The sequence below is a fragment of the Mercenaria mercenaria genome, chromosome 15, assembly GCF_021730395.1.
Source record: "Mercenaria mercenaria strain notata chromosome 15, MADL_Memer_1, whole genome shotgun sequence".
NCBI lineage: Eukaryota > Metazoa > Mollusca > Bivalvia > Venerida > Veneridae > Mercenaria > Mercenaria mercenaria.
The window spans coordinates 69,367,256-69,655,613 of NC_069375.1; the positions used below are offsets into that span (position 1 = coordinate 69,367,256).

General features: G+C 35.1%; 12 protein-coding genes, 1 long non-coding RNA gene and 1 pseudogene across 21 annotated transcripts in view; 5 read left to right on the plus strand and 9 right to left on the minus strand.

The window, feature by feature from the left end:
* Positions 1-20,080: 20,080 nt before the first annotated feature.
* On the minus strand, positions 20,081-33,541 carry LOC123557684 (beta-lactamase domain-containing protein 2-like). The gene is made up of 10 exons (XM_045349309.2): positions 33,356-33,541; positions 32,797-33,045; positions 27,726-31,424; positions 26,552-26,743; positions 25,962-26,061; positions 24,861-24,966; positions 24,509-24,631; positions 23,831-24,021; positions 21,729-21,965; positions 20,081-21,376 (listed from the first exon to the last, which is right to left on the minus strand). Exons 3-10 carry the CDS (start codon positions 27,944-27,946, stop codon positions 21,188-21,190), a joined length of 1,359 nt encoding a protein of 452 aa, XP_045205244.1. The 5' UTR covers positions 27,947-31,424; positions 32,797-33,045; positions 33,356-33,541; the 3' UTR covers positions 20,081-21,187.
* On the minus strand, positions 31,239-45,077 carry LOC123557690 (beta-lactamase domain-containing protein 2-like; annotated as a pseudogene).
* Positions 45,078-46,448: 1,371 nt separating this feature from the next.
* On the minus strand, positions 46,449-55,601 carry LOC123562892 (beta-lactamase domain-containing protein 2-like). The gene is made up of 8 exons (XM_045355482.2): positions 55,401-55,601; positions 53,607-53,798; positions 52,349-52,448; positions 51,170-51,275; positions 50,782-50,904; positions 49,700-49,890; positions 48,976-49,227; positions 46,449-46,753 (listed from the first exon to the last, which is right to left on the minus strand). The coding sequence occupies exons 1-8, from the start codon at positions 55,541-55,543 to the stop codon at positions 46,556-46,558; spliced, it is 1,305 nt and encodes a 434-aa protein (XP_045211417.2). The 5' UTR covers positions 55,544-55,601; the 3' UTR covers positions 46,449-46,555.
* A 4,812-nt stretch (positions 55,602-60,413) lies between these two features.
* LOC123557698 (proteasome subunit beta type-1-like) lies at positions 60,414-74,907 on the minus strand. The gene is made up of 5 exons (XM_045349334.2): positions 74,736-74,907; positions 64,759-64,948; positions 63,237-63,366; positions 61,988-62,094; positions 60,414-61,127 (listed from the first exon to the last, which is right to left on the minus strand). The coding sequence occupies exons 1-5, from the start codon at positions 74,822-74,824 to the stop codon at positions 60,942-60,944; spliced, it is 702 nt and encodes a 233-aa protein (XP_045205269.1). The 5' UTR covers positions 74,825-74,907; the 3' UTR covers positions 60,414-60,941.
* A 165-nt stretch (positions 74,908-75,072) lies between these two features.
* LOC123557706 (U6 snRNA-associated Sm-like protein LSm2) lies at positions 75,073-83,375 on the plus strand. Its single transcript, XM_045349344.2, has 4 exons — positions 75,073-75,126; positions 78,450-78,517; positions 80,324-80,414; positions 81,516-83,375. The coding sequence occupies exons 1-4, from the start codon at positions 75,124-75,126 to the stop codon at positions 81,642-81,644; spliced, it is 291 nt and encodes a 96-aa protein (XP_045205279.1). The 5' UTR covers positions 75,073-75,123; the 3' UTR covers positions 81,645-83,375.
* A 7,885-nt stretch (positions 83,376-91,260) lies between these two features.
* LOC123557716 (endothelial differentiation-related factor 1-like) lies at positions 91,261-101,601 on the minus strand. The gene is made up of 5 exons (XM_045349357.2): positions 101,406-101,601; positions 100,302-100,353; positions 97,909-98,069; positions 93,568-93,661; positions 91,261-92,135 (listed from the first exon to the last, which is right to left on the minus strand). The coding sequence occupies exons 1-5, from the start codon at positions 101,481-101,483 to the stop codon at positions 92,077-92,079; spliced, it is 444 nt and encodes a 147-aa protein (XP_045205292.1). The 5' UTR covers positions 101,484-101,601; the 3' UTR covers positions 91,261-92,076.
* Positions 101,602-104,750: 3,149 nt separating this feature from the next.
* Positions 104,751-133,465, plus strand: LOC123530074 (17-beta-hydroxysteroid dehydrogenase 14-like). The gene is made up of 14 exons (XM_053524311.1): positions 104,751-104,907; positions 105,035-105,163; positions 105,944-105,982; positions 106,416-106,504; positions 107,035-107,101; positions 108,312-108,403; positions 108,983-109,087; positions 112,121-112,188; positions 112,672-112,774; positions 113,849-113,977; positions 130,808-130,912; positions 131,283-131,350; positions 131,830-131,932; positions 132,988-133,465. The coding sequence occupies exons 2-14, from the start codon at positions 105,061-105,063 to the stop codon at positions 133,120-133,122; spliced, it is 1,206 nt and encodes a 401-aa protein (XP_053380286.1). The 5' UTR covers positions 104,751-104,907; positions 105,035-105,060; the 3' UTR covers positions 133,123-133,465.
* Positions 115,025-123,347, plus strand: LOC128549159 (uncharacterized). Of its 4 annotated transcripts, none has more exons than XR_008367493.1 (5): positions 115,025-115,870; positions 116,596-118,853; positions 121,941-122,086; positions 122,867-122,905; positions 123,331-123,347. It is a non-coding gene; the product is annotated as an uncharacterized LOC128549159 (long non-coding RNA). The 4 variants fall into 4 exon arrangements; XR_008367494.1 differs by lacking the exon at positions 115,025-115,870 and having other exon boundaries at positions 116,035-118,328; positions 118,767-118,853; XR_008367491.1 differs by lacking the exon at positions 115,025-115,870 and having other exon boundaries at positions 116,035-118,853.
* An 8,580-nt stretch (positions 133,466-142,045) lies between the features above and the next one.
* Positions 142,046-145,027, plus strand: LOC123557722 (17-beta-hydroxysteroid dehydrogenase 14-like). The gene is made up of 4 exons (XM_053525581.1): positions 142,046-142,146; positions 142,867-142,934; positions 143,845-143,947; positions 144,681-145,027. The coding sequence occupies exons 1-4, from the start codon at positions 142,087-142,089 to the stop codon at positions 144,813-144,815; spliced, it is 366 nt and encodes a 121-aa protein (XP_053381556.1). The 5' UTR covers positions 142,046-142,086; the 3' UTR covers positions 144,816-145,027.
* Positions 145,028-151,242: 6,215 nt separating this feature from the next.
* Positions 151,243-159,100, plus strand: LOC128549158 (17-beta-hydroxysteroid dehydrogenase 14-like). Of its 3 annotated transcripts, none has more exons than XM_053525578.1 (10): positions 151,243-151,397; positions 153,431-153,574; positions 154,163-154,201; positions 154,530-154,606; positions 155,269-155,335; positions 156,362-156,453; positions 156,852-156,956; positions 157,139-157,206; positions 157,736-157,832; positions 158,655-159,100. In XM_053525578.1, exons 2-10 carry the CDS (start codon positions 153,487-153,489, stop codon positions 158,799-158,801), a joined length of 780 nt encoding a protein of 259 aa, XP_053381553.1. In that variant the 5' UTR covers positions 151,243-151,397; positions 153,431-153,486; the 3' UTR covers positions 158,802-159,100. The 3 variants fall into 3 exon arrangements, with proteins under 3 accessions (XP_053381553.1, XP_053381555.1, XP_053381554.1); XM_053525579.1 differs by having other exon boundaries at positions 151,247-151,397; positions 153,459-153,574; XM_053525580.1 differs by lacking the exon at positions 157,736-157,832 and having other exon boundaries at positions 158,655-158,797.
* Positions 159,101-186,919: 27,819 nt separating this feature from the next.
* Positions 186,920-193,024, minus strand: LOC128549160 (kappa-type opioid receptor-like). Its single transcript, XM_053525582.1, has one exon. It carries the CDS (start codon positions 192,910-192,912, stop codon positions 191,683-191,685), a length of 1,230 nt encoding a protein of 409 aa, XP_053381557.1. The 5' UTR covers positions 192,913-193,024; the 3' UTR covers positions 186,920-191,682.
* An 8,426-nt stretch (positions 193,025-201,450) lies between these two features.
* On the minus strand, positions 201,451-206,748 carry LOC128548858 (C-C chemokine receptor type 1-like). The gene has a single exon (XM_053524379.1). It carries the CDS (start codon positions 206,626-206,628, stop codon positions 205,471-205,473), a length of 1,158 nt encoding a protein of 385 aa, XP_053380354.1. The 5' UTR covers positions 206,629-206,748; the 3' UTR covers positions 201,451-205,470.
* An 11,123-nt stretch (positions 206,749-217,871) lies between these two features.
* On the minus strand, positions 217,872-255,571 carry LOC123557443 (TBC1 domain family member 13-like). The gene is made up of 15 exons (XM_053525583.1): positions 255,520-255,571; positions 255,322-255,395; positions 240,607-240,647; positions 234,611-234,672; positions 233,694-233,790; positions 231,101-231,183; positions 230,731-230,887; positions 229,557-229,688; positions 228,763-228,829; positions 225,448-225,546; positions 224,819-224,962; positions 223,369-223,450; positions 222,461-222,518; positions 221,335-221,393; positions 217,872-220,060 (listed from the first exon to the last, which is right to left on the minus strand). The coding sequence occupies exons 1-15, from the start codon at positions 255,537-255,539 to the stop codon at positions 220,057-220,059; spliced, it is 1,179 nt and encodes a 392-aa protein (XP_053381558.1). The 5' UTR covers positions 255,540-255,571; the 3' UTR covers positions 217,872-220,056.
* Positions 255,572-270,872: 15,301 nt separating this feature from the next.
* LOC123556485 (uncharacterized) overlaps positions 270,873-288,358 on the minus strand; it is a 24,571-nt gene continuing 7,085 nt past the window's right edge. For all 4 annotated transcript variants that reach the window (XM_053525584.1, XM_053525586.1, XM_053525588.1 and 1 more), the window contains exons 6-7: positions 280,455-280,521; positions 270,873-276,947 (exon numbers count right to left, since the gene is read on the minus strand). In XM_053525584.1, coding sequence (XP_053381559.1) covers positions 273,142-276,947; positions 280,455-280,521 — 3,873 coding nt within the window. In that variant the 3' untranslated portion in view covers positions 270,873-273,141. The remainder of the gene's footprint in view (positions 276,948-280,454; positions 280,522-288,358) is intronic.

Sequence of the window (288,358 nt, forward strand, 5' to 3'; positions counted from 1 at the left end):
TCTGCTGATGCCGGAAGCTGACTAGCAGGAGATGGAGCATGTGGGGATATACATGCAGGGCATGTGAACAAAGAAAGCTGTGACAGCTTATATTGTTTATACATGTTGTCTGTCAAATCTGAGCACTTTTTGTGACAACACATCTCACAGTCAGTACACTGAAGAACCCTGTGGTTAATGTTTACAATTTTGGCACAAACACCACAGCTGGTATTGGCGGGCCCTGGGTTTAGAGCTATTGAGATGGGGTCAAAATATGCAACCATTTAAGGTATAACAGTTGCCGCTGACCGCATAGAGCATGTGGTTCTTGCGTGCAGTAATTTAAAGGAGTTTAAATTTGTCGGGAAATTTCAAACTGACCGTTATTGACAAATGACCGTTCATGAAATGGACGGTTGCCTAGTACCCAGATAAGCCTGTTTGGCTACTTCATGATTTATTTCTTGAATAAACAGAAAAAAGAACAAACTTTGCAAAGCAATTTACTTTGTTTTGGATGGAAAACTATTGCTTCAAATTAATATAAGATATTGAATTGTAATGTTGCCCATATGGCAAATGTGTTCTATTTAAACCCTTTGACTATTTCATGATTACTACATGATTTAGAAAAGAGAAAAAAGCTTGCTCATTAAAATTCATTTTGCTGGAGTTTAACCAAGCTGTGTCTTTTGTATTGAACCTTTGACAAATACACTTGTGTGTAAGCGCATTCGGCTTTTTCATGATTTATACATTTCAATAAATAACTAAATATATCAATTGTTTTGGATGTTAATAAATCTTTGGCTTTGGATTAAATTATTGCGATATTACCATTTGACAAATGTATTTTTGTGTAAACCCGTTTCGAGATTTCATGATTTATACATCAAAAGGAAAATTTTCTTTAGTTAATACAGTCAATCCATATGTTGGATGATCACAAGATTCTGTTCCTACACATATGAATACCTAATAATGTCCATTTGCCTGATAATTTTGAAACACATACACAGATGATTACTTAGAAGAAACAAACATTAAAACACAGAAGATAAAGTAATCTGATTTTTATTCATAAGTGTAAAGCCTAAAGATAAGGTTTTTATGCTTTAAATTAGCAGCCAACAAAAACACCAGTATGATAATACAATGTTTTCTAAAGACTTAAAAATATATCATAGCTTAACAGTATACAAATACATGTGATCAAAAGACTTCGTTACCAATATATTGAACTGTGAGTTCCTATAGTTTTTATATGATTTTGCTATACCACATGTCTCACAATGACTTATAAATCAAATTTCCTCAAATGTATCATAAGCAGAGTAAATTGACAAATGCAACACATTATCTCGCTAGAATATTTGCTGTATTACTCAATCACGCTTGCCTGGATATGTTTCATGTATTTTTTACTATTTCTTTAAATAGGAAAACATGACATTTAGGGTTAAATGTATATTTGTGACTTTATGTTAAACAGACATGTCAGAAAACACATTCTTATTATATTATATCCGTTTGACTTCAGTCTAGGCATGATGCTTTGAACGCTTCTAGTTTTGCTAATATTCAAATAAGGCTTGGAGATATATGATACTTCTGTATAAGCGTTTGAAATCACAAAATTTGCATAGTTTTCTTTGTAAGCATTATAACATGTGAAAGAATTATTGACGTTAGAGTCTCTTTTCGTATAAAATGTGACGCATTATATCGACCTATGTCTGGCAGGTTTCGAAACATATGCTAGTTAGAACATCCGCAAAGTGTCAAGTTTCAGATAAAAAAATGTGAAAATGTAACGCATATCATGGTAATATCATTTCATAATATGAAAACTTTGAACATGTAGGAAATATTGTGAAAGATTAAAAAGATTTCTTCCCCATTTGGAAGCTTCAACTCTGAAAAGTTAAATTATTTATAGGAGTCATTTAGATTGATCCCTTTTGCATTGGTTTACAACATTTGAAGTGGCTATGGTTCAAGACAATGAAAGAAAAAATAAGACAGCTTCACTAATTTATTTCAAGAAATGCATACACTAATGTCAAAAGCAACAAAAGTTGTAATCAAACATTTAACAGACAAATTACTACCATTAACCATGCAACTTAAACCGGATTTAACAGGGGAAATGAAGAACATGTCAGTAAAAGCTTATAAGATACCTCAATAAAAGCTTACTTAAAAGCCTATACACCACTTTGAAAAACTTAAAACGTCAATAAAAGCTAATTTAACAAAAATATAACGTCTACAATGTTTATAAAAATATGACGCAGTTTTTCTTTTTTTCTTTTGTATGTTTTGTGCTTATTTCTGTGAATAACTACTTCATGCCAAAGATTGAGATATAATTGTATATACTATCACTTTGTCCTATCACTCCATTTTCACATGAATACATATATCTAGGACATCCAGTGTATTGTTTGAGCCTGTTGCTAAGCAAGTTGTTCGACTTGTTTATATAGATTAAAGCACCAGCAACGAAAGGTTATATAAAATGCATGAGGTTGTTGACTTATGTTCTGTTGGACTGAGGTAATATATCAGTCGTGGTTGTTAGCACATCTACTAGATTTTGTCAATAGAGAGATCTATCTACAAAAGGCTTTAAGTGGATACAAGGATATCAGGTAGAACGATATCGGGTTTTGTTTACACAGAATTGTGTTCCAGATTCTGTTCTGAATATTTGAATTTGTCGTGACAGACTAAACAACAATTATAGTACTATCAGTTTTGTAAATAGTGACGAACAACAGTATCAACGAATTCAAAATGTAAAACGTTTAGCCTTGGACAACGCCTAACTTTCGTTGTAATAAACATGTCAGACTCCTCTGAAACATATACCAAACTTGTACACATTAGTAATTAATGAAAATGTGTAATAGGGATATGTTAGATGTCTGTTTTTTATACAGTAATCACTAGTTGAGTATTGCGGTAAGTTTTGTCTAGATCATGATCAGTTATGCAAGCATTGTATCCTCCGCTTTTAGATTAACAGCTCAAAGATGTATCAGTAAAGCACTCTCTTTTGTATCGCCGTGATAATCCATAGTGGCTGTTTCAATTGTCAAAGGAGATTTATATTAGCGATATAAGGGTCGAAATTCAACAGTTTGTTGAAGAGATACATACACTGGACTGAAGCAAAATTATCACTATAACCAGGTTGTATCCCTGCAGTTTTTATTTGAATGACCTGTCAAAATACTTTGCCATTCAATAAATGGAATAATCTGACTTTCTGTACCAGAGTTGCTTTATCTATGTAAATTTTAATAGTGAATATGCATTTTTGTTCTCACGATAGACTGCATTGATTCATTTTTGTTTAGTATATGTTATCAGCTAGAAACGAATCTATAAGTTGTTTGTTTGGAAACAACCTGTCAGGAACATAAAATTATCTAAAGAAAAGACATTTTCTTCATCTTATCATCTGAAAGCTCGTTATTGATTAAGAAACCGGTAAGATGTCACTTCAGTTGAGGTTTTTCCTATTTGATCTTTGTCTTTGACTGTGTTTTCAATAATTTAAAACTCTCCACAGGCTTTGATGTTTGAATTACCTGAACTATGAAAGTGTCTTTCCTGCAGGTAAATCAACGAAAATGTTTACAGCATAACGTAATGTTTACGTTTCAAAGTTTCACAGCGGAGTTTTGTCAACGAAGGAAAAAATGTCGTTGTAAGGTCTGAAACTGAACAATTCCGGGGTTGATTTTATGTCATGGAGCCTCTAGACGGAATATGGTATCATACAGGTGCATATATATGGTATCATATATGTGCATATTATAGAGTTATTGACTTAAGTTTCGGTCAATATGTGTTTTTACGGACCTGTAAAAATGATATTGACCGAGGCATACGTCTATAATTGTTATATTATATGCCCTTCTCAAATGCATTCATTTGACTAGCCCATAGTTCATACATATAAGAGAAAGTGATATCACAAGAGTCATTATCACTTTGCAGGTCAATATCGCTTTTTGCGGACCCGCGCGTAAACTTATTTCGACCAATCAAATGAGCGCATTTGAGAAGGGTATATAAAATATATATGGTAACATACAGGTGTATATATATGTATATGTGGTATCATACAGCTGCATAGATATTAAACCAGACAGGGATAGTATTTGTGTAATTGACTGCTCTCTAGTACTATCTCTAGTCGCATGTTATTTTCTGCTACATACTTGTGCATGTTGAAGTGTTTCTATTTTCAACACTGCATTGAAGCTGTTATTTCTGAGATTGAAACATTATATATCAATGACACGATTATTACATTTTTTCAAAACTACAATCGATCGTGTCTCTTCGGGTCTCTAGACAACTGATTTGTTACTGTTGCCATTTACAAATAAATCCTGTGAGGTAATCTGCTATGTGTGTCAGTTGTATAATCGGATAGTCGGAGCCCGATAATTGACAACATTGAGTGTATTTCTGATACAACCATCCAATATGTTGCTTTATTGTTGATAAAAATTTTGTTTTGTATCCAATTTTAACGTTCGTCTTTTACAACTGTATTTGTATCCTTGCTCTTGACTATACTAATTTGCGTGGCTTATATATATATACTGCAATGTTGATGCCCTGAATGGGAGTTTCTAATTTCGTATTACATCAACAGTGAAATTATAATTAGATTAGGAATTGCCGGTTGTCATAAAATAGCAGCAGTCTCAACACGTTAGTCACCCACTACAAAACCCATCATCCATTTGTGTGTGGGATATTCTACGTAGAGGAGTCTAGGCAATGTGGTAAAATGGTGGCGCTTTTTTTTCCATCAGTTCAGTGTAATGTTTTGTTATGTCAAAACTATAATCATTTTCAAAACTTTGCAATAAAGAAGCACATCTCGTCTAAATGACCTTGTAAACAATACGGTTCTTTTTCCGATATGTTTATCTACGCCTCTCAGCGTTCCAACATATATTATAAATTCTGGTAAAGATTTATCCACGCCTACTTTCGCTTGTGAAACTTGCGATTCCTTCGTTGATTACAACAACCCAGTCTAGTAGATCTAGTCAGATAAATGTTGTCGATAGAATATTTCTTTACAAATACAATTAACAATTACTGAAAAGTGGCATATATATCCTTATGTAAATGTACACTAGTGGAAGCAGAAATGTTCTAGCGATAAGAAGATTAGAAACAACATGAAAGCAATACTTTGTATATCCCTTTGTGAAAATATGCATGTAGACATGTAAATGTTCTACAAGCAGATTTGAATCCAAATCTAAACCATATTATAAAGCAAACTCAACAGGCTTAGGACACATGTGGTATTTCTATTCTTATTATTATAGTATCAATACGTGTAAAGAAAACGTTGTTTTTATACTTTGATGAACACATTTCTCTCTACCCGTTATCCGGTACACAGGCATGCGTTTACAACGTCAAACCAGTTTTCAATAATTAACCATTCATGTACCTTTCAGAGATAATTACCACATGTTGCTGCACTATAACAGTGTCCAGACAAGCCTATTTTTTTTATTTTATCATGACACATACGATACTGATCCCTGGTACAACTTTCTGCGTACTGCAATTTCTATCATTTTTTCAAAATGTTGACTCCCTCAGTATTTGTTCAGCTCTTTGGACATGCTTCAATGCAGGGCGGCCAGTTCGGTCCTCTTTCAGTTCGAACCACTATACACAAGTAGCAGAGTTAAACGTCGATGCTGTCGTCTAAGTTGATTATGGCGTAATCGTGCGTTTTCACTTCAAGAGGCCTACAAGTCACTTTTGATTTGAACATCAACATGTACATGATGAAAATAATTGTAAATAATTAACTTGCAAAGCATTAAACACACGTTTGATTTATGTCATTATTTGATGTATATCACAACAGCAGTTTACTACATAAATGTAGATTCGGATCAAATATACGGTAGTGTATGTTTCTAATGAATTGATTAAGATAGAGAGGACATTTGTTTCCTCCAGTGTAAGATTGAAATATTTTTCACAAAATACACAAGATGCAATATTTTAACGAGTGACACAACCAGTGTCAGTGAAAGATGTTTTGATTTTAAATGTAAAACAAACATTTTCTTATTATTTCATGTTTTATCTACATTTACTCATTTTATAGTTTCTTACTAGTGAAAAAATGTAATTGATATTTTTCTCTGTGAAAATACCAGATATATTTCACCCTAATATTTCGATAATTCACTGAAAAACTTGACTAAAAAGATTTTGTTAACATTTTTGCAGTCTTTAAGACAATTTGAAATGTTTGAATTACAAAAATCTTTACATGTACATATTCCTTATACACAAATAAGAACATTTGCATTTAAACTAAGTAACAAGTTGCTCAAAACATGTACAATTTTCAATACTTTTTCAGCTGGTCCGAATAAAGGTACAATTTTCATATCATTATTTCAAATGAAAATTTTGTAATATACACATAATGACTTTGTACTGCATAAGTTAGATGTCTATATCTGACAACTTTGGAAATACATGCATGTATTAGGTACCTATATTATAACTTACCTGTGTGTAACAGTCTTAGATAGCAATATCTATATGATGAGGGCCGGCGGTCTAGTGGTAACGCCCTTGACTTTCAATCCAGAGGTCCGGGGTTCGGATCCCGGTCCAGGCACTGGAAATTTCTGAGATGCTCAAGTGTCTCCTGCCTAACTTAGAAGCCCCTACTGGGTTTTCCCAGGAAATACGTCTTCGCGTGTATCTGTGCTATACACTAGGTACGATAAAGAACCAAATTGTCTATTCGCAATGAGCTAGGCTGTGTTAGCCGGACAGGACTGTATCTAAAACGAATTTCTCTCTACCTGTTTTAGGGGCGTTTTCTCACTCTGTCCCTCTGGTCAGATCGCTCTGTGTCTGTACTTGTAGAGGATGAATTTCGCGCCCTGTGTGTTGAGCTATGTAAAGCGCCTTTGAACTTGCTTATCATAAAAAGGGCGCTATATAAATCTGGTATAATAATAATAATAATAATAATAATAATAATGACCATAATAACGATGCAAAATTGAACAGATGAAGACCTTTTGTAATATAATATTTCGACACACTATCGAGTTTTGATGGCCATTTAGTCTAGAAGGAAAATGTAGCGGTGAGCGAAACAATAATTATTAAAACTGTTTTTGTTGAAAACAGGAGCGTGCAATCAGCAGAGAAATATGTCTTCTTTGTTTTTGCTCTAGTTTAAGTAAACAAAAACCAATACATAATGTCCATTCCTTTTTATGTCAATAATATATCACAAAGAATACTGAATACACAATCAACACAACCGACAGGGTAAAATCAATAACTTAGGTCTGGTGTCATCAAATAATGTAAAATAATAGCTTACGTTGTTTCGTGCTCGCAATAAGCAGTTTGCAAGCTGACAACTAACTATCCTATCACAATTAGCCTAAAAGATACACTTTCTAAATAAAAATTCAAAATTTAAAATCCAAAATAGACCAGATTTGTCAAAATTATATTTCGAAGAAAATAGCCTAAATCAAATTTTCTGAAATGATTTTGCTTTTATTGATTTGGTTATGATCGTGTCTGTTTACGAAATGACAATCAACAAGTGTCATATTTTGTGACAGATATTTCAGTCTCGGTTATGTTGAACAATAGCATAAACGGGCTACTAACCTTGTGACTAGTAATATACAACAACGCATAGCAACTTGAATATTTATTGTCAAAATACGATAAAATATTCGTTATTTTTTCTAACTTTTCACTTTTTCAATAATTGAATTTGTTGAACATGTTGAGGCAAAGTGAATTAGAGCTAACTGTACTTTGATATTTTCTTAGCAGGGTTTTGAAGACTGGGTCCATTATTATTCTACAGACAACTTGTATATTGCCAAACTAAACTAAAACAATCTGCGTGAACCAGTCTGGGACTACGTAATTGAAGACAGATAGAGAATTATTTGACTTAGGATGGTCAAACAGGTGTATGTACATGCGAGCAGTTGTTTAATTTGATCATGGATTTATTTTTGTTATTTCATTTTTGATAAATTTATTTTGTAGCAAGGCTGAGGCCCTTTGGGTCAATGTGTCATGTGGAAACTGGTATTTATTATTGACACAACGATACGGGTTGAATTCTATCCAGTTTAACACATTGTATTAGATTGTAATGTACGGTCCAGTTGTTCTTTGTTTTTCAAACAAAGATATCACGTGTCAATTGAAAATCACCAACCATGGCAAACAGGTAACTCTTCACAGGTTAGAGATACAAGGTTGATGGAATTGTCGCCCTTCCCAAATCTAAGTTTTCTCCCTTAGACTATAATAAAAACTGACCCTTACAAACATATATGATAGAGAGAATTTATACGAACTAAATCACCACCACAATATCAAAATATACCAGACCAGTTACGGTATAGCGCCTCGCACATGCCACAGCAAACCCACCAAACCAATAAAAGCAGTTTTGATGCTGCTTTATATACACAACCGAACTGGAACTGGTTTAACATTTGCATTATATACTCAGATCTCTGTTTTCATGTCTCACAAATTTGCAATGACATTTTAGTCTTTTAAACTGAAGACTAAAGAAGCTATTTTTTTCTAACTGGATCTCTGGGTTGTACTGAATATGTAGAGCTTATTTACATTAAGGGATATAATTAAATTCAGAACAGTTGACTTTCCCATTTGTGAAATCCGCTAATACACATACTCGTATTTTAAATCATTATACGATAAAGAGAATTCATACAAACTAAATCAGCACCACAATATACCTGACCAATTACGGCAAAGCAAATATATTTACTAGTATTAGCCCACCGACAAGTTTGACCGGATTAATTTCAATGGTGCTTTTATTGCAAGAATACGAGGACAAATAGAACTAACAAATTGTTTGTTTGGTGAGGCCTTAGTGAACTAAAATGATATTGCAACTGGCATCAGACTAGAACGAAAATGCCTTTACACGTGTATCATCTAACAATAGGTATTCTATAAGAACCATGTTACCCAAACGGAAGTTACACAGACATGTTTGAAATGTAGCATTTTGCCATGAAAATTAAAAATTCTTACCTGAACTTAAAAATCAAAATGGGACATAATCTTGACAAAAGAAATGCTAGAATTATGCAATTTGGCCTGTGATATGTGGGAAGTTTGAAAGGTTTTTGCGCCGTTGTTTCTGAGAAACCGGTTAAATGCATCTCTTTTACCTGTAATTCTAACTTTAAAAGGAGCATAATTTTCACAAAATAACAACTACAGTCATCTTACTTCTCCTGGGAGACCGGCTAACAATGCCAAATACATGTGTAAAGATTGAAAGCCTCTGGTTTAGTAGCGTTTGAAAATCCTGTTAACATGTAAAACTTTTTTGACGCGGACGCCAACCACGGCGCCAACACCGACGCCAACAAAAGTGAGTTCAAGTTATGGACGCAGCATGTTTCGTCTATATCACGAAATGGTTCCATATGTGCCGTAACACTCAGTATATGCTTTTGTCCAGTTCTCTATTATTTTATGCACAGCTTTTTTCTGTAACGTTTAATGTCAAAAGACATGAGTTCTGTGTGAAACATGAAATTCACAGGCTATTTATAGTAACTGTGCAGTATTGTATATTAATGCACAGTTTTTCAGAGCATAATGACAACTGTGCTGTATCAGGTAATATTTTGTGCAGTGACAGGCCATTCTGGCTTATCAGAATTTATTTTTTTATGATTCATGAATATGATAAAACGTACCATATGCCAAGTATATATCAAATTGTATTTCCTGCTTCCGTTTTTTAAAAGAAACAATGACAAAAGGAACGATTAGTGGCAAACACACAACTGGGGAGTTTAAACTAGTTTACTGGCGCCAAGCCTCGCTCTTTACGCCCTACCATGCTTCTATATGACAAAACAGTGTAAATGAAAGACTTGCTTGAAAATACCTTACCTCTTTTATCATTTTTTATAACTAAGTTGTTAAAAGTTTAGTCAGGTCCATATCTCTGACAAGAAAACTAAGCTTTTTAAACAATCAGACATAATCATTCACCATTAGATATGTCAAGCGTGCAATGACTAGCCGACTGGTATATAAGTTTATCATGCATTGTGTTAGATTTTCCAAATTTCCACACGCATATTTAAGGTATCCGATCCACAAATAGGTAAATTTCGATTCCTGGTGACCCCATGATTTTTGGTATCATTTGAAAGTGTTGTGTCTGGTGAACAAGAATTAATAAATAAGATGACCATAAATAATATGCAAGAATAATTACAGTCCTATTTTATGACCGGAAAATGATAAATCTTACACCGTAACAACTGGATTTTTGTTGAAGTATCATTGAAGACTATAAAGTAAAAAAATAAAAATTCTATAACATATTTTTATCATGTAATTTATATTTTCTTTTTCAGTAGATGATATACTTTCAAATGAAACCAAAATTATATGAGGTTACCAGGCATCAAAATTTGATATATTTATATAGCACTGTTATATAGAACTTGCTTATTTGTGAATCGGATACCTTAAATAATAATCCAATAGATCGAGGTCTTATTTAGAGGTCAAAGTTTTTACAACATTGTTCCTTTACTGTCTTTAGCTTTTGTACTTCGATTGATTCAGATTAACAGCATAAACATTCACTTTATCAATAAAATCTATAAGAAGACCCTTTAGAAGCAAAGAATGCAACCAAGCAAAATGATTGCAGATTCGGGTTGATTGAGTCTGTTTATGAGAGGTAATGGAAAGTACAACACCCCTCACACCCCTAGCTCCGGCTTAAGCGAAACTCTATTACAAAGATATTGAATGAACTCCATGAGCCCAAAGGACCAGCAGATATAAGAACACTGAATCGTACAGTGAGACTTTTACAGCAAAGTACAAGTCATCATGTACGCCTGAGATTCAAATAGTCATGGATCAATCGTAACACGATTGTATGCGTAATCAGATTTTCAAACATTCTGAACTTGACGAATGGTTGCCAACATATTGATCGTGGGATATTCTACTAAGGCGTATGAATAAACACAAAACAGTTTATTGGAAACCATTAAATTTAAACAAAGAGTCAATAATCAGTCTCAAACTGGTCATATGATACAAAGATACGTTATTTTTTTGTAAAGCGACATATAGTGAGTGAGTGAGTTGGGTTTTACGGCGAATCGACACAAAATGGTCATATATCGCCAACTGTAAAGCGAAAGCGACATATAAATTAGTTAAAAGATATAAAGAGTTTTTAATACATGTTTTTTGTCATGGATAAATATTGTCATAGAATGATGTATTAGTGTTAAACTATATCTTGCATGTTTTCATAAGTTCAGCATTCACAGCTTTGGCGATATTAGAGGTATTTGGGAACATAAGGGAGGCCAAGTTAAGATCGCTGACTTCAAATCATTTACCCTTCACCGATGTGGGTTCGAATCTCGCTCGGGGTGTTAAAGTCTTTATGTAAGGAAGTCGTCCAGCTGACTTACGGAAAGTCGTTGGTTCTACTCGGGTATTAGCCCGTGATGAAATAAATCCCGGAGATTCACCTGGGGTATTTCTCTACCATCAAAGGTGGAAAGTCGTCATATAACCTATGATTGAAATTTCCCTCGTTCTTGTACAGATGGGTCCATACTGTCTCATACCATATCAAATATCTACGTTATCTATAAACATGTTTATATATAGTTAACAACTAAATGGGGTTATTGTGAAAACTGAATTTACGGACGAAGAAATGTTTCTATATTATACTTATGTTGAACAGTCAAAGGTAATAATACAAATCAGCTTACCAGAACTAAAAGCCAACCTGAATAATAAGCTTTCTATAAGGATTATATGAATAGCATCCAGTTGTTTTGAAGAATGATCCGGAAAAGGTGGTACTATAGTATACTATGTTTTATACTAAATGGGCATCAGCTCAGTGCAACATATTCCTACCACCGAAACATAAAGAAAATATGCGCATTTCCTTTTGATAGTGATGCTTCCTTTGAGTTTGACGTAATTCCAACCAGCCATTGCTGAGAAATACTCCAGTAATTAATAATACACTATTGTACTAATGCTGAATAATCAAAGAGGACTTTCTCGGTAAACATCCATCCAACATCAGAAAGAAGATACTATGGGCATCTCCTTCCGATAAGGAAGCTTCCCATGAAAGTTGGTTAAATGTCAGACAGTCGTAGCTGAGGAATACTCGGGGAAAGAATTGCACTACTTTACTAATGTTCCATAATCAAATTTAATAATTTTGGTGAAACAATCATCCGACTGGAACATGAAAGCAATATGCGCATTTCTTTTTGATACTAGAGCTTCTTATGAAGTTTGGCCGATTTCCAATAAGTGATTACTGAGAAATACCCCGTACAATAGTATTCTAATGTGGAATAATTAAAGAGTAATAACTCGCTGAAAATTTACGAGACCGGAACATGAAGACAGTATGCGGATCTCTGTTTGATAATGAAGTTTCCTGTGAACTTTGGCTAAAGTCGTTGCTGAGAAATACCCCAAACAAGAATTTTGCTAGAGTATACTTATGTTGAATAATCAAAAGGCAATAACTCAGAGAAAAATCAACCGACCGGATCCTGAATATAATATACGTATTTCTTTTTAATAAAAGAAATGAAGTTTCATTAAATTCAAACTAATGGTAACTGAGAAATACTCCGGACAAGAAGTTTACTGCAGTGTTGAATAATCAAAGGCTATACTGAATGAAAAATAATCGGACCAGAACACAAAAATACTATGCAAATTTCTTCTTGAAATGAAGCTTCCTATGATGTCTCGATAGATTCAAACCGGTGGTTGTATAGAAATAATCCAGAGAAAATTCGGGATGGACGGACGTACGGACGAAGCGGCAACTATACTTCTCCTTCGTGGAGCATAACATAACATAACAATACAATTTACAGGAAGTGAATTTATTAAAGGAGGATAATACAAATGAAACATAAAAAAGAAACTGATGCCAAATAATTCATGTTATCCTCGCAAATCTTTCTATATATAAGCTACCAGTTTTTTTATGAGATTGTGTTATTAATTAGTATAACGAGTTGAACAAGTAATTATACTCAAAAACTTGCAGTGTTTGTATAACAGCTATTTGATAGCATCTCCAGATTTCTTTATGAACCTAAACAGAGTTCTAATATACATTAAAGCAATACTTCAGCACATGGTCTTTTATTGTAGTTTAGACAAGATGTCCAAAGAAGAGAGATATTTTTGTTTTGTAGTGCGTAAGGTTGAATTAGCAATGAATCGAGCTTTATATGGGGTTTTGTGTAGTTTAGAGATACAATAATGAAAAGGGACATTCAACTGATTATCGTCAAGTCTGACTTAAAATATATATATTGATCAACCTGATGTTTAACAATATAATTCTCATCTTGTGGCGATGACTCATATGCATTTTGTCTCTGTGCAGAAAATGCATCGTATTATGATGATATTTGTCTGTTAAATGAAACATTAATCACTGTATAGAAAAGCTATACCAAAGTATTAAAGTAGAAAAAGAGACATAATTTTCTAAAAGTTATGTGTGTAAGATATATTGAACCTGGCTCAGAATAGGCATTTAAAGATCCCGAAGCATTCAGTAAAACAGTACCTGACGAACATGCTTACGTACAAATTGTCACCATAATTTCAAAGTGAAAAATGTGCATCGTTTTGCAAGCATTGGAAACCGGCCAAGTGACGTCACCTAGCAAAGCAATGAGTGTAGTTAAAAAGCACTCGGCTCAATAATTTCAGGGAGTCCATGCATAATTTAACCAAACTTTCTATGTTGGGATATGCTTCTGAGAAAATCAAAGCTGGTTATGTGATTTGCACTGCGAGGTAACAAATGATGCTAAAGATGTATGTGAAGTTTGAAACCATTTGACCTTGCAGTTTAAGAGAAACATGCTTACAGGTCAGCTTACACAAAATAAATAAGTTGAAAAGGAACATATTTTTAAGAGATAAAAGAACAAAATCGCGTAACTTGCTCTGTGGAATTAATGTGTGCTTCCAAAAATGTATGAGAGGTTTAAACGCTTGCCTTACTGTTTTAGAAAACATACTTACACACAAAATATGACAATAATTTCTAAGTTGAAAAGGGATAAAATTTTAATAAAACACAAGCTAGTTTTTGTGACTCTATGAGGACAACGAATAATGCTAAAAGTATTTGACTCAGAAATTTTAAAGAATTATGCTATCACGCAAAACCTAAACAAAATTTCTAAGGTGAAATAGGATAAAATCCAGAAAAAAATATAATTATCATATATAATAAATCCTGTGAGGTAATCTGCTATGAGTGTAAGTTGTATAATCGGATAGTCGGAGCCCGATAATTGACAACTTTGAGTGTATTTCTGATACAACCATCCAATATGTTGCTTTATTGTTGATAAAATTTTGTTTTGTATCCAATTTTAACGTTCGTCTTTTACAACTGTATTTGTATCCTTGCTCTTGTCTATACTAATTTGCGTGGCTTATATATATATATACTGCAATGTTGATGCCCTGAATGGAAGTTTCTAATTTCGTATTACATCAACAGTGAAATTATAATTAGATTAGGAATTGCCGGTTGTCATAAAATAGCAGCAGTCTCAACACGTTAGTCACCCACTACAAAGGCACTGGACTCCATATCATTCGACAACAAAAAAGTAGAACATCCTTTTTAGGTATCAGGAAGTAAATGCTTTATTTACAGCGAAAACTTTGAAACCTAGTACTGATACATGCTAATTATTTGTTTTCACCAATTTCTAGATTGAAAATTTAAAAGCGTTAGTAACGCTTTACAGTACAACTCCAAATAAATTATGATGTATAAATGTCTATTATGATATTCAATTTAAATATGAATTCCCCCGTAGAATATTGTAAGAGAGAGCGGGGAAATTTTTCATTGCCGCGGCGGTCCGGGTTCGATTCCCAATTCGGGAAACTTTTTCTTTGAATTGGCATTTTAAAAGAACTTAACTCATATTTAACTATTCGTTAAATGTCCAAACTTCAAATTTAAAGAAAAATTCATTTAAGCCAAAATCTGGAGGTCAGTGCCTTTAATGTGACGATACTTTATTTCTTACATCTTAAACATTCTTTTTAGATGTTATTGTGTGTATTTGCCTATCAATGCATTTGATCATAAATATAATACAATAATTTTGTTACTCATGAAGAAAAATAACGCTGTTACATCACTTTCATAGTTATAATAGTTATACAAAAAAAAAGTAAAACATGACAAATGAAATATATTCAATTCAGTTATTGCAAATTATACGTTAGTCAATTTGAAGACACAGCTCAGTTAATTTCTTAACTAGAAAATTCTTTTGTAGAAAAGCGCATGTCTCTCCAAAGCATAGCAGTGATAGGCAAGAAGTCCACCAGGGACAGTGGCGAAAATCAAAGAAATACTGACATTTGGCTTAGCGGCTGAAATTCAATAGGGATCATTGAATCAGGATTTTTAGACATATTATGAGGTTTCAGTGTATTGGACCAAGAGGTTCTGAAGTTAAGTATTGAAAACTGTTTCCATGTTCTAGACACTGTGACCTTGACCTTTAATGGAGTGACTGCAAAATCAAAAGATGGCATTTACTCTGCTTATCCAATCATTCTATAAAGTTTCATCATTTTAAGTCAAGTGGTTCTCAAGTGATTGATTGGAAACGATTTTCAATGTTCATGCCACTGTGACATGCACCTTTGATTGAGTGACCCTAAAAATAATAAATATAGATCATCTACTCTGCGTGTTTAATCATCCGATGAAGTTTCAATGTTCTGGGTCGTATGGTTCTCAAGTTATGGATTGAAAACTGTTTTTCGATGTTCAAGCCCATGTGACTTTGACCTTTAATGAATGACCCTAAAATCAATAGAGGTCATCTACTCTGCGTGCCCTGTAATTCTATGATGTCAAAACAATCTTGGTGAATTGGTTCAGATGTTATTGATCGGAAATCATTTTTCATGTTCAGACCCCTGTGACCTTGACCTTTAAATAACTGCAAAACCCATAGGGTTGGTTTCCATAATAGGCCATATTACTCTATGAAGCTTAAAGCTTTTAGGTCAATTTTTCTACAGTTACACAACATGTGTTGATCGCAAATGAAATGTGACGGATTGTGGCCCCTGTGACCTTGACCTTTGATGGAGTGACCCAAAAACAAAAGGGTAATTTAACTTGCATATCTAGTCATCCTACAATGTTTTTACATTCTGAGTCATATGGTTCTCAAGTTATTAATCAGAAATGGTTTTCTCTGTTCAGTCTCTGTGACCTTGACCTTTGTTTGGATGACCTCAAAAACAATAGAGTGTGATCTACACAATAAGTCCTACCATCCTATGAAGATTCTAGGTCAAATAGTTCTCCAGTGGAATATTAGTGTGAGGGACGGATGGCCATGGCAAAAGCAATATATCTATATGACATAATGAAACATTTTTGACAAAGTTGACAATTTAACATGACAGTGCTCAAATCTATAGCAAAATGATATGTCGTGTGTTTACTTTCAGTCGATTTTACTGAAAACCTTAGCTGTCAACTTTTGTTTCAAACACGAGCAACAAACGGCCACCTCCCGTGACTCGGAAATTCTGAGATGAGTGTATATATTGTTTAAGATCTTCAAACTCTGTTTCTGGGCTTAACTTACAACTGTACATTTTTATTCTGACTTTGTGTGAAAGTTGCTCCACTACCTTAACGAGATCACGTAATGCTGACGCAGACATTTTCACACTGTACAGATTAACTACTTCAATGTTTATCATTTCAGGATGAAACGACATCTCCCCTACACAGATACCTGACATGTCAAGGTGTTTCAATTGACTGTTTAGTTTCAATTGTGACAATTCAGGTATACCGTTCAATACTAACTTCTTTAGCTCTGAATGATGGAAAAAATCAAAATTGAAGGTACAGGAACGACCGTGTTCGGTACATGATAGGTTACCAAATATAATTTCCGTCATTGTTTTTCTATTTCTGATATAATTCAGAAAGTCATTCAGTACATCATGACTCATTGAAAAATTAAATATATAAATTGCTTGTAACAAAGTATTATTCTGCAATATTTTAGACATTTTATTAAACAGACCTGACGATGTAAAAGTGACTGTGACACATTTTACCGATCTGTTCAACAACTGAATCACTTCCGCTTCTTCACCTTCACCGTGGTAGAAAATTTTATTGATATTTAATGGTTTATCTAGCGCACAAGAATCGATCATTTCTCGTAGACTAAGATCACCTTGTGCGATATTTATGGACTCTATGATGTTTTTATTTTGTACTAAAAGCCGTTTTAAATCTGTATAGTAGTTTTTGTGTTCGCAATCTTTGCCAATAAAAAAATCTTGGCAACAAAGTTTAAGACTTTTATTCTCTGGGTTTTCTTTAATACAAGACATGTACATGTCTTGTATGTCTTTCAGCGGCTCACTGTTCCGATCAGTCGTAGATCTGTATTTGCTCGTTATCTCATCTTCGCTGATCACAGACATCAAGTCGCGTGATACTGAACTAACAATTTCGGCATTTATTCCGCTGGTGAAAACAAAGACTGTCGACATGTCAAAAATATTTTGTAAACTATTGCATTTTTGAAGAACAAATTTCTGGATATAACTTTTATTCTGACAGCTAATATACAGTGCACAAAAATACTCCTGCATTGTTTTATGCGAGAAGGATACTTTAGAACTTTGTTTTGTTAGTTTTTCTTGTACTTTGCTTTGTGACAATATTCCTGAAAGAAGACCTAATTTCCAATAATCTGGGGTAAGGTACTTTTTCGCTATTGATTGTTTGAACACAAGCGTGTACTCTTTGTTTTCACTGAATAATGTTTCAAATGCTAATTGTCCTAAAGCTGCCAGAAATGTGTAGTATTTGATACAATATTCATGTTTAGTGACACTGAAGCATCGTGGGATCTCACTCTGGGAGGGTTCGCACGTGCGTTCCATACCAGAATATTTACTTAAAGTTCTTGACAGCAGGAGTTCAACAATGCATGCATATAGTCCACACTTCGACTGTCCGAATGGAATATCGTCACACCATAAACAAATGAGATACATCAAAAGTAGAGGCACGGATTCCAGATCCTCGAGTTTATTTTCTTTGATTTTTTCATTCAAGAGTTTGGCCATGTTTTCGGCTGTAGCAACATCGATATCTTTTATTTTTGAAATGGACCTTTCCTCCAATGTCTGTGCTGACTTTGAAGAAAGTTTTACTAGTTCCACTTTCTTATCTATTTCACTAGTTTTAAGATTCAGAACACCTAACTTCCAAGGTCTTGTCGTGGTTAGGATAACACAATTGTCACGTGCATTACGATGAGGAATCTTGAGAAGATCGCAGGTAAAATGTCAAAATGAATCTCTATCATTTTTAACGTTTTTGCTAAAATTTCTGTTAGTGTTCAGGGCTAGTTTACAGATAATTTATGCCATACAGCAAGAACATCTACATTAATTTTATTGTGTTTCATTTTCGCTTGATCCCTTTTCTAGTAGACATATAATATAAATATTCCTTTTTCTAATCTGATACGTTTTATTATGTTAATCATTAAGTTACAGACTTCAGTGTAAATTCAAAGGTTTGGCAAAAGCCAATTTGTCTAGGGGGCTGCTGAGGCTATAATGTGTGTTGGATCTACCACTAGATTTTAAAAAGTATTGTGTGGGTTTTTGTCTATTATGTAATAAATGAAATGTCAGAACATTTTAAAACTTGGTGAACATGTTTCGGTTTTGGTATTTTGGTGAAAGTAATGGAAATGATAATGTTGTGTGTAAGTTAGTTGGAAAATGAAGTGCATTGCAAAATTGTATGATAGTCACAACAACTCAATAGCCAAACAGTAAAAAAGTAAGTAAGTATATGTAAATCTATTTATAGGTCTTTAACCGGTATACAAATGAAAGTTTGATCTCCAGAAGAAAATTTTGTTTTGCTAATAAAATAGTCAGGTTGCTAGAATATACAGCATGCAGCCATTTAATACATTTGACACTAACCTGGCAATGATTTAAACTGTCTGCATTTGCTTCTCAAGATTTGTGTCTTAGTAGTAATAGTGTATATTCGAAGGGGTTAGATACTGACATAATACTTTTTCCTAAAGACCAACTTGGTTTTTGTTGTCTCAGAAACACAATTTTACTCCATTTCTCTCTAATAACAAATTTGATTGTAAAGGAGTTTTCCATTATTATACTATGCAGCCTATCTCTCTGACTGCACTGCTCCGGAAATAACTCGTCAGGTTATTTAAATATCTATACACATTTTAGTCTGTCAACTAACTTCCAAAACTTTAAGCGCTGCCTTGGCTGTCTGTTACTACAAAAATAACAAATAAAGTGAGATATATCCATACCCCCACTAGTTTTCACTAGTGTTCACTATATGGTAATATCACTATATGGTAATATGGTACTTGTTGAACATGCAAGACTAGATGGGCTTTCATATTGACATGTGTTGGGTGTTTGGGAGCACACCATCAGGAAGTGAGTATGCATACTAAAAAGATCACAAAGAAACACAAGATAAAAGAAACTGAAAGAGTAAACATTTGTTTTTCTGAGAGTAAATATCCCAAATAAAACCAAAGGTGCACAACCTCAGCACATTCCTGTAAAGTTTCAAGAATAATTTTGAGATATGCGTGACAAATGTTTATATGCCTTTTGTGCATATTTTTGACAAAACAATGTTAAGGGCCATAACTCTGGTCTGGTAAAGTGAAATATCAAACAAAACTCCATATGCTATATAATAACTCTATGTCATTGACAAACTAATTTTAGATCTATATACAATGCAAAACTTTCAGACCCTTTATGCATATTTTGACTCAGTCAATTGTGATTGGTAAAATGTAGACTAAAAATAATGCCTTGTTAAAAGTATTCCAAACAGCACACTTGATAAAGTGAAACATGTCATGAACACAGCAGCTCGCGTTATCACTAGGACGCCCCGTCGCAATAATATAACACCGGTACTGAAGGAGCTCCTTTGTTTACCAGTGAAATACATGGTACAGAACAAGGTTCTGTCACACAACGTTAAGGCTCTACACGATCAGCCTCTTATACAATACAATACAATATACTTTATTAGCATTAAACATCATATACAATGTTTACAGCTTTTATATACATTTACATTTACTCACGTTTTGCCATTAACTCCTAACATAATATCCATGTGATATGTTTCTAGGAGCAAAACTTGACCAACTGTATCTGGTGTGTCAATGGCTAATACTATTTAGTATCAATATTCTTGTACAGGAAATGCAACTAATTTCATTAACATTCAAACAATTAATTATCAATATCTCTTAAAATATAGTTTCAATTCTGATTCTCTATACTTGTTTGATCGCAAAAAACGTTGAAAATTTGGTCAGATTTTGGTTGAAAAGTGGTTAGATTTAGTTTGGAAAATGGTCGGATTGCGACGTCTAGCCAACGTCGGGATTGCGACGTCTAAACGGTTTGCAAATCCAACCAAAATCCAATGTTAATGTGACCTCGGGGTCCGACGTCAATACGACGTCTAACCGACGTCAAATGTTTACTGGGACAGGCCCAGGCAGTTATTGCTGCGCTCAGTGCTTACAGGAATTGTATTCTTTTATAATATACATGAATATTTTATAAAAATCCTTAAAAATAGCTAGTAACTTTATTGTTGTTGGCTCTGTTCGAATCAGCTGATATATTTTATTATATAGTTACTCTGCTAACCTCTTTCACATGCAGAGAGGTAACATATTGCCTTTCTCATCAAAGAACTTGGTGCTTTATCACTCACTAACCAAACTACCTTTCAAATTACAAGAAACCTGTTTTCGCGTATCCAAAGCAACATAAAAACACAAGCAAGAAGTTACAATATTTTCGTGGAAAAGTTTGTGTTCAACCATCTACATATATAACTTATATATAACATATACATATTATTCATCCATCTGTTAGATATACACTTGCTGCTTCAAGTCTTTTATCGTTTGCTCTTTAAATAATCGTCCAAACAATTATAAAGTTCTTGGACAAGTGCCAAATATCGTGGATGGTCACCTTGTGCATAGACTGTTATGAAGTTAGTAAGAAATGCTATACCAAGACCATTGTCTACATCCGCCAGTGCAATCTGACCGCCGTGACCCGGATGTCCAAACACTGGCTGTCCCTGAAGAGAACATATGTAAAGAGGCATACGTAAAAATAATAGATAGAATTGACGATGCAGCTAAAATTCCTTATATTTCTATATAGAATTTCTACCATGTTACCAACGCTTCAGAATAATTTTCTACATATTTAAAGGCAACACGTTTGTTAAAAATAACAAAAAAAATGGCATGATTGATTCCCATTTTTTACATTTACAAGTACTTATTGGAGCACTATATTTCATTTAAGAAAAATGAAATGCGTATTAGTTCGCATGAACGGGTTTACACTAGGATATAAAGTTTGGTAACAGTAAACAAGACTCATTTTGAATGAATGCGATTATAACGACGTACTTCGTGCCTTACCTTTGGATTCTCCATTATTTGCATCCCTGTGCTACAAGAACCATTTAGTCCGGTAACTGAATCCACACCAGACACAATAGGCGTTCCTAGTTTATTAATAGTGTTTTGTGAAAGCAGGCCCGTCCCTCCATTAGTTAAAATCCCGTATAGTTTAGCATAAGCACGTGCAGTGCCGGAAGTGAAGACAGAAGAAACTGGCACCTCGCGTAGATCTGGGTCATTGTGAGTAGAGACAGACTGAAAAAAACAACAAATATAATACTGTATACAAATCACCAATGCACATTTCAGTTGTTAAAACCGCTCTAACGGCTCCCTGGGTCGCATATAACAAGTTAAATAATTTTCTGAACCCTGTCCTGAGCTCTGATGGCATCATATGGACTTGTAAGTAGCTTAAATGTAAAGCCAAGTCATCGACGAACATATTCATATATATATAGTATAGGTAAGTACCTGGGGTGTAGAGACTCGAACAAGGGTCAAAGTCTAACAAAGTGTCATTATCAACTGAAATTCATAAATCACAATAATAAAAATTTAAAAAATAGGACAGGTACTAGTATCAGAAAATGATCGAACTTGTTATATGCGATAGGTGCTGGCCAAGACTTAGCTGACCCGACCCGGGGAGCCGTGAGAATTGCTTTAATGGTGTCATTGGACTCAGTGAAGGTAGTGCTTGGGTTATCAGGACCGTCTTGACTGCTCTGACAAGTTCATATTTTGAGAATATTACCGGAATTTGACCTACGACCTTGACCCCTAGCCGACCGGGTTTGAACCTGACGTGGCCTCTTTTTCTAGGTACTGACTTTTCCTTTGCAACAAGATATCATTTATTAAAATCGGACATCAGGTTATGAAGATATGGCTTCTCAGACAAGGACCACCCCTCTATTTAATATATGTACATAGTATGCATATTTTCATGAAAACTGATACATTTTGAGACGGTCCTCCGACGAAACCATCGGCGGTAAAATTATACAGGTTACATATCCGTTTAGACAATGTTTGAATTTAATAAAATGCGATATGACGCCCGACATCGCGAAGTGACATCGCGATATATCGTGCTTTGAAAAGGCGACATTTCAAAGTGGATATCGCGACATTGTCGTTTGGGATTGTCGCCGTCGTTTGCGATTGTCGGGTGTCACTTCGTAATGTCGCTATATCACTTCGCGTTGTCGTGTGTCGACCCCACAAACGCGACGGCGACATTATAAATGGCCCCAACAGGATTCCGTAGCGGGCAGTTAACCTAACCAGTGTTCCTGGATTCTGTACCAGTACAAACCTGTTCTCCGCAAGTAACTGCCAACTTCCCCACAGGAATCAGAGGTGGAGGGCTATGATTTCAGACACAATGTCGTTTATCAAATAGTCACGGAGAATGCCGAGAAACGTGTAATGTGAATTAGATATAAAACGTGTAATGTGAATTAGGCATTAATGCATCGGACGCAAATCTAGCAATTAATTTATGATATTTAATTGTTCTAAAGTCTTAGATTTTTACTACATGTCAGTTAAAATTAAGGCTAATGTATAAACATTCCATAGCGGGGCCGAAAAAAAATCAAATAACAGTCGTATTATAGTGCGGTTGGCCCGTAACGCTACGTCAAAATTCCATTTTTAGTATCTACTTTGACAAGCATGTCATAAACAAACAACGGGTACATAGTCGGTTTTGTTTTCACCCATACAGGTCTATGTTTATCGTTGATGGAGCCTTTATAAACTACACGAAAGCTGCAGGTTAGTACTGCCGCATGCATACAACTACGGTTTGATTGAAAGGCTATGGTGTCTCTTTGGCGACTTTGCGTACAATTAAAAATTATCTTGGACAAAATTTTTGGTTGGGACTTAAATTCGTGGTTGAGCTAAACCACGAAATCCACGACAATTAATCCCCCGCGAATAATAATGATTTCACAGTATAATAATAGAATGTTTTCAATAATGAGATCACGTTAGTCAAAATGCATGTAAGTCATTAAGGCGTAAACTGTACTTACTTGTACCTTTTCCGTCACCAATTGTGGAGAGAAAGATACATTTTATAGAAAAAAAGAATGGGGATAGCTTACCTTTGAAAATTCCGCCACTGCTCTTGTAGATCTGGCAAACAAAGATCCCGGAAACAAGATGAAGTTGGTAAAAAGTTTAGCATATTTAGGAACCGTTAAGGCCTTCAGCAAAACCTTCCATTGAGGGTCTTGGTAAATTCGTGCCGCACGATAAAACTGATGCTTCGGCGTGTTCATGAACATGTCAAGATCTGAAATGAAAAAAGTAAAGGTACGCCTCGAACATTGTACAACATTTATAATTCTGTTCATTCGAGTCCTGTATGGACAATGAATGTGGTTGTTGCCTAGATTGTATATATGGCTGAGATTCTAGTTGTTGAGTAAGCATATTTTCACCATTATTGTTGACATGTATATTGCTCATATCATACATATTGCTCCCGTCGTACAAATGTCCTGGTTAGTTGTTTATTTGATTATTTGAAACAGAACTATATTGATGGTATGTCATGTTTTGCATGATTGTGTTTGGTTGAAATGTGGATGGGGTATTATATAACACCTGTTGAGCCTGTTGAAGTTGTTGCACTGCCGAAGAATGCTCAGTTTTATATTTCTTAAGCTAAGGGCGGTTGAATTATGGGCCTCTACATTATTATCCATTATGGACCATTAACGATTGGCAGTCAGATTATTAGCAATTATAATATAGGCCATTAAAATTAATGAACTTACCATAGACATCGGCAATATCATCTTTGAATATTTGAACTATGTCCCGACCTTTAGGGTCCGCCTTTTTCACTAATGTGTCTACATATGGACCAAATGATAACGAATGGTAACCGAAATTGGTACCTGAAGAAAGAAAAATTAAAAGACCTTATCATTGTAGATCTGTATTAAGAACTGTACTTTTTCACTTATCTAAACCAGATGTATACTATAATAAACAATTCTTTCTGACTCTTCAAAAGCGATACTTTCTTTTCAAACACAAAATTAGAAATACATAATAAGTTATAGCTTAAGAAACAAATATATTAATGTACGTATATGGCGTACCGATACATAATGCGCATCTAACCTGCTGGCCAAGATGTTTTCTGTCGTGCCAATATTCTATCCACCTTCTCTGGATTGTCTTTGATATCTCGTACATGTACTGGTTCATCAAGTGTCACTAGACCTGCCTGAAATATTTCTAAAATATTTTCGTATAAGTACAGATAGACTGAACATATTACGTACTCAACGCCCTATGTCAGTTAAAAGAACATTTTCGTTTTAAGAATTGAGTAAAAGCTTGTGTTTTCTCGAATTTTATTGAAACAAACTAAAAAATGAATAACTGATCGTTAATAAACACGTATAGAGTCCCTGTCTGTGCAATCACTTAAACATGACTGTCACTGGAACAAACATATACAATTTCCATTGCAAGATGCGTTGAATACTTAAACATGTAACAAATATTTTCATTTTAAACACATTATTAAATTTAGTTCGCATTATACATAGTATCATTTCCATGGTATGTGGTTCCATTATAATGGATAATGGATAAAAGAATATGTTTAGTTCCAGGCCAAAAGGAAAAGTTTCTCAACCGAATTAGTGACAAGCATTAAGAATGATGTTAATTGTGATTATTCTTTCTTTATATCCGAATATAATGCAAATGTATGAATGGCGAGTTTATCAGTATATAAACAAGGCACCATCCACTGGTATTTATGATTGTTTTGCTGTAGGTTTTTTATTTCTTTTCCGAACGGATGTGGGGCGTGTCGGAGGGCGGATATTGTGTAAGTGGTGGACTTTACAAACTTGTATCATGGGATAATTATTTAATAGTCGTAAATTTTGACTGTAGCAGTAACACTATAACTAAAACCTTCAATTCTCTATTGCAAAATTTTAATAATGTAGAGTGGTATTCTTTCTGTTGAAGACAAGAGAAGCTAAATTATTTGAGAAACCTCATAACAATTCATTCTTTGAATAAATTATATCCATCGCTCTGATCAACAGGTCGTATTTCAAATTTTGGCAAAGCAGTAAATGCTTACAGGAATGAAATATTTGTCGATGAGCACAGTTTTTTGGGATTAATACGTAAAACGTTTTCTGATAGCAAATTTTCTTGTTCAAAGACAGTCCTTTACGTAAAAACGCATGTTCCTACCTGATGACTAAGCAACATCTCAACCGTGATATTTCCTTTTTCCTGTTGTGCAAATTCTGGCCAATATGTGGCAACTGGACGGGCATAATCTAGATGACCTCTAAAATGAAATGAAAAAAAAAACTTTTTAAGGTAGTTGACCCGTTCTTTCATGCGACAATTTCTTAGTAATTAAATTTTCGTCATCCTGTTGTCTTAAGAGAAAATAATTTTGTCACAACAAAGTAGAATGATAAAATTACATAGAGAAGAGGTAATCGACTGGAAACTGCCGACTGTCATCATAACGAATACACTTACCCCTTTGGTTGAAGTTTAATGCCTTTTTACGACTGCATTTAAGTAATGTTTGTCAAACATTATGATAAATATCACATACGAAGTGGCATGCTTATGGAAATGATTAAAGAACAATCTCGAAAAAAAAGCGATTTCTTTGTAGAAATGAGTACCTTTGTAAATGTTTAAATATTCTATTGTTTCCCAAGGGAATAATATCATTTCAATTTACAGCTACAAGAAAAATATAATTTATAAGCATAACCTACCAGATGGTCCTTTTTAATGTGACTATTAGCATCTGTACTTACTTTTCAACCATTTTGGCTACAACAATGGCTGCTACACCTTTAGATACCGAATACGCAAGCGCTATTGTGTCACGGCTCCAAGGTCTCTGAGCCTCAACGTCGGCATAACCACCCCACATATCAATTAATAATTCACCCCGGTGGTAAACTGCAAATGCTATGCCAGGATTTCTGTCGAGTTCAACATTTTCCCTGAAAAAAATATGCCCTTTTGCAGAATAAAAAATGGAATGAAATTCACGCCGACATAGTGCTTGCCTTAGTGTAAGACAGACTTTGAAGAGTCATTTGGGATGAATCATTATTAAAAAGGATGTTCTTAGATGTTTTAGTAGTTAAAAAGTAGAAATATTTAGCAAATCCTTTTAAAGAACAATAGATGACACCAGATGTTTGAATAGCCGCACAAACTAAGTAAAATCTGTGTAGTTTTTAACAAATATACTACGGCTTTACTATAAATATTGATAGGTAATCTTAAAGGTGGCAGGTGTGCCGTTTCGAATTTTGTCCCATTCGATATTTTTTACATATTCACTGAAGCCTTTTTGAAAGTTAATTCTTAAGGCCATCAATCTATATGTGCAAGTAGCTATACAGAAAGAAGCGAGGTTTGGTTGCACATGGATTCATAAACTTGAATCATTGTGCGTGGAAGCCGACTCGAACGCAGCTGTGCTTTCTGCATCAAAACGACAGTAAGACTGGTGTGATTGAACTGCATTTCATCCTAAATTAACCTTCATGGATCGCAAACATATTTGCATGGGGTATGATTGATATAAAAACGTGCTCAGATTACATTATAATACAAAAACAAGTGTATGATATCAGCTGGGTGTACTGAAAGATGTTGAAATTTCCGTGTTATGAAAAGGAGGCTGAGGTAAAAATGAAATGCCCATTTATTCTAGCGGTGACCACAAAGGTCTGAATATATAGGGTCATTTTGAAGCACATATTCTGCCATGTATAACAGAATAAAGCTCAAGTGCTTCTTTTAAAATGGAAATATTTGAGTATCCGGGACGTTCTTACACGTAATTTCCCCTGCGACCTGAGAATATTGTAAAATGTATTAAGTATCATTTAAAGGAAAACCGTATTTAACTCACTTTGTATACATAGCTGTAACTGTTAAAGTAAACTGGAGGCATACTGCTTTAAATCTTACCTAAACACTTCCGCAACTCGTTTAAATGCCGGGTGAACATATCCATCCACATTCACTGGTAGTTTTGGCTCCAGCAACGTCGAGATGTAGGTATACAAAATTATCAAGATACAAAATATAATACTCTGTTTAACAAATCCCATTTTTGTGTTTAAAATGTACATGTATATGTAATATGTCCCATATTTTGTGAAACGATATACTTGAGTAATCATGTACATCTGCGATATGTATACAAGTCTTAAAGATATGAGCCGCTTTTTAAGATATATTTGTTTTACTGTGTCATAGATTATGTATGTAACAATTAAATGACGAAAGTAGCGTAATTAGGTGGAAATTAGCTTAGAACTTTTAATACCATGCATATTATATATCTTCAGATATTATACTGACTATATTAATTTATGATTTTTGATATTTGATTTGGTTCTTAGTGTATTTAAAGCAATGACTTGAAAATTGAAAAACATCTCAATTAAATAAGTCAAAGCCTTCGCATACACGTTGAACAAGAAAAGCGTCCGAACCGAACCCGTTTTTGTCGCCGTCGTCGAATGAAATGGATTCGTTCGATTTATAAACAGAGCGACAAATGTGAAAATATCTTAAAGTTCTTATAAAACTGCATGTAGATCCTTGATGACATTTTACCAGTTTTGTATTATCAAGACAAAAAGTCAAATCTGTTGGAACATTGTGTTCTTTTTCACATTTTCAGACCGAGTGCGGCAAGAAGATTCTTTGCACGCAAATAATGCAACCAAGCAAAATAATTGTAGATTCTGTTTGAATGAATATGTTTATGGTAGACATGCGCTGAACAAAACACAATTAGAAAACTCGAGATGACAGAATTCTTTGAAAGTTATTTGGACTGCAATACACTATAATCCAGTAAAACATGGCAGTCACCTGGAAAAATGTTTCTCTGTCTGTTTGTTTTTTGTTGTTTTTGTTCTGTGGAGCGTATCCCATTTCTTTGCTGAATTTACACCATACATCTAAGGTTAACATCTTGATAACATTGACATGTAAATTATAATTTCACTGATTGCTCAGATTTTCTTAACATTTGTTTTTCTTTTGAATTTGATTTAACATATTAAATTTAAGGTAATACCTTTGGCTATAAATAAATATATGAAAACACTATATGTCAGGCACTGCTCTTGATTTTTCTATAGGTTTCCATTATAAGAAATGACTCTGTCACATACCCCAATATTGAGAGATGAATGATAAAATGTGGTTACATGTATTTCAATAAGATAACATGTCTGACACCAGTGAATTATATAGGCTTAACCAATCAAACACTCATATCCCCACATAATGGTTGATTGCCATATAGAGGTCAAATGCCAGCTGACACCTTTTATTGTTAAGTTACAATTAAAAGTCATGAATTCAGCCAGACACATGTAAAATATTCCAAATTTCACAGAAAGCATCGTATTACCTGATGACACACACTTTGTTTTTTATCCAGTCAGCTTATGTCTCATTGACTTACAGGTTTCCCTACACTTGTTTCAACCTATTCGAAGCCACGTTTCTATAACAATATCTGACCTATATGTCTATACTGTTCGAAAGATCAAAGGTGTTTGACTGTATATTTACACAACACAGTGATGGATTTCACCAATCATCCTGGTTACCAGTAAATGGTGTATTTTATTTTCGACGCATTATCAATTGTAGAAATTTATAGTGTCTGAATTTATAAGTTTTATTTTATTTTGTTGGGTTTAACGTCGCACCGACACAATTATAGGTCATATGGCGACTCTTGAATTTATAAGGGCTTCATAGACAAACGTTAGAGATCACAGTAGGTGGGACGTTTAGAGAAAGGCCAAATGCAGTTCTGGTTCTAACTAGTATTTCACCTTTCAAAGAACCTCCAATAATTTAAGACTATGTCAAAGGAGCAAATAATACACGAAATTTTAAAAAATATACAAGTGCACACTGGTCTGACCGTACAAAACAAAGTAAAAATATTCAAGAAGGTAAGTCTAACATTTACATGATTTACTGAACGTACAAAACAAAGTAAAATGTTTCAGAAAAAAAGGTAAGTCCGCCATTAATTGCTGACAATTATTCTGTACTTATGTGAATACATTTTTGTAATATATGTATACTTACAACTTGGTTTAAAACACTCATAGTATAAATGTGATAATTTGTTGTAATGTACACTGAGTCTCAGTTCTCCATTTCGTAGCATCGGAGAGAGGGAGGGAAACAGAAAACCGACTTAACATCAAGTGTCATTTTCCAACCGGTATTTACCTTTCAACAAACCCATGTGAAAGGTTCCCCAAATTTGTTGGCACACAAATATCCTAGCAAACGTGCCAAAAGTTTTGGCTATTACACCTCGTCAAAATCAAGAGACCGCTTTCAGTAGGTTCATTTTAGGTATTCCTTTGTTCGCATTCATAGTCAAACTATATATAGTTATGTGGTACTGTGTTCATATTCCTCAATTTAAGTTTGACTGAAATCTAGACTTAATCTATGAAATGCTACAATTCCTCTCTGTCTTATATATTTGTCAACCTTAATACAATCTGTAATAAATATAGCTTATACGACAACAAAGAAATATACAAAGATTCAACAGTTTATATGCGTTATAAAGGAAATAAAATTTACAGCAAAGAAAATAAATTGTAGACTCGGTTTGATCGCGTCTGTTAATGGTACCTTGATTTTTTAGATATTTGAATAACAAATAAGAATGATGTTAGATATGGGCCCAGGTAGTGCTTGTTGTTCTTAATGTTTCCAGTCATTCTGATTTTGCCTTTTTAGTTTAGATCTTCGCTGACTTCAGATAAAATTTAAATCTTGGACATCTTTTAGAAACATTTTGTAAAGAGCATATTAAGTAATACAAAATTTTAAAACAGAATAGCATTCAAACGATTGTACCCTTGTGGGTGCTGTTCAAATTAGTAACCTATAGTGCATTTCCTTTCTTGTCCATTTTGTTCCCATGCAATCAAGACGAGGAAAAGGGTATATATATATCGCAATGCTCGCGTTGCTCACTCAGCAAAATATTTGGTGTTTTGTCCTGCCAATAACTTACCAAATTAATTAAAACGATTGTGCCCTACCCCCATATTTTTATTTATTTTTCTTTTCTGAGTGGGTGGGGGTCACTTTGAGTTGCACTTGTACGTTCGATTTTGTGTCATGCAAAACTTAAAAAATATTATTTGACGCAAAGTCATCAAACCGCAAGGACTGACATTCAGCAGGTGTTTTACTTGATTGGGATTTCACACAGTCAGACCAGAGTTTAGTTTTAGCCCTTGACTCTGTCAAAAAGATGCATAAAAAGTGCCTAAAAGTTTGTTGAGCATACAACTCAAAAAGAATTTGACCGAGGATTATGTTCGTGGAGAAGTCGATGGTTAAACATCTAAATAGTTAACAGATGCCTAATAAGATATACACACGCTGTTTCAAATCAAGTTACATTGACTTTTATTATTTGCTCTTTAAATAATCGTCCAAACAATTATAAAGTTCTTGGACAAGTGCCAAATATCGTGGATGGTCACCTTGTGCATAGATTGTTATGTAGTTAGTGAGAAATGCTATACCAAGACCATTGTTCAAGTCTGCCAGTGCAATCTGACCTCCGTGACCCGGATGTCCAAACACTCGTTGTCCCTGAAGAGAAATAATGTCTTACAAGTTTAAATGGCATCAAACATTTTCTGTATTTTATAAAACAGTCATAAATATGATTTATGATTAGACAGAGTTTAGAGTTTATTCATTCATGCATTGAACCATAGGTCCCTGAGCATACATGCAAACATAAATATATATTTACAAATAGTTACATTGTCAAGTATCAGTTAATTGAATATGATGTAAATATCAGTAGCACATCAATATTAGGAACTGCAATATTATATCATATACATATTAATTCATATATTATGTATCATGTATACAGCGTGAGGAAAGAGAGGTTTTCTATCAATTAAAATAATAACAATACTGATTTCTAATGTCAAAGATATAGTGTACAGCTAAAATTTCTTCTATTTATGTTGCATTTCTATCATGAGACTAAAGCTTCTACATATTTTACAGGCTACATGATTACATACTTTCTCAAAAACAAAACCTTCTGTAGATATATTTTACAGGCTACATGAGTATGTACTTTCAAAAACAAAACTTTCTGTAGACATATTTTACAGGCTACATGATTATGTACTTTCAAAAACAAAACCCTCTACATATTTTACAGGCTAGATAATTACATACTTTCTAAATCAGAACCTTCTACATATTTACAGGCTACATAATTATGTAATTTCAAAAACAATTGTTATCACTGAATTACTTATTTTTACTTAAATTTACTAATTACTTAAAGCATTTTTTATTTTATTTTTTTTAAAATGACATAATTCTGTCTGTATTTTAAGCAGTATTACAGCATTTCGTATTACCAAGATTTTGTTCATTGCGAGTGCGGTTCTGGGCAGCAATAACTTTGAAACAGACCAAATTGTAATTCATTTAATAGGTCTAAGAGTGGAGCCTATACAATTTAGGTTATGCTGCACCTTTTCCAGCTTTTGATGACGGGGAAAGACCACCGAAAGATCTTAATGGGAAATGGTTCCGGTATGAACAGTCATCTGGGTAGAACCAACGACCTTCTTTAAAATGTTATTGCTATTACAAAGTTTCAGGAATTGGTTGGTATCTAGGTAGAACTATCAGCCTACCGCATGCATGCTGGGTGGTTTCCTCTCATGAACAGGGAGGGGGAAGAGATAATATAATTCATACTCCTATGAACTATAAAATCATATTTCACTAGTCTGTATGATAATATTAAAGTGCTATATTTCAACTGAAAAAAATAGCCACACGTATTAGCTCTAACATTCAGAAACGCATTTGTAAAACGTTTGCAGTTTGGTATAAATTGAGTAGAATAAAATTAAGAAAAATGTTTTAAATGACTGAGATTAAAACAAAGCAAAAGGTCAAACAGCTGGTAAATTTCAAGCCTTACCTTTGGATTCTCCATTATATGCATCCCTGTGCTATAGGACTCATATAATCCAGAAACTGCGTCCACACCAGACACTACAGACGTCCCTAGTTTATAAATAGCATTTTCTGACAACAAGCGATACTTCCCATCCGACCCTCCGTTAGCAAGAATACCGTACAATTTAGCATACCCACGTGCGGTACCGGAAGTGAAAGCTGAAGACAATGGCACCTCGCGTACATCTGGGTTATTGTGAGTAAAGACCGACTGAAGTAGAAAATTTGTATACAAATCAAAACATCTTTACATATTTTAGTCAATACAAGTCTAAGTTACTTCAACACAATGACTGGAATACCTTTTACCATAACATAGAAGTGTTTGGCAATTTCTTCCTATCTGTACCCACAATAAATAGTTATTTCATTAATTATTTGTCGTGATTAAAATGTTTAATTATGTGTTCATCTTCGTCAAAATGCATGTATGACCTATTGTACTATTTTCTTCAAAAATAGCGGGGAAATGACTAAGGGTGTTTTTTTTTATTTCAAAGAAAGAATTGTGAGTTGCTTACTTGTGGCACTTCCGCTACAGCCTTCGTAGATCTGGCAATTAGAGAACCCGGAAACAAGATGAAGTTGGTAAAAATCTTAGCGTATTTAGGAACCGTGTAGGCTTTCAATAAAAACTTCCATTGAGGGTCTTGGTGAATTCGTGCCGCACGATAAAACTGATCTTTGGGCGTATTCATGAACATGTCAAGATCTGAATTTAAAAAAGGTATAGATCTATGTTTGCTTTGAACGTTGCACATCACTTTAATGTGTATAAACGCTGTCACTGTCTCTTTTCAAATTTATTTTACTTTACAAGTTCAGTCTATCCGGACATAAATATGATGGTCAAACAGCTAAACGGGTACAAATACACAAATATGTTGTAATTGCGATAACTTGGATAATATTTGAATTACACGACTGAAATTTTCTCGATCACCTTTATTTCCATATGCTATTTGTTTTATTTTCAGCGTAGTCTAAACGAAATATACGAATATCATAGGTGACCGATTATAAATGTCTATGAGTGTATATTAGGCAAAGGTTACAAGGTTTTCGATACATTTGCCTATTTCATTTACGTAACTAGTATAATGGGCTATTAAATCATGAGCCATTGATTATTATACATTATTTAAAGACCATTAAAATACGGACATTGAAATTAATGGCAATAATATTGTCATAAAATAAAAGATCGTACCGTGGACATCGGCAATATCTTCTCTGAATACTTGAACTATGTCTCGCCCTTTTGGGTCAGCCTTCTTGACCAATGTGTCTTACATATGGACCGAATGATACCGAATGATAACCGAAATTGGTCCCTGAAAAACGAAAACAACACTGAGATGAATCTGGGCGACTTTTTACGGCCGCCACACAGCACTTAACACCCGCTGTTGTGAAGTACATAAAATCTGGAAAGCAGAGATATAGAGGATATTGCATGTGTGTCTTTTCATACTGAATTTATTATACGAGTTGAATAAAATGAAAAATATACGAGGCTCGGCCGAGCATTTTATCAATTTTATTCAACGAATTTAATAAATTAAGTATGGAAAGTCACAAATGTAATATTCTTTTATCACATGTAAGTCTTTCCTGTCGAAACATCAAAAATTCTACTTTCTTTTACTATATAAATAAGTCAGCTCGACCAACGTTTTCAATTACTATAAACGACGTCAACGTCAAAACTTTATTACACTGGTGTATGGAAGATTATTTATGCAAAAATTCTATTATTGTATTTGATCAAACGCTTTATGATTAATGACAACTATTATTGCATTTGGTAAAGTGCTTTATTGTTGATGACAAACATTATTGCATTTGGTAAAATGCTTTATTGTTCATGACAAACATTCAATTGCATTTTGTCAAATGCTTTATGATTGTAGACAAATGTATGTTATGTAACGCAATTTTGATGAATATGAACACTATATGCTTGGTGTTTGATAACATACTTCCTGCATAGCTCTATATCAAATGTTCGCATGCATATACTTCTATTAGTCTGATGCACAGAATAAATCAACTGTTTTGCATGTATGACCATACTTTGATTTTGTAAAGTAGCTCTTCCATAATGCGTTTGCATTAATTACAGTTTAATAGGAAAAAAAGAAATTTCGACACTTGGCACAGCGACAATGCACTATCCACCATACACTAAGTTCCTTGACTTCAACGAAGCCGGGAACCGGCAAATTTTGATAAATTTTAACGCTAGGGGCCGCCACATGTCCTAAAATTATAAGGACTGATCCCCAGGCTTGTTCAATTGCTATAAAGGAACAACAACGAACAAGTTCTTTTAAATTGCCAGTATGTTTTAAAAATAAAAATTGTTTCTTCACTAACTTGCTACAATCTATCCAAACAACATATAGAGTACCTTCCATGTGAAAAAAAAACTTACAGAAAATGTCATAATCGTAAAGGAAAAAAATGTGAAAATGAAAGTAAGATAGATCTCCGGTTCTAAATTTAGCGCGTTCAAACGTGGTTATTAATAAAACCCGGCCCGGCCCAAACCACGGAAATAGCCGATTCTGATGTACGGAAACCACCGGAAACTTACGGACGGAAGGCTAATATAATTACGAATGATATCGTGTCGATATCAACTTACATATTTAGAATTTAGTAAAAAAAAAAAAAACACTGAACTTTATGATGCCCGAGAGGAACTTCTTTGATGAATGGGTTAAAACTGCGTGTTCTTTTCTGTTGCAAAAACGTCTTAATATAATTTGTAAACTTGTACACAGGAAATCGTTTATACATAGCGTTGTTTTGACGAGCCTTCTAATTAGTTCCCGATAGTTTGTATCGTTATCATTATATACTATCTTATAATCACGTTTTGTCCAAAAAGTTGTTATATTTCGAAGAAAGGAATTCCTCTCGGGCCTCAAAGAGTTTTTGTTTCACCTGTGCATTCCCAAAGCCTAAATAATTCTTTGTGTCCGGTAACATGCCTAAAAAAATAGGTAGTAAAAAGGCAGGATTTTTTATACTTTTTTGTTCAATGAGACTTTACGGAAATTATTTTTATGTCAAAAAAAATGAATACGAATAATTTCTAATATCACTGACAATTTTTAGAGAATAGAATGAGCAGTTTTTTAAAACTTTTTATTAAAAAGTTTTTAAAAAATCTCAAAGACCATAAAACAAATATATAGAAACAAATAGTGAGATAGGCTTTACTATGGTTACGTGACCACGCCGGAAGTGAACTGTACTTGGATCTATATTGAGCAGCTTTAATGCTGTCGCATTCTGAGACCTTACGTTTTGTGAGTTTTTTCATTGGTAGAACCAAACCTATTGTAATTTTGCAAATAAACTGTTGCTCTTCTTTTGTATATACCGAGTAATTGTACGATAGTTTGCAGTTTTTTACGAAAGATCTGGTGTAATTTTTCAGCTATAATTGGTTGTTAAACTGCCCATGTGTGGTCAAATCCATAAAGCATCTCAGAAAAGTTTTAACCTTACAATTTTTTTTTCAACTTTACGGTAAAGAAAGTGTAATGAGCGGGATTTTCCAGAAACAAGTTGCATCCTTCATAACTTGTTTAAATAATAGTAAAAGTTGATCTTCACCCGATATTGCATTGTATTGAAACTCCTTACGCAAATCGCGTCGAGAAATCACATTTTAGCTCAACCCTAAATATATATAGTTGTGACGTTTCTGTTTTACGGAGATTAATTTATTTTTGGGTTTCCATTATATCCAAAAAGTAATTATGTTTCATTTGGTATAGCAGGCCCATTATTAAAACCTATATGTTTTCAAATGGAATGACTAAGTAGTGTGTTCTTTTTCACAAAAAATAGGCCGGGTTCACACATGTATGAACACAAGATAAAGTAATTTAATCCTATGTATAAATAAGCGCATCGTCTTTTAATCAGTACGAAAGTATCGATCTCTCATAGGGAGACACGAAAATGTAATATCACCATGCGCAGAAAAACAAAATAGCGTTGTTGCGCTATGTGATATGAAATTATTGTTTTATCATTAAATCTATATTTATAGTCCTTTCCATTGTTCTAGATGTAGTCACATGTTCAACGATAAAAAATCGTATTTTCTCGAAGGCGGAGCCAAACACACATATTGACCTCCAGCTGTGACGTCCACACGTTATTACGTTAAAACAATGCGACGTCGTATACAATTAACCACGAAAGATGACTTAAGGCTGCAGACATTTGTATCTAATGTTTATACTTATGAGTAGGCTGGATTTGATAATAAAACAATTGTCGTTTTTATGTGTGGTCGATATGTGGATTTATCGACCTGTTAAAGCGATATCAAGTCGATAAATTCGCTCGAGTTGATATTGCTTTTATCAGGCCGATAAATCCACATATGAGCCAAACCATGAGAAAACCAACATTGTCTATTGCGATAGTTTTTAGTTTATACAAATTTGTTTTAGCTCGATTGTGATGAAAGCTTCAAGCTTATTGTAACCACTCTCGAGTCCGCTTCCTGGAAAAACCAGTACTGGTGGTCATATGAGAAGTCATGGTCGTGACCCCAGTGGGGCTCGAACCCACGACCTCTGGATTGAGCGGCCAACACCTTATCCACTAGACCACCGCTCCCTACTGCGATTAGAGAAACCGTTAGCAAACAGCATGGATCCTGACCAGACTGGGCGGATGTTGGTTTTTCTCATGGCGCGGCTCATATCGACCTCACCAAAAGGCAATTATTGTATAATATCACATGCGCAGAAATTGAAAATAACGATTTTGCGCACGAGATATAAAACGCTTATGATATATTATTCAAGTTAAACTAATGGAAAAGTGCATTGGACATTGTGTGGGTATAATAATTTAACATCTGAATTGCACACATTTGTAACCCATGCTTTAAAATGTTCATTTTAAAAACAAAAAAGTTAACATTGTGTGAATAGTTGTATAAGCATATAGCAAAAGCATAGTTCGTAGTCCGACCGGACCGGTTTCTTTTTAATTCTGTGTTAAAAGATATGCTAGTATTATTTCAAATATAAAAGAAAGAGAAATCAAAAATTAAATAATCTAAAAACAAAAATAACGTTAGCAGTAAATTGTTAAAACATGAAAGTTCATTGCTATCACTACCCTCCCATTTATCCGTATTAGATATTTACCGTTTTTTATTGTTTTGTTTTAAACAGACTGAGCGGACATGTTTCGGGTGTGTGTGTGTGTTGGGGGGGGGGGGGGGGGTCCGGGTTCGAAACTTTGCGACCGATCTTTCATATTTTATACTCCAGTTCATTCATTTCTACAACTTACTGTAACTCCGGGTATCATCTCCATACAAAATCACCCGGTTTTGTTTAAAGCTAAATCACATGATTATCATTTGAGCAACCTTTTGTGATATTTTGTTTTCAGTTTTCTTGTATTTTAGGAACAAAGACCTATTACATAGAGTTATACCTCTTCTGGAAATGTTTACTTTGATATTTTTTATGAAATTTTGTAATTGCCTCCCTTTAATATGAAAAAAAATGTAAAAAGTGGACTATGTTTTTAGATTTTGATATAATTTATTAGTTTATTTAGTTTTATATTCAAATTTGAATACTTCAACAACCTGAAACAAATGGCAAGTATGAAAACAGCGCATAGCTTCGTAGTTCATCTATTTTCGATCTATCTTGGTTGCGCAACCGAGATAGGCAAAAGGAGTATAATAATAATTTCATAAACTTACATTTCTAGTTAATTTTCGCAAAAGGTGTACTTACCAATGCAAATATTTGACAACCTTAATATAAGAGTGTTTATATTCATATGTTCCCTAAGACAAGATATTTTCATTAAATTAAAACTTAATATGCTAAAACGCTATCTTGGTCGGGCAACCAAATTTTATAAATACTTCCAGTGCACGGTATGGACCCCTTCGCCTTATATCACATCGTTAGGTGTGAAATAACGACGTACATTTAACTAGCCTGTCCAGTTCTGTTGAAAGTATCCTGCAAACTGCTATCTCGTGTCTGTCCGTACACAAAATGACACATCGACTGCCGAACGTATTACTTCTTTGTTTGGGAGTGTGATTCAAATATCTTGTTATTTTAGGTCTTCGCTTATGTGAATTGGGCAATACTTCATCAAACATACGTATCATCAATATCAAATACTTTGCTTCTACTTTTGTAATAATGAATAAAATACACATAATGGCCTTGATAAAGATGACGGTATCACCATTCGTTAATTATATTAGCCTTCCGTCCGTAAGTTTCCGGTGGTTTCCGAACAATCGGAATCGGCTATTTCCGTGGTTTGGGCGGGCCGGGTTTTATTAATAACCCCGGCTACCCTTTCTACGAGAGTTTCTTGAAGGGATCAGCTATTAACTGTATTCTCAAATAAGTAAGCTGGAGTTATCGTTCTTCATTTAAACGAAAATGGACCCAGCTAACAAAATATGAAGACATGAAATTTACGTATATGAATAAGCATAAAGCGCAATACAGAAATCGTTGCTCTCTTGACATTACACAGTACTTAATGACTTACAGTGTATGCATGTAATAACTGTAATAAAAAACAGTTTGATTAACAATGAGAGAACGTATTTGCTAACATTTAACTAGTCTCCAATAGCCCAAATCAAGTAAATGACTACCAGTTTCTCTTTTGGCACTTGGCGTTAGAAAAAATACTTTGAAAAATTATCATGAAGCTATACATAAGATACCAAGGATTTTGGCATTTAAAGCATTAATTGGTTTACTTATATCCATATATAAGTGATCTAAATTGCAACATGTAGCATGCGTTTGTCATCAACAATAAAGCACTTTACCAAATGCAATAATAGTTGTCATTAATCATAAAGCGTTTGATCAAATACAATAATAGAATTTTTGCATAAATAATCTTCCATACTGGTGTATTATCGTTTTTATTTAATGGCTTTATTACCCTGCCGCGACGTCAAACGTGTGATAGTAAGAGGTTAATATAGGACTGGGTTGTGCCTTCTTGCCATAATGGCGCACCTAGCGTTATAATTGCCCGAGGGCCATTATGAAAGTAGGTGTGCCATTATGGCTAGAAGGCACAACCAGTCGTTTATTGACCTTTTTATTATATACGTTCGCTTCATATTTATCTTGGTATTTTCATTTCACATATTTTCAAAAACTTAAAATCATTATTTGTATTGCTTTTTATCAACAATGCTATTAATATTTGACAATCGATCTGAAAATGATTCAGCGCCCTTTCAGCCGCCATAATAACGTTGCTACATGACGTCAACAGCAGAACGCGCTGACGTTCCGGTTACCGGGGGCCGTTATGATTATGGCGCGTGAGGCGCACTGCGCCATTATGGATTTGTCAACAGAGGCCGTAATGACCGTTTTAAAGGCTTTTTTAGTTACTATTTATGGTAACGTATATAATAAATGGAAATATAAATCAAGCTGAACAAGTTATACCGTATTAATGTCAATATAGAGCGTCCCGACTAATAATAAGGATCTTACCTGCTGGCCAAGATGTTTTCTGTCTTGCCAATATTCTCTCCACCTTCTCTGGGTTGTTTTTGATATCTCGAATATGTATTGACTCATCAAGTGTCACTAATCCTGCCTGAATTAGATCCATGATACTGTATGTTTGATATAGATTATTATACATATTAAGTACTCTACAAAAATGGTGATATTGTTTGTGTGAATGGAGATAGCTTATCATGCTTATTGCGTACTCAAAACAAATAATCATGATATTTTCTCTGTGAATGGAGATACATTTGTAGCTTATTGTGCATATTGCGTACCCTAAAATATAAATCATGATATTGTTTGTGTGGATGGAGAAAGCTTATTATGCATATTGCGTACCCTAAAATATCAATCATGATATTGTTTGTGTGGATGGAGAAAGCTTATTATGCATATTGCGTACCCTAAAATATCAATCATGATATTGTTTGTGTGGATGGAGAAAGCTTATTATGCATATTGAGTACTCTAAAACATATGATATTGTTTATGTGAATGGTGTTAGCTGATTATGCATATTGCGTACTCTAATCTAGGAAAATGTTAAGTAACGCGATGCAGCTATACAGACTGAAAAGCCAAACCCACAGGGTGTTGATTTAAACTGAGTTGTAATAATGAATCATTAAGATTTTACAATGATATTTTGTTGACGTTATTGTACTTGTTCCTTCTCTATGCTGTCCAGTTCCGTGAAATATAGGAAATGTGCGTAACGTATACAACAATTAACTGTGCGAATAAGTTATATTTATCACTCCAATCAACTGTTGAACAATTCGTACTCCTAAATTTGTCATTGACTACAAAAATGAGAAAACCATAGATGAGCACGTTGTCACGTGTCGCGGTTTTCATAACTTCGGATTTTGCAAATTCGTACAGATAGACACTTTGTTCAAATATAGTTTATACGTGTTGATTTTATCTTAAGATAGATTCTATGTAGTAATAATTCATATTTCCACATGCTCGTCTGGGTTTAACATATCTTTAACAAAATATGCAAAATTCTGTTTTTGCATTTAGAGGCCCTTATTTTTATTATGAAATAAGTACTGTATTATAATTGTACACTTTTTTTGGGCAAAATACGAAGAACATTTTTAATAGCAAATTTCTTTGTTCAAAGACAGTCCTGTTAGTAATACGCATGTTCCTACCTGATGACTAAGCAACATCTCAACCGTAATATTTCCCTTTTCCTGTTGTGCAAATTCTGGCCAATATTTGGCAACTGGACGGGTGTAATCTAGGTGACCTCTAAAAGGAAAAAAGAGCGTTTTAAGGTAGCAGACCCGTGGTGATATTCAGTAGTTTCTGTGTCGTTACGTACAGGAAGTAAAATGTTTTTTTTTTGTTTTTTTTCATAATTACCACATAATGCTGAAATCAATTTTTGAGAGTACGGCAAAAGAACGGATTTTATCGAATTATCATTATGGGTCCACTACCTTAAAGTATGAAAAATACCTATTTGGCTAACGTAGATATTACGATAAGTATTTCACATAAGTTGCCTTATTGTGGAAATTATTTAATTATGTCTCTATTCGTTAACAAGAACCATCTCTGAAGAATACGAAAGACCCATGGTGACATTTCAACTTCATTATTTCACGATTTCTGCTTCCTGATTTCACGATTTCCACTTCATGAATTCACGAATTCACGATTTCTGCTTCCTGATTTCACGATTTCCACTTCATGAATTCACGAATTCACGATTTCACGAAAAAACTTCACGATTTCTTGAGTTCACGATTTCTTGATTTCACGATTTCTTGATTTCACGATTTCCACTTCATGAATTCACGATTTCACGATTTCTGCTTCCTGAATTCACGATTTCCACTTCATGAATTCACGATTTCACAATTTCCACTTCATGAATTCACGATTTCCACTTCACGAATTCACGATTTCACAATGATGAAATCGTGAATTCATGAAGTTGAAATTGTGAAATCGTGAAGTGGAAATCGTGAATTCGTGAAGTGGAAATCGTGAAATCGTGAATTCATGAAGTGAAAATTGTGAAATCGTGAATTCGTGAAGTGGAAATCGTGAATTCGTGAAGTAGAAATCGTGAAATCGTGAATTCATGAAGTGGAAATTGTGAAATCGAGAATTCGTGAAGTGGAAATCGTGAATTAATGAAGTGGAAATCGTGAAATTGTGAATTCGTGAAGTGGAAATCGTGAATTCAGGAAGCAGAAATCGTGAAATCGTGAATTCATGAAGTGGAAATTGTGAAATCGAGAATTCGTGAAGTGGAAATCGTGAATTAATGAAGTGGAAACCGTGAAATTGTGAATTCGTGAAGTGGAAATCGTGAATTCAGGAAGCAGAAATCGTGAAATCGTGAATTCATAAAGTGGAAATTGTGAAATCGAGAATTCGTGAAGTGGAAATCGTGAATTAATGAAGTGGAAACCGTGAAATTGTGAATTCGTGAAGTGGAAATCGTGAATTCAGGAAGCAGAAATCGTGAATTCATGAAGTGGAAATCGTGAAATCAAGAAATCGTGAAGTGGAAATCGTGAAATCGTGAATTCGTGAAATCGTGATTTCATGAAGTGGAAATCGTGAAATCGTGAATTCAAGAAGTGGAAATCGTGAATTCAGGAAGCAGAAATCGTGAAATCGTGAATTCATGAATTCATGAAGTGGAAATCGTGAAATCAAGAAATCGTGAAGTGGAAATCGTGAAATCGTGAATTCGTGATTTCATGAAGTGGAAATCGTGAAATCGTGAATTCAAGAGGTGGAAATCGTGAATTCAGGAAGGTGAAATCGTGAATTCATGAAGTGGAAATCGTGAAATCAAGAAATCGTGAAATCATGAAATCGTGAAATCAAGAAATCGTGAAGTTTTTTCGTGAAATCGTGAATTCGTGAAATCGTGAATTCATGAAGTGGAAATCGTGAAATCGTGAATTCATGAAGTGAAAATCGTGAAATCAGGAAGAAGAAATCGTGAATTCATGAAGTGGAAATCGTGAAATCATGAAGCAGAAATCGTGAAATAATGAAGTTGAAATGTCACCACGGGTCTTTCGTAGAAGAAAGTCCTTTATGCACTACGAGTAAATTTGCAAAGGTTTATTTTTTGTCGATATCATTTAGGAATAAATCTCATTGTCTATTCTTCATAAAAATGAATTATTTCATTTCATTCTACGACACTAAAAGAATTAAGATGCATAACTTATCCAGATGGTCCTTTTTAACTTGACTACTAGTATTCACATTTGTACTTACTTTTCAACCATTTTAGCTACAACAATGGCTGCTACACCTTTAGACGCCGAGTATGCAAGTGCTATTGTGTCACGGCTCCATGGTCTCTGAGCCTCAACGTCGGCATAACCACCCCACATGTCAATTAATAATTCACCCCGGTAGTAAACTGCAAATGCTACGCCAGGATTTCTGTCGAGTTCAACATTTTCCCTGAAGAAAAAAAGCCCTTTTGTAGAATAAAAAATACGAAATAAAATTTCACACCGACATACTATTCACCTTAAAGTAAGAAAGACATTTAGGTCAGCACGTAATTAATCTTAATTAAGCAAAATATTCTGGGGTTTTGTTTTGTTGTTGTTGTTGTTGTTTTTATATAAGCATAAGCATGTCATTAAAAAGTTGGTTTGATAAAATATACGCTTATAGATATACCTGTATGATATTTATCACTTAACTATATACATACTAAAGATAAAGACAAAATCTAAGTCGTGCTTCATCACTAGCGACCATGACATAAAATAGCAGTATAAGGTAATAATTAATAACAGCAGTTTCTTATTATCATTGTCTTTAGACCTTATTTGTTAGACGAGCGCCTCACAAGCGCCTAGTCAAATTTGACTGGAGACGTGAAAAGTAATATAGAATGAACAGAAAACCAAATCAGTACTTTTGCCGCTGCGCACGAGGTATTAAAGCCCTGCTCCGCGGCTATTCAAATTCTATTCTATAGAATTTTATAGGAAAAATAGACTCTATTTGGACAGGCGTCACTGTTCATAGTCATGATTTTCATGCTTTTTCAGTGACAATTTAAGGTTAAAAGGTAGAACTTGAGCAGGTTATAAATCAATTTCCCTAAACCAAAATAGCTTTTTTGCACGGGATATTAAATTACTGATGAATATCATGCTAATGAAATACATTGGCAATTTGCAGTTTTCACCTGTACTGAGCAACACTTACACTGAAACCTTATTAAATTATAACCTTAATCACTTTGTAAACGTAGCTGTATCTTTTTATCATGATAAAGATTTACTCAATACTTCTTGAAGTAAACTGCGGGCATACTGCTTTAAATCTTACCTGAACACTTCTGCAACTCGTTTAAATGCCGGATGAACATATCCGTCCACATTCACTGGTAGTTTTGGCTCCAACAACGCCGAGATGTAGGTATACAGAATTATCAACACACAAAATATTACACTCTGTTTAACAAATCCCATCGTGTATGTTTATAATTATATACATAAATATAAAATATGTCCTATATTTTGTGCACCTTAACGCGACGGATACTGTATACATGACACGATCGATATAAAAACCGTTACAGAAATTTGATCAGGGGTTCGCGCGGACTAATTGATTTGGCGAATGCCGTACGAAGAACGAATTCGTGACCTGGACCGACCCATGCCACGTGACTTAAGTTTGCAAATCAGACCACTTGATAACGCATTATAGTTTATTAATCAAAAAGAAAGATGCCTGTTTGGAAGAGTGTCTATTTTTTCACCCTGCTGATTGTGCAACGCTGAGTGAAATGTCAGACAAAGTGTTTACCCTTAATGACGCTGTTTACAGTTTTAAAATATATTTAGCAAGAATATTGATATATCTATGGTAGCATATTTCTGCCAACCACATATCCACTTATTTATATCGAAAGTATTTGTAAAAATGTCACTTATTCAGTTTGATATTATCTGGCAAATGACAAAACTACTTGTTATCCACCTAAGTATGTTAATAGGACAAAACTGCCTGTTAGTGCCTACTACTGCCATCCACATATTCACTTAGTAATACGTTAACTAGGTATCTCGATTTTTGTCAGTTAGTCAGTTATGATTGGCAATATCCCGTAAGCGTCCCCTATCATTACGGAATAAATGAAAATATATTAAGGTGCATACCAATTATGCAAATTTATAATTCCAAATCCTATCTATAGGCACAAACCGTTAGGGGTGGTGGTAGGAGATAAGGTGGATATACACTCATTCATCCTGTCACCGGGTGAGAAAAATGTAAAGCCAGACCGAGACTCAAACCCGGGGCCTCGGAATACCGTTCCGGTAATCTACCGACTGAGCTACCCGACAGCCTACACGTTTTCTCCCCGTTTCATATTCAAGTTCTATACCGTGACGTATTTCCCCATCATTATGAATTTCGTCCTTGAACTTCAGAGGGTACTTTATATATCAAGCAATTACAGGCATCGGAGACTAACCAGTGTAATGCCGTCACGACTCCATGTTGGGTGCCAAATGTCACTGGATAAGGAAAATGTTCAGCCAGACCGGGACTCGAACCAGGGGTCCCGGAATACCGTTCTAATGCTCTACCGACTGAGCTACCCGGCCTCCTATACATTTCCTGCTCATTTCAATATTCTATACCGTGACAATTCCGTGTAGGGGACGAAAAGTCTAGCCGTTAATTGCCAATTTTGGTACGAATATTAACTGGATATCATGAAAACTTTCACAATAACCACTTATTTATGTGAATATGTGGATGGCAGAAGTGGGCAATACTTGGCAGTTTTGCCCTGTTAACTTAATTATCTGGAAAACACGCAATTTTGTCACTTGCCAGATAATAACAGGGTATGAGACATTTTTAGAGAAAACTGTCTACATAAATAAGTGGATATGTGGTTAGCAGAAATATGCCACCAGTGGTATCTTAGTCTATCATGTCAGCATGGATAAGTAAAACAAAAAAGGCGCTTGCTTATGTCGACATGGATAAGCTGTTTCATGTATTGAAATGCACGAAACTGCCATTGAGTGTAACACAAGTTGTTAGATTTTTTTTCTATTTGTTTTCTAAAATTATTACATTCAAGCTGAAATTAACTACAGTCTAATTTGTTTATGTATATTTATTGTTATTCTTTACAAAGTTATCCAAGCACTTATATAATGTATTCTCAAGGTCAAGATAACGTGGGTCATCTCCGAGACCGTAGATGGATATATGATTGGTCAGATACATGAAGCCCAGCTTATTTGTGGGATCTGCCATGCCCACTTGGCCCCCGTGTCCAGTATGACCGTACATAAGTTGACCCTGAAACAGAAAGGTGTTAAAAAGGCATATTTTTGCATACATGTCGTCCATACGCTAGGCCTGAAATATACAAATGCGGATTTTTTTAGATAGTCTTTTTTTAGATAGTCTATCTATAAGCTTAGCCACCGTTGGACCGATATATCATTTACATAAGTATGTTTGATGGAACCTGATATCGTTCTCATTCTGCAACCTTTCCACAGAAAATTAAAGGTCAATTCATGTATAAACAATACTCCTTAAGAGTCCTTTTAAAATCATTAACTACTAGTATATAGTTCCTAAGCTAACAGCGACTCGTTCACACGTTTAAGGATTTTTTTCTCAAAAATTCATGAAACATTGGCAATATGAAAAATAAAACAGCGGTTCAAACTTATGAGCATAATGATTTTTGTACAATATCCTAATCTATAACCAAAATATTGTACAGGTGGTGAGGTGAATAAATCGTTGCAACGTTTTTGAAATAATTGAGAAAATCAACACTCTTCCTGCTTGTTGCCTGTAACTTATTCATTTTTATACGCCCGTTTGAAAAACGGGACGTATTATGGGAACGCCCCTGGCGGGCGGATGGGCGGGCGGGCGGCGTCCACAGACCTTGTCCGGAGCATATCTTCTATATGCATGGAGGGATTTTGATGAAACTTGGCATAGTTGTTCACCATCATGAGACGGAGTGTCATGCGCAAGAACCAGGTCCCTAGATCTAAGGTCAAGGTCACACTTAGCGGTCAAATGTCAAATTAAAGAATGACTTTGTCCGGAGCATATCTTCTTCATGCATGGAGGGATTTTGATGAAAGTTGGCACAATTGTTTATCATCATGAGACGGAGTGTCATGCACAAAAACCGGGTCCCTAGGACTAAGGTCAATGTCACACTTAGAGGTCAAAGGATACAAGAATGAAAAATTCAAGAATGACTTTGTCCGGAGCATATCTTCTTCATGCATGGAAGGATTGTGATGTAGCTTGGTACAGTTGTTCACCATAATGAGAGGGAGTGTCAAGCGCAAGAACCAGGTCCCTAGGTCTAAGGTCAAGGTCACACTTAGAGGTCAAAGTATACAAGAATGAAAACTTTGTCCGGAGCATATCTTCTTCATGCATGAAAGGACTTTGATGTAGCTTGGCACAATTGTTCACCATCATGAGACGGAGTGTTAAGCGCAAGAACCAGGTCCCTAAGGGTAAGGTCAAGGTCACACTTAGAGGTCAAGGATACAAGAATGAAAACTTTGTCCGGAGCATTTCTTCTTCATGCATTGAGGGATTTTGATACAACTTGGCACAAATGTTCACAAGCATGAGACGGAGTGTCATGCGCAAGAACCAGGTCCCTAGGCCTAAGGTCAAGGTCACACTTAGAGGCCAAAGGTCAGATACAAGAATGACTTTGTCCGGAGCATTTCTTCTTCATGCATGGAGGGATTTTGATGTAACTTGGCACAATTGTACACCATCATGAGACGGAGTGTCATGCACTGGTCCCTTCTTTTGAATTACTTCCCTTTGCTCTTACTATAAATAGCTTATATTGTAACTTTTTCATTACAAGTCGTAGGGAAAAATCGAGACCACTTTTCTGTAGTACAACATGCATGTTACATCCAATTCTGAGGTGTATTTTGAGCTACCTGGTAAGGATTTTTGTATGGACTTGTAATTTTTTTTTTATTATTTTTCTTTTATTTTTTTTTTATTTTTCTCTTAAAAGATTAACTTCCCTTAGTTGTTACTATAAATAACTTACATTGTAACTTTTTTATAATTGACCGTAGGGAAAAACCAAGACAACTTTTCTGTGGTACAACATTGATGTTACTTTCAAATTTTGGGTGTATTTTAAGGTATCTCTACCTGGTAAGGATTTTTTTTTTGGACTTAGAAAAATAAAAGACTTACAATAATTTCTAAAAAAAACAAAAAAAACATTGTAAACAACTAGAAAATTAAAATTCCATTTGCAAATACAGGTGCTAGTGTAAAGAAATTTGCTGTGACGGGCGTATATTGTGACATTCTGGCACTCTTGTTAATTAATATCTCACCATTTTTAATCTCATATATTAATTCTTCATTCTATGTCAAACCTGATGAAAATGAACATTTTGAAAAAATAAATCACCCAGACTGTAGTAAAATACTTTGAAGCTTAAACTGAATGTAAAGAACGAGTTCAAAAATACGCTGTATAGTGTACATTCTTTTACCTTTGGATTCTTCACCATCCCTGTCCCTGGTCCAAATATAGAGCCTTCTTGCTTTATAACACTGTCAGTTCCTTGTACCAAAGGTGTGGCTAATTTCTGTACCTGCTCCGCGTGAAGAAGTATCTTACCCTTCGTAGCGCCTCCGTTTGCAAGGATTCCGTACAATTTTCCTAATCCATTTGCGGTGCTGGTCACCGTAGCAGATGTAAGGGGAACCTCGCGTAAATCTGGGTTGTTGAATACCGACATGTCCTGAAGAGAAAAGAAAATAATTACGTTTTACTACGTCATCTGTGCTTTTCTTGGCTCCGCAATAACTGTTTCTAGTATCTGGTGAACAGAAAACAGTAACAAAATGGGCCAAAGGTGACATATTCTGGAAGTTTATTTCTTTCGAAATTTTTTTTTACTGTAGCAACTGATACAATATGCGTAACACGACAACATGAAGGTAACAAATTCTACCATATCTGATCTGCTATTTTACATCGAATATCTTATATTTACAAAAGGTTATAATTATAGGCTTATACTTTTAAATTAAGCAGTAACACGTTGCTTGAAAAAAAAATCTTTTGGGCTACGCCTTCGTGAAATTGTTCCGTGGAACATTGAACGTTAATCAACGTTTTTTGCAAACTAAAGAGCAGGTGTCTAGCTGCTACATTATACTGTTTCTTAAATACCAACCCTTAGTAAGTAACAATAAAATGATACACCATACCATAGTAAATTCAACGACGGCCTTGGCGACGTTGACCAGTAGTGAGTCCGGAAAAAGAATATAGTGACCAAGAATCGGGAAATATCTTGGTGACAATAGGGTCTCCAATAGCATCTCCCATAGGGGTTGGGTGTTTAGTCGAGCGGCTCGATAAAACTCTTCTTTAGGTGTATTGATAAATGCGTCAAGTTCTAAAATGGTATTATAGGAGTTTAAATTTGAATGATATTGAGAAGTGGCATATGATCTCAGAAACGTTCAGCAGGATATTAATCTTGTTTTAATGGTTCTGTTTTAGTTGTTCAGCTTCCTCTTCTATAACTATGGAAATTGGCAAATCCTCATCGAATATGGTGCCTGTGTTTTAACTTTATCTTCTTGCAATTAGTGTGATATTCAGGCTGTATTATCTTAGTGCCTCTCTAAATTCCATTTTTCAGTTTAACCCGTTGTTTTCTCGTTTTTTGACAAGCCCATAATTTTATCTGGGGAACATATGCCGCCCTCCATGGAATTACACTCTAATGTATCATTGAAGGTTACATGTACAACGCCTTATGAACACATTTACAAAACTCTAAATTGTTTTTTTTTTTACTTGTAGCATGTGAAAATGTTGAATTGTGCTCAACCCGGGGCTAGAGGGTGTGGACAGTAGCATTCGTTTCCACTACCGTCTACAAACAGACTTAGTCAATCCGAGCTTGCAACATTTTCATTTTTGTCGCGTTGAGCGACCTGTGGAGTTTCCACTTTTTCTATCTATGTCTGCCCGTAAGGTAATCCATTGATTAAGACCTAGCATATAATTTTATTTCAGATTAACATCATGTATATACTATATCGGTATTTATACTCTTTTTTGACTGGACAGATCTCTTTCTAAAATGTTTTTATGTAAATTAGGACGGTTGAATCTCATTCTACTAATATTACATGAAACATAACCCACGTGCATGTATGTCACGTTTAATCCATTAAATTCATTTAGCAGTTATTCTTTACTTACAAAGAATTATGAACTAAGCTGTTTAATTAAAAATGTAACTTGTTTAAAGGTAAATATCACTATGGTAACATACCAAAAGGTTCTGCAATTTCCTCACGGAAAACCCGTGCAACATCTCTACCTTGTGGATCAGCTTTCCGCACCAGTGTATCCACATACAGACCATAAGTAACCCCATGATACCCAAACTCTGACCCTGTATAAAATATGAAAAACAACACTTTACTACATCTTTTTTCCAAGCAAATCAAGTTTTTTTTTCTCAATGTTCTAAAAATGTGCGTGACCTGAGTACATTTTTGTATGTTATTATTTAAGGTGACTATATTTATTAAGTATACATGTAAACAAGTACAACCCAGAAGTAGGCTATTCATGTATAACACGTTATGAGTTTTACCTTCGATGTAATGTGTTTATTATTATTATTATTGTTATTGTTATTATTATTAGGGTAATACCTGCCGGCCAGACTGTGCCCTGGGCAGCAAGAACCCTTTCAACTTTATCAGGATTGTCTATAATATCCCGTAAATGCAAGTTCTCGTCTAGTAACGGTAGACCAGCCTGGAAAAAATGACATATATGACAATTCTGCAGCTTCTGAAATAGTACTTTTGGCCATTTATTCCAACCAGGCTGTTTTAAAACTTATTTGACATTCTGGTGGACAGCTGCACACTAGTAACGCTATCCGTACCATACCGGTAGTGGATATAGGTCATGAGTCTTGGATAACACGATCATCAATCTTGAAGACAAAATCAGACCCTGAGAATGATGTAAACTGTATAATGTGCATTGAAATTTTAACTAACGAGTATGAATTATGGAAATGTTACGGAAATTTTATCAAACGGGTATAAATTATGAAAATATTACGGATCGCCTATCGCCTAATTATCAAAAGGCAATAGTAGGCTGAAGGGATGGTAGGATGACGGTGGTAGGATTAAGTAGAATAGCGATAGCAGGGCGTTAGGATAGCGATGGTAGGGTGATAAACTGCCATGCTATTATCCTATGTCCGCCATTCAACAAGCCTGCCTTCGCTATCCTACCGTCCTACTATCATATTGTACTACCATCACCATCGCCTTTCGTCCTTTTATTGCTTTGGTAGCATTTGAATTAACAGTATATAATAAATGGTTTCAAATTCCCTTACTATTGAGTGTGTATGGGTTGTTCTATATGCTACGACGGCGTTTTTTTCATATTTCTTAGGTAAAAATGCTTATTATTTACAACCCACACCTAAGTTTTCAACATTAAACAAATACTAATGCGAAACCACCTTTAAAGATTAATACGCGGTAAAAACGGACGAAAGGCGATACGGTAGGATTGTAGTTCGGTGGTAGGATAGAAGGATGGTAGAAGGGTAGAATATCATTGGTAAGATGGTAGGATTGGAAAGTAGGATAGCACAATGGCAATATGCCATCCTATCATCCTACTATTGCTATCCTACTATCCTATTAGCCTAACACTGCCGTTCTTTCTACCGCCTTGATAATTCGGCGATAGGCGACAGTAGGATATGAATAAAACAGTGTTTCGTAATATGTGCACATGAAATAAATCTAACACGTCTACAAAAAAAATGTTAAGCTGTTAAGAAAAAGTGAATTGTTTACTTGATGGCTTAGAAGCATTTCTACGGTGATGTTTTCTTTATCTTTCTGTCCAAACTCAGGCCAGTAGTCGACAACTGGTCTTTTGTAGTCCAGGTATCCCCTATTCATATAAAAATAGTCATAACCTTCTATCGCAAAAAAAAGCTATCAAAATCATGGTTCAAGTTTATAACATTGGAACGTAATGTAACATTTTTAGAGAAAAAAAAATGCTGACCCACGGCGGAAGCTGCAATCCTTTAATACGTTCGGTGTTATTGTTTTCTTGGTAGTTATTGAAACTTATGAAAGCGGGGAAGTGTTAGCTTAGCCCTCATATTTTAATGTTTCAATGTGTCAGTCTATTTATAACGCTCTTTATCGGCTTATAGGGGCGGTAATCATATATCATATTACTCTTATTGCATACATGTATTATTATCATCATTATTATTATCTTATTAACTATCATTATAACTGGTAGTAGTAGTTATGGGACATCCGTGGTCGCATGGTTAAGGTCGCTGACTTAAAATCGACATCCGTGGTCGCGTGGTTAAGGTCGCTGACTTAAAATCGATATCCGTGGTCGCGTGGTTAAGGTCGCTGACTTAAAATCGACATCCGTGGTCGCGTGGTTAAGGTCGCTGACTTAAAATCGACATCCGTGGTCGCGTGGTTAAGGTCGCTGACTTAAAATCGACATCCGTGGTCGCGTGGTTAAGGTCGCTGACTTAAACTCGACATACGTGGTCGCGTGGTTAAGGTCGCTGACTTAAAATCATTTGCTTCTCCACGTACCACGTTAAGGCTGTTGAATTCTTCATAAGGTAAGGTAATTAGGAAGAAGCAAGGGTTCTCACATGGCCAAGGTGTCCGCTCGTGAAGAAATATTGCAAGGATGGGCAAGGTGGTCTTCCTCCACCATGAAAATTAAGCTTGTATTTTGAAGTCAACATAATAATGACATATGGTTGTAATTACTGTGACGTTAAGCCACTCCCCCCCTCCCCACCCCCGAAAAAAAACACAAAAAAAAAAAAACGTTTTACTGTTATTAATAGGAGTAGATGTACATGTACTAAGTCGTAGCAGTGTCATTACTATTTTATCATTATTGTTATCAGTATCATCATTATCATCATCATTATTATAAGTTGTATAAGTATTATTTACTGCGTGAATAACGTGCTTTTATATACATTTGTAGTACAAGGGTGATTTTTATATAAATAAAGACCACCTAAAACTCGCTGTAACACCGTTATTCGATACTTACAGGTCAACCATTTTGGCAGCAGTGATTGCAGCTATGCCCTTGGAGGCAGAAAACGCCATCGTTAGTGTATTCTTGTCCCAGGGTCGTACAGCTTCGTCGTCTGCATACCCACCCCACATATTGAACACGCATTTGCCATTGTGGTAGGCCGCAAAGGAACCGCCTTGTTCCTTACCAGTTTGTAAATTTTGCCTGAATATGAATGAAGACTTCTCATGAATTTAAATACAAATTAAATGCAGACATATGGCCAGAATATGTATGAAAATTTCATATGAATATTAATACAAATGAGAACATTTTGCAGATTTCACATGAAATTCAATATAACTGGAATATGTAGGGAAATTTCACTTGATTTAAAAAAAAAAATGATTCACTTAACACACAGTTCTCGTAACATTTTGGTTTCGCATGCACCTGCGGAATACATCTTTAAGTGGTCTGAATTTTCACGTGCATTTGTTTACCTGACTATATACCGTGTGAGTGGTCTAAAGTTTCGCATTTATTTACCTGGACACACCTACGTGGCATTCTCAAGTTTCGCATGCATTCACTGGAACATTTCTGCGAGTGATCGGAAGTTTCTGATGTATTTTGCGAAACACATCTGTTACTTGTCTGAAGTTTTGCATGTATTTACCCGAACATATAATTATACAAGCAGCCTGACGTTTCGTATCTATTTACCTGAACACATATGCGAGTGGTCATACCTGAACACATATGCGAGTGGTCATACCTGAACACAAATGCGAGTGGTCTTAAGTTTTGCATTTATTTACCAGAAAACATATGCGAGCAGACTGACGTTTCGTATCTATTTACCAGAACACATATGCAAGTGGTCATACCTGAACACATATGCGAGTGGTCATACCCGAACACATATGCGAGTGGTCATACCTGAACACATCTGCGAGAGGTCTGAAGTTTAGCATGTATTTACCCAAACACCTCATGCGAGCAGGCTGACGTTTCCTGTGTATTTACCAGGGCATATGCACGTGTGGTCAAAAGTTTTGCATGTATTTACTTGAACGCGTCTGTGCTTGACATTCTCAAGTTTCGCATGCATCATCTGCGTTTCATCTGAATTTTCGCACATACCTGCGAGTGCTCTATAGTTCAGCATGTATTAAGAGGAACACATATGTGAGTGGTTTAAAGTTTTGCATGTAATTACCTGAACACATCTGCTAGTACTTTGAAGTTTCCTATGTACTTATCTAAATTTTATCTGAACATTTCTACATATATATTCTGAAATTATGTGTGCATTTACCTGCACACATCTGCAAATGGTCTGAATTTTCACATGTACATGTCTGAGCACACTTGGCAGTGTTTTGAAATATTTCATATATCCATCTAAAGAAATCTGCGAGTGGTTTGATTTTCACATTTAGTTTCTTGAACACATCTGCGAGTGGTGTGAATTTTGTATTCATTTACCTGAACACATTTGCGAATGATGTGAATTTCATATTTATCTACATGAACACACCTGCGAGAGGCATGCATTTCGCATTTATTTACCTGAACACATCTGCGAGTGATGTACATTTCACTTTTACTTACCTGTACACATTTGCGTGTGATGTAAATTTCACATTTATTTACCTGAACACATTTGGGAGCGGCAGGAATTTCACATTTATTTACCTGAACACATTTGCGAGTGGTATGAATTTCACATTTATTTACCTGAACACATCAGCGAGTTGCATGAATTTCACATTTATTTACCTGAACACACCTGCGAGTTGCATGAATTTCACATATATTTACCTGAACACATCTGCGAGTTGTTTGAAATCTGGATGGTAATATCCATCCAAAACTAAGGGTCTTTTCTCCTCAAATATTCTCCTCGAATAGTAATAAGTAACTAACACGAAACATAATATTAATCCATATCTTAGTAATCCCATAATGAATAAAAAACTGACAAAAAATCCAGTATGAAATTTAGTTCAATGATTTTTCAAATAATGTTGCAGTCGAATACTTGGTAACATTTGTTTTCCTAATAGTTGCTAGGAATTCATTGATATGCCTTTAGCCCTTATCATGCTAGACACGATTGAATCTGCCTTTGCGACCAGTGTAGATCACGATCAGCCTGCATTGCACATCCGTGCAGTCTGATAATTATCTGCACTGTTCGCCATTCGGTCAGTATCTTTTTTGTAAGCACCCCTTTTAACAGTTAATGGTACTAGTAGCAGCAAAAGTAATTTGTACTGTCCAAACTGAAAGATGGGCAAGTTCCTACATAAATTTAGCAGGGTAAGGGTTAGAATCCACGCGGCAGTGGACTGTATATACCTTGCTGGATTATCAAACTTTGATTTCGATACATTTTCAAACGAAATCTTACTGCATGGATTACCTATTCAAGCTCTCTTAAGAAGCCATCTTCACAGTCATTCTCAAAGAAACTAAAGGTAACAGCGGCGCACCGCGGTTATTGTAAAAATCCTGTAGAAATTCTGAAAAGAAAATGATGTCACTAAAGATTTCATTCGGACATTAAGTTTATAGTAACATCTTTTCTGTCATATGTTTGTATATCATATCAATGATAGTGTCATATCATATCTTGATCTGATAACCGGTGTAAATGTGGACAATTTGATTTCATCATTTGTGGAGACGGTAACAACCGAGTGAAGAGGAGTGGAAATGTAAGATTATGGTGTTCATCAGTGAAATATATTTTGATCTTACATGTAAAGCAAATTTTCTTTTTATTTCGTGCTTTGTTTAATAGTTTCTTACCAGTGAAAAATATATTTGATATCACTGTGAAAATACCAAATCTATTTCACTCCAATATAACGGTAATTCACTCAAAAACATGACTTTGTAATAAAACAAGCTTAATCTTATAAGACCCTATAAAAATAGCCTGGGTTTAAAAAATTAAAGGTCAATCTAACTCTTTAGAAGTTATTTTACACGTCGTTGACTTGTGTGTATACGTGCGTGCATACGTAAAACTCAAGCTACTAACCCATCAGACTAGAACAAGTTTGATTTTAGACTTCCAGAAATTAAACAAGGGCCCTTTTACGATTTTCTTTTAAAAGACAGAGCTTAAGAACTTGAGACTTCAGTCTGTGATCTAGTTTGGGGGTATGAATAAAATGTTACTTTATTTTGAAAGGTTTAACCATGTCCAGCTGTAGTCTGTAATCAGTTCAATGCTACTCTTGCATCATTGTGCGGAATAAAACATGGACTGAACTCAAAATAACCGCCAAAATGGTGTCCGAAGGTCACTATGATCTTCAACTTTTGATCTACTGAGCCCAGAATTATAGTGGTCATCTACTGACCACAGTCAACCATTGTGACAGAAAGCATTTTATAATTATAAAGCGATCAACAGACCAACTGACAATGGGCATAACGATATACCTGCTCTTCAAAGAAGGGGCACATAGTAATTAAAAAATCACTGATCAAGTGATGGAAAGTGGACCAGGGTGGTCCTAGATCGCTCACTTTAGTTTCACAGTTGGTTTGAACAATTTTTGTAGAGGGTCACGCAACGAACATATCTGTGAAATTATTTTGAAATTCTAACCAGAAGATTTTTTTCAGCTATATGTATACAATTATATATAATTATGTACAGGAACCGCTGTATATAAAAAGGATAGGAAAAGGTGACTACTCTTTCTGGTGAACATTTCTTTGACAAACCTGAATAATCGGAACAAAAAGTTTGTAGTCATCAAAGAAATGTCTATCAAAAATATCTAAAAAGTTGACAAGCTGTTTTCAACACATTCGAAGATTTCTTTTTATTCCTAGCACTGTCAATTATGTTTTTGACGTAGAAGAATGACCTTAAGGAATTTGGTAGCACGTCACTGAAGGAGGGTTCGTGTGATCTTTTTTTTTTTTAAATCTGGCCAGCAGTCTTAAATTACATTTTTCTGCATAAAACTATTCCAGCACCCTAACAGCTATTTTTTTTTACAAATCTCTGACCTTTTGGGCCATCCTTTTCAACATATTGGAATGATCTGAAGGAATTTTGGTGATATGTCACCAAAAGGTCATTTGTGTGAACTTATTTCGAAACCGGGCATGTGGTTTGTTTTGGGTTTCACGCCGTTTTTCCACAGCATTTCAGTTATTTATCGACGGGCAGTTAACCTAACCAGTGTTCCTGGATTCTGTACCAGTAGAAACCTGTTCTCCGTAAGTAAATACTAACTTCCCAACATGAATCATAGGTGGAGGACGAATGATTTCAGACAAGATGTTTTCATCATATCGTCACCGATATCAAACGGCCCTGTCGTGGATCGAACTCACGACCCCGCGATCACTAGATCTGCGCTCTCCCTATTGAGCTAAGCGGGTGGGTCCGGGCAAGTGGTTTTAGAGCAGTATTTTTAAAGTTAACCATATAGAGTTACCTTCCCTGGCAGCCAAGTTTTCTTAACAAAAAAATATTATCTGAAGGAATTCGGTAGGTGTTCACTAAAATGATATTAAAATGAAGTAATCTCATTTTGAAATTGGGCTAGTGGTTTCAAAGAAGAAACTCTTCTAATCAGATTCTATCTATATGCAGCGACACAAAGAAAAGTAGCCCCATAACCTGGTGGCCATGTTTTTAAATTGCTGTTGAGTCATTTTGTATCAGGCTAGCAGTTTCAGGGCCACCAGTATTCATGGACGGCACAATTTGAATGACCCTGAAAAAGAACTACACAAGGAACAGTTCTGTTAAATTTTTTTGAAATTGGCTTTGTGCTATACCAGATGTTCGTTAAGAAATTACAGAATGATTAGATATCTAACGACTCTAAGGGAGTCAGTGGCGTAGTGGTTAGCAGGTTGGGCTACAATCCCAGCGGTCCAGGTTCGATTCCCAGTCGCGGCTGATATCCCGACTAGTGTTCAGTGCTGGCTGATATGCTTAAATTGGTACTGTTTCCAGCAGTATCGGCCTCGACTGGATGCTGAGGGGTAAATATGACACTTGCCGTGGGCTCGGCTAGAAATAAGTTGTTCATTCTATTCCAGGTGGGAAATTTCGTCGACTACCCACGTTAAACAAGAAACTTTACCTTCACCTTTTGACCCTTAAAGCTCACCATGGGAAATTCATGCTCAGATGAGATAATAATTCCTGTAGACAGGGCGGCAGACCTGCACTTCTCCAGCCCTACGGTGAGTGCACGTCTCGAGAAGGCACAGAGCATTGACAGAACTATGTTATAATTATATTGGCCTTTTTCTGTCAGTGTCCTGACTGAACCCTGAAAAGGGACCGTTAGAGCTTGTTGGTGATGGCATGGAAATAGACAGCATGTAGAGAAGACCTCTCCCCCGTCCCCGAGCCTGACAATCCCTATATTCAACATGGGGTGCGGGAGGGGCACAGAAACACAATGGCGGAGCAGCAGCCAGCACATTGTGGCTACAACTGCCTTTGTTAGAGACCTCTCCTCATCGTCAGTAACCACGTCTCTCTACTGGACTGTTTGGCTCATACTTTATGGAAATTGCACAGAGTTAAATTCTTGTCACCATCTGGCTTCATAAATTCTCTTTAACGGCATGCCTGGTGACATGTCTGGGGTCCGTACTCATACATAGCGTACTACTATACACTGGCCGAAAGGCATCAAATTTAAATTCATACATACGTGGCCAACCTACGTGGATTTTGAATATCGTACACATGAAGAAATTGTCCCCATTCAGAAACACTTTGCCTGTATTTTCCCTATTACTGGACGGGTTTTCTTTTTAAAGATAAAGTGCGCCGAATACACCAATGAGTGTTTTCCTCCAAACAAAGCATCTGCCATCAGTTCAACACTCCGCCTAACTGCCTTTTCCTGGAAAATCTATGTAGATAACATACACTTTTTCATAGTTGGTCGAGATCCGATTACACGACTTGTGTAGCGGAGAGCACTCATTTTGCTGTCTTTGACGCTTGTGGTCACGCAGAACCATTTGAACAAATTTTGAAAAGTCCATTCCAGCAACAGATCAAGTTTGCGGTTATTCTGACCATAGTTTAAAGAAAGAAATTGGGGATGGCAATACGTTTCACTGAATATTTTGGAGGAAATGGGAGAGTTGTTTTCTCCTTTTTGGAAGGTGATGAAAGTACCCACCGCACGCACTGACACAGTACATTGCAATTTGACGCACACAAGATTTGTGCATGGGTTCAGATTAGGCGCACACAAGATTGCATATGCAGGCTCTATGTATATAGTAAAGTAACAAAAAACAAAGTCCTGTAACTCTGCAAACTTTTTTTCTGACAGAACCTAACGTGCACCATGCACAACTACTGTTGTTACTGATCACTTGACTGTGTGAAGTTTCATTAAATTGTGTCAAGGGGATAAGAAGAGTTGGTGCTCAAGATTATGTCTACGGACAGACAGACAACCTGAAACCAGTATACCCTCCTTACAACTTTGTTTTTCAGGGGGTACAAAAATTAGTGCTACAATTTAGAAGACACTTTTTCAGTAATGACTAAATTGAATGGAACATGTGTTTGTAATGTTTAAGTTTACATTACTGACTAAATTTTAAAAAAAATATTTCTTCTGTCAAGATTGGGAAAAGACTGGGAAAGACATACTTTTTGAGCTTAGCCTGGTGAATGACTCCATTTACCAGGATCAGTGATGATTAGATTATAAAGGAAACAAATTTTGCACAACAATGGGTGCTGGACCAGTCACCTATGCTAACAGCTCACTCTGAACAATGCTCAGATGCATTAACAAGCAAAACAAAACACAATGAATTTCAACAAATTTTAATTTTTATGAAAAAATGAAGAATGAATTTATCAGTCCTATTAGCACTTTAATGCATACAAATTTCTTTTAATCAGGTTACGTAACTATAGCAACTTGTTTCATACGTACCAATACTTAGGTCAAAGGTTACAGAACTGTGAAGACCAGTTTAGGTATGAGGCCTTGTCATTGGTCAATTTCAAGTCTGCACTTGGAAACAACCAATCAGAGACTGGTATCCAAACTCAGTTTTGAAACCTTGGTCTTGGATATAATCATTCCCTTTACGATCGATAAAAAATCTGTGCTAAAGTCTTATTGAATTACCTTTGAATTGACCAGATATGATCATTTGCAAGTAAATTTTTCAACTTGGGCAGCTTTCTGAAATAGTTATTACATTTATCTGAGCTGGCAACTAAAAAAAATTCTCAAGCAGATTTCAACATTCAGTGGTCCTATAAACCAGGATGATTTAGAATTACACGATCTTGCATCACTAAAATTTTGCCTAATGTCAATAAACAGATCAGTCTCTCCTTAGAGGGAACCGTTCAACTTGAACGCCATCCTTTGTGATTATATTGACAACAACTTCATCTCCTGTGTATATATCACGTTCGGCAGCTGAGATGAAACCATCTTTTACTGTCTTCACTACTTGTTCCTTGGTTAGCTGAACACGTGCTTCTTTCGGCAGATTCTTGAACCCAACCTAGAAGAGGTAAATGAACTAGATTAGGACTCATCATTTTTAAAATAACTTCACAACAAACGTGCACCTTCCCCACAAGAGTCAGGGCTTGTGATGAAATGTTTCAGAGAGGTACTGTCTGCAGTCTTTGTTTTGGGCTTAGTCCAATTTGTCAACAGTATTTCAGTTATGTAATGACAGGCATTATGATTTAACCTAACTATGTCTTCTATCCAGGGCTCCGGTTTTATCATATCGTCATGGAAATCATACTCTACATCAGGGGTTCTAACTCATCACCCTGTGACCTGTAGATCTGCACTCTCCCTATTTTGCTAAGCGGTATGTCAAACTGTCACAGCACACACTGCCTTGTTGCAGACTAAACTTGCACCATCTTAGTTGGCAGACATGTACTTTGACCTACATACTGTTTACCAGTAGGTGAATATTTTTGCAGCAAAAGCAGAAGTTAATGTTTTATGTGCTGAAATGTTGGTAATCAGACCCAAGATTTGTTGATTCAATGTCTCATGCATTTTTTATAAATTATGCAAGGTTTCAAGTCACCCTGAAACAATTTTAAGTCATCTGATGAATTTCCAGATTCAATCATGGTGGAGGAAGACCAAAGGTGCCTTATTGGAGCTATTTTAGCCACAGACTGACATGTGGACACAACAACCAACATGCAAGCTAACTTCACCGCTGCCTCATATGCTAAACTAAGCAGTGCTCAAACCCAAACAGGTGAGGGGTAAGAAATTCGAAGTGAACAACCTTATGCACTCTACCACAGATGCCCCCGCAGCCTAACTGAATTTTCTACCTACTGAAATATCTACCCCAGTGCAAGTTATTTTAATCTTAACAAGACATACCTGGTTATCCATGAGAGGTTGTAACATAGAACTAGCTGAACCACCAGCCCTGAATGGTTCTCGCTCGTATGATCCTACTGGGTCAAAACTGTAAACACACCCTTTACCTGTAACAGAAATTGTTTATTTTATTTTGTTGGGTTTCACGTCTCACCTACACAATTATAAGTCATATGGCAACTTTCCAGCTTTGATGGTGGAGGAAGGCCCCAGGTGCCCCTCCATGCATTATTACATCACCAGCGGGCACCTGGGTAGAACCACCGACCTTCTGTAAGCCAGCTGAATGGCTTCCTCACATGAAGAATTCAGCGCCCTGAGTGAGGCTCGAACCAACATCAATGAGGGGCGATTTGAAGTTAGCGACCTTAACCACTTGGCCATGGAGGCCCCTTGTTGAATTTCAAGTTGCAACAGGTAGAATTTATGGCATTAACCCTTATCATGCTGGACACAATTGATTCTGCCTTTGTGACCAGTGTAGATCATGATCAGCCTGCATATCTGTGCAGTCTGATCAAAATCTGCACTGTTCGCTATTTAGTCAGTATCTGTTTGGTATGCACCCCTTTTAACAGTTAATGGTACAGTCCAAATTCAAAGATGGACAAGTTCATTATAGAAATTTAGCAGGGTAAGGGCTAATTGAGGAAGAACCTACAAGCTGCTGAAAAGCCTACTTGCATGAAAGGATTCTTCAAGTAAAAATATGTTTCAATGAAGTCTTAAAAACTTCATCTGCTGCGACTAATTATCCCAATGTTCATACAAAATTTATAGTCAGAAGTTTACACCATGAAAGAGATAATGCAAATTACAATAATATTTTTAACTCTGAATGCAAATCTCAAACAAAGACGAGAATTCCGGAGTTGCTAATCTGACCTGACTGGTTATCAAGCTTTTTTTTATAGAGATACACATTCTGCGTAAGTTAAGTTTCACAAAATATTCTAGTTCAGAAGACTTTAAGTGGAATTTGCTTGTGGACACCCAACTGCCGGTTTACCTGTAAGGAGTGAAAACATCCCATTTTTCAAACAGGCTAGACTTTTGACTGTCAGAGCTCTTCAACCAATTTCACAGGAACAATGACTAGTATTGAGTAACAAGAAAATTTTGTTAGGTTTAACGTCGCACCGACATGAGTACAGGTCATATGACCACTTTCCAGCTTTGATGGTGGAGGAAGACCTCAGGTGCCCCTTCGTGCATTAGTTACAAGAAAACACTCCATTTCTAGCATTACCTTCATCATCTATCCCCGCTACAATATTGTACACATAGTAAGGGAAGAATCTTTTATAGTAGAGTATAGTAGATAACATAGCTGCCACTGCTGTACTGCTCATATCCTTGTTATGTTCATGAAGATACATCTGAAATTGAAACCAAATCATATAAAGTAAAGTGTTTATTTACTATAGTGTCATCCCTACTGAAAGGGCCAGCAAAGTGGCTTATGAGACACCTACATACATTGAACAGATTCCTATTTTCCGTCTGGCACCAGGCAGGTAGGCAATCAGTAACCATTATTTATCTAGCTGGTGGCTCACCAACCGGTTTCTCTTCAGTTAACAAGACCTACCTCTGACATGGCTTGAACCCTGGACCTCCTGACTGCGGGGCAGGCCTTATCCATTAGGCCACCGCAGCTCGGTATATATGTTAATGTCATGAAAAAAGCAAAACTGAGATAAAATTAAAGACATATCAAGGTGAAACAAATTAAAGTTAGTTTACAAGTATATGATTATCCTATTAGAATTGATAATGACTTTTTGATGATCCCTTTTCTTAATTTTCAAATATATTTTTCAAATATGAAAAAGGTTCAAATAAAGCCTCATTTCTAACCAAGATGACAACTTATGTTTTTAACCTTTAGCCTGCTGGTGGAAAGTGATTCAGCCTTTGTGACCAGTGCAAACCATGATCAGCCTACCATGCAGGCTGATCATGGTTTGCATTGTTTGCTATTCAGTCAGTAATTTTTCTTAGAACATGGTGAAGTCCAAACTGAATGATGAACCAGTCCATTTTAGAAATTTAATAACAGGCTAAAAGTATTATGATATGATTTATATAATATTAGCTTGTTGCTATACACCTCACTTTCAAAATTAAAGTAGAAAAAAAAACGACAACTTTTTTTTTTCACTTTTGTGGGAATGGTTGCAGGGCCCCTGATGAGAAAATCTCACCAGAATAACTAAAATTGGGTGAAAATCATGTCATAATAGAAGCATTTCTCAATAATTATGTTATGCTTGAAAAAAAATGACGTAAAAGTAAATCTTTTTGTGTTTTAAAGGTATGTTTTATACATGATAATTATGTAGATCTACAAGTTTTGGATGAAAAACATGGTTTTTTGAGGAGGACATCGGGCTGAATACACTTTTGAGGTAAGCTACAAAATGTAGGTCAAAGGTTATAAAACAAAGTCTGGTGACATTTGGTAGGTTCTTTCAGTTTTACAATTGACTAATGGCATCATTCTTTCTTAAAATGGTCTTGAATCTAGGCTTTATGAATCACAAAATAAGGCTGCATGTAAATGTAATACAACTGGTTACTGACTGAGAAATGCATGTAAGTTATGTCATATAATTTATATAACAACAAACTGTCTGTTACTTAACAACCTTTTATCACAAGATTATTCTCAATTAATCATTCTAAACTAAGGTTTCAACCTTTCACAAATCACTTTCCTGCAATAAAGTTGTAAAGTATAATATTACATAACAACTGTAAATGATCACCTTTATCCTAGCTTTCAGTACTTTGCAAAGTGTAAGAACATCTCCGTGGAAACCACAACATCCAACTACAGTGTTCTTTGTAAGCTGATAAGTTTTAGGCTGGTCCCTAGTGTGGATGGAGAATCCTTCACTAAGCCGGGAATCAGATGCTATTACTGCAAAATCTTCACCAGCAACAGCTAAAATTGACCTGAAAAAGAGAAAAATATTTTACTTTGTTGGCTTTTTTATCTTTATTTCATTCAATTTATCATTATTAGTGCCATTAGTGAAATCTAATGTCAATTTAATTTATATTCCTCTAAGCATGTAATACTATATTGATTCTCTATATTTCTTAGAGTGCATTGTTGATAACCTTTAATTAAATTAGGGTAGAACAGTCCGTCGAAGTGCTGTATGTTTTTTTTTATTACTGTTAACGAATATAAAGTGTTTAAGGTATTAGATCACTAATAGAGAATCTCCTTTTTGAAGAGTATTCAATTCCTACCATAAACCTACTTTTACTGTAATTCTTAGGGGGACGAAGGTTCAAGCCCTACTGGGATCAAGTTTTTTCCCCTGATTTTTCTTTTTTCTAGTAAGTTTTTACTTCTTTCAAGACATATTATTGATTTCTTGGACAAAAATGGAAAAAGATGAATCTTATAAGCGATTTCTTGGTGTTCAAAGTGAATTTACTACTTAAACAGAAGGGGTAGAGGTGTTCAAAGTGAATTTACTACTTAAATAGAAGGGGTAGAGTAATACATCTTTAAAAATATTGAGTTACATGTGGTGAAAGTTCTCTATTTTGCTTTGATTTTGATTATATATTGTGGAAGAAATTTAGGTAGGTTTTACGTCCAATCTGACTAAAGTACATCTCCTATTACGCTACGCATAGGATCTGACAACAAGCTATTGATAGCCTCGTTCTGACGACCCTTCCGCTAGCCAATCAAAAGCTAACTTACAACATTCTGCAAGCTTTAAAAAGCCTTGGTTTTTGATATCTACAATTTTTATGTCGAAAAATGTCAGATAGCCGGTTAGCTCAGTCGGTAGGGCACTTGCTCTGTAAGCGAGAGGTCCGGGGTTCGAGCCCTGGATTAAGTGCAAATTTTTCTTACTCTGACATTCGAGCAAGTTGTCTGATTGGTTCAAACAAAAATAGATTTGCGAAAATAAAAGAAGCAATACTGGAAATCCAAAATATACAGAAGACGAATGTGAATGGGTCGTTCTCAGATCTTCGTTTAGAAGATCAAGTACTTTAGTCAGATTGGTTTTACGTCTGCCCTAAGGTAATTTTTAAATGGAGTAAGCAAAATTCAAAACAGAAACACAGCATTCGACCTTATTTTTTCAATGTTGAAGTATGAATTCTGTCTCATTAAATCCGTTTACCTGAGGCACCAATCCATGTATATTGACATTTTTATTTTGTGTTTTATAATTGTTTACCAATAGTTTGATGTTTCTTTTATTAAAATTAATGGTAAAATGAGTTCTCTGCAAACGTTTTGGATAGTGGCTATCACTTTGAAATTTGTCTCTACTTGAGCTTAGGAGATACCATCAGTTATACAAAATTTATAATCAAAGGCCTGAAGGGCCTGAGTCGGCTAATGATTGATGTACTGACAGTATAGTCTACCAGTTTCAGTTTGTTTTTAGTTTTTTTTCTTAAAATTTCATAACACAGCTCGATATTTACCCAAAATATTATATCCGGATACGATTACACTTTTCTCCAGTTTTAACAATATATTTTACAAATTGTGATGATACGAAGACATTTAGCAGCAATTGGCAGTATCTGACATTGAAGTTTACGGTTAAATTACCACTTATTTAAATCTTTTCATAAAAAGGTTGTTTCGTTTCGTGAAAGCAGCCAAACATAGACGATCTACTTTCGATTTCAAAAACTACAAGAAAATACAATTTAATGTTTCGCCGATTTGTTTATTTCTCGAAAAATAAGAATTAAAATCCGTACCTCTAGACAAGCCTGTTAGGGGTTTTCTAGGGGTACGGACCTCCGTTTTTCTAGAGATTAAAGGTCATTTACATTTCAAATTTTGTTGAAAATGAAATAACAAATAACATTTCATCAGAATTCACCTTAAACTTGGATCTAAATGGTTTACAGATAACAACATTCATCCGATTTGTTACATTTTCTTTCGGAACGTAAATAACCGAGGAACACCAAATAAATCACGAAGTTTCGAACTGGTAGAAAAAAAAGATATAAAGATTAAACAAAATAATTTTAAGTATGTTGGGGGAAAACTATTTTTAATTGATAATTAGCCCTTAGTGTATTTACGAGTTTTTCACACATTTGGTTGCCGTTACGAGATACATGGGACGTTTTCACAAACAGTTGCTTTTACTTAATGTCTCTTAATTGATTATTAAAGTTCCGTGCCGATTATCATTATACAACAATGTACATTGTTAAATAACAAAATAGATTGGTGCATATTATTATGCCTAATTTATTTATTTATTTGCTGAATTTCAAATAGAATTCATTTAAGGGATAGATTCATTCATTAATCTAGCTGTTATCAACAGTTTATTTGATAACAAACTATATAATTCCTGTCGGCACAGAACAGTGTATTCATTTGGAGTTCCTCGGTTATTTAGGTTTTGAAAGAGAAGGTAAACAATCGGACGAACGCTGGTATCTGTAAACCAATTAGATCCAAGTTTTAAGTGAAGACTGGTTAAGACTTTGTTGTTATTTCATTTTCAACAAAATTTAAGATATAAATAACCCTAAATTTCTAGAAAAAGGAGGTCCGTACCCCTAGAAAACCCCTAACAGGCTTGTCTAGAGGTACGGATCCGTACCTCTAGAATCAGATTCTAGAGGTACGGATCCGTACCCCTATACACTTCCTTTCCTATTTCTATACGTAATTTACGCTAATACGCATCTTATCTGGAGCCCTGTGGAACTATTTGTTGTCTTTCGCTGGATGTTACCCAAGCTTTGTAAGCCTGCGCAATTCTTAAAATGCACATTTATGCTTAATGAGTTACATTCGAGTATTGCACAATTACAAGTCATAAATATGACAGATTACATCGTATATTGGTCATAGCAAAGGGAATTGACACAACTTAACTTCATTCATGCAGTGAACTGTTTGAAGTTTGAGAAATCTAATGGAACTACATCCCTTCACGTGTTATTCGGTCCATTTAGAGAATCGCTGAACAGCAAGGACTCGTCAAAAGGCTTTCAGCCTTTAGCCGACTCAAAAAACGGCACAGTAAAAGTTGTTTAAAAATTGCAAAAAAGAGCAAAACACGGTTACCTTTCAGAATATACCAAGCAAAGATCATTTTGTAAACATAACTATTAGTGATCTAATACCTTAACACTTCTTTTCTATTTCCATTCAATAAACTGAAGTTCAAAATTTACTATGCAGATTGCTGTCATGAATTCCATTAAACTTGACACAGGGACATGTTGATCTTCCAAATATTGAAAATCTTGTGCAAGTTTGTTATTGAACTAGCTTATACCTAGGTATTCAAACTCAGTTACCTGTAAAACCTGAAAGGGGACATAAGCAATATCACTATATAGATAGACAGACATGGTGGATGATACAGATTCTCCACACTCCCTACGTACACATCATGGGAGGGCACATAATTATGCAGGGTTTCCACTGGCCCTAATTTTTTTTTTTGCCACAAAATATCGAACTCAGTGACGCATTTTCATTATTTAATTCTTAAAACTTTTATTGAGGGGTCAGGGGGCTCACCCCCTGGAAATTTTTGAAATACAGGGCAGGCATGAAATGATGTTTAAATTAAAGTCAAAGATTGAGAGGCAAGTGGAAGCGTTGTGTAATGGATGTCGAATCGCTAATCCCTCGGTTAAGGACACGCTGTGTATTGTGTGTATTACATTTTTTCGCCATTGGCGAATTGCAGCGGAAACCCTGATTATGGCAGTAACTGGGTCAAAGCTCTAACTAGGTCAACGCCTGGCCTTGTAAGCTTCAAGTGATAAAATCCAGGGAGAGTAATTGTAATAGCGAGCTTGAAGAGCAGGCCCAAAGGGCCTGCTCGAGAATCGAGCTTTACGGTAACGCAAGTATACTTTCACACTTGGTGATGAATTTGAAAAGTTTCGTCGGAAGTTTTAAAAAAGCGCACCCTAGCGGACTGGTGCTCACAGGAAGTACTTCTTTCCGGAGTGAATACAGAACTTCATTCAATTGCTAAAAATTATTCATCACTCAACAATAATGAAAGAATGATTTCCAGTTGTTTGAAAAAAAATATTATTTGCATTTAAAAGATCAAGCATCGGCCAGAAAATGGGAAAAATGTCATTAATAAGCAGAAAGAAACGGGAACGCGGTAATGACGTCACCGTGACACCGGCTTCCCATAAATTTTGCAACGTATGATATTCACAGTTATAGGCATGGTGACACTACAGACTTTTTCAAGTGAATAGGTTCTCCTGAATTCTTGCGACTTGTGAATAGTTTCTTTGTGACAAATAAATGATGCATAATATTTTTAGATAAATCCGATTTCTTTGAGCTCGCTTTGAGGCTTTGCCTTAGTTCATATTAGCGAGCTCGAAGAGCAGGCCCAAAGGGCCTGCTTGAGAATCGAGCTTTACGGTAACGCAAGTATACTTTCACACTTGGTGATGGATTTGAAAAGTTTCGTCGGAAGTTTTTAAAAAGCGCACCCTAGTGGATAGGTGCTCACAGGAAATACTTCTTTCCAGAGTGAATACAGAACTTCATTCAATTGCTAAAAATTATTCATCACTCAACAATAATGAAAGAATGGTTTCAAGTTGTTTGAAAAAAAATATTATTTTAATTTAAAATATCAAGCATCGGCCAGAAAATGGAAAAAAATGTCATTAATAAGCAGAAAGAAAAGGGAACGCGATAATGACGTCACCGTGACACTGGCTTCCCATTAATTTTGCAACGTATGACATTCACTGTTATAGGTATGGTGACACTAAAATGTAGACTTTTTCAAGAGAATAGGTTCTCCTGAATTCTTGTGAGTAGTGAATAGTTTCTTTGTGACAATGATGCATATATTTTTTAGCTTAATCCGATTTCTTTGAGCTCGCTTTGAGGCTTTGCCTTATTTCATATTAAGAGCTGTCATAGGACTGAGGAGACAGCGTGCTCGACTATTTCGATGCTGGATAGTGAAACTGGGCACATCTGAGGAAGCTGAAGCTGTCAATGGAGTATTTAATGACTCCAATGGTGGATGAAGATATTGCACAATAGCTTGAGTCTGTGTCAAAAATATTAAGTAATAAGAGAGATAAAGGTAAGTGTATCAAAACACTAAATAAGTATAATTCTAAGGGGGCATAATTCATAAAATATTAGCTCAAGAGTTACCGTATGCACATTGTGTCATATGATATGGGTGATGATGTGGAACAACTACTTCTTGTTTGAATCAAATCCATTTAGTAATAACTGAGATAGAGTGAAAATGCATTAAAATCAAGTGATGTAAACCTTAAATTTTTAGTAAAAGGAGGCATAATTCATGAGGGTCATGATGACCCTGGATCGCTCACCGGAGTAATATGAGCTACATGTTTCAAATGTAAAACTGATGCTAAAATATTAAGAAAGTAGGTCAGTACCGGTAGGTCACATTCATGTTCACTGAAAGTCAGTTTTAAGATCCGTATGCAGAACTGTATATGTCATTCAAATTTCAAGGCTCTATCTTAAAAAACAAGAAAGTAGGTCAGCAGGTCAAGGTCACAGTCAAATGACCCCTAATTACTTGGGGTCCTCAGGTTATTACAATTAAACAGTCTAGGAAATATGTTCAAATAATTTTTGAAATATTTTTTCCTATATAACTCTTATAAAAACCAAGTGACACTCGGGTGGGGCCTCTTTTCACCCCAGGGGCATAATTTGAACAATCTTGTTAGAGAGCCACTAGGAAATGTAACATACCAAATATCAAAAGCCTAGGCCTTAAACTTTCAGTCAAGAAGATTATTAAGTTTTTTCCTATGTACATGTAGGTCTATGTAAAACTTGCACCCCCCTCCACCCCCCCCCCCACCAGGGCAAGGCCTCTTTTTACCCTAGGGGCATAATTTGAACAATCCTTGTAGAGGACCACTAGGCAATGCAACATTCCTAAAATCAAAAGCCTAGGCCTTGCAGTTTCAAACATGAAGATTTTAAAAATATTTTCCTATATAAGTTTATGTAAAACTTGGCACCCCAAGGTGGGGCCTCTTTTCATCCCAGGGGCATAATTTGAACAATCTTGGTAGGAGACCACAAGGCAATGCTACATACCAAACATCAAAGGCCTAGGTCCTGTGGTTTCAGATAAGAAGATTTTTAAAGTTTTTTCCTATACAAGTCTATGTAAAACTTGCGACCCCGGGGCGTGACCTCTTTTCACCCCTGGGGCATAATTTGAACAATTTTGGTACAGGACAACAAGGCAATGCTACATACTAAATATCATTCTCGCATACCAGAGGTCTACCATGGTTCCCCGGATGAACCTCTGGCACATTTCGCCGATATTTATGGTTTGGTTACATTACAGGTAAAACGTTTCAGCCAATCAGCGTCGTTTCGCGACAAATCGTAGCGAACCAATCAAAATCGTCCGTGAAAAGCGTGACCGCGTCCTTTCCATATTATCGAGGGAATTCGATGTCCATTTACGACGAATATTATTATTTCTTGATGATAATCTCTTAACGTCGAATTACAGGAATAAATCTTTATTATTGCAATCATGGAATACAGCCTTTATCCATCGTAAGCAAGTATCTTGTTTACATATTTTTTGAAGTTTCAATTCGGAGTTCCAAATAATGGCGAACAATGATTGGCTGAAACCACTCCCGATAGTAATTACGAGTGCGCATGCTCACCAAGTAAACGATGGAAATAAATCAGAGGTTCGTCTCGGGATTATGACGAACCTCTGATGGATGAGAATGACTAAATATCAAAGGCCTAGGTCTTATGGTTTCAGACAAGAAGATTTTTTAAGATTTTTCCTATATATAAGTCTATTTAAAACTTGGGACCACCAGGGCGGGACCTCTTTTCACCCTAAGGGCATAATTTGAACAATCTTTATAGAGGATCATTAGATGATGTCACATGCCAAATATTGGGGCTCTACGTTCAGCGGTACCCATGCGTTAAATAATGGCTGCAGATTTTTTACAAGTGTCGTAGGCTAAACGTATTTGTTTTCGTCTAGGCATGTATAATTGATTCTATATTTATTCGGTGTTGCATTGTTCATGATATTTCAATAAATTACGCTAGAGATTCTGTGAAATTCATCAGGGAAGTGATTGGTGGGGCAGTTTTAGTTACGGTAAACCATACATGCCATAATTTTTCAGGACATTTCCGGGATTCTGAGTTCAAATTTCCGGGATTTTTACCCTTTGTCTGGGACATACACAGTGACATAAGTATTTGTCTGTTTCATGCATAAATATCATAAAATTACATGTAGTTTCCGGAGATAAACATTGTTCACTCGCTTAGGAATAATTTGCTGCAAATGTCGTCTAACTTTCTAAGGGAGGTAAATAGGGTAATTCACGTCTATAGTTCGGCACGTGAATTGGTTGCGTTCCCGAGGTGAACAGACTTAGGAGACTTACGAAGGATTTAAATTGGTCATCGTGATTTAGAATCCAACTTATTTGGTATCATTTTAAAGCTTAAACGTTTATCTAATCATTAATAAAATGAAATCCTCAAAGAAATAAAATAAATCTTGTAGATAAAATCGATATTTCGGGTTGGGTAAATTTTCATGGATCGGTCGGCAAAGGCATTTAATAGTCAGTCAGGGGTGTAATTGTTTTAAGTTATGTAACCTATTTCAGTTACTTTTTCCAGCATTTTATAACCTGTATGAGTTATAAAATATAGATAACCCAGGTAAGTTATTCATAAAAAGCCTTTTTGCTGTTCTCACAAATTGACCATCAAAGTGTAATTAACAGCAAACTGTGGTTAATCAAATTCTCTTTTAGTCTGATCATGGCCTGATGAGCATAATGGGATGTTAAGAGTTTTATAGCTTTAAAACCATTTGCGTAAGACTTTATCAGCCTTGCGTAAAAAAATTTACTGCATAGCTGGAAAGATAAAAGACCAAGGATTCAGGAAATTATTGCATTAGTCACATTCAAAATAAGGATTTGGCACAGGAGGGCTTTGTAATATTTTATGATAACTGAAACAAGTTATGAAAGTAAACGCAATAACTCAAATGGGTTATAAAATGTGATAACTTGAAACAGTTACACCCCTGACTGATAGTCAAAATTTTAATTTAGAATATGTGTGACAATCAGTCTACATTTTAAAAGATATTACAACCTTTTAAAATAATTATCGTTTAATTGACCATTTCTTCCATAAAGGCTACATCAGTACATGTAGCTTCACCGCCTACGTGCTAAAAACAACGAGATTTTCGGCTATTGTTCCTAATATTAAATTGTCATAAAACTGTTCTTGATTGCATAATTCTGACAATTCATAATCAGGGTCATCAAAATAGCCGACTGTAAATTAATCTGGATCATCAAAAGATCGCGGGGCGCCATCAATATAAGTGTTGATCAGAGCTGGCTTAATCAACATGTGTCCTGCTCGAGGGCATGAAACTGATATCGGATAATTAGGAATAAACAATGTGACACTGGGGACTGTTTATTGTGTTTTATTAATGTAAAATTCAACAATTTATAGACCAAAAAAATAGTTTTTTTGGGGGGTTATTTTTGTTTTCTGTATTTTTAATTTTCCGGGACATTTCAACACCGTCCGGGACACCGGGACGAGTATGTCATTTCCGGGCCAATCCGGGACGTATGACATGTATGGGTAAACCAATGTTTCACGTGTTTGAGAGTTTTCCTACATTACACTTCAATAAAATAAAGTCGTAATCTGTGCTATGCAAATGGCTGACATTCGATTAAACTTGACACAGGGACATGTTGAACGTCCAAATATTCAAAAGGCACCCTGTGCAAGTTTAATGTTATTGAACTAAGTAAAGGCTTGCCTGTATGTTTCACTGGAGGCAATAAAGGCCTGCCCATATGTCTCACACACAAAATATGGTACTGGATAAAGATAGATGGTCAACAATCAAGTACCTTTGGTGTCTTCAGTTAGTAGACCACCTGGATTAGGAGACAAGGTTTAGATCAAGCCGATAAGTAGAATGTCTCTCAATCCAGGTGAAGTCTTGGGCCTGGTGGTGGGGTAGAGACTAGAGTAAGTGTACTCGGTTTCGCACAGTTCACGGTTTCGCACACCAAAGAATTTTCCGTTTCTTGTAATGAAATACTTGCCAAGAGAAATTTAAACTGGTGAAATCAAGGGACCAGGTCTCCTTTTGAATGTTCCTATAGTTTTCTAAACGACAAGCTGGCATCCTGATAAAAGACAAAGATATATAAAAGTGTAGTAAAAGTATCACCCAGACAGCATAAAATTAGACACCACTGAGGGTACCTCGCTTGTGCATGGTATAGCGACATCATTATGATAATGACAGCTAAAAATACAATTTCTACAGAAGTATCAGTGTTGTGCAATTTCGATTCAACCAATATCCGTACTGTACAAAGAATTAGAGAATTTTTAGTCACGGTGTGCGAAACCGGGTACAAATATGTCCGAATAATGGGTCATTTTCTGGCTATATTGGAGAGCTAACAGTGGTGAGCAGTTATCACATGAAGAATAACCTAGTGCATAAATAAAGAGCCATGTATCTATTCTTCTGCCTGAAAATGCAAAATAATAAATTGCTTCCACATATTTCAGTTTATTTCAAGAAGTGTGTAAAAAGTGTGCGAAACCAGGTACACTGACTCTAGAGATATTCATAACCGGCAGTTTTCTTATTTTCCTTACCCTCCATTGAACGAGTAGGGGCTAAAGTAACTTTGCTTTGGTCCAGCAATTGTATAATCTTCAATTCCACTCTGATTTAAAACCTCCATAACTGGAAATTTGACCAAAAATACGAGAATTTTGAGTGACAATGCACAATGTTGTTATTCTTCCAAATCTCGTCGCAAGTCACGTTTTGTAATCTTAAAGCCAAAGGATTTTTGATATTTTTAAATGTACTTAAGGGTAATACGTGTTTTCTGTTATTTCAGTTCTGGAAAAGAGAATTAAATGAAATATGTTTATAAAATAATAGAATTTCTATCTTCATTTTTACTTGGAAATGTAAATGATGCATGAAAGTTTAGAGATTATTCACGTAAACTACGAGATTTGAAAGCCGGCGAAAATGGTACGAATGAAATAAGGCCTAAATTAATTACATTTTCTGCGCAGAACAAATACAATTTAAGTATTTGTAGTTTAATACTAGCGAATCGCAATTCATTTTTGTGATATTGACTGACATTTTTAAATGACATGCCAAGAATGAGAAGAAATCTTTATAAGTCATATGTTTTCGCGAGCCTCAGGAAGTGTTTGTAGGTAATTAGGTCAGCCTTACGCTGGATTAAACCTGTAGTGACGTAGTTACAGTGTCCGCTTACAGATCAGGAGGTCCGGGTTCGATCCTCAGTAGTGACAGTTTTTTCTTTCTCTTCCTAAAGTACATTCTTTTCAGCAATTGCAAGCTTAATTTTAGTGTTTCAGGCATTGACTATGATTGATTGCTGGAGGTTTGGGGCCCGTTTGATCAATTTGTTAAAATAAAATCTAAGAAATTAAATGTTAACTTTTAATATAAAACTGTAGGCACTGTCTATCCGACATGAAAATCCAGCAATGTATCGTACATAATGTTGATTCTTTCTTCCAGTTACAGTATCTCCAGTATACATGACGTCTTTGTTCTTGATTTAAAAATTAAGAATAAAAGCAAATCTTCCAAAATGTGTCATAATTAAATGTATTTGATTATTTTTTGACTGTTGTTGTTGGACCAGAACAAAGATTCAAAATATAATCCAGTTAAAGATATCCGTGATATTTGCATGCTCAGAATCTATGTCGAACAATGCACCAGAGGTTACAATGTACATACATTTATTTAAAACTTCCAGGGGAGACCCTATTACAATAGGGGATATCTCCTTCCGTACAACGCCCCTTTAGGCAATGCGCCTTGGCGATCATGCCTGTTTTGCATAAACAATTTGGATTCCAATTCAGGCTTGCAAAGTTTCTTTTAATCCATGAATGTTCAGTGGTTTTAACCACAATTAACACATTTAGCCTGTGTAACGCCATCTCAACCGCATGGCGTTAATGTATTTGAAGACGTTGGCGCAACATCTAGACATGACATTGAGTTTTTCTTTCAAAAAATATCTTTTTATAGAGAATATCAGCATTGCAATAAATAGGAAACCAATCTTGTATGATTTTTGAACAGTGTGCCTAAGCAATTTTATTTTATCTAATGTGTTACTGAAAATTATTTACTAGTAGCAGTTCTGGGAATCATGGATAAAAAACAACAACAACATGAACAACAAATGGGTGCTTTAGTTAAGAAATAGTAAGTTCCCAAACGTCACACTTGGGAACTTATTATTTCGATTCTAACACGACAACCTAGTATCAACAGTGTTAGAAAAAATGGTAACTACTTTTTACGTCCGTGCTACGCACCTGGATCAGATGACGTCATTGCACACGAGTGGTTTATTGCAGAATAACCCGAGATATATTTTGCTCTGCATGTATGTAGGTTATTTGTTGGTCGTGTTAGAACAGAAAATATTTACAAGTTGAACGGTACACTGGCGCCAGACCAGAAAGAAAATGCCTTTGTACATGTTATACCCTGCCCTAAGATATTCTATAAGAACCATGGTCATGAAGGGGAAAATATACTTACCCGTTTCAATCGTACATTTCTCAACTTAAACGCGCAGTTCGCAGGGTTTTCCCGAACGCAGGTTTTCTGCGTCCCTGACGCGCTTTGACTGCTTTGAACTCGCATTTTGTAGTGCCTCTGCGTCCACTGGACCCGCAAAATTGGTCACCAAACTCCTTTGCACTGAAGCCTCTTTTGCGCAGATACCCACGTAAAATGAGCAGTTTTTTTTACCACCGGGACCATCCCCGAATCGTGGGTGCTCATTATACACAGGTATAGACGATTTTCCAACTTCAAAACAAGTTTTGTTACCGATGTTCGCCATTTTGGTAAAGGGAAACTACTCTCCGCGCTAACGGACACCGCTAAAATCTAAGATTGCTGTTACGTTCCGTAAAAGATCGAATGGTTTATTTTTCTATTAAACAAAATTAATTTCATATAAATTTAAAGTATTTTGATGAAAAAATATTAATAAATCACAAACATTATTATACTAATTAAGGATCGAGTATTATCTTTAACTGAGATCAAACTGTGAACAACATAACTGACACGAGGTGACACTTAATTGCCAGTAATTACTGGCTAGTTGATCATAACAAAAAGACTGTCACACCTTTTGTTATCAGTCTGGATTGAGAAGCTCATGCCATTTTGAAAGATACCATTCCAAAATATTGAATCAGCTGCTATCTAAATTAAAAAGATACAAGTTCATTTGGGTTTAGGATAATTTTTTTTAGTAATAATGTCCATTTTCAAGATCAATAATTTGTGGACCCCCAAAAATTATTAGGGACCCTTAAATTAGCAGCCATGGGAGTCCATGGACTCCCAAATAAAAATCCCGAGGGAAAACCCTGAGTTCGGTGAATGGGTACCTAGTATATTGAACAAGCAATAATTTATCTTCCATCGTGCACCTGTCACATTGTCTCAATATTCCATATTGCTGAGATTATTAACATATGCTTTCGTCAACGTTACAGAAAAAATTTGGTTGACCTTCTATATGATCTTTAATTTGAAATCATACATTGGTCTGCATCTGTTCTGTTTACTTTATTCATTTTGCACATTTATGCTGCATTTTCACATTTTAGTGGACACGTGTAGTAAAATGATGATTGACATACATTTTCACAACAGCCAATCAGAATGGTTTTGTAATCTAGAACGGAACTTCACCAGGGAAGTTCAAGCAAGTTTTTTGTTTAAGGTTGAAATAAGTATAAACTATGCATTGTTTTTCTAAGATAAGATGTATTGAAGAAATGTGACTGGTACACAATGGAAGATGAATTACCACTTGTTTGATTTCCATAGTACACATTTACCGAACTGCGTGTTTTAGGTATGAAATGCACGATTGAAACAGGTTAGGATATTTTCCCCCCCCCCCCCCCTTCATGACCATGGTTCTGATAGAATACCTAGGGGGTTGGTATAAGATGTACAGAGGCATTTTCTTTCTGTTCTGGTGCCAGTGGAATGGTATATATATGTTTCCTTTGCATTACCGGTTTCATGTATAATACATTATTTGAAAATATTAGAATGCTTCACTGTGCCTTCTGATGGTAATTTCTAAAGAAAGAAAATGTGAACCTAAATTTGCAATGTTAGTTGGCCTTCATGTATGTTTTGGTTGGTAAACAAATGGCTGGAAACCCTATGTACTCGAGCATTTTGCTTATTCCTTTTCAGCTTCAAGAGATTGCTGTTCTACTGTGTTACAAGCTTTGTACATTTCTTTTTGTATATTTCAGCTGTTTTATTCCTTCTTTAAATCGCTGGTTGGAAAAGATGTCGTGGTTGAACTCAAAAATGATCTCAGGTAGAGTACAACCTTATTTGAATATTATGAGATGAGGCAAACGGTGTAAAACATTAGCTAATACAAGCAGTTTTCTATCAAATCTAAGGAAATTTAATCACCTAGACCACTTAGGTGCTAAATATACTTTCACTTGTATTTTGTGAGTTTGTGAGCTTAAATGCAAACACTGGAGGAGCACCCTATTGTTAATTATAACTCGTCTTACTTTGGAAATTTCCAGGTACCTCTTTTAAATAACATTTTTAACTTGAGTATACGAAGTATGGAGAGCTGTCCTACGCTACGGTGTCCGCACCTTGGTTAAAGCTTTATTGCACTTGCACTCTCAGTGATGGATTTTATTCAGACTTGAAATAGTTGCCCTGAACTTCATCTCGCACGTTATATGACACAAGATCCAATACTATTTCACTAATTTTTAGCTCACCTGTCACGTAGTGACATGTTGAGCTTTTGTGATCACTCTTCGTCCGTTGTCCGTCCATTCACAATTTCCTTGTGAACACGATAGAGACCACATTTTGTATTTGATTTTAATTTAACTTGCACACAGCTTGTATGGGCATGATATCTCGATTCCTTTCGAAAACTGGCCAGATCCCATCATGGGTTCCAGAGTTATGGCCCCTTAAAGGGCCAGAATTTGCCAAATTATCAACCACATCATTTGATGCAAGGGCAATAATTTTGGCGACAGTATGAATTTGTATAATCGCCCTTTTTATTTAAAATTTCAAGTTCAAGTTTCGATGCACTTTCATACTACATATCTCTGTTTTAACCTCAGAATTTGATTCAAACTTAAGATAGTTGTTCCACATCATCGCACACATCATATGACACAAGAGCCATAACTCTTGGTCCAATATTTCATGAATTATGCCCCCTTTTTAGAATTTCAGTTTAATTTTGATGCCTTTTCCCTATATCTCTGTTGTTTCAGAAAGAATTTGACTCAGACTTAAAATAGTTGTTCCACATCATCACACACATCATTTGACTCAAGGACAATAATTCTCGCACCAATATTTTATGAATTTATCAAAATAAAAGTTTTCATGAATTATGCCCATTTTATACCTATTTAATGTTTTGATACACTTTATCTTTATCACATTAATACTTTTGACACAGATTTAAGCTTTTCTGCAATATCTTCATCCACATTGGGGTCAATAAACACTCCAGATGTGCCAAGTTTCACTATCTTGCATCGAAATAGTCGAGCGTGCTGTCTTCTGTGACGGCTCTTGTTATGCAAGTTCTTACATTAGATTTTTACCGCAGAAAAAATGCAAGTGTATTGTACAGTTAGCAGAGGGTCTCCGTGGCCGAGTGGTTAAAGTTTCTGACTTCAAATCACTTGCCCTTCATCGATGTGCGTTCAAGCCTTACTCAGGTTGTTGAATTCTTCATGTGAGGAAGCTATCCAGCTGGCTTATGGAAGGTCGGTGGTCTACCCAGGTGTCCACCTGTGATGAAATAATGTACGGAGGGGCACCTTGGGACTTCCTCCACCATCAAAGCTGGAAAATCACTATATGACCTATAAATGTGTCGGTTCGATGTTAAACCCAACAAGAAAGCAAAACAGCAGGGTTCACCTTCCAGTAATTATGAATCTAAATCAACAGTTCAAACATGTACTTTAAATCTCCATCTTTATTAAGAATTGTATTTTGATTGAATTGATTAACAGCTAATCTGCATATGGTATAGTTCTCTTATTAATTAGGTACTGCATCTAAATTTGATGCTTAAACTTAAAAACTACATGATGTATGTCTTTAATTTATGCTTCAGCATATGTGGTACCTTACACTCAGTGGATCAGTTTTTGAACATCAAATTGACAGACATCAGTGTTACAGACCCTGACAAATACCCTCACATGGTATGTATAAAGTTTATAAATACCAGTTTTTAGCTCAACTTTTCGAAGAAAAAGTAGAGCTATTGTACTCGTCCCGGTGTTGGCGTCGCCGTTGGTTAAAGTTTTTGATAAAGTCAAATGTCTCTGTTACTATCAAAGCTATTGACTTGAAACTTAAAATAATTATTTACTATCAAAGTCTTCACCAGGAGACATAATCCCCATAACTCTGGTTTGAATTTTGACACAATTATGCCCCTTTTTAACTTAGAATTTTTGGTTAAAATGTTTGATAAAGTCAGATCTCTGTTACTATTAAAGCTTTTGACTTGAAACTCAAAGTAGTTATTTACTATCAAAATCTACATCTTTTTTACTGGCAAAGCTCTAATTCAGAGTCAAACACTGAGAAAAGTCAAGCGCGCTGCCTTACGGACAGCTCTTGCTATTATGCCACTCAACCAGATTTATTTTTAGGAAAATGTAGTATTTACTAGTGTCCCCGTTTACCATGTTTGTTGTGGTATGTACCACCACATGAATCATGTGCACTGGTATTGCCCTAAGTATCTGAAAAAGTCGAGACAGGTATTTTCTAAATGTTATTTCCAGAAAACTATAATATTTTAAAGTTTGTAGTTGTTTAGACCTGCTGTTGAAAACAAAATTGCATTTTGTTTCTTAAACGTCTTTTTAGTTAAAACAGTAGATCAAATGTAATAGAACTCTTTCTTGGCACCTTTGGCGCATATGCCAAATGATATGTCGATGTAAACTAAAGTCAGTTTTCATGGATGAGCGGAAATGTGCATAAATTTTACATATTAGAATGCTTGCATATTAAATGCATTTTTGTCCATGTCAAAACAGGTATTTAGATAGATAGGAATTTGAGCCTTTGTCAACCAGTGGCATCGCCTAGCAACAGCACTTCATACCACTGTGATTGTGTTTCTGGGACAATTACTTTTATTAACTGATTTACTTATAGCATATTTTTTTAGTAATGATGCAACATGCCTCATTACTTTCATTTATAAAAGCTTGAAAGATTACAAACATTTTGTGTAATTTTAATATTCCATTGTTCAAAATAGATGTATTAATTCTCTTATGTTACAGTTATCAGTGAAAAATTGTTTCATCCGAGGTTCAGTGGTACGTTATGTTCAACTTCCGGCCGACGAGTGCGATACACAGCTATTGCAGGATGCAGCACGGAAAGAGGCAGCACAGAATAAACAGAGATGATACGATGTGTTGTTTATATCTGACATTGTAAATATCACAAGTTCTCATTCGTGTACAGTGATAACATACATTAACCTCTGTGTAAATATATACATTAAAACTGATAGATCAAAATACCGCACAAAATATTGGATGCAAAGGCTATGACATAAACAAGGGATGTTCAAAAGGGTCTGCAGAACTTATAAATTTTTATGTGTCAACATGTATTTCTTCTTGTTTTGGAGAGCTAAGAGAAGCTGCTGTCAATCAGTATCTTAAAATGATTGAGAGGGCAATTATTCAGTGCTTTTACTTTGCAGGGTTTCTTCGGTCAACATGTGATGGTGTGACATTAAACCCAATAAAAAGAAACATTGTTTGTAATAACTCTTCTTTTAAAAGATGTCTATTTTGGTAATTAAATTAGCAGATGATGACTGACAATGGCGTGACCAAAGACCAGTCCCATCAGTATTTTAACCCTTAGCCAGCTATATTTATGTAGTGAACTTGTCCATCTTTCTGTTTGGGCAGTACCATTAATGTTAAGAATGGTGCTTACCAAAATTATACTGACTAAATGGCAAACAGTGCAGATCTTGATTAGTCTGCATGGATGTTGATCAACATTAACACTGGTCACAGAGGCAGAATTGCGTGTCAAGCATTATAAGGGTTAAGTTTGAAGTTTTGGTTTTGACTAAGTTTCCAAACTTTATAGTTACAGGTATTATATTAAACTTCTTATAAAATGCATTTATTCTCTGAAAATGAACATTATTAACCTTTTGTACTGAAAGGAAGTCATTCTGCAAGCAACTTTTGTGACAAAAATAATGGCCTTTTAATAAAATTGATCATTTCAAAGTTGTAGGTTTAAATTGCAGACTTAAAAGCTGATTGATGACAGTTTGTTTTTTTTTATGCCCCAAGCATCTAGTGATGCGGGAGGCATATAGTGATTGTCCTGTCCGTCTGTTCATTCGTCCGTCCATACGAGGTTAACCAAATGGGACCGTTTCGTCTAGCGTCAATACCCCTTACTAGAATGACTTGATACTAATGCAGATGTAACCTGTGACCATTCCTCAACTTCAGACATCACCTTACTTCAGTTTGGGTTTGGTCTTGACCTCATTTTGGACTTAGGTTGCTATAAAATATGGACCATCTCTTGGTTAACCAAATGGGACTGTTTCGTCTAGCATCAGTACCCCTTACAAGAATGGGTTGATACTAATACAGATGTAAACTGTGACCATTCCTCATCTTCAAACATCACCTGACCTCAGTTTGACCTTGACCTCGTTTTGGACTTGGGTGCAAAATCTATCAAGGCTGCAACTGGCGGCATCAAGCGTTTATTGAACGCAGCTTCTTGTTAAATCTATAAATGAATAACATTCAGTTGTTAAGATTTTTAAATACAGTTGAACTTGCTTATCTAAAAATTCTGGCTATCTCCGAGATATTTTCATGTCCCGTCCTAAAAATATGTGCACAAAATGTCACTTTTAGTCGAATTTCAGTTATCTCGAAGTAAAACGCTCGATCTCGTTGAATTTGAGATACCATGTTTCAACTGTACAGAGTGATTACATAATAACTTGGGGAGTTCTATGTCATGCAGTCTGTAAAGAAGTTAGGAAACACAACTACTGATTTACTGTTTAAGTCTCGCAGTTAAATTTTGATGTTTTATCTGCATTTTGTAAATACTGCAAAATAAATAAGTTGCTTCACAGTGTTGGTTTTTCTTTTTTTTTGCAAAAATGTCAAGTAGGGTTAAATATGAGAGGATGCTTAGAAGCTATAGGTAGTGACAAGGTGAGCTTTTGTGATCGCCCTTCGTCCGTCAGTCGTCCATCCAGTTTCTTGTGAACAAAGTAGAGACCACATTTTGCAGTCGATTTTAATCAAACTTGTATTGCACATCTCGGCTCCTTTCAAAAACTGGCCAGATCCCATCATGGGTTGCAAGGTTATGGCCCCTTACAGGGCCAAAGTTTGCTATTTTGGCATTTGCAGCCATATAGACTTCATTTATGGTTTGATTCGATACAAACATGCAAAATATCTTTAACAACAATAGATCTTGGATTCTGTGATGAATCCGTCTTACAACACTTACCCACAACTTCAGTCACAATAACATCTCTGTTCCTATTGAAAACCGGCTAGATTCCATCATGGTTTCTAGAGTTATTGCCCCTAAAACGGGCAAAATTTTCTATTTTGGCCCTTTCGACCGAACTTGCAAAGAATGTTTATCATGACGATCTCTAGGCAAGTTAGAAACTGGATCATGTGGGGTCAAAAACAAGGTCACAAGGTCAAATCAAAGGAAAGGTTGTTAACACCATAGAGGCCACATTTATGACCCTATCTTCATGAAACATGATGATTCCTATGCTAAGTTTAAAACTGGGTCAAATGGGATCAAAAACTAGGTCACACAGTCAGATCAAAGGAAAAGCTTGTTAACACTTGAGGCCACATTTAGGACCCCATCTTCTTGAAACTTGGTCAGAATTTTTATCTTGATGATTCCTAAGCAAAGTTCGAAACTGGTAGGCAAAGTTCGAAACTGGGTCATGTGGAGTCAAAAACTAGGTCACCCTCTCAAGTCAAAGGAAAACCTTGTTAACATTAGAGGCCATATTTATGACCCTATCTTCATGAAACTTGGTCAGAATTTTTATCTTGATGATTCCTACTGGGTCATATGGGGTCAAAAACTAGGTCACCACTCAAATCAACGGAAAACCTTGTTAACACTTTTAGAGGCCACATTTATGACCCTATTTTCATGAAACTTGGTCAGAATGTTTATCTTGATGATTCCAAGGCAGTTTAACAGATGAGCGATGTAGGGTCATCATGACCCTCTTGTTTTATGCTTTGCCACTATAGTGACAATTATTAGCTCGACTATTCGAAGAATAGGGGAGCTATCCTACTCGCCCCGGCGTCGGCATTAGCGTCACACAAATGTTAAAGTTTGCGTACCACCCCAAATATTTTCAAAGTCCATTGAGATATTGCTTTCATATTTTGCATACTTGTTTACCATCATGACCCCAGTCTGTAAAAAGGAGGAGGCAACTCTATCAAGCATTTTGACTGAATTATGGCCCCTTTTCGACTTAGAATATGCTTATTGTAATGTTAAAGTTTTACTCATTGCTTATATTATACTATCAAGCACTGAGAATAGTCGAGCGCACTGTCCACTGACAGCTCTTGTTTTTATTATTATTATTATACCAGATTTATATAGCACCCTTTTCATGATAAACTCGTTCAAAGGTGCTTTTAAAATTACATACAGCAAACGCAGGCCTCCTAGCAGGCCTGAACAAAAATTAAGGTTTTTATAAAGGCTCCAATCTATGGAAATAAAGGCCTTTTAGTGTAATAAAGGCCTTTTAGTGTAAAATATAAAACAAGAGCACCGCCTTGCGGGTGCTGACGCTCATCTGATTTTTTTTTGTGTAATAGAAATATTGTCCTACCCATGATTTTCTAAGTCTAAGAAGGGCCATCATTCTTGCAAAAAGCAGGATAGAGTTATGTTTCTTGATGTTCAGTGTCCACTTATGATGGTGAAAAACTGTTGCAAGTTTTAAAGCAATAGCTTTGATAGTTTATGAGAAAAGTTGACTTAAACATAATACTCAACCAAGAAAATGATTTTCTAAGTCCAAAAGGGGCAATAATTATTGCAAAAAGCAGGATGGAGTTATGCTGCTTGCTGTGCAGGGTCAGCTTATGATGGTGAACAAGTGTTGCAAGTTTCAAAGCAATAGCTTTGATAGTTTAAGAGAAAAAGTTGACCTAAACATAAAACTTAACAAAGAAATCTGATATTTTCTAAGTCCAAAAGGGGCCATAAATCTTGCAAAAAGCAGGATGGAGTTATGTTTCTTGCTGTACAGGGTCAACTTATGATGGTGAACAAGTGTTGCAAGTTTTAAAGCAATAGCTTTGACAGTTTAGGAGAAAAGCTGACGTAAACATAAAACTTAACCAAGAAAACTGATTTTCTAAGTCCAAAAGGGGCAATAATTCTTGCAAAAAGCAAGATGGAGTTATGTTTCTTGATGTACAGGGTCTGCTTATGATGGTGAACAAGTATTCAAAGTTTCAAAGCAATAGCTTTGATACTTTAGGAGAAAAGTTGACCTAAACATAAAACTTAACCAAGAAATCTGATATTTTCTAAGTACAAAAGGGGCCATAAATCTTGCAAAAATCAAGATGGAGTTATGTTTCTTGCTATACAGGGTCAGCTTATGATGGTGAACAAGTATTCCAAGTTTCAAAGCAATAGCTTTGATAGTTTAGGAGAAAAGCTGACCTAAACATAAAACTTAACCAGGCAACGCCGACGCAGACGCCGACGCCGACAACCGCTCAAGTGATGACAATAACTCATCATTTTTTTTCAAAAAATCAGATGAGCTAAAAATAAAGAGTAAATAAAGGCTATTTTTGTCGGAATTCTCGTTGAAAACACATAATATATATAGGTATTTACTACATGTATGTGGTCTGGTGAACACAACAGCATTCTGAAAAGCTCTAGATGAAAGATACACAAGCAGTATCCTAATAACAACACTTAAAAGGGGAGAAGAAATACAGTAGTATAACCATTACTTGCTTTAAACTGGCACGGCAAGCAGTCTGAACAAAAATATAGGTTTTGAGTGAAAATTACAGGCTATTTGGCCGTTTTAAAGGTTTTTTTCAGAAGATTTAAAGGTTTTAAAGGTTTGCTCTGAAATTAAAGGTTTTTAAAGGTTTCACTAGGAGGCCTGCAAACGCAGCCACAGAGGGCACGAATTCATCCTCTACTAGTACAGACACAGAGCGATCTGACCAGAGGGACAGAGTGGGATAAAGCCCCCAGAACAGATAGAGAGAAATCCTATTTAGATACAGGCCTGTCCGGCTAACTTAGCCTAGCTCTTTGCGAATAGACAGTCTGGTTCTTTAACGTGCCCAGTGTATAGCACCGATACATGCGAAGCTGTCTTTCCTGGGAATAACCAGTACAGGCCTCTTAGTTAGGTGGAAAACACTCAAGAGCATCTCAGAAATTTCCAGTGCCTGGACCAGGATTCGAACCCGGGACCTCTGGATTGACAGTTGAGCGTTTTACCACTAGACCAACTGCCCACCTAGTGACAAAGGCACACAATGTTACCCATGTTTGTGTATGTTTGGAAAATTATTTCTGTCATGTATAATGTATTTCGAAATAACCTAGCACAAATGGATTGGGTGAAAGAACAGTTATAAATGCAACTAAAGTGTTAAGGTTACAGAGAAGTTCTTCATAAGAGGAAGCCAACCAGCTGGCTTACATTAGGTCAGTTGTTCTACCTAGGTGCTCGTCCACCATGAAAAATGCCATATGACCTATAATTGTGGCAGTGTAATGTTAAACCAAACAAAAAAAAGTTACAGATCGAGGACCACGTTGCAAGCCAAAGATTATGGCTGTCTGCTTAATTCTCTGAAATACAGTCCGAGTGTTGCACAGGACATCAAACATCATAGAGCTACAGCATTAATTTTGTGTCCTATGAATAAATTTCTAGTTTAAGCTAAAGCTTTGATGGAACACAACCACGCCTTCTCATAGGACACCAGTGCTGGCTTTTTTCAAGACTCGAGAGCTTAAATGAATTAATATAAACCATGCTTTTTTCTACCTCACCTTAAAAAAATTATGAAACTTTGTCAGAATGTTTGTCTTTATGAATTCTATCTGGGTTACCTGAGGTCAAAAACTAGGTCACTATCATAGAAAACATTGATGCTCTAAAACCTACACTTTCAGTTTGTTGTCAGAATGTTTGTCTCTATGAATCTAAGTTCTGTATTGGATTATGTGAGGTCAAAAACTAAGTCACTAGTCAAATCATAGAAATGTTGTAAACCGGCTAGCGGCCACATTTTCTGTTTGATCTTCTTAAGACTGTCAGATTATGTTTGAAATCTAGCTGAAGTTCAAAACTGGATTACATGACATCGGCAAATAGGTTCCTAGGTCCAATCATGGAAAGACCTTTTCAGCTCTCTAGAGGCCAGATTTTATCATAATTTTTATGCCCCCGAAGGGAGGCATATTAGTTTTAAACTGTCCGTCCATTCGTTCATTAGGTCGTCGAAACGTTAACTTTTTGCATGAAGGCACTTTACTCGCGAACCACTGCACCCAGGACCTTCAAACTTCACGTGCTGATAGTACTTATTGAGTACACCACCCCTACTGACCTTGGGGTCACCAGGTCAAAGGTCAGGGTCACAGGGGCCAACATTAACATTTTGCATGAAGGCACTTTACTCGCGAACCACTTCACCCAGGACCTTCAAACTAAACATGCTGATAGTACTTATTGAGTACACCAACCCTAGACTTTGGGGTCACCAGGTCAAAGGTCAAGGTGCCGCGGGGGCATTTGTCACCATTAGTGACAGTTCTTGTTTTCAGAATGTTTGTATAAAATCAAGGTCAAGTTTTTAATCTTTGTCAAATCATAGACAAGTAAAGGCCATATTCACCAGGTCAAAGGTCAAGGTCACAGGGGCCAACGTTAACTTTTTGCATGAAGGCACTTTACTCGCGAACCACTGCACCCAGGACCTTCAAACTTCACATGCTGATAGTACTTACTAAGTACACCACCCTTACTGACTGGGGGGTCACCAGATCATAGGTCAAGGTCACAGGGGCCAACATTAACATTTTGCATGAAGGCACTTTACTCGCGAACCACTTCACTCAGGACCTTCAAACTCCACATGCTGATAGTACTTACTGAATACACCAAACCTACTGACTTTGGGGTCACCAGGTCAAAGGTCACGGTCACAGGGACCAACGTTAACTTTTTGCATGAAAGCACTTTACTCGCGAACCACTTCACCCAGGACCTTCATACTAAACATGCTGATAGTACTTATTGAGTACACCATCCCTACTGACTTTGGGGTCACCAGGTCAAAGGTCAAGGTGCCGCGGGGGCATTTGTCACCATTAGTGACAGCTTGTTTTCAGAATGTTTGTTTGTATAAAATCAAGGTCAAGTTTTTAATCTTTGTCAAATCATAGACAAGTAAAGGCCATATTTACTTTTTGATCCTCATAAAACACTGCCAGAATGTTTGTCTCTTCGAAATCTAAGTCAGGTTTAAAACTGGTTACCAGGTCTTAAACTAGGTCACTAGGTTGAATCATAGAAAAACCTTGTTAATCAACTAAAGGCAAGATTCTCTACCTGATTTTCATAAGACTTGGTCAGAATGTTTCTCTGTTTAAGTCTAGAATAAATTTTTAACTTGTCACTTGGAGAAAAAACTAGGTTATTAGGTAAAAAATCATAGAAAATCTTTGTTAGAAGCCACTTTTTCATGTTGATCATCACAAGTCTTGTCAGAATGTGCGTCTGTATGAAATCTTGGTAGAGTTCGAAAGTGGGGTACCTGAGGTCAAAAACTATGAGACTAGTTCAAATTAATGCAAACCTTGGTTAACAATCTACCTGATTTACATATGACATGGTCAAAATGTTTGTCACTATGGAATCTAGGCCAAACTAGAGATGCTTTTGAGTAAAGCGCATGTCTCCCACAACTGCCCCTATGAAAAATGTTAGTTTCTCTAGATGTTTTAGACGAGTGGATCCAATTAGATGGTCTGGATGAGTGGATCCAATCAGTAATTCAAGGGCCATACTTCAAAAGTGCCTGGGCAGATTTGGCTAGTTATCAAACTTGGGTAAGGTCTTATGGCCAAACACATTTTGTTCAAGTTTGGTGAAGATCGGATGAGAAATGTTCGACTTAGAGAGCGGACAAGAGTAAACAGACGGATTTTTTTCGGTAATTCAAGGGCCGTAACTCTAAAATGCCTGGACCGATTTGGCTAGTATCGAACTTGGCCGAGGTCTCATGGTCAAACACATTCTGTTCAAGTTTGGTGAAGATCAGATGAGAAATGTTCGACTTAGAGAGCGGACAAGAGTAAAAAGGCCGATTTTTCGATAATTCAAGGGCCGTAACTCCAAAATGCCTGGACCGATTTGGCTAGTTATCGAACTTGGCCGAGGTCTCATGGTCAAACACATTTTGTTCAAGTTTGGTGAAGATCGGATAAGAAATGTTTGATTAAGAGTGCGGACATGAGTAAAAAGGCCAATTTTTCCATAATTCAAGGGCCGTAACTCCAAAATGCCTGGACCGATTTGGCTAGTTATCGAACTTGGCCGAGGTATCATGGTCAAACACATTTTGTTCAAGTTTGGTGAAGATTGGATGAGAAATATTCGAATAAGAGTGCAGACAAGAGTAAAAAGACCGATTTTTGGTAATTCAAGGGCCATAACTCCAAGACCGATTTAGCTAGTTATCGAACTTAGCCGAGGTCTTATGGTCAAACACATTTTGTTCAAGTTTGAAGAAAATCGGATGAGAAATGTTCGACTTAGAGTGCGGACAAGCTTTGTGACAGACACATACAGACACACACACAGACTGGAGTAAATCAATATGTCTCCCACACCACTGTGTGGTGGGAGACATAATTAGTTACTAGATTATCTGCAGGTGAGTGATACAGGGCATTTAGGGTCCTCTTGTTCATAAATACTGTATGTATAATAACAGGGACTTGTGTTCATGTTAAATGACATTATTACATAGAAGTATGCTTCGAAAGTCTGTTCAAATTGTCAGAGACCACTTCGGTAGCCTAGTGGTAGATTTCCCACTTTAAATGTGGGAGGTCATGGTTTTGATCCCTGGCTGCATCCTACCAGGTCATGGACAGAATGCACAAATAAGGTCACTTGGTCCAATCACACTTGTAGGTCAAGTAGCTTTATTTTGTGTCCGCTTCACACCTTCTAAACCACTTCCAAGGTTTTCATAAAACTGGCACTAATTATTATTTGCATCAAGATTGCAAGCAGAGTATATGACCTGTGTCAGCAATTAAAGGTCAAAGATCAAATAACTTAAACTCTTATCCACTTTGTATCTACTAAACCACAAAAATGAATTTCATAAAATTAGCATCAGACAGCATCAAGATTACATGATTTTAAAGGCCAAAATCTCCACATCTCGGCTATTTATAAGTTCCTACACATATTCATACCAATAAAAGGATGGTAAGTTAAAGTTTATCACATACTATATAAACTGCTCCAGCTGAAAATATAGAGTCACATGTGGAAACCTGTGCAGCTTTTAGAGTTCTAAATGCTTTGGTATATGAGCCACGCCATGAGAAAACCAACATAGTGCGTTTGCGACCAGCATGCGCATCCGCGCAGTCTGGTCAGGATCTATGCTGTTCACTAATGGTTTCTCTAACTGCAATAGGCTTTGAAAGCGGACAGCATGGATCCTGACCAGACTGCGCGGATGCACAGGCTAGTCTGGATCCATGCTGGTCGCAAACTCACTATGTTGGTTTTCTCATGGCGCGGCTCATATATATATATATATATATATAAAACTTCAGATTTCGGGACCTTTTGGATCTTGTCCAGGGAAAGAGGACTGTATAATAAACAAATCAGTACAAATGGGCCTGAAAAAACGACGAAAACTGGTAGAATGGTAAAAGCTATTTATCTGAACTGCACAAGCTGTATTAACACCCAACCTGTGAACATCAATATAATTAGAACTATTTACTTTCCATAAAATACCAAATGATAAAAGACAGGAAACATAGAAAATGCATCTTGGCTATAAATCAGGCAAATTTTACCTTGACATTTCATTAGACCATTAAAACACAATCTTGACATTGAATAAATTATCATGTCTTAACTTTCAACATCAGATAAACAAGCTCTTGGTTCTCTTTTTAATCAACACCAATGCATAGTAAACTCGCTAGTACACGTCTTATCATTTTTCCTATGTTAATTTTTAAAAGCCACATAGCAAGCATCATTTGTAAGGGATATGTCAATAATAAATTGTTATAACTTACTTGAAAAAGATCACATACACAGAAAAATGTACACAAGAAAAGTAGAAAGTCCAAAATTCGTCAGTACTTTTTTATCCATTTGTTTCGATCTACTAAAATTTACATTTATATGCTACTGTTAGTATTAAATGTAACTGTCTAAATATTATTGATAAAGCAATACTGTGACCAAAGATAGCTTTGTTTATAATTTTAAGAGACATATTTTAATATATTTTAACATCCATTTTTTCTCAGTGTTTGAATTTAAACATATGTGACAAATTAAAAGTTATCAATATCTGAACATTATATTTACATTTTAATTAATCTTTTAAATCTCACTTTTTTATAGCAGTTAATTTCTATTCTAACAGAATGAAAATACAATGCAAAATGAGAGTCTGTTGCTGTGCAGCAACTCCATGTTTCCATGGTTACTGAGCTTAGCTACTTCTTTTTAGGTCCTCCGAGGGCCTGTCCCCTATCCTTTCCTCTCAGTCTGACACCTGAAGAGAAAAACACACAACAAAATATTACACTTATAAGGGAATTTGTAGAGAAACTTGATAAAACTGACCCAAGCATTTATGGCCAGTATTCACCAACTCTTGAATAAAATATGTAAGGAAATCCCAGGTGGTATAGAATGCAACCAATTGATAATAACAGACTCAGCTTGACTTAGTCCACCCATAAGGAAAGGAAATACCCAACTGCATCCCCTTCTCCCCACGTCCCGTAGCAATGTCTTAATGGTTTGTACCAGATCATACCAGTTTTACCCATATAACATTAGACACATAATGCTAAGGAATGAATTGGCATTTTTTGGACATTTTTTTATATTTTTTTATTTTATATAAATTCATCATACTTTCCTCTATCAGATGTCACAAAATGAATATAAAACCTTTATTTGATGAATTTCTGGAATAAACAGAAAATATTTGACATGTATTTAAAAAAACACCTTTCTGAAAAGAACAGCCTGGATATAAACTTAGTCGCAGTATTTCTGGACCATCTGCTTAGCATTGGATTTCCTGAATCTCAATAAATATAATGTGGTCATATGGAAGGCTTTAGAGGGAACATTAATGAGAGTTATATCGCTTTGGTGTAACCAAAATTGTATATGGGTGATATTCACCAGATAACTATATATAACGGATTTTGACTGGCTTCACTATTTGTGAATAGTTATTTCTATGTCACTAAATTGTTTTTAGTTCTTGTAACATATGTAAATATTGAGTTCTGCTCAACCAAGGGCTAGAGGGCGTGGACGATAGCATGCATTTCCACTACCGTCCAAGCATGCAACAGTTTCATTTCTGTCGTGTTTAGGGACCTTTGGAGTTTCCACTTTTTCTATTTCATATACTTTTATATCTTCGTTGGTGTATGTTTTGGAAAGAATCTACACTTACCTTTGTAATTCATATAATTATTCCTTTGTGTTAAAAGTGTAGTCAAATTTTCAAAATATAATCTACCATTATATTTTATTTTAACACCTTTAAGATTTTCTTTTATATAAACAAAGGAGGATTTTACCCTGTATTGTCCTGTCGATTAAAACATGTTTCGCAAAATGACCCACTTTTGACTATTCTGCCTAAAAAAGGATTCCAGACTAGTATCCCTTCCTGGTGTAATTCGAACGTGTTAGAATGGAAATAGATTTTAGTTTTGTATGCTTTCTGGCAAATAAAACAAGTTATTTCATTTAGATGTGTCGTAATTAATCACTCAGGCCTCCGGCCTTCATGATTAGATTTAACTACGCATCTGATCTTGAAACCATGTTTTATTTGCCAACAAGTGGGGTTTTTTTTAATTTACAGTGTTTGGGTGACTAAAATCAGACGGACAAATGGTTAAAAAATTGAAAGAAAAAGAAAAAGAATGATTGTGCAAAAAGAAAACATGGCTTACCTAAGTTTCGTTCCAACTTGGACATAATCGTGTTATTAGGTATGGCTTTACCAGATTCATACTCATTTATCACTTGCGGCTTTTCATTTATTTTCTGAAACAAAATCAATGACCAAAGAACTGAGATAACTTTTATGTTCATAATGTACTTTAAATTATAAATTGTGCATCACTACGATACGGCCTAAAATTATCACATTTCTTACAGTTGATTATGTCACACACATAGCTACCTATCAACAGGTACATAAGCAAATCCATATCAATTTCATAGATTTGTATGTTTAGTTTTATCTGAATACATCTTCTGAAGCCTAACATGAAAAACAACATGTTATTTTGGTTTGAAATTGTAGGCTTATTTTTGAAATTGATAAAAAAACAGTCTTAAGGACAGCTCTTTGGTTTACACCTGAAACTCAATATACATAAGCAACAGTAAAGGCTATCTGGATCTTAAAACCTTTCAATACGCAATGCAGAAAAGCAGTATACACTAAAAATCCTTTTGATGAAAAAAATTTTCCGATTTGATTAGCACTACACAAAAGCCCATATTTAAAGATTTTTAATTTGTCATTTTACGTCTTCCATTTTTGTAGTGAATGTCTTATGAAGCATACAATTATGCTGAAAGGCATTTCTTCATAATATATTTTTTTTTTGTCAGGTATACATTACATATAATGCAACTTTCTCAGAAAATCTTAATCAAAACCCAAGCCTAAAATATGAGTTATTCAGAACTATGTACTAAGTGCCACCTTTTAACCTTTAGCATGCTAGATAAATTGTGGTCTGCTGGAAATGTCGTCTGCTAAAATTGTAAAGTTCATTCAATTTGCTCCAAAATTGGAAGAAATATTGTCAGAGTAGCAAACAGCTTGGAACCTGATCAGACGCCGATTTAATCGGCGTCTGATCTGGTTCCAAGCTGTTTGCAAAGGCTGTTAAATTCGCCTGCAGCAGGCTAAGGGTTAAGGTAGAACTTTCTGCACTTTTCGATCGATTTTTTTTCTACAATGCAGAATTTGATTAAACTCTGATTTTTCAAAACTTCAGAATATACCTAGAAAATTCAGCAAATAAAAAAGATAGGGTCGTGTGCTTGATTTTTTGTTAGACCGATTTGAAAAAATTAGATCTCACGCAATTTTTCATAATGGAAGTCTATGGGAAAATCATAACTTTCATAACATTTTCGCTAATAGAAATATTTCTACAATGTAGAATTTAATGAAACTTCCCATAGTTGTAAATAAACATAATACCTATAATGTGGTGAAATAAAATGTATAGGTTCGTGGCTTGATTTTGAGATATTTGAAGATGATTAAAGTGAACCGCACTTTTCACGCTAATTTTAAGACATTATTTTGAATTTTTAACGTGTCAGATATTTTAATATCATATTTTAACTTTAGAAAGACAGTAACAGTGCCATTGTAATAAAGTTACTAATAGGTTGCTATTAATTCATATAATCATTTTCATTTCCGTACGCCGAATCCAGGCTTTATTCCACATTTTCCGGATAAATGACGTTACCCTATCACTTCCGGTTTATCAAACGTGCAGAACTACCTTAAAAGCAGTTCAGTATATGTACCACACATTTTTAACTGCATAATTTAGTTCAACCCCATGAAATCAAGACAGGATTGACCACAGGTAAGGAAACTTAAGAGAGGGGATAAGATTTATTTGAATATCCAAAGGCCATCTTTTCACTAAAATATTTTATCTTGATGATATTTACTTCAACTGTAAAAGCACATAATTATTTTAGCTGGGTAAAAATTTCGCGAATTTGAAATTTTGAGTTTGTTCCCCGAGGATTAATACTCATAAAATTGTAAAAATGGTATCCTACTTGAATTTGAATTATACTAATGGAGTAATGGTGTATATTTACGCATGGATTAATTTTTGCTATATGAAGGGCCTCGCGAATATAGCGAAATTTAAACCACAGCAAAGAAATCACCATCAAATGTATTTAACTTTACTAAATATACAAATTTAGTTTGGTATAGAGCTACATTCATAATTAAATCTTATGCAGTAACAGTGGCCTCTAGAGTATAAAGAAGCTTTTCCTTTGATTTTACCAAGTGACCTAGTTTTTGACCCTACATGACCCAGAGTCGAAATCATGCAAGATTTCATGATACCAAACATTCTGACCAAGTTTTATGAAGATAGATAAAAAATGTGGCCCTAGAGTGTTAACATGCTTTTTCTATGATTTGACCGGGTGACCTAGTTTTTGACCCCACATGACCCAGTTTTGAACCTGGGCTAGAGGTCATCAAAATAAACATTCTGACCAAGTATTATGAAGATAGGTTCATAAAATTAATGTGGCCTCTAGAGTGTTAAGAAGCTTTTCCTTTAATCTGACTGGGTGACCTAGTTTTTGACCCCACATGACCCAGATTCAAACTTGACCTAGAAATCATCAAGACAAACATTCTGACCAATTCTCTTGAGTTTCAAACTTAAAATGTGGTCTCTAGGGTGTTAACAAGATTTTCCTTTGATCTGGCCTAGTGACCTAATTTTTGAGCCGACATGACAAAGATTCAAATTTGGCCTAAAGATCATCAAGATAAACATTCTGACCAAGTGTCATGACGATAGGGTCATAAATGTGGCCTCTAGAGTGTTAACAAGCTTTTCCTTTAATTTGACTGGGTGACCTATTTTTTTTCCCACATGACCTAGAATCGAATTTGACCTAGAGGTCATCAAGGCAGATATTCTGACTAATTCTCATGAGTTTCAAACTTAAAATGTGGTCTCTAGAGTGTTAACAAGATTTTCCTTTGATCTGGCCTAGTGACCTAGCTTTTGATCTGACATGACCAAGATTCAAACTTGGATTAGGAATCATCAAGATAAACATTCTGACCAAGTTTCATGAAGATAGGGTCATAAATGTGGCCTCTAGAGTGTTAAGAAGCTATTCCTTTGATTTGACTGGGTGACCTAGTTGTTGATCCCACATGACCTAGATTCGAACTTGACCTAGAGGTCATCAAGGCAGACGTTCTGACTAATTCTCATGAGTTTAAAATGTGGTCTCTAGAGTGTTAACAAGATTTTCCTTTGATCTGGCCTAGTGGCCTAGTTTTTGACTTGACATGACCAAGATTCAAACTTGGATTAGGAATCATCAAGATAAACATTCTGACCAAGTTTCATGAAGATAGGGTCAGAAATGTGGCCTCTTGAGTGTTAAGAAGCTATTCCTTTGATTTGACTGATCAAACATGACCCAGATTAGAACTTGGCCTAGGTCACCAAGGTAAACATTCTGACCAAGTTTCATGAAGATACGGTCATAAATGTGGCCTCTAAAGTGTTAACAAGCTTTTCCTTTGATTGGTCCTGGTGACCTAGTTTTTTATCCCAGATGACCCAATATCGAACTCGTCCAAGATTTTATTGAGGGTAACATTCTGACCAAGTTGAATTAAAATTGGGCCAAAATTGTGACCTCTAGAGTGTTCAGGGATTTTTTTCCTTCTTTATAAAGTACCCCTAAAAGGACCTTTTCCCAATTGAAAAATGCAATCTTTTTTCCCAATTATCATCCAAAAATTCCCCAAATGACCAAATTAAGTTTGCATTTTGATGATTGCAGAAGGAAAACTTAGTTACATTGACATTCACCATGATTTAACCATTCAAACAGTTTGTTTGATGATATTTACATGGAATTAAAGGAAGAAGCATTCTAAATGATGTTATTAATTAACTATAAAAATTCCCAATCTGAGTAAAAACCCCGCTATTTTTCCCAATTTATCCGGTACCGGACCTTTTCCCAAAAGGGAAAAAAAATCACTGGTGTTAACAGTCAAATTGTTGACAGACGACGGACACATGGCAATCACAAAAGCTCACCTTGAGCACTTCATGCTCTGGTGAGCTAAAAACAACCAGTTTTTGTAGTGGTATTACACATTTAAACTGAGTTCATCTCTAAGTATACGTGCATACAGTAAGTACTATTTCAAACCTAATGCATAATACTGTTAATACACATAAACTAAGAGAAAGATATAGTATAAATATATTAAATATATGTATAAAAACTGCAATATTAATGTGGAAATTAATTGTATCATTCTGCATTTTATATAGATCGTTAAGCTGGTGATTCTACTCGGGGCAAAAGGTGCATTTATTCTTAAACTCCCCATAATACCTAGACATGGTACACACACCGTTGAAAACTTAAAGCCCATTAAACTTAAGTAACAGCTTTTTCATGCCAAATGGTATTTTAATTTCAGACAAACAAGGCAGTCTAATGCTTTAAGTAATACATACAGTGGCTAACTCTTTCTGAGTCCAGCCCTTGGCTTGTCTTGCTTGTTGTATGAGTTTACACACATCAAGGGCCACATGTTCATGATGCAGCTCCTCAGTCTCTCTGTCCAGCTTGGCAGTGTTTTTGGAAGCTGAATGCTGTTTGTTCTGTCCTCCTGCAACTGTAATTAATCGAAAAAATTCATGTCTCCATGCTACACACAATGTATTTTATATTCTACGAAACTACATTTTACTGAGCTTCATTGCTTTAACTATTTAATCACCTACCACCACACAAACAAGAGCTGTCTGTTGACAGCGCACTGGACTATTCAAAGAATTGATGAAAGTATGGGGTCAAAATATTACCAGAGATTTTCAGACAAAAGAAGAAAATAGATAAGACAAACAATTTACCTGTATTTGTGGATTTGGATAAGTCTTGCACTATATGACAATGTTTGACCATCATGATGGTAAGCAAGTGTTCAAAGTTTCAAAGCCATATATCAAACAGTTTAGACAAAACATGGAATGGTATGCGAAACTTAACTAATCTCTATGTCAAAAAGGGCCATAACTGAGCTAAAGTCCTTGTCCTAGTTATGTAGTCTTGCCTACATATGTAGACTATGATGTAAACAATTGGTCAAAGTTTCAAGTCATATGACCAACAGGTTACTATAGGCAAAATATGGACTGGAATGAAAAATGTAACTGATTTCCAAGTCCAAAAAGGGCCATAATTCAGCCAGATAGTTGACAGAGTTATTTAATCTTGCCTACAGGTAGAGACTGTTATAATAAACAAATGTTCAAAGTTTCAAAGCCACATGTCAAATATTTTTGACAAAACATGGACCTGTACAAAATCTGAACCAATTTCCAACAGTCAAGGGTGTAACTGTTTCAAGTTATCACAATTTATAACCCATCTGAGTTACTGGTTAAACTTCCAGAACTTGTTTCAGTCACATAAAATATTACAAAGCCCTCCTGTGCCAATTCCTCATTTTGAAAGAGACTAATGCAATTATTTCCTGAATCCTTGACCTTTTATCTTTCCAGCTATGCAGTAAAATTTTTTACACAAGGCTGTAAAGTTTTACGCCAAAGCTTTAAAACTCTTAATATCTCATTATTATCCCATTATGCTTATCAGGTCATGCTCAGACTAAAAGAGAATTTGATTAACCTCAGTTTGCTACTAATTTCACTTTAAAGGTCACTTTGTGAGAACAGCAAAAAGACTTTTTTTAAATAACTTACCTGAGTTAACTATATTTTATAACTAATACAGGTTATAAAATGCTTGAAAAAGTAACTGAAATAGGTTACATAACTTAAAACAGTTACACCCCTGACTGTCCAAGTCCAAAAAGGGCCATAATTCAGCCAAAATACTTGACAGACTTTAAACTCTTGCCTACAGGTAGAGACTGTTATAAAATACAAGTGTCCCAAATTTGAAGTAAATATCTTTGATGGTATACAAGATATTACCATTTCATAAAAACTTTAACCAACTCCGACGCCCCGGTGAGTAGTATAGCTCTCCATATTCTATTTAATAGGGTAAGTAGGTACATGTAGGCATTGTTTTCTTATTTTTATTTCATGGAGAAAGTGAGATAAAAAGGGAATACAGCTATAAATCACACTTGTATTAACCCTTACCCTGCTAAATTTCTATAATGAACTTGTCCATCTTTCAATTTGGACAGTACCATTAACTGTTAAAAGGGGTGCTTACCAAAAAGATACTGCCTGAATGGCAAACAGTGCAGACCATGATCAGACGGCACGAAATTGCAGGCAGATCTTGGTTTGCACTGGTCGCAAGGGCAGAATCACTTGCCGCCAACAGGCTAAGGGTTAATGATTTAATTTTAACATGTTTCCAAAATACATATCCCTAAAATGCAGTTTTAATAGAAAAAAAAATTGTTTTACATTGTTTTCTTACCTTTCAACAAAAATGTTAGGGCTTGGGCTCAATTTTAGGGTCAGTCAGCAGGGACAGGTAACCTTAAACACAGGACTGTTATTTTTTGTTAGGCCTAATACATAATTATAATTTTTTTTAATTTCCAAAGGTTTTGGTAAGAATTTCATATAGATAAATCTTTAATCAAATCAAAACTGCAGCAATTGGAACATTTTACATTTCGCTCTAGCAGCCCCTACAAGGGACCAAGACTTAGTGCTCCCACTTGAAAAAAAAATTGAAAGGGGATCTTGCCAGGCACTACAGACTAAGTTTGGTGTAATTCTTACCAGTAGTTTTAGACAAAAAGATGTTTAAGTAAATTTTTGACAACAGACACAGGATGACAGACAGCGGACCATCTGCCTATACTTACAGCTCAGTCTGAACCCTTGGTTCGGTTCAGGTGAGCTAAAAAACTTACACTTTTTCTCTGTGTCAATAGGGATTCCCTGCCTCTGTGCAGAACTTAAAGCCTGAAAAGAAATTTAAACCATACAGCTTTGTTTTAGGCAGAAATTAACCCTTACCCTGCTAAATTTCTATAATGAACTTGTCCATCTTTCAATTTGGACAGTACCATTGACTGTTAAAAGGGGTGCTTACCAAAAAGATACTGACTGAATAGCGAACAGTGCAGATCTTGATCAGACTGCACGAATGTGCAGGCTGATCAAGATCTACACTGGTCGCAAAGGCAGAATCAATCGTGTCCAGCATGATAAGGGTTAAGCATTCTACCATGTACACCTAAAAAAAATCAGTTTTCAGAGATGTTAATAGATCTTTTTGGATCTCTGAGCTGAAACAAAGCTTGTTCTGAAAAATTATTGAGTGACGCCAAAAATAGCCATAAGGGCTTGACCTTAACTTTGAAGAGCACTTGCCCATAGGGCAACTTTAACTTTACTTGCCTGGACCAAATTCTTGTTGCCAATTTGAAGTTTAATGCCTAGCAGGATACGACTTGATAAAAATTTAATTGCATCTGAGCAAAATTTATGCGATTTTCGCCAAAAATATTTAAGAATACTACGAAATCATGGTCAAAGGTGATCCCTATGTCCATAATATAGTATTCATACAGCAGATGGGTATATAGCCTCAACCAAATTTTTTTCGCTACTGTTGTCAAGATCAATTTTCAGAACTGTACTTTTCAACTTGGAAAACAAATAGGCTGATTTTATCATGGCTTTTGATGGCTGTTTTGTGAATTAAAACTTATTATTATATGTTTTTCATCAACTTTCTTTAAAACTGTGTCACTTTTAAGGAATGGTTGCAAGAACTGGCTACACTAATGTATCTTTCATGATCATGATGATTGAGCAACACATTTTGAAAAATAAAAAAAATGATTTTATTCTAATTGCTATTTAAGTGAAACATTGAAAACTAAGTTCTCATGTAATATTTTTTTCAAAAAGTAAAAGGAGTTAGTTGTTCTTTCAATGAAAACAACTTAAACAAACAAGCATGCTGCACCATCCGAGTACTCCTACATTTAAACACGAATTATTTAAACCTGCTGTGTTTTCAGAGTTCCACTCTTTGGCTGCCTCTTTCTGATGTATGTAACGTCATCCCAACCTGCTTCAGCCATTGTTTTCTCTAATGCGCGGTAATGAAACCACAAAAGGCAATGGAATTAAGTTTATGTAAAATATTTCTTGTGAAATGTGTAGGTTACGTTTAACTTCTGTACCGGTGCCGTTCCACACAGGGCAGTCGGTCAATGTAAGTGACTACTTTTGAGGTCTGAAAACCACTTTCTTTCACATTGTAGTATTTCTAAGAGATAATTTACTGTATATTACTACAGAAACAGCTAGAGAAGGTCAGTGAGAACCACCTATAAAGACTCAGTGTCCTGTTTATTGTTTTATGTTCATTTTAATAAATTTTATATTCCTTTCAAAGAAAGGATGGTGCTTACTAATAGTTTATACCGAGCCTAACTGGATGGTTATCATTTCTTAAATCACGGAAGTGCCCCTTTTCGTGCGTGTTTTTAAGTTATTAGTTTCTTTAATGTTCATCAAAATGCTGTATTATATATGTTTGTAAAATTAATAATTCACCACACAATATGTTTCATTTTTACAGGGCATATATATTTGTGTTTTACACAATTTATTATATGTACTATGTTTTACCAGGAAGGTCTAATACGTAACAGTTGTTCCAGTTGTTCCAGGTTTTACCCTGTATGTGTTGGTAATTGTGTCAAGATTGTGCCCACGCTTAGTTACCATGCCATATACAGATCAAAACGGTAGCATTTTATATATATTTTAAACGCTTAATTAATATTCTTTAAACCTTGTGCTGATATATTTCCAATATCCACTATCTATCTATTTTTGATACTGTCGCATCTCTTTTTCAAGTAATTATGAACAGGATACAAGTGAATACTAAAAGTTCCTAACAAATAATATGATAGTGTGTCGATAAAAGCAGGTGTTAGATGGAGACGGATAATCCTTCTTCCATGTTTAAAGTATAACATAAAGTAGAAACGAGAGAAAGTTAAAAATGTGAGACATCCTTTGCTGACGTAATCATTTAATTATTCTGAGACAACTTCTTTGAGAGTCGAAGCTAGGCATAGCAGCAAAATTATCAGGCAGACAATTCCTGAGGAAATTGAATTAATCCGTGCCTGCATTAGCCGAGCGGAGACAATAACGGTGCAAATGGTTGTTGATCCTAACTTCGGCTCGGAGATGGGAGGTGGGGAAGTCATGTAGCGACTAAGTTTTTGTGAATCTTGTAAAAGATAAGAAGCCTGGCATCATTTAAGGACGATCATCTCCATCTTAGCCTGATCACATTTTGGAAACGCTGGAATAAACGCAGCAATGTAGTATTTATTTTTTGACATATCCATTTGCACGGTGCTGCGCTATCTCAATGTTCTTTATGTTCTTTTAAGCTTGAGGAGACCAAGCTGTTGAATCACAGCTAATATCATGGGCCGAGATACCAAAAAAAAGTTCCTGCATTGTTGACAAATGTAAGATAAGACGCCAGAAATTTGCTAAAGGCATTTCCGTAGCGCGTGTTCTCGCATGCCACTTGAGTAAGATTGTGGTCATTAAGAATATCAATGAGTGAGACAGATAACTTCCTATTTTCATTGAGACAAATAACTTCCTAGTTTCATTGAAAGTACATTTCTGTTAAAATCATCAAGGAGCCAATTCGTGCCTTACTGGGGACAGACTAGATTTAGAGGTTGTAAAGTTCATGAAAGCTGTCAAGGTCTGTGGTCGATTTGAGGATGCAACATACAACAGCTAACTGTCTGCTAATTATATCTTGACCCGTAGTATTTCACAATTAGTAGTAGGTTGCTTCTGTTCAGATGTAAAACGTGTTTCTTTAACAACTACATTGTATATGTACAACTTTATATATATGTTTGTCATACAATACGTCATCGTCTAATGTTGTGATCCGACGTTAGATACAGTTTCTTGTGCTTTGTATCTAGCTGAAACTTAATTTTAAATATAAGCTAAGTCGGCAGTATTAAGTTTTGAGATAAAATGGGTTACGCCATTTTCCATTACTGCTCATGAACAGACTCAATCAAACCGAGTCTGCAATTTTCACTGTTTGCATTGTTTTCGGTGCTTCCGAGGGATTTAGTTTTCAGATTTTATTTGCTTCACAACAGCGGGTGTTAAGTGCTTAGTGGCGGCCGTAAAAAGTCGCCCCGACTTCATCTCAGTGTTGTTATATTTTCTGGTCCTTCGGGATCATTGATTTCAACTCATTTAGATTTGAAGATTGAACACTGCTTAAGCCGGTGCTAGGGGACGTAGGCAGTGTTGCATTTTCCACTACTGCTCATGAACAGACTCAATCAAATCGAGTCTGCAATTTCCACTGTTTGCCTTGTTCTCGGTGCTTCCGAGGGATCTACTTTTCAGATTTTATTTACAATGACCATGTAAAATAGAAAAAAAAAGTGGTAAGTCTTATATAACGTCAGATTCTACATGCAAGTGAAGTCCTGACAGTCATAGACCAATATTCTACAATTGTAAATTCGGCCAAAATAATTTTGGAATAATAACAAGTAGCTATAGGCAGCGTTTGTAAGGAAGTGAAAATAATTGACATTAACAATAAGTACATAGACAAACTAAATCAGTTAAACGACAAAGGCCAATCAAACAAATAAAGTATCACAGTTTGGTTCCGCCCTGGAACGGTCACTGGCAAAAACACAACTGCAGAGTTTAATACGGTTAAGTGAAAGCACCGAACCTCACCATTGTCCCCAACCATGTGAAAGAGCTACAGAGTAGTGTAAATAGAATTTTATTACCGCCAGGTGGATCTCTAATACAAGTAAGAGTAACTAGAGATACGAAATTTAAGTCACAAAACTGCTCTAGGCAGTAAAATATCTAATAAGCAAACCTAAAATGTACACATGTGTGTATACTTAAACATCTTAAAGACCCGACGAAACAGACCAGACGAGAAGTATCAAAACAGATCAGTCCCAATGAAGTTTAAATAAATCTTATACAAGCCTTATACAATGTTGCAGCATCTTACGAGATTTTTCAGTAGCATTGTTAGTTCCAATAAACTCTGTAAGTACCTTTTATATGAGGGCTGAACACAAAACATGCGGCATGTATAAAATAGTCGATTCATGGCCTTTTTACCAACTGAAGATACAATTGGAAAAATGGTATGACCCAGAATATAATGAAGTTTTTAAGTAACACGGTATAATTTTTTTTAACAAGATTAAATACTATAAGGTACCTATTGTCGCTATGTGGTTAGTCACTGATAGACGAATCATTATCAAAGGGGTCTCACTGTGTTATCGTATAAACAAAACTTGTTACGACCTAAATTTACTTGAAGTGAAATATTGATGTTAAGCAAGGTCAACTACAGATAAAAGTTCACATATCGTGTCAAACCCTTAGCTTTAAAACGAAGTCATACAAAGATCTAGTGCAAGTTTGAATTTGGAGCACATTTTTGTTAAGGTAATGAGACTTTGATACATGTATACACACATCCCAGGAAGTATGGTTATAAAAATCATTTTATTAAATTCATAATAATGTCTCATTTGTAAATTCTTCTTTCTGTGTAGAATATACGTATTTTCAGAATTTGAGTGAATAAAATAGAAAAGAATGTCAGCCACCAGCGATTCACATGGACTACGTTTTAAGGACAAGGTTGCCATAGTAACTGGAGGATGTTGCGGGATCGGGCGTGGCTGCGTGGATGTGATGGGTATGCACATTCATGTATATTTAAAAAGAGTACAAGTTTCTGAATAAATTGTTTATTTCAAGCCTTGTACTTGCGAAAGACGTGCACATTATTAAATTTGTACATTTTTAAGACTCGTAGACATGAACATTTTATACAGTTTCAGTTTTAAAACATTTACATGTAAATAACTACTGCTTATAGTGTGCATATATTTTAAAAGACTAGTGGTCAAGTAATGACAATCGACATTTTCCGTTCGATTGGCTATTTTCGGAATCCTTCGGACATTTCTGTAAGGGCGAAGGAAAATGCATTCGAGAATACGGACATTTTCGATTGTCATGACGGGGTCCGCAACCGACATTTGGACAAAACAAAAGTAATACTGTATGCGTTGAAAATTTGAAGGCATTTATGATAAATTTTAGTTAAAATGCTCTGAAAATTATGTAATCTATCTCAGCAATTACATCAAAGATTTTTATATGTATAAATCTCACTTAATCCGTCGCCATGTATAAATAGAGGACACCGACAAGGCAACGCCTAGATTTTGATAGCTGAGGACATGTTAGATAATTTTGCACTTTAATTCATTAGATGCTTTTAGAAAGATTGGTTTATTTCAATCATTTACCATTTAAACGTCGAAGATGAGTCAGATTCAATAGATGTTTTAAAAATGTTTGCTTTTAAATCATAGCCGTTTGTTGAGTAAAGCAGGTTATGATGTCGTTTACACATTATTTGAGCTTTAACCATATAGGTATTTTTTTAAATTAATGCTACTATTTTCAGCGGAACAGGGTGGGAAAATAGCTGTCCTAGACCTAAATGGTATGTTTCTACTTTCTCCTTAAATATTCTCAGCTTTTTTAATTGTCACCATAATACCACTGTAAATATTCTAAACCTAGGCCAGCCAGCTATTTTAGCCTTTGAAAGCTTCATCGGAGGCAAACACTGTGCTGTACAATATACATGTAGAAGAAGAACGGGGCTACTACATGTCGATTCATGATAAAGAGATGCATTTTATTAAGGAACGTCGGGTACAATTTCATTTTGTTGAAGCATACATATTATAAAATTATGAAGAGTATTAGTCTGTATGAATGTACTGCATAAATAAGTGCAATACATACACAAAATAGAATTATTCAAATCCGATAGTTTTTTGAAAATATTGAGTATTTATAAACTTATTTATTTGATACACTTCCTCAGATTGTATGTAAGATAATATATCTCAAAATTCAATTTATTTCAGATAAAGTTGGAAACACCCTCTCGTCAGTCAGTACATCTGGCGAAATATTTTACGTACATTGTGATATGACGAAAGAAGAAGAAATTAAGGTACATTTTGTTAAACTACCGTAGTGATGTATAGATTATTTAACGATAAATTTCCAGTTCCTTACCAAACCTATTTTAAGAATCATATTTCACTCTTTTTTCGCAAGCGAAAATTTGTCGATTTTTAACAATCTGTCTGAATTATTATTATTATTATTATTATTATTATTATTATACTAGATTTATACTTTTCGTTCTTTAACGGCGTGTAGCACAGATATACACAAAGTCCTTTTTCCTGTGAAGAACCAGTACTGTCCTCTTAGGTGAGTGAGATACACTTAAGAGCACCTTAGAGATTTCAAGACACTGGACCGCATTCGAAGCCAGGACCTTTGAATTGACACACATAGCCACCGATTCATAAGGAAAAATTGAGTCTGTTTTAGAACATTGATTTCGTAAGAAAAGTTTGTCTGGTTTGGAACACATATTTCGTAGAAAAAGCTATGTCTGAACACTATACTGTAACAGGAAAAGAACTGTCCTAAATAGGCGAACTGACATGCATCGCTACATTTTACTTTCAGAATGCTATAAAACAGGTTGCAGAGAAATACGGACAAATTGACTGCTTAGTAAATAACGTCGGAACACGTAATTATCCCTTTGTTATTGCAAACCACTAACTACATTTAGAATTGCAAGTTTTCCTTTTCATCAAGTGTAATACGTTCTGGTTATGGCGATACAGAAAACTACCGTCTGGTGGTGCTTTTGCTTTTGTGGGTTTATGGTGTTCTCTTTGTTATGTTTATTTTTTCTTTCATTTGAATGTGGATAGAACTAAAATCTGTATAAATATCCTTTGGAAGCATGTAGCCCGACCAGAATGCAATCAAGCAAAATGAAAGTAGACTCGGTTTGATTTTGTTCATGAGAGGTAATGAAATGTGCAACACCCCTCGGACCCTAAGTCTTCTACTAGGCGAATTCCTCCAGAATATATACAATCAACTGATTATGATGAACAGCCACCGTAGATCCGAGTCTGCTATTTGTTTGCTTGGTTAATTCTTGGCTTCTAAGAGATCTTTTTATAGGCTATATAAGATTATTAAAGACTGCGGACAGAAGACATCTTGAAGCATCGGATATTTAGATATACTATAATATAATATTGCGAAGCATAAACGCCGGTGTAATCAGACTGGTATATAGAGGCTACCTGTCAAAAATGTCAGTGAGTCGTCCGTGAAACTTCTCTCTCCCTATACATATGTACTTTGAAATAGTGTTCTTTTTATATTTTTGGTCATTTAGAATTATATTATAAAGGTCCGCTTTAATAGGCTTCATGGTGCTAGGGGTAGGGATGTGAAGGGTGTGGCAGATTTTATTACCTTTTGTGAACAGATTCAGTCACACTACGCTGTTATACTGCTTGGTTCTATTCTTCCAAAATATCTTCTAATAAATTATATCATGTAGAAGAGCTAGATGTGTTTAAAAATGAACTTTGTCAACGTTGAAGTACTTTTAAATGTAATGGCATACATTAAAATGACGTCAAAAATGACGTGACATCCGATATGAACGTTATTTGACGTTATAATTTTTTACATCATATTTGCCTTCTTTGAGTTTTTACTCACGTTAAAAATACGCAATAATTTCAGATTCACTCATACTGAACACAGTATAACAATCTTCATGTGTAAATACGAACGTAATATAAAAGGTACTAGCTTTGCACCAAGATATATACACTCATTCTTTCACGGAATAATATTTTCTTCCTTAAACCGTGCAGTCATTCTACAGAACTCGTACACACTTCATGAGATTTTACCATTTTTTTTTCTAGATCCCGGAAGTAAGACGATTGATGAGCTAACTGTTGAAGGTTTCAAGGACCTACTAAACCTTAATCTTGTCAGTAATTTTACGGCGAGTAAAGTAAGTTACAGTAGGCCTAAACCCAAACTTATTTTAATGCAGGCCTGTAGACCTCTCTTGTAAAAGTCAAACCATAGCCTTTTGTAGGTAGTCACTACTGTTAATGCTAAAATAAACGGCAAAACTAGAGGTGAGAACGAAAGCGATCTAAGTCCATACATATAAAAACATTTAGAGCAGTTATACTCTAATCCGTCTATATGTAGAAATCGGGAATAGAACAAATGTTAATATACTCGGGTTGCTTTTGTTCTTTAACAAAGACCTACTGTTGACTTGGAATCACTTGCGCCTCACCGAGGTGGGATCGAGCCTCACGAGGGGACTTGAATGCTTCTTGTGAGGAAGCCGTCCAGCTGGCTTGCAGAAGGTCGATGGTTCTACCCAGGTACCCGCCCTCTCCTGGGGTCTTCCTCCACCATCAAAGCTGGAAAGTCGCCATATGACCTATAATTGCATCTGTGCGACGTTAAACCCAACAAAAAGAACCAAGCTAAACAACGTGCGTATTCGATGCATTTGTATTGAAATTATCGAAATTAATGATTTACATTAAATGGTACATTATCACCTTTTCAGTATGCCCTTCCTTATCTGCGAAAGAGTAAGGGGAATATTGTAAATATCACGAGTATCAGTGCTCACTCTGGCACCGGTTTGGCATCGTCTTATTGCGCGACCAAAGTAAGCCTTACATTTATTGGATTCAAAACTTTTGTTAAAAGGTATAATTGTCCGTTGGCCAACAACATGTATACAATCCATCATGAGACGGTTCTGCTGCGACGGCAAATACCTTAAAGGCGTACGCTTGAATTCCCTGTATATGAGATGGGCGAAAATTTTCCCAATAACAGAATTTCTTTAAACTTTGGATATTGAAGGACAATCATCTAAGAAACAAAAATATGCAATAAAAATCAAAGGTCACCGGTATCGAAAAAGAGTTATCTGCCCCTGAAAACGTCATTTTTGGGGGAAATGCCGTTTTCAATGGCAGATAACTCTTTTTTGAAACAGGTGACCTATGATTTTTATTGCATTTTTTGTTTCTTAGATGATTGTCTTTCAATATCCAAAGTTTGAAGAATTTCTGTTATTGGGAAAATTTTCGCACCAAATTCTAGCATACGTCCTTAAGTACGATTTCAAGTTATAGCAATAATATATAAATGATGAAAATGATAAAAGTTCAGCATTTAATGTTTAAATATGACACATTTCAATTCTACGGAATCCTGTTGGGGCCTTTTATAATGTCGCCATCGCGTTTTCCAAACGACAATGTCGCGATATCCACTTTGAAATGTCGCCTTTCAAAAGCACGATATATCGCGATGTCACTTCGCGTTGTCGAGCGTCGTATCGCATTGTCGCTATGTCACTTCGTAATGTCGCGATGCCACTTCGCGTTGTCGTGTGTCGACCCTGCAAACGCGACAGCGACATTATCAAACGACATGCGATAATCACAAACGACGCTCGACAACGTGAAGCGACATTTTCCAAATGTCGTATCGTATGTCGCGTGTCGCGGGTTTGGGTGAGGGTCGACGCGCGACAATTCCAAACGATACACGACACGCGAAGTGACACTCGACAATATGAAGCGACATTTTCATAATGTCGTATCGCATGTCGCCCGTCTATCGGTGAAAGGGTAAGATAAAAAGCTGTATTTCCGTACTTTTCCGTACGTAAAATGTCCATGTTTTTCATTAACTTCAAATAATTGTAGAATGTTCCAAACACAAGATATTTTAATGAAATAACTTTTATAAATTAAATTCAAACATTGTCTAAACGGATATGTAACTTGTATCATTTTACCGTCGACGGTTTCGTCGGAGGACCGTCTCAAAATGTATCATTTTTCGTGAAAATATGCATACTTCTTCATATATAAATAGAGGGGTGGTCCTTGTCTGAGGAGCCATATCTTCATAATCTGATGTCCGATTTTAATAAATGATACCTTGTTGCAAAGGGCAAGCCAGTACCTAGAGAAAAGAGGCCACGTCAGGTTCGAACCCAGTCGGCTAGGGTTCAAGGTCAAATTCCTGTGATATTCTCAAAATATGAACTTGTCAGAGCAGTCAAGGCAGTCCTGAAAACCCAAACACTACCTTCACTGAGTCCAGTGACACCATTGCAGCAATTCTCACGGCTCCCCGGGAGGGACCTACTTAGTCTTGGCCAGCACCCTACCGCATATAACAAGTTAAACCATTTTCTGATACCTGTCCTGAGCTCTGATGGCATCATATGGACTTGTAAGTAGCTTAAATGTAAAGCCAAGTCATCTACGAACATATTCATACATATCTGGTATAGGTAGGTACCTGGGGTGTAGAGACTCGAACAAGGGTCAAAATCTAACATAGTGTTATTATCAACTGAAATTCAGTATAAATTACAATAATAATAATTAAAAAAAAATAGGACAGGTATCAGAAAATGATCAAACTTGTTACATGCGGTAGGGTGTTGGCCAAGACTAAGCTGACCCGACACGGGGAGCCATGAGAATTGCTCCAATGGTGTTATTGGACTCAGTGAAGGTAGTGCTTGGGTGTTCAGGACTGTCTTGACTGTTCTGACAAGTTCATATTTTGAGAATATTACCGGAATTTGACTTTGAACCCTAGCCGACTGGGTTCGAACCTGACGTGGCCTCTTTTCTCTAGGTACTGGCTTGCCCTTTGCAACAAGGTATCATTTATTAAAATCGGACATCAGATTATGAAGATATGGCTCCTCAGACAAGGACCACCCCTCTATTTAATATATGAAGAAGTATGCATATTTTCACGAAAAATGATACATTTGGAGACGGTCCTCCGACGAAACCGTCGGCGGTAAAATCATACAAGTTACATATCCGTTTAGACAATGTTTGAATTTAATTTATAAAAGTTATTTCATTAAAATATCTTGTGTTTGGAACATTCTACAATTATTGGAAGTTAATGAAAAACATGGACATTTTACGTACGGAAAAGTACGGAAATACAGCTTTTTATCTTACCCTTTCACCGGTAGACGGGCGACATGCGATACGACATTATGAAAATGTCGCTTCATATTGTCGAGTGTCACTTCGCGTGTCGTGTATCGTTTGGAATTGTCGCGCGTCGACCCTCACCCAAACCCGCGACACGCGACATTCGATACGACATTTGGAAAATGTCGCTTAGCGTTGTCGAGCGTCGTTTGTGATTATTGCATGTCGTTTGATAATGTCGCCGTCGCGTTTGCAAGGTCGACACACACACGACAACGAGAACTGACATCGCGACATTACGTAGTGACATAGCGACAATGCGATACGACGCTCGACAACGCGAAGTGACATCGCGATATATCGTGCTTTTGAAAGGCGACATTTCAAAGTGGATATCGCGACATTGTCGTTTGGGATTGACGCCGGCGTTTGTGATTGTCGGGTGTCACTTCGTAATGTCGCTATGTCACTTCGTGTTGTCGTGTGTCGATCCCACAAACGCCACGGCGACATTATAAATGGCCCCAACAGGATTCCGTACAATTCACATTGTCAATTAAGCTTTAAATTTAATGCTAAGAAAGCGAACCTATTTACAACAAAACTTTTGAACATTTTAGAGTTTTCTTGTTGCTTTGTAAGATAAAGTACGGTCATAACACGATTTCACACTTTACTAGCATTGGATACCATTACTAGCTTTTACTTTTCAGGGCGGGTGCTTGTCACTAACAAAAGCCCTTGCCATTGACGAAGCAAAAAACGGTGTCCGAGTAAATTCGTAAGTACACTTGCTTATAGAAATATTTATTTACTTTGATCAATAATTAGCAAATTGTTAATTTCATTGAAAATATGTACAATAAGAATACATTTCAGAACAACAAAAGACATGAGAACCACATCAGTATGATTTCGGATGATTTCAATCATTAACACCAAAGAATGGAACTGATTGGTCTACAAAACCTTCTTTATTATATTACATGCATGGTTTATTTATTAGATTTTCACACGGTTGTCTAGAAAGTCATTTTCAGAATTTCATCTAGTTGTACGCCGTTATCAGACATGCTGGTTTTTCACATTATGCGATTTGACGGTTTCATCTGTTTGCACAGATACACCATTACAACTGAGCACAAAACAGACATCATGGCTGATTCATTACACGCATTTTGCTTTCAATACTTCCCCTGATTATATAAATATACCATCATTTTATGACACAAAGCATCCCCGATTTACTATTCTTTATTTTCAGGGTATCTCCAGGTTGTATAGATACACCGTTATTTCGTAGCGTAGAAAAAGCAGGGGGAAGAGAAATTGATGAAGAAAGACTTAAATACATTGGCTCCTTACATGTAACTATGGTTTTAATTAACGAGAAATTATACATATGCACCTTTGTGTATGTGAGAGCCTTAAAAGTGGAGGTTATGAAAAGTTAGTGTAACAGTTACAGTCACTTATATAGTTCTACCTTACTTCAGCAATTTTCTCTATGACCGACCAAAGCAATCGGAATGAAATGCTTTGCCGCATTTGGATTGCTTAAGGTTGCAGTATGGGACCTTTAGCTCCATAGGAAAGCGTTTCAGCCACCCTGTCGACCAGTCAGTTTATGACATATGATTTGAGTGGAGTAAATCAGTGCCAACCATGACATTCTTAGCCTAAAAGAAACAGTATTGTGAATATAATGCCAGTCAAATGAATGTTATGGCGCTAAGGATCTCTGAAGAAATTATGGTTGACCCCATCCACATCAGCATTTAAAACTCTACTATGCTTGTTTCGTGCTATTTTCTTCATTTGTTTTCATTTCGCTATGAAGTTCAGAGAAGCTCTTTTTAATTTTCATCTTGGTTGGAATACTCTATAAGTAAGCAATGTGCTGTTTGCCATGCATTGGTATATACGTTGTATTTGAATATGGAGAAATTTGACGAATATAGTATAAGTCTATACAACTAGTAACATTATTATAATTAACAATACTTTGAATTTACAACTTAGAGCAAAATATGCAGCAGTTTTTCTAAAATGAAAGCTTTCTTGATATCCTTGTGAAGGAGTTTCTTTACGGAAGCGTTCTGGTTTCAAAATAATAATGGTTTCCAAATGTTTCAGACTCCCATTAAGGCTTAAAAACGCGCAGTTAGGATATATCAAGTCCTTATTAGGCTTTACAGACTCCTAATCAGGAGTTACTGTGTCCTACGATAAAGTTACTTAATACTTATTAGGTGTTCTCCTAATTAGGAGATACAAAGTCCAACTTGGGCTTTTCAGACTCCTTATTACGACACCCTTTCTCATAATTCGGAATAAATAACTTTTAATGAAGAGAAGATTGGGACTTGGCATCAGTACGCTTCCGCAGTTTTCTTTTATGTCGCAACATTGAAATATTCTTATATTATATGCCTTTGTAGACACTGAACAGAATTGGTCAGCCAAGAGAAATAGGCAAGGCGTGTTTGTTCCTGGCTGTAGATGCCACGTTTACTACTGGCGAGGAGCTGATGTGTACCGGAGGGTGTGAACTAGGATCCGGAGTTAAGCAATGATTTCCGTGCAAAATAGGACCTCTGATTTACGTTTTATTATCTGTGTTCATTACTGTGTGGGAGCAACTTTTGGGCATTTTCTGTCTTTGATAGTCATTATTAGACACATCCACGTGCAATGGAATATTGCTTTAAACCTCGGGAGGGATCTAGTCATTATCTATATTTTTGAATAACAATACATGTTTTCGTTCATACCCTGTTGTTGAATCTACATTTGATAAGATAAAAAATGTTTAATTTATATTTTACATTTTACTTCATAATATGTGGAGCGGATTTGAGTAAGAGGAGTAGTGTGGACAAAGTTGATAAATAAACGATATTTGTTTCAGTGTAACATTGATATTTTTGACCGGATAAAAGCCACACAGAATACCTTTATTAGTCCTCTACTGGTTGAAAACTGGTGGGACTAGTGGAATGCGCTTTTTTGTCCATCCGTCCGTCCGCAATTTCTTGTCCGGTCCATAACTCTGTCAATCATAAAGGGATTTTAATATTATTTGGCACAAATTTTCCCATGATGAGACAACATGTCATGCGCAAGACCCGGGCCCCTGGCTTAAAAGTCAAGGTCACAATTGGAGGTCAAATGTCAACACGTTTTTTTTCCTATCCAGTCCATATAACACTGTCATCCACGAATAGATTTTAATGTTACTTGGCACAAATGTACATCATAATGAATCAATGTGTCAGACCACCAGCTCAAAGATCATGGTCACACTTGGCAGTCAAATGTTAACATGGTATAATCAGGGCCTTTTTCGTGTCCTGTCCATAACTCTGTCATTCATCAAGGGATTTTAATATTACTTGGCACAAATGTTTTCCATGATGAGAAAACCATGCGCAAAACCCGGAACCCTAGCTCAAAATTCAAGGTCACGATTGGAGGTCAAATCTCAATATGTCCTTTTCTGTCTGGTCCATAGCTCTGCCATCCATGGTTAGCCAAAGGAAATAAGTAATGCTTGTTTGGTTCCGGGCTGTAATAAAGCTGGAGGGGATGTGGTGTATCGAAAGTCTGCAGTTACGTGTTACGTCCTTTTTGTAGCCTTCATTCTTACATAAGAACAGCTTTTTAACATTTACTTTTTATATAAAACTAATTCGTAAGAATGCATTCGCAATCAGGTGAACACTGTCACAGATTTTAATAACTTTTCCTTTTTTTATGTCAGTGTTAGACCTGAATAACTTTCACCGCATGAACAGATATTTTACATTCATTTAAATGACCACCTCCTACAGCCGCCACAAGGCACTTACGAAAAATTCTAAATAAAGTTTGTGAAAAGGTTATATTTTAAAGCATTAAACGCTTTTCAGCGTTTTTTGATGCAAGAAGGCCAAAGGTTACCCTATGAATATCATTTTTGGCACTTGTTTAGGATCAGTGACCTTCAAACTGAAAGAATTCCTGTCTATGAATAAGGTTTTGAATCTACAGCGGTTATGGGGCAAATGATTCGTAGTCTGCGACGTGAACCACTCGGTCACAGAGGGTCCCACAAATGAAACTTTAATTGTATTGTATCGATGTGTATAGGCAAAAATGTGTAGAGGTCATGGCAAATGAAATTATTAGGAAAAATGTTGATAGTTTAATTAAAAATGAAACAATTTATCTTTACACAGACTTTTAAAACCATCTTGTACAAACAACACATATGTATATGCTAGCATAATACCAATCGCAAATCATTGCTATTTCTCTCAGGACTAAATGATTTGAGTTTATATTCATGATTCAGTTTCTTCGTTATCCCTTATCATGATGGACACTATTGATTCTGCTTTTGTGACCAGTGTAGACCATGATAAGCTTGCACATCCATACAGTCTGATCATGACCTGCACTGTTCAGTCAGTATCTCTTTGGTAAGCACCCCTTTTAACACTTAATGGTACTGTCCAAATTGAAAGATGGATAAATTCATAATAGAAATTTAGCAGGGTAAGGTTTAACTAGCTAGGTTAAATGTATGAACAGTTGCATCTTTTTATAGGCGTAGGATGTGAAACAAGGCTTAAAAAAATAAAGACAAAATAAAATAAAAAATAAAGACAAAATAAGATTGTAGGTTGTTTTGTTTTTCTATATTCATTCATTCATTCTAACTCTGTATCATATCAGCCGATAATGTAAAAATTTCACTATTCTCCTTAATTCTTCATTAATTTTGTACCAGAATACATTGATTATCGTCACAATTCGATAGTCGGTGAATTGTAAGTGATAATGAACGGTTATAATACCTGATCCAGTATCCAGTTATGTCTTAAATAGTACTTGTACAGCTAATTTTCTAATACAAACTGTATTACATTTTACATCAGTCGGTTTTCTTATCATAATGTTCATTTCCTAAAGATATTTGTAAAATTTTCATATAGACCCCTAGGTCAGTATACAGTTTACTCATACTGAAATACGGTTATGGTACGGCAGGAAAGCTACACTCCGTGCCTTCCGGTGTACGTAGCAGACGATAGAAATGATCCAAGTTTATGTAAAGTATTATGAATTGAATGGTATTATTATAATTTCATTGCTATTTGCTCTAATTGTTATAGTCAAATTTTCTTTAGAAATGTCTATTTAGACTGTGAAATGTACATGATGCCCCTGTGAACACTGCGCCGTAGTGTAGTCATGTTCGGATATAATCCGCCAAGAAAGGATACATTATAGAAATGGACTGAATGTGATGATATAGATATTTAGAAGTAAAAATGTCTTTGGAAACTGTTCAGAGGTATGTGCCATTTCATTTTTTAACTATTTAATTAGGGCTGGGATGAAATATTTATGTAAATATTGTAAGATTCAAGAATACAACAGGCTACATGGGTTACATTCGTTTCTCGGACATGTGTTTTAGTACAGCAGACTGGTGTTTAAGTTTTCATAGTGTCTGTGCACATGGCTTAAATATTTTAAAAGATAGATGGACTATTATTTATGCATTGTGTTATACGTTACGGTTTAATCAACAACACTCCCCCCTGTCTTATTTTCTACAGAAACTAAAAAATATAGATATTAATTTCAACTGTTATTACCCATAAAACTGGTAACTAAAATTAAATAATATCATAGTCTGCACTAAGATAATCTAAATTTTATTAAACAACACTCCCCCTGTTTATTTTCATGAAAAACTAAATTTTATAGACCAATACTCCACCCTGTTTTATTTTCAAGAGAACTAAAAAACTAAGATAATAATTTCAACTTTATTGCACATACAACTGGGAACTAAATTTTAAAAACTGCACAGTCTGCACTTAAATGAAACTAAATTTTATAGACCAACACTCCCCCTGTCTTATTGTCAAGAGAAACTAAATAATATAGATGATAATTTCAACTTTTATTGCCCATACAACTGGGAATTTAAATTAAAGATGAGCACATTCTTCACTAAAAAACTAAACAATATAATTTCAACTTTTATTGCCCATACAACTGGGAATTTAAATTAAAGATGAGCACATTCTTCACTAAAAAACTAAACAATATAAATAGAATCTTTACCTTATTAAATATTCCATTATCCTTTGTTTGTGTCTTCTCCTTAGTCAGTAATGTCTGTTGTGCTGATTGCATTTTGAATGTGTGACATTAGAGTGCCGAGTGTTTCAGCTGAGTAAAACATGTTTAAGGCAGCACTACATTTTCACAAGGAATGTATAATGTCATATATTCTTGGGTCTTTTTTTCCAGCACAGGCTGAACCGAAAGATAGTGTCTGTAGTGCTGGCTAAGGATGCATGACACCTTATTTTGCTTTATTTTTGTTTCCTCTTCAATTAATACTTTAAAAATATATGAAACTCACTGCCTTAGGACTGCTACTTTAAATATTAATTTCAATACTTTAAATATATGCAGATCGCTGTTGGTAAACCCCCACCTTTATAATTTTATAAATTTTGAATATTATATTGAATACTGAATTGATAGAACTGTTAATTCTGAATTAATTACATATTGTAACATTATCGGATTGTGGTGGTATTTGATGCTTTAGAATGGTTGTGCTAAATTATTGTATTAAACTATTTCAGTATCTAGTCGGAATTAACCAAAATGTTCTTATACAGTTGGACACGGCTAGTTGTGTTTGCATTTTCATGTGGAATATTTGAATGGCACTTTTCTGCGTGCCAGTTCATTCATTTCATTATTACAACTTGATGTTGCACGACTCATAGGTACAGTGGTGAAGATTACATACTTTATGTGTCAAGCCGCCCTATACATAAACATGAAATGTGTAGGTTACGTTTAACTTCTGTACCGGTGCCGTTCCACATAGGACAGTCGGTCAATGTAAGTGACTACTTTTGAGGTCTGAAAACCACTTCTTTCACATTGTAGTATTTCTAAGAGATAATTTACTGTATATTACTACAGAAACAGCTACAGAAGGTCAGTGAGAACCACCTATAAAGACTCAGTGTCCTGTTTATTGTTTTATGTTCATTTTAATAAATTTTATATTCCTTTCGATCAAAGAAAGGATGGTGCTTACTAATAGTTTATACCGAGCCTAACTGGATGGTTATCATTTCTTAAATCAAGTGCGTGTTTTTAAGTTATTAGTTTCTTTAATGTTCATCAAAATGCTGTATTATATATGTTTGTAAAATTAATGATTCACCACACAATATGTTTCATTTTTACAAGGCATATGTATTTGTGTTTTACACACTTTATTATATGTACTATGTTTTACCAGGAAGGTCTAATACGTATCAGTTGTTCTAGTTGTTCCAGGTTTTACCCTGTATGTGTTGGTAATTGTGCCAAGATTGTGCCCACGCTTAGTTACCATGCCATATACAGATCAAAACGGTAACATTTTATATATATTTTAAACGCTTAATTAATATTCAATATTTAGGCTTTAAACCTTGTGCTGATATATTTCCAATATCCACTATCTATCTATTTTTGATACTGTCGCATCTCTTTTTCAAGTAATTATGAACAGGATACAAGTGAATACTAAAAGTTCCTAACAGATAATGATCGTGTGTCGATAAAAGCAGGTGTTAGATGGAGACGGATAATCCTTCTTCTATGTTTAAAGTATAACATAAAGTAGAAACGAGAGAAAGTTAAAAATGTGAGACATCCTTTGCTGACGTAATCATTTAATTATTCTGAGACAACTTCAATGACAGTCGAAGCTAGGCATGGCAGCAAAATTATCAGGCAGACAATTCCTGAGGAAATTGAATAAATCCGTGCCTGCATGAGCCGAGCGGAGACAATAACGGTGCTAATGGTTGTTGATCCTAACTTCGGCTTGGAGATGGGAGGTGGGGAAGTCATGTAGCGACTAAGTTTTTGTGAATCTTGTAAAAGATCAGAAGCCTGGCATCATTTAAGGACGATCATCTCCACCTTAGCCTGATCACATTTTGGAAACGCTGGAATAAACGCAGCAATGTAGTATTTATTTTTTGACATATCCATTTGCACGGTGCTGCGCTATCTCAATGTTCTTTATGTTCTTTTAACCCTTTCCCTGCTAAATTTCTATAATGAACTTGTCCATCTTTCAATTTGGACAGTATCATTAACTGTTAAAAGGGGTGCTTATTAAAAATATACTGACTGAATGGCGAACAGTGCAGACCATGATCAGACTGCACGGATGTTCAGGCTGATCATGAACTACACTGGTCGCAAAGGCAGAATCAATCGTATCCAGCATGATAAGGGTTAAGTTTGAGGAGACCAAGCTGTTAAATCACAGCTAATATCATGGTCCGAGATACCAAAAAAAGTTCCTGCATTGTTGACAAATGTAAGATAAGACGCCAGAAATTTGCTAAAGGCATTTCCGTAGCGCGTGTTCTCGCATGCCACTTGAGTAAGATTGTGGTCATTAAGAATATCAATGAGTGAGACAAATAACTTCCTAGTTTCATTGAAAGTACATTTCTGCAATCCCAGGAAAATTATCGAAAGTTAAAATCACCAAGGAGCCAATTCGTGCCTTACTGGGGACAGACTAGATTTAGAAGTTGTAAAGTTCATGAAAGCTGTCAAGGTCTGTGGTCGATTTGAGGATGCAACATACAGCAGCTAACTGTCTGCTAATTATATCTTGACCTGTAGTATTTCACAATTAGTAGTAAGTTGCTTCTGTTCAGATGTAAAACGTGTTTCTTTAACAACTACATTGTATATGTACAACTTTATATATATGTTTGTCATACAATACGTCATCGGCTAATGTTGTGATCCGACGTTAGATACAGTTTCTTGTGCTTTGTATCTAGCTGAAACTTAATTTTAAATATAAGCTAAGTCGGCAGTATTAAGTTTTGAGATAAAATGGGTTACGCCATTTTCCATTACTGCTCATCATAAGTGAACAGACTCAATCAAACCGAGTCTGCAATTTTCACTGTTTGCATTGTTTTCGGTGCTTCCGACGGATCTACTTTCCAGATTTTATTTGCTTCACAACATCGGGTGTTAAGTGCTTAGTGGCGGCCGTAAAAAGTCGCCCCGACTTCATCTCGGTGCTGTTATATTTTCTGGTCCTTCGGGATCATTGATTTCAACTCATTTAGATTTGAAGATTGAATACTGCTTAAGCCGGTGCCAGGGGACGTAGGCAGTGTTGCATTTTCCCCTACTGCTCATGAACAGACTCAATCAAATCGAGTCTGCAATTTCCACTGTTTGCCTTGTTCTCGGTGCTTCCGAGGGATCTACTTTTCAGATTTTATTTACAATGACCATGTAAAATAGAAAAAAAAAGTGGTAAGTCTTATATAACGTCAGATTCTACATGCAAGTGAAGTCCTGACAGTCATAGACCAATATTCTACAATTGTAAATTCGGCCAAAATAATTTTGGAATAATAACAAGTAGCTATAGGCAGCGTTTGTAAGGAAGTGAAAATAATTGACATTAACACAAAAGTACATGTACATAGACAAACTAAATCAGTTTAACGACAAGGACCAATCAAACAAATAAAGTATCACAGTGTGATTCCGGCCTGGAACGGTCACTGGCAAAAACACAACTGCAGAGTTTAATACGGTTAAGTGAACGCACCGAACCTCACCATTGTCCCCAACCATGTGAAAGAGTTACAGTGTAGTGTAAATAGAATTTTATTACCGCCAGGTGGATCCCTAAACTAGAGATATGAAATTTAAACCAAAAAACTGCTCTAGACAGTAAAATATCTAATAAGCAAACCTAAAGTGTACACATGTTTGTATACTTAAACATCTTAAAGACCCGACAAAACAGACCAGACGAGAAGTATCAAAACAGATCAGTCCCAATGAAGTTTAAATAAATCTTATACTTTTACCAAATACAATGTTGCAGCACCTTACGAGATTTTTCAGTAGCATTGTTAATTCCAATAAACTCTGTAAGTACCTTTTATATGTGGGCTGAACACAAAACATGCGGCATGTATTAAAATAGTCGATTCATGGCATTTTTACCATTATACCAACTGAAGATACAATTGGAAAATGGCATGACTCAGAATATAATGAAGTTTTTAAGTAACACGATATAATTTTTTTTAACAAGATTAAATACTATAAGGTACCTATTGTCGCTATGTGGTTAGTCACTGATAGACGAATCATTATCAAAGGGGTCTCACTGTGTTATCGTATAAACAAAACTTGTTACGACCTAAATTTACTTGAAGTGAAATATTGATGTTAAGCAAGGTCAACTACAGATAAAAGTTCACATATCGTGTCAAACCCTTAGCTTTAAAACGAAGTCATATAAAGTTAGTACAAGTTTGAATTTGGAGCACATTTTCGTTAAGGTAATGAAACTTTGATACATATGTATACACACATCCCAGGAAGTATGGTTATTAAAATCATTTGAATAAGTTCATAATAATGTCTCATTTGTAAATTCTTCTTTCTACGTAGAATCTACGTATTTTCAGAATTTGAGTGAATAAAATAGAAAAGAATGTCAGCCACCAGCGATTCACATGGACTACGTTTTAAGGACAAGGTTGCCATAGTAACTGGAGGATGTTGCGGGATCGGGCGTGGCTGCGTGGATGTGATGGGTATGCACATTCATGTATATTTAAAAAGAGTACAAGTTTCTGAATAAATTGTTTATTTCAAGCCTTGTACTTGCGAAAGACGTGCACATTATTAAATTTGTACATTTTTAAGACTCGTAGACATGAACATTTTATACAGTTTCAGTTTTAAAACATTTACATGTAAATAACTACTGCTTATAGTGTGCATATATTTTAAAAGACTAGTGGTCAAGTAATGACAATCGACATTTTCCGTTCGATTGGCTATTTTCGGAATCCTTCGGACATTTCTGTAAGGGCGAAGGAAAATGCATTCGAGAATACGGACATTTTCGATTGTCATGACGGGGTCCGCAACCGACATTTGGACAAAACAAAAGTAATACTGTATGCGTTGAAATTTGAAGGCATTTATGATACATTTTAGTTAAAATGCTCTGAAAAATTATGTAATCTATCTCAGCAATTACATCAAAGATTTTTATATGTATAAATCTCACTTAATCCGTCGCCATGTATAAATAGAGGACACCGACAAGGCAACGCCTAGATTTTGATAGCTGAGGACATGTTAGATAATTTTGCACTTTAATTCATTAGATGCTTTTAGAAAGATTGGTTTATTTCAATCATTTACCATTTAAACGTCGAAGATGAGTCAGATTCAATAGATGTTTTAAAAATATTTGCTTTTAAATCATAGCCGTTTGTTGAGTAAAGCAGGTTATGATATCGTTTACACATTATTTGAGCTTTAACCATATAGGTATTTTTTTAAATTAATGCTACTATTTTCAGCGGAACAGGGTGGAAAAATAGCTGTCCTAGACCTAAATGGTATGTTTCTACTTTCTCCTTAGATATTCTCAGCTTTTTTAATTGTCACCATAATACCACGATAAATATTCTAAACCTAGTCCAGCCAGCTATTTTAGCCTTTGAAAGCTTCATCGGAGGCAAACACTGTGCTGTACAATATACATGTAGAAGAAGAACGGGGCTACTACATGTCGATTCATGATAAAGAGATGTATTTTATTAAGGAACGTCGGGTACAATTTCATTTTGTTGAAGCATACATATTATAAAATTATGAAGAGTATTAGTCTGTATGAATGTACTGCATAAATAAGTGCAATAATACAAAAAATAGAATTTTTCAAATCCGATAGTTTTTTGAAAAATTGGATTTTAAATTATTTATTTGATAACTTCCTCAGATGTATGAAAGATAATATATCTCAAAATTCAATTTTTTTCAGATAAAGTTGGAAACACCCCCTTTCTCGTCAGCATCGGCGAAATTGTACGTACTTTGTGATATGACCAAGGAAAAGAAAAAAAGGTACTTTTTGAAAAAACTACCGTTGAGTAAGATTTTTAACGTTTAATTTCCATTTCCCTTCCCAAACCTATTTTAAAAATCATATTTCATTTTTTTCGAAAGCAAAAAATTTTGTCGATTTTAAAAATCTGCAAAAATTATTATTTTATTATTATTATTTTATTTTTAACTGTTTTATATTTTTCGTTTTTTAACGGCGGTAGCAAATATACACAAAGTCCTTTTTCCTGTGAAAAACCAGTACTGCCCTCTTAGGGGTGAATAACTTAAGAGCACCTTGGGAAATTTCAAGACACGGGAGCACGAAGCCGGGCCCTTTGAATTGACAAAACCCCACCATTCAAAAGGGAAAAAATGAGTCTGTTTTAAAAATTTGATTTCGTAAGAAAATTTTTGTCTGGTTGGAAAAACTTTTCTAGAAAAGCTATTCAAACACTAAACAGGAAAAGATTCCTAAATGGCGAACGAATGCTCGTACATTTTACTTTCAAAATCTATAAAAAGGTTTGAGAAAATAGGGACAAATTGACGCTTAGTAAATAACGTCGGAACACGTAATTTTCCCTTTTATTGCAAAACCTTTTCTACATTTAGAATTGCAAGTTTTCCTTTCATCAAGGTAATACGTTCTGGTTTAAGGGATACAGAAAACTACCTCGGTGGTGTTTTGCCTTTGGGGTTTTTTGGTGTTCCTTTTTATGTTTTTTTTTTCTTTCTTGAATTTTGGGTAGAACTAAAAACTATGCAATAAAATGAATTAAGCAAAAATGAAAATGACTCGGTTTTTATTTTGTTCATGAGAGGTAATGAATGTGCAACCCCCTTTGACCCAAGTCTTCTCTGGGGGAATTTTTTTCCCGAATTCAATCAAAAAATTAGAGAACAGCCACCCTAACCATTGCTATTTTTTTGCTTGGTTAATTCTTGGGGTTCAAGAGATCTTTTTATAGGCTATTAAGATTTTTAAAAACTGCGGACAGAAACATCTTGAAGCATCGGATATTTAATAACTATAATATAAAACGCGAAATAAACGCCGGTGTAATCAATGGGAATAGAGGGTACCTGTCAAAAATGTCAGTGAGTCGTTTTGGAAACTTCTCTTTATTTAAAAAGTACTTTGAATAGTGTTTTTTTATTTTTTTGGTCATTTTGAATTAAATTATAAAGGTCCCTTTAATGGCTTCAGGTGCTAGGGTAGGGTGTGAAGGGGGTGGCAGATTTTTTTACCCTTTTTTGAAAGATTCAGTCTATTTCGCTGTTATACTGCTTGGGTTTTATTCTTCCAAAATACTCTAATAATTTATCATGTAGAAAGTGATGTGTTTAAAATGAATTTGTCCGTTGAAGTACTTTTAAAAAGTAATGGTACATTAAAAGACGTCAAAAATGACGGACTCCGATTGAAAGTTATTTGCTTTTTTTTTTCATCCTATTTGCCCCCTTTTTTGAGTTTTTATCACGTTAAAAATACGCAATAATTTTGATTCCCCCATACTAAAACAGTATAACAATCTTCATTGGGTTTAAAAACGAACTAATATAAAGGTACTAGCTTTGCACCCAAAATTATACACCTTCTTTAAAGGAATAATATTTTTTTCCCTTTAAAAACGGCAGTATTCTAAGAAACTTCAAAAATTTTACCATTTTTTTCTAGATCCCGGGGGAAAACGATTGATGGCTAACTGTTTAAGGTTTCAAGGGCTAAAACCTTTAAACTTGTCAGTAAATTTTTCGGCGAGTAAAAATAAATTACGAGGCCCAAACCCCCAAAATTTATTTTAAAGCAGGCCTTTAGACCCCTCTTGTAAAAGTCAAACCATAGCCTTTTGTAGGTAGTCACTACTGTTAATGCTAAAATAAACGGCAAAACTAGAGGTGAGAACGAAAGCGATCTAAGTCCATACATATAAAAACATTTAGAGCAGTTATACTCTAATCCGTCTATATGTAGAAATCGGGAATAGAACAAATGTTAATATACTCGGGTTGCTTTTGTTATTTAACAAATACCTACTGTTGACTTGGAATCACTTGCGCCTCACCGAGGTGGGATCGAGCCTCACGAGAGGCCTTGAATGCTTCATGTGAGGAAGCCGTCCAGCTGGTTTGCGGAAAATCGGTGGTTCTACCCAGGTACCCGCCCTCTCCTGGGGTCTTCCTCCAAAGCTGGAAAGTCGCCTTATGACGTATAATTGCATCTGTGCGACATTAAACCCAACAAAAAGAAACAAGCTAAACAACGTGCGAATTCGATGCATTTTTATTGAATTTATCGAAATTAATGGTTTACATTCGCCATTTTTACAATAATGTCTGCAGGCATGTTGCACTTGGTGTAAAAAATCAACTTTTGTCAATCAATTTGGTATTTGGTGGACTTTTTCTCTTGCTATTCCTGCATCAGATGGTAATTTTTTAACCTTTAACGACATGCCGTTCTTGAGTTATGAAATTTAAAGCAACTGCTGGTATTGTGCGTTGCGGACACTACATACATTTATGTTTATACTCATATATCTGGTCAAAAATAGACATGTTCAAACATATACCATTATTTCTAAGCTAGTCCTTGCATTTGGTAAAAGAAAAAAACAATATTTCTGTCCTTCATGAACTTTTATTTCGAAAAAACGACTTATTAATTTAACAACTGAATGACTGCCAAATTTTGTGTTAAAAATACATTAATAGATAGTTTTCTCTAAAATACAGTCCAGCAAGTATTATTAAATGTTATTTCATACACTTAAACTTTGATACATACTTCATCAGAAAGAGCCATTTATTTTAATGTGAGTTTGAAATGCAATGCCATATAAATAGAATACGAAAAGGTATAAAACGTTGCGGACACTACATAATTGCATTAATGAATTCAAAAGTAATTCCATGGTTTAATGTCACTGTCAATGAGATAATTAAATAACATTGTTCACTGAAAGTTAAATAGTAAGCTTCTGTATGAAAAATTAGCCATGTTAATGATAAGTTTACCGATCAGTATGTTGGCAAAAATATTTTGTAAGGTAAACAGGCCAAAAATTTGTGATATCTTCCAAACAGCAGTGTTGATCTTTGCTATATTTGATGCATGGACATTAGAATATTTGTTTAAGAAGGACTTTTATAGGTAAAACAGACTGTAACTCTAAAACAAATTCCAACTTGGCATTTAAGAAAATGTTGCGGACACTACACATAATAATTAGTGTGTTTTACTGCCAAGCCGGAATATAAAAATTTAAACAAGAACGTTTTAAAAGATATTCAAGTATTAATTACATGTTTAAATCCTCAATTGCTTTGTTTTATATTAAATTGTTTGAATAGTGTAAATAGAATACAGCTAAAGCTTGTGCTAGTGGGTGTTACCTTACAATGCCTGGAACGATCCCTTTTTTTGAGAATTTACTTTACTAAATTTTAATAATGGAAGATAAACAGACATACTTTACTGAAATAGAAATGTTGCCTAGCTTGTATGGTAACCAAATCTTTACATTTATAATTACTTGAAACGTGTCCTCTCCAAAAGAGTTTCCAATGGAAATCAGAATTTATAAAGACCAAAAGAAGTATATATATCTTTAGTAATTCTATATGTATGTGTATTGGTTGGCGTAACACTATTAAAAACTTGTCTTAGCCCTGTATCCATAGGTCCTGTAACATTAAGTTGTAATAATGAAATGAAAGAACTGGCACACAGAAAAGTGCCATTCTAATATTCCAAATTAAATGCAAACACAATTCACCGTGTCCAACCACTGAAAAGGAGTATGGGTAATTTTAATTTTTATTATACGAAAGTAAAACATATATTAATCACTCTCAATCATTATGCATCAACACAACTCAACACGTGCACTAACGGTCTGAAGGATTCCCCGACATATCACCAGATAAATTCCCGTGCGAAGAATTAATGGCAAGTTAAGGCCTTTACGCGCGCGCAATGCTCCTTGCCTATCTGGCCCATCAACCGAAGAAAACCATTCAGCCAAATTGCTCACATGTCTTCATCGCAGTTAATACCTTCCATGAAAAAGTGACTATGCAGACTTTTTATACCGTTTGTTTTAAATCATTATTCATTTTTGTAAGAACCTAGCTAGACCTTTATTGAAAGAGGCTACCAGTTTAATCGTGCAATCACCTTGAACATTGTAGATGATAAGACAGAAGTGCCTGTAATAACTGATGATTATCCAATCTACCTTCTGTTTCTAAAAAGTCTTATAGGTTTCATGATCACCTGCATCCGCTTGAGAGCAAAACGGGTCAACAAGTAATCTATCCATCCTTTTATCCATGCGATCATAAGAACGGCACACCTTATCACTAAGGAGCAGTTTGGTTATATCTTTCACACAATCCATGTTTTTGTGGTCAAACTAACACAAGTAGCGATTAGGCACCACCTGTCCGTGTAATCAGCTAAGATTGATGCCCGCTCCAAACATGACGCAACATCTTCAAATGCCGACACCTTTCCATACGGCCAAGAAACACTTACAATATTATTATTGAAAACTCACTAAATTATTTGTCTGTCCTATTTATCCCACAAAACAATCCAGGTGACGGGGCCGCTCTTGAAATCGTAAGCTTACACCAGTATATATCCAACCCTCATGTAACACCAGAACTTTTCTCCAAAATTTGACAATGCGATATACTTACCTTAAATCACGTGTGACAAATAAAATTACTTATCTGTAGACTATCCCTATTCAGTGAGGGAAACCACTCGGGCATCGTTATAAAAAAAATATGACAATAATTCCTCCTAATTCCGAACAAATCAAAATACTTATCTGCAGACTGTCTATACAAAATGAGGGAAACCATTCGGGCACCGCCATAGAAAATATGACAATATATCCTCTGAATTTCGAGCAAACCCTTCCAACTCCGATCAATTCCACCGACACAAAGCAACCAGAAAAGACCCACCCGCCCAGACGCCTCGCTCGTACCACACAGCCACCGTCTGCCGACCGCACAGTCACCGTCAGCCGACTGCACTGACTTCCTGTCAGTAATGAAACCCAAGCTAAAAAAATAGCAACCACCTCCAACATACTTCCTACACAAGATTTTAGTTCACAAAAATACACTTACACCTCAAAACTGTCAACACTTCCGCATGTGTTCTTGTCCTGTTGTATACAATGTATCTTCTAAAACTACTATCAGACGTAAGTACCCATAACCTTGCCCTTTATTGAAAGGAACCAAACAGAGACGTGTGGAAATACTCTCAAAAATATGCATCAACATATCGTAGCATACATCAAGTGAGTGAGTGATCAAATAAGAATTAATCAGTTAATATATGTCAAAACCAATATACACCGCAATAATACACTATATACCACAAAAAGATCAATACCTCCGTATGTGATAATGTCCTGTTATACACAGTGTGACTGTGTGCCAGTTGTATGCGTAATAACAGTTGAAATTACTACCTATATATTTTAGTTTCTCTTGAAAATAAAACAGGGGTGGGGGGGGGAGTGTTTTGATTAATACAAGCCCGCTTCCTGCACCTATTTATTATCAAGGAGCTATTAAATGAGCAGCGGGCGACCTTGGGAGCCCGCGCAGTGAGCGGAGCTGCAACACATTATCCAGCTGCCTAGGCCCTATCAGATATCTATTCAGGCCCCCGCCAGGCCCCCGGATAGGTTGACGGCGTGTTTACATTTAAATTTGGAATATTTGAATGGCACTTTTCTGCGTGCCAGTTCATTCATTTCATTATTACGGCTTGATGTTGCAAGATTCATGAATACAGGGTGAGGGTCCCAGTCTATAAGTCTAAATAGATATTTCTATAGAAAATCTGACTATAATAATTAGAGAAAATAGCAATGAAATCATAAGTATGCTGACATCTATTCTGTAGTGTCCGCAACACTTACAATCATATACTATGTGTAGAAATACACACTAAATAAAAGAACGTAACTGATTCCTCAGGACATTTCAGAACACTCATGGGAAAAGACTTCAATAATTTGTGTCATTTTTTTTGTAACGAGCTCTTTATAACTTCTTTGAATATTCATAAAGTTTAGTTCCTTTTTTTTGCAAATAACTTGCCTTAAGAGGACTTAGAATTTATGGTATAATCCAGCAAAGGCCAGTATTAAATATGTATACTCATGTCATTTAATTGAAAAAAAATGTCAAAAATCAGAAAAGCAGGATAGATTTAAGTATATTAGGTCTGTTGCGGACACTACAAAACGTTGCGGACACTACAAAATCTTTTGCAAGTTAAAATGCTGTTCAACTGTATCTTCAATTGTCAATACTAATAAAACTAGTTTGAAAACACTACTCATGGTTTCATCTTGGACCCTAAGTAATACAAACTAATATAGGTATAAAATATTCTTCTCGACAAAAGCTGCAAGGCTTCTTAGCACGTTTTATGTTATAGCCCTGTTTCATTTTTATTTTTGTTGGCCCTTTAGGTTTAATTATAAATTCCGTTGTCTTACAGAACGATATGGACATTTAAAACACAGAATTTGAGCTGACAAAATTGGTTTCTTAAAAATAATAAGTGTTGCGGACACTACAAAATGTTGCGGACACTACAGTCAGCAAATCCAATATGGAAAAATTATTGTTGGCATAGCAGCAAAATAATTTTGCACAAATAATGTGTATCACAACTGCGTTTTGTAATCAGTAACTTGCTGTTATTTGGATCATTTTCATTTCCTGTATCTACTGCGTTGCGGACACTACAAATCTTCTGATTCAAGTACCCATGAAAATACAAGAAATGTTATCTTAGCAATATCATTTTTTGGTTGCAAGTCTATACTTTATTATTGAAAACAACACACTTAAGCAAATATCTAATTATGTTTAATAGTTTTTATGCATTTTATAACATATTTTTCACCTATTTTAAGTTAACACAGTTGTTTTTAGAAAAATAGCATAACGGAGTATTGTTTCGCAGAAATTGTTGTATCTTTGACAGTTTTTATCCGATTTGATTGAAATAAAAATACCTGATAGCGATATTGTTGAAGTTGTAAAAAAGGTTACAAACCATCTTCAGCATTTCATAGTCTTTCCACAAAATTCAACACAGTTTATCCAATTTTTCAGTGCAACAGCATAACGCTGAAAAATGGCTAAAAATGCGACACATTCTGTGGAACTGCTGAAACTTATACAAATATAGCTGTATTATATATCATTTTTCTCGTCCGCAGACACTCTAGCTACATGGAAACAATAAAAATAAGTCATTTTAGCCTGGTTTTTCTCTTGAAGAGCAATATAACAGAGAGGAAATGTCTCTGCAGACATTATTGTAAAAATGGCGATTAAATGGTACATTATCACATTTTCAGTATGCCCTTCCTTATCTACGAAAGAGTAAGGGAAATATTGTAAATATCACAAGTACCAGTGCTCACTCAGGCACCGGTTTGGCATCGTCTTATTGTGCAACCAAAGTAAGCCTTACACTTATTGGTTTCAAAACTTTTTTAAAAGGTATAATTGTTAGTTGGCCAACAACATGTACAATCCAACACAAGACGGTTCTGCTGCGACGGCAAATACCTTATGTACGATTTCAAGTTATGGCAATAATATATAAATCATGAAAATGATAAAAGATCAGCATTAAATGTTTAAATATGACACATATCAATTCACATTGTCTATCAAGCTTTAAAATTAATGTTAAGAAAGCGAACCTACTTACTACAAAACTTTTGAATATTTTAGAGTTTTCTTGTTGCTTTGTAAGATAAAGTACGGTCATAACACGATTTCACACTTAACTAGCATTGGATACCATTATTAGCTTTTACTTTTCAGGGCGGGTGCTTGTCACTAACAAAAGCCCTCGCCATTGACGAAGCAAAAAACGGCGTTCGAGTAAATTCGTAAGTACACTTGCTTATAGAAGTATTTACTTTGATCAATAATTAGCAAATTGTTAATTTCATTGAAGATATGTACAATAAGAATACATTTCAGAACAACAAAAGACATGAGAACCATATCAGTATGATTTCAGATGATTTCAATCATTAACACCAAAGAATGGAACTGATTGGTCTACAAAACCTTCTTTATTATATTACATGCATGGTTTATTTATTAGATTTTCACACGGTTGTCTAGAAAGTCATTTTCAGAATTTCATCTAGTTGTACGCCGTTATCAGACATGCTGGTTTTTCACATTATGCGATTTGACGGTTTCATCTGTTTGCACAGATACACCATAACAACTGAGCACAAGACAGACATCATGGCTGATTCATTACACGCATTTTGCTTTCAATACTTCCCCTGATTATATAAATATACCATCATTTTATGACACAAAGCATCCCCGATTTACTATTCTTTATTTTCAGGGTATCCCCAGGTTGTATAGATACACCGTTATTTCGTAGCGTAGAAAAAGCAGGGGGAAGAGAAATTGATGAAGAAAGACTTAAATACTTGGGCTCCTTACATGTAACTATGGTTTTAATTAACGAGAAATTATACATATGTACCTTTGTGGATGTGAGAGCCTTAAAAGTGGAGGTTATGAAAAGTTAGTGTAACAGTTCTACCTTACTTCAGCAATTTTCTCTATGGCCGACCAAAGCAATCGGGATGAAATGCTTTGCCGCATTTGGATTGCTTAAGGTTGCAGTATGGGACCTTTAGCTCCATAGGAAAGCGTTTCTGCCATCCTGTCGACCAGTCAGTTTATGACATATGATTTGAGTGGAGTAAATCAGTGCCAACCATGACATTCTTAGCCTAAAAGAAACAGTATTGTGAATATAATGCCAGTCAAATGAATGTTATGGCGCTAAGGATCTCTGAAGAAATTATGGTTGACCCCATCCACATCAGCATTTAAAACTCTACTATGCTTGTTTCGTGTTATTTTCTTCCTTTGTTTTCATTTTGCTATGAAGTTCAGAGAAGCTCTTTTTAATTTTCATCTTGGTTGGAATACTCTATAAGTAAGCAATGTCCTGTTTGCCATGCATTGGTATATACGTTGTATTTGAATATGGAGAAATTTGACGAATATAGTATAAGTCTATACAACTAGTAACTTTATTATAATTAACAATACTTTGAATTTACAACTTAGAGCAAAATATGCAGCAGTTTTTCTGAAATGAAAGCTTTCTTGATATCCTTGTGAAGGAGCTTTTTTACGGAATCGTTCTGGTTCAAAGTAATAATGGTTTCCAAATGTTTCAGACTCCCATTAAGGCTTAAAAACGCGCAGTTAGGATATATCAAGTCCTTATTAGGCTTTACAGACTCCTAATCAGGAGTTACTGTGTCCTACGATGAAGTTACTTAATACTTATTAGGTGTTCTCCTAATTAGGAGATATAAAGTCCAACTTGGGCTTTTCAGACTTCTTATTACGACACCCTTTCTCATAATTCGGAATAAATAACTTTTAATGAAGAGAAGATTGGGACTTGGCACCAGTACGCTTCCGCAGTTTTCTTTTATGTCGCAACATTGAAATATTCTTATATTATATGCCTTTGTAGACACTGAACAGAATCGGTCAGCCAAGAGAAATAGGCAAGGCGTGTTTGTTCCTGGCTGTAGATGCCACGTTTACTACTGGCGAAGAGCTGATGTGCACCGGAGGGTGTGAAGTAGGATATGGAGTTAAGCAATGATTTCCGTGCAAAATAGGACCTTGTTATCTGTTTTCATTACTGTGTGGGAGCAGCTTTTGGGCATTTTCTGTCTTTGATAGTCATTATTAGACACATCCACGTGCAATGGAATATTGCTTTAAACCTCGGGAGTATTTACTTTTGGATCTATGTCATTATCTATATTTTTGAATAAAAATACATGTTTTCGTTCATACCCTTTCGTATGAAAATCTACATTTGATAAAGATAAAAAATGTTTAATTTATATTTTACATTTTACTTCATAAATATTGTGGAAGCGGAATATTGAGTAAGAGGAGTAGTTGTGGACAAAGTTGATAAATAAACGATATTTGTTTCAGTGCAACATTGATATTTTTGACCGGATAAAAGCCACACAGAATACCTTTATTAGTCCTCTACTGGTTGAAAACCAGTTTCTTAGACTAGAGGAATGCGCTTTTTTGTCCATCCGTCCGTCCGCAATTTCTTGTCCGGTCCATAACTCTGTCATTCATAAAGGGATTTTAATATTACTTGGCACAAATTTCCCCATGATGAGACAACATGTCATGCGCAAGACCCGGGCCCCTGGCTTAAAAGTCAAGGTCACAATTGGAGGACAAATGTCAACACGTTTTTTTCCTATCCAGTCCATAACTCTGTCATCCACGAATAGATTTTAATGTTACTTGGCACAAATGTACATCATAATGAATCAATTTGTCAGACTACCAGCTCAAAGGTCATGGTCACACTTGGCAGTCAAATGTTAACATGGTATGATCAGGGTCTTTTTCGTGTCCTGTCCATAACTCTGTCATTCATCAAGGGATTTTAATATTACTTGGCACAAATGTTTTCCATGATGAGAAAACGTTCCATGCGCGAAACCCGGACCCTTAGCTCAAAGTTCAAGGCCACGATTGGAGGTCAAATCTCAATATGTCTTTTTCTGTCTTGTCCATAGCTCTGCCATCCATGGTCAGCCAAAGCAAATAAGCAATGCTTGTTTGGTTCCGGGCTGTAGATACCGCGTTTAAAGCTGGAGAGGATGTGGTGTATCGAAAGTCTGCAGTTCGACAGTGGTTATGTGTTACGTCCTTTTTGTAGCCTTCATTATTGCATAAGAACAGCTTTTGAACATTTACATTTTATACAAAACTATCAAAGGATGCATTCGCAATCAGGTGAACACTGTCATAGATTTTAAGAACTTTTCGTTTGTTTCTTTATGTCAGTGTTAGACCAGAATAACTTTCACCGCGTGGACAGATATTCTACTTTCATTTCACTGACAACCTCTTACAGCCGCCACCGGCACTTATGAAAATATCTAAACAAAGTTTGTGAAAAGGTTATATTTTAAAGCATTAAACGCTTTTCAGCGTTTTGCGATGCAAGAAAACCCAAGGTTACCCTCTGAATATCATTTTTGACACTTGTTCAGGATCAGTGACCTTCAAACTGAAATAATTCATGTCTATGAATAAGGTTTTGAATCTACAGCGGTTATGGGGCAAATGATTCGAAGTCTGCGACGTTAACCATTCGGTCACAGAGGGTCCCACAAATGAAACTTCAATTGTATTGTATCGATGTGTATAGGCAAAAATGTGTAAAGGTCATGGCAAATGAAATTATTAGGAAAAATGTTGGTAGTTTAATTAAAGATGAAACAATTTTTTTACACAATGTCATAGACTCTTAAAACCATCTTGTACAAACAACACATATGTATATGCTAGCATAATACCAATTGCAAATCATTGCTATTTCTCTCAGGACTAAATGATTTGAGTTTATAATATTCAGTTTCTCCATTATCCCTTATCATGATTGACACGATTGATTCTGCTTTTGTGACCAGTGTAGATCATGATCAGCTTGCACATCCATACAGTCTGATCATGACCTGCACTGTTCAGTCAGTATCTCTTTGGTAAGCACCCCTTTTTAACAATCAATGGTACTGTCCAAATTGAAAGATGGACAAGTTCATAATAGAAATTCAGCAGGGTAAGGTTTAACCAGCTAGGTTAAATGTATGAACAATTGCATGTTTTTATAGGCGTAGGATGTGAAACAAGTCTGACTGGTTCACTTTACAATTGACTGCAACAGTCTGACTGGCTCACGTCACGATTGACCTCAACAGTCTGACTGGTTCACTTTACAATTGACCTCAACAGTCTGACTGGTTCATTTTACAATTGGCTGCAACAGTCTGACTGGTTCACATATTTCAGATTCAGATTTTATTCAAGAACTAGGCCCATATGGGCATCAGCCTTGTAAAGGCAACATTTACATGCAAATACATGTACATAAAACAAAACGTATACATGTAAAAAATACATAGCAGATACTGTATCTTACTGTAGGTATTTAACGGAAGATATATGCATATCTGACGTAAATCAATAATTTCTGACTAGCACCAGATTAACAGATTAACTGAGTAACATACATAACTTTTTGTGTAAATAACGCCAACTTCAGGAGAAGGGTTTCATCACAACTTTGAAACAAACATTAAAAATTATTATCATTTGAAATCTGGTGATGAAATGGAATGTATTTCTGTCTATCCAGATTAAAAAAAGGACAATCAAAAATATAATGACACTCATCACCCAATGTTGCATTATTACACAAGTGACATGTCCTCTCATCATGGACAATATTAAGAAATATACCCTTTTCAATAGGCAACTTATTATTACGGCACCTAAAATGGCATAAGGATAATGCAAGATTTGATGGTAACAATTTCAAATAGTCTTCAAATTTAAAGATTACGATTGACCTCAACAGTCTGACTGGTTCGCTTTACAACTGACCTAAACAGTCTGACTGGTTCACTTTACAATTGGCCGCAACAGCCTGACTGGTTCACGTCACGATTGACCTCAACAGTCTGACTGGTTCACGTTATAATTGACCTCAACAATCTGACTGGTTCACGTTACAATTTACCTCAACATTCTGACTGGTTCACGTTACAATTTACCTCAACATTCTTAGACTGTTCCTTATACAGTAAAACAGTAAGAATGTACTGATTTCTGTGAATGATGTAGTGATGGAATATGGTGTCGATCCCACAACCACCTCCGTTCTATTTCCGCATTAGTCATTCATTTGAAACGTTAAAAATGTACAAATTGAGAAAAATACATTTAAAATATACAAGTGATGGTTGTTACTGGCGATGAAAATTGATAAATAGACGATGGTTGTTTATTTCAGTGTTAGATTGAAATTTCTCACTTATCGGACAGAAAAATCTCTGTTTTTAGCAATGCTGGAAAATCTTATCTCACATGGGTTATCCCACACTCCTGTGACGGACTACTTCATGCACTGAATATTCATATTACTTATGTAAGATAATTAAAAATCAGGTACCTTTATCTTTTCTCTCCGTTACTTATAGTGTATTTCTCGATTCAAAATTCATTACTTTATGATAAGAACGTACCGTTACGCTACAAACGATAAAACTAAAGCGGAACTTTGTTATTGTGCGTCATTGAAATGTCACGACGTCACTTCTGCTTACGGACGCCAATTTCCCGCGTTTTAAGTAGTTTCATATTTTTATGCTTGTTTTTATTGTTTCTGCTGTGGCAAATGAGAAATAGAATCCATCATTGGTGTTCGGTGAAGATCGGAAATCCCAACCCTCGGGCGCACCGCTCAAGTCTTAAACTCGGCCCAGCCTCGTTTAAGACTTGAGCGGTGCGCCCTCGGGTTGGGATTTTCTGATCTTAACCGAAGACCAATGATGGATTCTCTATATCTTTCGCCAAATTATAACTTATTATATACAGGGTGTTTCATAATACCTGTCCCCAAAAGAAAATGCTATATAATCATCAATTTTCTCTGTGTAATAAATATCAGACCATTAGTTCGAGGTGTATAAATGTAGGGATAATACATGGTTTTTTTGTGTATTAACGTCTGCTGAAGCCCGCGGGATTGTTTGTGACCGAGACCGAGAGGTCGAGGTCACAAACATATCCCAAGGGCTTCTGCAGTCGTTAATACACAAAACAAACGTGTATTGTCGCTATTCTTGCATAACAATATATTTCACGACGATTTATGTATTGTTTTCAAACGTGATGACTTGACGATTCCGGTACATTTTTTATTTACCATTCCAGTTGCTCTTGGAAACGGTTAACATGTTTTAAATATCCGTATCCAGGGCCCGGAAATAAACAACACTGTCAAAAGCACATCCTGAAGGTTTTTAAGCGATTTTTTATCTCTCATTATTAAAAACATAAAATTACCAATAACTGTTCATATCATTTCACAATTTGGTGGACTCGATCACAATTTCAAGAATAATAACTTTGCATTCGAGTTATATTGAGTACGGACACGCAGTTGGAGTACGGATAAGTACGAACGTAGTGTCAAGTTTCCAAGCTGTTCATATAAATTCTTCGAGAAATTAGATAAAAACATACCGACTGATACTTACCAAAATCATAAATATAATACTTAAAAACGAACAACAGCACAAGTTACACGCGATACTTATTTATTCACAGTTATTTACAATAACTGAACAGACGCTTTGTAAAGGGAGTGCACTCTAAGAGAAGCTAGTGCGTACATTGATGGGGGTAGTACGTTTGGGGTTGGAAACAGATACAGCTAAACATACTATGGATTACATTGTATTTATAATGCTACAAGATGAGGTTGTTAAGGAAGAAACAAGACCCAGATGCCAAATATCAATGTGCGTAGACATACATACATATATCCCTGGCAAAGCATTTCAAAAATAAAAATCGGGTATTAACAGCACGTGAATTGCCTTGTTTGCACACGATTTTTCTCCCGTTAATGCATGGGCGGATCCAGTGAAAAAAGTAGTTTTTATGCAAGAATGATCATTTTTTATTAACGTAAAAATATTTGAAAACGTTGACGTTATGACGTCATTGATGACGTAATTTCCTGTGGATTTGTTTTCAAGATGTCTCCTACAACAGAACAGAGTAGAGACGTTATAAAATTGTATTATGAAACTAAATTATTGAAAACGGTAGTGAAAACAATGAAAAAGAATCACCCTAGCCCCGGACAGCTCAGCAAAATGCAGATTCAGAGAACCGTTAAACGTTTGGAATAATCTGCATCAGTAGAAGACAGAAGGCATAGAAATCTTGGGCGTCCAGGAACGGCCAGAACAACAAAAAATGTCGAAGAGGTGAAAACTGCCATTACTATGCTTAGTGAAACCCCTGAAAGGTCAGTGCGGAGAATAATATGAATTAAGGCACCGCCTTGCATGAAGATTTATCTTTTATGTATCCACTTACAATGAAATATTCAACATTCAAAAGAAAGTAAAACTTTGCTCTAACAGAAAGTTTACATTTAGTGTCATCATACCTCTTGCAGCAAATATCATACTTTGCAAAATTTAGTTATTTAATTATTTTCTCGCACTGGCTTTAGGATTGTTTTTGTTTGTTTGCACTCCAGGCAGAAACTTGACGGCCTTTAACTTCGTTACTGTTTTAAAAGTGTTTTTTCAGTTGCATATAGTGTCTTCTTTCGAAAAAGAAGTAAACGAATCATGTTGGCGCGGTTTACGAATTTCTGCGACTGATTCGGGGTGCTCGGATGTTCATGCAGACAACCAGTCTGCGGTGTGTACATAAACCGTAACTATTTTTCTTTTATGGCAAACACTATTTCAAAAAGATCTTGTGTACATATAACATTACAAAGTTTGCTATATTAACAGATATGCAGTATAAGTATTTTCTGTTGAGTTGCATTTAAGTTATAGGAACGTGGTTCAGTGACATATCTGAAATGGTGCTGAAAAATTGGTAATGGAAACAGGATTTCCTGGTTTTTAATCAGTTCTGTCATTTACTGGTATCTAACTATCCAAATTAAAGCGATTACCAAATTTACGCTTACCGTTCTTGTTTGTGTGAATGTTGCTGTATGTTAATTCTGTCTCCTGTTCATATTATGTTCTTGTAATGTATTTGCTCTAAAGGCGCTCAACCCAAAACAATCTAAACCCAGCCAACATTCTATATCGGCCCGATATCAAACCGACGGCGTTGTCCATAACGGCTCGATACCGGCTTCAATTTCGGCTGCAAATAGGAATGATGTCGGCCCGACGTCGGCAGACAATATCGGGCCAACATCATAATGACATCGGTCCGACATTGGCAATCGATATTTGGCCAACATCAAAATGATATCGACCCGATATTGGCAGATCATATCGTTGTCGCGAAATAGTGTGACACGAAGTGTTTCATCAAAGTGTTCTTCAAATATACACTTCATAATTCTCAGAATAATTAACTTGAGAACAGATGTGTCTCGCATCATGTGTATGATGGTTATTTGTTTTTATTAATATAATATTTTTTACAACTATACATACTACATGTTTTATACAGTTACATAAGTTTTCTGTATATTCTTAACACTATTAAAATTGTTCAATTAGAATTTTAAACATATTTATATTTTCATTTTTTTTTGTAAATATAAATATTTCTATGGCGTCATTCTACATAAAATAAAAATGCATCTTAATTATAACCTCCCTTTATTACATATAAAATTTTGATAAATACCTTCTACAAATTTTGTTTAAAACCTAGTTTGATTAATTCTGGCATACATCATATTTGCATAATAAATTAGCACGTATAAACACTTAGATTACTTTTTCACGTTTATCAATAATGTTTTGAAAAAATGAAAAATATAGCTATATTAGAGAATCCAATATCGGCCCGATGTCAATCCGACTTACGAAATAGTTACACTGACTGATGTCGATCTACCGATTTCAATAGTTTGCGGCAGCTCAACGGTCCGATCTCGGCGATATATGATCAGTTTGTGTCGATTCGCCGTAAAACATAACTCACTCACTCACAACGGCCCGACGTCGGCCCTACATCGGTACATTTTGCCGACATTCCGACATTATACCTATATCGGGCCGATATAGTCATGCTGGCTGGGAACCGTTCTTAAGAGGTAATGAAATATGCAGCAACCGTGATATTTATCTAAAATCAGGGCAAATTTAACAATATCAGAACAGAACAAAAAGTTAATATTTAAAAGTGCTGAAAATAAGAATATATATAACAGGGAATGCCACGTTCCAGAAACGCTACTTCACCAAAACGCACCACTGGGGAGCTTAAACCGGTTTATGGTACGCATCTTAACTCATTCTTAGCCCCACAGTATTCCATAGTCATGGGCAGTATAAATAAAAGTAATCCCCGTCAGATGAACCCATAATACAGCAATAGCAACAGAAGGCACATGTTAAATGAAAAAATGCTCTTGTGAATTTTTATAGAAAGCAAACCTTAAAAAAAACAAATGCACATGTAATCAGTTCCTTTGCAGAAGACGAAGCATCAAGAAGAGAAACACCTTTAAGGACCCGACGAAACAAGTAAAAATACCGAAATCAAAACAGGTCAGTCCTGATTGGATTGAAAAACTGCCTACATAGTCCTCCAAACGTTAAGATGCGAGTGGTGTTCTTTTGTGGTAGCGTTTTGTGGGGGGGGGGGGGGAAGCGAAATCCACGTGAAGGGTGACACTAATCGTGTATTAATAGTTCATACTCGGAAAATTTACTTACAATCTGGAGTCTTCAAACCATATTCCATGACTTACAAATGTAAAACATATGGAGTATTTAGGTTGACCGTTGTTCGTATTTAAATTTGCACCCCCCCCCACCATTCTCTCTCTCTCTCTCTCTCTCTCTCTCCCTCCCTCTGTTACTTATTAACAATAAAGGGACACCTAAATAATGTTCATGATGGAAAAGGGTAAGGACTTTATTATACTGACGCCTGATGATCATGGATTTTGTATTCTAGATACAGAGATGCAACCAATCGATGACCTGACCATTGAGAGTTTCAGAGAACTACTGAACCTTAATCTTGTCAGCTACTTTACGGCCAGTAAGGTAAGTGATGACAATTGGAGTCAAAAAGAAGAAGGTTCACTGTTGCCCTCAAAATGACACAATGTATGCAGTATCAAAGAAAATATCTGACGTGAATGAAACTATTTTTAACAGAAAGAGCACGGGAACCCTTCAGTTAATAACAGTCTGAAATGTTCAGTAGGAGTACAGCTGTCGACCACATTAAAAAAGAGCATAAATTCTGTGAAAAAAAGCTGGACCAATGGTCAAAATATTTGTGTGGTTCTTGATTGTGTTCACTACTAAAATCAATCCTATTTGATTTAGATATGGTAAAATATGCTCAGTTACACAAAAGTCTGTGATTTCAGCAATATTTTGTGACATTTTTTTAACAAAATGATAAATTTGTTTCTATAAACCTAAATTCATTTTAAAATATAATCATTCTGGTAGCAGACAATGTACAATTTTTCAGCTATAACCAGTTTGAAAATGTCCAAGTTGTTTTAGGCCATATATGACTTAAGTGAACCTTGTCCTTTACTAAAATCCACTCTAAATGAAGAAATGATTACTTTCAACTTTACCATTCATTTTAACATCTCATTAAAGGCACTAGCTTCCAGATTGTACGAAAACAGATAAATAAAAGAAAAGTTTTAGGTATCATGAAATTAATGCTATATCTCTTAAGAAAGCTTTAATTTAAATGCTGACAGACTATAGTTTATGGAAACATATGAGAATTAGTTGATTTCACTTATTTTTACAGTGAAAATTGAAAAACGTTTGACTCCGGCATCTTTTATCCTTGAATTGGCATTTTTAAGATAGCATAGAAGCAAAAACTCATAGTTTAATGTTCATTATAGACCAAACTTCAATATTAAAGAAAGATCAGTTTTAGCTATAAACAGGAGGTCATATTTATATTTAAAGTCTATATTTCTGTTTAGTATGCGCTTCCTTACCTGCGGAAAAGTAAAGGAAGTATTGTTAACATGACGAGTACAGCTGCTCGCATTGGCGCCAGTTTGTCTACGACTTACTGTGCAACTAAAGTAAGTTTTCTGTTAACATGTCATTAGAGTTATTATTGTCAGCAACATAAAACTCGAACGATTTGTAGTTCACACAAAGACTACTTCGTACTTTTATATGTTTATAGATTGAATAAAAGTATGGAAGCCAAAAGAAGGATATAGTGATCGTGCCTGTATTTTTATCGAAACGTACGCCAAATATGCAAGCAGTTTTCTGCGTCATGACGATATTGTATATTTATATCTGTTGTATTTAACAATTGGGTGGCTAACGCCGCTTACTTCGAATAATTTGCCACTCATATAAGGGTTCGAAACCATGCTTCGTGTGTAGAATTAATTATGTTGGTAAACCATACAATTGGTTTTCCGGGTATTAGGGGTGTCTAGTTCTTTAAAGATGTCCGCCTAGGCCGTGAACAAGGCCCGGAGTGACACCTGAGAGCTTTTTTTACCACTTAAAGCTGAAAAGGTTGCCATGTAACCTAAATGGTGTATGTGCAAGTCTAAATTCGACATAATCAAAAAAGAAATATTATAGATAGCATACTTGGAAAGATTTAGATATTAAATCAGCTTTTTAGAATCCCGTATAGAACAACTTTACTGGATTGGCTTACACTAAGGACGAACTCATGTCACAATATGATACATGGTACTATATTAATGATTTACCCTTTAATGGTACAAGTAACCAGATCTATATTTTGTAATACACGTGTATCATACCTTTTGTAGGGCGGTTGTCTGTCACTTACAAAAGCCCTTGCCATTGACGAAGCAAAACACGGTGTAAGAGTTAATTCGTAGGAGAAATTGTTTATAGAAATATTTACTGATACCACTGTTTACTTAGCAGTGTGCTATATTTTAAAGTCGCACCAAAATATTTTTGCGCTGCAGGAGTTTGATTACCATAGATTCGTCAACCACTTTTTTTTAACAATTTCATTCCTTACAATCGGTTTATGTCAAAGCAAGAACAGCAATGAACACACTATACTCAATTTGACTTAAGCTGAATCATTTCATAACAAATCTGAAATCATGGAAAAATATTTCAAAACAATTCTCGTCCTTCTGAATTTTCAATTAAATTGGTAGATGTATTTTTACGTATATTTTCCCTGAACTTGAAAAACCGTATTCTCAATGACATGTATGGATTTCCACTAATTAAAAAAAATTCTCATAGATCTATCAGTTTTGTAGATAGGTCTCCACTGCACAGAACACAAACTTCAACAAAAAAATCTAAAATGCTGGTATTTTTAAACTGTTAGATTTATAAGTATTAACCCAGTCGGTTCAATCACTTCCCTCGGGTTTCTCTAAGTCATATTTGTGCAATCAAAAGTTAATCTTTTGGCTGTTGACATTGTTATTTTAAATAAACTACAGTTTTTTTTTTATTTTATTCAAATACTGTTTCATTTCTCAAAAGAATGAAAGTAAATTGTATATGTCACTTTCAAATGTATGGACACATATGTGGAAATACGGCAACACATTTGGCGAACAAGACACATCAAGTAACATTGTAAGTCGAATATTGGCGATCTTGAAGTAAAGGACCCCGAGGTACCGATTTTCACAATCATGTAATTAAAGCTGCATTCTTGTAACAGCCGATGGATATCTATGATGTATTTTCCACTTTCGTGGCTTCCAATTATTATTTTAAAGTGTTTGTATTACAATATATTTTATTTTCAGGATTTCCCCTGCTTGCATAGATGCACCATTAATGCGTAGGGTTGAACAAGTAGGAGGACAAGAAATCAGTGAAGACAGAATGAAATGCTTGGGCTCTTTGCACGTAACTATAAAGTTCTTAACTAATTAGCCAGTGTAATGTATGTGATTGGCCGATTGCAATTTTGTAGACGTAGGGAATGTAGGAAGGGGCAACTATGAGAGATGGGTGGAGCAGAAATCAGTTGGTAGCATGTTATTTGCTTTCTAGTTGAAACCATTAGAACATGATTTAGATTTCAGTTAAAATTAAGTTTATGAACTTTCCTTTTCTTTAACATTTATTCATGTCAATACTCGGACTCTTGGACGCTTTGTCACCTTTACCTGTATAATGTAACAGTTAGCAATAACTAGCAAATCCGGTGAACAAATTGTGTTTTATGTCATGGGCTGTTGTAATGCATATATTACAATATCGTCACTTTATGGCACGTAGAATCGTATATGAGGCGTCGAGTGGTTAAGGTCGCTGAGTACAAATTACATAAGCCCCGCCGCTGTGGGTTTGAAATATGCTTTGGGTGTAGGATTTTTTTCATTTGAGGAAGCTATCCAGTTGGCGTATGGAAGGTCAGATTTTCTACGCAGGAGCCTTCCCGCGCCTGAAACAATGCACGAAGGGGCACATGGGGTCTTCCTATACCACCAAATGCTCAAATATTGCCATATGACATTAAAGGATAAAATGCAACAAAATAAATAAGACAAATGAGAAATATACTAACGTTTCCAGATGTAGGATTTTGGAGAATAGGATTTTCTTATAAAATAATTCAATCTCTTTTGTTCTGTAGACATTGAACAGAATCGGTCAGCCAAGGGAAATAGCAAAGGCCTGTTTGTTTCTGGCTGTAGATGCCACGTTTACTACAGGCAAGGAGCTGATGTGCACCGGCGGGAGTGAAATAGGATATGGAGTTAAACAGTGATTTCAGTGTGAAATGAGAACTCCAAGTTTCGTTGTATCATTAGTTATCATTATATCAGCTACATGATAAACATTTTGTTAATATATAAACTTCAAAGCGGACGTAGATGTACACATTTTATTACATATACAGATAAATATACACATCTTCAAAACAAATGTTGAAATATCCATATTTTGTTTTCTTCATAAACCTTGTGATGTTAAGACAGCAAAACAGCTTGCGTGTAAAGTGTAGTAAAACCTTGGTAAAACCTACAAAAGGGCATGACATAAAAATAAAATGTATTTGATTTTAATGAGAGAACAAACTAACTCACTCATGAACACCAGGTCACTTGTAGAATATATCATATAATGGATTAATACAAATAGATCCGAAGTAGCAATAACTTAATATTCATACGTCTGCTTTATGTATAGAAAAAAACTTTGATGTCAAATGCTATAAAAGAACTGCTGAATAGAAAGATACAAGTTCTTTGTTTTCACTTTAAGTATTGGATTATTTTTTTTTTCAAACTTGTTATATGCATACGAATGAATGCGCCACAATCTGTGGAAAGAACTAATTGTTAAGCATTTTGGGGCAAGTCTAATTTAAAGTCAGGAAGAAGAATGAAGAAACCATTCTGATACTGTCTTCAAATTTAGTCTCGTCTACAAATTTGATTGGAGCCTCAACTGTAACCTAATATTTTTTATTCAGCAATCTACTTTACATGTAATTCTTATGTATAAAACAATTCAACAAAGGAGAAATGTAAAATTTGACGCTATAGTTAAAAATATATACGACAATGCAATGTCATAAAAAAGTTATAAAAGTTATAAAAAAGCACGGCATCACGTTCTCATGAAATACTCGTTTAAATTAATGATTTTGTCTATGTATTATTTGAAATTGTACTGTTAAAGGGACTAAGTTTTCATCCACATTTTCATATTTCAGTGTTATATATATATTCTATATATATATACATTCTATACAAAATTTTGGAAATTAACATGTTGAAAATATTCTTCCAACCTATGGGCAAGTAGCTTTAAAAGACACAGTTATCTGGTAAAAGGGTTATCTCGTTCAATATATAAATGTCATACATTGTCATGGCTAATCTGAGTATTACTAAACTACCGCAAGATTAAATATCCCATTAAAATCGCTTTACTGATAAGAGACATGGTTACAGAATACATAGCGTTAGTAACAATCAATGAAGACACTTGTTTGAGAGTTTATGTATATATGTATGCTGTAATACAGGATAGTTTATCAGGGAAACTGTTTTCATCAGAGGAAGGACTATCATGTATTAACTGATACGGCTATCTTTAAGGATATTTGAAGTTTTCTTATTGTAAACTTTACCATATATTTCAGTGTTACATTTCCATCATTGATTGTAATATATTTTTCAGTACTGAATAAAGAAAAGTGTTGAAAAAGGAATCATAATTCATGCATTTAGTAGTACCTAGGGTGCAATTTATATGGATTGTGAACTGTCTCATTTATTCTACACATGATTGTATTAAAGAAAAAAAACATACTAGGGATTATGGAAAAAGGCTTTTACGAGAAGCAGCTGGTTTTTTTCGGACATGTCTTTACTTTATGAGGGGAATATACGCCATAAAACATATAGCTAAAATTCAGAACAGAAAGAGACATAGAAAAAATAAAGCTGGACTGCATAATGAACGAAGCCAAAAATGACAAAAAGGAACAAGAATGTGATAAAATATATGGAGCCATTGAATTAAAATTGAGTGAGACGCAAATTTCATTGTCATTTGGAAAACTGGTCTTGGAATAAATGGAAAACAATCTTGAATTACTTTTGAAAGACGTTTACGAAAAGGAGTGTGTAATCAGAGCAGGAAACGATGAAGTAAATTTCATACAGACTGGGATAGAATTTCTTGTGCAGCAAATAGTTGATCTGGTACTAGAAGATTTCTCTATCAATAAAGAAATTGTGGAAGCTTTTCAGGAAAACTCTCAAGAATATTTGGAGGAAGTCTATTTCCCAATAAAGGGTGGTCTAAAGCTACAACAGTCTGTAAATGTAAAATTGTCAAGTAGTGCTTTCATTAAAGTTGGAAGCTTTTATGAAGGAACCAAAAATTGTTTTCCAAATGAGTTTGATTTTATCTTCCTAATTTTAAGTTTTCAACGGGAAACCAAACTTATACATGACATAAACATTGAGGAAATTGTAGACAGAACTACCATTTCAAAAACAATTGTTAAGAAAGATACCTTAAGGTATACCTCTCCGCTCGAGAAATTAAATGGACATAGAAAACTTTATTTTGACAAGTTGTTAAAGAAACATGGTCCAGCATTTATGCTACAGTTCGTTTATAGCAATGGCAGAGAAGAAGACAGACATATCTATGTTGATCTTGTTCCAGCTTGCAAAATGATTGTTGGTGATAAAAATAAACAGTTCTATGTTTGCTATGTCAACGAATATGCCAAACCTGAATCCTTCCGTGAAAAAGTCCTGTCTGCAACACACTGTTTACGTGTTTCTACAGACTTTTCTTTTACCGAGACTGAAATGCATTTTATGAGAGATGTGTTATCAAAGAAACACGCGAAGGTGTATAGGATCTTGAAGTATCTTATAAATGGAAACAAAGATAATGAACTATTAGATCAATTCTTTACAGAGATTTGGATGTTTAGAGGCTACTCATCATACCAGATAAAAACAATGATGATTTATCACCATGATGAGTGTACAAACAGTAACACAAGAGAAATGGGACATTGTGTCATACAAATACTTAACAAAATGTCTAAATATAACACTATTAAAGAGTTTCCATCTTTTTCAAATTATAATTTTCTATTTTACAGATCACAACTAGGTCTGTTACCTTATCTGAAATCTATGACTCAGAAATTATCATCGATACAAATTTCAGAATATGATTACAATTATGAAAGGGTAAAAGTAAAGCCTATGTCAAGACACTTTCAAGATCGTGTCTGTAGATACAAGATAGTTTTCCTTGTATTATGTGTATTTGTATTGTTTGTTTTGGTTACTATTACTAGAATCTGCATATGTGCAACTTTTGGTCCACTGGGTCCCTTTCATTGGATAACAATAGGAACTGGGTTTATAATTTCGCTTGTTTTTTGAGTACATGGTGAGACGCCTTTTGGAAATACCCTACAACATGAAGAATAGGTTTGTAAGAGAACGGTTTAGAAGGAATTCTTAACAAAAGGGGGTTATGCAAGTTTTCAATTTGTCTATCAAGTCACAAAATGATGCTTGACACCAGAACGTTGGAAGTTAATAATAATGTATGAACAAACACTATACGTGTTGTTGTTGGTTTTTTCCTGTTTATTTTTTCTTGTTATAAAAACATTTTTCTATAAAAGTCTTAAGTTTACATATTTTTTATAGTACTACATGGTGTTAAAGTGTTACTTTTTAAACATGAAGATTTGTCTTGATCTAACTTTAAGAAGGTGGTAAACTGATATGCAGTATATATGACTAGATATAAAATAAAGCATAGCACTGGACACTGTTTTGTTTGCTTACGTTTATCATTTTGACCAGTTTATCTTAATATATGATAACAGTGTGAGATTTTGATGTGCAGATAGTATTAACTTTTCTTTTCATTCGGTATCCTTATGTTATGTAACTAGTATTTGGATTTAGAACATTGCAATATTTGCACAAGATGAGTCGTACAAGTTCGAAACATTCTTAGAACTATAATTAGAAATCGTTTTCAAACAAGCAAACATTCAGTGATAGGGAAACGGAAATTTCAAATCAGATACGCGTATGCGTACATACAGAAAACCCCTAAACTTGGTTATAAGTATCTGATTAGAAACGGATTATAAAACGTTTCAAGCGTAAAGCAAAGGTTATATTATGGATGTATTGCGACGCTACTTACCCCAGACTACATTTTGAGTGTACTGTTGTTAGACCGGTGTTTTATGACAAAACATATTTTGAAGAAGTGAATTATTAAGACGTTGTCTATATTATATAAATATTGCATTTCTGAGAGGGTGATATGAAATATGTTCACCGCGAGATATATGAATATTGACCGAGGCGCCAGCCGAGGTCTATATTCATATTTCGAGGGGTGAACATTTTTCATATCACCCTCTCAGGAATGCAATATTTATTTTATTATACCGAAAGCTTATAAGGGTCAAAGCATTACTGAAAAATCAACATAATAATTTATTTAACATTAAAAAGTAATTTCTAACCAAATAATGAAGACAAAATTAAAGAGTCTTTACTTGTTAGGACTCATAATTTGTGGCGGCTTTGCTGTAATAAGACTTTTTTGATAAATTTAGTCGAGGCATTTCCATATCGCTGACCCCTATATTTATTATAATATTTCAACATTGCGTAAAACTGTAGCATTCGAAAGACGGCGTTAACTTTCTTTTTTCTAAATGAAACATATAAGTGTGAGTACTCATTTTCTTAGTTAGATCATTTCCAAACTTATTGTTGAAGTTTCGATTTAATATTTCATCAAAAATTGTTTTTCGAAATATTTTGCACGTAGCATAAAAAAAGAAAATAATCAATGCGAAAGTATCAATCTCTCAACGGGTGATATGATACAATAATATCACATGCGCAGAAAAAACAAAATAACGCTTTTGCGCATGTGATATGAAATTATGGATCATATCACCTGCGCAGAAATGGAAAATAACGATTTTGCGCATGTGATATAAAATCACTGGGGAATATGATATATTATTCAAGTTAAACTAATGGGAAATTTGCATTGGACATTTATGTGAGGTATAATAATATATAAATATTGCATTCCTGAGAGGGTGATATAAAAAATGTTCACCGCGAGATGTATGAATATTGACCGAGGCGCCAGCCGAGGTCTATATTCATATTTCGAGGGGTGAACATTTTTCATATCACCCTCTCAGGAATGCAATATTTATTTTATTATACCGAAAGCATATAAGGGTCAAAGCATTTACTGGAAAATCAACATAATACTTTATTTAACATTAAAAAGTAATTACTAACCAAATAATGAAGACAGAATTAGAGTCTTTATTTGTTAGCACTCATAATTTGTGGCGACTTTGCTGTAATAAGACTTTTTTGATAGATTTAGCCGAGACGTTTACATATCGCTGACCCCTATATTCATTCTAATATTTCAACATTGCGTCAATCAGTAGCATTAAAAAAGACGGCGTTAACTTTCTTTTTTCTAAATGAAACATAAGTGTGAGCACTCATTTTCTTAGTTAGATCATTTCCAAACTTATTGTTGTAGTTTCGATTCAATATCTGATGAAAAATTGTAATCGAAATATTTTACACGTAGCATAAAAACGAAAATAATGCGGAAGTATCAATCTCTCGTCGGGTGATATGAAAAAATAATATCACATGCGCAGAAAAACAAAATAACGATGTTGCGCATGTAATATGAAATTATGGATCATATCACCTGCGCAGAAATTGAAAATAACGATTTTGCGCATGTGATATAAAATCACTGGGGAATATGATATATTATTCAAGTTAAACTAATGCGAAATTTGCATTGGACATTTATGTGAGGTATAATAAAGATAAATATGTCCATATAGATAAACATAATACTGGATGTTTTAAGTACAGCTGATACAGATGATATATAGTCACGTTTTAAAAACTGGACACAATTGTACAGATGGAAATGAATGGTGAAAAAGGGATGTCCCCTTCAAGAACTTAACTGAGATCACCAATTTTTGATACTATTCAAATTAAAATTAACTCTGCTTAACCCAAATACATGTACGATTCTGAAGCATAGAATGCATCCACTAAAAGCAAAATGATAGGTGATTTGATCTGTTCGTAGGAGGTAACGAAAAGTGCTTTACCCCTCACGTCCCCTAGCACCGACTGCAGCAGAATTCTATTACACAGATATTAAATGGACCCCACCCCTTCCCCAATGAATCCAAAGCGCGAAAAGGACCTGTTTCTTGATTTCATTTTAATTTCTCTATCGCATTAGCACAACGAGTCATGTGTCGGAGTGAGGAGTTGATCAAGCACTAAATGTGCCTAAAATCACTTAATCGGTATAATAAAAAATAATTAGATCTCTAAACTTGTCATTTCTCAATTCTTTATTGCAAGACATGTATAATTATTATCATAGAAATACAAAAGAATACAGTCATTTTGTGGTGCGTCTTTAACTGCTTAATAACGATATTAACTGAATAATATATTAGTTTGTGCAAAATACCATATTGTCATATCATTATTTCATTTTAGAGTCAATGTGGTTAACCTGTTTTAGTCTGCATTATTTTAGACGGGTTCTATTCTGCATCACTTGTTTTAAAATCTAAACTAGGTCAAACTGCATATACATATCTTAGATAAACATTAACCTGTAGTTTCAGTGCAGTATTAACTAAGATAACTTATCACAAGGACGTTCAATGTGTATTGCCTCTTACTACACGTTTAAATACAGTGATTACACAAAATAGTTCGGATAATATATAGCATCAGTAGCCGAGGTAAGTCTCTTTTTTAACCTGTGTTTGTGACATATACATGTTTGATTTCATTAAAGAGCTTACAAGCTTGCAGGGAATTAATTTAACCCATGTTAAGATGAGGGCATGTGTTTATATACACATATATATATTCGTATTATTGTCATTACCAATTCAAAATAGGTTTAAATGTAAGAAAGAAAAACACTAAAAATGAACGTCACATAATCAAATGTATAAATTTTAAAATCAAAAGATCCAGTTTTAAGAGTATCATATAGATAACAATTAAACTATTCTAACTTTATATTACACTTACTTTAAACTGACGTAAAACTTCGCTTTCTACATAGTTCAAAGACTGCACGTTACCACGCGTACATGTATCAGAGTAAATGCTATCCAAGAACGATAATAGCTTTGTTTTCTGTAAAATCTTAATATTCCTCGTTGACTACTTATGAATTTCTTGGTGCATCAATCCACAGAATTACACACCTGTGAATAAATGCAATGCCCATTCGTATTAAAATTGCTGTAAACTGGTGCTGTCGATTGGGAGGAGACCGAAGGTTGAGGTTACCAACATATCCCAAAGACTTGTAAAGACGTTAAAATAAAACTAAAATGTATTATCGCTTCTCTTGCATGAGAACGTGACAAGAAAACAAAGTGTACTGTTTACGTAGGTGATATATTCACGGTTCCGGTACAATATTTAATTCATGTGGGGAAGTTGGCAGATACTTGCGGAGTACGGGTTTGTACTGGTACAGAATCCAGGAACACTGGTTAGGTTAACTGCCTGTCGTTACATAACTGAAATACTGTTGAAAAACGGCGTTAAACCCAAAACAAACAAACAATATTTAATTACTTTTCTATTGTTTTTGGAAACAATCAACATGTTTTAAATATCCATAACCATGGCGTACCAATTTTTCAACTACTAACATCATGTATTCATGTTTTTAAAATGATAATTTTTATTTTTCATATTACAAGTTTTAATTAATTACAAACAATACTTTTACCATAATATTTACATATTAATTAAAATTCGGTAAGCAGGGACACAATTTCAGGAGTTATATTTTTTTATTTAAACGAATTGCATAATTTGATAGATTTCAACTTAAAACATGATACTTCTCAAGACCGTTGATAGATTCCTAAAAGTTAACAACCACACAAGTGGCACGCGATTCAGTAATTCACGGTTATCGATGACATTTTTCCTAATGTGCAATTTGAAGGAGAGTGAACATGGGATATAGGTGAGCCACCCATGTATTTACAGGAGGTCCATTGGCAGCGCAAGAATATATATGCATTTCAAAAACAAAAGAACATGTATTTTTTGCACGTAAATTATATTATATTATACATAGCGGGACTCGGTGAAAAAAGTTTGTAAAACACAAAAACGATCGTACAAGTAATATAAAAATGCATATCAAATCATACCAAAGAAGCACACTCCTAGCCATCCGCTTAAAAACTGTCTGTCATTGAGTCTTCCGCCTGTTTCAGGCAGACACAATAAAAACAGAAAACGTAATGCCAAAATACGAGTAAACTAAACAAACTGGAATTTAGAAAGGAGATCTGAAGTTATGGAGCCGGCATATCACAGGAACTGACAAAAAGACAAAAATTAAATAAAAAAAAAAGAATAATTGATCAAGATATAAAAGTTGTAAGCACTTCCATGGATCATGTATTTCGTATTGTGACCCTTAGACTGCAGGTACCAGTAGAGCTTACGATAGAAAATCTTTAAGCGACCTCTTGGACCACTTGACCGACCTTCCTCTAACATCGTCTGCAGCATCGTTGTCAGGCCTTCTCCCAATTTTTATTCAAATGGAGTCATTTGACACCATTTAGGAGCCGCTTGGTCTTCGTCAACTTGATCCTTAGCAATACTAGATCTTTCCCATTTTTCCCATGGATGAACTCTCCTCCTTTAGCAAAAAAATAAACAAACACTTAAACAACTTCGATTATGGAACTGTTTGATATCAATTTCTTTTCTTTTCTTTCCTTATCAGTTCAACCGTGGTGACTTGACCCTTTTAGGTACCAGTATCAATTTCACGATTCGGAAATGTCAAGCGGAGATCGATTTAAAGACAAGGTTGCCATTGTTACTGGTGGATGCTGTGGTATTGGTCGCGGATGTGCGGATGTTCTTGGTAACGTAATATTTTCCTGTTTTTCTATGTTTGTAACAAAGTCTCTAAAATTGTTTTATGCCCATATTTCATATTTAAAAGCAAGAACAATTTAATTTTGTACTACGACTAGAATTGACAGTTCGTTTTCAAAAAATGCTTGTTACCACATAACATTGTATTGCAGTTTTGATCTTTTGAAAACTGAAATAGAAATTGATGATGATTGTCTACATTTAATGCTGATGTCTGATGACAATATATCTCAGTGAAAGATGGGCGTAGACGCTTTAAATAATGGATAGCAAATGCGCTTTTGTAATAGCAATAAAACGTAATGCCGTAATTCTATATATGTAATAAGTAAGGCATTTAGTCTCATGTAACTTCTATTGCAGTTGCAATGTGCTTTTTACGATGAGTATCACGTTGAAAATGATGTTTTTTCATGATGTAGATATGCACATTAATATGTTTTCCTGTGCGACGTATTGGCATGAACAAGTTGTATCTGTATCCCCTTTAGTAAATACCAGTTGCTATTTTATTGACTTGGAAATGTTGTATTTAACAGCAAAATCAATATTCAAAATTGTAATCAAATTACAGCCGACCATGGTGGACAAGTAGTCGTCCTAGATGTAAATGGTATGTTCATTTTATAAGACTGATTTAATAAATTTGATGTTTTGCTTAACTATCGTTTTAAAACAAAGTTTATTATATTTTATAAGAAATTAGTTTCAGACAAATGACGGTAATGTTACATTTCGACAGCAACAATGATAAAGTTTGGACCAACAAAACTAATCCCATCTAGTCTTTGTAACACATAATTATTCAGCAGATACTTTGATACATTCGCTAATGTTCTTTCCAAAGTCATATTATCAAAAATACATTTGAAGTAAAAAATGCTGTATGTGACTCGAAGTTAATAATATTTGCGTTTTTACTTTTGGTCATTGTATTACAGATGAGGTCGGTACTAAATTAAACCATACAAATATGCATTATATACGCTGTGACATGACAAAAGAAGACGAAATAAAGGTAGTAAATTAACTCAACTCATAAATGAGATTAATAAGTAGCATATAAATTTATATAAATGGTGTGTAGTAATAATAATAATAGTTTTCAATATATTGATAGGATTTTCTTGGTTGAGTAGGAAAAGTCGCTGACTCATTTCACGTAAGGAAACCATACAGCTGACCTAAGTTCTACCCAGGTGTCCTCCCTTGCCATAAATAATACCTTGATGAGCAGTCAAAACCTTTAAACAAGACAATGATCAGTATCCTGATGAGTATTCTTTATGTCTATATTTTGTGCGCACCAAATTAAATTAGAAATCCCATTGGATGACTATGTATCCAAAAGAAAACGTCCAATGGGATATTTTGAAAAATAGAATGACACTATATTATCTGCAGGAACACGTGTATATTTAAAAACTGGCAAGGGAGATCAGTCGGACTGGCTGTCTACTCCTGAGCAACAACATGTTTTACTATCGGACAATTCAATTTAAACTCGGCTTAATATATTTATTCACAGTGTTTTTAAACTAAATGGAGAAGTATCATGGAAGGGTCAATATGTCAGTAATGTAACTAATAAATATGCCTTGTAGCTTTGACAAACCTTTTAGTGGCTTTAGAGCCTGCTGCAATTTTAAAGCATTAAAGCAAGCGGTGGATTCTTTTTAGAATGTCATTGAAGAAGTTGTCAGGAAATATGGAAAAATTGATTGCTTAGTAAATAATGTTGGAGGTCGTAAGTGTATCATTTTATCACTTCAATTTGGTATACATTTTATTACTACTTGTTTGAATACACTTTTGTTTGATAATACAACTGGAATAGAAATGTTTATGAAGTGAGCTATATTTTTACTGACAAACGTATTTATGTATATATATTTTTATTAAAATAATATATGAAAAAAATGGTCTTGTTTATTATATTGATTATATTATGTACCTAATAAAATTGTTTGTTTGTTTGTTTTGGGTTTAACGGCGTTTTTTTAACCGTATTTCAGTCATGTAACGGCAGGCAGTTAACCTAACCAGTGTTCCTGGATTCTGTACCAGTACAAACCTGTTCAAGTAACTGCCAACTTCCCCACTTGAATCAAAGGTGGAGGACTAATGATTTCAGAGACAATGTCGTTTATCAAATAATCATGAAGAACATACGCCCCACCCGAGGATAGAACTGAGGACCCCGCGATCCGTAGACCAACGCTCTACCTACCCGACTAAGCGGGCGGGCTAATAAAATTGGGTTATTTTAATCGTGCCTTTATCTGCAATGAAGTATTCGGCTTGAGTGAATTTTGCCAGGCTTGGACCCCACGAGGCATTTGCTCAGTGTGTGATCTGACCATACAAAACCCGCGAGAACCATATGCAGAATAAGGCACTGTTTGATTTACCCTTATATTATATACGTGTCATGTCAGCAAAAAATAATCATAAGTGTAGATAAATAAGAGTGAAAATCGTTTGAAACGGTGACATATTTAACGTTTGAAACCACAAGACGCAATTATTACGATATTTCAGACTGCAATACGTTAGTGAAATGCGTGATTATTTAAGACAGTAAATGTGTAGGTCTGTAATATAAAGTTACATTGTCTTGTTGTGCGGAATATTAAAGGCACGATTCCACATAAAGTTAAACTCCATGATGTTATCAAACAAAAACAAAACGCTGATTTTAGTATGATTAATTTGCATTTAACACAATGGAAATAAAGTCACGATATTATTTTAATGGTATTTTCATTTTCAGATCCAGGATATACGAACATCGATGAATTAAGTGTTCAAAGTTTCAAAGATCTTCTAAATTTGAACCTTGTCAGTTACTTCACAGCAAGCAAAGTGAGTATGCTTCTTTAACACATTTTTTGTGAAAACAATTGCAACGTTAATAAAGATTTAACAATTACTATCTCGAAAATAGTATACACAGGATAATGTTTTAACCGAGGGCGTCAAGGCTTAGAGTAGTTCCTCTGGAAATATTCTTTGTTAAGTTTGCCAAAACACGCTGTTATTTACATAATAATTATGGCATGCATGCTGATCTTTAAAATGACTAACGTATTTAAATGGCAAGAAATACCTAATTCCCACAGTAGAATATCATAACATAAAAAAAATTAAGTAACTTAGACATTGTGGTGGTTCATTAACGGATTCTATTACCGTACTCACGGAGGAACACCGCACAACATGTTATGCCTGAGCTTGCCTTAACCAATGTCATTACTTTACAGTACGCACTTCCGCACTTGCGCAAGACAAAGGGAAGTATTGTTAATATAACAAGTATAAGTGGACACGCTGGAACTGCAAACTCGCCATCTTACTGTGCAACAAAGGTAAGTCATTATACATGCATAAAATAACTTATTTCGAAGACTGTCTTTGGCCGGGCGATCAATGATAGTTATTTATATAATAGCATTTTCATGAATTAGATTGTAACAGGTGTTCTCAGATAATCCTTACTCACTGAAGTTCGTGTGTTGTGTGAATCAGAGCGTTTTCCTTTAATTTTTAGGGTGGTGGCATATCGTTAACAAAGGCTCTTGCGATTGACGAAGCTAAACATGGTGTCCGAGTCAATGCGTAAGTATTGTATAGACAGGAAATAATTCATTCTATGTATATGGTATAATGCCTGAAATATCTTTCTGCTATAACATTTTTGATAACAAATAATCTTTAATTGCTTTATATGCTTGCTGCATTACTCAAACGCTTTTAGAGGCATTATTTCACTCTAATTTTTGACTAGTAAAAAGTTTAAAACTCTCATTTGGTACTTTTGACATAGTATATTTAATAGCCGCACCTGCATCAACATAGCTTGCAACCAGCTGATCAGAAAAACCTGCATGCGCAGTCTGGTCAGGATCCATGCTGTTCGCTAACGGTTTCTCTAATTGCAATAGTCTTTGCAAGCGAACAGCAGGGATCCTGACCAGACTGCGCGGATGCGCAGGCTTTTCGGAATCCATGCTTGTTGCAAACGCACTACGTTTGTTTTCTTAAGGCGTGGCTCAAATGACAAATGCTGTACGGTGACTGTTCGTTTTTGCAAAAAGGAAATATTTCTAGCTTTCTTTGTTGCAATTCTTTATTTTCGAATTTTTAGAATATCTCCGAGCGCGGTAAATACACCACTGTATCGCAGAGTTATCGCCGAAAGTGGAGACGCGGAGGAAACAAATAAAGTAGTAGCTTCATTCACTGTGAGTTTTGACAGTCAGTAAAACTTCTGTAAATGACTTCTTCGAAGTACAAAGTTGAATTCTCTTCTACGTCCCATATGGTTCTAGAACAACTAGAGTATGAAAATATTAAGACATTGGAATAATTATTAGAGGTGACTCATGCGGTCTGAACACTATCGCAGTGGTTCCATATAAAAACTTTGATTCCATACATCATGTTTCTGTTTCTATGTAAATGAGATATGAAACTAACTTTTCAGTTACGATTGTTGCAATATAGCTAGTATCCCGTAGGTGCACCTAAAACCAAAATCAACAAATTAACTTTATCACCTGTAACTTAAAATTCGTTGTAAATATCTCCTCTATACAGAAAAGTGGCTAAAACGAAGACAATAGCCGAGACTTTTTATTTATAACGATGCTGATACTATATATTATATAGGACAAACAAATACAAATGTATATAACAACATGGTGCAATGGTACAGTATAAATAGCCACGTCCTAAGTACAAAATCACTTCAAATAGAACAAGCATATGTGTGGATGTACACATAGATAGACAATATAAAACATAGTGACAACGAGGATCAAACAAAGGAACATAGACACGATATTAACTTAGAACAAGGTATGAAAAACATACTGCTAAGAAGTTCATATCTAGTACTTGTGTGGGCAGAATCGTCATCTGTTATCTCCGCCATTTTCCGAAATTTGAATGACAATGTAAAAAAGTTGTCCCCGCCAGACAAATCTCTATTACGTGAAATTGTAAAAAGGAAAGAAATTTTAAGCCACATAAATATTTCAAATCTGCATTTTATTTATTTTCAGCTGCTAAATCGAGTATCAGAACCAAGAGAGATGGGCATGGCATGTCTTTTCTTGGCTGTGGATGCCACTTTCACGACCGGGGAGGAGCTTATGTGTACTGGTGGATCGGAGATAGGATATGGTGTCAAAGGCCTTATAAAAGTCTAAAAATAGCTGATAAAACGTTATCGTTAGAAATAACATCATATGTATTAGTGGAACGATTTATCAAAAGAATATTTGTCTATAGTTAGTATACAAATGATGTAATAAGAAAATAAATTCGTAAACGTTAGATAGATTCTATAAAATTTATAAGTGAAAGATGAAACAATAATGCAATATCTTTGGAAAAAAAGTAAATTTATTGTGAAAGTTAGTTAAAAGTTTAAATCGTTAGTTTATTATTATGAAAATGTACGTTTTTAACGAACTGGAATTTTATTAAATAAACAAAGAGAAATACATCCATGTTATTGTTTTAGCCTTTCCTACGAAAATGTTAAGCGTTCAAACTTTCAGACTAAATATAGTGTGGCGAGATGCCTCTATCAGGATGTTTGATATAATTTAGTTACCGCATACCTTATGATTCGTACCTAGAATAGTTAGACCCAATCATATTCGCACCAACCGATGAGCCGTTGTAATTCAATATTTTAGATGACAGACTAAATGAAATAAACACTAATCTTTCAAGAATTCCTAGAAAAGAAAGTTCTATCTACTGACACGTTAATTACGATAGTTTTAGGCTCTACTTACGGAAAATACACAAATTAAAGACAAAATACGCACTTCCATGATCATTGTACTAAGGAGCATGATTTTGTCATAATCATTGAGCGCTCATTAATTACAGTTGGATAAAAGCTTATAAATACCGGGACAACGCCACGGAGAGATCAGAACCTGCCTGGCTACCGAGGAGTCAACAACGTCAAAGTAAATATATTATATGAATCTGCCAAGCTGCCGAGCGATACTAAATAAGAAATAATTACCATATACTATTGGGTTCTTGACCTCCTGTCATAGTCTGAGTTCTTACTCAAAACATTGCGTTTCGTTTAAGGGCCACGACGACAGGAACTGGGCATCTAGTAGTATTTTGGTAAAATCTTAATGTATGATATTCACCTCAGGCATTGTTTGTTGTGAATCTCCATACTACAAGATCCCATCCACTAATTTTGAGTGCTCATCATCAGTTAAATTGAGATAGATTGATTAGCATTAATTATTTTATATTTCACCAATCATTTTAAGAATCATTTGTTTTCCAATCATTCGGCAAGGAAGCCCATAGGAAAATTATATTATATTTAATATACTGAGCTAGACCGTGCACGCTACAAAATTTGGCGCCCAACGTGGGACATATTCATAGCTTCATAAAGGCTATCTTATCCACGCTAAAAGATGGCTGAGCACACGTTTGGGTTGCCTCATCACGACGAAACCATGGTTGAAGAGGTTGAGAGGTTGAGGAGACAAAATAGGATTTTGATACTTGAACGAGAGATTTCAAAGTTACAACAAGAAATAGATAAGTCCTTGAGTGATATTGGAACCTCAACCCCAATACAGAGTGATAAAAAGTATGTCTTTGAAATGATACCACCAGGCAGACCTGATGAAGGGTTATCTACGAAACATAAAGGACCTTTGAAGCCTAGACGTCTGTTACCAGAAACACCTAAATCAAGAGATAAAGGAGAGTCATTAAAACCAGATAGATTTGTGACGGAGCGCATAAAAAAGGTTGACCATCCACCAAAAATTGAGGATAAGCAAACTTTAGATTCAAGTGATGATACAAAAATATCAAGCTCCAGTAAGACGACTTTGGTGAAGCCAGCCACATACGACGGGACAAGTGCATGGACAGATTATAAGGCACACTTTGATGCCTGTGCTACTTTAAATGGCTGGGATGATAACAAGAAAGGCTTGTATCTATCCGTATCACTACGAGGACAAGCCCAGGGAGTTTTTGGCAACCTTAATTCAAAGACTATGGATTATCATGAATTAATAAGAGCTTTAGAAGATAGGTTTTCACCGAGAAATCAAACCGAGTTATATAGGGTTCAGTTGAGAGACAGACAACAGAAAGCTACAGAGTCAATGGCCGAACTGGGACAGGATATCCGACGTCTAGCTAACTTGGCATATCCTAATGCCCCAGCCGACGTTCGGGAGACCCTGGCTAAGGAACAATTCATCGACGCCCTTGTGAGTTCAGAAATGCGTCTCAAAATTAAGCAGGCCAGGCCTACGGATCTAAACGATGCCGTCAGACATGCAGTGGAGTTGGAGGCCTTCTATCGAGCAGAAAAGAAAGAAGAGGGAATCTTTAGAAGCGCAGTAAATGAGGGACAGTCAAAAGAAATTGAAGATCTTAAACACGTAGTTTTGAATCTTAAACATAGCGTAGATAGTTTGAAACGCCAAGGACAATACAATAAGACTAAAGATAGATCCATGAATAGACTATACAGTTATGATAGACGACGAGTACAACAAGATAAATACAGACAAACACCTTATCATCGAGCAAATGAAGATAGATCGAAAAGACGATACCATCATTCAAATTCGGGTGTTACAAACTCTCCTCCCAAGTATAGAAAACGAGAGTTCCATTATAATTTTAAATCAGGCAGCTTAGAATTGAGATCGGTGGCAGGCAAAAATAGAGATGACGGCAGATTTAATAAACAGAGCGTGCGAAAATCAGGTTTATATGTCACAGCAAGTATTGACAGGAAGCCAGTAGATTGTTTGATAGATACGGGAGCTACTTTGACTCTCATATCCGACAAATTGTGGAGCTCAATTGAGCATAATCACACTTTGAAAGAATTTGACTTCCAAGTTTCATCAACGAGTGGACATTATTTGAAAGTCAAAGGACAAACAGAGCTGTCAATTTTATTTGGTAACAACAGATATTGCCGTACTACTGTCATAGTTGCAGAGATTGACATGGACGTGGTACTGGGCCTTGATTTTATGCGGATGTATGATGTAAGCATAGACATTGTACAAAATACCATCCAAATCCGTGGACAAACTTTCGACTTGTTCTGTACAGGAAGAATAGGTTGTTACCAAGTTGGTCAGCCAGGACAAGCTGATGAACCGAATAAAAGACGGACACGCCGTAGGAAAAGAAAGGTTCATACAGACAGCGACAGTAAAGTCCAAAACGTAGACTCCTTACAAAATACAGATGTTTGCAAAGATATTAGCATGGCGGGCAAGACGAAGAAACGTCAACTTTTGCCAATATGCCCAGTGTGCAGGACACATATACCAGAAGGTATAAGGTTTGAAAACCATATTGCCGAGTGTTCAAAGAAGAAAGATTTAGAAAGGACATGTAACATATGTAATAAAGTTATGTTAAAACTTGCATACTTGAAAAAGCATATGAAAATGCAACATAGTAAAACTATTTATGAACCTTATTCATCAAGTATCAAATTTTACGTTGACGATAATGGCTAGATCTCAGTGGAAGTGCTGATGAACATGTGATTCTGATTATCATCTTTGAAATATGATGACAGTCTGAGATTTAGAAAAACTGACTTTCAATATGCTATGTGATTGATAACAACTTAAGATTAAAGGAAAGATATTGTCTTATGTATGCATTGTTTCAGAGAGAAACATTTAAACAATGCCTCGATATACTCTGCATTTTTCAGTTTGTCGTAATTTATGAATACGAAGTTATGTTTCTAAATGTCATGCGGGGCGCATGAACTCGGAGGAGAGGGTAATGTGGCGAGATGCCTCTATCAGGATGTTTGATATAATTTAGTTACCGCATACCTTATGATTCGTACCTAGAATAGTTAGACCCAATCATATTCGCACCAACCGATGAGCCGTTGTAATTCAATATTTTAGATGACAGACTAAATGAAATAAGCACTAATCTTTCAAGAATTCCTAGAAAAGAAAGTTCTATCTACTGACACGTTAATTACGATAGTTTTAGGCTCTACTTACGGAAAATACACAAATTAAAGACAAAATACGCACTTCCATGATCATTGTACTAAGGAGCATGATTTTGTCATAATCGCTCATTAATTACAGTTGGATAAAAGCTTATAAATACCGGGACAACGCCACGGAGAGATCAGAACCTGCCTGGCTACCGAGGAGTCAACAACGTCAAAGTAAATATATTATATGAATCTGCCAAGCTGCCGAGCGATACTAAATAAGAAATAATTACCATATACTATTGGGTTCTTGACCTCCTGTCATAGTCTGAGTTCTTACTCAAAACATTGCGTTTCGTTTAAGGGCCACGACGACAGGAACTGGGCATCTAGTAGTATTTTGGTAAAATCTTAATGTATGATATTCACCTCAGGCATTGTTTGTTGTGAATCTCCATACTACAAGATCCCATCCACTAATTTTGAGTGCTCATCATCAGTTAAATTGAGATAGATTGATTAGCATTAATTATTTTATATTTCACCAATCATTTTAAGAAACATTTGTTTTCCAATCATTCGGCAAGGAAGCCCATAGGAAAATTATATTATATTTAATATACTGAGCTAGACCGTGCACGCTACAATAGAAAGCAATAACTTTATAACCTATTAAGACTTATACGGGTATGGGAAATTATTTCTGTAGACAGTCTGAGAGCCATGCAAAGTGGCATTTACATGTAGACACAATTACTTAGCAACTGTAGTGATACGATAAACAACTTCGTTAAAAATATTTTTGCAGTAACGAACAACTACATGTATTTAACATCAAACGAAAAATAACAAATATGACTACAATTACATGTACAATTTTCAAAGACACGACAACGGTTATAATAATAACATTAAAAATTATGAATCATTTTAGAAAACAAATAAATACATAATATGCCATTCAACAGTTACACGCCAAATTAAAACTGACTTGCTTGCGTGTTTCAATTTTATTCGTAATACTATGTCTTTAACGAAAACCTTTCTTTTTTTGAAAAATTGATGTTCTATTGACAGACGTGTTACTCTGTAATAATATTTTTACAGTATTTTGGTAAAGACATATTACAATTCTCTGGGACATAAATGTTTTATAAAAGTTTGAATTGCGTGTAAATCTATGAGAAAATTGATTTGCCTATTTTGCGTTATGTGGCTCTGGCTCTGGCTCTGTCCGCGTTTGATGTACTCAATGCAACAAAGAGTCTACCATTACTATTTTGATATTTAATTTAGCCAGTAACTGTAACTATTCAAAATAATAACACAATATAACAAAACTGATAACATACAGATTTCTTTTTTTTTTCAAGTGTCATATCAAAACTTTCACAGACATCAAATAAACTAATGCACGTGAAAATATCTAAAAAAAAATATCAATATAGTAAAACAAATTTGTCACATACCTTGAGATAGTAAATACAAAAGAAAAAATGATCAAGTGTAAGAAAGTGACAAAAAACTGTCATATGAAAATAGAGTAATAAGCCTTACATAGCCACATATCGAGCTAAAACAACAGTGAAGAATTTATAGTCCGTATGCATTTCTTAAGGACTGCGTTGACTTCAATGACGTAGCATTTCGGAATCCAAAGAAAAACCGAATGATTGGTCACTTGGAAGCAACACTAGAATGTTTGTTGCTGTAACACGCTTGGAGCAGGCTCGAACTTTCTCATAAGCACGGAAAAATGAGGTCACCCACTTGAAAACAGGCTCAATAAAATTCGTGCCAAACGGATACTTTTTAACCGAGAACCATTCCTTTAATATAATTTTAAAGTAGTAACTTACAAATAATCTTGTTTGACAGAAGAAACGATTAAGAATTTAGTCAAAACTGTAGTTAAACTGTTCTTTTCTGTTGTTTACAAAATCTGTAAACTCTGCAAAAACCTATATCATAGAATAAATTAAAAAAAAACGAACGAATTTAGATATTTCACTATATCTTAATATAGAGTATGAGTTTACGCACTCATTCCAAATATGCATGTTGTATTGACCTCATTTACTGTCTATAACCCGACTTTAGCCGACATTTTGCCAGAAATGGTGAACTCATCAGAAACTCCCGTCCATTGTGCAAAAGGAATCTCCTGATTTAGGTCCTCGAACAAAATGGTCTATGTTTACGTATTACACAGAAGATATCAAAAACGTGTAATTATAATACTGCAGAATGAATTTCTTGAACGTGTTGAATAAAATGATGAGACTGGAGTTTCAGAGTTTCAGAGTTTCAATAATATCGGTACGGAAACTACGTATTCTAATAGCCCGCCCGCTTAGCTCAGTAGGTAAGAGCGTTGGTCTACGGATCGCGGGGTCGCGAATTCGATCCTCGGGCGGGGCGTATGTTCTCCGTGACTATTTGATAAACGACATTGTGTCTGAAATCAAAACAAACAAACAAAACGTATTCTGATACTACAGTTAGAAAGAAACGAACTTCCCACAGAAGTGTAATTCGGCAACATTGTCCTGAAGCTAAAACAAAAATCCATTCTCATAGTAATCTTAGATGTTTTCATCATCAAAAGAAGTATATTATGCAAATAGATAAAAGAAAGTGTAGGGAGAGTTAGTGAGTAGGAATACTATGTTGACGCTTAGCAATGCGATGTTCACAGACCCGTCTCTGTTTCTTTTCTCACAGCTGTGCTTTCTAATTTTTCTGTTCAGGAGTGTTGCAATAATGATTATGGTACTCGTGAAGATGATGGCGTATGGTATTAGATATTTTATTGATATCAGAACCCATGTAAGATAATTGTGATAGAGTTCATTATATTCACGTCTAATCTTGCAACCAAGTTGAAAATACTTCATAATACTCTCATGCAAAATGCCAAGTCCAAAGAACAGGCATATATGCTATATTTGCTCTTTGTTCGATGAAGTTTTCTATGTGTTGTTTAAGTATGAGGCTTAAGGCGGGGCATACAAAATCAGAATAAATTATTGATTTCACAATAAAGTTTTAGGCGTGGATTAAAACATGAAGTTATGTTAATATCAACGGCAGCAGGAAATTCACTTAACGTGTTTATCTATCTTTGCATTTGTAATTAAACTACTTCTTATGCGGTGACTGTGTCCCCGTATGATGTGCCCATCGGTTTTTCGTTTTTCGTTGTAAATATTCTTTTCGGAAACTGAAACTGATTTATCTGATTAAACGCCTATTTCTATACAATTACATATTTAATGGCGTTGTACGTTAACAAACCTTAAAACATTAATGATAAAATGATTAAAGCAATGCCTTGAAGTCTCTAAAATACAGCGTCTAAAGATATTTATTTTTTTTCGGATGATTTCTCTTGTGTAAGGCTAACGACAGTTAATATCTTCTATCTTCTATACACTTCTATCGTTAAATGTTTTGGATATATTGTATGGAACAGTATAACGACATTCAGAATTTTCTAACGAACTTAAACCTTGCATATTAGGAACATATACTATGTAAGCAATTCTGTTAATACAAAGGTGCTCTGCAAATGTGACAGCTATATATAAAGGAAAGTATCTAGAAATCAATCCTTTCTTTTTCCGGCAACAAAGGTAAGTCATACAATGCTTGCTTGGAACTGTCAAGTTTCCTCCTGTTAATGACAAGTTTATCACAAGTGTTTTGACTACTTTACGTCTTACGCACTTCACTGTCAGCTATACCATACAGTATGGCATCGCAGTTATCCAGATGTAAATTAACCAGACACTAGAGACAAAGCTAAATTTTCAGTAGCTGCTTTTGTTAAATATTTTCTAATAAATATATAAACCATAGTTTTAATCAAGATGACTGTTCAACATTTGCGATTGACATGATCTTCAAAGTTCAATGTTTTATCAGGAAATGGACCCAGATATTAAATCCTCTTTCACGACGTTTGATATCGTCACCAGGAGTTTGTGTGTGTCTAGTGTTTTTTTTCTTTTTTTTTGTATATAGGACTCATATATATATAGGAAAAATTAAAGACTTAATTCATCTTTAAATAGAATGTACATGTACTACACCTTTGAACACTGCACATTAAAAAGATTAACCTACATATTTCAGGTCAAAAATTATTTCTCTCTAAAATCCGTTAAAAGTGAGAACTCTGAAAGTGACCAGTGTTACAAATTTATTGACACAATATGCCTGCAAGATCTTTTTATAAATAACCAAAATATTTTGCAGGAGGCAGGAAACTTGTTTCAGCGCTTTTGAAACAATGCATATATTGATATTCTTCTTCTACTGATATCTAACCACTTTATCATTTTTCAGTGTCATATATACATTCTATGCCAAACTTGGTGGAAATGAACATGTTTAAAAATTTTACCAAACTGTGTGCGAGTAGATTTAAAGTTTTTTTTCACATATATATGGGACCGGATTAGAAATCAAACCGATCCTGCTTTTACTTTGAAATAAGCTAGAGTTTTCACATATGCACCTAATTGTGATTTGAATCTCTCGGTATGAATGCGTAGAATCATAGTATGATGAATAAAAACACGTTCAATTACCCTTATGTGGGTGATAATGATATGCTATTGCTTGGATATTACAACACAAAGACGCCGAAGACGCATTCGAAGGAATTAACTGGGTAAATGTGATTCAAAAACACATAGCCGAATTGGGAGAACACCACAAGCTTATTTAGGAATTTCACAGGACACTGGTCGATTGTAGCTGATTTTTTTATTAGCAAAAAAAGCAATCGACAAACGTTTGAAAGATAACGTCACATTTTTCACCTTTCGGGACCGAATTCTATAACCAAACTAAGTGTTCAATTTAAGCAGGTTTTCGATTTGGTTATGGTCTACACTTTGGTTCCGTTTCGGCGTATATGTGAAACGGACAATTGATCATAATGCATACTATTTTCATTACGTTTAGGTTTCTGTTCCGGCTCAATGTATATGTGAAATGTCACTTGTGCCTATGGAAAAACTAATACTAGGAAGGATACATAAGGAAGAGTACATCAATGCCTGTTGGAAACGTACATCATTACATATTGATGGCTATGGGAAGATGTTCAGCACTATTCATTGAGTCCATGGAAAAACATAATGCATTGAACATTGATGCCTACTGGCAAACATACAGCCTTAAACGTTGATGTAAATCGGCAAGCATACAGCATTGCACATTGATGCTACTGCACATTGATTTCTTTGGAAAACATTTAGCAATGCACATTGAACCCATGGAAAAACATTGAGCACTATACATTTAAGCCTGAAAGAAATCATATGGCATTGCACATTGATGCCTATAGAAAAGCATAAATAAATGTATATTGATGCCTATGGAAAAGTATACAATAGCCATTTTAAAAATAATGATCGAGCGCTTCTTTAGAAGTAAAACATGCAAGAAGCCTCTGTTTTACTTGGATGGTACTTGAATGACTCATGTATAATCCTGCAAAACTTTATAAGAATCTATCGTACAAGTTTGGAGTTTTTGAGATATCTAGTTTTGTATGAGGTGAAATTATATACACCATGGCAAGATACAAATATCTGAAATTAGAGCGTACAGTTAAGTACGCTATTCTTTAGAAATACATGAAAGGCAGATACTCAGTGAACTGAATACTTCATATGAAAAGTCTGCAGTATCAGAGAAATCTAGATACAGTTGGGTACGTACGTGTACATTTAAAAATCATCAGGCAGTCACGTCCTGGCTGGCCCTAATAGCAGTGACATCAAAGAATATTGTGCTGTTAGACGTATGATTGATAAGGTCGCCTAGTACACGGTATCCGAGACAGCGTCTCTCCTTGGCATGTCAACAGGGCGAACTCATGAGATTCTTACCAAGCACATAGGTTTCAGGACGACTGGTGCCCGATTGGTGCCTAACATATTAACCGAGGAGGAAAAGTCAAATAGGGTCAAATGTGCTATAGAAACGCTGAGAAAGTTCTCAAATTTAGATGATCGCACAATATCATATTTTCAAAATCAAGGTGTGACCTTTACAGATACTTGTATGAGTCACAGCGTTGCATTGACAACAGTGACAGTGGCTGCGAAACGGTGACCGTAAACCAGTAATTGCAAAAATGAAAATAAAGTGTCAAACAAAAATGTATTCCATCTGCTATAACGCAAGGGGTACTGTTCTACAAATTCCAACATTGTCAGGGAAGTCAGTCACTGGAAAGTTTTATTGAGACAAACAACTGAAAGCTGTTAAACAAAAAATACGTCTAGTCTTCTCGGTCTCCAGTTTATCCATGAAAACGCAGACACTCACAAACTTACCATTGTTCAAAAAAGAGATGAAAAAGTGGTACAAATCAGTAATTCCACTTATTCACCAGATCTAAGACTGAAAGAAATGGCTGGCTTGGCGCAAATATTTATTAAATAAAGTACTTGGAAGTGGTGATGCTTGTTGGCAATAGCACAACATTGCACATTGTTGCCTATTGAAAAAAACATACAGCATTGCACATTGATGCCTATGGAAAAACATACACCTGCACATTGCCTATCTGGAAATATAGAACATTGCACATTGTTGCCTATGGAAAAACATACACCTGCACATTGTTGCCTATCGGGAAATATAGAACATTGCACATTGTTGCCTATGGATACATACAGCACTGCACACTCTTGCCTACTTGCAAATATACAGCATTGCATATTGAGGCCTATATAGCATTGTAAATTGATGCTTATGGTAAAACATCGAATGTTGCACAATGTTGCCTCTGGCAAAACATACAACAATGCACATTGTTGCATATTAGCGAATAGACAGCACTGCATATAGTTGCTGACTGACAAACATACAACATGTATGCCTCTTGGCAAGTACACAGCATTGTACACTGACGCCTGTGGAAAAAAAGACATACAGCGATGCACATACTTAAAAAACTTCCAGCAGTACACATCGATGACTATGGAAAAATAAACAACATTGCACACTGACGCCTATGGTAAAATATAAAGCATTGCATACTGTTGCGTATTAGCAAACATACGGCATTGCACTTTGATGTCTATGAGAAAACATAGAGTTTTGCACACTGATACCTATGGGAAAATAAACATTCTTGCATAAAAACTACTTTTGTCACTGGATCCGCCCATGTATTAACGGGAGAAAAATCGTGTGCAAACAAGGCAATTCACGTGCTGTTAATACCCGATTTCTATTTTTGAAATGCTTTCCCAGGGACGTATATGTAATTCTGCGCAGATTGACATCTGGTTTCTGTGTCTTGTTTCTTTCATAAAAACCTCTTCTTGAAGCATTAAAGATGCAATCTACACTATAGAATGTTTTACTGTATCAGTAACTAACGCCAAATGCGCTGCCCCCAACATTGTTCGTACTCGTTTCTTCCCTTGTTTACTCCCCTTATAGAACTCTGCGTCAATTCAGATTTTGTAGACAACCGTGAATGTTAAAGAATCGCGTGTTTACCTGTGCGATTCTTTGTTTTTAGGTATCATATTTAGGATTTTGGTAAGTATCAGTCGGTATGTTTTTATTTAATTTCTCGAAGAATTTATATAAACAGCTTGGAAACTTAACACTACGTTCGTACTCATCTGTACTCCAACTGCGTGTCCGTACTCAATGTAACTCGAATGTAAAGTTATTATTCTTGAAATTGTGATCGAGTCCACCAAATTGTGAAATGATATGAACAATTATTGGTAATTTTATGTTTGTAATAATGAGAGATAAAAAAATCGGTTAAAAACCTTCAGGATGTGCTTTTGATAGTGTTGTTTATTTCCGGGCCCTAGATACGGATATTTAAAACATGTTTACCGTTTCCAAGAACAACAGGAATGGTAAATAAAAAATGTCAAGTCATCACATATAAAAACAAAATAAATCGTCATGAAATATTTTTTTTATGCAAGAATAGCGACAATACACGTTTGTTTTGTGTATTAACGTCTGCAGAAGCCCTTGGTATATGTTTGTGACCTCGACCTTCGGTTAATACACAAAAAAACGTGTATTGTCCCTACAGCATTGCACATTAACGCCTATGGGAAAACATTGAACATTTCCCATTAATGCCTAAGGGAAAACATAGAGCATTGCACTTTGATACCGATTGATAAATATGCAGATTTGCCCATGGATGCCTTTGGAAAAACTTAGAGCGACGCAAATTGATGCCCATGGGAATACTTACAGCACTGCACATTGTTGCCTATGGGGAAAATGTAGCATTGCACATTGACGCCTATTGAAAAATATACCGCATTGCACATTAATGCTTACAGAAAGACATTAAAGCTTGTTGTCTATCGGAAAACATTTAGCCTTACACATTGATGACTAGGGTAATACATGCAGACTTGCATATTGATGCCTATGGAAAAACATACAGAATTTCACAGTGACGCCAATGGGAAAGCAAACAGTATTCCATATTGAGTCTGACTATCGGAGTCGGAACAAGCTTTGCTTTTAGTGATTGAAAAATACAAACGATTTAATTAAAGTATAATTACCGATGCAGGATTTCCTAAATATAAAAACAAACAGTTTCCCGAGTCGATCGGCATAATCTTTGTCAAAATGTTATTATATTTATAGCCATGTATATTTAAGGTCGTTAAATTTGGAGAAAATATTGTTTTATTACTTACATGTTGGTCGTTTCTTGTACTGCAAACTGGCGTTCTTTAACCATAATACAGCGTTCGGTATCAGTTTTACAACATGTCGGCATCAGAATACTGTTCAAACAAATGATAATATTCTATGACTAAGCATTATGTTTAATCTTTGATTGATAAGAAACAAACATTGGTATCATACTAATCTGTGACTTTTTTACACAATGTTTAGTTTGAGCTGCAGAAATAGCATCTTCATTTATCAACTTAAGCAGAATCCTTTTAATTGATACTAATTATCGTTTCAGTTTCAAATTCATAAAACCGCATAAAGACTTTTGTTTTGGAATAAACAATTTTCTTATGGAATTATTCAGTCATTGTATTTTGGTTAAATATGTAATCACGCATGTTGTCATTTCAAATATTGCTATAATTTGAAAAAGCCGGAAATTCTTACAATAAGCATTTAGTGCCGCCTGACCAAATATAGGAAATTAAACGACTGTTTCATTGTTTCAATCGCATACACAAAATAACATTTTGAATTGAAAGTTAATCCATGTGAAATATATTCTAATTATTTCAATTCTCATTAATGTTTTTGTTGTACCTAAATACCAAAGTAATATTTTACAAATTTCCGTTAATCGGTCAGTGAAAATTTATGTTTGATGAGCAATATCTAAATCACGCAATGTCCCATTGGGTCCGTCTCTTTATATATATATCTGCAAACTCGCCATCATAGCATAAAACGGTCATCTAGTACTTTCGAAAAGTGTATAAGAAGTCCATAGCGGAATGTAGTTGTATCGTTAGACCAGTAAATAACTTTGATTTAACACTCATCTGGTACTTTTGACAGAGTATATAAAAAGTACAATGTAGAAGATAGTTGTATCTTAACGGTTCTGTTTTGCGAAAAGGAAATATTTCTAGCTTTCTTTGCTTCAAATCTTCGATTTAAAATTTTCATAATATCTCCGAGTTATCGCCGAAAGAGGAGACGCGGAGGAAACAAATAAAGTAGTAGCTTCATTCACTGTGAGTTTTCTGTTAATTACGTCTTTGAAGTAAAAAGTTGAATTCTCTTTCAATTCCCATATGGTTCTAGAACAACTAGAGTATGAAACTATCTGGACCTTCAATAATTTTAAGAGGTGACTCATGCCGTCTGAACGCTTAAATTTGCTGTATCTCAGTGATTCCATATAAAACATTTGATTCCAAACTTCATGTTTCTGTTTCTTTGTAAATGAGATATGAAACTAACAGTATAGTTATGTTTGTTGCAATATAGCCTGTACTCCGTTAGTGCACCCTAAAACCAAAATAAACAAATTAGTTTTCTCACCCGTAATTTAAGACTTTCTGTAAGTAAATCCTGTGTACAGAAAAATGGCACTGTACTGTGTTCTGCTGAGCATGATAAAAAGCCCTTCGACCAACTATACAGAGAGAGAGAGAGAGAGAGAGAGAGAGAGGGAGAGGGTGGGTGGGTGGGGGTGAGAGAGAGAGTGGGGGTGAGAGAGAGAGAGAGAGAGAGAGAGAGAGCTACTCACGCAGGTAGTGTTTAATTGCTGACAAAATTATTGAAATATGTGGATGGATTGTTTTGTTTGTGTCTTCTCAAATCTTGCGAAGAAGTAAGTAGTAGAAAATCAATTTGCAGTTCTAAAACGAAGACAATAGTCGAGACGTTTTACTGTTTATTGATAACGATGCTGATACTACATAATACATAGAACAAACAAATACAATGTATATAACAACATGAGGTAATGCTACAGTAGAAAAACGTCCTAACTATAAAATCACTTCAAATAGAACAAGTATATGACTGCGTGAATGTACACATACATAGACAATATAAACATAATGACAACGAGGATCAAACAAACAAACAAACAAAGAAACATAGTGACGACATTACCTTGGAACAGGGTATGACAAACATACTACTCAAGTAGACACCGTCGTTTATATAACTGTAAAAATGTTGAAAAAGACGTTAAACCCGAACACACACAGAAGTTTATATCTGGTAATTGTCATCTTTTATCTCCGCCGTTTTCCGAAGTTACATGACCATGATGACAATGTAAAAAAGATATCCCCGCACGAAAAATCCCTATTAAGTGTAATTGTAAAAAGGAAAGAAAATTTTAAGCCAAATATATATTTCAGATCTACATTTCATTTATTTTTAGCTGCTAAATCGAGTATCAGAAACGAGAGAGATGGACATGGCATGTCTTTTCTTGGCTGTGGATGTCACTTTCTCGACCGGGGAGGAGCTTATGTGTACTGGTGGATCGGAGATAGGATATGGTTAAAAAAGCCATATCAAAGTCTAAAATAGCTGATAAAACGTTATCGTTAGAAATAATATCATATGTACAAGTGGAATGATTTAATAACAAAATATGTGTCTATGGTCGTTATAAAAAAAGGTAAAATGATATAATAATAAAATAATTTCGTAACAAGTTAGATAGATTCTGTAACATTTAATGATGGACCAACATACAATATCTCTGGGGGGAAAATAATATACATGTATTGTGAAAATTAGTTTTAAGGTTTTTTAATAGGGTATGTGCGAGGTTGGCATGCCCTAAATGCATTTAAACCCCCAGTTTCCTTTATATAGCTTACTGACCGTTCCTACGCGATGCCCCTATTTCCAACTGGTTTTCTGTCTGTCTTGTATTTTCTGTTGCGTATGTTGTCTTGTTTGTTGAAAGCATTTTTTCTTCCTTCTCCTTGCTCCCCTTGTCGCACCCTCCTTTCCCCTTGCATTTGCGCTCCCCCGTTTTTTTGCGGCCCCTTCCCCTTTACTATGAGTTGGTTTTCATGCCCCCTCCACCTCCTCCCCCTTATTTTGACTTCCGGGGTCCTGGGGCGGTGGACGATTGTTTTATCCTGCTTGCTGGTGTGCGTCTGTGCTTGTGTGTCTAAAGCGGTTCCCTGCAGTGTTCTTATATCTTACCTGTCTGTTTTTCTATGTTTGTTAGTTGGGTGTGATTGTGTGTTTATCTTTGATACATGAGTCTGTGCTATTGTGGTTTACGTTGTAGTGTAACTGTTATTAAGGAACGTGGCATTCCCTTTGTATATTCATCCTTGTTCTTTTTTCCCTTCAACCTCCTCCCCGTCCCTTTTCTGCTCTACCCTTTACCACTTCCTCCCCCGCTATATCTGGCATAAATTTATGTGTACTTGTTAGATTTTCGAAGCAACCCGTCTGTAATATTTGTCCGTTACAGCTTCTTTTTATTGTGGGCCTACTTTGAAAATGGGTGCCTCTGATGCTGTGTTTTAGTGCTCCGTGATTCCGAGAAATCTACCCTTACCTATTATCTTTTAATTATTGGTTTATTATTATGAAAATGTACGTTTTCAACGAACTGTAATATTATTAAATAAAAAAATGATAAATACATTAATTTCATTGTTTTAGCCTTTTCCACGAAAATATTAAGCATTCAAACTTTCAGACTAAAAATAGAAATCAATAATTTTATCAGCTATTAAGACTTGTAAGGATATGAGAATTATGCCAGTAATGTCATATTTGTTTCTATAGAAACTTTGAGAGTCATGTACCAGGATGCATTTTACTTAAAGTGGCATTTACATGTACACACAATTACTTAGCAACTGAAAGATTTACGCAAGTTCTAAATATTTCACACTTCAAACGCTTTCACAATTTGCGTAGTGATACGATAAACAACTTCCTTAAATATATTTTTGCAGTAACAAACAACTATTTAACATTATACGAAAAATAACAACTAGGACTACACCTACATGTACAATTTTCAAAAACACGACAACGTTTCTAATAATAACATAAAAATTATGCTTCATTTTAGAAAACAAAACAAATACATAATATGCCAGTCTACAGTTACATGCCAAATTAAAGCTGAGGAAAAACGATTTTCCATAGACTTGCTTGTGCTTTTCATTTCTTGTGCGTATGTCTTTTACGAGAACCTTTCTTTTTAGAAAAATTGCATTCTATTGACAGACATGTTACTCTGTAACAATATGCTTACAGTATTTTGGTAAATACATATTACAGTTCTCTGAGACATAACTGTTTATAAAAGTTTGAAATGCGTGTAAATCTATAGAAAAATGATTTGCCTATTTTGCCGAGGCTGCGTTTGAAGTGCAGCCAACGAGAGTGTTTTATTATATTTAATTTAGGCAGTAACTGTAACGTGAAAATCTGTTTAAAGTAGCAATGAAATATTACAAAACTGGTCATATATAGATTTCTATTTTTTTTCAAATGTCAGAGTAAAACATATTTTCTTGTCACAGACATCAAATAAACAAATGCTCTTGAACATATAAAAAAATATAGCAAAACAAATTTGTCACAAACCGTACATAGTAAATACAGAAGAAGAAATGATAATGTGTAATGTGACAAAACAAAACTGTCATATAAAAATAGGATAATTAGCTTTACGTAACCACATACCGATTACGAGCTACAACAACAGTGACGGATGCATTCCCTTAAAAACTGCATTGACTTCAATGACGTAGCATTTCGGAATTCAAACTAACCAAATGATTTGTCACATTTGATTGCACTGTGACATATCACGACACAATTTAGCCAGCAGGAAGCAACACTAGCCACTATTAGAAGACGGTATGGATAATTTTAAAACACTGAAAATTTATAAACGAAACAACAACAAAAATACACAACAGTTATACACTATAATCTGAAACAATGAAAGAAATTATAAACATAAAATAAACTAATCGTGCTTTTTATTTGTTTCAATCGCGTTTTATGAGCATATTTCTAGTACGTTAAGTACACGACGTTAAAGTTGCCTTTAAAACCGCTTGAAACATGCAATATTTCATAAGTGCAGAACAAGGAGGTCATACACTTGAAAACACGCTAAATAAACATCTGCCTAACGGATACTTTAAAACAGAGAACCATTCCTTTAATAAAATTTTAAAGTCGAAACTTTACAAATAACCAGAATGACCTTGTTTGACAGAAGAACAAGTAGGAATCTAGTCCAAACTGTAGTCATACAGTTCCTTTCTGTTTGTCACAAACTCTACAAACTCTGCAAAGAAATTAAATCATAGAATATATAAAATAAAAATAACTGATTAAGGCATATCACTTTACTGTAATTACGCATTCATTCTCAATATGTATGTTGCCAGAGTTTTGCCACAACAGGTGAACTCATCAAAAACTCCCGTCCATTGTGTAAAATATATATGACTTCTTCATGATTTAGTTCTTATTCTCCTGATTTAGATCATAGAATAGAATGATCCATGTTTACGTAAACAGAAAATATCAAATAGTAAAATTACGTGTAATTATGATACGGTAATATGAAATTCTTGAACGTATTGAATAAATGATAAGAATGGAATGACAATAAAATCGGTACGGAAACTACATATTCTGTTAATGCAATTAAAACGAAATGAACTTCCCTCAGAAGTTAATTCGGCAACCTTTCTAAAGCTGATAAAGGGTCAGTCAGACTACACCGTATATAACGTTTACGGACGTCCAACGTATAACAAAATTTTCCATACAGTCGTGTCCGTTATCATGCGTTTCTTTTCCGTTTCTCATGCGGCCCCTGCACTCCTTGTCCGGCGATATTCGTTCCATCCAGCGGAAGGTTTTGAGTATGTTCAAAATTTGGAACGTACACCACCGGACAAAGTTGTATGTTAGATTACGGTTGCAATGCGCTGGTATGCGTTTTGTTCGTTACTCGTGCGTTCCTTATTCTGTACTTGTCCGGTTCGCATCCGTTCCTGTCGGTGGACCTGATTTACGGCCGGACTACGATCGGACATGAAACGTATATTCAATGGAAGATAACTCACAATACATTCGTCAAACGTTCAAAAAACGTTTTGTCAGTCTCTGATACGTTGCGCTTACGTTTTACGCGGTACAAGTCCGTTACGAGTACTGTGATATATGTGAATTAAACGTTGTTCTTCCTGTAAATGTGCGTTGTTCTTGCGATCACTGTGCGTTCTGTCCGTTTTAAGCGCCCCATACAAGGATCGTGAGAGCACCACGCAGCAGCGGGTGATGCCTTTCGTAACCGGATAACTTTCTGCTTTAATTTTTCTATAAGTTGGGCGTCCATTAACGCTACACGGTGTAGTGTGACTGACTCTTTAAATGCATTCCCATAATCATATTTTAAACTTTTGTTGAAATCAATCATACACTTTACGTTGGTAATAATCTAATACTATTTATGGTAAAATCACATCACTGACAAAATGTGTAAAAATGAAGGATTTAACACTTCTCATGGGGTTAATTCGTTTCACTAGGCGTTCGTTTTTGTTCTCGGCACTGCCCAAGTCTATCCGGAGTACGCCGATGTGCGCCGGTCTTGCGAGATAGGCAAAGCAGCAAATTATATATTTTCGCGATATAAAATCGGGTTAACATTGGATACTAGTAAAGGTAGAAAACATACCGCAAGAAATATTTTGCTAACTTATTTGGAACAGACATCAATAGAAAATCATAAAATAACGGATTGTTTTTTTTTATTATTTGCACCTCACGTGGCCGGCGTCCGTTTATCAATGAACCGGTTAGAATATTTTCTTGCCGCTCACGTGAGCGGCATGTTCTGGGTTGAGTGAAACAAATTGGCCCATGGGAAGTGTACGTTACATACATACGCCATATTTCGAGCAATCACGTCATCTTATTTTCCAGTTCATATGTTATTATGTTTTGGTTCTTTATCACGAAAGGGGGTTGTAATTGTTATTGTTTCTACATACACACTAGTGAAAAGCATTTGTTCTGTATCGAGTTGGCGATATTAGCGATCAATAATTTTGATAAACTGGACTAACGTTTTCTCTGATGATGTACGAAAACTCTTGCAATGACTCGGATTAAAAACAGTTTATACATGGCAATGCAATCTCATTTCTACGGCCTCGTAAATTCACATGTATGTGGTTAATATTCCAATGGTGTTCAATATTTAGGGACCTACATGGCGAATTGTGAGTCCTGATGACGAAATACTTTTGCTTTTGATGACGTAATGTTATCACCTTTTACAGTTGATTCAGTCGTCGAAAGAGTAGTGTCTCGTCTTCTTATATCTTTACGACTTCCAGTCATTAAACTTGCCCGATCTTTCCGAAAGCATCCGAATAACAGTTCTTTCACATCGGCACGAAATCTCGAACCAACGAGAAAGTAAACGAATACATTGACAGCGCTGTTGCAATCATTCACAACCTGTAGGAAAATGTTCTAGAAATAATAATAGGCGTAGCTTAACAGTACGTTTTTATCATCAAAAGAAGTATATTCTGCAAATAGATAAAAGAAAATGTAGGGAGAGTTAGTGAGTAGGAATACTATGTTGACGCTTAGCAGTGCGATGTTCACAGACCCGTCTCTGTTTCTTTTCTCACTGCTGTGCTTTCTAATTTTTCTGTTCAGGAGTGTTGCAATAATGATTATGGTACTCGTGAAGATAATGGCGTATGGTATTATATATTTTATTGATATCAGAACCCATGTAAGATGATTGTGATAGAGTTCATTATATTCATGTCTAATCTTGCAACCAAGTTGAAAATACTCCATAATACTCTCATGCAAAATGCCAAGTCCAAAGAACAGGCACTAATGCTATATGTTTTCGATGATTGTCCGTATGATGTGCCCATCTGTTTTTCGTTGTAAACATTTCTTTCGGAATCTGAAACTGATTTATCTGATTAAACGTCTATTTCTATAGACTTACATATTTAATGGCGTTGTACCTTAACAAATCTTAAAATATTAATGATAAACTGATTAAAACAATGCCATGACGTCTCTAAAATACAGTGTCTAAAGATATTTAAATTTTTTTCACATAAATTCTCTTGTATAAGGCTAACGACAGTTATATCTTCTATCTTCTATACACTTCTTTCGTTAAATGTTTTGTATTGATTGTATGAAACAGTATAACGACATTCAGAATTTTCTTACGAACTTAAACCTTGCATATTAGGAACATATACTATGTAAGCAATTCTGTTAATACAAAGGTGCTCTGCAAATGTGACATCTATACATAAAGGAAAGTATCTAGAAATCAATCCTTTCTTTTTTGCGGCAACAAAGGTAAGTCATACAATGCTTGCTTGGAACTGTCAGGTTTCCTCCTGTTAATGACAAGTTTATCACAACTGTTTTGAATACTTTACGTCTTACGCATTTCACTGTCAGCTATACCATACAGTATGGCATCGCAGTTATCCAGATGTAAATTAACCAGACACTAGAGACAAAGCTAAATTTTCAGTAGCTGCTTTTGTTAAATATTTTCTAATAAGTATATAAACCATAGTTTTAATCAAGATGACTGTTCAACATTTGCGATTGACATGATCTTCAAAGTTCAATGTTTTATCAGGAAATGGACCCAGATATTAAATCCTGCTTTCACGACGTTTGATATCATCACCAGGAGTTTGTGTGTGTCTAGTGTTTTTTCTACTTCTTTTTTTTTTGTATATAGGACTCATATATATATAGGAAAAATTAAAGACTTAATTCATCTTTAAATAGAATGTACATGTACTACACCTTTGAACATTGCACATTAAAAAGATTAACCTACATATTTCAGGTCAAAAATTATTTCTCTCTAAAATCCGTTAAAAGTGAGAACTCTGAAAGTGACCAGTGTTACAAATTTATTGACACAATTTGCTTGCAAGATCTGTTTATAAATAACCAAAATATTTTGCAGGAGGTAGGAAACTGTTGCAACGCTTTTGAAACAATGCATATATTGATATTCTTCTTCTACTGATATCTAACCACTTTACATTTTTCAGTGTCATATATACATTCTATGCCACACTTGGTGACAATGAACATGTTTAAAAAATTTACCAAACTGTGTGCGAGTAGATTTAAAGTTTTTTTCACATATATATGGAACCGGATTAGAAATCAAACCGATCCTGCTTTTACTTTGAAATAAGCTAGAGTTTTCACATATGCACCTAATTGTGATTTGAATCTCTCGGTATGAATGCGTAGAAACATAGTATGATGAATAAAAACACGTTCAATTACCCTTATGTGGGTGATAATGATATGCTATTGCTTGGATATTACAACACAAAGACGCCGAAGATGCATTCGAAGGAATTAACTGGGTAAATGTGATTCAAAAACACATAGCCGAATTGGGAGAACACCACAAGCTTATTTAGGAATTTCACAGGACACTGGACGATTGTAGCTGATTTTTTATTAGCAAAGAAAGCAATCGACAAAGGTTTGAAAGATAACGTCACATTTTTCACTTTTCGGGACCGAATTCTATAACCAAACTAAGTGTTCAATTTAAGCAGGTTTTCGATTTGGTTATGGTCTACACTTTGGTTCCGTTTCGGCGTATATGTGAAACGGACAATTGAACATAATGCATACTATTTTCATTACGTTTAGGTTTCTGTTCCGGCTCAATGTATATGTGAAATGTTACTTGTGCCTATGGAAAAACTAATACTAGGAAGGATACATAAGGAAGAGTACATCAATGCCTGTTGGAAACGTACATCATTACATATTGATGGCTATGGGAAGATGTTCAGCACTATTCGTTGAGTCCATGGAAAAACATAATGCATTGAACATTGATGCCTACTGGCAAACATACAGCCTTAAACGTTGATGTAAATCGGCAAGCATACAGCATTGCACATTGATGCTACTGCACATTGATTTCTTTGGAAAACATTTAGCAATGCACATTGAACCCATGGAAAAACATTGAGCACTATACATTTAAGCCTGAAGGAAATCATAGGGCATTGCACATTGATGCCTATAGAAAGCATAAATAAATGTATATTGATGCCTATGGAAAAGTATACAATAGCCATTTTAAAAATAATGATCGCGCGCTTCTTTAGAAGTAAAACATGCAAGAAGCCTCTGTTTTACTCGGATGGTACTTGAATGACTCATGTATAATCCTGCAAAAGTTTATAGGAATCTATAAGTTTGGAGTTTTTGAGATATCTAGTTTTGTATGAGGTGAAATTATATACACCATGCAAGATACAAATATCTGAAATTAGAGCGTACAGTTAAGTACGCTAATCTTTAGAAATACATGCAAGGCAGATACTCAGTGAACTGAATACTTCATATGAAAAGTCTGCAGTATCAGAGAAATCTAGTTACAGTTGGGTACGTACGTGTACATTTAAAAATCATCAGGCAGTCACGTCCTGGCAGGCCCTAGTAGCAGTGACATCAAAGAATATTGTGCTGTTAGACGTATGATTGATAAGGTCGCCTGGTACACGGTATCCGAGACAGCGTCTTTCCTTGGCATGTCAACAGGGCGAACTCATGAGATTCTCACCAAGCACATAGGTTTCAGGACGACTGGTGCCCGATTGGTGCCTAACATGTTAACCGAGGAGGAAAAGGCAAATAGGGTCAAATGTGCTATAGAAACGCTGAGAAAGTTCTCAAATTTAGATGATCGCACAATATCATATTTTCAAAAACAAGGTGTGACCTTTACAGATACTTGTATGAGTCACAGCGTTGCATTGACAACAGTGACAGTGGCTGCGAAACGGTGACCGTAAACCAGTAATTGCAAAAATGAACATAAAGTGTCAAACAAAAATGTATTCCATCTGCTATAACGCAAGGGGTACTGTTCTACAAATTCCAACATTGTCAGGGAAGTCAGTCATTGGAAAGTTTTATTGAGACAAACAACTGAAAGCTGTTAAAGAAAAAATACGTCTAGTCTTCTCGATCTCCAGTTTATCCATGACAACGCAGCCACTCACAAACTTACCATTGTTCATAAAAGAGATGAAAAAGTGGTACAAATCAGTAATTCCACTTATTCACCAGATCTAAGACTGAAAGAAAAGGCTGGCTTGGCGCAAATATTTATTAAATAAAGTATTTGGAAGTGGTGATGCTTGTTGGTAATAGCACAACATTGCACATTGTTGCCTATTGAACAAAAACATACAGCATTGCACATTGTTGCCTATGGATACATACAGCACAGCACACTCTTGCCTGCTTGCAAATATACCGCATTGCATATTGAGGCCTATATAGCATTGTAAATTAATGCTTATGGTAAAGCATCGAACGTTGCACAATGTTGCCTCTGGCAAAACTTAGAACAATGCACATTGTTGCATATTAGCGATAACACAGCACTGCATATTGTATGCAAACATACAACATGTATGCCTCTTGGCAAGTACCCAGCATTGTACACTGACGCCTGTGGAAAAAACATACAGCATTCACATTGTTCCTTACTGGCAAACATACAATATTGCACGTTGCGCTTATTGGCAGACATACAGCGTTGCATATTGTTCCTTATTGGCAAACAAACTGCATTCCACAGTGATGCCTATTGAAAAACATACAGCGCTGCACATCGCCGATACTTAAAAAACTTACAGCAGTACACATCGATGACTATGGAAAAATAAACAGCATTGGACACTGACGCCTATGGTAAAGTATAAAGCATTCCACAGTGATGCCTATTGAAAAACATACAGCGCTGCACATCGATGATACTTAAAAAACTTACAGCAGTACACATCGACGACTATGGAAAAATAAACAGCACTGGACACTGACGCCTATGGTAAAGTATAAAGCATTGCATATTGTTGCCTATTAGCAAACATACGGCATTGCACTTTGATGCCTCTGAGAAAACATAGAGCATTGTACACTGATACCTATGGGAAAATAAACAGCATTGCACATTAACACCTATGGGAAAACATAGAGCATTGCCCATTAATGCCTATGGGAAAACATAGAGCATTGCACTTTGATACCGAATGATAAATATGCAGATTTGCCCATGGATGCCTTTGGAAAAACATACAGCGATGCAAATTGATGCCTATGGGAATACATACAGCACTGCACATTGTTGCCTATGGCGAAAATGTAGCATTGTACATTGACGCCTATTGAAAAATATACCGCATTGCACATTGATGCTTATAGAAAGACATTATAGCTTGTTGCCTATCGGAAAACATTTAGCCATACACATTGATGGCTAGGGTAATACATGCAGACTTGCAAATTGATGCCTATGGAAAAACATACAGCATTTCACAGTGACGCCAATGGGAAAGCAAACAATATTCCATATATGCATATCGGAGTCGGAACAAGCTTTGCTTTTATTGATTGAAAAATACAAACGATTTAATTATAGTATAATTACCGATGCAGGATTTCCTAAATATAAAAACAAACAGTTTCCCGAGCCGATCGGCATAATCTATGTCAAAATGTTATCATATTTATAGCCATGTATATTTAAGGTCGTTAAATTTGGAGAAAACATTGTTTTATTACTTATATGTTGGTCGTTTCTTGTACTGCAAACTGGCGTTCTTTAATCATAATACAGTGTTCGGTATCAGTTTTACAACATGCCTCAGAATACTGTTCAAACATATTATAATATTCTATGACTAAGCATTATGTTTAATCATTGGTATCATACTAATCTGTGACATTTTTTACACAATGTTTAGTTTGAGCAGCAGAAATAGCATCTTCATTTATCATCTTAAGCAGAATCCTTTTAATGATACTAATTATCTTTTCAGTTTCAAATTCATAAAATCGCATAAAGACTTTTGTTTTGGAATAAACAATTTTCTTGTGGAATTATTCAGTCATTGTATTTTGGTTAAATATGTAATCACGCATGTTGTCATTTCAAATATTGCTATAATTTGAAAAAGCCGGAAATTCTTACAATAATCATTTAGTGCCGCCTGACCAAATATAGGAAATTAAACGACCGTTTCTTTGTTTCAATCGCATACACAAAATCACATTTTGAATTGAAAGTTAATCCATGTGAAATATATTTTAATTATTTCAATTCTCATTAATGCTTTTGTGATATCTAAATACCAAAGTAGTATTTTACAAATTTCCGGTAATCAGTCTGTGATATTTTATGTTTGATGAGCAATTTCTAAATCACGCTAAATATTGTTTGCCATTGGGACCGTCTCCTTATATATATCTGCAAACTCGCCATCATAGCCTAAAACGCTCATCTAGTACTTTTGAAAACTGTATAAGAAGTCCATTGCGGAATGTAGTTGTATCGTTAGACCAGTAAATAACTTTAATTTAACACTCATCTGGTACTTTTGACAGAGTATATAAAAAGTCCAGTGCGAAAGGTAGGTGTATCTTAACGGTTCGATTTTGCGAAAAGGAAATATTTCTAGCTTTCTTTGCTTTAAAGTTTCCATTTGAAATTTTCAGAATATCTCCGAGCGCGGTAAAGACACCACTGTGTAGCATAGTTTTCACCGTAAGTGGAGACGCGGAGGAAATAAATAAAGTAGTAGCTTCATTCACTTTGAGTTTTGACAGTATAACTTCTGTTAATAACTTCTTTGAAGTAAAAAGTTAAATTCTCTTTCATTTCCCATATGGTTCTATAACAACTACAGTATGAAACTATTTGGACCTTCAATAATTCGAAGATGTTACTCATGCCGTCTGAACGCTTAAATTTGCTGTATCTCAGTGATTCCATATAAAACATTTGATTCCAAACCTCATGTTTCTGTTTCTTTGTTAATGAGATATGAAACTAACAGTTTAGTCATGTTTGTTGCAATATAGCCTGTACTTCGTTGGTGCACCCTAAAACCAAAATAAACAAATTAGTTTTCTCACCCGTAATTTAAGACTTTTTGTAAATATATCCTGTGTACAGAAAAGTGGCCTTGTACTGTGTTCTGTTGAGCATGATAAAAAGCTCTTCGACCAACTATACAGAGAGAGAGAGAGAGAGAGAGAGAGAGAGAGAAAGAGAGAGAGCGAGAAAGAGAGAGAGAGAGAGAGAGAGGGGAAGAGAGAGAGAGAGAGAGAGAGAGAGCTACTCACTCAGGTAGTGTTTAATTGCTGACAAAATTATTGAAACATGTAGCAGCTGCTTAGATGTTGGATGGATGGATTGTTTTGTTTGTGTCTCAAATCTTGTGAAGAAGTAAGTAGTAGAAAACTAATGAGCAGTTCTAAAACGAAGACAATAGCCGAGACGTTTTACTGTTTATTGATAACGATGCTGATACTACATAATACATAGATAAAACAAATTCAAATGTATATAACAACATGGTGCAATGGTACAGTATAAATAGCCACGTCCTAAGTAAAAAAGTCACTTTAAACAGAACAAGTATATGTCTGTGTGGATGTACACATCAATAGACAATATAAAACATAATGACAACGAGGATCCAACAACAAACAAGCAAACAAAGGACCATAGTGACGATATTTCATTGGAACAGGGTAAGACAAACATTCTAATTAGAAGTTCATATCTAGTAATTGTGTGTGCAGAATTGTCATCTTTTATCTCCGCCATTTTCCGAAGTTACATGACAATGTAAAAAAGTTGTCCCCGCCAGATAAATCTCTATTACGTGTAATTGTAAAAAGGAAATAAATTTTATTCCAAATTAATATTTCAAATCTACATTCATTTACTTTTAGCTGCTAAATCAAGTATCAGAACCGAGAGAGATGGGCATGGCATGTCCTTTCTTGGTTATGGATCCCACTTTCACGAATTGGGAGGAGCTGTGTTCTGGTGGATCGGAGATAGGATATGGTGTAAAAGGCCTTATCAAAGTCTCAAAATACCTGATAAAACGTTATTGTTAGAAATAATATCATTTGTACAGTTGGAAAGATTTATTGAAAGAATATGTGTCTATGGTCGTTATAAAAATCCAGAGGTAATATGATATAATAATAAAATAATTTCGTAAAGGTTAGATGGATTCTATAACATTTACAAAGTGAATAATGGACCAATATGCAATATCTTTGGGGGGTGGGGGGTGGGGGTATTAATATACTGTGAAAATTAGTTTAAAGGTTTTTATTAGGGTAAGTGCGAGATTGGCATGCCCTAAATGCGTTTAAACCCCCAGTTTCCTTTATATAGGTTACTGACCGTTCCTACGCGATGCCCCTATTTCCAACTGGCTTTCTGTCTGTCTTGTATTTTCTGTTGCGTATGTTGTCTTGTTTGTTGAAAGCATTTTTTCTTCTTTCTCTGCTCCCCTTGTCGCACCCTCCTTTCCACTTGCATTTGCGCTCCCCCGTTTTTTTGCGCCCCCTTCCCCTTTACTATGAGTTGGTTTTCATGCCCCCTCCACCTCCTCCCCCTTATTTTGGCTTCCGGGGTCCTGGGGCCGTGGACGATTGTTTTATCCTGCTTGTTGGTGTGCGTTTGTGCTTGTGTGTCTAAAGCGGTTCCCTGCAGTGTTCTTATATCTTACCTGTCTGTTTTTCTATGTTTGTTAGTTGGGTGTGATTGTGTGTTTATCTTTGATACATGAGTCTGAGCTATTGTGGTTTACGTTGTAGTGTAACTATTATTAAAGAACGTGGCATACCCTTTGTATATTCATCCTTGTTCTATTTTCCCTTCAACCTCCCCCCAACCCCCTTTCTCCTCTACCCTTTACCACTTCCTCCCCCGCTAAATTTGGCATAAATTATGTGTACTTGTTAGATGTTTGAAGCAACCCGTCTGTAATATTTGTCCGTTACAGCTTCTTTTTATTGTGGGCCTACTTTGGAAATGGGTGCCTCTGATGCTGTGTTTTAGTGCTCCGTGCTTCCGAAAAATCTACCCTTACCTATTATCTTTTAATTATTGGTTTATTATTATGAAAATGTACGTTTTCAACGAACTGTAATTTTATTAAATAAAAAATGATTAATACATTAATGTCATTGTTTTAGCCTTTCCCAAGAAAATATTAAGCGTTCAAACTTTCAGACTAAAAATAGAAATCAATAATTTTATCAGCTATTAAAACTTTTAAGGATATGAGAATTATGCCAATAATGTCATATTTGTTTCTATAGAAACTTTGAGAGTCATGTACCAGGATGCGTTTTACTCAAAGTGGCATTTACATGTACACACAATTACTTAGCAACTGAAAGATTTACGTAAGTTCTAAAAATTTCACACTTCAAACGCTTTAAAACTTTGCGTAGTGATACGATAAACAACTTCCTTAAATATATTTTTGCAGTAACAAACAACTATTTAACATTAAACGAAAAATAACAACTAGAAATACACCTACATGTACAATTTCAAAAACACGACAACGTTTCTAATAATAACATTAAAAACTATGCTTCATTTTAGATAACAAAACAAATACATAATATGCTAGTCTATAGTTACATGCCAAATTAAAGCTGAGGAAAAACGATTTTCCATAGACTTCTTGTGCTTATCATTTCTTGTGCGTATGTCTTTAACGAGAACCTTTCTTTTTGGAAAAATTGCGTTCTATTGACAGACATGTTACTCTGTAACAATATGCTTACAGTATTTTGGTAAATCCATATTACAATTCTCTGAAACATAACTGTTTATAAAAGTTTGAAATACGTGTAAATCTATAGAAAAATGATTTGCCTATTTTGCGTTATGTGGCTCTTGCCGAGGCTGCGTTTGAAGTGCAGCCAAAGAGTCTTTTATTATATTTAATTTAGGCAGTAACTGTAACGTGAAAATCTTTTTAAAGTAGTAATGAAATATTACAAGACTGGTCATATATAGATTTTTATTTTTTCTTTTCAAATGTCAGAGTAAAACATTTTTTCTTGCCACAGACATCAAATAAACAAATGATCTTGAACATATAAAAAAATATAGCAAAACAAATTTGTCACAAACCGTACATAGTAAATACAGAAGAAAAAAAGATAATGTGTAAGAAAGTGTTTCATTCCCTTAAAAACTGCGTTGACTTCAATGACGTAGCATTTCGGAATTCAAAATAACCAAATGATTTGTCACATTTGATTGCACTGTGACATATCACGCCACAACTTAGCCAGCAGGAAGCAACACTAGCCACTGTTAGAAGACGGTATGGATGATTTTAAAACACTGAAAATTTAAAAACGAAACAACAACAAAAATACACAACAGTTATACACTATAATCTGAAACAATGAAAGAAATTATAAACATAAAATAAACTAATCGTGCTTTTTATTTGTTCCAATCGCGTGTTATGAGCATATTTCTAGTACGTTAAGTACAAGACGTTAAAATTGCCTTTAAAACCGCTTGAAACATGCAATATTTCATAAGTGCAGAAAAAGGAGGTCATATACTTGAACACACGCTCAATAAATACTTTAAAACAGAGAACCATTCTAAAGTCGAAACTTTACAAATAACCAGAATTACCTTGTTTGACAGAAGAACAATTAGGAATCTAGTCCAAACTGTAGTCAGACTGTTCCTTTCTGTTGCTCACAAACTCTAAAAACTCTGCAAAGAAATTACGTCATAGAATACATAAAATAAAAATAACTGATTAAGGCATATCACTATACTGTAATTACGCATTCATTCTCAATATGTATGTTGCCAGAGTTTTGCCACAACAGGTGAACTCATCAAAAATTCCCGTCCATTGTGTAAAACATATATATGACTTCCTCATGATTTAATTGTTATTCTCCTGATTTAGATCATAGAATAGAATGATCCATGTTTACATAAACAGAATATATCAAATAGTAAAATTATGTGTAATTATGATACTGTAATATGAAATTCTTGAACGTACTGAATAAATGATAAGAATGGAATGACAATAAAATCGGTACTGAAACTACATATTCTGTTAATAAAATTAAAACGAAATGAACTTCCCTAAGAAGTTAATTCAGCAACCTTCCTAAAGCTGATAAAGGGTCAGTCAGACTACACCGTATATAGCGTTTACGGACGACCAACGTATAACAAAATTTTCAATACAGTCGTGTCCGTTCGCAGGCGTTTCTTTTCCGTTTCTCATGCGGCCCCTGCGCTCTTTGTCCGGCGATATTCGTTCCAACCAGCGGAAGGACAAAGTTGTATGTTAGATGTACGGTTGCAATGCCCTGGTATGCGTTTTGTTCGTTACTCGTGCGTTCCTTATTCTGTACTTGTCCGGTTCGCATCCGTTCCTGTCCGGTGGACCTGATTTACGGCCGGACTATGATAGGACATGTAACGTATATTCAACGGAAGATTTCTGACCAAACTTTCGTCAAACGTTCGAAAAACGTTTTGTCAGTCTCTGATACGTTGCGCTTACGTTTTACGCGGTACAAGTCCGTTACGAGTACTGCGATGTATGTGAATTAAACGTTTTTCTTCCTGTAAATGTGCGTTGTTCTTGCGGTCACTGTGCGTTCTGTCCGTTTTATGCGCCCCATACAAGGATCGTGAGAGCACCACGCAGCAGCGGGGGATGCCTTTCGTAACCGGATAACTTTCTGCCACAATTTTTCTATACGTTGGGCGTCCGTTAACGCTACACGGTGTAGTGTGACTGACTCTTTAAATCCATTCCCACAATCATATTTTCAAATTTTGTTGAAATCAGTCATAAAGTTTATGTTGGTAATAATCTAGTACTATTTATGGTAAAATCACATCACTGACAAAATGCGTAAAAATGAAGGATTTAACACTTCTCATTGGTTTAATTCGTTTCACTAGGAGTTCGTTTTTGTTCTCGGCGCTGCCCAAGTCTATCCGGCGTACGCCGATGTGCGCCGGTCTTGCGAGATAGGCAAAGCAGCAAATTATATATTTTCGCGATATAAAATCGGGTTAACCGACTTAATCTCAGTGTTGTTATATTTTCTGGTCCTTCGGGATCATTGATTTCAACTCATTTAGATTTGAAGATTGAATACTGCTTAAGCCGGTGCTAGGGGGCGTGGGCAGTGTTGCATTTTCCATTACTGCTCATGAACAGACTCAATAAAACCGAGTCTGCAATTTTTACTGTTTGCTTTGTTTTCGGTGCTTCCGAGGGATCTACTTTCCAGATTTTATTTACTTCACAACAGCGGGTGTTAAGTGCTGTGTGGCGGCCGAAAAAGTCGCCCCGACTTCATCTCAGTGTTGTTATATATTTTCTGGTCCTTCGGGATCATTGATTTCAACTCATTTAGATTTTAAGATTGAATACTGCTTAAGCCGGTGCTAGGGGGCGTGGGCAGTGTTGCATTTTCCATTACTGCTCATGAACAGACTCAATCAAACCGAGTCTGCAATTTTTACTGTTTGCTTTGTTTTCGGTGCTTCCGAGGGATCTACTTTCCAGATTTTATTTACTTCACAACAGCGGGTGTTAAGTGCTGTGTGGCGGCCGTAAAAAGTCGCCCCGACTTCATCTCAGTGTTGTTATATTTTCTGGTCCTTCGGGATCATTGATTTCAACTCATTTAGATTTGAAGATTGAATACTGCTTAAGCCGGTGCTAGGGGGCGTGGGCAGTGTTGCATTTTCCATTACTGCTCATGAACAGACTCAATCAAACCGAGTCTGCAATTTTTACTGTTTGCTTTGTTTCCGGTGCTTCCGAGGGATCTACTTTCCAGATTTTATTTACTTCACAACAGCGGGTGTTAAGTGCTGTGTGGCGGCCGTAAAAAGTCGCCCCGACTTCATCTCAGTGTTGTTATATTTCCTGGTCCTTCGGGATCATTGATTTCAACTCATTTAGATTTGAAGATTGAATACTGCTTAAGCCGGTGCTAGGGGGCGTGGGCAGTGTTGCATTTTCCATTACTGCTCATGAACAGACTCAATCAAACCGAGTCTGCAATTTTTACTGTTTGCTTTGTTTTCGGTGCTTCCGGGGGATCTACTTTCCAGATTTTATTAACATTGGATACTAGTAAAGGTAGAAACATACCGCAAGAAATATTTTGCTAACTTATTTGGAGCAGACCGCAATAGAAAATCATAAAAAAAATGCATTTATCAATGAACCGGTTAGAATGTTTTCTTGCCGCTCACGTGAGCGGCATGTTCCGGGTTGAGTGAAACAAATTGGCCCATGGAAAGAGTACGTTACATACATACGCCATATTTCGAGCAATTACGTCATCTTATTTTCCAGTTCATATGATATTACGTTTTGGTTCTTTATCAGGAAAGAGGGATATAATTGTTGTTGTTTCTACATACACACTAGTGAAAAACATTTGTTCTGTATCGAGATGGCGATGTTAGCGATCAATAATTTTGATAAACTGGACTAACGTTTTCTCTGATGATGTACGAAAACTCTTGCAATGACTCGGATTAGAAACAGTTTATACATGGCAATGTAATCTCATTTCTACGGCCTCGTAAAATCACATGTATACGGTTGATTTTCCAATGGTGTTCAATATTTAGGGACCTACATGGCGAATTGTGAGTCCTGATGACGAAACACTTTTGCTTTTGATGATGTAATGTTATCACCTTTTACAGTTGATTCAGTTGTCGAAAGAGTAGTGTCTCGTCTTCTTATATCTTTACGATTTCCAGCCATTAAACTTGCCCGATCTTTCCGAAAGCATCCGAATATTAATTCTTTCACATCGGCACGAAATCTCGAACCAACGAGAAAGTAAACGAATACATTGACAGCGCTGTTGCAATCATTCACAACCTGTAGGTAAATTTTCCAGAAAAAATAATAGGCGTAGCTTAATAGTATGTTTTCATCATCAAAAGAAGTATATTCTGCAAATAGATAAAAGAAAATGTAGGGAGAGTTAGTGAGTAGGAACACTATGTTGACGCTTAGCAATGCGATGTTCACAGACCCGTCTCTGTTTCTTTTCTCACTGCTGTGTTTTCTAATTTTTCTGTTCAGGAGTGTTGCAATAATGATTATGCTACTCGTGAAGATAATGGCGTATGGTATTATATATTTTATTGATATCAGAACCCATGTGAGATAATTGTGATAGAGTTCACTATATTCAGGTGTAATCGTGCAACCAAGTTGAAAATACACCATAACACTCTCATGCAAAAAGCCAAGTCCAAGGAACAATATCCATATAGCGATGATGATGACATGGGCTATATTCGCTGTACAGAGGCGCTTGACTTTGAATGGCATCCAGACGCTCATTACCCTTTCAATAGAAATGACAACGAGCATCCAAGTAGAGATGAATGCAATTGAGAATTGAAACACATTTCGGTATCTGCATTCATTGTCGGATGCCGGTGGGTTAATATATCCATGTGCTAAAAAGTATAGAATGAATGTGTTCGAAGTGTTCACACTCAAATCTGCGAGTGCTAGTCCCTTCAGATAAATCGATGTAGAAAACCTGCGATTCCTTTTCTTCGAAAGGACCAAAATGACCAGTGTGTTGCCCAGGATTGAGACGATCCAAATTATAATCACAAGGTAATTATACAGGAAAATCCGTGCGTTGCGGTACGTTACCGGAAGTAAGTCAAATATATTGAAGGGTTCCCCACTTCCGTAGTTGTAGTAATAATACTGGCGGTTAAGATTTGTTTGGTTCTCGTTCAATGTATCAAAGTTAACATCAGAATTATTCCAAAATGCTGTTTGAACGGTTGTCATTTTCTGTTCTGAGTTATTCGTTGCCGAAATATTCATTTTTAAGATATTTATAAGAATTGTGTTTTCCTAAATTTCTGTTTCTGTATCAGATTTTGGCTATACGTCCTTGTTTTAAAATACTATCACTAGTTCAGATTATAGTCTTGTCATAAATGTTATATTTTCTCTTTTGTCGATGAAGCTATCAATGTATCGTTTAAATATGACGCTGAAGGCGGGGCATAAAAGTCATCAAAAAAAATATTGGTTAACAATAAAATTATGGGCGTGGATTTAAAAACACAAAGTAATGATCTAATATCAACGGCTGCAGGAAATTCACTTCACTTAAAGTGGTTACTTATCTTTTGTTTTTGTAATTAAACTACTTCTTAGGCGTGGCTGTACGTGCGTCTGGTGTGATCATCGGTTTAAACGTATTTTCTTTTGCTTTTAAAGTTCATGTTTATATAGTAAATTTTTCTTTCGGAAACTGAAACTGAAACTGATTTATTTGATAAAACGCCTATTTCTACACATTGACATTTTCAGTGGAGTTGTTCATTAACAGACCTTAAAATATTAATGATAAAATGTAAAACCTTACAGTCATAAAATTAAAAACTAACACCTTATGTTATTACATATAAAACAGTTATCAATAAAATTAAAATAATGGCATAATGTCTCTAAAATACGGTGTCGTAAGATTTTTTAAAACATTTCTCAAATTATTTACTCTTGTGGTGCAAGGCTAACTGCATTTCATTCCACAGTTTTGGACCAATAGTACAGGAATTGCTGTCATTAGATGTTTTGCACTAGTTGTATGGAACAGTATCACGAAATTCAGAATTTTCTGACGATTTCAAATCTTATCAACTAGGAACATCTACTCTTTAAGCAGTTCTGTTGATACAAATATGCCCTGCCAATGTGACAGCTATACATGAAGGAAAGTACCTTTCTTTAACCGGCAACAAATATAAGTTTTAGAACTGTCAAATTTCCTACTGTTCAGGACAAGTTTAACACAAGTGTTTTGAATATTTTGTGTCTTACCCACTTTACTGTCAGCTATACCATACTGTAAGGCATTACAGTAATCCAGGAACTAAAATATACAGATAGGTATATAAATCATAGTAATTCAATATGGCTGTTTGACATTTGCGATTAACATGGTTTGTCATCAAGAAATGCACCCTGATATTAAATCCTGCTTTTACAACGCTTGATATCATCCCCATAAGTGTTTGTGTGTGGATCGTGTTTAGTTTTCTTTTATTATCATTCAGTTATATAGAACTCATGGAAATGTACAAACATGACGGAAACAACTTATTTAATTATGATTTTACATACAAAAGTATGTAGGTACATAATTTTTCCTTCATCAAATTGTCATAAACGTTACTTAAATCATCTTTAGACAGTATGTATATGCGTTACACTTTTGAGACTGTAATATGGAACACTGCACATTAAATGGACTAACCCGCATAATTTTAGGCCAAAAATAATTTCTCTCAAAACTCCATTAAAATGAGAACTCTGAAAGTGATCAGTGGTATAAATTCATTGACCTAAGATTTTTGCAAGATGGTTTTATAAATAACAAAAATATTGTGCAGAAGGTAGTAAACAATTGCAAAGCTTTTGAAATAATGCAGAAAATTTATATTTTTCTTGCATTTTTACCGATATCTGGGATTCTATTTTCAACCACTGTATTATTTTTCATTATCATATATACATTCTACGAAAACCTTGCTGGAAATTCACATGTTGAAAATTTTCACGTATGCACTTAATTTTGATTTAAATCACTCGGTAAGAATGTGTAGAAACATAGTGTGATGAATAAAACATATTTAAAATTACCCTCATGTGGGTACTTATGATATGCTTTTGCTTGGATAATAAACAAAAAGAAGCATTCATACAACATTGCACATTGATGCCTAAGTAAAAGCATTCAGCATTGCACATTGATGCCTAAGTAAAAGCATTCAGCATTGCAAATGTCTATGGGAAAACATTTAACACTGCACATTGAACACTTGGAAAAAAACATACAACATTGCACATTGATGCCTTTGAAATCATACTAGATAGAGCATTGCACATTGATGCTACCGCAATAGAAAAGCATAAATAAATTCGCATTGATGCTTATGGAAAAGTATACGATAGTCATTCTAAAAGTAATGACAATCGCGCGCTTCTTTAGAAGTATGACATGCAAGAAGCCTGTGTTTTACATGGATGGTACTTAAATGGCTCATTTACAATCCTGCAAAGTTTTATTGGAACCTATTGTACAGTTTTGGAGATATTTAGTTCTGTATGAGATGTAGTCATATATACCAAGCAAGATACGTGTAGCTATGAATAGCGAACTAATATCTGAAATTAGAGCGTGCATTTATGTATTTTGTTCTTTAGAATTACATGCAAGGCAGATACTCAGTGATCTGAATACTTTATGTGGAAAGTCTGCGGTATCAGAGAAAGCTATTTACAGTGGGGTACGTAAATTTAGAAATGATCCTTATAGACAGGGTTCGTCCTGGCGGACCTAACACAGCCCGGCGTCTGATTAATGAAGACTCCCGGTACACAGTGTCCGAGATAGCGTCTTTTCTTGGCATGTTAACTAATGGAATTCTCGCCTAGCACGTAGGTTTTAGAATAATTTGTGCCCGATGGGTGTTAACAGAGGAGCAAAAATCCAATAGGGTCAAATGTGCTGAAGAAGCGCTGAGAAAGTATATATACTTTTATGAGCCACAGCCTCGCATTGACAACAGTGACAGTGGCTGCGAAAAGGTGACCAAAGACCAGTAATTGCAACAAGAACAATAAGTTTCAAGTAAAGTTTGTATTCCGTCTTCTTTAACGCAAGGGGTACTGTAACAGTTGTACAAATTCTAACACTGTCAGGAAAGTCAGTCATTGGGATTTTTTATTGAGCCAAACCACTGAAAGTTGTTCAGCGGAAATGCAGAAAATGCGCCAAAACTAGTCTTCGAGGTCTCAAGTTTATCCATGACAACGCTGTGGCTCACAAAATTGCCATCATTCAAAAGCTTCTGACAGATGAAAAGGTAGCATAAATAAGCCATTCCACTTTTTCATCAGATCTATTGCAGAAAAAGATGCTGGATGGGCGCAAATATTAATCGAATAAAATATTTGGGATGCCTATTGGCAATAACACAACATTGCAGATTGGTTCCTATGGAAAAAAACAGCATTGCACATTGATGACTATGAAAAAAGCTGCGCATTGTTGCCTATTGTCAAACATAAAACATTGCATATTGTTGCGTACTGGCAAACATACAGCTTTACACATTGTTGCATATTGGCTAGCATACATTATTTCCCATTGATGCCTACTGACTTAATGAAGCATTGCAAATTGATGCCTATATGCCCATGTACACCATTGCACATCGATGGCCATGGAAAAATAAACAGTATTGCACACTGACACCTATGGAAAAACATACATCATTGTACATTGATTCCTATTAGCAAATATATCGCATTGCATATTGATTCCTATTAGCAAATATACAACATTATATGTTGATTTCTGTTGGTAAACATACAGCATTGCACATCGGTGACTATAAGCAAACATATCGCATTGCACATTGATTCCTATTAGCAAACGTACAGCATTGCATATCGATGTTGCGTACTTGCACACAAACAACATTGCACATTCATGCGTATTTGCAAACATACAATATTGCACATTGATGCCTATGGGAAAACAGAGAGCCTTGTACATTAATGCCTATTGATAAATTTACAGTTTTGCCCATAGATGCCTTTGGAAATTGTTGCCTTGGAATATATACAGCATTGAATATTGTTGGCTATGGAAAATACAATATTGCATATTGACGTCTACTGAAAAAGATACAGCTTTGCACACTGCTGCCTGTAGAATATCATATCACATTTAAATCTATGGAAAAAAAACATGCACTTTTCACGTTGAGGTCTACTGAAAAACGTACAGCTTTGCACATTGTTGCCTATGGGAAAACATTCAGCACTGCAAACTGATGCCTAATACATACAGCGTCACACATTTATGCCTATGGAAAAAGCATATAGAATTGCACATTTCTAAAAACAAACAGAATTGCATAGTGATGCCAGATAGAATAAGCTTTTCTTTTATTGGATAAAAGAACCAGTAGAACACATGAATTATTACTATTATTAGTATTATTACCGACGCATGTTTCCATGAATATTGAAGAAAACAAAGTCCCAAGCCGATCGGCATAATCCACATCGAAATGTTAATATTTCATAGGCATGTATATGTAGTTTAAAGTTTAGAAGAAAAACATACATGATGGTCGTTACTTGCACTGCAAATTGGCGGTACTTTTACCGTATCAAAGTGTTCCGTATTAGTTCTACAACATGTTTGCTATAGGATTAAGTTAAAAGAATCTCATGATAATATTTCTTTAGAGTCTATGATTAAGCATAATGTAAAATTGTAAAATCTTCGATTCATAAGGAAAACATTAAAATATCTTACCAATCTTTGTCTTGTATTACTTGTAAAAGACATTAAACAAAACTGTCATTTTTAGCAACAACAACAACAACATTTTATTAGCAAACATCGACAAGAACTTGCCTTTGGCTAATGAACAGAAAAAACACACTGATAAAATAGATATGTAATCATACATGACATGTTATGTATATGTTTTAAGTATGGTATATCTGTATAATAGTACGTACTTATGGCAGCAGTATGAACAGAACAAGGTAATATTACCTTAACAGTTATCATAATTATTAATTATACATTTACACATCTGCATTTCTCACACTATATGCCTCTTTAAGGTATTTACAAATATTTAAAATAGTTTTCCTTTTATTTGAACTCATCAGACAGTTAAGCAAATTGACATTTGGCCACGAAATGCGTGGCGAACATTTGGTACGGATATTAGAATATTTTTGACAAGACACTATAAAGAAGTGATACTTCGACTCTACTACATTGTCATTGCAATTTCGCCACACTCTGTTTATTCTATCAGTTCCTACATATCTCCCAGTTTCTGTAGCTAGTGATTGTGCTGATAATCTGAAACAAGTAAATAGTTTTCTTAAATAATCATTTTCAATAAAATCAAGACACTTTTCGTATTTAAATTCTGTTTTAAATTTTACATAATAATCTAGTTTGGTCCTACTATGAACAATACCATTCTACTCTTGTTTAAACTGATCTCTTAATCTTTATTTCAATATATCAAAAGTGATGTTCTCTTGAACATTATGCCATATGTAGCCGTATCCGAGACTATCAATAAGAAATTTAACAATTTTTACCCCAAAATCTTTCATTACATAATTCTTCTTATTGAAGCTGAAAAATCTTAAACACAAGCGATCCTATATCTTTTCTTATTTTCATCCAATAATTCAACACTCTCTCTTTACATAAAATAGATATATGGTATCTTCCAAGTTCTTCTCAAACGGCCATAAGTATCTAATCTATTTCGAAAACATAAAGAAAATAGCTTAGCCATAGTATTCATCAGTGAGATTCCTCTGTAATTATTTGGATCCTTTTCCCCCCTTTTATGAATGGGGACAATGATTTCCCTTAGCAGTAGTAGCGTCATCTTCATTTAACGACTTCAGCATAATCATTTTACTGATACTAAACAAAAGCGCTTGAACAATTTTGTTTTTTGGTTGTTTTTGGAAGAAACAATTTTCTTGTGGAATTATTCAGCCATTGCATTTTGATGAAATATCTAATCACGCACGTTGTCATTTCAAATACTAATTATGAATTTGAAGAAGCCGGAAATTCTTACAATAAGCATTTAGTGCCGCCTGACCGAATATAGGAAATTACACAACAACTTCATTGCTTCAATTAAAATCAAAAATACATTTTAAATTGAAAGTTAATCCATGTGAAATATCCTCTAATCATTTTAATTTTCATTAAGGCGTTTGGGATAGCTAAATACCGAAGTAATATTTTAAAATTTCCGGTAATCGGTCAGTGATAATTTTAGGCGTTTTTCATTTCATGTTTGATGAGCAATTTCTAAAACACGGAAATTATTATGACCCGTTGGGGCCGTCTCAGCATTTATATATCAAATAAAGAAAATGTATTTTCGAAACAGCGAAACAATTTTGCGAATCAACTATGGTGAAAAAACGAAAATATTTCGACTTTTCACTATCGTAATTTCAACTACTGACCACCGTAATTTCATTGTGTCTACTTTTCAACATCGTAGTCTTGTCTTTTTCACAATCGTTATTCCATTACTTAATTTAATAAGTATGCCGCGACGGCCAAACACGAAATACCGCAGCAAACGGTTTCAATTTATATTGAATTGTACTTAATACGTCGAGTAATTGTCGCGTGGTGTATGCTATCTGTATATTTGTTTTGGAATCTTTGGAATCAAGTTAGTGTATAAGTAAGAAAGTAAGGAAGTAAGAAAGTAAGTAAATAAGTACGTGAGTGAGTGAGTGAGTGAGTGAGTAACTAAGTAAGTAAGTAAGTATTAACTTAGTTTGTAAGAATATTTTTTATTCCTTCTGAATAATCGGCTTAGCCTATGCAAGTAATCAATGAGGCCCATATCAAGTGAAAATTTAAATGCTAACATGCGTTTTCTTTGTTCTATTTTTCTTTTTTGTTTATTTATTTTATTTTGTTTTGTATTTATTTATTGTTTCGTGTTTTTTTTTTTTTTTTTTTTTTTTTTTTTTTTTTTTTTTTTTTTTTGTTGTTGTTTTTTTTCAATTTACATATTTCTGAAGATATAAAATAACAACACTCTTCCGCATTATACGAGTGCGGCAATTAACTAATCGCGGTAGAATATAAGCTTTTACCTTTAGCCTGCTTGCGGCAAGTAATTCTGCCTTTGTAACCAGTGCAGACAAAGATCAGCCTACACGTTCTTGAGTCAGATCATGGTCTGCCCTGTCCACTATTCAGTCAGTTTATTTTCAGTGAAATCCTCTATTAAGTGGTACTGCCCAAATTGAATAATGGACCAGACCATCCATTAGAAATATAGCAGGGTAAAAGTTAACAAATGTTATTTATTTTCAGCGTAGTATCAATACGATTGAGAAGACCATTTTACAAAATACAAATAGTTGTGAATCCTACTTAGGATCGTTCTGTATAGAATGTTTGATCCGAATAACACCCCCGATTCCATTTCAGAACAATTATACCTATGAGCCAATTAAAACAAATCTCATTCTATGGATTTCCCCGTTTACTGCGGCATGTCGTTTAAGTCAGAGAGATAAGAGATATTGTATAATATTTCAGAAAGTACTTTTAAAGAGGTATGAGTTTATGACCGAGTGATTTACTGTAACGGACTAACGCCATTTGTACATAGAACTCCACCAAGCAAAATAATAGCAGACTCGGTTTGATAGAGTCTGTTCATTTAAGGTTTAAAAATTCGTAGCATCTTCAAGTTATAACTCAATGTAAAGTTTAAGATGATGTTTCTATAAAGTTTTAATTTATTTGAAGAAATAGAAGTTGAACAGTTGACCACAAACTTTCTTGTTTGACTTTAACCTACGGGATAAATAAGTAGCTCAAAGTCACTTGAACTGGGGAGCTTTAAGGTGTGTACCCTTGCCTATTGTGTATAGGTCTCAAAATGTGTATAGATCTCAATGGTGTTTCTCCTAATACTTTGCCGTCTGCAAAATCATTTAGTGAATACATTTGCGCATAAAGTCCGCCAGGGTCTTTCTTGTAATCTTACATGAGTATATCTGAGCTGTGCGTGTTGCACCTTTTGTTTCTTATAAATATTATTATTATTATTATTATTATTATTATTATTATTATTATTATTAACAAATAAGAACTATGACTATCATGATAGTCTCTACTTTCATAACATGTTGCAAATGCATATATAAGTTTGCTTGTATTGTATTTGTGTGTGTATGTCTTGGCCATATTCCAGCTGGATTTATGTTAATTTGCGGAAGGCGTTGATATGCTAATTTACCAAATAAAACTGTAAAACTTTAACTGGTTATTACAACACTATAATGCCGATAGTATGACTTTGGCAATGAAGTTGTATATATTTAGTATTACTTTAATTTTATTTGAACTTATCACAGTCTGATTATGAAACAATTAAAAAGCTTCGTGAAAATCCAGTGAGCACGTTGATTTTGGATAGATCTCGGCAAATAGTCGGAATGTTTCCCCAAATCTGAACTATGAACCACGCAAATTATCAAAATGATATCATTGCCGTGTACGTAAACAATAAATGTTAGCAATTACAACCGTAGTTTTCTATTTTCTTTTATATAAGACTCTATGTTTCAATTTTTGTTTGATGTCGGATTCGGCCGTACTTGCAACCAATGGTCAAAATGATATCTTCCCGTTTTATATGAGTGTAGGCTACATATTGGTTTGATGGCTTAGAGTCAGTGTATACCATGTACCCTTGAAAGAATGTTCTATTGCAGTAAAAAACAAAATTTGTGTAAGCTTTATAAAATTTATTACAAAGTATACAACATAAAACAACAGAAGTTCACTGATAATGCTTTACCTCGTTTCCACGTTTCTATGGCGATAATAAAATAAACACAAAACAGGTAAAATGATGCAACAAAATCTTATAATAGTTTCAATGTTAAGGAATATAGCAAGATACCAAACAGCCTGGTTTGGATACTGTAAAGATGTTTCTCTAAAAATATTAATAAAACTGATTAAAAGAGACAATTTAAGATTTAATATGAAAAAAAAAGACTTTTGACTGAATATCATAAGTATATTTAAGCATGGCTAAGAAACTATATACATGTATAGCCTGGACAAGTGATATGTAACGTCGTCATCTATGTGTATCATCAAAATATAAAATTATTTGGCAATTTTGAACGCTTAAAATTTTCAAGCGTTTAGTAAAAGTTCATATCTTATAATAAAAACAATGAACAAAAAGTAAATTGTTTAACACCGCCGGTGCTTGGATATTCATAGATTTTTTTGAAAAATGGCTGCATATCGTTCTTGTATAGAACAGAGGTTGCAAAATGTTTTCCAGGTGATAGAAATGCCCATGTGTGTATAAATTATGCATAATACATATAGGTATTGAAAGCGGTTTTTTTTTGCGCTAAACGACTCGTGCTTTCCTCTCATGTTCCTTATATTCCAACAAGATTAATTCGATATACAGCGATTTGGTTGTCGTCATAGAAAATCATTATCGAATATCTATAAAGTTGTTATATCGTTAAAAATATACAAATCATCTAGATTTTTTCTCAACGATAGAAAGGTTATTTGGATTTTCACGAGCAATACACCATCGTATTTAACGTTGACGTAATTCAAAACAGCCGCGTGATGATGTAAATGTAGAACCCTGGAGCCGCAGCCCGTCCATACCGAAATAACTTGATAGTGTTTCATACTGTCGCTTTAAAGCGTTTCGGTAAAAGTTTTGAGAAAATAATCATACTTATGTGAAGACATATGGACTTTATACAGAAACTCAGGATTAATTCTAACCTTCAGCCTGACGGCGGCAGGGATTCTGCCTTTGCAACAAATGCAGACTGTACGTCCGTGCAGGTTGATCGTGACCTGCACTGCAGTAATTTTTTAAAGAACACCCATTCAAATACAATAAGAAATGGTATTGCCCAAACTGAATGAGGGACAGGTCCGTTTTAGAAAAGCGAGGTAAAGTTTAAACGGAAATGGTAGCGCATACGTTTGCAATCGAGCAAACCTTTGAAAGAACATGAAGCCACGCTTCATGTGACACAAACGAAACCACTATATTTGATCAGATTAAACGAATAATAAGAGAATATCAAAGTGTGTATTTAAATACAAATTGCATGAATGACATAAGTACCGTTTTAAATGCATTTTAAAGTCCTTGAAGGCATAACGTTAACATTTTAAATGCACTTTCACGCAACAGCATGTTATATGAATATAATACCGGGGTATTGTCATGAACTACATGTACAACAAAGAATTATAAGCAACATTATATATTCTTACAGAAAACAACAACAGATAAAGCTAGTATATTACAATCGTCAAAAGCTGATATCTTTTATATTATATTTAGACGGTATATACACACCCATACGTTTTTAAAAGCTTCTTATTCAGATATAACAAAACTAATTATAAGCTTATAACTACAAAAAAGGTACTGGAAACTAAAAGGAATACAATGCCTGCTTCTGTCGCCATATTTGAACAATGTCCCAAGCTATACGTAACACCTACTTCAGAGACATTTCCCTTCCCGCATCCTCTCCTACCCAATCTCCAATACTTTACAATTAATTTAATTCTATACCTGGTTGAGGGGATCATGTCAAAGAAAATCGAACAAATGGTACTGCCTAAATTGAATGATGGGCAAGTTCATTACATAAATTTAGTAGGGTAAGGGTTAATTGAAAATGAAACATTTAAACACAAAATTTGTAAACTATAATTCCAAAGCTAATGAGCCGAAAAACATCAAATATTGGAGAAAAAAAGACAAAACTTGAAAAAACTAGGATTTGAATACAATCAATTCTAATTGTGTATAAAACAGCATTATCAGCTCGTATTTCCCCCTTTAAAAATGTTCCAATCGTGTACACACAGTGAAAATAGCATGAAAACTATTAATTTTAACTCTCATTCAAACCTTAAAAATGTCTGGCCATAAAAAGTATTATCAACACAAGTAGTTTATAATAAAAACAATTAGCACACATATAAATTCAAATTACAGATAAAAAGTGACGACACTAAGAAATGAATTGTCATAAGCTTCAAATAATCAAATACCTCTTTTAGTCATACCACCATAAAATATTTGTACATTTGTACAAATAAACAGAACACTACAGTAATACAAACTTATCACACACCTAATATTAAAATGAATTGCAATACACTTACAATATATTTAGCTGGACACAAGACATATACTAAATAGAATAATAAAGCAATATTTACAGTTTTCTTCCATGGATTGTATTTTAGAAGTAACCGTACATGCAACTCACGTCACGCAATGGTATAAATAACGAGCCACTCACGTCACACACAACTGTATAAATAACGTGCCTTTCACGTCACACAACGGTATAAATAACATGCCTTCCACGTTACACAAAGGCATAAATAACGTGCCGATCACGTCCCATAACGGTATAACTAACATACCAATCACGTAACATAACGGTATAAATAACGTGCCACTCACGTCGCACAAATGACATAAATAACGTGTCATTCACGTCACACAACGGTATAAATAACGTGCCACTCACGTAACACAGCTGTATAAATAACGTCGACCGACGAAGGCGACTTTAGAACGCCGCCGTTATTTCTATATATTTTTGTGTTGAATCTAACGCAATTGTATATAAATTAAAAGAAAGTAAACGAAAAATAACTACAAAAATACGTTACGCGTTTTCTTTGAGTATGAAAAGCTTCTATTCTACCTACTCGCACCGACATTTTTAAACGTGTTCATACACAAGAAAGACGTCGCAAAGTATAAATGCGCTCAGTATATTTCGTACTAGTCAATAGATAACTTCCTTATTTAGTACATACCCTTCCGGTTTTGTTCTTTAAAGATATTAATAGCATAATCTTTATCAAAAGTATTGAACAGGTATTTCAAAGCTGTTTTGTTAGATCTTCTTGACACGAGTATTCTGAGTCTGAGCAACAATATAAAACTATTTCACATGTTGTATTTGCGGGGGATTATGTACCTGATCAAATTCCTATATCCGCACCTCCAGACAATGAAAGATTATTTTTCTTGCGTAACGTAGGCCTACCTTATGAATTTAGACATTTTTCATTAAAACCTCGTATATACGACACGAGAGTTCTATGTAGCCTGGAACACTAGACGAATTCTACCAGCACTAGTAAAACCACTGGAGGCTGAACACCACGAAATCCGGCTGTTCTTTATTTCATATAAATCCACTTACTTCATAACGGCTTTTTCGACATTTTCAAGCATATCCGATTTGCAGAGACTTATATTCCCTAAAAGAACTAGATCGCTACTTTAGAAAAACGAAATGAAATGGGGGTGTTAACTTTTATATAAGAAAAATACAACCCACTTAATTTACTACTTTTCGTTTCTTTCAGTTTCTCTTTTCGAGACATTAAATTCTTACGCCGCAATTTTTACCTAGCATGCGATAGGAACATGCCGATTTCGATCGAATGCAAGGTGATACATACTGAAATGCGGTAGGGTAAAAGTAAACACGTTGCTGTTGAGAAAAGGCACTCGGAAAGGAAAAAAAGATTAGGACTTTTTATATTTGGATTACTTGTGACTAGACCAGCGGAGGCTTAAATTCTACTTGGCAGTGATCAGCCTGGAAACTACTGTCGAATGCAAAATGTCTATGTCATTTTTTGTATGATGCAAACACTCGCCGGACTTAAAACCTAAAATAACGCTGACCCATGTTTTTATTTTGGTAAAGTAGTTTCTATATACTGAATTGAGATTCTTGCCGGCGCATTAGTTTAGGTGTTGAAGAAATCAAATCATCGGCATGTGCACTTACTTCTGTCGGCAAAAGAGTGGTGCTTCGCGTTTTTAATTCATTACGAATTCCTTTCATTATACCAGCCCGATCGTTTGGAATGCATCCGAATAACATTTCTTTCACATCGGCACGAAATCTCGAACCAACGAGAAAGTAAACGAATACATTGACAGCGCTGTTGCAATCATTCACAACCTTTAAGTAAACAGACCAGAACTGGTAATAAGCATAGCTTAGGTATATATCTGGGTCGAAAAAACCGTAGTCCGTATGAAGATAAAAGAAAATGTAGGGGGAATTAGTGAGAAGGAAAACTATGTTGACGCTTAGTAAGGCGATGTTGACAGACGTTCCTCTGTTTCTTTTTTCAGTGCTGTGTTTTCTAATTTTTCTGCGCAGAAGTGTTGACATAATGATAAAAGAACACACGAGAATAATGGCGTATGGTATAAAATACTTGACTGTTATCAGAACCCATATGACATACTCCACGTATAGTTCAAGATATTCCTCTTTTATTTGACAGGTGAGACTAGAGTAGGCCATAAATCTCTCATGCAAGAAAGCAAGTCCTAGGAAAAGTATCCACGTGAAGACGATGACGATATAAGCTGTATTCGCTGTGCACAGGCGCTTGACTTTGAATGGCATCCAGACGCTCATTACCCTTTCAAGAGAAATAACCACGAGCATCCAGGTAGCTATGTATGCAATAGCAAATGAAAAAACGTTTCGGTAATGGCAGTCGGCGTCGGATGTTGGAGGCTTGATATACCCATGCGCTAGAAAGTAGAGAGTGAATGTGTTTGAAGTGTTAAGGCTCAAATCTGCTACTGCCAAACCTTTCAGATAAATCGATGTAGAAAAGCCACGATTCTTCTTCTTCATCAGCACTAAAATGACCAGAGAGTTACCAAGTATTGACACGATCCAAATTATTATCACAAGATAGTTATACAGGAAAATTCTAGCATTGCGGTACGAAACAGGAAGTAAGTCAAAAACACTGCTTCCATAATATTGGTTCTCTCTCGATGTATTTGTGTCATTAGAATCGTTCAAACTTGTCTGAGCTATGTCCATTGTGGAATCATTCATTATTCCAACCTGTTTTAATTATTACTATTTAAGAATACTTTTCCAAAATCTTACAACAGTATTTACCAAGTAAATTAATTTTTTTATCACTCTGTCTTTATTGTAGAACGAATGTTAACATTCAATATCTGTTACTTCTTCTCTTACACTAGCTTCAGATAAGGTTATGTTGTAATCTTCCAAAGACCGTGTTATATAACATTTTGTCGAATAAGATAAGCTTGCCGTAAAAGGTGGGACGTAATGATTTCAGACAAACTATTGGTAAAATATCAAATGGAAGGCGTGACTAAGGATATGGCGTTAATGATGTAAAAGAGTAAATAAAACTTATAGAGAATTTATCTGTTGAAAAGTCTTCTTTCGTCGTTTTTCTGGTTGCTATTGAAGTCCTCAATGCATGTACACGAGCTCTGTTTTGTCTCAGTATTCAAAATACCAGTCGTCTCCCCTTCTTTTGTTCAAAACAAAAGACGTATATATACTAGATGTAAAGACGATGGTAAATTTAAAGGACTACTTTATTCACCGTTGATGGAAGTAATATTTTATTTAAACCTTCTACACCTTTTTACACCTTTTGCAATTTACAAATAAGATGAAAGCCCTTGCCGATACATGTATTACTGAATACTAAATGTTCTATAAAACGTTTTTATCTGATCCTTAGCCTGACGATACTACTGACATTAGGCCAGTAGTAGTAAATTTGTTCTTAGCCTTAAGCACTTCTGGTCTGTAGTTTCAAGCAGATATATCTATTCTGATTCTACAACTGAAACAGGATTTAGCTTAGCAAAAGGTTCCTCCTTGTGCATATACAATATTCTGTGAAATCAGATGATTAATTATATGCCAGTGATGTAAACATTTCTTTTTTCTGTTCTTGCATAGCCACCGATGTCTAAGTTAAACCTGGTTTCTGTTTATTTGTTGTGGATCCGATGTATTGTTGACATTTTGGTAGAGAAATGGGAGAAAATTCTGTACATTGTGAAGTTAAAGTTAATTAAAGTATGAGCAGTACTACCAGGTCTCAGCAGTATTATTTTGGTGTGATTTTCAACCAGGAAATATGGTAAGAGAAATCTTTCTAAGAAGATACATGACGCCTACTTTTCTTTTCATTCGTGTCAGTTTTATCATATATCTTTAAAATGAGGTAAAGATATGTTCTCTGAAATGGGCCAAGTTATGTTTGATAGCGCTTTAAAATTGTCAGTTTTATAAAGGATATATAGATATATAGGGAATATATTTTCTCGCTAATGTGACTTATGGCCTTATTGCAACAATGTATAATGTATGAACAATCAAATTTTCTTTTTGTGTTGTTGAACGATCTAGGGGCCAGTGCCTTTAAAAATATTTACAGAACATCATTTCGTTAAAAAGAAGAATGTTTGTCCTTTAACATTTATAAAACGACTAATCATGCATAAGATAATAGTAGTAATCGCTTGTATTTCTAATTACGAATTCCAAAACACCGGAAATACGTGGGGACAGCATTTGTGATGTCTGACGAATGGATGGACTTACAGGAAAATAAACAAAAATATAACAATACAGAGTAACAATTTAATAAACAAAATGAATATTCTAAATTGCAAACTAATCCCCGTGAAAGATGTTCTAATAATTTCAGTTCTTCAGCAACAAAACAAAAAATCTGAAATTGGTCGGTGATAACTTCTAGCGTTGATCATTTTCGTAATTTGATCGGTTATTCGAAGGAGCATTAAAACTGCAAACAATAAACCCACTCGATCACAAATTATTTTAGAAAAAGATGATTTCTATCAAGAAAAATTTTCTTTGCCAAAATGGTAATATATTATAGCAAATCTATTGTTTTTATGTATTTAAACATTCACTTAATCCTAATTGAAAACCCTCGAAAATCTAAGAATACTCGGTAACGGCTTGATGACAAAACATCAACAGACAAAACATGGACACTGCATTTCATCGACACGACGGAACATCGACCCGACACTTCAGCGGCACGACTAAGCATCGTCACGGTCAAACAGAATAAAAACGATAGAATATTGACAAAAATTACATACAAGATGTGACATCGGATGGATGTATTCACCCTTCACATTAATATGAACGATTTCATACTTTAACGTACACTTTTATATTAATGCAGGTGCATTTCGGATTTGTACCAGCAGGTATATTTTTGTGTGAAATATACCTGCACGTAAAAATTGTACCTGCAAGTATACTTTTGATACTCATTACTCTATCTTTTTACTTTTGACCTGAATGCTGCACTTTAATTTTATGCATGTTTCACAAATAACAGGCCAGTACTAGTTCGTCCCATGAAAGACGGTTTTGCATGTATCCGTGTTTACACCGGGCATGTTAAAGAATTAGACTGTCTGTTCGCAAAGAGCTAGACTAAGTAATCGGGACTCTCTCTCTCTCTCTCTCTCTCTCTCTCTCTCTGGCTTTGGGGTTTCCTCTCGCTTTGTACCTCAGGTCAGATCACTCTGTTGTACATGTGTGCGATTTGTGGGGATATGGACCGCTGAGAGAAAAATATTGAGAAATAAAGAGACCTATATCACATTGAAGACTGAAGAGAGTTATCATAATTTCCAATGTATCTCTTTCAGAGCACGCGACTGGAAAAAGTTATGGTGTCATAAATGTGGCGGCTAAAGAGAAAATAAGAAAAGCTGAAAATGTATGACTGCTGAATAATTACAAATGAAAACGTCCTTGAAAATTATGTTTACATGTAACTGTAAAAATAAAACATTTAGTGAAGTTAAGGTTTATTCTAGCAGATAAAACCTTTTTATGAATAAGAAGATGGAATTTATCATGCTTAAAGTAAAAAAATATCCGTAAATGTCTGAAAATTACTAAATAACGATATTAAGAGAGTAATTTTCTGCTTAATGTTCGATTTAAGAGAGAAGCAGTCTGATTATCTATCACTTCCATAGTCAAAAAGCATGATCATATAATCTATATACCCTTGTTATCTGTATGATTGTGTCAGATCAGGTAAATGCCCCGACACTGTGGTCAGAAAGCAAAATCAATAGGAAAATAATCTGTTACATGGTGCAATCTTGAGAATGCTGTTTCTAATGTATAAACAGTTTAAAAACGTAGACTATCTAATAGTGTCGAGTCTCCTATCAAAATTGATAAATCCAATTAAATAATTGCCCGTAAACCTAAGTTAATGACAACACCGAAAGGAATCATCAGAACTTTTCTCTATGTATGTTTCAGTCTAGCATACTTGGTGGTATATGATGTTTAACTGTATATTTACGTTTTAAATGAGGAACTTTAGAGTACTTAAGCCTTCACACTGTGTCCTTCCAATAAACAGGATTTGGTCACTAATCAATCCCTGAAGTTTGTATGTTCAAAGTTGACCAGCAAGATTATGTTGGCTTCCTTAATTGCATATACAAATACATTAAGCTCGTTTCATAGATAATTTAACCTCTTATACATGCACCACGACTAATTAATTTAATCATATAACCTCACGTCGAACTGCTTTTTTAACCCACGTGAAAAGATATTGCGACAAAGTATATGAAAACTCTGGTAAAACCATTCGTAGTCTGTATAAACTCTTGCATATCCTAGAAAAAATTAAATCCAACAATTGCAATGTTTGCTGTTCAATAGTTTCATATGATTCATTTACTCTTTATACCTATTTACCAAATAATATAATGAATGACAAACCTTTTCTGCTTGTAACATTTTTTCCATGTGAACCTGTGAGGCAGTTTGTAAAACCCTTTCCTTCTTACTGAAAAACATTGATGTCAGGTTAGGGAATGCAGTTTCCATGAGAACTACTTCTGCCTAGCTTGTCTCAGATTTGAGTGAAGTTTCTATATTTAGAATAATCACGCATTCTTGATGACGTTTTCAAATACGGCCAATCAGTTGTTGATCGAATAGTTGATATTTTTATGCCGGGGAGGTGCAGTGATTAAATGAAACCAATAATTCAAAGACTAAATTACTGCATCGCTTTGAATTAACATTGATTTAAATACACAGATTGAATTGAGATTGTTCTTTTTTTAGATGAGGATGCCCCCATACAATCTTTTGAAATATATGAGCTTAGGTAAATGTCTGTTACTAGATACCTGGTTTGTCGCACAACAGATTTGTAGGTCATGTTGTCTGTCGATATATGCGACGTTAAATAAATGCATTTTCCTGTACCTTTATAAAATCAGCAATACATCTTTGCAAGAGTGACTTTCAAGAATTCAATGAACGTCATCAATATGTTCTTTTGCAGAACTACCGCCTAAATGTCAATATCATATTTTAGAATTGTGTGTGTGTGTGTGTGTGTGTGTGTGTGTGTGTGTGTGTGTGTTTTCTTTTAGAAATTTAAAAACACTTCTGCTACAAGGAGTATCAAGACAGTATTTAATTATCAAATTCAAAGAAAAATTGCCCAAATGTATTTGGTAAAATGATAAAATGTTTTATTATATGAGGTTCTGGCCCGCTTATTTGGAGATACTGTGCATATTTCGTGTTCAGTCCTTTGTCAGCTGGATAGTAATCTTTCCTCCTTTACCGTGTCCAAAGAAAGAGGTGGACGAAGCCATGATAAGTATTTCTTAAAGCACACTGGTACTGAGCTGTTTTGCTATTTTCCTGCTTTTCTGGCTAATCGGGTCTTTAATAATTTTCTGCTGTTGTTCTGTATTTTGCAACGGCATGGACTACATGCGTAAATATTTGTTAAAAGCTTTAAGAAGACCCCTTAAAAGTATAGAGCTCAATTAAACAAAATGATGAAGGGCTTAACTGAGTTTGTTCATGAGAGGTTTATGATAGGTATTTCTTAAAGCACACTGGTACTGAGCTGTTTTGCTATTTTTCTGCTTTTCTGGCTAGTCGGGTCTTTAATAATTTTCTGCTGCTGTTCTGTATTTTGCAACGGCATGGACAACATGCGTAAATATTTGTTAAAAGCTTTAAGAAGATCCCTTAAAAGTTTAGAACTCAATTAAACAAAATGATGAGGGGCTTGACTGAGTTTGTTCATGAGAGGTTTACAAAGGTGAAGTAACCCCTCTCGCCCTCTAGCAGGAACTTAAGCGGAATTCTATTATGATAAAATTAAAAGAACTCCATAATACGAAAGCACCAGAGGTTTTATTTATATAATTATTTATCCCATCATTTTCGTGCTTCACATATCGTGTCTTTAGTTTCCCTTGCATGAATAAGATATTCAGTATCTAGAGCTTAATGTTTGTATACTGTTCTATTACATTGGAATATGATGGGGATATAGTGTGAGCATTCCTGCCAAACTACTGTCACAGTTTGAATACCACAGCGTTGTTTTGCAGGCGTTGTGGCTATTTTTACATTTTCAGTTTGCTGTCTTTATGCTTTACCTTGTTTATGTATTTATCATGTTCTAAACTATACATGAATTGCTGCATTGATACAGTTACAGACGGAGGCTATTTTGTTGAAACGTTGCATTTCCATGAATCAATGTATATTACATCTCGGATTTGTTTAGTTTCAGTTGCAGAGAAGAAATGAATGAAATGATTGCTATGATCCAGTTGTTACAACATTACCACCTGTCCATGATGCCCTTCCTTTTGCAGTTAGCTGAACGTAATTGCCGAAAGCCCATGTTCAACTCAGAACGTTTTAAATGCAGGGGTAATAAATAATACTGTTTGTAGATAGGTTTGTAATCGCGGAGCTGAAGACGAATTGAGTAAAACACTCTCAGTGTTGATGTCAAGTTTGAATGAATATGATAAACCAGTAATTTTGAGTAATTACGAAGACTATCATGAAGATAACACTTGCATTCAGTTAAAAAGAATCTGTAAAAGTTCTACTGGCATAATGCTTACATCTGATCAAGATAAAAATGCAAACAATACATGTATTTTGCACATAATCTTATAATTAGAGCTTTGTACTGACTTTTCGTGAAATTCACTTTCTTCTAGGTACTTATTTAAAGCAGATATTGGTAACTTATACTCCCTTATTGTTTGTTAAATTTTTTGTAATTTTCGGAAATAATCATCTTTCAAATTCAATACCATAAGAAAAGTCGAAAATAATTAATATCAAGAGGTAGAAGCGGCGTGTAAAAATGCATTGTAAATTAAGTGGGTGAGATACAAATAAAACTGTTTAAATAAATTAAATATATTCTTTTCTGAGAAAGCGTAAATATAAACATTTGAAATGTCACATTGGCTTGTTTAATGACATGATATCCGATATTATAATATGCGATTTTGCTGATTTTTTTTGCCAGACATTTTATTCAGCAGTATAATTTTCGTAATCGGTCGCCATATTGATGACGTCTTTTCCGGACCCAGTCGCGGTCCCCAGAAGAGATACATACATATTATTTTTGTCTTAGACCAAGGAATAGTTTTGTATATGTGGCTGTATATCTAAACTACTTTCAAGCGGGATTACAAATGACAGTGGACTAGTGGCTGCCTTTGTACTATGTAAAGAGCCTTTGAACATGTCATAAAAGGCGCTATATAAATCTGGTATAATGTCATGTAATATGTTCTAATCAAATTATTCATAGTGACGTATTTCTTGATGTCTCTGGCGTAAAATAAGGATATTTATGAAAATAAAGTAAAATTAATTTGTATACATTTTGTCTAAGCTGGACTGATTGTGTTAAAAACACTTGTTATCTTATTGTAGACAAAATATTCATAGGAGTGTGTGCAAGGTATGGTTATTTTTGAAATCTCAGTGTGATAAAGCTAATACTAGTAGCTTTGCACATAACAATATATAATGTTTTTATCTATTGACATACTATTGAAATGTGTGTTTTTTAATGTTTGTGTTGCAAAAATAGGACATTTTTTGCATTATAGAAACACAGTTGGACAATACAATATGATTGATAAGTTCAGCGTTGAAGAAAATTTTGATTACTTTAAATAAAGATATTCTGTGGTATCTTGCTTTTCATATTGAACTATTCAAAGCTGACAAGGATTTTGTCAACAATTACGGATATAGACCTGTTAATTTGTGTACTATTGCACCCTGACGTCTTTATTTGTATTAACACGTGTTAGTTAGAATAGTCTTCTTGATTGTATTTTATTATCAGGTGAACATTTCCCCAAAGTCAAGCATTCTAATGCTTGAATTTTGATTCAATATCCTCCAATCTGCAACAAATTAATCAAATTTGTTTCCTTGCTTACAAGAGGGGTTAAATATAATGTAGCTGATGATGATTCTGATGTTAAAGGTGGTATTGTTGACCAGAAAAATAAAGTTAAATCAGTATAGGTCAAGTTACAGGCCGCAAAATTTGTGAATGAGTTTTATGGCACAACATTGAATGGTCTCTCAAGTCAATTATTTGCTTTTTGTAGTAGCAAGAATTACACAGATACTGCTGTTAATCAGTTGACAGAAAAGAGTTCTAAAGTTTTGTTGACACAGCTGATAAATGTGGATTTTTAAAACATCAAAAATATATGAAATTCAAAAGAGTAAGTAAAAAAATAATGAGTCGAGTTAAGAATATAGGAAACATTATCTGGTGGGCAAGATTAAGTGCATTTAAGGTTTGCAGGAAATAATGATGTTTTAATTTCATGTAGTAGAAACGTTTATAAGAAAGTGATTACATTTGCTGCTGAGGTAATTTAAAAATTGAACGGTTTGAGAAACATGTGACCCTACCTTCCTTCCCCCCCCCCCCCCCCCCCCCCCCCCCCCCCCCCCCCCCCCCCCACACACACACAAACCCAAATCTTACAGGTGTTTCCAACAAATACACGTGTGAAAAAGAAACTGTTTTAAATAAGATTACTAGACTAAGAGAAACACTTTTGAAATACTTTTCAACATATTAATCAGCTCAATTTAAATCTAAATACGGAAAGGGCCCATTTTGAAGCTGCTAATCTCAATGGATTGCCATACTTAAAAAAAGAATTAAACTCTTCATTCGCTGAAGCTGTTCACTTGCAACCATTCATTCCCTGAAAAAAAATCTCCATCTGTTTAGGTAATATTTTGAATGATTATTTGAAACATTCTAAAGAGGTTATGTTTCCTTCTATATGTGTAATTTGTTTAATAATCTTATACTTAACTTTTCATTTTTCTTGATGTTTTCAGACGGGGGGGGGGGGGGATAATTAAACTGCTCAGTAAGAATAACAGAGAAATGAGTGATGCTGACATTTACAGCGACATAACTATATATAGTTGTTTTTGGCAAGCTGTTCACCTCATTTCTAAATAATCGCCTGAATTTGTAACTGGAATCATATTTTACTTCAGATGTTTGATTACATACAAGTTTTAGAAAAAGAAAAAGTACAGCGCAGTTGGTCACATTATTTTCGTTGAAAATGCTGATTTTGTTTTATTTTTCTAGAAGTGAGAACCCATTACGTTGTTTTATTGACTACAGTAAAGTGATCCTATTGGCAGACTTGCCTTATGGCAACCGTTGATTAGTTATGATGTAAATGGTAAATGTTCACAATATGTTTAATGAGATCAAGTCTTCTATTCAAGATGGTGATGAGTTTCCCGGTTTTTGAAAATCAGACTGTTGTCCGTCAAGAGGAAAACTTATAACCAATTTTATTTTCACTTTCCCTAAATGATGCAATTCGTGTCAATCAAATGCATTGGTTTACAGAATGTGTCTATTAATGATATTGGTGTATAACTTTGACTTTTTCTACTTCTGTAGCACTGGAATATTGTCAGACAATTACCTCCATTATGCAAATCAAGAGGAGATGGTAATACCAAGTGATCGTCAAAAGGCGACATGCTTGGCAATGCTTGATTAAATTAATCGAACAGACACATTTATCCGCAACATTTATCATATAGTCATCCTGAAGATATTTCATAGCGGATGCAGTGCTCCAATGGGAACACTGACTACGGAACCAGGGGTCCTTAGTTTGACCTAACCTCCGCCATATGAAATAACTAATATTTGGAATAGCGTCCAGTGAAATGTGTTGCAACTGGCACGCTTAAAAACCAGGGAAACAGTATTCTGGATAAATAGCCCATATGAGTTTTGGCCGTAAATAATCATAAAAACAAAAGAGATTATTTGTTTGTTTTAGTGTTAGACTGATATATCTTCCATTGAGTAAACACCATATCCTGTTCGAAATGTTACAGCTGTAAAAGAACTGTATTTTTGTTCAAAATAACAGTCATGCTTATTTCAAATTTACACTCATGTAGAATTTATGTAATAGCATTGATTTAACAGCTGTAGACATCAATTTACAGCTGTGAAACGACTGTAAAACAGTTCGAAATATGTAAATGAGCTACACCTGTAAAACAAATTACAGCTGTAAAAATGAAAAAGTTACATCTGTAAAAATGCTAAAAAGTCTACAGCTGTAGAAATATTATAGGTATTGAAAAAGAGGGCATTATTTTAAGGGACGAAAGAAGAGGTACAAAAAGTTTTAGGATGAATTACAATTTTCTAGATAAGGTAGCAATTACTATGAAAATGGCAAAATAAATGATCTAGTAAGTAAAGCACCATATGTGGTATGTTTACAGTAAGTAACTGCAAAATTCAAGAGTATGATACACAAAGTAGAACATATGCAGATCTTGTTTATAAAACTTTGATTGTCAGTCAAGAAAACATATGGCAATCTTGAAATTATTTCTTTTAAACTTATCGGCTTCCAGTATAGATTAAATAGTTAATGTATGTACTTATACATGCCCTTGTACAGCTATAATGTACAATAAAACATCTGTACTTACTCTATACCACTTTATATTCCAAAAGTTTAGAAGAGGTGATGTCTGTGTGAATTTCAGTTATATCCCGCCAAAGTGCTTTAAAGATGGCTGACAATACTCGTGCTTCCCTCCAAAAATGTTACAGATGTAATTTTGAGACATGACCAGTTTACAGCTCTAACTTCCTACAGTAAAATGTTTACAGCTATAAATAGAGACCTTCATATTTTACCCCTGCAAATTTCAACTGTAGAGGCTATTTCTGATCATTTTTCCACTTACAGGTCTTTTACAGCTGTAATTTCAAAATACAGGTCTTTTACTGACGTTTAACAGCTGTAAAACAGGTCCTATTTTCGTACAGGATATCGCAAGTATTCTAAGACTGAAAGATATTTGACAAACCGTTTGTCTTTTCCTTTCATGTTTTTACCAAATTGTTTATATTCAATACTTTTCACCCCAGTGAAATATATTTTTGATATTTATCACTTTCAGTTATTAGAAAAATACCACTTATTAATATTTCAATACTTCACTGAAAAAAAACGCGTGTTAAAGTAATTTTTGAACGTTCACACGAAGCAGATGTCTGGACTGGTTTTCTCTTGTGAAGTGACTTTTTTTAGCCCGTTTATTCTATGCTAAATTTTTATGGAAAATTTCAAATCGAGAAAACCACACAAGGGCCACAACTTTTCTAAAAAGAATGGCAGAAATACATGTATATACATGTACCACTAGGCTGTGAACTGACCATATCTACCAATGTACGTTGAAGTCAGATATACATGTATAGTTAAAAAAAAAACGTAATAAACAGCCAGTGAGATGGTAGATAAGGCCAGTTCACCAGTACTGTAATCAAACAAACTGGAAAAAATATGCTCATACTGAGCAGAAAACATTTCATTGAAACACAATCAGTCAAGTAGTTACATGATCATATACTATATTGTATACCAGATTATACATTTAATTACTTTTTTGCTACAAACAAAATTATGTACATTTTGATTTCACATCTGACACCGACTTAAATTAATGTCAAATTCCCAACCAGGTGATATAAATTCAGTCTTCGTCATAGAATATATTGATCAGAATTTATTTATGCTTTCAACATATCACATTCTGTTGGTAAACATATATTTCATGCAGTTCTGGTTGTATTAACAGTTTTAGCTTAACACTTCTTTACATGAGCAAGTACAATATTGGAAAATAATTGCAAATAATCTCTTTCTTTCTTCATTTTGAAGAAAAGAAAGTTTTCAAGTTGTACATAAACCAGGCAGCAGTTTTTAAAATGTATGTACCGGTAGTCGTATATTATGCAGTAGATATTTAAAATACTGTATGAAAATTGCAATACCGAGGTCAATTATTCACCTACATAGTCAAACTGTAACATTTGATTTTTACACTAAACACAGACAACTTATTGCACTATTAAGAGGCACCATAGTTAGGAAAGTCCAGACTTCACTGCTAACATTGAGAATAACCAATGCAAGTAACGTCGGTCTAAGAAATTTTTTACATCCTGGCATAAAATCACGTTTTATAAAATCAGGGAGATTTAACAAACTTAAAAAAATAAGAAAATGAATTTAACAGAGCGAGGTACAGTTTAGTATGAGGTACATGTCACAGAAGTGAAAAATAAATAAAATAATCAGTTATAGTAACTTTAAACATGGAACATAAAGTAATGGAATGATATCAGTTTCCCTATACGTGTATACAGTAATTTCTAATGATTGCATTGCATATTTCATTCTCTATTTCTTATCAAAGGGACCAGGGATGTCACATCTCAACATGTAAAATTTCATATCAATGGTGTCATTCCATTGAATATCATTCATACAGTATAAATAGGTTTATCATATTTTTTTTTGTATCCAGAAATATCAGAATATGGCAACAGAAATACTGAGATCCTAGTTCTGCAGTTCTGCAGAGCTCCTGCATATAACTTGATAAAAAATTATGCACAATTATTTATTCAATGAGGGACTTTAGTGAGCTTCAAATTGCCTCCCTTATTGGATTATGTCCAAGATAATAAAACTGTAAGTTAGTCCCGTCATTTGGAATCCTCTGACTTTATCACTGTTTTGTCTGTGTTAAAGATATCAGTTCTTAGATGTGAGATATCTTGCATGGTTGTTAAATTAAATGTCTGAAATGTCAAAATTAGACACTAGAGTGTTTGTAGAATATGTAGCTAAAGGCATAATTAAAGCAATAGACATGATGATCAATATCTTAGCTTCATTTACATCATATTGTGACAAATAACAAAGCGATAACGACAGAGTAATCCAAATGAAAGGACCTACTTACTCTAGAGAGTATGAAAGGGAGATAACTGACCAAAGTCTCCCATTCATACCAACTTCATTAAGAAATGCAAAAGAAAACCTGACTTTCATTTAAAGGCATCAGTAAATGAAACAGAATCTTTTCAGTTTTAAATACTACAAAACAATTATATACCATGACGTGTCAAGACTATCATGTTACTTGTAAGACTAACATGTTACTTCAACTATAGGTTTGTAAGAGTAACATGTTACTTCAACTACAGGTTTGTAAGACTTCAACCAAGTTTGTAAGACTATAATGTTGTTTCAACCATAGGTTTGTAAGACTATCATGTTGTTTCAACCATAGGTTTGTAAGACTATCATGTTACTTGAACTATAGGTTTGTAAGACTAACATGTTACTTCAACTACAGGTTTGTAAGACTTCAACCAAGTTTGTAAGACTATAATGTTGTTTTATCATAGGTTTGTAAGACTATCATGTTGTTTCAACCATAGGTTTGTAAGACTATCATGTTACTTGAACTATAGGTTTGTAAGACTAACATGTTACTTCAACTATAGGTTTGTAAGACTATCACGTTACTTCAACCAAGTTTGTAAGCCTATCATTTTACTTCAACTATATAGTTTGTAAGACTATAATGTTGTTTCAACTATAGGTTTGTAAGACTATCATGTTACTTGAACTATAGGTTAGTAAGACTAACATGTTACTTGAACTATAGGTTTGAGATAAAAATCTTGAGTTTGTAGACCAGTCTAAGACTTCTACCCTGCCATAGGTCAATTTAAAGATGGAGTTGAATGAAAATCATTAAATGCTAGAATCTTTAGACTGGTCTTTGTAACACAAGTTGCTTTCCAACATTTCAAAAGCGAGCCTCCTGATTTAATAAGGGCTTGCTGAAAACAAGCATATTATATGAGAGTTAAATGGAAGAATGAGAGTTTAATGGAAAACTATATTAACTCTCCTTTAAATTCAGCAAGCTGCAACAGTTTTCTGCTCAACCCTCGATTTGAATTATTATGTTTCCTGACAAATATCTTTGTAAGTTATACATGAATTAATAGGTGGGTGGGGTATGCTCTACATAACACAAATATAGATGTATATACAATGGCTGACTGGGCGAGCATGAGATCACAACATGTTCTAGTTTGTGATGAAATCTATAATCTCACTGACAGTTCTTGTTCTATTCATGCATTGAGCAATCACATGGCAACGTGGCAGCACTCTGTTTTATTTATCACAGTCCTGAATGAGTTTTTCATCATCTGGAAAAGATAACATTTAAACACATACAAATATATTTTATCCTAGTAAAACTGGAAAATAAGGGTGTTTGTGGCACTACTATTTCCTAAAAACTCAACTTTTATGTATACTTCAATCCACAAGAAACTATTCTAACATTTTAACACTTACCCTGCTAAATTTCTATAATTGGACAGTATTATTAACTGTTAGAAAGGGTGCTAACCAAAAATATACTGACTGAATGGGGAAGAGTGCAGATTTTGATCAGACTGCACTGATGTGCAGGCTGATCATGACCTACACTGGTTGCAAAGGCAGAATCAATCATGTCAGGCATGACAAGGATTAAGAAATAGATGCATATATAATACATGAAATATCAATAGGTCACTGATGCCCCCACCATGTGAAGTTATGCCACACATGTGAGTCATGTGATGGCAATCTGACTGAACTTATAGACAGAAAAAGAAAATTATCGTAACTTTTTATTTTGTCATTAATTGATTAAATACTGCATCCCCTTGTTATGGTGAAAGATTGTACTTTTGAAAGTTTTTTTTTTCTTAATATACTTTTACTGTATGTGTATAAAAGTTAAAAGCTATATGACAAAAAAAATGACATAACACCTTCTATCCATCTATGTACACAAATGTACAAAAGTTAGAGACTGGACAAGAAAAATGAATTATTTACCTTTAACGGTGAACTTGACCTTTCACCTAGGGGTGTAGGTAAATGCAACACACTGTCTAGTTATGGTAAATATTTATGGTAAGATACTTGAACATACATCCATTCATACAAGATATAGACTAGACAAGAAATATTAAAGAATTTTGATGTCAAAGTGTTTCCTTGAATTCAAAGGTAGGAGTATGGGTCTTGAATGCAACATGTTGTCTTGTTATGGAAAATGTGCCTGGTATTTGAATATCAATGCATGCATAACAAAGCTATAAAGCGGAGAGGAAAAATGACCTTAAATCTTTAACCTCTAAGTGTGACCTTGACCTTTAGTTAGGGGCCTGGATTTTTCATGTGACATGTTGTCTTGTTTTTTGTGGCTAACTGTGCCAAGTTTCAATATATGACACAGCAAAGCAAAATTGTAGGCAGGACACTATTTTTTGCATTCACTGATGCACCCATGGACGCACACATGGATGCCTATAACTTAACCAATCATCCATAGAAAACCTCAACAGTATTCTTTCAACATCATACAATGATACAGTAATATTGGAAACAGTTTTTATATCAATTCTACGCAAATGTTTCATCTTACCTGATTTCCACAGCTTTCTTTATCACAACCTGAACATCAATTGTTGTATATGGAAAATTCTGAAAGAAATTAATCATAAATAATTTTGTAAAAATGCTTAATCTAGAAATATGTCCATATTATACAGGTTCTCCTTCCTAACAATAGTTAGTTTATACTAGTGACTTTATAGTTGATTGTTAAGCAAGTTCTACGACTTTTATCAAGTACTCGCAACACCTCATTCCTCATGGAAGCCATCGAGGAAAGAAGAGAAAAGCCAGTTTCCCTTTAAATGAAGAGAGCCAAGTTAGGGAGCTACCGGTACTACTTTTCATGTCTTTGGTATGACTCAGCCGGGGGTCCAACCCACAACCTCCATCATTCCAAGCTGACACTCTTCTACAAGGCTATTTAGGCAGTAAATGGTCCGTTGTTTATAGGTTTTTCTCATCCCTTAAGAACTGTCCATATTGGGACAATGATATGAGATGATAATTTCAAACAGTGAAAAGTGACCACATCACCTATTAGCCATGTTTCTCAACGACTTGGAATAATCAGGAGGTCTTCAATGCACCATTTGTGTGAAATTCTTTCAAAATTGGAAAAGAGGTTTAGGAAGCGATGTTGTATGAAGTTTTTTTCTATTTTTAGCTCTGTTGGCCCCTATATGCAACCAAGTGTAACAGGTTAAACAGTTTTGAAAGAGGATAACCCAAAAAGCATCCAGGAAAAGGTTAATCAATTTCTGTCAAATGGTTTCAGAGATGTAGTTTTAATAACAGTAAGGACAGACAGATGGGCGGAAGGACGGACAGACTATGGTCAGATGGATGACGGATGGTGAGCAATCACAATGGCGCACCCAAACACTTCTTGCTTTGTTGAGCTAAAAACCAGTACCAGGAGGAAGAACTGTCATCTTGGTTGTCATCTCCAAAAGGGGCCATCTTGAAGAAAATTAGACATTTGTAGAACCTTTACTGTGTAAAAACACAAAACTGATATGATGAGAAACTATTAAAGTATGTTTTGCATTGCAAAAAAAAATATCTGTTTTCAAGATATTCATTACCACATTAATAAAAGGTCCTTTTTAACTTTGTTGACTCACATTTAAAATGCAGTATATGTATACACTTACCTGAACAAGTTTCATATTATGTGGAAAGTCACCCATGAGTAAATCTTGTTTCAACAACCTATAAAAAGAAGCATAATTGACTTCAATATCAAATGTACAGTTAAACATAAACATTAACATATGTCTAGAAAGATCTGGATGCTTCAATGTAGCGCAGCCAAAACTTGTGGTTGTCAAAACATTCTTTAAAATGTCCTCTCTTGATGATGTTTGTTTGTTTGGTTTAATGTCACATCAACACAAGTATTGGTCATATGGCGACTTTCCAGCTTTGATAGCCAGCTGGATGGCTTCCTAACATGAAGAATTAAATGTCCCGTGCTAGGCTCGAACCCACGTCAGTGAGGGGCAAGTGATTCTAAGTCAGCGACCGTAACCACTCGGCCACGGAGGCCCCTCCTTTCTTGATGAATCAATTATAGGTAATTGATGGTGGTTTAATTATGGTGCTGATTGATTACTTCCTGTTAAATATTTTTCGTTTAAGCCCTGAACTTTCCGGGAAGACCACTGTTCTAAAACATATTCATAGATTACTCTATAAAGCAACAATGACCCGAACAATTACCAACAAATTAGTTTTTTGTTTCTTTTCGGTTTAATGCTGTTTTTCAACAGTTGATCAGTTATTTAGCCGCGAGCAGTTAAACTAACCATTGTGCCTGGATTCAGTATCTGTACAAACCTGTTCTCCGCATGTAACTGTAAACTTCCCCACATGAATCAGAAATAGAGGACGAATGATTTCAGACACAATGTCTTTTATCAAATAGTCACAAAGAACATGTGCATCACCCAAGAATCGAACTCACCACGCTGCCATCCGCAGATCTGCTCTCCCTATTGAGCTAATCAGGTGAGTACTATTTACGATAAATCTGGACATTTGTCACTTTAAAGCAACTTACAGCAACATTGCACATCCTACTTTGATCAGGAAATTAAAACGTTTATCATCCGCAAACAACGAGTCCCAGATACGTAACACATCTGTAAATATACAAGAAAAATTGTTACAGTAAATCATACAGAAGAGCCGTCTGTAAGACAGCCAATGCTTGACTATATGTATTGTTGTCCCAGAAGCAGGAATATTATCCTAAATGTTAAAATATCTAGAGTTTCAATCCAGTATCTGCATTAAGTTTGGAGATAGTAACTTGCATGCAAAACTTTAACAAGAAGTTCGAAAAGGGGACATAATTTGGCAAACATGAATGTCAGAGTTATCTGACTTAGCTTTATAATGTGAAGTTTAAATTCAATATCTGTATTAGATTTGGAGACTTGCATATAAAACTTTAAGCAGGATTTTCTAAGCACAAAAGGGGGCATAATTTGACCAAAATACATGTCAGAGTTATGGGACTTGACCTAGTGAGGTTGGTAACTGACAAAGAAGAAGAAAACTTTATGCCTTTAAATGACAGCCATATGTACTTGCATGCAAAACTTTAACCAAGGTGTGATGCTGACAAAGACGCCAGGGTGAGTAGAAATAGCTAGTCTAAGACTATTCTTTGAATAGTGGAACTAATAAAATGGAACAATTAACTTACAGTGAAGCTTCTGTACACAGTAAACTTTACTGACAAGACTCTTGCTTACCAAGTTAGAATTTCCAGTATTTTCTCTGGTGCTAGAAAACATCACCTTACACCAAGTGTGCACTGGGAGATAACTTTACACGTATTTTGTAATTCAGACAATGCATGAAATTTAATTGAAAACAACAACAACAAAAACAACAAGTTCCATCAATTCTTCAAAGGTTGAAAACCAAAAATTAAGTTCTTTACATAAATTTTCTCAAAGTTTAATTCAGAGTATAATATGGAGTGCAATGCTTCATGCAGGAATAAATTTTTCTAAAGAAATGTCATGTTTCCCCCCTCCTAGGCCTGACAGTTACTCGTTGGTAGCCTGTTAAACTAACTATTGTTCATAGATTTTGTACTCCGCTGCTTTCTGCAATTGAGAACTTTCTCATATGAATCTTAAAATGGTCTAATCCGGTTAGACTTATTAGCTTCTGTCAAACCATCACAGAAAATATCCATCTAGTGCAAAAATCTCTTTCTAATTCACAGTCTAGTGTTAAATATCATAAAGTAAATTTGATGACCAGTCACAAAACCCAGCTTCTCACTGGTTGTTTCTGAGCATACATTTAAAATTGACCAATGGCAATGCTGTGTTCTGAGAGTGGTCTCCAAACCAACTTTTCTAAACTTAGACCTACTGAGAGAAAACTGAAAGTAGGAATAGAACAAAATCATACCCCTCAAACCCTTAACTTTACAGAAAAAAAATTGAAAAAGACAATAGTTTCGCTAAAGTTTAGAGCATAAGCTTTACCTGGCAATGGAAATTCCTGAGACAGTAAAAGTGTGAGCCATCTAAAGGCATAAAATTGTGGCTTTAGGTCCTGCTCTTTCAGTTTATACCACAAAGTTGAGTCTGTCTCTTTCAGTGTGGTCATCAGCTGATTCATCAAGTTACCTAAGATACAAATGCTGAAGTAAAATTATGAGCCATCTATAAAAAGCTTAAAATTACATCTGACCTTTCTGTATACAGTCGAGCTTTGTTCTCTTTAACTTGATGGGAGCGTCGAAATTTATTCTACTTATCGGCAATTCGCGATATCAAACAATATATATTATAAACCAGTAGGAATATTGTCAGGACCTGATGGTGATTTCGATCCAAGGGTGGTGTACAAATTATCTGAGTTCGAGAAAACAAAGTTTGACTGTATACTTAAACGCAGTCTGTCCTCTTCAATAATTCATTAAGTTATCTGAAATACATATAAAGAAATGTACATATGCACGTGTTAATCTGTACTTGCACACAATACTCTGTATTCACCAGTCTCTTGATCACCGTGACCTTAATCTGACCCATAGACATTCAACACAAGTCATTCAATATGCCTCAATCTCAATTTTGAAACACCATTCTTAACACTTCTATATACTTACCTATTCCACACTGTGAATCATCAAGTGTTTTGATAAAGTTGTCTCGAATCTCTGACATTAAGTTTGTAAAACAGAAGAAACTGTCAGCCTCAGCAAACTCTGAAAACAGGAAAACAAAATTGTAAAAAAAGAGGTAGAAGAAATTGTCCAATTTACTAAAAGAATAAAATTCTGACAACTAACAAGTTATTATGTTAACTTTAAATGCTTGACAGAATAATCAATAAAGCCCATAACAGGGTCTTACTAACCTTTAAAGTGATTCTGCCTTTGCGACCAGAGCAGACAGACTGATCATAGTCTGCCCTATTCACAATTCAGTCAGTAAATTTTCAGTGAACACCCCTTAAATGGTACTGCCCAAATTATATCTTATATATAATATATATATTTTCTTTCATGTAATATTTAAATTCCAAAGAAGGGCAATAACTCAAAAATGACCAGATATCAAATTCTTGAAAACATGTGCGTGTCTACTTCATGCTGATGAAATAAACCAAAATTTCATTTCAGTTGGACTGAAGCTTCAGGAGGTGTAGAGTATACAATATTCTAAGTAGATGTAATATTTCGAAATCCAGAAAAGTCCATTTTTCAAGAAAAGAAATAAACAAAAACGCAAGTCCAAATAAAATTATGTTTGGGTCCAAACCTTGGAATTTTAGGCCCATGAAATAAAGTGATTCTACAGAGTCCTACATAGAGAATGTACCAAAAGAACTTATAAACTGATGTAGAATAAGAACTCTACACAAACAGCACACATGTGTCAACAAGACACAGAATTGTACTTCTAGCATACAAAAGAGTTTATCTAATGCAGATATTGCAGTTTTTAACCCTCTTCAGGTGATGTCCACTGAGGTGTTGGAGAGTAGATCTACATTGTTAGAGTTGAAGTTCCCTTATTACACATGGGCTTAATGTTGCATCAATACAACTATATAGCAACTTTCCAGCTTCTGATAGTGGAGGGAGACCCAAGACGCCTATCCAGGCTTTATCTCAGACACTGTTGGGCACCTAGGTAGAACTACCAGTATTTGGCTTCCATAATCCATCTGGATGGCTTCCTCAGCAAAAGAATTCTACACCCCAAGTGAGGCTTGAACCCATTTCTATTTCTTATAGTAGCATATTTAAACAAAGCGCAGGAAACCAAAATCCATAAACAGGAATGACGTCATGACGTATCAAAGACAAATAACAATGTTTAGTTCCAGTTTTGTTTTATCAGTTGCAGCGTAACTTTATGATTTTTTGATAAAATAACGTTTTTTAAATCAAGAAATATACCATCAGGAACAAAGAGGAACTGTCAAGGTATTGGATTTTTATTCCGTTTTTGAGATAAAATAAATTACTACATAAATTTTCCACATATATGTGTAGTTCGCAATATGTCATTTAAAGCACGAGAGTCATCTTACACCCGGGGTGTAAGATGGATTTTTCCAGCACCTGTAAAAATACCGGAAATCCCCGTCTGGTATGCATGAAACATCAATCTTTAACTCTTACCCTGCTAAATTTCTAAAATGGACTGGCCCAACATTTAATTTGGGCAGTACCACTCATTATTCAAAGGGTTGTTTTGTGAAAATTTACTGGCTGAATGGCGAACAGTGCAGATCATGATCAGACTGCATGGATGTGCAGGCTGATTATGATCTACACTGGTCGCAAAGGCAGAATTAATCATGTCCAGCATGGTATGGGTTAAAGTCTGATGAATAGGCTTACACTTCAAAATTGTTCTTTTTCTTTATGCTCTTTCATTATCAAAGACCCAAAAGAAACTTTAAATGAATGTGTCTAAGACAGCTAAAGCTCAACAATTTTCAGCAATATACACACATCATAAACAAAGCTACAGCAATTTATTTCTAAATTTCAGGGATAAAATGTCATGAACACCAGCCCTGGTCATAAATTATTCTTGCCGTAAGCCTGTCCTGTAAGTCAAGTAGGAAGACACCGAAATTAACAATTCAGAAGTTGTGAAATATGCACTAGTGCAAGATGAACATTCACTGTTAATAATTTGGGAAAGGATAATACCAGAATTTTTAACCCTTACCCAGCTAAATTTCTATAATGAACTTGTCCATCTTTCACTTTGGACAATACCATTAACTGCTGAATGGGGAGCTTACCAAAAAAAGATAATACCTGATTGGCGAACAGTGCAGCTCTTGATCAGACTGCATGGATGTGCAGGCTGATCATGATCTGCAATGGTCGCAAAGGTAGAATCAATTGTGTCCAGCACAATAAGGGTCAAATTTGCCAGTCAATCTCTACCGCTGATTTATCTAATGAAGTTGTCAGTTATTGCCATGTAGTATTGTACAAGCTGATACTGGGACAAAAGTTAAGAACATTGAGTTAACCAACCATTTTAAATAACAGAAATACAGCTGAAAAGTACTGTAAGTCCATATGAAACAAAAAAACAAACAACAAGATGGTTATGATGACCCTGAATTGCTCACCTGAGCCACATGATTCAAATGACAAACTGATCCTAAAATATAATGAAAGTAGGCCAGTAGGTCAAATTCATGGTAGAAAGCCAGTTTTAAGATCTGTGTGCTTAACTGTACATGTCATCCAAATTTCAAGGTTGTATCTTAACAAGAGCTGTCAGTTGACAGCGCGTTCGACTATTCTCAGTGCTTGATAGTATAATATAAGCTATGAGCAAAACTTTAACATAAGCGTATTCTAAGTTGAAAAGGGGCCATAATTCAGTCAAAATGCTTGATAGAGGAGTTGCCTCCATCTTTTTACAGACTGGGGTATTAATGGTAAACAAGTATGCAAAATATGAAAGCAATATCTCAGTGGACTTTGAAAATATTTGTGGTGGTACGCAAACTTTAACATTACAATAAGCATAATTATTCTAAGTCGAAAAGGGGCCATAATTCAATCAAAATGCTTGATAGAGTTGCCTCCTCCTTTTTACAGAATGGGCTCATGATGGTTAACAAGTATGCAAAATATGAAAGCAATATCTCAATGGACTTTGAAAATATTTTGGGTGGTACGCAAACTTTAACATTACAATAAGCATATTCTGCATGGAATTCAATTCTTTGAAAAATTTTGAAAGGGGACGACCCAAGAATCATTCCTGTGAAGTTTGGTGTAATTCTGCCCAGTGGTTTTCAAGAAGAAGATTTTTTAAGAAATTGTTGATGGACGGACGACGCACGATGGACACTGAGTAGTCACAAAAGCTCACCATGAGCCTTTGGCTTAGGTGAGCTAAAAATAAGCCATCATATTATACAAGCTGTTCCTCACCTTTACAATCTTTGTCTGAATCAGAAGCAAATGTGTAATATATTGGCCCTAATATCTCATTCATGCCCTGAAAACAGAAATAAAACATAATACATCAACATGAATTAAGAAATAATTCCTAGCAAGACAGTGTTTGAACAGTATTTATACACGATGTGCGGTTATATGTCGAGCATAATAATTTCACAAGGACGTAGTCCAAATGAAATATTTCGTACAACATATAACAGCCAGAGTGTATAAATAGTGTTAAAACACGCTTTGCTATAAATTATTTCGATTTTAATATGTGTTTTATTGTAAAATTTAGATCAAAAGTGATAAAACAGCTCCCTCTTTGATGTATAGCGCCAAATAGTAGGTCATCAAGCTCCTTTGTTTAAACATAGTGGAATGTGGAAGCTGTTAATTTTGTGGGCATGGAGATTTGTTGTTTGGACTAAAGTGCCTTTTTGTGGGGATTTTAATTACATGAAATAAAAGGGACTTTTCCTTGTTCTTTGGGATTTTTTTTATGGTCATACTCAACTATGAAAATCATTCCCGCATGAATATTAATGAGTTCCGCATGAATATTAATGATTTCACAGTATTTCACACAAACCCATTAAGCTGAAGCCATGAACAATGCTATGGTAAGACTCTTATAAGAAATGTAACTGATTCATAAACTTTGTACAGACTTTCCTAATGGCCTTTTATATAAACTTGTGTTAATTCATAGTACACAAACAAAAGTCTCTGAAAGACTATCCAACAAAACTAGAATATCTATTACTAATAAACACACTAACCTGTATATAACCAAGCCCTGGATTCAGTTTGGCATACACAAACAATATTCGTTCACAAACTTCCCAGTGTGCCTCTTGACCGTCAGGTAGCGGCATATACTCATCACTGGCTTTCCGTCTGCTTGTCGCCATCTGTAATAAATAAAGGGACAGTTTTATAAAATTTTCGCCAAACTTTTTAACACTGTCTACTGAATTTTCCCATTATAGAGCTGTGTATGTGATCCATATAAGGAACATTCAGAAGGGATATTTAAAAAAAATATACTGTCGAACTTTGTTCACTTGAAGAACTTGTTCGGATCGACAAAATTTTCTTAAGTTATCAGTAGTTCAAGCAATAAACAATACACAGGATGGGATCTGATGACAAGTTTGAGCAAAGTCCAACTTTCACAATGTTGTAGCAGGTTAAAAGTTCATTTTTGACAAAATTAATAAGTTCTATTTGTTCAGTTACTGGAATATACCGGTAACTGAATGATGAAATTGTCATTTGATTCCAAAGTTAAAATGTTCTAAGTGTTATCATAAAGAAGATTTCAAGGAGACTTTTGTTACAGTAATGACAAATCCAATTTTGTCAAAATGTAAGTTGGAACATTGTGGAACTGAGAAAATTTAATATAATGTCTATAAACAATCAGAAGTCTTCAATCAATATCATTCAAGTTGAGTAAAGATTGATTTTCTTTTATTTTATATCAAAATTTTGTGTCTGATTAACACATTAGAATATTTCTCTATTTACTTTAAAGATAGACAAGAGTTTCTGTGAATGTTTTACATCATTTAGAGCACAAGAGTCACTTTACACCCTGGGGTGTAAGACGTAGTTTTCCAGCATCGGTGAAATCATCAGGAATCCCAGTCTGTTATACAAAAATAAGAGCATCTCCATTGCCGAGTGGTTAAGGTCGCTGACTAAGTATCACTTGCCCCTTACTTGTGTGGATTTGAAACCTTGATTTAAGTGTAGAATTCTTCATGTGAAGGAGCTATCCAGCTGGCTAATATTAGGTTAGTGATATAACCCAGATACTCGCCCATGCCTAAAACAATGCCTGGAGAAGAACCTTGGGTTTTACTTCGTCATCAGTTGCTTGCACTGTCATCATATGACCTTAATTGTGTTTGTATGGCTCTTGAACAAACAAAAAATGTCATGTCTTACGTTAGTTATTCCAAGTCTATTTTGTGACACTGACTCCGAGTGAAGAACACACTGCTCTACACGTTTTCTCAAGGTCTCGAAACTGTTCTCCCCGCACAGTCTATTACAGGGGTACTCTGTGGCTCTTTGGAAGAAGTTCAAATCTGGACAAAGTCGTCTGTAAAGACATTTTGATTACACTACATTATCAAAAAAATAATTATAGTTTAGTAGTTTCAATTTAAACCTTGCTTTGGAAAAGGTGGACCTAATGGTAGATGTATTTTATACAATTTAATTTTGTTTTATCTGCACAAAAATAAATGTATACAATACTTCATTGTAGTTCAATTCAACTTTTATTTACACAGCATAAATATGAAAGATGTACCTGCAGTCCTTGTCAATCTGTAACAGCATCTCATTATCCTTGAAGTATGCCCTCCATTTGCTCTCTGGGTTCGGATTTAATGGCTGAAATATGAAATAACTTTCAGTATCAGAGCAAGTATGAAGCTTTCTACCAAATTTAATGTAAAGTTGCAAAAGTTTAGCTATACCTAGTATCCTAACAAAATATTAATAATGATACTGTCTCATGATTTCTGAAACTTTTCGAGACAATGGCATTTCTTTTTTAGAAATGTTTTTAAAAGCGTTAGAAATGAGTTGCTCAAAATCTTATCCACTGGATTAGCTATTTATTGGTTAACATTTACCCCGCTGGTGACAAGTAATTCTGCCTTTGCGACCAGTGCAGACCAAGATCATGGTCTGCACTGGTCGCTATTCAGTCAGTAAATTTTCAGTAAACAGCCCTTTAAATAACAAGAGGGCCATGATGGCCCTATATCGCTCACCTGTTATCATTGCACTTGAGGACAAGAAGGTCCTCAGAAAAAATATCTAAGTCCAAAGGACAGGAACAACAAAGGGAAGAAATTTAACCAAAAAGAAAAAAAAATTCTTACAAGGTATAGATATGTCAAAATACACCTAAAAATTGGAGGTACCATCCATGTTGTACCACAGAAAAGTGGTCTCGGTTTTTCCCTACAGTCAATAATAAAAAAGTTACTAAAAATAAGCTATTTATAGTAACGTAAAAGGGAAGTAATTAAAAAAAAAAATTATTGTAAGTGAACAAAAGAAGGATCTGCCAAATAAATCTGTTGACATAAATGAAATTTCAGATCAGTATCTTCATTAGTTACGGAGATATACCCATCTTAATTTGAAATAAAGGGCGGTAACTTGACATAAAATCAGTCCATAGTTATCTACCCTGATTGGCTCAGTCCAACTTATGACAATAATAAAATTTCAAATAAGTCCTATAAGTACTTACTGATATAAATCCATTTTGATTACAATCCGGGGAGGTAATCAGATATAAAATAACTCTGGAACCTACGATTGGATCTGATTTGTCATGGAATCCAAGATTTATTGTTGTTGAAGATATTTTGGAAGTTTGTATCAAATCAAACCATAAATGAAGTCTCTATATGGCTGCAAAAGCCAAAATAGCCAATTTTTTACCTTTAAGGGGCCATAACTCTGGAACCCATGATGGAATCTGGCCAGTTCAACAAAGGAACCAAGATCTTGTGGTAACACAAGTTGTGTGCAAGTTTGGTTAAAATCAAATCATAAATGAAGCTGCTATTGTGCAGACAAGGTCAAAATAGCTAATTCTGGCCCTTTCAGGGGCCATAACTCTGGAACCCATTAAGGGATCTGGCTGATTTAAAAAAGAAACCGAGATCTTATGGTGACACAAGTTTTGTGCAAGTTTGATTAAATTCAAATCATAAATGAAGCTGCTATTGCGCAGACAAGGTCAAAATAGCTAATTCTGGCCCTTTCAGGGGCCATAACTCTGGAACCCATAACGGAATTTCGCCAGTTGAAGAAAGGAATCCAAGATCTTATGGTGATACAAGTTGTGTGCAAGTTTGGTTAAAATAAAATCATAAATGAAGCTGCTATTGTGCAGACAAGGTCAAAATAGCTAATTTTGGCCCTTTCAGGGGCCATAACTCTGGAACCCATAATGGAATCTGGCCAGTTCAAGAAAGGAACCAAGATCTTATGGTGATACAAGTTGTGTGCCAGTTTGGTAAAAATCAAACTATAAATAAAGCTGCTATTGTGCAGACAAGGTCAAAATAGCTAATTCAGACCCTTTCAGGGGCCATAACTCTGGAACCCATAACGGAATTTCGCCAGTTGAAGAAAGGAATCCAAGATCTTATGGTGATACAAGTTGTGTGCCAGTTTGGTAAAAATCAAACTATAAATAAAGCTGCTTTGTGCAGACAAGGTCAAAATAGCTAATTTTGGCCCTTTCAGGGGCCATAACTCTGGAACCCATAATGGGATCTGGCCAGTTCAAGAAAGGAACCGAGATCTTATGGTGATACAAGTTGTGTGCAAATTTGGTTAAAATAAAATCATAAATGGAACCACTATCGTGCAGACAAGAAATTGTTGACGGACGGACGCACGGACGACGGACGAAGGGTGATCACAAAAGCTCACTTTGTCACTATGTGACAGGTGAGCTAATAAATGGTACTGCCCAAACTGAATGATGGACCAGTCAATTTTAGAAATTTAGCAGGTTAAAGATTAAATTTTAACCGTTTCTAGGCAACCCAAATTGTTGAATGAAGACAAAATAGCTGTATATTAACCTTTACCCTGCTAAATTTCTAGAATGGACTAGTCCATCACTCATTTTGGGCGATACCATTTATTATTTGAAGGGGTTTTCACTGAAAATTTACTGACTGAATAGCGAACAGTGCAGACCATGATCAGACTGCACGGATGTGCAGGCTGATCTTGGTCTGCACTGGTCGCAAAGGCAAAACCAGTCGCTGCCAGCAGGCTAAGGGTTAAATTTTGTTCCAAAGCACAATTCCCAGTAGATAAATCTTTCAGTAAGTGTTTGAAAGTGTTTTAGAAAATCAACTCACATGATCCTCAAATGTAACATCTTCAACTCCCCCGTTTTCCGAGGCCTCGGTTCCCGGCTTGATTATCATCTCATCAATAAATTGTACATATGTAGCCCTGTAACAGTAACAAAGTTAATAGCATTCATTAAATGTGTGTACAGTCACATATGTTCAAAAATGCCTTCAGTGAGTCAAGTCTAACTAGTATCAGTCCCTTTTTTTGAACATTGGTAATGTCCATTTACCTCTAAATAAATGACCACATGAAAAAATGGGCCATTTTTTTTCAAAGAGCAATACCTAGTGTTCATAAACAAGTTTGACTGTATCTGTATTAGTGTATGTATCAATTTACCTTATCACTAAAAAAAACCCCACAACTTTCAGTGCTATTTTGAATACAATGGTTACCTTTCTCTTCTGGCTCTTGGAATAACAAAAAGTCTACTTGGAATAGCGGGAACAGAGGACTACCAGGCGAGAGGAAAATGTTCTCAACAATAATCTGACAGACAAAAATAAACAGTTGAAACTGCATAACCACCCTATATTAGACAGCCAGTCTGCTAAATTCCCAAGCATACCTTTTGTTCGAATTTCAACTTGTTTGAAGCAGCCACCTGCCTCATTCCTTCAGCTGGATGCTTAATACAGGTTTGACTGTAATTTTGTCTGAAGTCATTTGTCCACAGGCATGGACTCATGGGGTCAGGTAACTTTGAAGTTTATGAATAACTTTCATTTGCTAGATATTGTAAATTTGTACAAGTAAGTTATTTGAAGCATTTATCTACTTAAAAGGAAGTGAATTTGTCCCTCTACAAAGAGGTTGCCAGTCTAAACCTCATTTAATAGGTCATAACTGCAACACAAAAATGTACTCAATGAACACCAAAATCTTGGTTCCAAAATCATGCATTAAAATCTAGCCTCACCTCTGCTTTTTCAGTTCCTTGTCCCATTCTGATCTGTTCTTTGGCAGGTAATACAACAATAGCTGCAGGAAATAAACAAATAATGTCACATATTTTTACAAATAATTATCTTATGGTCATAGTAAATGCACATTTTGTTCAATTCATTATATACTGCACTGGTGAGTAGTACCATTTAATTCAGTACAGAACTGTGTAATCCTGCAAATAAAACCTTAAAAGAATTCTTCAAAAAGCCTAAAAGTTAAAAGCTATAAGTAGTTTTGAAATGAAAATATTAAATAAAACAAGAGATTGTTAAAAGAGGATGGTTAAAGCTTGTTAAAAACTTTTTTTAATGTTACTAAGTAGCTAACTACTGATACAAAAGAAAAAAAAAGGAATTTCTTAAAACAATAAATTATTCTATAACTAGAAATTGCTTTTGTAAAAAAACACATGTCTCCCCCAATGCAAAGTCCTATAGGCAAGAAGTCAATAGGGGTCAGGAGCGAAAGTCAAAGAGACACTGATGGTTGGCTGCAATAGGGATCATCTACTTGGCATGTCCAGTCATCCCGCTAAATTTCAACACTCGTGGCCTAGTGGTTCTCAAGTCACTGTTCAGGCTCCTGTGACCTTGACCTTTGATCAAGTGACCAAAAAATAGGGGTCATCTACTCTGCATGTCCAATCATCCTATTAAGTTTCAACATTCTAGGTCAAGTGGTTCTCAAGTTATTTTCTGGAAATGATTTTAAATGACCAGGCCCCTGTGACCTTGTTTTTTTAATAGACTGATCCAAAAATCAATAGGGGTCATCTACTCTGCATGTTCAATCATCCTATGAAGTTTCAACATTCTGGGTCAAGTGGTTCTCAAGTTATTGATCGGAAATTGTTTTCCATGTTCAGGCTCCTGTGACCTTGACCTTTAACAGAGTGATGCCAAAATCAATAGGGGTCATTTACTCTGCAATTTCAATCATCCTATGAAGTTTCAACATTCTGGATCAAGAGGTTCTCAAGTTATTGATCGGAAATGGTTATCAATGTTCAGGCCCCTGTGACCTTGAGCTTTAACGGAGTGACCCCCAAAACAATAGGGGTCATTTACTCTGCATGAACAATCATCCTATGAAGTTTCAACATTCTGGGTCGAAAGGTTCTCAAGTTATTGATCGGAAACGGTTTTCGATGTTCAGGCCCCTGTGACCTTGACCTTTAACAGAGTGACCCCAAAATCGATAGGGGTCATCTACTCTGCGTGATCAATCATCCTAATAAGTTTCAACATTCTGGGTCAAGTGGTTCTCAAGTTACTGACCGGAAATGGTTTTCAATGTTTAGGCCCCTGTGACCTTGACCTTTGATGGAGTGACCCCAAAAACAATAGGGGTCATCTACTCTGCAATTTCAATCATCCTATGAAGTTTCAACATTCTGGATCAAGAGGTTCTCAAGTTATTGATCGGAAATGGTTATCAATGTTCAGGCCCCTGTGACCTTGAGCTTTAACGGAGTGACCCCCAAAACAATAGGGGTCATTTACTCTGCATGAACAATCATCCTATGAAGTTTCAACATTCTGGGTCGAGAGGTTCTCAAGTTATTGATCCGAAACGGTTTTCGATGTTCAGGCCCCTGTGACCTTGACCTTTAACAGAGTGACCCCAAAATAGATAGGGGTCATCTACTCTGCGTGATCAATCATCCTAATAAGTTTCAACATTCTGGGTCAAGTGGTTCTCAAGTTACTGATCGGAAATGGTTTTCAATGTTTAGGCCCCTGTGACCTTGACCTTTGATGGAGTGACCCCAAAAACAATAGGGGTCATCTACTCTACATGACCAATCATCCTATGAAGTTTCAACATTCTGGGTCAAGTGGTTCTCTAGTTATTGATTGGAAATGGTTTTCAATGTTCAGGCCCCTGTGACCTTGACCTTTGACGGAGTGACCCCAAAAACAATAGGGATTGTCTACTCCAGCAGCCCTACAACCCTAAGAAGTTTGAAGGTTCTAGATCAAATGGTTCTTCAGTTATTGATCGGAAATGAAGTGTGACATATGGACGGACGGACAGGACAAAAACAATATAAATATTAACCCAAAAACATAATCAAATGCAAAATTAAGTTCTTTTAGAAATTAAGGTGGTTCGCGGGGTTCCTACCAAAATTTCGAAGTATGAGATATAAGACTGATATTAGGTATGTATGTACTAACATCTCCTGTCTTTCATTTGGAGAAAAAAGAAAATCGTTCCGAGTCCACATTTCCTTTGAAGAGCGCCACCTGGCGGCATATGTATTTTTCAAGGGAAATCGCCGTTTTACTGTAATAATCTCATTAAAATTAATGTTATTACATTTTTTCAAACTCAGGAATATAGCTAAATTCAATGTTATTGTGTATATGTTGCGTTTTGTAAATTATTTCATTTGGAAAATGCTTAGATAAAGAGATATCCGTAGTACGGGTGGGGAAAAATAGCGAAAATATTCAATGTATTTCATGGCCGTTTAGCCGAAATAAAATAAAACGGAACGGTCAAAGTTCTTGATTTTTAAATATATTCTTCTTTAATCATTTCTGAACCAGAAAATAAAATAAAAATAGGGGGTCTTCACGGCAGATTTTTTGCAAATTTACTTTTTATTTGTTTTGGTAATGTAAAATTTGTGACGTTGATACACAATGACGGCGTTAACGTCGCGCAAACGCTGATTTCATTATGTCTTTCATTGATATAAGCAGGACCTTCAGAGTTTACAAAAATCCTTAGAATCTTTTTTTATTTGAATATATTCACATGATGTAAATTAATGCGTATTTTGCAGTCAAGTATATTATCTAGGAATATATATCAGAGTCAGTTAAAGCTACTTGCCCACAGTTTCGGTGAAATTATTCAACATGTTCATGTTCATAAGTGGTTGGATTTTTTATGAAAATGTTTTTTTCTTGCATAACTCGCGTATCTGACTCCGTATTTAAGGGTTAGTGAAGTATTGGGGGACGGGGTGGGGTGTAGAAAAAAAACCTTATCAGTTTATCCGCTATGAATTAAAACGGAGTCACAATTCTTTATTTTCAAACATAGGTTTCTTTAATTATTCCCCGACAAAAAAATAGAAAAAAAGTGTAATTTGCAAATTTACATTGATCCGCGCCATGTGAAAACCAACATAGTGGCTTTGCGACCAGCATGGATTCAGACTCCAGGCTGTTCGCTTTCAAAGCCTATTGCAATTAGAGAAACTGTTAGCGAACAGCATGGATCCTGACTAGACTGCACGGATGCAAAACCATTATGTTGGTTTTCTCATGGCGCGGCTCATTTTAACCTTTTGTATGAAATGTTTAAGTGCAAAACTGAACGACACTCCTTATTGTTTCAATATTTCAAGTGACCAGCTAACAACGAAGATACAAGATACGAAATGTGGTGAAACTGTTTTCCAGACAAAAATGAAATACATTTTTAACGAAAAAGAAATTTTTGAAGGGTGGCTAAAACATTAATATGTTTTCTTTTTTGTTATGATATGTAACTTATTTAGAGTTTTGATTTTCATTATAATTCTAATTGTGTATTACATTTATTGCTTTTTAAACCTATATTGAATATTTTCAATAAATAAAATCATGGAATCTTAAGCAGATGATGGATAAATGAGATAATGCCTCTTACGGTAAAAATGTACTTCAGTCTGTGAACTTGAAACCGTTACTTGAATAAAGCTCATTTTGGGGCCGCTTAGTGCATTAAATTTATAACGTCAACGTGAATGCACAATGCAAACCGTATTGAGGGAAAACTTGCTTAAAAATGACACAACCAAAATAAAACTCTAACTCATTTCGCTTCAAAACATTCAGAAAATAATATAAAACAGATACAGTCGACGCAGACGATATTTTAGGATGGAAAGATGGAAGAAGGGTGGTTTAACTGAGGCTGCTCTTGCGAAAGGTTTAGAGGCATGCATTCATTGTTCAGACCCGCTGTTTCTGTCAGATGTTTTCAAGGAAACGCACTTTCGACATGGTTCACTGTTGTACATACAAAGAGTTTCGATTATAGAATTTTGGCGGCAAAATTGGGATCATTCTTATTTGATGAAGGTTTTATTCCAAAATCGAAGTATGGTATTCCAGTGCTGAATGTAATATCAAAAAAGTAACCACTATGATTTCATCTCGTGCATTTCTTTTGGTGTTTCAAAAAATTTAAAAGACGGATAAAACTAAGAAATAAAAAAAAACCACAATTTACATGTACTTTGAAAAAGTTTTCGCCAGAATGCTGAAAACACAATATTTGACTTGTATTTAGTGTAAAAGTGCATTTTGACGTAGATGCGAATAAATTCGGATATTTCAGGACTGCAAACAACTGCAACTGTAGACCTGGAACGCCTGTATAAATTACAGACCCCGGTATATAACCGGATTCAAGCAATTTGAATGAAAATTATCTTTAATGTATATATTTTGTGACCATTGTAATACTAACCCTAACCTTTTGTCAGTATATTATACATATAATACACTAAATGCATGCTGTCGTACAATAATTTGCGTATTTTTGCCGTGCGCTCCGATTGTTAATTAGTTCAGGACATGCGCAGAAGACCGCTCCAGCTGTGACAGACTGCAATGAGCAACACCGCATAAAGAATGTCCGTGACACTGAGAGCAAAGTGAACAGAAGTTACGATATGCAAGCATCAAATGGGGATTTTACATTTATGCGTTTTGAAGCGCCTTGTCAGATTTTTCTGTTGATTTTATTTTCACAGTTTTGCATATCATGGATCACAATTGTATCATAATTAAAATGAATATAGTGAAGTCTACAAGCAACCACCGACTGGATATATTCCTTAATGAATTACTGTGATCATTGCGTTGGAAATCCATGGCTTAAAAATGTACCATGAATTGATTGCAGTGAAGTCTTCATGCATTAAGTTAGCTCTAAAACTGTTTCAAAAATGGATAAAACAATTTAGCAGATGCGTATTGGTTGCACGCAATGCTAATTACGACGCCAGTATTCAGAAATCCATGTGAATGTAGGCTCTGTTCTTGCAGACAGCTAGTCTAATAGAATTTGAGACGGGCTGAAATTTTAATACCCTGACAGAAACGGCAAGGGTGTCCGTGGTCATCATTTTTAAATGACATTTTACATAATAATATAAACAAAATAATTAATGTCTTTAAGGAAATTGTTGAACTGTCAAGAAAGTATATTTCTAGATGATTTACTTAGATTGTAAATTACTTAACACTGTGAATCTATTTAGTAAAAATATTTCATTTTTGTGTCTTTTCATCATCCTGTTTATACAAAAATGTATCTTTAAAGGACATAATGAACAAAACGTTTGTGTGACGTTAACACCATAAAAGACGTATCTACGTCACAATATTTACATTACCAAAACAAATAAAAAGTAAGTTTACAAAAAATCTGCCGTGAAGACCCCCTATTTTTATTTTATTTTCTTGTTCAGAAATGATTAAAGAAGGATATTTTTGAAAATCAAGAACTTTGACCGTTCCGTTTTATTTTATTTCGGCTAAACGGCCATGAAACACATTGAATATTTTCGCCATTTTTCCCCACCCGTACTACGGATATCTCTTTATTTAAACATTTTCTAAATGAACTAATTTACAAAATGCAACATGTAAACAATAACATTGAATTTAGCTATATTCTTGAGTTTGAAAAAATGTAATAACATTGATTTTAATGCGATTATTACAGAAAAACGGCGTTTTCCCTTGAAAAATACATGTGCCGCTAGGTGGCGCTCTTCAAAGGAAATGTGGACTCGGAACGATTTTCTTTTTTCTCCAAATGAAAGACAGGAGATGTGAGTACATACAGACTTAATATCAGTCTTATATCTCATACTTCGAAATTTTGGTAGGAACCCCGCGAACCACCTTAAGGCATATTATCAATTTTTACTTTGATAGCTCACATATTTTTTACCTTCCAGCATTTTGGTCTCAGCCCTGCTTCAAAAGGACAACCTGAAAATGAATAACAATGATGGAAGGTATACTGATTGTAAAGAGATCCAGTAAAAATTAGGTCCACTGTACACCTAGCCATTGCCTTTTAAGGAAAGGAAGTGTCTAGCTGACAGGTAACAGGATGCCTTGTCTGTCCTCTAGGGTTTTTCTTGGCTTCAGCTAATCAATCTATTTAAGAATTACGTTTTTTCCATTAAATACTGAATCATACTTTAGATAATAAGTTGATTATCTACATCTGATAAATAGTTCTATCTCAAATAGTGCTGTTTATGATGCCACTCTTCTTGTTTAAAAGTGTTCCAATAATATTGTTATTGTTGTGCCATAATTTAGACAAATTTTGACAAATAGGAGTTTCAAAGATAATGTAAAGATAGAAAATTTGATATACAGAAAGCAATAAGAAATTTTAGAAAATCCCCTTTCAACATCTTTATAACATGCCTTGACAAGCAGGGTTGGCAAGTATTTCCCGGAGGCGGGAATTACCACAGGTATTTCCCGGTATTCCCGTCCCGGGAAATGATCCAAATTTCACAAAAGTGGGAAATAGTGGGAAATACTCAATATTTGAAAATTTTTGGCATGAAAATTTACTTTTTAATATAAATTAATTCAATAAATTTGCAAACATTTTAGTCACATCGATAAATTAGAAATAAACAAATGTATGAGTTCAATACATGCATATTTCACCAATTCACTACTCATTTAATCATAATAATGCTATATATTCTTCATTTTCAGCTCAGTTCATTCAGTTACAAGATAATCAAATTCATTATTAAGCATTGTATTACCAGTCAGACAAATACAGCTTCAGGCTAATAGATGTACCTATACATTGTACAGGTAACTGATTATGACAATTGAGGGGCCAACATACAAAAGGCAAATCGAGTCTCACTGCGGCTTTTATAATAACTGAGTGTATATTAGAAACAAAGACAAATAAACAACAAATGATTCTTACTACACTGGACACACAAAAGGCACTTGATGTGGTATCCCATAGTATTTTGCTACGCGGATTATATCTTGATGGAATTGTGGATGCTGACTGGCTGCTTCTCAAAGATTTGTATCAAAACATGTCCTCTGCTGTCAAATGGAAAGGACTAATGTCTAAAAATTTCCCACTTTTGCAGGGTGTAAGACAAGGAGGGGTGTTATCATCTGGTCACTATAAAAGGTACAACAATCCATTACTTATACAATTAGAACAAAACTTTGATGGTGTTAGAATAGGAACAACTAAAATTCAACATGTAACTTGTGCAGACGACCTTGCACTTGTATCTACAAAAGATAAAGAGATGAAACAGATGGTCTTACAAGTTCAAGAATATAGTAATGACACTCGGTATAGAATAAACCCAACACAAGAAACGCGTCAATGCCACGAAACCAGGTTTTCAACACTTTTCATAAGAATAAACAAGAGTGCCAGAATGTCACAATATACGCCCGTCACAGCAAATTTCTTTACTCTAGCACCTGTATTTGCAGATGTAATTTTAATTTTGTGGTTGTTTAGTAATCATTGTAATTCTTTTGTTTTTCTAAGTCCACAAAAAAACCCCTTACCAGGTAGAGATACCTTAAAATACACCTAAAATTAGAAAGTAACAACTATGTTGTACCACAGAAAAGTGGTCTTGGTTTTTCCCTACGGTCAATTATAAAAAAGTTACAATTTAAGTTATTTATAGTAACAACTAAGGGAAGTTAATCTTAAAAAAAAAAAAAAAAAAAAAAATACAAAAAAAAAAAATTGTAAGTTCACACAGAAATCCTTACCAGGTAGAGATTGGTCAAAATACACCTCAAAATTGGATGTAACATGCATGTTGTACTACAGAAAAGTGATCTCGATTTTTCCCTACGTCTAGTAATGAAAAAGTTACAATATAAGCTATTTATAGTAACAACAAAGGGAAGTAATTCTAAAGAATGGAACTGCGCAAGACACTTCGTCTCATGATGGTGTATAATTGTGCCAAGTTACATCAAAATCCCTCTATGCATGAAGAAGATATGCTCCGGACAAACTTTTCATTCTTGTATCCTTTGACCTCTGTGACCTTGACCTTAGACTTAGGGACCTGGTTCTTGCGCATGACACTCCGTCTCATGATGGTGAACAATTGTGCCAACTTTCATCAAAATCCCTCCATGCATGTAGAAGATATGCTAACCCTAACCCTAACCTAACCCTATTTTTAGTAACAATGACCTTGACCTTGACCCCAGAAACCCAAAATCAATCCCAAGCTACAACTTTATGTAAGTTTTCTATACACCAAGTTTCATCATGATAGCTCATTCCTAAGTTAAGTTATTGACCGGAAACCCTTTTTCTATTTTAAGTAACAGTGACTTTGACCTTGACCCCAGAAACCCCAAAATCAATCCCAGCCTTTGTCTTGATATAAGCTACATACATACCAAGTTTTATTCAAATATCTTTACCGAAACAAAAGTTATTGACCGGAAACCCTTTTTCTATTTTAAGTAACAGTGACCTTGACCTTGACCCCAGAAACCCCAAAATCAATCCCAGCCTTTGTCTTGATATAAGCTACATACATACCAAGTTTTATTCAAATATCTTTACCGAAACAAAAGTTATTGACCGGAAACCCTTTTTCTATTTTAAGTAACAGTGACCTTGACCTTGACCCCAGAAACCCCAAAATCAATCCCAGCCTTTGTCTTGATATAAGCTACATACGTACCAAGTTTTATTCAAATATCTTTACCGAAACAAAAGTTATTGACCGGAAACCCTTTTTCTATTTTAAGTAACAGTGACCTTGACCTTGACCCCAGAAACCCCAAAATCAATCCAAGCCTTTGTCTTGATATAAGCTACATACATACCAAGTTTTATTCAAATATCTTTACCGAAACAAAAGTTATTGACCGGAAACACCAGTTTGACGCCGTCGCCGCCGCCGCCACCGCCTCCCGCCCGCCCGACCGACATCTACCCCAATCTAATAACTCAGGTTTTCGTTGAAAACCTGGTTAAAAAAGCAGTACTATACAATATAACTCAAAAAAAACTCTAGATAATCCAAAATTACATGGCAAAACCATTGATCTGGCTGACAAAACTGTGCACCTAGGTATTACTAGACGTCAAGATGGAAAAGTAAACATCCAAGAAAGAGTCGAACGTGGAAGACGGACTGTGTATTCTTTAATGGGAGCAGGATGTCATGGGAAAACAGGGGTTTCACAACAAATAAAAGCACACTATTGGACCATGTATGTAGTCCCAAGATTTACATATGGGCTTGAAACACTACCACTTACTAAGAAAGATGAATTGACCCTGGAAAAATTTCAAATTAAAATCTTAAAGCAAATCCAGCATCTACCTGACCGTACTGCAACATCTGCAACAGCAGCTCTACTAGGAATACTTCCAGTTCAAACTGTTATTCACAAAAATCTGTTAAATCTATTTTACTCCATCTTGACCAACCCTGGCACAAAAGAATGTGATATCGCAGTCCGACAAATGGCAGTGTAATCAACTGAAGATAACAGTATGGTTTCCAGAGCAAGACGTCTGCTGATACAGTATAACCTCCCCACAGCTTATGAAATCTTATCTGATCCACCAAACAAGGAAAGATGGAAAGATATGCTAAGATATGAAAACTAACCATAGCATAGAACAGGACTGGATTAAGGATATTAGAGAGAAGTCATCATTAAAGTACCTAAACCCTCTCACCCTGAAAGTTGGAAAGATACATTCAGTATATGCAACTGTCAGACCGAACATTCATGATATTCAGAAAGCAGAGTTGGAAGTTAAATTTTTAACAGGTACATATACTCTACAGGCAAACAGAGCAAAATTTAATCAGTTCCAGGTTGATCCAACATGTGGTGTATGTAAACAAGAGGACCACGATGGTCCTGAATCGCTCACCTCTTCCCACATGACCCAGTTTTGAATATGACGTCGTTTTTTCTATTATTTGACATAGTGACCTAGTTTTTGAACTCATGTGACCCAGTTTTGAACTTGACCTAGATATTATCAAGATAAAAATTCTGACCAGTTTTCATGAAGATCCATTGAAAAATATGGTCTCTAGAGAGGTCACAAGGTTTTTCTATTATTTGACCTATGGACCTAGTTTTCGAAGGTACATGACCCTGTTTTGAACTTTACCTAGATATCATCAAGGTGAACATTCTCACTAATTTTCATGAAGATCTGATGAAAAATATGGCCTCTAGAGAGGTCACAAGGTTTTTCTATTTTTATACCTACTGGCCTAGTTTTTGACCGCACGTGACCCAGTTTCAAAACTGACCTAGATATCATCAAGGTGAACATTCAGATCAATTTTCATGAAGATCCATTGAAAAATATGGCCTCTAGAGAGGTCAAAAGATTTTAATAATTTTAGACCTACAGACCTAGTTTTTGACCGCAGTTGACCCAGTTTCAAACCTGACCTAGATATCATCAAGATGAACATTCAGACCAACTTTCATACAGATCCCATGAAAAGTATGGCCTCTAGAGTGGTCACAAGGTTTTTTTATTATTTGACCTACTGACCTAGTTTTTTAAGGCACGTGACCCAGTTTCAAACTTGACCTAGATATCATGAAGGTAAACATTCTGACCAATTTTCATGAAGATCCATTCAAGGGTATGGCCTCTAGAGAGGTCACAAGGTTTTTCTATTTTAAGACCTACTGACCTAGTTTTTGATCACAGCTGACCCAGTTTCAAATTTGACCTATATATCATCAAGATAAACATTCAGACCAACTTTCATACAGATCCCATGAAAAATATGGCCTCTAGAGAGGTCACAAGGTTTTTCTATTATTTGACCTACTGACCTAGTTTTTGACGGCACGTGACCCACTTTCAAACTTGACCTAGATATCATCAAGGTGAACATTCAGACCAATTTTCATGAAGATCTCATGAAATATATGGCCTCTAGAGAGGTCACAAGGTTTTTCTATTTTTAGACCTACTGACCTAGTTTTTGACCGCACGTGACCCAGTTTCGAACTTGACCTAGATATCATCAAGATGAACATTCAGACCAACTTTCATACAGATCCCATTAAAAATATGACCTCTAGAGAGGTCACAAGGATTTTCTATTATTTGACCTACTGACCTAGTTTTTGGCCGCAGTTGACCCAGTTTCGAACTTGACCTAGATATTATCAACAAGAACATTCAGACTAACTTTCATACAGATCTCATGAAAAATATGGCCTCTAGAGTGGTCACAAGGTTTTTCTATTATCTGACCTACTGACCTAGTTTTTGATCACACGTGACCCAGTTTCGAACTTGACCTAGATATCATCAAGGTAAACATTCTGACCAACTTTCATGAAGATCCATTAAAAAGTATGGCCTCTAGAGAGGTCACAAGGTTTTTCTATTTTTAGACCTACTGACCTAGTTTTTACCGGCACGTGACCCAGTTTCGAACTTGACCTAGATATCATCAAGATGAACATTCTGACCAACTTTCATAAAGATCCCACAAAAAATGTGACCTCTAGAGTGGTCACAAGCAAAAGTTTACGGACGCACGGACGCACTGACGCACGGACGACGGACACCGTGCGATCACAAAAGCTCACCTTGTCACTTTGTGACAGGTGAGCTAAAAACACCCAGAAACTCGTGAACACTTAATCGCAACTTGTGAAAAATACACAACAATTAGAAATCAATTTATATTAAGAACTGCTAGTATTCTTAATCAGTCAGTTAACATCATACAAACATTGACTCCAAATTTATTTACACAAATGGTATTAGATTGCTCTCATCCAGATTTTCAAAAAGTAATACCAGTCAAAGACTCTAGCATAGAGTACTTAGAACTATATTCGAGAAAATTCCTATTTGATCTACATGTTCTAAGATCAAAATTGCTTGAGGGAGTTATGTAATAAACTGATATGTATATCGGACAGTTAAATACCTGTGTAAATAGGTCCCATATAGCGTACATACAGATGATAATAGAGAATAAATTTTGGGAGGCACATGTGTATATGCTCAGTGTATATTATAAGATTTTAATATCAGGGAAACATACTACATATATATATATATATAGTAAGGCACTTATGAATAATAGTGAAACATGTATATCTACTGTATACACTAAAATATTAATATCATTGTAATATACTTAAAGTATCTATGAACTATAGTGAATTTCATCTTAACTTGAAATTAGTTACAAGCTGCGAAAGTATTAAGATTTAATAAAATAAGATTAAAATCAACCATAAGGTAATTCCTGGATAAAAAGTGTTTTCATTCTTGGATTAGATATATTATTCTGTGGTGGTCTTCGATTCGTCGACTCAGGGTTCATAATAATTTTTTTGGAAAGGATTACTACCCGCCTTCGATACTTACCAAGAGAATCTCTTGGGTGCTCCGACAAGTCAACGGAGGAAATTTCAAGACAACAACAACAACAACAACATAGTGTGAAAAGAGTATCAGTCCCAGTTATTGTGAAAAGGTGTTAATAATGTATAATTAGGCATCACAATGTGATGCTCTGATTCTCAATAGTAATAGGCATTTTTGGTAAACAAGAAAGAAAAAAAAAACAATTGAAATAAAAATTTAGGACTTGATTTTAGTACATTTAGTGCTTAAAAAGAATATTTATATTATTTGTTTTTAATTGAGAGAAATATTTCATGTTAACTGAATTACATTTGTTTAAGTCTCTGCTCATACAATGAGATGTTGACTTTTCCCCACTATTTCCCACTTTTTCCTGGGAAATACCTGTATTTCCCGCTGTCCTGGTAAAAACTAGTATTTCCCACTTTTATGCCAACCCTGTTGACAAGAGCACCGCCTGATCCTTTTGTCTCTGTATGAAAGATATATTGTCATACCCATGATTTTCTAAGTCCAAAGGGGGCCATAATTCACGCAAAAAAGCAATGTAGAGTTACAGTACTTGCTGCGCAGAGTCAGCTTTTAATGGCAAATAACTGCATAACTGAATAAAGTTTTAAAGCAATAGACTTTTAAGGAGAAGTACTGACCTAAAAGCAAAACTTAACCAAGAAATAAACTTAACCAAGAAATAAAATATTTCTAAGTCCAAAAATATATCCAAAAGCTTTTGATGGTGCTGCTTTTGGTGCACAAGTGTTGCAAGTTTTAAATAAATAGCTTTGATAGTTTAGGAGAAAAGCTGACCTAAAGATAAAACTTAGGCAATGCCGATGCCGATCAAGTGATGAGAATACTTACAAACTCATCATTTTTTTCCAAAAAATGTGATGAGCTAAAAATGACCACAATATTAATTTGTTTGTTTTTAATTAAAATGTCAATAAATATCTTCTGCAAGATATTATTGTTTCATAGAAGATCTGCATTATTTATACTTTTAAAAAAGTGTGTAGTGTGTCTATGAATATTTACTAAACTGATTGCTTGTAGACGAGAATCATTTTAAGATAAAACATTCACTTTATATAAAATCATAATTAGCAGTTAAAGCTAATTCAGCCATCATTAAATTTTCGTGTTCCCATTTTTTACCCATAAAGAAACAGTAATTTAAAACAAACACAACCTGTAGTAGTTGTGAACAGGTAAAAATTGCTGTCTTAGGCAAACAAAATATGATAAATTGCATTGCTGTTTCTTTATCTGGATGCGATCTGCTGACCAGCATTTATTGTACCACTGAGAACTGCAACATTTCGGACAACTCATCAAGATAGCGTCAATAACATACTATTCTGGGGTAGAACCGGGAAAGAAACGTAAATTAAAGCCTAACAATTGTAGTGAAAAGAAACAAGAGGGCCAAGATGGCCCTAGGTCGCTCACCTAAGAAACACTCCATAACAGTGTAAAACATGTTTGACCTAGTGATTTCATGGAAACAAATATTCTGACCAATTTTCATTAAGATTGGACCAAAAAATTGGTCTCTTGCGATAAAACAAGCATTTTCTTAGATATGACCTAGTTTTTGACCCTAGATGACCCGTGTTCAAACTCTACCTAGATTTTATCAAGGCAATCATTCTGACCAAAATTCATGAAGATCAACTGAAAAATACAGCCTCTATCACATACAGAAGTTTTTTCTTTGATTTGACCAAGTGACCTAGTTTTTGACCTCAGATGACCCATATTCAAATTCGACCTAGATTTCATTAAGGCAATCAACCTGACCAAATTTCATAAATATCAACTGAAAAAAACAGTCTCTATCGCATACACAAGATTTTTCTTTAATTTGACCTAGTGACCTGGTTTTTGACCTCAGATAACCCATATTCAAAACCGACCTAGTTTTCATCAAGGCAATCACTCTGACCAAATTTCATGAAGATCAATTGAAAAATACATCCTCTATTGCATACACAATGTTTTTCTTCGATTTGACCTAGTGACCTAGTTTTTGACCCCAGATGACCCATTTTCGAAATCAGCCTAGATTTTATCAAGGTAATCATTCTGGCTAAATTTCATGAAGATCAGTTGAAAAATACAGCCTCTATTGCATACACAAGGTTTTTCTTTGATTTGACCTAGTGACCTAGTTTTTGACCCCAGATTACCCATTTTCGAACTTGGTCTAAATTTCATCAAGGCAATCATTCTGACCAAAATTCATGAAGATCAATTGAAAAATACAGCCTCTATCGCATACACAAGGTTTTTACGTGATATGACCTAGTGACCTAGTTTTTGACCCCAGATGACCCATTTTCGAACTCGGCCTAGATTTCATCAAGGTTATCATTCTGACCAAAATTCATGAAGATCAACTGAAAAATACCGCCTCTATCGCATACACAAGGTTTTTCTTTGATTTGACCTAGTGACCTAGTTTTTGACCCGAGATGACCCATTTTCGAACTCGGCCTAGATTTCATCAAGGCAATCATTCTGACCAAAATTCATGAAGATCAGTTGAAAAATACAGCCTCGTTCGCATACACAAGGTTTTTTCTTTGATTTGACCTAGTGACCTAGTTTTTGACCCGAGATGACCCATTTTCGAACTCGGCCTAGATTTCATCAAGGTTATCATTCTGACCAATATTCATGAAGAAGAATTGAAAAATACAGCCTCTATCGTATACACAAGGTTTTTCTTTGATTTGACCTAGTGACCTAGTTTTTGACCCGAGATGACCCATTTTCAAACTCGGCTTAGATTTCATCAAGGTTATCATTCTGACCAATATTCATGAAGATCAATTGAAAAATACCACCTCTATCGCATACACAAGGTTTTTCTTTGATTTGACCTAGTGACCTAGTTTTTGACCCGAGATGACCCATTTTCGAACTCGGCCTAGATTTCATCAAAGTTATCATTCTGACCAATATTCATGAAGATTAAATGAAAAATACAGCCTCTATCGCATACACAAGGTTTTTCTTTGATTTGACCTAGTGACCTAGTTTTTGACCCGAGATGACCCATTTTCGAACTCGGCCTAGATTTCATCAAGGTTATCATTCTGACCAATATTCATGAAGATTAATTGAAAAATACAGCCTCTATCGCATACACAAGCTAAATGTTGACAGACGACGGACGACAGACGACAGACGACAGACGACGGACGACGGATGCCGGACATCGAGCGATCAGAAAAACTCACCTGAGCATTGCTCAGGTGAGCTAAAAATGTATGAAAATATGAGGGTTGACCAAACATTTAAGGAAAAATGGACTCAAAATCACACCTGGCTCATATATGATGGAGAAAAGCAACATTATGCGGTGCACTGACATTTTTTTTCCATCTAGCAGATTTTTAGGCATTGCCGGACCAAATGTCCGGCCATTTTTTCCAACTTTCCTAAAGTCTGGTATACACATTTATATTTCATTTTAATGTAGGTACATTCTGACATTTCTGGATATATGTTGGCTTTACCAAGTGGGTACAGCTGACATTGCTGGACCGAATGTTCTGCCATTCTTTTCATCTTTCATGAAGTCTGAACTAACCCTAACCTTTAGTCAGGATAATTATACATATTATACACGTATAGCCAGATATGTACAATCACAGATAGCTGAAAGGGAGATTCGCAGATTTCTCAGATTGCCGATGACAACAACTTGCAGAAACAAAACACAAAAAACACATTAAATTTGTAAAGCATAAAACCATCACTTATAGATCGTTTAGTAAATTTTCCGAAGAAAACTACCTACATGACTTAGCCTTGTCCGGTATAGATGATGCTGAAACTGTAGCAGATCCTAATCAGTGTCTAGACATAATTTACTATAGATTAAATTATGTCTTAAACAAACATGCACCACTTAAACTTAAAAGGGTTAAGCGTCTTAAGCAACCAGAATGGTATACAGATTCTATAAAGGAAACACGTAGAATGAGAGATAAGTTTCATCAAATGAAAGATTGGGATTCCTACAAAAAATGGCGTAAAAAAAACTAAATGTTTAATTACAAAAAGTAAAAAGCAGTTCTTTAATAATGCCATTAAGTCTAAGTTGGATTCAAAGCATCTATGGTCTAATCTTAAAACTCTTTCTGGTCAGTCTTCAGCTTCAGTGAAACTCCCTTCAGTTCTCAAATTCAATAATGAAGTCATAGAAGGCGACATGAATATTGCAAATGCGATGAATGTTCACTTTGTAAATATCGCGAATATTATCAATAGAGTTCCTTTTAATGAAGATAATTTCTCTGATCTTAAATCTTTTTGCGATGTGAAATTGAATTATGTGACTTTTAACATTGAACACATAACAGTACATGAAGTTAAAAGTCTTATTAACACTTTAAACACAACTAAAGCAACTGGTGGTTGATGGTATAGGACCTCGTGTTATAAAAATGTCCTCTGACTACTTAATAAATTGTATAACCAGTTTAATAAATAAATGTATTGACCAGAGTGTTTTCCCAGAAAAACTTAAAAAAGCCTGTGTACTACCTTTACATAAAACTGGCCCTCTAGACGACCCAAATAATTATAGACCTATTTCTATTTTACCGACTTTATCAAAAATATTTGAAAGGCATGTTGCTTTACAATTACAAAACTTTTTTCAGTCAACTGATATTTTGCATGCGGCTCAGTCAGGTTTCAGAAAAAAAAACACTCGTGTCACACTGCCTTAATTCACCTTGTAAATAAATGGTTGAAAGAAATAGATTCGGGTAATGTAGTCGGCAGTCTTTTTCTTGACTTCCGTAAAGCATTTGATTTGGTTGATCACGAAATTTTGCTTCAAAAATTGAAATTGTACCATTTTTCTCCCTCCTCTGTTGGCTGGTTTCGATCTTATCTTTCAAATAGAACGCAGTCTGTTAAATTAAATACTAGTGTTTCTAATGAATCATTCATAAAAACAGGAGTGCCTCAATGTTCAATTTTAGGCCCTTTATTGTTTCTCTTATACGTTAACGATTTGCCTTTACATTTGAAAAATTCTAACCTTGACATGTATGCTGATGATTCAACTTTATATGTGGCTGATCGGTCAGTTTCTCTTACTGAGACAAATTTACAGTCTGACTTACATATCATAGATAAATGGTGCGCTGCAAACAATATGGTACTTAATCCTGTAAAAACTACTTCGATGCTGATAGGTTCCCAGTATAAAATAAGACATTCTGCCTCTCTGAATCTAACAGTGAATAACTGTCGTATAAATTTTGTCACAAATCAAAAAGTTTTAGGTGTACATATCGATCAGCATTTAAAGTGGGATGTTCACATAGAAAATGTCTGCAAAAAATTATCTAACAAATTTACACTTCTACGAAAGATCTCAAAACTTCTTACACTAGAAATGAAACAAATGTTTTATAATGCCTACATCATTCCGATTATTGACTACGGTGTGATAATTTGGTGTAATGCTCCCAAAACATACTTTTCAAGAGTATCGGTGTTTCAGAAAAGTATTGCTAGATGGATATTAGCAAAACCTTTGATATCTTCTTCTGTTGCTATGTTTAAAGAACTGAAATGGCTTTCTGTCGAAAACAGACATAAATTACATATAGCTGTAATGACGTTTAAAGCTCTACATGGTTCAACCCCGGAATATATTACTCAGTTGATTACTGTTTCCGACAACAAGTCATACAATCTAAGATCTAATTCCCAAGGTTTAATTACTCATTTCAGACTCAATTCAGATTATATGAAACAATCTTTCAAATTTTTATCAATGAAAGTGTGGAATTCTATACCAGTTATTATCCGTAATGCAGCGAATGTGAACTCTTTCAAATACAGTTACAAGAAACTTTTATTTGATGAAGTCTGCACTGCATAATCATAATGCTACAGGTGCTCAGATCAAATGTGTTTTTACCTTTTGTTGTTTTTTTTTTATATTGTATTGTTTTAATATGCATTTTTTTAAAATACTTTGTACCTTGTTGAAGGCCTCATTGTAAATATGTGATTTCATTTGTATCTGCTTATGTGATTGCATAATGAGTTTACCTTCGTAAAATAAAGAAATTATTATTATTATTATTAAAATATACATCCAAAAATGTCAGCGAGCCAATTTTATGCTTTAATTCATTATTATATACTCATTCATTATAATCAGAGATGTAATCATTACAAATATACTGTACCAGAAAACGTACCTATAGAATAGATTTCATTGGGGATTTCCTAACAGAAATATGCAGAATAAGTTTGGATCTGACGGACAGTGACAATCAGTTATCACGTTGTTGGAAATGTCCTATTATTTGGAGTGAAGTCTGGTATGTATATACACATTATATTTTATTTTTATGTTCGTACATTCTGACATTTCTGGGTACATTTTGGCTTTACCATGTGGGTACATTTTGGTTTGGGTATGTTTTGACCTACTAGTTCGAGTCATAAACTTGGCCAGGTCGTAAATATTCAGCCACCCACTTTAAAGCTTTTTTTGGAGCCAGATGCTTGAGAACACATCTGTGTCATCACAAGTGCTTGCAATGCATTAGGAACAAAGTCAGTAAAAAACAACAAGTTAAGGTGAGTAGAAAAAAAGTTGTCCTGACCTAAAGTTGTGTACTCTAAACATCAAATATTTTGTCTGGCAGGTTGCATGACTTCATTGCACGCGCTTGATTATGCTAAGGCCCGAGGGATTCTTAAGATGTTATAACACGAAAAGAACATGCGCTAACGCTATTCTAGCATAAAATGTGTAAAAACCAGATAAAAGAATGTCACTAAATTTCCATGAAATGTGCAGTTAAGTCTAAGTTGCTTTTTCACATTGACATTTCCTTTTGAATTATTCATTCTGGGGCCGTAATACATTTACGCTTTGCCACAGAAAGTGCATATGTTAAAAGATTTTATAACAGCACGTAAGCGCGAGAATCTCTCTGTTAACAGTCAGGGGTGTAACTGTTTTAAGTTATGTAACCTATTTCAGTTACTTTTTCAAGCATTTTATAACCTGTATTAGTTATAAAATATAGTTAACTCAGGTAAGATATTCAAAAAAAGTCTTTTTGCTGTTCTCTCAAAGTGACCTTTAAAGTGAAATTAGTAGCAAACTGTGGTTAATCAAATTCTCTTTTGGTCTGAGCATGACCTGATAAGTAAAATGGGATATTAAGAGTTTTATAGCTTTAAAACTTTTGCGTAAAACTTTATCAGCCTTGCGTAAAAATTTTTACTGCTTAGCTGGAAAGATAAAAGGTCAAGGATTCAGGAAATAATTGCATTAGTCTCATTCAAAATGAGGAATTGGCACAGGAGGGCTTTGTAATATTTTATGATAACTGAAACAAGTTATGAAAGTTAAAGCAATAACTCAAATGGGTTATAAACTGCGATAATTTGAAACAGTTACACCCCTTACTGGTTAACACTTGTTTTCTCTCCTGTTAAAACACGCCGAAACAATAACAGCAGTTTTATGCTAGAATAAGTAATAAACAGTGACGTAAAAATTAAATTACGTCATGCCAGTGTGAGAAGGATGCGCTAATTAAAATTTCTGTTGGCAAATATTTACCACGAGGTATGCTATTGAAAATTGAATGCAGTTTGTTGAAAAAAGAACAATTTTGGCTGTAGCATTGATTTATTTCCAAGAAAATGTTGAAAATATAACCAACTTTAGGTTTAAAAAGTGGCCAAATATTTACAACCTTTAGAAGGTAAAATGTAGAGCTTAACCTGTCCGATATATTTAAGGCTCGGTTTTATCGTTTATTAAATTGTAAAAGGCTATTAATGAAAACAATCAATGTTGCTTGTATTAAAGCACATATGGTAGAAATTTTGTATGAAAAGCTGCAAAAAATGGCCGAATTTACGACTTGAACCAGTACAACCAAAGTTTTGCAGCCTGGGCTGTGCATTGTCTAAATAATGAGACCTCGGGTTGACTGATTTTACGTTTTGATATTTTATGTTGTCTACTGACCAGTCAAAAAATAAAACGATATTCCACTCCGAGTACAATTATTTGCACTATAGGGCTGTGCACAGAGGTGATGAAATTATAAGTTTGTCTAATGTGCATATGAATAATCAACGCGTTTATTCACATATTTAAACCTCAACCTGTATTAATTTTTGGCCAAATATACGTCCCTAATTGTTCTCAAAACTTACCATTAAAAACATTTTTTCGTAGTTTTTTGAAATCGATCACTTCCGCATCAAGAACCGCCCTGAACTCCTCCACTCTGAAATGACAACGAAAACATATGCATGTAATAGTTGCATAACCTCAAGAATGACCTAAATCAAGCTCTCAAATACAAAACAAGGTTTTAAAGTAGCGTTATTTGAAATATTTCAGTTAATTACCGTGCTTTGTAGGAGGACATTTTTCACCGGATGTTTACTATCCGGTCAAATGGTAGATTATTTACCCAAATCATCCCAAATTAGGCGACATTCTAGTTAACTATTACAAAGATGTTCAACCACCATATACTACAGACATATGTGTGCGCACGCGCGCGTGCGTGCGTGTGTGTGTGTGTGTGTTCGGGTTTAACGTCTTTTCAACAATTTTTCAGTCATATAAACGCCGGTGTCTACTTATAGCAGTGAGCACAATGCCCAACTTTATAATGCTGCCTCACTGGAATATCACACCGCAGACACGTGGCATAATAGCCTACCCCACCCAGTCACATTATACTGACACCGGGCAGATCAGTCCTAGCACTATCCTCTTAATGCTGAGCGCCAAGCGAGGAAGCTACTAGTACCATTTCTTACGTCTTTGGTATGACGCAGCTGGGGATCGAACCCACGACCTCCCGCACTCGAAGCGGACACGTACTCTACCACTAGGCTACAGAGGCGGTTAGATATATCAATGACTCAAATAATAACCCTACCAGGTATTTAACTGTGCACCTGTATGGTGCCAGTTAAAAGAAAACTATGAGCTAACTGTGTGGTTAAAAACTTAGCAATAATTAAGTCATTTCAATTAAACAAAAAAGTGGAAAACCACGTCATAAACAACAATGTTGCAGGCTCGGTTTGATTGAAACTGTTCACGGACGGTAGTGAAAGTGCAAGCTACCGTCCACGCCCTCCAGACCCGGGTTGAGAAGAACTCAACATTTACACATGCTATAAGTAAAAGAATGTACCTTAGAGACATCCGCAGATGTATAATTCATATGGCGGTGCACGAGGAACCTTAATTCAACGATGCATAGATTGCAATTACATGAAAAGCGGCGTATGGTCCCCAGATGAAATAATGGCTGTGTCCTAAACGAGAAAACAATGGGCAGAACTAAACAAACTGGATTTTAGAGAGGGGATCTGTGGTTATGGGGCCTGCATATTATAGAAACTGCCAAAAGACAAAATTAAAAAGCAGGCAACATATCCAAGGCGTGATTAAACAACACCCAAAGCTTTTAAAGCGGGAGTATTGGAACCACCCAGGCCGAAATGCTAAAGCTGAAAAATTTAACAGTACACTAACACAACATATATGTCGTTCTGAACGATCTGAGGAGATCGAAATACAACAGCTCTGACTGAAAGTACGGGGAGGCCTTTTACAGCCGCCACACGGCACAAACAACGCTGCTGTGATGATAAAAGTCAAGTTTCAAGGTATATACTGATCTTAGCTCAATTGACCACGAAGTGGTCATGGTGAGCTATCAGAATCAATGGATGTCCTTCGTCTATCGTCCATCCATATTTAGTTTGTTCAGCATCCTTAAATCCAAACCAGTCTTAATCAAACTTTGTCACAATGTAAGTGGCCACAAGATCTCGGATGAGTTCGATTTTAGGCTTGATTTAACCAGTATATCTGGAGTTATGAGCTCTTGAATTAGAAAAATAATGCTAAATTTCACCTTGTTTACTTTGTAGCACCTTCAATTTTTCTCCAATCCTCATAATATTTATATAGAATGTTTATGACATTGATATGTCGGATAAGTTCGATTTTGAGCGAAATCGGATAGTAGGACTAGAGTTAAGCACCCTTGATTTTACAACAATTGCTGTATTTTGCATTGTTTACACTCTAGCCCTTTCATTTTCTTTTCCAGTTCAGATCATATTTACACACAATGTGTATAATTATAAGATCTTGGATGAGTTTGGTTATGAAATGAATTGGATTAGTAGGACCAGAGTAATGTGCCATTGATTTACAAAACTTTCTTTATTTCACATTGTCGACCCTCTTAATTATCATCTTCATGTTTTCATCAGTACTAATAATATTTACATAGAATGTGTATAATTCTAAGATCTTGGTCAAGTTTGATTATGGGCTGGATTGGACAAGTGCCACCAGAGTTATGGGCCCTTAAATTTTAAATATTGCTTTATTTTAAATTGTTTACACTCTAGCATCTTCATTTCTTCACCAGTCCTCATAATATTTATGGGATTAAATTTATTATGTCTTTCAGGATGTCTCATATGATCCGAGTAGATAACTCTGGATTGATTTTATGTCAAATTACATGTACCTCCCTTTCTCTTAAATTTAAATGAATATAGTTCGATAACTATTTAAATGAGTGATGGACACATTTTATTTATATCATCCACTGGACTCAGACAAAAACTTCACAGGTAAACTGGTCTTGATGTGTAGTTGACCCCTATTGATTTTGGGTCACAGGGTCAAAAGTCAAGGTCACAGGGACCTGAACATTGAAAATGGTTTCCGCTTAATAACTGGAGAAGAGTTTCTTCTAGGACATTGGGACATCACAATTTTATTGGTCTTGATGTGTAAATGATCCCTATTGATTTTGGAGTCACTGGGTCAAAGGTCAAGCTCACAGGGACCGGAACATTGAAAATAGTTTTTCGCGCAATAACTAGAAAAGGATTTCACCAAGGATCTTGATACGTCAAAAGTTTATTGGTCTTGATGTGTAGATGAATTCCTTTGATTTTGGGGTCACTGGGTCAAAGGTAAAGCTCATAGGGACCTGAACAATGAAAATCGTTTCTTCACAATCACTGGTGAAGGGTTTCACGTAGCGCCTTGAAACTTCACAGGTTTATTGGTCTTGATGTTTATATGACCCGTATTGGATTTTTGGATCCTTAGGTCAAAAGTCATGGTCACATGGACCTGAACATTGAAAATGGTTTTCGCTCAATAACTGGAGAAGAGTTCCACCTTCGACAATGAAATTTCAAGATAATTGGTCTTGATGTGCATATGACTCCTTTTGATTTTGGGGTCACTAGGTCAAGCTCATAGGAACCTGAACATTAAAATAGTTTCTGCTCAATAACTGGTAAAGAATTCCACCTAGAACTTTGAACGTAACAGGTTTATTGGTCTTGGTGTGTAGAAAACCCCGATTGATTATGATTTTACTGGATCAAAGGTCAAGATCACAGGGACCTGAAACTTAAAAACGGTTGTCGCTCCATTACTTGAGAACAATTTATCCGAGGAGTTTCAAACTTCATCATCTTACTGGTCTTGATGACTAGATGACTCTTATACATTTTGGGGTCAAAAGTCAAGGTCACGGTCACAGATGTCTTAAATATGAAAAAAGTACTCCAAAGCTTAAGATCCATTAAATATGGTATGGTATCTTTAAACATCATAGACTCATTTGTTTTGATTAGTACATGACCCCTATTCATTTTTGGGTCAGTAGATTTCAGCTTGACCTACAGACCTACATTCTTGTTTTTGAAGATAAACAGTTGTTCAATTCTCAGCTGTTTTCCAAATTCACTGCATATAACTGGTATACGTGTATATTATACAGTGTTATTTCATGATTAAGTCAGAATTACAAGAATATAAGTACATGTAAATAACTAGGTAAGTAAATTGTTTATTAAAGTGACTTGTGCAGTTTATACAGAACATAGATACAACATATTTACAACGATAAATTTACTATACACTCGACCCATTCGGTCTGAAAGTGATTGAAGACAAATACTAGCTGTATTCAATATAGGACGAATCAGAGAATGAAAATTCTAAAATCCAATGTTTGTCATATATAGTGCAAAAACTGTTGATAAATGCTGTTTTCTGCTTTTGTAATATTGAAGACTAGTGCCAAATGCATGTACACTATAATTGCAGCCACAGTACAGCTAATAAGCACTTTGTTGCATCATTCGTCTAATTTTATCTGATGTGCTACACCATGTCCCTAAGTTGCCATGCAGTAATGGTGTAATAACTTCATGTAGCATTTTGATTTAAGCCATCCTTAAAAAATGTTTGTTTACAATTGTCTATTGACCCTTAAGTCAAATGTTTCTTTTCCAATTTATGAATGAAGACTTTTTTACACTTAAGGTTTTAAAATGTTTGTGTTAATGTTAATTTAATCCACTCTTAATATAAAAATGTCTTTTCATTTACATGATTAAAGACAGTTCATGACATTTTCATTCTGTATTTGACACAGAACCAAAAATCTATGAACTTCCAATTTTTTTTTAACAAAACCAATCACTACCCACAAGCCCATTACCTCCAACCTTGGGTCGGCAATTGCAAACAAATTTTAAGGTATAACCTTACCCGTGGAAGTATTGGATGTTTTACTTCAAGCAACTGCTGCCTTATGTTTATGATATTGTTCTACCATTACGTAATTTTCAAAAGTAGGTTTCTCTATTTTTCGGGATGTTATGTAAAAAGCTGACATTTGTCATAAATAATTTCAAGAATACTGTCAACAACTGTAATAGCATTGGCGTCAACTCGTTAGAACTGTAACCGTGATACCTGCTTTGTAGCGCATGTATATACATTACTGGTTTTGATTTTAGAAAATTCAGATTCATATAAAAATTTGCATAGTTTTCAACAATTTACGAAAATTCAGCACTTTCACATCTGTCAAAAATATATAGTTATTGTTACAATGTACAACTACATTGTCATGTTTTAAGCATCCATGTCGCATCATTGTTAAAAAAATAGAGCAAATATTTTAAGCTTCGGCTAGAAATAAAAAAAAAAACAACTTGTAATACAGATTTCGATAGAATTTCATTATTATTATTATTTGCTCATACAAATTTTATAACCATGGTTTATTACTTTAATAAAAATTGTATTCGTCGGTCATCTCCAAAAATGTAAATAACATTTATTTGCTAAATGAATAGGTAGATAGGAATTTAAAAGATACCTACAGTTCAAATATGTTTTCCATATACATAAAAATTCAGTCAATCATTTAGGAAACACGCCAATTTCAAAAATAAGAGTTTAAACGTAGCCATTTAAATCCATTTTGGCGCATAGCTATTAACTGTATACGTTGATATCAATGTGTTTCTTAATTTATTCGCATATACTAGTATTCCAATAATAATCTTAGGGTATAATCGACGAACACAACCTTTAATAGAAATTAAATCCTATTACTGTCTTTGAAGCCATGTCTGTTTAGAAACTTGAAAACTATTTCTATACTGGGCAAAAATTTATAAATAAAGTTTCGAATCTGAGACATTTTATGTTTTCACTTCTGCAAGGCTATTAGTACCTTAATAAAAGTAACTTTGCCTCAACTGAAAATTTGTTTCGGGTGAACTATTGGGAATAATATATATCCATCTTCTGTCCATCAACTTGTGAACAGTAAAACCCCTAGCCTGTACCAGTCTTCATATAACTTAGTGAAAATACTAGGCCACGGTGTCGAATCTTAGGAAAACTTCTCGAAAACAAAATGCCAAATATTCATCCCGCATTTGATGGAACTGCTGGAAATGTAGTTCACCACATCAAAAAATCTTACTTAAATATTGTTTACACTCCATCTCACAATTTTTGTCCAATTATTATAAAAGGACATCGTACGATTTGATGGCATTTGGTCCTCATTTTCAACAATGAATATTTCAAAGAGTAGACATACAAGGGCAAAAAAGTGAATTAAATCTTATAGTTTGATATGTCTCCAGTACACATTTATCGAATAACTCCTTGAGTTTCGATTATTAAAAGAAAAATAACAAGATTAAATTGGCAAGGGTTGATTTTTTTTAAAAGTATTTTTGAGTACTTTTTTCATTTAGTAATGATCTAGGATTAAGTAATTACAATTTTGATACATATTTAATATATAGTTTAGCAGAAAATATGTTTTATTCAAGAGTTTAAGATAATTTTCAATAAAAACTGCACAGAAAAACATCAAATCGTTATAAAACTTATAGTCCACCCTGTATCATTGATCATCCATGCGTTTTCATATCAACCTTGACCACTCTATTGTGTATAAATCAGGACATGTATAAACAGACGGTATGTTTCTACATGTAGCGGTCAATATCTAGACCAAGTCAAATGGTTTATCGCGGCCAGAAATTTGTACAAACCGGACAGAAGTTGCGAAATTGTCATTTGTGCAGGAAAGAAGCGTTTACCATAATGTCCAGTACTGGACAGGTATAGTGACATACGTTTAAGATATCATGCTTTCTGTTTATGCAGGTAAACTTGTGTTTGGTTAAATTTCAACAGAGCACAACTGTCTGAACAGTGTACAAACTCATTACTGTTTTTTCAGGCAAGGGTAGGAAAATGAAAGCAGTAACATTTTTATTAAAAAAAAATAAACAATGAGACAAACATTTTCAACATCTTTGGACGGTTCAAAAATCCCATGTTAAACATACGATAAAGCCCGAAACGCGTGAAAATGTTCCGAATGTAAATCGGGTGAAGTAGGCACTCTATGTATAGAGTTAGATTATGCGTCTTGATACTGTACCAGAGGGGTCGGTCAATTGTGGGTTATTGATTACACTGGGCGAGTCTACTTACTTATTACTTGAGGATGAAAAAAACGTGTTTTTTTAAATGTTGCTCTTAAACAAGGGTGGCGGTTGAACTACAAAAAGTACAACAACAGTTAATTCACAACAAATCGTACGGTATGTTTTACAATCAGTAGAAGCTAGTCGTATTTACGCTTATGAGACCTGTTTCACCCATAAGTAAAGAATTCACAGGTCCATCATGAAATATTTTCCCCAGCGCGCATATACTTCACCTATTCCATATGATTTATATATCAATCTGAGTACATTGTACATACCTGAGTTATTGTATTGTAAAATATGGAGAGATGTATTCTCAGGTAGCTTTTATGAAGTGACAAACCACTGAAATATTTTTATCACACGTTAACATATATATTAGGCTTCTGTTTATAATGTATGAAACATTCAATCGATGTACTTAAACTTGAGTATGGTTTTCTTTACAATGACCATCCAAAAACTATTAGTGATTCCTGATCAGCAGTTTAAGACATGTAAGCTTCAATGTCAACAGAATTTTATATGACATATATATTACAGCACCTAACTAAGCAAAAACTAAAAGAAATCAACATTTTTGCATTGATTTGTTTCTGCAATGGTCTTTGATTTAAATATCCACAGTGTCCTTACATCACACACATATAGTAAAATGCATATCAGTTTAGTGAGGCAATCGTGTATTTTATTGTATGGTTGAAAATAGAACATGTGGAGTAATGTTCAGAAATCTGTTTAATATCAGTGACCTTGACCTCAGTTCTGTACTTTTAACTTGATCAAAGATGAGAAGTCCTTCAATTGTACCTACATACCAAATATCTGATAGGTTGGTCAAAAATGAGGTTAATATGACCAATAGTATGATAATTAGAAGGGCGGAGAAGCAACATATTAATTCTTTGAAGTGTCCAGGAACAATGAGAATGTTGTTTAATAGTTAATATCGCCCCATTCAAGTGTGAAATATTTTCTTTGATAGAAACGCATCATACAAAAAATGTATATGTGTCAATAATCATGGAACACCCTGTATGTACATCTTTTTCGGCGCGCCGTATTAAGCACGATTTTATGACCTCGTATGACCTTATGCCGCCTGAATAATGTACCAATCGGATTGCTTGGTAAGGTATTCTAGGTATTTTCAGCCATAATGAGAGATTTTGTAAGAGTGGCGCTGATTGGAGGAAAGGCTGAAAATGCTTCACTCTAAGTCATGTGTGACACTGAGTGAAATGACAACGCGTTCTTCATCTATAAACTCTGTAAGTACAGCACCATTGGGTTGTCTGCGTTCCACTTGAACAGGTGTGCGTAACCAGATATTCATCCGCTCATCCAGGGGATCATGTCGCTAAATTCCAACTACCTTGTGTTGTCAGTGTGGGCATTTCTTATTTTCGTCTTGCATAGAAGGAAAATATAATGGTCTACATTATCGTAAAATGGTTAAATAGATAAATCTAGCGAAAATCTCAAAGTCAGCAGAAAATTGTTGGTAATATCTCATGGTACTATTTTTTTTTCTTGAGACGGATTGAACAGCAGGTGATGGATCCTTCCCTTAAGTTTTGTTTTTACAAAAAGGTTATTTGTTTTATACAGTCATTAACTCTTACCCTGCATTACAGCAACAATTTCTAATCAGTGCAAATCATGACTAACCTGCAACAACATGTCCGATACTGTTAAATTTTAGACTCTAAAATTTAAATTAATCTTTCCGGTGAAAACAGTACTGTACATATTCTGAATGATAGACAAATGTGATAATAAGCTGAAGTAGGGCAAGGGTTCATGTTGCTTCCAACAATTCCAGAAATAACGTATAGAACGTATTTCAATATTGTATGCTTACTGTACAGATGCCCCTTTCAACATTGCCAAAAGATTTAAAATACAAGTTTCTGCCCATATATAACTTGTGCTTCAGTTACATTGCGCCGACCATCTTTTTTTTAAAGATATTTCTTGTTTGGAAATAAAAGTACTTTCCCCCCGATGCATCAGAAAAGTATTAACACATAATATTGATTATTGATACATACACATATTCCATAAGTGGCTTCTTGATGCACGGGGGTGGGGGTGGGGGGTGGAGAGAGTCATGCCATTTGAAAATGAAATTGTATATGAAATATAAGGGTAAAGTACTCAGACAAAACATTTCAAAGTCATTTTTTACAAATATTTGTGAATGAAGACATTGTGGGGTCGTTTTTATTCATTATCAGGGTCATATGTTTCTTTCCATAGAAGTTTAGCAGAAATTTTATTTTTAGGGTTACTTGAGGAGAATGGTAATGAAATCACACAATGTACTTTGTCTACATGTCTTTGACTTCTGAATCAAGTTCAAACTTGCTTATATGGATTTAGATCTGTCACAAAGTTTGATCTTAAACCGTCTGAACACTGGAACAGTCGCCATATTATTTATGAAATTTAGCTAGAATGGTTGTCAACGAAATTGGAACAATATCAAAACTGGATCTCTGCGTTAAAACTTGGTCATCAAGTCAAATCATCAGACACCTTGTTAACACACTAGAGTGATTGTCTTCATAATAAGTTTTGACATGCGCAATTTTATGTCAAAACCTAGATCCACATTTCTGAATCAATTGCAGAAACATATTAATTTTCCTGTCCTCAGGTAAATCATTCAGGGCCTTTATGGCCCTCTTGTGAAACTAAAGCAAGAAAATTTGTATATACAGTTTTGAATGCATGTTTGAGTCATTACTGAAATCTTGTCCTTTGCCATCAGATGAGCGATACAGGGCTATCATGGCCCTCTTGTTTTATTTGTTGTGTGATATGATGCACATAACATTACATCTAGATTTCAACTTAACTATTGGATATGAATTTATCTTATTAGACGTTTTCTGATATGCATGTATTTGACATTTATTTCACCGTTAGAAAAGTTCTTTAACTGGGGAATGGTTTGATAGGCAGGATAACAAAAAAGCTTAAACAGTATGCTGCAAAACGATCAAAATCAAGACTTTAGTGTTATATTCAGACTTAAATGTTATATATAAATACTCAACGTTAGTTTTATTTAATCATTTTTATTTCTTTATCTAAAATATTAGGTACTATCTCTACATAATGCCAGAGAGAGTACACAGACTGCATAAGTAAAGAAGTTTACTCGTTTCATATAAAAACGTTCATTTCACAGCTTATTTACTCTTATTTAGAACATCACGTTTTTCTAAACTATTAATATGAAATATCTTCATAGCGTAGAAAATTATTTCCCCAATTTTCTGTTAAGAAATGTCATATGTATTAAAATGAAAAATATTATTCGTCTTGCATTGATAAATACTGTAGAACTGGACATTTTCTTTGGTGGAATAATATCGCGCTCCTCTTGAATGTCTCAAAATATCGTTTTCTTGTGAGCAATGGTACCATGCGACAGTATACTGTGTCGCACTAGGATACGACTCTATGCATGAAGGTATGATACGATGCATTTTAATGCGACGTGGTAAAAATGTGATGTGTCGTATCTTACCTTTGCGCGTTGCATAATTTTCTTGTATCAATTCACTACATACAAACCAACATTAACGTTATACTGTGATGACTTTATTTTACCCATCACGATTACTTTACCTCATGCTTTATCATTGTGTTTATTTTATGATAGTGTTAATGGTAGAAAATTTAAATACTTCTCAGTTTGGGTAGAAAAATTAACTTTGATTTTCTCCACGTATACCACAGAAGTTAAGTTTATATAGAAGCCTTGAACACCCCATGCTCGTAAATAATGTTATATTTTTCATGTTCGTAGAAGAAGCCATAACTTGTTTACATTTGCTTTGTAACTGATTTTCTAACGGTTTCTGATAAGAAATAGGGATAAGTCTGATCACTTTTATATGTAAAAGTCCATTTCTGTTTTTGAAAATAATTTCAAATAGATTGAAACACTATTAAATGAAAATCAAATTTTAATTCATAGAATGACACTATTCTCTAGATATGATGGACTGACTACTGATTAGTGGATATGCATCGAGCTTGAAGACGTCATTTACGTTCTCTTCCGAAAAAAGTAAGTTTTTGCACTTCCTCGAAGCAAATATATTCATTTAAACATGATCGATTTCGAAGTCAATATGCTTACGCATATATGCAGTATTGCCAACGGCGACTCTGTTCTCTGTTTGTATTGATGGCCGACCGCAAAAAGATCTTGCTCTTTTCATAGTTCAGATGATACTGATTAGAGAGCTTTGAGAATGCTATTAGTCCTTTGCTCGTTTGCCAGTGTTGTCTTGGTATCAAAGCAGTTTGCCCGCACCTGTCCACACGACATTACATTGTTCGTTATCTTAAACGTCGGGGAGTGTATGATAGAGGCATACATCTCTACCCTACTAACCCTACATTATTATTGAATTTTTCTGCATAAGTGCTGGCAAGTGACGTTACGCCACTGATGACTCCTAATATAAATTGGTTACCCATAGTCTGTGCTATTGACTGGTCTAAAACTCGAGGAAAAATATGAAAATCATGTAATAAAACTCTTGTTGACTGCCTTGCCGGTCAGTAGTTTAAACTATTGGAAGGAATAGTTTTGATTTTTAATCGGGAAGCAATTCAATAAGTGTATACTATATGAGCATTCTTGTCCATATTCAAACGTGTCCGAATTGGTCTTGCACACATATATATTTTGGGCGAATGACTAAGACTTGCAGATTTCTCGCGAAACAAGTTCTCCTATGTTTTCAGCAGTGTGAAATATGCCGATTTAATAACTATTTCAAGGGTCATATATCAGTTATCAAAGCAATTATTCATATTATCAAACTTGTTCAAGATCTTGTTAGTATATCATCTGAAATAATTTGAAATTGTTTATATTTATCTTTTGTTGTTACAGTTCCATTTGGAATGGCGGAATAATACTACAAATGCCCCACAGAATATTATATTAGATACTTGATTTTACTTAGTAAAATCAATAACCTTCCACAAGCCAGATAACTAATTTGAGAGCCAGTAATCTTGCAAATTATCTAAACCAAAGAATATAATATAATGAATATAAACATACATATTTGATCAAGGTTCATGAATATATCTCAAGAAAAGCGACACTTAATATAAGACTTATGTAAAGGTAATAAAGGACAGGTACTTTAATGTTTTAATTTTTTAGCGTATAAACTTTGTTTACATTCCATGAAGATTACTCCATGTGAAATATGGCAAGTTTATTTGAGATCCTGTGGCCATAAACATGTTGTATTCATTTCGTGAAGATTGCACAAGAAATAGAAAATAGGATGAATAAAATAAACCTTTGCCTATTTTTGACAAGAACTCTAAATTGCTTACAATGTACACCGTGCAGTTTTAGATAACTGCAGGGCCATAAAGCTGATGTTTTTATATATCCAGAATCGTGGTGTAAAGGTATTATCATACCAATTTTTAAAAAAGGTGATTCTAGGAATCCCTTTAATTATAGAGGGATTACTATTGTTAATATTCTTGCAAAAATCTTTTCACTATCACTCAGAAATAGAATTAATAGATGGTGCGAAACAGAAAATGTTTATTTTGATTCCCAATTTGGTTTTAGAGATAACCACAGTACGAGGAGTGTTCGATATGAATTGCTTATTGTCCTCTAGCTCGATATCCACGTGGTGCACGATAAAAACCAATACCTACCTGTATAGGGTTATTCAATACCTACACAACGATGTATAAATGTACATGTTAGACTAAGTGTAAGACATAAAATTTGCCATTTGAATTTACGCAATCATTGACCACTGTAGTAAAAATGGTTGGTAGAAGCGTGCGTCGACAAGAAAGATGAAATACGGGCTTACATCAAAGCTCGCTCAAAACTTGGTTGTTCTTTGAAGCAGCTGATGACTGAACTTTCTACTGCTTATGGACCTTCTTGTGTGTCTTATGACACAGTTCGGCGATGGAAAAAGAAATTTGAGTCTGGTGTAGAGTCCATCAAAAATGCACCGAAATCAGGTAGGCCAAAATCTGCATCTCGTAAAGAAATCGCTTCCAAAATAAAGGAAATCATTGAAGGAGATGCCAGATTTACAGTTCGTGATATTGCACGAAAGGTAGGCATATCACTATCAACGGTTCACCTTATTTTGAAGAAGCATTTGTAAGTCAGAAAGATTTCTGCTAGATGGGTGCCACATCTGTTGACTGATGAGCAAAAGAGGCAACGGGTTAAAGTGGCCAAAAAGCTGCTTCAAATGTTTCCAAAATATGACAAAAAGCAGTTTGCCAATGTCGTCACAGGTGATGAAACCTGGGTCCATTATTTTGAGCCCGTCAGAAAGGTTAGCAATAACATCTGGGCCACTAAACACAGCAAACGCCCAATAATTGCCAAACGTTCTTTGAGTGCAAAGAAGGTTTTGTATGCAATCTTCTTCTCTGGTGAAGGAGTCGCAATAAAAGTGCCGGTGAAAAAGGGCAAAAGCATCACCGGAAAGTACTACAAAGACGTAGCACTGAAGAAACTTAAAAAGTATTATCAGAGACGACGCCCTGTCACTGGTTTTAAACATGTCCGTCTTCTACATGACAATGCCCTCGCTCATACCTCCGCAATAGTTACGGCGTTTTTGAAGAAAGAAAAAGTAACTGTTTTGCCTCACCCCCCGTATTCCCCAGACCTTGCCCCATGTGATTTCTTTTTGTTTCCGAAATTGAAATCATTCCTTGCTGGGCGGAAATACCAGTCCCGAAAGGCACTTGGATCTGCCATTCATCAGTACCTTATTACTGTGCCCAAATCAGCGTACCGTGACGCCTTCAAGAAGTGGATACATCGGCTGAAACTTTGCATTTCTAGCCACGGGGAGTACTTCGAGGGCATGAAATGAGCCCTTTTGGGCTAACTTGAAACTTGAAGTCTCCAGATAGAAATAAGCAATTCATTTCGAACATCCCTCGTACAACAGACTGCATATTTTTATTACATACTATTATTCAGAATATACTAGTTGTCAAATCTAAATTATTTTGTGCTTTTATTGACTACGAAAACGCTTTTAATACTGTTTTACGTGATGCCTTATGGGTCAAACGTGTTCAAATTGGAGTCAGTTGTAAGGTGATTAAAATGTTGAAATCCATTTATGAAAATGTTAAATCTTGTGTGAAACTGTCTTCAGATACGAATTTATCTGATCTTTTTGACGTAACACTAGGGTTACTTTTTGCTGATGATATTGCCTTGTTTACCACCAATCCCGCCAGTTTACAGGCCCAACTCGATAATGTTTATCAATATTCTGTTAAGTGGGGTCTCAGGATTAATGTGAAAAAAAACTAAAATTTGTATATTTGAAAAAAGGAAACAGGGTAATAACTTTGAATGGTATATTACCAATGAAAAGGTTGAAATTGTTGATAACTTTTGCTATCTGGGTGTTAATTTTACTTATACAAACAACATGAAAACTGCTGTTAAAGTTCTCTCTGATCAAGCCTTAAGAGCGTATAACAATAAAGAAATGTAAAGAAATTGAAAAGATTCATCTTAGGTTTTGTAAACATATTTTGGGAGTTCGTACCCAAACACCTAATTTAGCTGTTTATGGGGAACTTGGAAGATTTCCCCCTTTCCATAATTATGAAAAACCCAGAGTCACCAATGTATATAATTTTTAGCGAACAGAGAAATAGCACAAATAACATGACATGGTCTCATCAAATCAAACGGTTGTTGGATACCTTGGGTTATAGCGAACAATGGAATAATGTTAACTTAGACCCAAATGTAAATTTTCTTGCTTTGTTTAAACAAAGAATTAAGAGACCAGTATATCCAAGAATGGAATGCATCGATCAAAAATATTTCTAAACTTTACTATTATTGTAAATTTAAACCTCAGTTCTGTTTTGAAAGTTATCTTGATGTGATTTCCGTAAACAAATTAAGGAAGCAAAACACTTCATTTAGAGTTTGTTCTCATAATTTAGAAATTGAGTTTGGTAGATTTTTAGGTATTAATAGACAAGATCGCGTGTGTAATATGTGTACCAATAATGCAGTTGAATCAGAATATCATTTTTTACTATGTTGTCCCAGATATGCCATTATTCGTCAAAAATATTTTGGGCATGTATCATGGCCATCTATTTAAAAATTTGTCTCTTTTATGTCTTCAAAAAGAAAAAATATGTTGTTTAAAATTGCTAAATTCTTAAATGACGCTTTAGAAAAGAAGCCCTAGAACATATTTCTGCTTCTTAATTATATGATGTTAATTTATAAATGATTAGTGTATGTTATGATATGGTAGGTAATGTATTGATTAGTTATGTTGAATTATTTAAATCATAATATGTATTCGTTTTCTATCTTGGCCATATTTGTTTGTATGTTTTGTAAATGGCCAAAGGCATTATTATGTGCCGATTAACCAATAAATGAAATGAAATTTTTCCAGAGCAGTATTTTCTATTATAGATCTTGTCACCATATAATTCTATAAAAGTTTCGTTATGACTGCTTAAATAATGGGCTGGTAATGTTTCAATTGTAAGTTGTTGACGGCAGACTGTTTGTCAGCTGGTCAAATGTCAAACAAATTCTAAACTTTAACGGTCTTTTACCAAAGTAAATTAGTTACTCGCATTATTTTTGCAGCGACTTTAAAACAATGTCAGTTTGAGCTCTAGCAATTGAACAGCACACATAAATTCGCTTAATTTATTGTGCAACCGGTAATACTTATGGTGTTACACTTGAGTAGTAGTAGGAGTAGTAGGCGTAGTAGTAGTAATGATGATGATGATGATAATAATAATAATAACAGACAATCTATTGTAAAACAGACACTACGTTTTTCTCAATTCATTTATTTATTCAAAAAGACGCAATAATTGTGGTTTCACGATGCAGTCAATTTATTGTGCAGAAGACAACACTTTTTACAGTAAATATTTCATACTTAAAAAGATAAACCGTACAACAGACAATACGTGTGTCAGAATTCAATCAATTTCAATATTTTTTTCAGTAAACATTTCATATTCCAAAAATGTATAGTACAATAGACATGTGTCACAATTCAGTAAATTCTGTGTACAGCAGACAAAACTCGTGTTATCATACTTAAGTCAATTCAAAAACCGTTATTTTAAGTCAGTTATTTATATAATATTATAATGATGGAAATCTGACATAACTGTAAAACAATATATAATGATAAGTATTCTCGGCACAGCCCTAATTTATTTTCTAGTCAATGACATGTAAAAGTTTCAACACATAAGTGAGGGAGTTTATGATAATACAAAATAAAGAATTGTACATCAGAATATGCGATCATCATGATTAAATAATTATGCAGGTTTGTATAGCTTAACTGTTAAAATGACATTTGTCACAAACCATATTCCTTTATAGTGTAACAATACAAATACTTCTGCTTTAAACATCTAAATATGCATGTTTTAAGATTTAGAAGTTGACCACTAAAATACAGAGTATTACAATGTATGATGTTTACCGTTGCCACTACCACTTCTAATAACAAATTAATGTATGTGTGAACATATCATGCATTTGCTGATCATATCTTTAAAATATGCTCTTAACAAACATTCCAACACAACACCTATATGCAGTTATCTTGCCAATATCTATCAAATTACGGAATGAAATACACTAAGAAAAATATGTTGTTGGTAATGTATCAAAACTGCAGGAAGGGTAGATTTATGCAACAACATCGTTTTATATTTTGATATCTGAATCGAAAAAAGCAAATTTACAGATACCTTGCAACATTTATGGGAAAGTGAACTTGTCTAAAATATTTGTTATCATCTGCATTTTAAAAGTGATATGTGATACAATTACTCAGACATGAACTTCCGCAATTTTAACTCTTAAATGTCAAACGATATTGAAAGGAGAGTTGTTTCTCTCAAGACACTTTTGCGAGGATGAATAAAATGAACATTTACAAATTTTTGTTATGTAGTCATTACGTCATTTGACTTCCTTTTCTATTTTTTTGTCAATGTCATAGATACTTTCTAGATCAGGCAAAGAGTATATGAATATTTTCAAAATAGTAACTGAAAATGTAAGTAAAATCATACGATGTCTTAAATTTATCTTATTGACATCATTGTTTGAGATTTGCAATATAATTGTTTACACGTATGCCGATATATGAAGCAGGACACAAGGGAAGATTGTTTCTAGTTCTGACAACGTAAGTGATTCTATTCTTTTCCGTTATCGCAACAAGTACACAACTGTTTCTGTTGTTTTCAGTTTTTACACATCTTTGCCAGACTATTTTTAAGTAATAGGTATATGTCCGAACATTTTAGTTATTGTGACACAGGGTTGTGCCTAATTATTTTATAAAATAATTAATTAATTACAACTATTTTGGCAATCTTCTCATTTAAAAAATTACTATTAATTACTTGGTTTTGGGGACAAACAATAAATTAATTACAATTATTCAGGACAAGTAATTAATTATAATTAATCTTCATCAAATCCTGCCTTTAAATTTCTACTAGTATCTTTCGGCAAAATAAAATATTTCAATGCAGCCAAGTTTGTGGGGTGCCTAAGCAAACCAGACTAGTAATGTGTTTCCTACCAGCTGGCTTGCATATATGAAATGACTCTACTGTATTCACTCAGAAATCACTCTTCATGTATACAAAATAATTTTATATTGGTAAACAGTACTGGACACATTTTTGTTTCCTTGCTATTTTTTTCAATAGATTGAACAAAAGGCCAGAGCCAATAACTGTCATATACATTATTTTCATCAATTCAATACCTTCTAAAGTGTGGCAACCACAATTAAAGTTATTACAGACCGGAAATGCACCTTAAATGTATTTAAGTGATGACAGAATACAAAAGGTGTTGACACCTTGTTATTTACAGCACAATAGGTATAAACTATGACTACTTTACAGTATGAAATTTCACCTCAGCACTAATAGATGAAGCAAAATAATTAAGAATAATTAGATTTACATGTAATTGACAATAATTGGTCAATTTTGATCCATTTATTAATTAATTACAGATTTGTTAATTAATTATAATTAATTGAATTATAATTATAATTAGGCACAATCCTTTTGTGACAACTTTCTAACTGTTTTGAAGTAGTTCAATACAGTTTGGAGTTCTTCCAACAAGTCTGATAGTTTTTCTGGCTGTTCTGAGAACATGTGTGACTTTAATTCCCTCTTTTCGCCCGCAAAGTCCGAAACTTTTGCTTCAAGCTTTGAACTCGTGCTTGCTTCTATTTTTATTTTTAGCAACAAGTCCAAAACTTCTTCCAGTTCTGACAAAGGGTGCGAATGTATTGTTCTTAGTTCTCGCAACAAGTTCGAAATTGTTGATTGAATTTCTACCGAAGTGTTTGATTCTATTGTTGTCAGTATTCGCCATAAGCTGGAAACTTTTGTTTTCAATTCTGACAACGTATATGATTCTATTTGTGTCTGGAGTGGCAATATGCACTTAACTTTTTCCAGTTTGAGTTTTTTCAGTTTTGGCATTAATCCAGATAAATTTGCTTTGAGTTTCGATAACTCGCGTGAATCTATCATTTTCAGTTGTTGTAACAAGTACCCAGTTTTTTCTTTCAGTTTTGACAATGTTTGTAAATCTATTGCTTTTAGGTCTCGGTACAAGACTGAAAATGTTGATTCCATTTTTTGTGCCAACGTACTAAATTCCATTTCAATGAAGGTGCTTCTTGAAGTAGCCCTTAAACAAGATGTTTGACCAATAAGTATAGTGAGAAGTCTTTCAGAAAGTCTAGTTCCTAAAAGAATATTCACACATCTTGTTATATAACGTAAATGCTCACTAGATATAATCGGCCCGATTATCTTCCTTGACTTTTCAGCAAGAAGAGAATATCTTTCATCCGATCGAAGATTGTCACACGAAGTCTTAATATATTTCAATACTTTAGGGTTTAAAGCACGGTGTTCATTTGTTTCTTGCCATTCATTGCAATCTATACTTCTGTCAACAATTGAATTATCCAAATGAAGTTCATGTATATATCCAAATGTGTCATTTATGGCAGCCAACATTTGACAAAGCCATACGCCTGATGCATCGACATTGCTGATTGTAACAGACAATTTCAGCGGTCGTAAATTTATTTGCTTTCCGAGCAAATTATTTACCTGGCCTGTCAAAGGCAAGTTCTTTGACAATTCAGATAATCTATTTTGAGGTAAATTGCTAATAGTCAAAACAATATGTTGACAATGTTGTTGCAGCGCAACAATATCATTTTGCATAGTAATTTCTGAGTAGAACGAGGTAAGATTAAATAAACACCATAATTTGACATATTCTAGTATTTCGGCATCTACCATTGAGCCATCACATCTTTCATCAATCAGATCAATATCATTTACGATCAGTCTGACATTTTGATTTGAAGTAGCATCAGATATTGACATCAAGGTTGTTACTCTGATTTTTATATTTGATATTTCTAACAATTCAATTCCTGTTTGAGACACAGGAAATGTTATACAAATATCACTTAAGTCAGTGTTTTTTAACGTCAGCTCTTTAATGATAACTGGATCATTTGTTGTAATTATTTTGAGAAAGCCTAATCGTTCGCAGTCAGGTCGAGAGCTTTTATCACTTATTACTATTTCCACAAGTCGACGGTCAAAATCATGGGATACGTCAACAGATTTTTGAAGTGTTGTGTTATCAACAATTAATTCAAATTTTTTTCTCCTTGGTTTAATGCTATTTATTAGTCTGCATAAACCAACATCTGTCATTGTATCCATATATAGTTCTACAGAATGAAGACTGTGATTTCCGTTTCCAATTATAAAATATATTTTGCTGATATCTGTACCGGTTATGTCTATTTTACGTAGGTTTTGTAATGTTATTTTCATCGGAAAATAACTTACGGCTTCAACATCATCATTCCAAGTAAGGCATGTGATTTTAAAAATGATGCCATTCTCTGATTTTGGTACACTGTGTAATAGTTCTTTCAGGGCTTTATGCGTCATTCTTACACCGTGCAATTCTAAGATGTCAAGACCGTGCATTTGATCTAAGAGTTTTAAGGTATTGGTTTCAAAATCCATGGAACGGATAACGATCGAATGGAAATTTGCTCGCATGAAAAGTTCCATCACATTCCAGTTAATATGTTTTGATTTTGAAGTAAGACTTTGGTTATTTACTTCGACTTCAAACATGCTAATTACTGAGGTGTTAGCTAATATCTTGTAAACTACTTCTTGATTCATTTCGCCTAAAAACATCAAAATGCTCAACATTTCGTAAAACTGGTGGATCGTATCACAGAAATCACAAACTTCATTAATGACATTAATGTCTGCACCATTTATTGAAAGATACATAGCAGCAAAATAGTCTTGGAACGTTTTATGATTGAACGACAAGGACCTTATGTTGCTTATTTTAGAATCTTGAAACACAGTCTTCTGACTCAGAATTACAAGTTGCAGGCAAAGGTATACCTCTTCTTCCGTAAGTCCATACTGCGCTATTTCGGCCAGCTTGTAAACAAGCAAAGATCCACATTTCCTTCGAAACAACATATCAAAGGCAAACTTCGAAACTGATAAAAAAAGACTGCTATAACGGACTAATTTTGGAAATGAATTTAAACAAGATGATAATTCACAGGTAGAAGTATTTACTATGGCTATCATTTTCAAGAATTGTTGATTCTCACTATATTTCTCCTCTGCTTGAAGGACCATTAAGTTTATAATCGAACTGTAAATGGCCGTTTTTGACGTTTCAAGAACACCATTTTCAAACCAGATGCATATGAGAAGCTTAACCAGTAGCGGAATAAACTTCAAATATTCAATATTCTTTTCCTTCAGCTCATGTAGGAACAACGATATTCGGTCATTTATGTTACCTTTGGACAACTTCATCATTATACTTTCAATTAAAACCTGTGATCCTTTTTCTCCTATACCAATCAATTTTACCTCGGAATCCCTTTCCCTATATTTTGGTCTGAGAATTTCCGTTTTCCAAGGACGACTTGTTGTTATCTTGGCGTATTGGCCTGTTGTCGAACTCAGAGGTAAACCTTTTGACACAGCAGGATGTGTTGGAAGTGGAGACGGGGGCTGCCATTCATCTAATCCATCTAAAATAACTAGACAGTTTCCTGGTTTAGTTTCTATTATATTACTAAAACAAATGCTGTGACATTTCTCTCTAAACAACTGACATTTTATTATTTCTTCAATGGAACGTTCTTGGTACGTATCCCGTAGGGATACAAAAAATAGAAAATCAAATTTCTCGATTTCAATTTGGTCATCGGTATAAGTGTCACTACCGTCATTCTCACAAGAAACGGCACCAGTGCGTTGCTGTTCAGTTTTAGACATTGTTTCTGTGTCGTTTTGTCTTTTATCTTCTTCATCCATTTCTTCGTTTTCGCTTTCACCACTTCCACTACTTTCACCATAGATATCATAATAGCTTAGATCCTGTAGCATTTCATATTCGTCATCATCCTTGTCTTCGTTTTCTTCATGGGAATATCTTTCGTCATCAAACACTGCTGAAGTTTTGCAGGTCACATACTTACATTTGGATTTAGACCTGCACCATGCAGATATCAATTTTTTGCAAAACGTCGTTTTTCCTATTCCTGCATCTCCGGTTATGAAAATGTTGTTGAATTTATTCTTGCCGCTTTCGAATAAATCTTTAAGTTGGTCGATTGATTGATTCGGTCCCGGTCGAATTCTTTCTGCTTTTAGTGGAACATACACTTCCTCAACGTCTTCTTCATATTCTGATGAAAGTGGTGAGATGTCTACCTTTACATAATCTCGTCGATATAGGTCAACTAAATAGTTCTGTAGATCTGTAAAGACATTATATCTATATAATTTCAAAGTTACGAGTAAGTTTTAAGAGTTTTCCTAGGTTACAGATAACGATTAACGTCTCCCGATACTTGAAATTTGTCGCTGAAAAGAAGAATTAAATCACAGTACCAAGTGGCATACGAAGTAGCATATTTTAATTAGACAGGACTGTTACAATGATTTTTTTTTCGAAATACACGTTCAAACTTTTCCCTGATAACGACCAAAGCGCTGCATATACTTCATCATGTACTTTCATATTGTGTATTCTTCTAACGTATATTATACTATTATTAGGCTACATAAGTTCTGACTGGCATTTCTAGATATACAAACCTCTGAACAAAGTAATATCTCACTCACTTAACAAATCCTATATTGCAACACTTGATGCTTTTCATAGTACAGTTTTGAAATTCAACATACTTTTGGAACACCATGTTGTTTATGACAAGTGCTAATCACGATAAAATCAAACCAGAGTTGTCACAGGAGTGACGAATTATACCCCCACAATATGACCTTGTCACAAAACTAAGTCATTGCCAAAGTCGAACTTGCCTGACCTTTCCCCTACTGACCTCAAAATCAATAGGGGTCATCTGCTGGTCATGATCAACCTCCCTATGAAATGTCATGATCCTCGACCAAAGCGTACTTAAGTTATTGTACGGAAACGGTTTAAATGTTTCGGGTCACCATGACCTTTGACCTTTTGAACTCGGAATCAATAGGGGTCATCTGCTGATCATTACCAACCTCACTATTAAGTTTCGTGATCATAGGCCCAAACATTCTGAAGTTATTGTCCGAAAACCGTTTAAAATTTTCCGAGTCACTATGACCTTGACCTGTGACCTGTGTCTCTTTTTAAAAATAGGACGAGCTTGCAAATTGTACGGAAGAACATGAGTGCCACTTGCGTCTTTTTATTAACTCGAAATTTCGGTTTAAGTAAATCGAAATTTCGAGTTATAAGTCAAAATTTCGAGTTAGTAAAATTAAATTTTGAGTTAGTAACTCAGAATTTCGAGTTAATAAGTCGAAATTTCGAAGTACGTAAGTCTAAATTTTGAGATAATAACTCGAAATTTCGAGTTACTATCTTGCCCTTTTATCCGCAAAATTTGAACGTCTGTCCGTCTGTCAAAGGCCAAAAGTGAAATGGACACCATTTGACACTTCGAAGTGGAATAATCTATCTACACACCCATATATTGTACCGAACATGTAGAGACTTAGACATATACTACCATACATCAATGTATGACCTACCATAGCCTCTAGAGCTACTCCAGATTTCAAACTTTATCCAGGATATATACCTTCATTTACATGTATAGTATGTTCAGGTGGTAGAGGCTCGAACTACCCGAGGTACCCGGTCTTGTACTGTTCGCTATCCAGCCAGTACAATTTCAGTGAACACTACTTCAAAAATAAATGGTATTGCCCAAAATGAATGATTGACCAGTCAATTTTAGAAATTTAGCAGGCTAAAGGTTAAGTACTGTTTAGGATATGAATCAAGAGTCAATTAACTGAACTAATATAATTTTACATACAACTTATAAACAAATTCGGGAGTACTTGCTCTGGTCAAAACGTCATTGAGATCGAACTCGCAACATTTTGCTTACTTGACTCATAACTACACGTTCATTTCGGGTATGTCTCTATTTCATTGCCTTCTTTTTCTTCTCGTTCGCAACTACACTGTCAGACCAGTAGCCTCGATGAAACTTGTGGTTTGCCGCAGATCCTCAATGCCTCCATACAATGTCTAGTGGATTGAGGTATCTATCAGCCAAGTCGCAGCTTGCTCCTGGTCATGCCTTTTACATCTCTGAAGTATATGCTCCGCAGTCTGATCTTCCTCACCACACGGACAAGTTGGCGATGGTGCCAGTCTGTATTTATTGTACATGTGAGCATTGAGCTTGTTATGCCCTGAGCGAAGCCTGACCAGCATCACTTGTTCAGACCGATCAAGGAGATGAAAATCATCTTCGTCTATCCTTGGTCTCGTTAGTGCCTTGATAATGGTGACTTTCTCATTGTAGCTCACATGTTCTGTTGGTTGTTCTGAGCTCATAGCTTAGCCGGTTTGTCTGCCTCTTCATTGCCTGCAAGTCCACAATGGGATGGAATTCACTGAAGTGCTACTTTGCGGGCTATACTCAAGCTCTGCATTCTCCTGGCTGGCTGCGGAGCTTTATTGTTGATCAGAGCTTCCATGACAGACAATGCATCTGTGAGAAAGACGACTGAGGAGCTTTCTTCCGCCGAGTCTTCACGGCCTTCATGAGTGCTTCAGTCTCTGCCTTGTAATTGCTGCAGTGTTGTCCTGTGACTGCATGTAGTGAGTGTTTCTCTCTTGTCAGATGGGTATTGAATGAAAACTCCTGCTTCTCCATCTTTGCCGGCGCCTGTGACTGATCCGTCTGTATAGACATGAGTCCATGATTCCGGAGGATAGTCTTCATTGACCATAGCAAGTGTGAGTCTCTTCCCAATACCTTCATCCTCTTGCTTCCCGCGGTCAAGACAAGGAGCAGCAAGTCTCACAATTACTGAGGACAGATCATTTGCTGGTGGGTTTATAATGTCTTCACTATTTAGGGGAGTAGTTAGTATGTTCAGCTCAATATGGGTTCAAATTAGGTCGAAAACCTTCCAGACTTAAACATGGTTTAGGCACCTGGGGTCTTTCTCCAACATAAAAGCTAGGAAATCGCCATATGACTTATAATGTGTCGGTGCGACGTTAAACCCAACAAAATAAATAAATAAATAAACATGGTTTAAATAGTGATATTTTCTATGAGCAAACGCTGCCCGGTCATCTTAATTATATGACCCTGTAGGGCTACCCGACCGATACACCAGGTACCTAATCTTGGCCAGGACCTATATATCAACGTAAACTATTGTAATTAGTAACTCGAAATTTCGACTTAGTAACTCGAAATTTCGAGTTAATAAAACAACGCACCTGGCACTAATACTCTTCCGTACAATTGTATGAGGCTATATCAATTTACATACATCAGTTATCTTGAAAAACAAAGACAAATATCAAACAGGGAATGCCACGTACCAAAATCGCAGCCTCCCCAAAACGAAACCTACAACACGCAGACGTGTACACCACAAACACATACACATACACGTGCACACACACAAAGCCAACACACGAGGACAAAACGAACAAAGGAACACACACACATACACGCGCATACACACAAAGCCTACACAAGAGGACAAAACGAACAAACAAAGGAAGTTTGTTTTGTTATCAGCATTATTATGTTCTGAGAGTGTGACTAAATGGAAACAAGCACTTCTTGTACTTTTTAAAATACTGGCAAAATATCAAGTGTTACGTTTGAATATTTGCGAAGTGTATAATATCATCACTGTTATGCACGATATGAAAATATACTAGACATTCTCATGAACGAGTATATAAAGAATTACTTATATTTGTTCAACACGTTTACCTTTTTCTTCTGCAGTCAGTTCAACAGCTTCTTTATCCACATCACTTTCATCTACTGTTTGTATATTCTGAAAAAGTAACAGAACGATGACAATTCTGTCCGACAAATATCCTTTGAAAATGCTTCATAGAATAAAATTATAAAGTAAAAAGGGGCTAACTCAAAACAAATATATAATCTAACAAGTATGTCCCGACAATATGCACATATGCATTTTATAGTGATGATGTATACCAAGTTTCATTTAAAGATGAACCTTGTATTTTATAACAATAACGCCACAGTGTTATCAAACGAATTGTAAAACTACCATTGACAAAATATTCTTTTGCAACCCTATTTCGGCACCAAAAATTATTTGCTAGGATAGTCAATTTGCTATCTGAAGTAGATTCGTGGTCACGTGAGTATTTGCTTATCATAGATCTATATAAATACATTGCATATGCACTGCTATATACTTCTGTAAATTTTTGACCGAATGCAATTATATACGTTTTGCTGAAAAATATGCAAGCAACAGAACGTAATATTATGCAAAATAATGGAATACAGAAATCATTCCTGGTAAATAAAACAATAATCACTTATCAAGCGTGATTTGAATTTTTATGCTTCGGCAGTCTGCATCAAACATTTGGCTTTCGGCTGAAACACTGATAACTGTATAGGTAATGATCTGACTAAGAAAATATATTGCCACACGTATTTTTGTCAAGAAATAAGGAAGTAATTGTCATTTTTACCAGTTTTAGTGTTGTCTCTTTCATAAATATCGTGATTTCAAATTTTGTTTTGACCGTTGTTTAATGTTGTATTTTTGTTTCCATTAAGAAAACTCACAATAAATTTAATCTGTTGAATTTAAAGACTTTAAAAAGAACCGGGGGTTTTAATAACCGTTTATATATACTTGTCAATTGCATCAGCCGAGTAATTTGAATTTAAACTCGGATCAAATGTGCTTGGTCTCTTTTCAGTTCAGATGTCTTGCAGTAGAGGAAGTTGGATTTAAAAAAGTTTGATAATGTTTTCATTAAAAACTGATGTTAACTTCAGTAGTTATTTATCGATTTACTTGAAATAGCTGGGCAGATTAAGTCATTTTTTCAGGAAAATACTGCATTTGGTGATGCAAGCATGAAATTTGGCATGTGTACTCGTCTGAGCCTCCTTCTTTCAGAAAGCCCGTTAACCACTTGAAAATTCAATATGGCGGCCATTTTTTCAAGATGGCCGCCACAGGAAGTTGATTTTTGACTTGAACAGACCTTAACCGAGTTCTTTTTTGTCAATTATGAGGAAAAGATATCTTTTAAGATGTTTTGAGAGTGCAAAACCTATTTTGAGACACAAAAGATTGGTTTCAAAATCCAATATGGCGTCTTTTTTTCCAGATGGCCGCCGTTTTATGTGAAAGAACTAATTTGCCATTAATACTGACGTTCCTAGTTGAATCAATTTTAATGATATAGTCGAATAACTTATTTAGAGTGTTGAAGAACAGGTTTTGTATTGCCTGCGACTTTAGGAACTGAAGGCGGACTAAGACGTAGCTTTTCCGGTGGGACTGTGACGACGGCGGCGGTGGCGTCAACGTTAAGTTTGTATGTCAAGTCCTTATCTCACAAACTACTGTTTATTGGGTTGAAACTTCACACACGCCTTCATGGTTGATAGGCACTGTACAAAAAAAAACAAAGACAAATATCAAACAGGGAATGCCACGCACCAAAAACGCAGCCTCCCCAAAACAAAACCTACAGCACGCAGACGTGCACACCACCCGCACACACACACATACACGCGCACACACACAAAGCCAATACACCACAAACACACACACACATACACGCGCACACACAAAGCCAACACAGTGGGGAACGGCCAGTGGGGGAAGCCAAGTTCCATATTCTGACATGAATGTTAACAAAATTAATCCCCTTCAAATTAGAAATTTTAACGTTAAGTATGTGTGTCTCTACATGGAATATTATTCAATTATATCCCTTTATGCCCGTCACTGCTTGATTAGAACTTGTGGTCCAGCTTTATATAACGCAGACATTTTTAAAATTAGTGTATAAAGCAATCCACGTAGACACATTTATTTTTTTTTAAAACAGAACCTGCTTTGTGTCAAAACAATTCAGATCTACAGTACTTGTTTCCCCGGGAAGGCATGTCTCAAGTCTTTATATTTTGTCAAATAGTTGTCACATTTGCAGCTGTATAAATCTGTAAACGAGAGTCCGAAACGATTGCATTTACACCTAGAACAACATTGTTTTACATGCACATTTGGTCAGTTCATTACAGCTACTGGCAACTTGTGGATTGTTGTCCAGTGTATCTGCCAAAGGTCACATTGATTCTCCCATCCCCATTCAGCAGGATTTTCGACTTCCATTTGGCAAACAATGCATGTCCCCATATCCAACCAGCTTGGTATGCAGCACGCTTTGTGCATCTGGCAAGGACTGCTTATGTTGGGCCAAGAGCATCATATGAAGTCTGTTTTTGGGCAAACATGTCCAGTCTGAAGCCATAAATATCTGCTATAGAACTTGACCTCTCATACTTAAAGATGACAAGCTTTTCGCGAACCCCCTTGTCCTCTTTAGATATCACTGGCCGATATACACCTAAGTTCTTAAAGACATCTGTCACTTCCAAACAAACATGCCGAGTTTGTCAAACAGTCTTTTTACCTTTCCCCGGAAAACTGACACTACATCAAAACCTGTAAACGCACGAAAGAGAGCAATACATTTTGCTTTCTCATGGCCAATTGATTGAATGCCATTATTTATTGGAATCCATCTCATATTTGTTCCCTGTCCGAAGGCTACCCACAGTTGTTCAAGGCCAAGATCGTTCAGCTCAGAAAATACATAAATAGCTATGAATTGCGACGGCAACTAAATCTGTGTCTATATTATGACCCTCCACATCAGCATACATGCATAAACATCCGTATATCGAGTTCCTCATGACTGCATTGTGTCAGACCTTCAATACTGATTTTTCTGATTGCATACAGTCTTTTCCTCTCTTGTCAAAATTACAGTTATGTGTGTGCATTTCAACATGTCTGTCGGCCGAAAAATAAAAAGATCAGTTTTGTTATCATTATCCCCTAAGAGACTACACCAATAGGGTAGGATTTTCCCGTTGCTAGTTACCCTTCGACTAGCGCCATGACCTCATTTCGGTTTTGTAGTCATCGCTTTTCATGCATTTTCTGAGCTGGAAGGGCATGGCTTTGAACAGCTGTGGGTAGCCTTCAAACAGGGAACAAATTTGAATTGGATTCCCATACATGATGTCATTCAATCAATCGGCCACGTCAATCAGTTGTGTCAGGTTTTCGGGGAAAGGGTTAAAAGGCTGTTTGTAGAACTTGGAATGTTTGCCGGGAAGTGACCGATGTCTTTAAGAATGTAGGAGTATATCGGACAGTAATGACTAATGAGGACAAGATGGTTCTTAAAAAGTTTTTCATATTTATTGTGTCAGACTTGGCATGTCTGCCCAAACAGAGGTCATATAATGTTATTCCCCCAATTCAAGCAGCCTTTGCGAACACACAAAGCGTTCTGCATACCAAGCTGGTTGCATATGGGGACAGGCACTGTTTTGCCAAAAGGAAGTCGAGAATCCTGCTGAATGGGGATGGGAGGAACATGGTGACCTATGGCAGATACTCAGGACAACAATTGCAAATAGCTGTAAAGAACTGACCAAATGTGCATGTAAAAAAGAATGTTGTGGTAGGTGTAAATGCAATGGTTTTGGACTCCCGTGTGCAGATCTATACAGCTGCGACAACTGTTTGGCAAAAATATAAAGTCTTGAGACATGCCTTAGAGAGGAAACAAGTACGGTAGATCTGCATTGCTTCACCTATGACACAAAGCAGATCTTTTGTTTATCAAAATTGATGTGTCTACGTTTATTGCTACATACACTTTAATTTTAAAAATGTCTACCTTATATAAAGTTGCAATCAAGCAGTGACGACCATAAAGGGACATAATTAAAATATATTCCATGTAGAGACACAAAGACTTATCGTTACAATTTCTAATTTTAAAATGGGGGAGGGGGGGGGGTGTAATTTTGTTAACATTCATGTCAAAGTATGGAACTTGGCTTTGTACAGTGCCTAATGACCATGAAGGTATGTGTGAAGTTTCAACCCAATAAATATATAGTAGTTTCTGAGAAAAAAACTTAACGTTGAAAATTCTAATTTCAAAAGGGGGATACTTTTGTTAAAATGTCTGTCAGAGTTATAGAACTTGTCTTTGTACAACGCCTAATGATTACAAATCCATGTGTGAAGTTTCAGTCCAATGAACAGAGTAGTTTCTGAGAAAAAAACTTGGCATACAACCTTAACATTGACGTCACTGCCGCCGTCGTCATTGCCGTCGCCGTCGGAAAAGCTACGCCTTAGTCCGCCATCAGTTTTAAAAGTCGCAGGCGAGACAAAACTGGCCTTCAACACCCTAAATATGTTATTTGTCCATACAATTAAAATTGATTTAACTAGGAACGTCAGTGGTAATGGCAATTAGTTTTTTTACATGAAACGGCGGCCATCTGGAAAAAAAGACGCCATATTGGATTTTAAAACCAGTCTTTTGTGTATCAAAAACAGGTTTTGCACACGAAAATCAACTTAAGTGGTATTTGTTTCTCGAAATTGACAAAAATAAACTCTGTATAGGTCTGTTCAAGTCAAAAATCAACTTCCTGTGGCGGCCATCTTGAAAAATGGCCGCCATATTGAATTTTCAAGTGGCTAACGGACTTTTTGAAACAAGAGGGCCAAGATGGCCCTAGGTCGCTCATCTGAGAAACACACCATAACAGTGTAAACATGTTTGACCTAATGATTTCGTGGAAAAAAATATTCTGACCAATTATCATTAAAATTGGAGCAAAAAATCTTGAGTATAAATAAGTATTTTCTTTGATTTGACCTAGTGACCTAGTTTTTGACCCCAGACTACCCATATTAGAACTTGACCTAGATTTCATCAAGCCAACCATTCTGACCAAATTTTATGAAATCCAGTGTAAATGCAGTCCCTATTGCATACACAAGGTTTTTCCTTGATTTGACTTAGTGACCTAGTTTTTACACCCAGATGACCCATATTCAAACTTGACCTAGATTTCATCAAGGCTATCATTCTGACAAAATTTCATGAAGATCAGTTGAAAAATACAGCCTCTATCGCATACACAAGGTTTTTCTTGATTTGTCCTAGTGACCTACTTTTGACCCAGATGACCCATAATTGAACTTGACATAGATTACATCAAGGCGATCATTCTGACCAAATTTCATGAAGATTAATTGAAAAATACAGCCTCTATTACATACAGAAGGGTTTTCTTTGATTTGACCTAGTGACCTACTTTTTGAGTCCAATGACCCATAATCAAACTCATTTATCAAGGCAATCATTCTGAGGAAATTTCATAAATATCAATTGAAAAATACATACAGCCTCTATCGCATACATAAGGTTTTTCTTTAATTTGACCTAGTGACCTAGTTTTTGACCTCAGATTACCCAAATCCAAACTCGACCTAGATTTCATCAAGGCAATCATTCTGACTTAATTTCAGGAAGATCAATTAAAAAATATAGCCTCTATCGCATACACAAAGTTTTTCTTAGATTTGACCTAGTGACCTACTTTTTGACCCCAGATGACCCATATTCAAACTTGACCTATACTTCATAATTGCGATCATTCTGACCAAATGTCATAAAGATCAATTGAAAAATCCAGCCTCTATGGCATACACAAGGTTTTTCCTTGATTTGACCTAGTGACCTAGTTTTTGAACAGAGATGACCCATCTTCGAACTTGGCCTAGATTTCATCAAGGCAATCATTCTGACCAATATTCATGAAGATCAATTGAAAAATACAGCCTCTACCGCATACACAATGTTTTTCTTTGATTTGACCGAGTGACCTAGTTTTTGACCCGAGATGACCCATTTTCAAACTCGGCCTAGATTTCATCAAGGTTATCATTCTGACCAAATATTCATGAAGATTAACTGAAAAATACAGCCTCTATCGCATACACAAGGTTTTTCTTTGATTTGACCTAGTGATCTAGTTTTTGACCCGAGATGATCAATTTTCAAACTCGGCCTAGATTTCATCAAGGTTATCATTCTAACCAATATTCATGAAGATTAATTGAAAAATACAGCCTCTATCGCATACACAAGGTTTTTCTTTGATTTGACCTAGTGACCTAGTTTTTGACCTCAGATTACCCATATTCAAACTCGACCTAGATTTCATCAAGGCAATCATTCTGACTTAACTTCAGGAAGTTCAATTAAAAAATATAGCCTCTATCGCATACACAAGGTTTTTCTTAGATTTGACCTAGTGACCTACTTTTTGATCCCAGATGACCCATATTCAAACTTGACCTATATTTTATCAATGCAATCATTCTGACCAAATGTCATAAAGATCAATTGAAAAATACAGCCTCTATGGCATACACAAGGTTTTTCTTTGATTTGACCTAGTGACCTAGTTTTTGACCCCAGATGACCCATTTTCAAACTCGGCCTAGATTTCATCAAGGCAATCATTCTGACCAATATTCATGAAGATCAATTGAAAAATACAGCCTCTACCGCATACACAATGTTTTTCTTTGATTTGACCGAGTGACCTAGTTTTTGACCCGAGATGACCCATTTTCGAACTCGGCTTAGATTTCATCAAGGTTATCATTCTGACCAAATATTCATGAAGATTAACTGAAAAATACAGCCTCTATCGCATACACAAGGTTTTTCTTTGACTTGACCTAGTGACCTAGTTTTTGACCCGAGATGACCCATTTTCGAACTCGGCCTAGATTTCATCAAGGTTATCATTCTGACCAATATTCATGAAGATCAATTGAAAAATACAGCCTCTATCGCATACATAAGGTTTTTCTTTGACTTGACCTAGTGACCTAGTTTTTGACCCGAGATGGCCCATTTTCGAACTCGGCCTAGATTTCATCAAGGTTATCATTCTGACCAATATTCATGAAGATCAATTGAAAAATACAGCCTCTATCGCATACCGAATGTTTTTCTTTGATTTGACCTAGTGACCTAGTTTTTAACCCGAGATGACCCATTTTCGAACTCGGCCTAGATTTTATCGAGGCAATCATTCTGACCAATATTCATGAAGATCAATTGAAAAATACAGCCTCTATTGCATACACAAGGTTTTTCTTTGATTTGACCTAGTGACCTAGTTTTTGAACCGAGATGACCCTTTTTTCGAACTTGGCCTAGATTTCATCAAGGTTATCATTCTGACCAAAATCCATGAAGATTAATTGAAAAATACAGCCTCTATCGCATACACAAGGTTTTTCTTTGATTTGACCTAGTGACCTAGTTTTTGAACCCAGATGACCCATTTTCAAACTCGGCCTAGATTTCATCAAGGTAATCATTCTGACTAAATTTAATGAAGATCAGTTGAAAAATACAGCCTTAATCGCATACACAAGCTAAATGTTGACAGACAGACGACAGACCACAGACGACGGACGCCGGACATCGAGCGATCAGAAAAACTCACCTGAGCTAAAAAGTAGGCTCAGACGAGTAAACATGCCAAATTTCATGCTTGCATCACGAAATGCAGTATTGTTTCAGTTATCTGCCCAGCTAAAACACAAATAATGGGAAATTACAAGTCCTCATGCACTCTTAAAGTAGAACAGCCGTTTTAGCTTGTTTTGCTTTTGTCGGAGCAATTTAAGAGATTAAGCCGTATCCGTTTCAAAGTGACTTTAATATTGTGTGTAGTTAAATTATTATCATACTAGTACGAGT

Bases quoted from the DNA above. Each gene is read 5' to 3' on its own strand.
- LOC123557684 (XM_045349309.2), bottom strand. From the start codon at position 27,946: ATGTACATGATTACTCAAGTATATCGTTTCACAAAATATGGGACATAT. The intron at 26,744-27,725 runs GTAAGATTTAAA...TATTTTTTTCAG, and splicing joins CGAGTTGCGGAAGTGTTTAG to GGAAAATGTTGAACTCGACA. The intron at 24,022-24,508 runs GTAAGTTCATTA...TTTTCATTTCAG, and splicing joins TGATATTGCCGATGTCTATG to ATCTTGACATGTTCATGAAC.
- LOC123562892 (XM_045355482.2), bottom strand. From the start codon at position 55,543: ATGGGATTACTAAGATATGGATTAATATTATGTTTCGTGTTAGTTACT. The intron at 52,449-53,606 runs GTAAGTATCGAA...TTATATGAATAG, and splicing joins GCTGCCAAAATGGTTGACCT to GGGATACCTGGACTACAAAA. The intron at 49,228-49,699 runs GTATGGTGTATC...TTTTCTCTTCAG, and splicing joins CCGTCGTTGAATTTACTATG to GACATGTCGGTATTCAACAA.
- LOC123557698 (XM_045349334.2), bottom strand. From the start codon at position 74,824: ATGGAGGTTTTAAATCAGAGTGGAATTGAAGATTATACAATTGCTGGA. The intron at 64,949-74,735 runs GTAAGGAAAATA...TCTCTTTTTCAG, and splicing joins CCCTACTCGTTCAATGGAGG to GTCAATTTTAGCTGTTGCTG. The intron at 63,367-64,758 runs GTGATCATTTAC...TTTCAATTTCAG, and splicing joins TACTGAAAGCTAGGATAAAG to ATGTATCTTCATGAACATAA.
- LOC123557706 (XM_045349344.2), top strand. The intron at 78,518-80,323 runs GTAGAGTACAAC...TTTATGCTTCAG, and splicing joins GAACTCAAAAATGATCTCAG to CATATGTGGTACCTTACACT. The intron at 80,415-81,515 runs GTATGTATAAAG...CTTATGTTACAG, and splicing joins CTGACAAATACCCTCACATG to TTATCAGTGAAAAATTGTTT.
- LOC123557716 (XM_045349357.2), bottom strand. From the start codon at position 101,483: ATGGCTGAAGCAGGTTGGGATGACGTTACATACATCAGAAAGAGGCAG. The intron at 100,354-101,405 runs GTTTAAATAATT...ATTTCTTTTCAG, and splicing joins GAACTCTGAAAACACAGCAG to GCTTTAAGTTCTGCACAGAG. The intron at 92,136-93,567 runs GTAAGCCATGTT...TTTTCTCTTCAG, and splicing joins CAAGTTGGAACGAAACTTAG to GTGTCAGACTGAGAGGAAAG.
- LOC123530074 (XM_053524311.1), top strand. From the start codon at position 105,061: ATGTCAGCCACCAGCGATTCACATGGACTACGTTTTAAGGACAAGGTT. The intron at 105,164-105,943 runs GTATGCACATTC...TACTATTTTCAG, and splicing joins TGGCTGCGTGGATGTGATGG to CGGAACAGGGTGGGAAAATA. The intron at 109,088-112,120 runs GTAAGCCTTACA...TTTACTTTTCAG, and splicing joins CGTCTTATTGCGCGACCAAA to GGCGGGTGCTTGTCACTAAC.
- LOC123557722 (XM_053525581.1), top strand. From the start codon at position 142,087: ATGACGAGTACAGCTGCTCGCATTGGCGCCAGTTTGTCTACGACTTAC. The intron at 142,147-142,866 runs GTAAGTTTTCTG...TACCTTTTGTAG, and splicing joins CGACTTACTGTGCAACTAAA to GGCGGTTGTCTGTCACTTAC. The intron at 143,948-144,680 runs GTAACTATAAAG...TTTGTTCTGTAG, and splicing joins AATGCTTGGGCTCTTTGCAC to ACATTGAACAGAATCGGTCA.
- LOC128549158 (XM_053525578.1), top strand. From the start codon at position 153,487: ATGTCAAGCGGAGATCGATTTAAAGACAAGGTTGCCATTGTTACTGGT. The intron at 156,454-156,851 runs GTGAGTATGCTT...ATTACTTTACAG, and splicing joins GTTACTTCACAGCAAGCAAA to TACGCACTTCCGCACTTGCG. The intron at 157,833-158,654 runs GTGAGTTTTGAC...ATTTATTTTCAG, and splicing joins AAGTAGTAGCTTCATTCACT to CTGCTAAATCGAGTATCAGA.
- LOC128549160 (XM_053525582.1), bottom strand. From the start codon at position 192,912: ATGAATATTTCGGCAACGAATAACTCAGAACAGAAAATGACAACCGTT.
- LOC128548858 (XM_053524379.1), bottom strand. From the start codon at position 206,628: ATGAATGATTCCACAATGGACATAGCTCAGACAAGTTTGAACGATTCT.
- LOC123557443 (XM_053525583.1), bottom strand. From the start codon at position 255,539: ATGTCCTCCTACAAAGCACG. The intron at 240,648-255,321 runs GTAAGTTTTGAG...ATTCATTTTCAG, and splicing joins ACGAAAAAATGTTTTTAATG to GTTGTCCTTTTGAAGCAGGG. The intron at 229,689-230,730 runs GTAAGACATGAC...TATTTATTACAG, and splicing joins ATAGACTTGGAATAACTAAC to ATGGCGACAAGCAGACGGAA.